The sequence below is a fragment of the Thamnophis elegans genome, chromosome 3 (genome assembly GCF_009769535.1).
Source record: "Thamnophis elegans isolate rThaEle1 chromosome 3, rThaEle1.pri, whole genome shotgun sequence".
Classification (NCBI taxonomy): Eukaryota; Metazoa; Chordata; class Lepidosauria; order Squamata; family Colubridae; genus Thamnophis; species Thamnophis elegans.
The window spans coordinates 34445612-34733969 of record NC_045543.1 but is presented as its reverse complement, the minus strand read 5'-3'; the positions used below and the strand labels follow the sequence as shown (position 1 = coordinate 34733969).

Here is a 288358-nt window from a genome sequence, read left to right as displayed (position 1 = left end):
TCAATTCCAACTTCGTGAGATCTTTTTCTTTCATGAGAAGGAATTGATTGAGGGAAACGCAATGGAGAAACGCAATTGGAGCTGGTGTGCGTGCCCCCAGAGAAGGCTCTTGGTGCCACATCTGGCATGAGTGCCATAGGTTCGCCATCATGATCTTACATCATTCCAAACAAATGGCTGTCCAATCATTTCTAGAAAACCTCAGTGATGGAGCACCCACAACTCCGGGAGGGAAGCTGTTCCATTAATTATCCTCACTGTCAGGAAATTTCTCCTTAATTTTAGGATGCAGATGCTCCCAGCAGCAGGATCACCCAGCAGCGGGTAGGAAGAGAGAGAAGGCAATGGCGTTCCTATGCTTGTCCTCCTTTGTGTAGCACTCTCCCCCTCAATGCTAGCGGCTGCTGCTGCCCCTTCTCCCTCCCTGCTGCTGGGTGATCCTGCTGCTGGGCAAAGGGCCTTCCGCAGCATGCCAGGCCTGGCAGACAATCCTGTGAGAAGAAGGGAGTCCTGTAAGTCCCATCCAGAAAGCGCGGTGGCAGAGAGAAACAGCATTCAACCTGCTGCTTCTCTCCTTCTTCTTGGCCTCAAACATACATACCAGAGGTGGGTTCCTACCAGTTCGCACCTATTCGGTAGAATCGGTTCATCAAATCTACCGAACCAGTTAGAAGAGGTTCCAGCAGTGGACCAGGAAAGCAGGCCACACCTACAGAAGAGGTTCCAAAATTTTTTAAATCCACCACTGGTGGGTGTGTAATGTCCCACAGTTATCTACACATTAATAATGATCTAGTAATATTTCCTTATACATTTTAGGGACCCTTTTTTACATAATTGGTGTTTTCTTTCATACTTTTGGATTTCTAATTTCTGTTTCCGTTAGTTGGCAATTGCTAAAACCAATCCCATGTGAAAAAGTATTCAAAGCCTTCTTGATTTTAATTGTCAATTTATTTATTCCTGCACATTGTAATATTTATTCATTTACATATCTCTGTTTTTCCACTGTTGTGCAAACACAATTCCAGCAGCTGCTAACATGTGTAAAATTAAATATATAGTATACTCCCTTTCAAATAGCCAACAAAATATTTTTGGTTTTAATTCCATATCTTGCTTTACGATTGCTTCTAACCACTAACTTCTGAATAGCTACTTGGACCAACCTAAGTACTAATTCATAATTTCATATCCGGTCACATGGGCAGCAAACCACTCTCATCCGGTCACATGGGCAGCAAGCCACTCCTATCCAGTCACACGGGTGGCAAGCCACTCCCACAAAGGAGACCACACCCACAGAGTAGGTTCCAACAATTTTTGAAACTCACCACTGATACATACAGAACAAACATGCACACATCTCATGGTGCCGGAGGGATTCACCCACATGCTGTCTCCTGGCAGAAGGTCCCAGTGCCGTGAGATGTTTGCGTGTTTGCTCTGTGTGTATGCCTGAGAAGGAGGATAAGATTGGCTGAACTTTTCTGCCTCCCTTCACAGCAGGGCTGCTTGGAAGGCAGCTGCCGCAGCCTGTCCCTTTAATGTACTTTGATGCTGCCCACCATCCAGCCCTATGCAAAGGCAGTCATCATGCTGGTGAGTAGCCAGTAGGCTTTTTGCTCCCCCCCATTCCAGCACGTCGCAGACAGCCCAATGGAGGTGGAAAATGGGGCGTTTCTATCAACACTTCTCTCCCCCGCCCAGCCTCCTTTTGCCAGCATTGGGCAGGCAGCCTCGGCAGGCAGTCACAATCTTTAGATGCACTTTTATCTTATCAGCTCAAGGGCAGCAGTGGGGTGGGGGGAGAAGGTATGTAGGAAATCACCCTGTCTCTGCAGCATCGGTCATATGACTGAGTGGGCATGGTCAACTCAATGTCACTCACAGCAAGTTGCCGCCCCACCTTGCCATGAATGACATCAAGTTGGCCACACCCATCCAGTCATATGATGCCCACTAAGCAACACCCACAAATAACATAAAGAGAAATTAGAAAGTCCGGCCAATTTTTTGTCATGTTCTTCCTTCTGTAGCTGCCTGAAAAGATGCAGCTAATTTAAAAAATTTGCAGATAGGTGTTATTTTTCATGGCTTCATGCTCCAAAGAATCTTTTGAGAACTGAATCTCAAGTGCTGCACAGACCCACTGGCAGAAGAAAGCTAATCAACATAACATGGTACATTCTCAAACAACTATAAGAGGAGAAAGCCAACTCTGGAGCACTAAGATGCCCCACTTGAGCAAGAAGAAAGGTTCATTTCAAAGGAGCAGGTTGGCCATTGTTGAGTTCATGGTGGAAGGCTACCAAGCAAAAAACAATAACCATCAGACTGCTGTTCAAGATAAGCATTTTCCTCACTCTGATTTTAAATCACTTTAATCTAACAACATTTCCCCCTTATTTTATCCCCACCACTAGAACCTCATGTATTCTCTTTCTCTAGTAAAGTCACAGATTACATACCCTTTTGTCTGTGGCAAATACTGCCAGGTACTAGGAGAAATAAACCTGAAGCACACAGTCCTTCCACCTCTTTTTTTTTAGCAGTTAGACTTATATACCGCTTCATAGGGCTTTCAGCCCTCTCTAAGCGGTTTACAGAGTCAGCATATCGCCCCCACAGTCTGGGTCCTCATTTCACCCACCTCGGAAGGATGGAAGGCTGAGTCAACCTTGAGCCGGTGAGATTAGAACCGCTGAACTGCAGATAACAGTCAGCTGAAGTGGCCTGCAGTACTGCACCCTAACCACTGCACCACCTCGGCTCCTTCAGCTGAGGATATTTCTGCTTCATTATTATAGTAAGAGCTCTGAGACAATTTTTAAAGAACAAAATCGACTTCTAGCTTCATTTAAACCAAGCAAGAATATGATGCCTAGAGAAACTTGCTTTCTTGTTTTTTTTCTTTTAAAAAGGCCATGATTTTTGGGCTGTTTTTGGCAGGTAGAGTGCTGCAGGAGGCTGACAATGGGCTGTGAGTGGGGACTGAGCACTATGTGACCTATTTCTTGCCAGCAGAGTGCTGCTAGAGGCCAGGGAGGCCAAAAATGGGGGCTGCGGGAGGCACATGTGGATTCCTGCAAGACCCATTTTAGATGGCAGATGCACTGTGGGCCAGTTCTTTGATAGTTCCAGGTCATCCCCACAGGACAGATCCGATCCACGGGCCTTGAGTTTGACACCCTTAGTTTAGACTCTAGTCATCTTATCATCCTTGTTGCTTTTCAATGCACTTTTTCTAAAGCCTCAGCATATCTTTTGCATTATGGTGTATTGTTAGAACTCGATACAATATTCCAGGTGTGTCCTTACTAGCGCAGTATAGAGAGGTACTATCAAAGTGTGTGTTCTTGATGCTATCCCTTTCTTGATGCATCCTAGGACTCCATTAGATTATTTTGGCAGCTGCAGCACACTGCTGGCTCATACTTAAGTGTTGGTCCCCCAGGTCACCTATTGTATGGGCTCATCTCCTAATGTAATAAAGTGAAGACTCTTGAAACAGAGTATTTCAAAAGGAACCTTTTATTAAGTAGAATGGCAGCCTTTGAATTCAAAGCAACATCTGAATCCCTTTAAGCAATGCAAGTAGAATTAAAGCAGTAGAAACCCCTCCCATTAGTTAAAATGCAGATTTTAGCCAATACACAAGTGTGAAGATGTGTCCTTTATCAACTGTCCTGAGAGCTGAATAAACATACATTCCCATGGCTATCTTCCATTAGACATTAAAGTGAAACATTCCCACAAAAGATGAGGAGATCTCAAGGCACTTTGGTGCTAGTTGTAAAATATCAGTTGTCACAGGCACTGCTAATAAATCAACTCCAAGGCCCCCTTCCTCCCAATTGAATGGCAGTATCACTTTTAGGGATCTGATACCTATACAGGTATACTGTTGAGCCAGGTACTGCTTTTTGGTTCCTATGTGTTTAGTTTTTCCTACCTATGTGCAGGACCTTTCTTTTCTCTACAATCAACTGTATCTTATTGGATAGGGCTGTGTTCAAGTCTGTCAAGATCCTTCTGAATTTTGAGTCTATCTTCCAAATTATTAGCAATTCTTCCCAGTTTTGGTGTCATCTGCAAATTTGATTAATGCTCTTTCAAGCCTGAAGGAAATGATATTAAGTTACTCTTTTATAAAATGTTAGAAGGTTGCTTTTGTATTCTTTTACAATGTTAAATGTATAAGCCATTATATTCTTGCCTAAAATGTGTAATAAGTACTGGGCATTTGCTAAACACAAAATGTTTTCAGTAAACAGGACTAGATAATATTTGTTATTACAAGCCGTTTACAGGTGGTTATATACAATAGGAAGCCATCTGCTCAGATGAAAGGCACCAGAAAAACCATATAAGAGATAGGGGCCTCTCAAGAAAATGTCAAGTTGACTCTTTAGAATGAAAGAAATGATGTAAATGAATCAGCAGAAAGGAGAGAGTTTCTTATGAGTAGTGTATACAATGTATTGTTTGAATGCTATTCTTTGCTCTCCTTTTACTTGATCCACTTGGGAGGAGGCTTGGAGGCTGCCTTTGCAAACGCTTTTTATTTTTCTGTAAATAAACCTTTTTGAATTGTGAATTTGTTCATTTATCACAAATCTGTAGCTTGATGCTCTTTTCCAGGATTTTTCCAGATATTGCTGTCAAGTGGATTGATCTGTAGTTTCTTGGATCCATCACCCCCCCCCCCCACACCCATTGAAGCTTAGAAACACACCAACTCTTTTCTAGTCCTATGGCAATTTCCCAGTGCTCCATGAGCTCTGAAAAGTTTCATTCACTGGCTCTGAGATTATATGTGACAGCTTCTTCATTACTCTTAGATGTAAATAATCTGCTCCCGCTAATTTGAACTCATCCAAAGTAGATAAATGTTTCTTAACAATATCTTGCCTATTTTGTCCCACAAACTTGTTCTGTCACCTATACTGCTGCTTTTTATAGTTGAGCTATTCTTTCCTTTTGCATAAGGACAGAGAAGGAATTAAGCTTCCTGTTTCCTATCACCTTCTTGCCACCTTCTCGGTCGATCATTAGTCGCCTGATCATTTTCTTGACTTCCTTCTTGTTTATTACATCAAAATAAACACTTTTGGGAGTGGCATTTATTGCAAACTTTAGTTCATTTTGAACCTTAGCCTTTTTGACTCCCCCATCCTGCAGATTAAGGCTATTTGCTGGTATTCTATTCTCACCTCTGAATATTTCATCTGGATGGCCACTGTGAGCAGATGCTGCCGGTTTGGACTGGTTCAGGTAAATTGGTAGTTCTGACCAGTGGCTGGGCCTGCCCACCCACCTCAGCGCTATCCTGTCCTTTATAATTGCTGTGTGTTAGATTCTGTGTGCATGTTCACATTTTTGGTTCTGGGCGAATCAGTTGTTACATTATGTAATGCCCATCGCTGACTGTGAGAAAGAGTTAGATAAAAATACCCCTGGGCTGGATACAACAAGATGATTTTTAAATTCTTATGACCTTTTTTTAGTTTTAAATGAAGGTTGCCTTAATTCCCCTAGAGACAGTAGTGATAGATATATTGCCTACCTGGAATCTTAGTGGAGAAAGCCTAACATCACCAGATACTCAGTAGATGTCACTGTTGTTCTCTCCAGCAACCAAAGCAGCCAAGGAATTTCTGAAGCCTTTGCTTAAATTTTCCCTAGTATTAACTTCTTTGTCTGCTTACTTTGATTACTTTAATATAATTGTACCTAAGAAGGACACTTTCTTAGTATTTGCTCATTTCCATTCTGAAATTGTCAGAATGCCATTAATGGAAACAGTTCAACTATGTCTAGAAACACCAGAAATTTCCCATATTTTTCTCTGTATAAGTTATAGGGATAATGAGATGCAGAAGATCTTACAGCTTGTACTCTGTTACCCCAATAGAAATTTTGCTTACATTATGTTAATTAGAAACTGCAGCAGTCTGGAGAAATTGCTATAGTCTCTTGCCGACTATACCATCAAATGACTCACTTAAAGGGAATCTTTGTAAGCCTCATCTACTAAACTGGTATTATGAGATCTATTAACAAAAGTGAACTTGACAGATGAGGGTTATTGGTGAAGACATGGGGAATTTGAAGAATATCTTGCATTTGCAAAAGGATACAGCCCTCCTACAACTTACTTAGATAAGTTAGTTTACACTGAATTTGCTGAACACACTGAAAAATAGTGGAAGAAAGAAAATACACCAGTAGGATTGAAAGAAAACAATATTTGGCTGATCTACTTATCAGCTGCAAGAAAGTGCAATAAAAATGAGAGAAGTAATAAAAGTCACCTTATATATGCTTGATGCCTCATATTGAGTGACACTATCAAGTCATGACAAGGTAGAAAAGTTGGATCAGATAATAGGGTAAATGACAAAATAAGAGAATAACAGAGTTGGAAGAGACCTTAGAGGTCTTCTAGTCTACCCCCTAAAGCAAGAGACGCTAAATCATTACAGAAAAATGCCTGTCCAATCTCTTCTTTAAAACCTCCAGTGTTGGAGCACTCACAATTTCTGGAGGCTAGTCATTCCACTGATTAACTCTTATTTTTGTAGGTCTAGGTTGGATCTTTCCTTAATAAGTTTCCATTGATTAATTCTTGTCCTGCCCTCAGTTGCTTTGGAGATGAGGTTGACCCTCTCTTTTCTGTGAAAGCTCCTGAAATACTGGAAGAATAGCATGTCACCTCTAGCCCCTTTCTTCTTTAGACTAGACATATCCAGATCCTGCAATGGTTCATTGTGTATTTTAACCTCCAGCCCACTAATCATTTTAGTTTCTCTTGTCTACACTCTTTCTAGAGTCTCAACATCTTTTTTGTATTGTGGAGACCAAAACTGGATGCAGTATTCCAAGCAATCTTACTAAAGCAGTATAAAGCAGTAGTATCATTTCACATGATCGTGATACTATCCCTTTGTTGGTGCAGTCTGGAACTGCATTGGCTTTTTTGGCAATTGCAGCATACTGCTGGGTCATACTTAAGTGGTGTCCACTAAGACTCCTAAATCCCTGTCACAGTTACTTTGTTGAGCCAGATATCACATATTCTATACCCGTGCATTTGTTTTTTTTCTTGTCTAAGTATAAAACTTTACTTTTCTCAATAGAGAATTTATGTTGTTGGATAGGGCTCAGTGTTCAAGTCTATCAAAATCTTTCTGGATCTTCCACCTACCTTTTAAAGCAGTGATTTACTGCCTTTACCTATTTGTTTTCTTTGGGTACAGACCATATAAATAAAGTTCTTGATAGATTCTTTGATTGTTTTTAAAGAAAACAATGATAGAAAACATTTTTATTTTTTTTCTCAGCAAGTTCTCTCTGAGTTCTGTATTTGACACTAACAGAGTTGGCCCCACATATTAGAATGGCTGAAAATTCATTTTTTATCCTAATTCAAATCTGATTTAAGACTTTGGGTACCATCCAATGTCTGCAGATGTTATTAGAACAAACACAGAGATAATTTATGATGCAAGGTCTGAAGCTAATCTGTGCACAATATGTGAAACTTTTAGTAATCCTTTTTCTGCAGAATATAAGGAGACTTAGCAGTTGATGTTTGCAATAAGCAGTGACATAAAAACAGAATTTCCAATGTATCAATAAAAAAGAATTCTGCACATAATTTGTACTATTACATAGCTGCAGTAGCAGTAGAAACAATGTGGTTAGCAATTTTGGTAAAAAAAATAGAAATCATTAACCTGAAATACATAGGATTCAGCAGTTGCTTTGGCATATGTTCTCTGTTCTGTTATTAGCTCTAAAGAGTCAGTTTAGAGCTACTGTATAGGAAAATAAATGTGCCACTTTATTTCTAGCTTAGTTGAACAAATTATTCTTAATTCAAATCTTCACTTCTTAAAATCTTGACTTTAATGGGAACCAGGATCAATTAATAGTACAATCACAGCATTATCTCATGGTCAGTACCAAAAGGCAAAAAGATATGACGCTGGAACATGAGCCCCTCAGGTTGGAAGGTAAGCTACTGGAGAAGAGCTAGTACTAGTAGCGCCAGAAAGAGTGCAGTGACTGGGCCAAAGCTGAAAGGACGCTCAGCTGTGGATGTATCTGGTGGTGAAAGAAAAGGCCGATGCTGTAAAGATCTATACTCCAAAGGAACCTGGAATGTAAGGATCCATGAATCAAGGCAAGCTGGACACGGTCAAACAAGAGATGACAAGACTGAACATTGACATCTTAAGAATAAGCTAACTAAAATGGAAATGGACAGGAATGGGTGAATTTAATTCACATGACCATCAGGTATCTGCTGGCAAGAATCTCTCAGAAGAAATGGAGTAGCTTTCGTAGTCAATAAAAGAATAGGAAAAGCAATACTGGATACAATCCCCAAAATTATAGAATGATCTCAGTTTGAATCTAAGGCAAACCATTCAACATCACAGCAGTCCAAGTCTACCCCCCAACCACTGGTGCCAAAGAGGATGAAATTGACCAGTTCTATGAAGCCCTACAGCACTTTATAGAATTAACAAAAAAAATTGATGTCCTTATCATTATGGGGGATTGGAATGCTAAAGTAGGAAGCCAAAAGATAACCAGAATAACAGGCAAGTTTCGCCTTAGAGTACAAAATGAAGCAGGGCACAGGCCGATATAATTTTTTCAAGAGAATATGATGGTCATAACGAACATCTTTTCCAACAACCCAAGAGACAACTCTACACATGGACATCACCAGACGGTCAACAGTGAAATCGGATTGACTATGTGCTCTGCAGCCAAAGATGGAGAAGCTCTATACAGTCAGTAAAAACAAGGCCAGGAGCTGAAGTTCAGATCATGAACTTCTCATCACAAAATTTAGGCTTAAATTGAAGAAAGTAGGGAAAGTAGGTATAAACTAAATCAGAGTGCTTGAAGAACTATGGATGGAGGTTCACAGCATTGGACAAGAGGTAGCCACTAAAACCACCCCAGAGAAAAAGAAATGCAAGAAAGCAAAATGGCTGCCTGAAGAAGATTTGTAAATAGCTGAGAAAAGAAGAGAAGCAAAAGGCAAGGGAGAAAGAGAAAGATACACCCAATTGAATAAAGAATTCCAGAGAATAGCTAGAAAAGATAAGAATGCCTTATTAAATGAACAGTGCAAAGAAATAGAAAAAACAACAACAATAGAATAGGGAGGACCAGAGATCTTTTCAAGAAAATTGGAGATATGAAGGGAAAGTTTCATACAAAAATCGGCATGATAAAGGACCAAATGACAGGGACCTAACAGAGGCAGAAGAGATTAAGAAGAAGTGGCAAAATTACACAGAAGAACTATACAAGAACGAGCTTAACGTCCCTGATAACCATGATGGAGTGGTCACTGACCTTGAACCAAAGATCCTAGAATGTGAAGTCAAATGGGCCTTAGAAAATATGAGCAACAACAAATGGAAATGATAGTATTCCAGCTGAGCTATTCAAAATCTTAAAAGATGATGCAGTAAAAGTGCTACACTAATTTGCCAGGAAATTTGGAAAACTCAATAGGGGTCACAGGATTGGAGAATGAGGTGGCTGGATGGAGTCACCGAAGCAGTAGGCGTGAGCTTAAATGGACTCCAGAGGGTAGTAAAGGACAGGAAGGCCTGGAGGAACATTGTCCATGGGGTCACGATGGGTCAGACACAACTTCGCAACTAACAACAACAAAGCATTATCCTCAATATTTTATAGTATAATCTCATGACCTCTAAGGCAGAGCCATAGGAGTAGTTTCCTTTGCTGAGGTCAGAAGACAGATCCATTGGACTTCTCTATTAAATTCCATGGCCAGTTTTATGGATATCCAAAAAGCTTACAGAGTATGGCAGAGCGCGCGGTCTGATCGGCGAAGGAGGCACTTGTCCGGATGAACCGGGGCGACTGGCATTCGAAGGTGGCGGCTTACCTGCTAAGCCAACATTCCACCCCCTACCCAATGACCAACAAAAGCTCTGCGGAGTTCTTGATGGGCCGGCTCCTGCGGACCCCCCTGGATAGGCTTCATCCGCTCTATTCGGGGGATCAGCCGTGCAACCTGGGGGGTTCCCCTCCCCGCTCCTTCCTCGTGGGGGATCTGGTTTGGGCATGCTCGTTCTCTGGAGAACCTAAATGGGTGGCTGCCTCTGTTGTGTCCATAACCAGCCCCTGTTCCTACAGGGTTGGACTGGCCGATGGATCCGAGTGGAGGCGCCACATGGATCATCTAAGGAGGTGTCTCCCCGTGGAGACCGGTGCTCCGATGGATCCAGGGCCCAACGACACAGCTGCCTGCCAGCCATTCCCAATGCTCCAGTTTGAGGCCTTTTCCCAGGCAGGCCTCTCCTACCCCTTTGTTGCAGGGTTCCAACCTGCAGTTGACTTTCCTCAACCCGGCATGGTTTCAAATGACAGGGCCTTCCCCAGTTCAGGCCCCATCTACCCGGACACCCCCTGTTGGTTGGCGCCCCATCCGCAAACTCAACCCGGTCTGGTTTTCGCGCCAAGTTCCTGCAATAATCCTTCGCCGGTTGCCGCCTCCCGGCAATGCAACACTTCCCCTGTTGCCGCGCCCCCTCGGCCTGGCCTACCTGTTATGTTGAGCCCGCCTTCTGGGCCGTCCCAAGATGGCGCCGCTCAGAGCTCCACTCCCTTCAGGGAGGAGCTATGACAAGCAGGTCTCACCCCTCCGACGACTCCTGGAGAACTGAGGAGTTCTGGGCGGGTCTGGCGCCGCCCCACCTATCTAGATGACTATGCATGCTCGAATATTGGGCATGCGCTCTAACCCGGGGGGAAGGGGTGTTGAGAACTCATAAAGTCCTCGAGTTACGACCGGGAGGCCAGCAACAGACCAGGCTGTGCCCTGATTGGCTGAGGCGCAGCATAGTCTGTTGCTAGCCGCCCGAGCCAACCTGATTGGTCAGGGCGCAGCGTCAGCAGTTGCCAGACGCTTCAAGAGCGCCCATTGGTCCATCTGTTTCTAACAGCCTGTATAAATACATTGTCAAGTAAAAGATACATTCGAATCGCTGTCAACTAGCTTGTGAATAAACCTGAGTTCTATTGTAGTCCTGGCTCTCGTGTCTTCTCTACCCTCGATCCACTAAATTATGATTTCTTTTTCTTTGTTCATAGATATGAAATAATAAATACCATAATAAAGGGAAGATTTGTTTGCACCAAAATTAATACTATTATGATTTTTAAAACAGCCGTTACCATTTAAAAGAGAATTCTGTCTTTTTTGCACATTATTACAGAATTAAAACATCTAGTTCATATTTTTACATTTCTTCATAAACTTTTCCCCATTTATTTTATTTTTTCCACTTCTGGAATCGAGTTGAAACCTGGTCAGCTATAGCAAGAATAATCTGCACACTGAGAAAAAAATACAGAGATGTAGTTTGTGACTTTGCTTCAGGCTTGGCTAGAAAATAGCTTTGTAGTGAAGTGAAATTTGAGAGGGTCTGAATTCATCCAAAATGTGACAGAAACTTTCAGAAAGCTAGTTGGTGATTTACCTTTCTTGTCTGGAAAAGGGAAGAAAAAAATTGTAGTCTGGGAAAGAAAAAAAACATTCCTGAGATATGCTCACAGTTCAGTCTTATTTGTCTTGGCATTTTCTTATTCAAATAGTTCACATGGAATTTTGGAGGGGATTCCCAGATCTTGAAAGGATGCGGTAATCATGCTATAAAACACAGGAAAGGGGTTTGCTGATCATGAATAGCAGGATTCTACTTCATGGTGGGTTTCAATTTTTTTTAGAACCTATTCTGTAGGTGTGGCCTGTTTTGTGGGAGTGGCTCGGCAGTAATGTGATTGGGTGACCTTGGCCAACTTGGAAAATGTGGTGAAACTCACTTAACGACGCTCTTGCTTAGGAACCAAAATTTTGGGCTCAATTGTGGTCATAAGTTCTCATTCTTTTTCTTTCTTTCTTTCTTTCTTTCTTTCTTTCTTTCTTTCTTTCTTTCTTTCTTTCTTCCATCTCTCTCTCCCACTTTCTTTTTCTTCCTTTTTCTTTCTTTCTTTCTTTTTTCTTTCTTTCTTTCTTTCTTTCTTTCTTTCTTCCTTTCTTTCTCTTTCTCTTTCTGTCTCTCTCTGTCTCTCTCTGTGTGTCTGTCTATCTGCCTGTCTCTCCCTCCCTTCCTTCCCCCTCTCTGTCTCTCTCTCTGTGTCTGTCTGTCTCTCTCTGATTCCCTCCCTCTCTCCCTCCCCCCTCTCGATGTGCCTCTGTCTGTCTGTCTCTGTCTGTCTGTCTGTCTCTCACACACACACATATATGGTCACCTTGTTGAGTGTTCCAATCACATTTGAAACACTCAACAACTGGCCTGCATTTATGGTTTTTTGCAGCATTCTGCAGTCATAGGACCAAAATATATGGTTAAAAGTACCTGGCATCGGCATTTTTCCCTGGTGGGCTCCACAGAACATCCCAAGACCGATGCCAACAGATCTGTCTTCTTTGGGGACAGGTCCTCTTCAGAAGGATGAGGCCCCACTGGTCGCCCTCCCATTCCTCGTCTTCTGGCCACGGCCCCACTCTGTGGAAAACATAGGTGCACGGACACTCGTGCAATTACAGCCCGAAGCAGGATCAAAGCCCCTCTCCCGACTGGTCCTTCGTCTCTCAGAGGGCTTTGGAGGGAAGCTTCTGCAGAAGCCCAGGTGAGTGAGAACAAGTTCCTGCCGTTATGAAGTCTCTGAGGCTGTAATTGTATGGGGTGTCCGTGAGCCTATGTTTTCCACAGCGTATGGCCGTGGCCAGAAGACGAGGAATGGAAGGATGACCAGCGGGGCCTCGCCCTTCTGAAGAGGACCTGTCGCCAAACAGGGCAGATGTGGTGGCATTGGTTTGGGATGTTCTGCGGAGCCCCCCCATGGAAAAATGCCATGGGGGATGGCTTTTTAACCAGATGGCTGTCAGAGAGAAGAGGGAACTATGCACCTGTGGGCTTGTGCAACAGCCGAATCCTTCCCCCTTGTTCCTTCTTTGGCTGCTGCACAAGCCCACGTGGTGTGTACTGCCCTCTTCTCTGTGACAGCTGCCTCGTTTCCAATGGAGGGGTGGGGAATGCATGCATTTTCCTCCCTCTGCATGGATTTCCCATCCCCTATTGGTAACGAGGTGGCTCTTGGCGGGGCAAGCCTGGTGTGGACAAGCGGGGCAAGCGAGCGGCAACTGGGTAGGCAGGGGGAGCGAGCAAGGGGACAGGCAATTGGAGGCACTTTCTGGTATGCGGCTTCCAGAAGAATGGGTACCGGAAGTCATGCTAAATTTGACCAGGTATGCACATACCGGTGCGTACCCTCTGAAACCCACCTCTGGTTCTACTATATTTTGGATTTGGTCTTCAAAGGTGCACATGGGAGGGTAAATCTAATATCCATTGCCCACAACCTTCAAATTACTCCATGGTTTTTCCTGGGATCATGTGACTGACCTCTACAATTGCTGCACAATCCTAGAAAGGGACATGGTGAGTTTATATGATCTATTCAGGCTTCCAGATGCTTTGAAGCACATGTGGAAATGGAAACATTGTACAATCATATTGTGTCAGTCATAATGTGACCTACTGGAGGCTTCACAGCTGGCAAGCAAACAGCTTGATAGCTATGATAGGCCCTAGAAGCACCACCACCATTTTACTGTCAATGACAAGGATCCATGACCCTTCTGGTTTGTCAGCCGCCCTGAGTCCCTCCGGGAATAGGGCGGCATACAAGTCGAATAAACAAACCAACAACCAACCAATGATATGTAATTTGGCTCAGTGAAATCTGTTCTTTAGAACAAGGTTTGGTTTACAGTTACAGATGGTACAATCAACATTTCAGATTGCAGGCATTTCAAAATATCACTCTTAAACATTTTCCCATGTTACTTGAAATCAATGTGTCAAATAATGGCCCCCTAGATAAAGTTTTTTCATGATAAAGGTAGCCTTTCTCAGTTCACTTTTGATTAGTTCTGTCTTGATGTAAATCTATTTGGTCCTAAAGCCAATTTGGCTCTTTTGACTAACAGGCTATTTATTTGTAATGTTCTCACAAATTGCTTTACTTGGAGCGTTTTGGAGTGTAAGCCATAAGAATTGTTTGTTGTTTGTTTTTAATAAAATTTTTATTTTCAAACAAACACACAAAATATATAACATAAAAACCTCTTCAAATGCATACAGTGTGTCGATTGGTTACAATGTCTTTCTGCGTCCTTTCCATAGTCATCACTTGAGCTTTATCAAAATTCACATATTGTCAATCAAATATCTTTGTATACATTATTAATATACTTCATATGTTTGATTATGTTGTGGCCCAGCAGGAGCCATTGGAGCTGCCACCAGACTCCAATGGCGAGGGGCCCTATGAGTCGGCTCTGGAAGATGTGGAGGACCCTGAACAGGGTTCCAACTCCAAGCAGGGTGCAGAGAGGCTGTTGGCCACCAGAAGCTGCCTGAGACCTGGAGCAGCGGTGAGAGCCAAAGGGCGCGTGCTCCTGAAGTCAAGCCTTGGAGCAGTGGGGAGGAGACAAGGGAGTGTGATCCTGATGTAATGCATTGAAGCAGTGGGGAGGAGGCAAGGGAGTTGGTCCTGGATGCCCGGCAATGGAGGGCTAATAGGCGTAAAGAACAGTTACGCAGTTACAGGAGATAATTGAACTCAGCTGGTGGTAAAAGGAATTCATATTCATAAACATGAATACTAAACAAAAGGAAGAACTAGGAGGAATGATAGGATGTGAAATAGTTAAAAAAGTCAAATATCTGGGAGTTAACATTTTAACCTCAAATGGGAAATTATATAAGTATAATTATGAACCACTTTGGCATAGTATACAGACAGAGATGAAAAAATGGGACAAGTTGCAGTTATCTTTGTTTGGAAGAATAGCAGCAGTGAAAATGAATATCTTACCTAAATTTTTATTTCTTTTCCAAATGTTACCTATACTTAAAAAAGACGTGAATCTGCTAGAATGGCAGAAGGGTATTAATAAATTTGTATGGGCAGGAAAGAAGCCGAGGGTAAAGTTAAAAATAATGCAAGATGTGCGGGAGAGGGGAGGTCTGAAATTACCCAACCTAAAATTATATTATGATGCAGTAGTATTATCTGTAATCAGTGATTGGATTGACTTAACTAATGATAGGATACTTAATATCGAGGGACATGATTTGATATATGGCTGGCATGCTTACCTGTTAGACAACAAAAAAGTGGATAAAAATTTTAAAAGTCATATTTTAAGGAATGCTTTATTGCGGGTCTGGAAAAAAATATCAATACAAATTAAATGACAAGATACCCATGTGGGCAATTCCTAGACACGCAATAGAAAACATGAACATAGCACAAAAACAGGATAGAATTATTTACAGACAGCTTCTTACCTCGGAAAGGGGGGTATTACAACTAAAACCCTTAGATGTATTAAAAGAGGAAAAGGTAATTCAAACATGGTTCCAGTATGGGCAATTACAGGCCAGGTGGAAAATAGATCAAAAAATTGGTTTTATCCAAGTTGAGGATAATTTGTTTAAACAAATAAGAGATCAAAGCTTAATGCATATAAAGAGGATATATAATGTATTAATACAGATGGATTCGGAAACAGAATTAGTTAAAGATTGTATGATAAAATGGGCTCAAAATATTGAAGAACCAATAATGTTGGATACATGGGATAGAATCTGGGTAAGAAATGTGAAATTTACACAAGCTCAAAATCTGAGAGAAAATTTTTACAAGATGTTCTATAGATGGCATTTAGATCCTAAAAAGTTGGCTTCTATGTATCCGAATGTACAGCCTAAATGTTGGAGGTGTGGTTCTCTTGATGCTACATATTATCATATATGGTGGACCTGCCAAAAGGTTAAGGCATTCTGGATAAAAATATGGTGGGTTATGCAAAATATCTTTAAAAGAAGGATAAAGTTTACTCCTCAGTTATTTTTACTAGGTACAAGTATTGACTTTACAGTGGTAGAGACTAACTTGATTCTGCACCTAATAACAGCAGCAAGACTGTTGGTGGCGCAATACTGGAAGAAGGAAGACTTGCCTACAATCCAAGAATGGACATTGAAAGTCACAAATTTAGCCGAGATGGCTAAAATATCTGCATACCTTAAAGACCACTCAAATGAGAGATATAAACGAGACTGGAAAAAATGGATTGATTATATACAAAATAAATATGGGACTAAGAAATTCCAGATAGACTATGCTTAAGATCAGGAATGATTTAAATTGTTTAAAGTTAGTTTAGCAAGGAGGAGCTAAGTTCAATGTAAAGATGTTATTAATTTTGTATTCTTTTATTCTCAATATATCTTAGACTGTGTTTGTTTAAAATCTATACCGTGTACGGGTTCTGGGAAGTCTGGGGGTGTAGGTTGTGGGGGGTTGGGGGGGAGGGGGCGGAGGGATATATATCAGGTTAGACGAGATGTGTTAGATCTCAATGTAATTTGACACCACATGTATACTGTTTCCTTTTTTTTTTCTTTTTCTTTATCTTATATTTTTATTACTATTACTATTACTATTTTTTTCTTTAAAAATAGGATAGGCTAAGTATATTGACATGTAGCGGAAATACACCAAGGAGAGGAGGAGTGGGAAAGAAGAAGGATGGACAGAAAAGGATAGGAGAGAGGGTAAGGGGGGAAGATGAGAAGGATAAGGAGGAGTGGATTGTAGAGAGAGGAGCAGTAGAAAGGGAGGGGAAGTAGAGTAGGAAAGGATGATGGAGGGAAGATAGAAAGTTGGAGGGTGGTAGAAGAAAGAGGTGTATGGAGAGCAGAAGAGCTATAATGGGTTTCTATTTTGGGGGGCATTGTTGACAAGAGGAACTGATGTAATTATTACTTAATACTATATGATATGGGCTATGTATAGTATACATGTGAGTGTGTGTTATGAAAAGGAAATAAAATATTTTAAACATAATTTTTAAAAAAAGACTATAAAAGGAATGACTTTCCACACGCTCGTCGCAGGAATCAATGTATTTACTAGAGCGGGTGAAGTTATCGTGGCTAGCTTGGCAGGCTGGATTGCTGCCAAGGTTAGTCTGTGCTGGATTGCTGCCAAGGTCTAGTCTGTGTGTTAATAAATCCTTGAAGTATCTTTCTCTCGGTGTGCTTTGATATAGGAAGAGGGGGGTCAGAACAGATTATCACTATTGTTTCTCCATTTTAAACAAGGTATTCTAAATATGTATCCATTTATATTATAATGATTCATTATATCATCTTCAATATATTCAATAATAAAGATTTTTTTATATCCTATTCTAAATAATTCTATTATTTTAGCATTGATAACATTCTCTAATAATTTTCAATTCCATGTTTTTTCTATTATTAATATCATCAATCTAATATACATGTATACAAATAGTTATAATTGTTAAACACCCATTAAGCATAGCTATTATTACGTCCTTTTTATATGAAACATATTAAATTTGAAGTAAATTTATATTATGGCATTTCATTACATCATCCTGAAATCATCCAATGATATTACATCTTTATATTCTATTCTATATAGAATTATTTATCTTTTATAAAAAGATTTTAAAACATCATCTCCATCATCCTCACTTACAGTTTGTATAAAATTTCATATTATCAATGTAGTATATGTAAATGCTTTATTATCATTATTAATCATTTATTTGGCTATAGCTATTGTTAATTTGTCTTATACATAGTACTCAAAATGTAACTACATTTAACTAAATTTTATGGTGACATTTCATTTCATCATCCTGTATTCTTCCAGAAATAGTGTAGTCCAATATCTCTTGCCATTTGTAGAATCTGTATTCTAAGTGTTTTCTTGATAAGTCTTATGTGGACTTCCTTTGAATTGTTTGTTTTGTTGATCAATAAAACTGAGCAAAATGTATAATATGTTTCAATTAGTATCTTTAAATTAATTTTCAAATTACGAATCTCCTCGGGGACATTTCCATTTTTTAAATTCTAGGTGTACAGGACCACCAGCTAGATGGAACAAGTTCAAACTAAGTAGTTTGTTCATCTGATGTATGTGAATATAATACACAACACACACACATATGTATATATCTATATCTATGTATATATAAACCTCCTCAGCAAACATGGGTCCCTCTGGATCCCAGGGTGACTGTAGAAACAACTGGGCACAGGTGCTGCACTCTTTTCTTGGCTTTTCTAAGTAGGGCAAGAACATCTGGCTTTTCATATCCTCTACGCTGAAGTTATTAATTACTTCCAGTTGTCAGGAAATAAAATAAATATTTCTGCCATGAAGGAGCTTTAACGGAAGTGGTACAAAAAGGAAAAACAAAAAGTCTGAGTGACACTTGTAAACCAAAAGAGGCCTTTACCATTAAGTGGCTTCCAGAGGGTTTCTATCATGAGAAAGCTTTGCAGATGTCTGAACCTTGGGATTGTCATTTGAATTTGCATGACAAGGGGAAAAAGACTAGCTAAGTTATTTGCCTCTTTCTGTTTGTTTGGCACAAGGGCCATCCTATCCTCTGTAGAGTCCATGAGATGTAGGCTATGCCCATTGTCAGCAGGGTGCTGACCTGAAAAAATACAAAATCCACAAGCTTAGCCTTTCCACTCAGGTCCAGTAAAACTCAGAAATTACTTCTTTATTTCTCTGATCTCCGTGCTACCTACCCCTATTACATGGTAGCACTTGCACTAGGGCATACCAGATTCCTTGTCTCAGGCCTTTAAACCAGAGGTGAGTTGCTCCCAGTTCAGCCTGGATCAGGCGAACTGGTAGTAACAGTGGCGGGAGGCTCCACCCACCCACCCGGATACTTCTATGCATGTGCAGAAGCGCAGCATGAGCGAACTGGTAGTAAAATAAATGGAGACCCACCACTGCTTTAATTGCCTTTTCCTTCTGAATGTGCTTCGTTCTTAATGGCATCTATATGGAAAACATCTAACAGGGATGTGGCTCATGCTGATAAATTTTGTATTGCACCTTGTTCTGCTCAGCTGAAGTAACAAAATAACAAAGTTGGTTGATCTTGGAAGTCTTAGTTCAACTCCCTGCTCAAATCCAACCCTATACCATTCCAGCAATGGAGCACCCACAACTTCTGGAGGCAAACCATTCTACTGATTAGTTGATCTCACTGTCAGGAAATTTCTCCTTAATTCTAGGTTGGATCTCTATTTGATAAGTTATCAATTATTACTTCTCATCCTATCCTCAGATGCTTTGGAGAATAGGTTGACCTCCTTTTCTCTGTGGCATCTCTACTGCTATCATGTCATCCCAGTCCTTCTCTTTGTTAGACTAGACATATCCCAGCTCCTGCAACTATTCATCACATGTTTTATCCTCTGCTGCTCCCCTAATCATCTTTTTTGCTCTTCCCTGCACTCTTTCTAGAATCTCAACATTTTTTTTGTAAAGTGGTGACCAAAATTGGATACAATATTCCAAGTGTGGTTTCACCAACGCAATGTAAAGCAGTGCTATCACTTCACGTCAGAGGTGGGTTCCTACCGGTTTGGCCCGGTTCAGTGGAACCGGTAGTGGTATGGTGGCCTGGGTCATTGGAACCGGTAGCAATCCAGGCCTGCCATGCCCCTGAACTGGTTCCTCGGTCATTGCCAACATCTTGTTTTTTAGTTCTGTGCATACACAGAACAATTTTAATGAAACTGTGCATGCAATCAAACTGGCAGTAAAGCCAGCCAGAACCCACCCCTGCTTCATGTGATCTTGAAACTATGCCTTCATTAAATGAAATAAATTCAATTCAATTCAATTAAGACTGCACTAGCTTTTTTGACAGTTGCAGCACAGTGCTAGCTCATATTTAAGTGGTTGTCTACTAGGACTCTTAGATTTCCCTCACAGTTACTACTATTGAGTCAGGTACCACCTGGTACAAGTCAAGCTCTTCTAACCGGTACGGTAAATTTGATGAACCAGTTCTACCGAATAGGTGTGAACTGGTAGGAACCCATCTCTGATCCAGATCATATTTTAACTTATTCCTTACTGATGGCAGGGTAGTTCTGTCTGGACTCCAAGAAGGATGAAGATATTCTGGAGGAGAAGTGAGACTATAAGAGGACATACAAGCTTGCAGAGAGTTATCTTAATTATTTCATAAATGTAATTGTTTCATTGATTGAATGACTGGATGGATAATTATTTTTGTAAAAAATACTGCGATGAAAAGAGGAACTGGAGAAAAGCTATAACCGCAGTTCAGAAAGTATCCCTTACACGAGAAACTGAAGGAGGTAACAATCATGGGCACATTTTACAAATATTTTTAAATTTTCCTCTTGTCTTGCTCTAACATACTTAATAGCACCAGTATGATACTCCCAATATAAAAGTAGTATCATCAGGCTCAGGATAAATATGCAAGATAAAATAGGAATGTCAAAATGATTTTCCCTTTATTTTTATGAGAACTAAGAGCCAGTTCTGTTAATTCAGATTTTTTTTTACAAAATTCTAAGCAGCATCAGTATAATATTGACTTTTGAAGAATCTTCTGAGTCTCACATAGATTGCATTTAGTTTGAATGTGTGTTCATATGTTAAGGAAATGACTGAAGTAAGACCATCTTCTTATTGAAAGGAAAGAAAGTAATAATATGTTTTGTTCTATTCTTAAGATGACTACACAGCATGATCAAATCATAGTGTCTAAATGTAATTCAAATGCTAGAAAAACAAATAACTGTCATGCTTCCAGCATAAAGTTTGCATATGTAATTATGTATATTTATTGCTATTGTTGTTCTTTAATGTATATTGAGGTCTGTCTTGTGGCCAAATATGAATCTTTATTGAGACCTGGACCTTCAAGGGTCATCTTTCCAGCATACCTCATTCCAGAAAACAAGTGCATTCTGGAAAGCCAGACTACATTTCCTTTAGCGTTTGGAGGAAACAGAAGCACCAGGAAGAATTCAGTCTAATCTGTGGCACATATTCATCTGAGGACAAAAATCTGCATCCCATACACACAGCATCGCTGGTAAGATTTAAATTTATCTGTATTTGTTAATTGTTATGCTCACCAGCAACTCAACACTGTTTTTTTTTTTGTATTTGGGTTCTTATTCTATGTGTTTCTATTTTTCCCAGTGTAGAAAGTTAGCACCCATCCCTTCTAGAAGAATGAAATATTTTAGTAAATATTAAAAATGCAGAATGTTATAAAAAGAGAGTTAAAGCAATGAAAAAAATGCCTTCACCTGGTTTGTCTGGCCCACAAAACAGGATGAAAAGAAATGTGTTCATTTTTTTCCTTCCCTCTCTGTACCTTTAAGAACAGACCAAGGTTATAAGGGAATGTTTTAAGTTCATTTACAGAAAAATTTCAATCTTGCATTTACTGTATGTGTTTAAGTGGTTTTATTTGTCCATCTTTTTCCTGAAGCATGTACTGATATTTCCACCCCCCTCAAACTCTGCCTGCAAGCTATCTACCCACCTACCCCTCCACCTCTCCATGACTTATCCTCCAACGACTTTCCTGGGAGGATCACCCACAAAGGGGGGAGGGGGGCTGTTCTCATGTCTCTCAGCCCTGCACAAACAACTCTGCAACCTGTGTAAGCAGGTCACACTGACCCAGATTCTGCCTCCAGAGGAGACCCTCCATTTAGTCATCTACCAAGAAAGTCGTCACAGCAACCAGAGTGGAGCAGATCTTCCCAAGTCTGACTGACCAGCCATACCACCAAGCCAAACTAACACCTAACAGACTTGAAAGAGAGGACCCGGAGATTGACCAGTGAAGACTAAATACGCTTTTCAATCCTCAAGAGACAGGGGAGGGCAGAAATTCATTGTAAGATTTTTTGCTTGTCTCATTTATGTTGTAATCATTTAAATGGACTCATGGAGGGATTGCATTTGGGAGTGGTTGGCACAGCACATTCTGAACACCTTGGTCTTCTGTCTGGTGGGAGGGAAATTCTGTCTGGTGGGAGGGAAATTTGAAAAATACTAAATAGATTGCACACTGGCTAACCTCAATTTGGCCTCAAAAATCTTGGATGCACTAAACTAAGAACTAAGGCAGGTTCAAAAAAGCAACTCTTGGAAATGGGCAGCCTATAGTTATTTAAAGCAAAACCATGGCTGTGTAGAATTTTGGGACTTGTGCTTGCTTAAAACCTGACTGGAAGCTCACAGAAAATGATATCTAACATCTGAAAATGATTGCATAGAAAATTGGACACTAAATTTCTTTCCAGAACTTTTGCTCGAGCTGCTAGACCTTCATGGGTTGAAAGCTCCCCTTTTGGGAGTGAAGGGATACTTTTTTGCTGCCTCTATCAAAAATTAAATGCACCCATCAAATCTCCCTGATCACATCAATTTTTAATCTTTGGCCAGAAAAATGTGTGTGTCACCCACATATTTTGGAAAAAAGGGGGGATATTGTAGAAAGTTAGCACCCACCACTCCTAGAAGAATGAAATATTTTAGAAAATATTAAAAAGGCAGAATAACATATCTCCCCTAAAAGAGAAAGAGAAATCTTAAGGGAGAAAGAAACTCAGTGTCAAGCCTGAACGTTAAGTGGATGTGGAATTGTTTGTATCCTGGTGTGTTCTAACATTGGTTCAATTTGACACAGCATTGAGCTGGAGGAGGATGGAGCCTTCAGATGAGTCATGCACATTCCAATGGCTCACTGACTGGAGGAGGAGGAGTGAAGTCATCAAGCAACCAACTCTCATCTTGATTGGACAATGTGACTGATTGTTTTGGAAACTTGAGAAAATGGAAACATATTGGAGTGAAAAGCCTGGGAACTTTAGTACTGGCTTTTCACCAGTAGCGGCAAAATGCTGTATCTAAATAAAGTTGTTTTTTGAGGAATAGCAATGCCTTGGGTTTCATTTTATGAAGGCTGCATTACTTGGAGCCTGACATCAAACCAGTATTCTAAAAATTACTTCGCTCCAACCGGAGCTACATTCTGGGGTCCTGAGCCCTGGCTGCTCCCTGGTCAGCCCAGGGAGTAAGAAGACTCAGGGAAGACAAAGGATGATGGTAGTGAAGACTGCCTGAACAAATGGCAGGCCCCTGCGAATGCCCAGCAGTGGGCAAGATCAGCGGAGGAGGGTGCCTGGCTCAGTGGGAAAAAGCCTATTGGAGGAGCTGCCAAGGAGGGTGATGGCCATAACTGCCCAAAGAGGAGAGTGGGTGAGTCGAAGTTCTGGGTGAATCAAAGCTGCATGATCCCCAGGGGCTGGCCCATTACCGGGAGTTAGGAATCTACCCAGGGGACCCCAGTGGGACAAGCCACAACCGTCCTCAACCCCAGCTGGCAGAATTGAAGCTGCTCGGAGGGACTCGGCTCATCGTGGACCTTCGTCCCACTCTCACTTCAGCTACCAGAGCCGAGGCAATATGGGGGAAGCCATTATGCCAACTGTGGCTGGCCAGCTCCCCATGGACCTTCACCTATCAGCCACTGCCACTAATCCTGGTTCAGCCAGGATCCAGATACAAAGTGGTCTACAGCAGGTGTGCTTCCACCTCACCATCCTACTGACTGTGCCATTGAACTTGTGCCAGGGCCAAACTATCTAAGCCACAGATGTACTCCATGACCCCAAAAGAGATGAAGTTAAGAAAGTACATCGATGCCAACCTAACCCATGGATTCATTCAACTGGCAAAGTCTAAGGTGGTCGCCCCGGTCCTTTTCAAGAAAAAGAAAGATGGGTTGATGAGGCTGTGCATCAATTTTAGGGGGATCAACGCTGTATGCATGGAGAACACCTACCTACTCCCTCTCATGAAGGACATGTTGGCCCACCTGGCCAAGGGGAAGATATTCACCAAACTGGACCTATGAGAGGTGTACTACAGGTTTCAGATGAGGGAAGGAGATGAGTAGAAAGCTGCCTTCATCTGTCCCCTTGGTAGCTTCCAAGATGATGTCCTTTGGGTTACGGGGAGCACCACGATAAATGAGTTGCTGCATGGCCCCCTTTACAAAAGGATTCTCATGTACTTGGTTGACATTCTCATCTTCACCAAGACCATAGAAGAACATGTGAAGCTAGTGCGCCAAGTGCTACAAAATTCCTGGTGGCCAAACTATATGCAAAATTGTCAAAATGTGAATTCCACAAGATCTGCCTAGACTACTTAGGGTATCAAGTGAAGGGATAAAGATGGATCCAGGAAAAGTGAAAGTGGTATTGGATTGGCAGCCACCATACACATGCAAACAGCTACAAAGTTTCCTGGGGTTTGTGAACTTCTACTGGCAATTCATCACCACCTTTGATGAAATTGCCCAGCCCATCACCAATCTACTGAAAATGGGGAAGGATCTGCAACAGCTACAGCTGAGTCAACCCCTCAAATGGACCCTGGAGTGCCCACACGCCTTTGAGCAGAATGGTCCTCCTTTAGAAAGACGCAGAGGGTACCTTACATTCCTGCGCTTACACCTCAAGGAAGCTGATGGAGACCTAGAGAAGGTGGGCAGTGTGAGAGAAGGAAGCTTATGCAATCTGATGGATCCTACTGATCTGGAGGCACTTCCTCAAGGGTGCCCCCATGCCTTTCAAAGTGTGGACTGATCACAAAAACCTAGAAGGATTAAAGACACCCCACAAGCTATCCCCCAAACAGGTCAGGTGGGTGCAATACTTCAAGTGGTTCAATTTTGAACTGAAGTACATCCAAGGAGAGAAGAGTCTTCTCGCCGATGCTCTGTTGCAGAAGCCACAATACCACAGCAAATGGGAAGAGGTAGTTCATGAGATTATACTCTTTCCTCAGCTGGCATTGCAATCGCTGACCAGGGCAAAAGCCACCCTAAGGAGAGACATGAAAGGAGGGGGGACGACCCAAAAGCTGAAAGACAAACTACCAGGTGACCAATGGCACAAGGACAACCCAGGAATACTAGCCCTTAAGGATGGACTGGGTTGGAAGGGATCTAAGTTATACATGTCCAACACCTTGCGACTCCACATCCTTGAACAGAGTCAAGACTCCAAACAAGGGGGCACTTGGGCTACCTGAAGGTTTGAAGTTTATTCGATTTATATGCCGCCCTTCTCCCAAGAACTCAAGGCGGCGTACAACATTAAAAGAAACACATACTACAAAAGTTAAAAAGAAATTAAATAGGATATACCCAAACCCAATTAAAATTAACAATGACACATTTTTTTAAAAGAATTCAAATTAAAATTAACAATAATCAATACTTTGATTTGTTTTGTTCAGGCCAGGCTGGCTTGCTGGAAAAGCCAACTTTTTAGGGCGCGTCAGAAGCCCGGAGGTCGGGGATTATACGAAGCTCCAGAGGCAGCTCATTCCAGAGGGAAGGCGCTCCCACAGAGAAGGCTCTCCCCCTGGGGGTCACCAGTCGACACTGTCTGGCCGATGGCACCCTGAAGAAGCCAACTCTGTGGGATCGCACTGGACGATGGGAGGCTACTGGTGGCAGTAGGTGGTCTCGCAGGTACCCTGGGCTTAAGCCACGGAGCGCTTTAAAGGTCATAATTAGTACCTTGAATCACACCTGGAAGACAACCGGCAACCAGTGCAGGCCACCTAAAAGGGGTGTAACATGGAAGCACCTAGGTACCCTCTCAAAGAAGCGTTGGTAATCGCTTGGAGCCAGCCTCGAGTCACCTCCTGGGAAGCCGAGACTAACCAAGAGGGACACGAGTCCAGCACACAAGTGGCAGCACTGAGTCTCCCCATAATCCTGTCCATGCCCTCGGGGGTCACAGGATCAAACTCATCCCAGATGGTCTCCACAAGATTCATCCCCCTTGACTCGCCTGAATCTACCCAGTCAGAGTCCAGGCCCATCCGGATCTGAGCGATTTTATCCTGCAGATACTGAACAAATTCTTCAGCCCTACCCTGCAAGGGGTATTTCCCAGCTCCTTGGCTAAGTAAGGAGCGGGTCACCCTAAACTGGGTGGCTGGACAGTTATCTGTGGATGCGATAAGAGCAGAATAATGTTGCCATTTTGCTGCTTTTATCACCACGAAGTAGGATTTAATATGAATCCTTACTAGTGTTTGATCAGATTCGGACTGGCTGGCCCTCCAACCACTCTCTAGGCGTCTTTTCTGGCGTTTCATCTCCCGGAGCTCCTCGGTAAACCAGGGAGCTACCCGGGATCGACACCGGATCAGAGGCCACAAAGGCACAACACTATCCAAAGCCCAGTGGTCGCCCTATCTCAGGCTTCCACTAGGGCTTCGGTCGAGTTGTGAGCAAGGGATTCAGGAAAAGTCCCAAGCTCCATCAGGAACCTTTCAGGGTCCATCAGGCGCCTGGGGCAGAACCATCTAGTCGATTCCGCCTCCCTGCGGTGAGGGGTAGCAGTATGGAAGTCAAGCCTGATGAGGAAATGATTCGACCATGACAAGAGACTGTCTAATAGCACCGGTCCACCCAACTGGAGTTTAAGTTGGGAAATAGAGTTTACCTGTCCACAAAATATCTAAAACTAAAACTTGTCTCAAAGAAGGTATAAATTATCCTCATTCTCTACTCCATGCTGGCAGCTGCACCAGGATCATGTGCTTGATGGTTCTGCTCCATTAAACCATCTTTCCAAACAGCCTCCATATTTCCAGTGTCTTTTTCCGCTCTTGGAACTGAACCAGATGGATATTTTTTCCAACACCAGTTTCATCATCCTGTTCTTTTAATAAAGCATCCAGATCTACACACATGGTCTGTTTTATTGGAGAATAGATGGGTTTAGCTGCATTTCAAGCTGCACACAGAGTAATGTGTAGCAAGGACAGAACAATAACAATATAGCTTTTGGAACAAATCAGTTGAATTTATAATCTCGAATAGCTATCTATTCTCTATGTCTATACATAACTACATTTGACATCTGGGAAAATTCTTAATAAGTCACCATTAGGTACCATTCATACTCCCAAATGTCCTGAAGCCATTTTTGGTCACTGGATCAAAAAAACCTGCATAACACTAATTGCTAACACTAAATAAGTAATCCTCAAGAAGACAGAAACAAAATTTAAAATTATTTACTAAGGGAAATGGCTAAAATGTGACAATGAAACTATAAAGAAAGAATGCAAAGCTCTTCACTTAAGAAATAAAAAATTAAATGTACAGACCTCACATGGAACAATACTACTTGTGAAAAAATCTTGGATAAGTAATTAATTGTGAATGAGTGTGAATAATCAATATGATATATCTACAAAAATAATCAAATGCAAATATAAGCTGCATTTAAAAAGGTATAATTTCCAAGCTATGAAGGTTTGTAGTGCTACTCAGTTCTGCTTTATGTCCATTTCTCACAAATACATCAAGAAGAATTCAGAGAAACTAGAACTCAAACAACAAGACAAGAAGAGTAATCATGAGGATCAGGGAGCTAAAAATGAAGTGAACAGAACTTATGTTACACCTGTTTGCCTCTACTTCCATTAATAATTAATCAAGTTAGACTGTGCAAGAAGTAATGTAAGATTATATGCACACAGACTATGGATAGATTACTAATCACATAACAGTTGAGATGGTGGAGACACAAACATTTCTGAGAGGAGCATAATCTAACTGCTAGTACTGAGTATCAATGAATCATCAATTTCTATGAATTTTATTAAAATCAATTGAATTGAAAACTCCAATCCATAAAGCTCCATTGACACTTTTGATATAATTAAGATTTTTAATGAACACCTTTTAACAGACAAAATATTAAAACTAATTCTGAAATAATGTTTTATAACATAAATAATAATTTAAATTGCATAAAAATGATGGTGATTCATAGACGTTTTGTGACTGCTAGGTAGGAAATTATTTCCTAATCTTAGTAATGCTCAAAATTCAAAGCTTGATTACCATGCCTCAAGGAAAAGTTTTAAAATGTGGTAAATTCCCCCTTGAAATTGCTTATGGTCCCTGGATAGGAAATGATCTTCTATTGGAGAGACTCTCGGATTTGCTTAGGCGTGAAGAAAACAACTAAGGACACCTTTGATATGGCTCAACAGGATCTCATATAAAAGGAGGTTAATGTATAGTTTTCATCATTTCTGAATATAAGACATAGCATAAGGATCAGATAATAAGAAATGTTGGAGCTACAGTTACCCTTTACTGACTGAATAGATTATCTATGTCTATCTTTAAGCATCAGAAGCCAAAAGCAAACTAAACTAAACTCACATTAATGTCTATTATTGGTCTGAATTTCGGGAAACATTTGGCTATTCTTCATCATATACATAATTCTAGGTTACAGTTAAATAAAGTTTGATAGACCTCAACTTTGAAAAAGCAAATGTATATGTTTTTCATTATCCTGCCTGTTTACATTAACTCTGGCACAATGTTTTTTACAATTTCTGTTTACCCTTGCTACTATTAATAGGTGAATATGTCTTTTCCAGGCACACAGTGCTGCTAATCATATCATGTCAATCCCAAATTGTGTTTTTGCATTGATTTCCAAGACTAAATATTAAAACAACTGTCCATAATCTTAATCAGCAGTCACAGCTAAAATAAATGTGTGCTTATGTTTAGTAAATTCACATGATTTTTCTCATCACATCACCAGCACTTCAATGTGTGATAGTTGGAGGAGGAAGTCCCTCAGGTATCGAAAAGAACAAGCACACCACGTAAAGCCTCTCTGATGTTCTTAATTGCCTTCTTTATGAGGATCAACCTGTTCCTATTCAAACATCTCCCATCTCAAAGGCTGTGGGGGGGACTGCTTTTCTCTAATCTTCTTCAACCAAATAATTAATCTCCAGTGTGGTGCCCCTGGCATGCATGAACAGGATTAGAATATAGCCCTGACTTTACAACTTGTGCCATCACAGTTGCCTAGAGTATTTGGAGCAGCAACATAATCGTTTCTTGACAGAGAAGACTATCAAGTCACCTCAAATTAAATGAAAAATGGGTTAGCAGGAACATTGGCTGAGAATCAGTCTCCTGCTAACGGAGTTAATAGGCTCTAGCAAAGGAACCACTAGTGTCCATTTTCCTCTCAATGTGATCCTGGGTTTGACAACTGTAGATAATATATTTATATTATCTATAATAATAATAAGCTCTCACCCCATCTTATGCTCCTTCCTTTTTCTTTCTCTTTTTGTTCACACTTTAAAAAGTATCAGACCATAACATACAGGATAAAGAAAAGCAATTTAACTTCAGCACATTTCTGATATGAGGGCTCTTTCTGTTATTTGCCTTGGTCATTCTAGAAATTTCCAGACTGTTAGGACTTTTCTACAGCCCAAGTCAGGTCATACAGGACCCAAGCCCACTCCTGGGAACAGATATATTTTGCATTACTTCATGCCTCATTTTTCAGACATTTGACAACTAAATGCAAATAAGTCAGGGGGTTGATTTACTGTCAGTCCAATAACAGAATAACAGAGTTGGAACGGACCTTAGAGGTCTTCTAGTCCAACCCACTATTCAAGCACTCCACCTTCTGTATGATAATCCCTCAAATATTGGGACTGCTATCATGCCATCCCTAGTCCTTCTCTTCATTAGTCCTTTTCTTCATTAAATTACATATACCCAGTTTCTGCAATCATTCATATGTTTTTGCCTCCAATTCCCTAATAATCTTTGTTGCTCTTCTCTGCAATGAGGTAGACCAAACTTGAGCAACAATATTATTTATCTATATACTTCTAACTTTTTAATTCAGAATAGAGCTGGAAGGGACCTTTGAGGTCTTCGAGTCCAACCCCTGAAAGAAGGTTTCTAATGGACTATTTTATGGAGTGATTTTGTGAACTGCTCTAATATTGGCTCTCCTGGTGTGATGAATAATTGGGACATTGTAATCTTGATAGATTACTGAATAACTTTTTAATTCATTAAAATAAGGCGAAATGGTACAACAGGGGGAAATAAGTGTATTATTAAAAGAAATATTATTGATCCTACAAGGTACGCAGGAAATGATGACAAGGAATCATAGGAATGATAAAGGATAAAGGAATTGATACATGATGTAGTTGTAAGACCCGAAAATTATGAGCAAATGACATTGAATAATGAATATGAAATACAGAAAGTAGAGGAGAAAATAGAAAGATCAGAGGAAAGGACAAAGGAGGAAAAATGACAATGTAAAAAGAAAAAGAAGAGATAGTAAAAGCTGATGAGATAGAAAAGGAAAATTACCCTTTAAGAGATCAAAAAACAGATTTGACCTAAAGTTCTCCAGCTGGGCAGACATGGAAGATGTGAACTCTGAAGAGTCTCATATGAACCCTGTCTGACAAACTGTCTCCGAGATCCATTTTTAGATCAGAACCCCCCTGTGGGGTGGGCGGCGAAGAAGGGGCAGTGTCTCATCAGATCCAGAGGGAGTGTAACAGGTCCCTCGTAGATGAGAGATTTGCCCTCTGAATCGGAGCCGGGGTGACAGCATGGCAACATGGCTGCACAAGAGCTGGCTCCAGGCCAAAGCAGCTGAACAGGAGCATGCAGATGCAAGATGAAAGCCTGGTAAGATCTATTAACACACAGTTATAAAACAGAATTTGGAAAAGGCAAAGAATCTTGAGAGCATAAATAACATTGTTGGACAGATAGGGATTTTTGTGAAAAGAAAGAAGTGGGGAAATGGAGGACTGACTCACTAACCCCAAAGAGAGCCATTTGCTTGAAATAATTTGGAGAAAGAAGAGAAGTGACAAACCCACTTAAACACAAACTCTAAATTTGGTTTTGGACTTGAAAAGATTGCATTTTAAAGGAGTCTAGGAGTGTGAAAATTTGCTTCATCTGTGTGGCTTTTAACTAACATATCTTAAGCAACTCCAATTAATGAGAACTGGAATGCAACAAGGAAGAAAGATAAAAAAACACCATCTCCTTACTGACAACTGATAACCTAATCTTCCCTGTTTAGGAAATTTTAATTAACCAACTGCCATAAATCAGAACTTGGAAAAGCAGGAGGGAAAAGAAACATACCCAAATTTCGCTGTATGCAAGTTTGTTCCAATTAATATATTTTGAGCAATTATAGCCGACGAGAAGCGGAAAGTACCAAGGAAAAATAATAACAAAATCAAGAACTGGGGAAATATGAAGTTTTCTTTTTCTTTTTTGTCTGCAAAAGATCAAAATGGCTCCAGCTTCTTTTCTGTTTTCACAGTAGTTGAATTAACTAAATTTAAGGTGAACCAGAATTTCGAAATAAGATTGGTATAACTAACTGCAATTTTGGAACTGGACATTAAGGAAGAACAAAAGACCAAGATGGCTCCCGTTGCCCTTCCCCACAGCAGCTGAAGTAGATAAATTTAAGGTGGACCAGAACTCTGAAATAAGAATTGTATAACCAACTGTAATTTTGGGACTGGAGATTATGGAAAGGTGGGAATTTGAAGAACTACGTGCAATTTTTTTAAAAATATGCATAAATAATTAAAATCAAGTCTAAACAGAATTCTGAATTCAGAGAAGCAGGTATTTAAAAAAGAAAGAAAAGAAGTAGGGAGGAGGAGAGACAATGAAGGGGTAGAAATGGTGGGAAATAAAAAGCAGACAAAAAACTCCATAGGGCTTGGCAGTTGTATAGGGAAAATTGTAAAGGGGGGATCTGTCCCAACAAAAGGGAATAAAAAGCAGACAAAAGATGTTTTGGAGGTTGACAGTGGCATAAGGAAAATTGAAATAGGAGGTTATGCTCCAACAAAGAGAAATATAAAAGATTTTTTTGACAGAAGCTTGGGGAAAATTGAAGAGGGTGGACATGTCGAAACAAAGAAAAGGGAGAAGGCAGGAATAGAGAAGTGGGAGAAAAGACTTACTAGGAAAAAATCGGACAACTAGAAATTGTTATATGGGAAAATATAAAGCTAAGATAAGGGGATTATTCCTAAATATGACAATAAAATGGAGTTACTAACTGGCTGAATATGATAATGCAAAAATAATTAAGTAAAGATTAAAACATATGGAATATGGACAAATATGAAACTGATATGGGGAGATTGTAAAGCAGAGGTTTGTGATTCACTTTTATACATGATAATTAAGCTGAGTTGCTAATTGATTGACTATGACAATAGGAGACAATTAAGCATGGCCTACTTATTATTTATTAATTAACAATTAATTAATTAACAATTAAGCATATATGAAACATGGACATATAGAACTTTTAAGATGATGAATAAAGTGAGATGTGTGCTGCTTGTTATTCTCTATAGTAATTAAGGAAATTGTAATGAACATTGAACAGTAAGGATTGCCATTTATAGACAATTAAGGGAATCTAAACCAAGATATGGAAAAATGAAAAGGGAACATGAAATATACTTACAATGGGAAACTATTTAGATTTAAAGACAGAATTACAAAGTGGGGGGCGTGTAAGTATGTATAATTATATAAACATAATGATGAGAATAGCTGGGAATTGTAACCAGGTCTACATCCCGGTCAAAATTAGGCATAGGGGAGTGAGGTTTAAAAATACAAGTACTATATAGGTATACTTTTTTTTTCTTTTAAAAAACAAGGAGGAAGATATATGCTAAAATTAAGTATGTATATTGAAAAGGAATTATGGTTTGAAAACTGTTTTATTCATTTTCATTTTCATTTTTATACAATCACTTAAATACTGTGCAATTAGGAAAGCAATAAACACAACTCATAACACTTCTATCCTCCATACACCCTTTCTTCTCCCCCTCCAACTTTCATTTCTCCCCTCCAGCCTTCCCCTCTTCTACTTCCCCTCCCCCTCAGACATTCCTTTCTCCCCTTCCCTCCATCTCACCCTCCTTACATTCCCCTCTCACTCCCTCTTGACTCCTCCCTCTTCTTTCCCTCTACTACTCACTTCGGTGTATTTCTATTATTCATTAATCTATTCATTTTGTAATTTACTCTAAAATTATAAGAAAAAAAAGGAAAATAAAAGGAAAAGAGAAAAAAAAAGAAAAAAGAGCAACAGTATACAAGTGCATTCATTGTTTTGGAAATTGATTCTATATTTCCACCCTCCCCCCTCCCCCCCGTGAACCCCCCTCCCTAGCCCCCATCCGACTTCCCAGGTCCCATTCCCGACATAACTCTTTATCAAGCACAGTCTGGAGTATATTAAAACCAATTAGATTAGAAATTAAAAAATAAAAAATAAAGGAAAAAAGAAAAATAATAATAAAATAATAAGAATAAAAAAGGAATGCAAAAAAGAAATAAAAGAGAAAAATCAATAAACTCTCTACCCTAAGCTCAGCTTCCCATCATTATTAAAACTTAAGCGGTGTGCATCATTCCTAATCTCAATTAATTTATTACTTGCAGGATTTCAAACTATGTTGAAACCAAGTGAGTTAATCAAATAAAATTCTACTCTAGCTAGGGGCCTTATCTCTTTATCTAAATATGCGTACCTTTAATTTGTCCCTTTTACCTTCTTCTCTATAAAGCAATTTAAACACCTCAAATATTTCTCTCGGTTTCCATTCCAACTCCTCTCATCCTGCCTCTACCCGTGTCCACATATATATTTTATTATCATCCGTACTCCTCTCATATTTGCTCCACCTTCCTTCGAACTCCCTGAGTATCTCCTTCCAAACATTATATTCAGATAAGAATTTCTATAAAAATCAACATACTTTCTGGCTCAAAATAAGCTCTAATTAAACCTTCATTACCCTCCCGTCTGCGCCACCCTTCCCAACTCCATTCAACCTAAACCACAATCCAAAAGCATCACAATCTCCGCCCTCCTCACCCTAAAGAATAAAACATAAACAACTTATATAAAAATTCAAAATTATCCATCAAGTCTTTTTCAAGTCCCATACAGCATATTTTCCGAGGAAATCAGCATCATTTCTTTCAGCCTTAATGTCTCTTCATCGATATACCACTATACCATTTTATACAAGACAGAGTCACAAAGTATTATTCAGGTTAAAATTAAGCAAATGTTTTGGAAGCATAACTAAATCCTTGTTCTCTGCCCTTCTGCCCTTCCAGAGGGGAAAAATGATACCTCCCGCCTTGTAGTTGTGTGTTTGGTTGTTTCTCTTCTACTTCTCCTTGTCTTTCTCCAAGTCCGGGTAATTCAGGAAGTCCCGCCTTTAGGATCTTGTAGTAAAAGTCCCGAGCTTCACAAACTGAATTGAGGCGATGTTTTTGTTCATCAAGTGTAACTGTAATACCAAATGGCACCTCCCATCTATACTGTATCTGATTATTTCTAAGTTCTTTAGTTAGGAAAACATAGTCTCTCCTGGCTCTTAACATTTGGGGTGGTATTTCTTTAAAAACAATCAAGTCCTGTCCATCAATTCGCAGCCTGTTATTATAAAACTCTTGTAGTATCGCGTTTCTGGATTCTTTTGTGGCAAAATATATAATTATATCTCTCGGAAGCTGTCTCTGTTTTGCTGTCCACGAATTATGGCGGTAAATTTTTTGGATCTGCCAATCAAAGTTGAGTCCCGGACTTCCCACCAAACGACTGAAAGCCTCAAAAAAGGTCTGCTTCAAATTCTCCTGTTCGTTTTCACGCAATCCCCTAACTCTTATTGCAAACGCAGTCTTTTTATAGTTTGTCATAACAAGTTGTCTCTCTGCCTTTTCAACTTCCTGTTGCAACATTTCAATTTTAGATGTCAGATTAGAATTGGCTTTTTCCAAAAGTTCCAGTTTATCCTCCATTCCTGCAATATAATCTGTCATCACAGTTATAACCCCGATGGTATCCTCCTTTGTTTGAGCAATCTTGGCATCAAGTTTATCACATAATTCCGAAATAAGTTGCTTCATTTCCTGTCTAAATTCTCTAAGGGTTTCAAAAAGAAATTCTTTCGTTAACAAATCTCCAGTAGGGGGCGTAGAAGGCAAAGACTGTGGCTTTATAGCAATTACTTGGGATGTGTTGTTAAAAAAACGCTTGGATTGCTTTGACTTAGGAGCCATCATAAAAGAAAAAAAGAGAACAAAGTCTCTGAGCACCTTGATTTAAAATAAAATACTTTCAGTAAGCTTTGGCAATTAATAAAGAGAGGTCTTCAGGAAAACAGGGCTGATTAAATATATCATGTATCAACTGCGAAAGCTATAAAATCGCCATTTTGAAAAGCAGTTAAACAAAGGAGTTTTTTGTAAAATTGAAGCTGGTATTTTGAATAATAATAAACAAAAAGGTTCTCAGGAATGGTCGCTGCTCGGATCAATTTTAAATAGCTTAGATTTGTCCTGAGGGGGGGGGACGATCTGCCTTGAGCTGAAAAAAACAGCTGAGAAGATCTGGCTGGAGTAAAAAAAAAAACCTCAGCTTTTGTTGAACCTCTTTTCCATTCACAGCGAAAAACAAAAGGCTGTGAACTACAAAGAGATTCTAACGACTGAGTTCCTCCCTGCCCCTTTCTAGCCTGAAAGGAGAGATATCTATAGATTTTTTAGATATACAGACCAGAACCCTGAGGGCAGCTCCTTTGAGCCACCGGCGACGGCAGACTCCTCCCCCGGAAGCCTATTGAAAAGGAATTATAAACACCATCAACATAAAATGGAGCTCGCTCAGAAGCTGAAATACACCAAGTAAATGAGATGACGAGTGGGAAGTAGAAGAGAGAGGTAAGGGAAGAAGGGAGGGATAGGAGAGAGGGCAGGGGGGAAGAGGAGGAAGAGGAGGAAAGAAAGGAGGAGTGGAAAGGGGAGAGAGGAGAAGGAGAGAGGAAGTAGAGAAGAGAAGGATGACAGAGGGAAGAAAAGAAGTAGAGAGGGGGAGAAGAGAGGAAGAAGAAAGTGATGGATAAGGTACAAATATGGTGTATGGAGAGCAGAAGAGCCAATAATTGTTTTTGGGAGTTGATGGTAAAATGAATTGATGTAAACATTTAATAATACAATATGATGTCGGCTATGTAATAGTATACAAGTGGTTATATGTTATGAAAATAAAAAAAAACACTTTATATACCTAAAAAAGAAAAAGAAAAATAAGAGATAAAAAAACAGAAGAGAATATATGGAAAGACATTCCTGAAGTGAGGAAAGGATTATTGAAAGGTCTATTGAAGGCCCAACAGAATGAAGAAGCTAAAGAGGCAGATGAAATACTCAGATTAAACATAAATGATATAAGAAGGGAGGTGTATGGGAGAGGTGCCAAGAAGTCAATAAGAGATGAGATACATAAATGGGCAAGTGATGAGGGATAGATGTAGAATGCTGTTTAATATAGGAGTTGTTCTATTCAAAATTAGTATAGAAGTAGAAACTAGAAATGGGGAAAATGTTACTTTTTAACTTGGGAACTATTTTATTAATGGTTAGAAAATAGAAGCAGAAGTTAGAAACCTAGAATCAAGGAGGATTATGTAAACAAAGTTGAAATAATTGTAATTAAATAATGAATATTGAACAATTAGGATAAGTAAACATTATGATTAATAGACTTGGAGGATAATGCTTATAAATGTGATGTTTACATGATGTTTGTAATGTCTGATATTATTAATTGATTATAGACAAAACTGAACAGAGTGCTTAATTAAACAATAGAAAATGTTTAAACAAGAATAAGCGAAGACCATGCCGAACAGATTTTGAGATCAACAGTCATAATTATTGTGTGTATAAGATTTATTATGTGTTTTTAAAAGAGATTGTATCCAGACAGTACACTGCTATTGTGAATATGTAAATTTTATATATAATAAAGAAAATTGCATAATAACAAATAATAACACATAATGACACATAATAACAAATAATAACATTAACAATAATAGCTATGCTGAACATGTACAACCATATCAGACAGATCTTAGGTGAAGGGCCAGGTGAAATTTGTTCCACAACCCATTCAAACATGGTGAATATGAGAAAAATGAAATTTGTGCTACCTGAACCATTGCCCGGATGAACAAGGGTTCCATTGGATGCTATAGCTCCTGGACATTCTGCTCAAAATGAGCTACACGGCTCAGCTCCCTCTGCTAGGCAATCAGGGCATGGAGCTGACGAGCTACTGGAAGAAAAAGCTAAAAAGTGAAAAATCTGGACTAGGGAAGAAAGCATCTCTGTTATGAAAGCTTACTATCAATCTGAGGCAGCAAAATGTGGATTTAAAAAAATGAATGTATCAGATCTGGATGGGGAATCACATGGACTGTGATATCAGTGAACAAAGACTAATGGACCAACAATGTGTAATTTTGATTCACAATTTTTCACTGCAACAGAATTAACAGGAATTAAAGAGAAAGCAACTAATGGTCTGAGTATACCAACAAAGAAGAGTAACACCAAAGAATGATTTGCAAACTCAAAAGCAAACTGAGGAAGAAAGAGGGGAAGAGGTTGCTAAAATCAATGAAGATAAAGAACAAGAAAGCACTGAAGAACAAGGACCAACATACAGTGCTCCATTAGCTGAGAAAATAAAGCATCAAATGGAAGATGCTGAAAGAGCATGTTTGCTGAAACTGAACCAAGTGAACTGGAAAGAATTGGGAAATGTATTAAAAAAGGTCAATGAGGCTGTGCAAACCATCTGAATCACTACATTAGCTGAAACAAACCAGCTGATGTATGCAGCAGCCTTCGTAACCACCAAAAGAATTGGGTTTGAAAATGCAAAAGAACCAAAGAGGCAAGAAGCCTAAATGGAAAATTCGGTTGGAATTGAAGATCAAAAAATTTCGTGGAGACTTGAGCAACTTGAAGAACCTAAGGCAAGGTCAGCTAAAGAACAAGCAGGTCAAAAGCAGCCAGAAAGCTAGGAAATTGATAAGAAAACTTTCTAAGTTTTGCTTCTTGAGCGATGCAGTCCACATTGTCCTCCCTCCCCACCCATTCCCAAGTATAGGACTCCCTTCTTCCCTTGAAGAATGGCAGATTCACAGATCTGACAGTTGCTTTCCTTGCCAGTCTGTTCTTTGCCAGCAGGGATGACAAGCATAAGAATGCAGGCCAGCTGAGAAAGCTCAAGTATTTCAATTCCTATCTTTTCAACTATAGATGGAGCAGCCAAGTCATCACTGCTTTGGCAGTTTCAGCCAGAGTATTTCCTATTTTGTGTAGGTAACTTTCTTAATGAACAGAATATTCACTTTCCTTCAAATGCATTGTTAGTCCAAAAAAATGGGTTACTCAGATCCTGACAATCTTTCCCTCATTTTTAAAACTAGCTTGCCATTTTCATGTCAACAATTTTTTCCTTATTTCTCTCTGCTTGTAGTAGGATTCTGTGGTACAGCAAGAATATAGTGTTTATTTTCAGTGGTAGCAAATGGACTTCTCTTGGCAGATTTCTACGCTATGAATCAAATCCCCTCATGTACCTCTTACTTACTTATTCTAATTAAGAAGCACACTCATGATTATATTGCTGCATGGTATTACCCTATAGCTGGAGAGGCATGCACCCTTGACCTCCCATTTTCCATCACTTGAGCTAATAAATGTGCTTAGCACAAGATGTGATGATGATGTCCTAATAAAATTAGGTGGTTCACTTTTTTTTTTTGTGCTAAAGTTGAGTAGAGTCAAGTAGCCACGGGCAACAAAATTACCTTTTGGTTTATTTGAATAATTTCTTTTTTATTCATTTTTTCAATTGTTTCAGAGTGTTAGGGGCATGACTTGTAAGCAAAGACAATGTAGTTAGACAAGTTAGTATACCAAGCTTAAGCAAAAACCTAATCCATAAAATATTACCACTGCTTGCCTATATAAAATATCTATTAATTCATTCATTATCCTCTGATCACTACATTTGGAATGGTCAATCTGAAGCAAATGTGGAGTGGGGGAGAAGGAGAAGAAACATTCAATGCAAATTGTCCTGAAACAATTACAATGGAATTTAACAGCCCTATAAGGTAGACAAGGCTAAGAAACCAATGCCACATATGTGTTGTGGCTCGGTAGGAGCCTTTGGAGCTGCTATCAGTGAGTGGTTTCAGGATGCTCCCGGGAGAAGATATCAAGCAGCTGGGGTTCGTTTAGGCTCTCCTCCTGTGGATAAGACTGATGGTGCCACGCCTTAGTTGCAGAAGTCAATGTCATTCGTTCTCCGTTCGTGTGTAACCATTGAGAGAAGCCTTTAGCCAAGTGTCTGGATTCACGTAACTCTGTTTGGTATTTAGTTTGAGTGAAGACTTTTTGTAAGAGCCGTTTATCTATGTTTATTCTGGGCTTGGAGCCAGCTTGAGCCAGACTGATAAAGACATCCTTTTGCAAGCTGTGTGTGTGGCTGTCATTTTTGAAGGAGCAAAGAGTACAACATAAAAGAAAACACATATTACAAAAATTAAAAGGAACATTAAATAAAGTATCCAAAAAAAATCCAATTGATATTTACAATAAAAAATAAAATTAAAATTAACAACCAAATTAATCATATATTTTATTCTATTCAGGCCAGGCCGGCTTGCTGGAAAAGCCAATTTTTTAGGGCGTGTCGGAAGGACTGGAGATTGGGGATTATGCGAAGGTCCGGGGGCAGCTCATTCCAGAGGGAAGGCACTCCCACAGAGAAGGCTCTCTCCTGGGGGTTGCTAGCTGACACTGTCTAGCCGATGGCACCATGAGAAGGCCAACTCTGTGGGATCGCACTGGACGGTGGGAGGCTACTGGTGGCAGTAGGTGATCTCGCAGGTACCCTGGGCCTAAGCCATGGAGTGCTTTAAAGGTCATAATTAGTACCTTGAATCGCACCTGGAAGACAACCGGCAACCAGTACAGGCTGCCTAAAAGGAGTGTAACATGGCAGCACTAGGTACCCCCATGATAACCTGCGCTACCATTCTGGACCAGTTGAAGCCTCTGGGTGCTCTTCAATGGCAGCCCCATGTAGAGAGCATTACTGTAGTCCAGGTGAGAAAGGACGAGGACATGAGTGACTGTCCACAGAGCATCCCGATCCAGAAAGGGGCGCAACTGACGTATCAGGCGAACCTGGTAAAAGGCCCCCCTGGTCAGGGCCATCAGGTGTTCTTCTAAACTAAGCTGCATATCCAGGAGGACTCCCAGGACTCTCTGAGGGGGGTAAAGTTTCTCCTCCTATCATCATAGATGGAACAAGATGCACAAATCGGGATGATGGAAACCACAGTCACTCAGTCTTGGAGGGATTGAGCTTGAGTCTGTTCCTCCCCATCCAGATCCGCACAGCCTCCAGGCATCGGGACATCACATCGAGGGCATCGTTTGAATGGTTTGGAGTAGAGATGAAAAGTTGGGTATCATCAGCATATTGATGATACTGTACCCCCAAACCACAGATGATCTCGCCCAGTGGTTTCATATATATGTTGAACATGAGGGGTGAGAGAACCGACCCCTGGGGCACCCCACAAGTGACGTGCCTCGGGGATGATCCCTGTCCTCCCGTCAACATGAACTGTGACCAATCCGACAGGTGCCACTCCCAACCCCCCAAGTCGTTGCAGTAGGATACCATGGTCAATGGTATCAAAAGCTGCCGAGAGATCTAATAGGACCAGGACAGAGGAGCAGTCCCTGTCCTGGGCCCGCCAGAGATCATCAACCAACGTGACCAATGCTGTCTCCATGCTGTACCCAGGACTGAAACCTGATTGAAATGGATCCAGGTAGGCAACTTCATCCAGGTACTGGGGAAGCTGATGTGCTACCACACGCTTGACAACCTTTGCTACAAAGCGAAGGTTGGAGACCGGATGATAGTTGACTAAAGTGGCTGGGTCCAGAGAAGGCTTCTTAAGGAGGAGCCTCACCACCACCACCTTCAAGCAGCACTGAGTCTCCCCATAATCCTGTCCATGCCCTCAGGGGTCACAGGGTCAAACTCATCCCAGATAGTCTCCACAAGATTCATCCCTGTTGACTCGTCCAAATCTACCCAGTCAGAGTCCAAGCCTGTCCGAATCTGAGCGATTTTATCCTGCAGATACTAAACAAATTCATCAGCCCTACCTTGCAAGGGGTCTTCCCCAGTTCCTTAGTTAAGTAAGGAGTGGGTCACCCTAAACAGGGCAACTGGGCAGTTATCTGCGGATGCGATAAGAGTGGAAAAATGTTGCTGTTTTGCCACTTTTATCACCACTAAGTAGGATTTAATATGAATTCTTACTAGTGTTCAATCAGATTCAGACCGGCTGGCCCTCCAACCACTCTCTAGGCATCTTTTCTGGCATTTCATCTCCCAGAGCTTCTTGGTAAACCAGGGAGCTACCCAAGATTGACACCGGGTCAGAGGCTGCAAAGGCACAACGTGGTCCAAGGCCCCAGTGGCTGCATCCTTTCAGGGTCCATCAGGCGCCTGGGGCAGAACCTTCTAGTCGGTTCCACCTCCCTACGGCGAAGGGTAGCAGTATGGAACTCAAGCCTGATGAGGAAATGATTAGACCATGACAAGGGTTGGACAGAAATATCCCCTTAATCTAGATAATTCATCCACTGCCCAGAGATGAAAATCAGGTCAAGCATGTGTCCCCTGTTATGGGTGGGGTCTTGAATTAACTGAGTTAGGTCCATAGCCATCATGGAAGTCTTGAACTCCCAAGCTGACTCAGATGTCTTGCCAATGGAAGGCAGATTAAAATCCCCCAGGATCATAAGCCTGGGGAAACAACCGCCAATCCGGCTAACATATGTAGCAGTTCCGGCAGGGCCGATGAAACGTAGCAGGGAGACAGGTACATAACAAAAAGGCCCACATGAACTCCAAGGCTCCATTTCACAAAAAGGGACTCATATCCGCCTATCTGAGGCACAGTGACTTCCTGAAGTCCAAGACTTTCCCTAATAACCACTGCCACCCCCACCCCTTCCCTCGGCTCTTGGCTAGTGAAACGCCCGGAAACCTGGTGGGTATAATTCACTAAGGGGAACCCCCCCCCCATGGCCCAACCAGGTCTCAGTAATGCACGCCAGGTCCGCTCTACCCTCTTGTATGAGGTCGTAAATGAGGGGAGCCTTATGTACCACGGACCTGGCGTTAAGCAACACCAGCCAGAGACCAGGGTCCTGTAATCCCAAGCACCCAGGGGTGCGAGAAGGGCGATGAGGGTCAGAACGTGTGATCGTTCTTAAATAGCGAACCTGCATCCCCCGAACATAATTTGGCCCTTGGCCCCCACAATATCTGCCTCTTCCACAAACATTAGAGATGGTAAACTCCCCAATGGAATGGCTTAATGTCTCCCCTGGAATCCCAATCCTTCCCAGCACTCCCGACCCGTGCCCATCGACCTGTGCACATTAGTTAGCTCTGGCCTGTGCCCTGGCAGACTGCCCCCCCAAGCCGGTATGAGCCATCCGGATCAGCCCCCCTTCCCCCCTTTAAAATTTGATTAAGAAACCCCTGTAAGAAACCCCTAAGAAGTCTCTTCTTCACATGCCACCTCTCAGGATCCCAAGATCCATCATTAAGGAAGCGTCTTGATAGGCAACAAGGCCATCCCCGGGAAAGGGGGAGTTCCCGAAGGGAGTAAAGTTCTGTTGCAGTATAACATAGAGGAGATTGTGGCATCAACCAAATGGGATGACATCACGGGGAGATGGAATGGGGAGCTGACATGTCCACAAGGGGGGGCAGCCGACAGTGTTCAAGGGGGTAGCAGAAAGTTTATGTCCATCACAGCAATGGTTGATGTTAAGGACAATATGTAGGGGTAACGGCCAGATGTCAAAATCACAGCAGATGATAAATTGCGAGGTGGTGAAGCGGCCAGTGATGGCGGTGGTGAGGATAGTGGTGGCAGCGGTGGCTGCTCCAACAACTCCAACAACTAAGCTCCATCCATGCCAGCCGCACTCATATCCGTCTCCAGGGCTGCACTCTGTTGACCCAGTCCATAGTGTCACAAGAGGAGGGGCCAAATGGCCAAATGGCACACTACGGTGGCCCAGGCAATGGTGGTGATACCGGAGGGGGCCACAACAAAGGACCCCCCCACTCCAACTGCGCCCACGCCAACTACTGAAGCCATCTTCCGCTGGCATCAATATCCATGCCATCTGCCTCAGCCACTCCCCGCTGATCCAGCCTATCATGTCCATAACCATGTTGGGGGGGAAGCAACTGGGATAACACCAGGGGAGTGGCAGAAACCCCAGGCAGGGCATCCTGCTGCCACTGCCGCCACCGACCACATCCATGCCGGCAGCTGCAGACGCTCTCCATTCTCCATTCACCGCCCACCATCCCGTTTCACTCATGACGCTCCAGCTACGAGGCAGGAAATCGCAGCTCAAGGGTTGCCCCTAGGTCCCAGAAGACAGCTTTATTGTGACTTCTTACCTGTTTCCTGATGATGATCCCTTTTAGCAGATAACCTTATCTTCTCTCTGCACTTATGATAACACTAGCCTCTAGCCAGTTCCATGGGTCGCTCATTCCCTCTCTTTTTTTGCCATAAGCAAACTATGGAGGTTGATGTGCCATCTTTGGGATATCCTGTTGATTACATAATTTTGCTTCCATACATTTTGTGGGGGGGGGGGTGACCACATGATTATCTGACGCTACACTTGCAATCTTTTAGTTTGTACATCACAAATATGACAAGTAGGGTAAGACAGCAAACAAGTGCCACATGAAAACCATATATAAACAATAGAAAATAGTATGAATAAAAAAACAAGATTAATTTTTGAAGATGATAGAAGTGGAACTGACCACACCATATCATAATGGCTGTTATATGAGTCAGAAGGAATTTTAAATTATATGGTGGAATAAAATCCTAATTAAATAACCTCAAAAACCATTTACAAGACATGTTGACTTCCATTTATTGCTTGTGCAGGGACTGCTAAAACAAAACCACTTCCCATGATTGCCCACATTTTTTGTTTGTGTTTTAATTGCCACATATCATTGAAAACAATATAATATAATACATGTTATTTCTTGGATGTTGGGTGCCCTTCTTGCCCTTCTCCTCTTGACATAAGATCAATTGAGAGGAAAACCTCCAACATAGTTCAACATGGCAGACAATGTAAGTCAAATGCAGTTGCTAACATCCCTCATCTCTTTCTAGTTACACTTCTGAAGTTGCTGATCCATGAACATTTGCCATAATAATTTGTTAATTTTTATTCCTCTCAGGATTTATTTCTTCTGCTCATTTTCCCATTTTCTTATGGGCCGATGCTATTGGGCTATCACCACATGATTGCCTCCTGGCAACTCTTCTCCATAGTTTCCTCAAGTTCCATCTTGGAATTTTCCAATCTCGTATGCTGAACAGTTCCTACAAACAAACCTGATTATTTATCTTGTATAGTCAATGAACACAAATTGGGGAATTGGTAGACTCTGCACTGTAGGTAAAGTGCACAGAAAAATAACCAGAAAGTGTTAAGGAGTGAAAATCCACCCTACTTCCATTTTTCAAATAAATCTATTTTTTTCTATTTGCACATTTTAGAGAAAGAGATACTTTATATTTCCTGTGCAGACATATAATGTTAATGTAAGCAAAGCTCATTGTGAAGGTGCCTTATTGATATATTGGGTGGGACTTTAAGAATCCAGTGGAGCTTGGGACACAAATCAAAGGCTGTGTCCTGGAGTCTCCTGAGCATTTGAACTGTGAGAATACTTTAAGAAACCCATGTGAGTTTGGGACACTTGTGCCTTCTTCTTGGCCAAACATAACAAGTCAAAGTCTGTGTCCTGACCTCTCCTGAGTATGGAGCATTTGAAGAACAAAAGATGCAAGTCTTGCCAGAAAAAGAGGTCCAGACTGAGAACCACTCTTTAACTGACTGGTCTGGTGGCTATTATTTATGTGCAAGAAGCACAAGAACCAAATTCTTTTGATGCTGAATCTTTGAATTACAAAATGGCAGAGCTTGGCTATAGAGACTCTTTACAGAAATCTCTGAATCAGGAGCTGAAATTTCAGCTTGGTATGGATGTTTACTCTTGAAACTAAGTAGAAGCACTACTATAGTATATATAACGATAGCAACCTTTTAGCACATTTCACTGAATTACTTATTTCAACTTCAGACTAAAGCAAACATTCGCTGTATTTTTTTTATACTATTGTTCTCCATTAGATGAATTCTCCCATAATGATTTTCACTGAGGAAATAGATTATGACTAAATAAGTCTGTTTTTCTTTCAATCACATTTTGTGTAAAACTAAATGATTCTGTAAAATCCTGTAAAAACCCCCATCTCAAATTTTACTCAGGCTAAATATGCTAACATCATCCAAATGTGAGAGTTAGCCTAAGCATCATTAGGCTGATTCAAAAGAATGACAAATCTTTAAACAACGACATCTTAAAGCTAAATTCTCACACTGTGCCTTGCATTTGCACATGGACTACTCAAAGAAGGAGAATATGGTATGTACCTTCAACTACAGTACATCTATTGCAAAGCAATATTTTCTCTTATGAAATTATTTGGTTTTGGATATCTATGGCTTAGAACAACTGTTTTGAGTCTTTTCCATTTGCTTTTTGGAACTGGGAATATAATATTTTCTTATATTTCAGAGAGAGTACATAATACATAGTTTTATGTATGTAAAATGGAACGTATTTCCATCCTCCCTAATACATTGTTTTATGCATGTGGAGGCTTTATCCATTAGCTTGTGAAAATTAAGTTTGAGCTTCTAACTTTGCTGATTCCAGTACTGATTGGGCATCTTTATAGTTTTCAGTTTATTCCAATTTCAAAAGTGCTTTTTTTTCCCCTCAAGAGGCAACTGGACTTTCTTGTTTTCCTTTGAGGACATTTCACTTCTCATCCAAGAAGCTTCTGTAGGGAATGGAAGGATTTATACTCCTTGCAGACAGCTGGTTGTTTGCATTCTTTTAGCAGGTCATTAAGGTCACCTGGAGGTTTATCTGTGTCATCAGGGTCACCTGAGTAGTGCAAATGGGTGTGGAGCCTTCTTGGAAATGTTGAAAAGACTGTGTTGAGATAGATGATGTCGTATTCCTCCCCCTCTGTTGACAGAGGGCTGTTCAGTTTTGACATAGATAAGTACCCATAATAAGTACTGAGAAAACAAAAGAAAATTAGTGCAAGTCTATCAAAACCAGCATAATAATATACAAGGTGAGCAGCATTAATTAGAGTTTTTGGAGATTCTTCAAGGTTAGCCTAAATAGAATGCATTCCACGAGTCAAAAAAACAATTTATCTAAGGCTGTGATGGTGAACCTTTTTGGCACAGAGTGCCCAAGCTGGAATGTAAGTGCATGCATGTACATGCGCACGCACTGGAGCACCAGAAACTGTGGGAATAATGGCAGAGACCTGCTCCCACAGGATGTGCCATAGTGTACACGAAACAATGAAAGCGCATGGGATGTGGAAAACAGGATGAATGAATCCTAAAAATAACTGGCCACAGGCAAGCTCTGGCCCTAAGTGATAACATTGTATGCTAATGAGTGTAATAAGAATAAAAGGGAGTTTTCGGACTCTGTTCTGAGCTCTCATCCTGAGAAATCTTCCCTGTGTGTCTTATTCCTCATGAGAGACCACCACACGTGGTGACCCCGACGTGATCCTATGCCGACGGATACGTCCCTGCTAACCCTCTGCTTAACGCCTGGAATAGGCTCGGTGCACACGACAACGTCGCTAGCGACTGACTCTAATTTGTAAGTATGGGGGGTGGAATGTCTGCAGCTCAGAAAGTTCATGTTGAAGAGCTTAGGCAATTAGGCAGGAAAAAATATTTAAGCACCCAAGACCAAAAAATTACCAAGCCTCTCTCTAAATCAGAGGCTGTCAAATTGCTTGCTTACGTTTGGGCTAACTGTCCATCTTATCTGGAACATGGCTCCTTAAAAGCCGACACATGGAGGAAAATTGGTGCAGTCCTCCACCAAGTTCCGAGGCCTCATTTAATGGCTCTTTTAATAAATAAGGCTCGCTTTCGAGCTAAATGCCTTATTGGTTTTGATCTTGCTGGTTTGTATGTCCCCATTTCTCTTACTGTTTGGGAACCCCTCTTGGCCACATCTGATGTCTTACAACTTTCCTTGGCTGATTGGTCAGGTTTTGTGTCTTGTCATTTACCTTCTGATCCCTGTTTTCAACTTTTCCTCAACGTTCCCCTTTCCCTGTCCACTTCCTTGGTAACCTCCCCTCTCTCGGATACGTTGACGCTTTTTGTGGATGGGGGAAAAGCATATGGTTCTTGTGTGTGGCAACAGGATGGATCCTGGCACGCAAAAATCACCTTGCCTCAATCCTCTGCTCAACGTGCTGAACTTGCCGCTACGATTTTGGCTTTTCAGACTTTTCCCCATTTACCCTTTAATTTGATTTTGGATATGAGTATTGTGTTCTTATTTCTTTGTCTAATTCCTATGTTTCTCCCTCTTTGGACGATTCTCTCTTAAGCCTTTTTCTTACCCTTCAACTCCTTTTGCAACGTCGTGTTTGTCCCTTCTTCCCCGCCCATATTCGTAGCCACTTGCCTTTTCTGGGCATGTTTCAAGAGGGCAATGCCCGGGCGGATGGAGCTGCTTCTGCAGCCTCCTCCATTTTAGTCCTTTCCCCGGTTACTGCATGGGATAGTCATGCCTATTTTCATCAGAATAAAAAAGCTCTTATGAAACAATTTTCCCATTTCAGCTCAGGAGGCATCAGCCATTATTCAACAATGTCCTACCTGTAGCCTTCAAGCACATGCAGTTCCCCAAGGTGTCAACCCTCGAGGGACACAAAGTTGTCAATTGTGGCAAATGGATGTGACTCAATATTTGCCAACCGGGTGAGGCCACCAAACATATTATTAATCATTGCATTCGGACTTTCTGTATTTTGGGTAACCCAACAGAGTTGAAAACTGATAATGGCCCTGCTTACACTAGTTCCACCTTTGCAGCGTTTTGCCATTGCTGGTCCATTATCCATAAATTTGGTATTCCTTATAACTCCACTGGTCAAGCCATTGTGGAACGAGCTAATCAAACTTTGAAAACTGCTCTTGCTGCACACTCCAAAAATAAAGGGGAAAATAACCCCGGCTTATCTGGAATACAAAATGTTTTAAATCTTACTCTTTACACTCTCAACTTTCTTAATGTTACCGGCACCCCAGGTCTCACGGCCGCCAGCAGGCATTTTTCTGCTTCTCCTGCAGACACTCCACCTCCACAAGTGTACTACTGACGTCTGCCGGACCCGTCCTGGAAAGGTCCTGCCTCCCTCATTACTTGGGGCTGTGGTTACGGTGCAATTGAAGACCATGGTGAAATTATCTGGACACCTGCTCGCTGTGTTCGGCCTTACATGGTGCCTGCTGACGTTCCCTTGGTGTAGTACACATGACTTGGGGGCTTGGGGTCCCAATTCTTATTTACAGGACTTAAGGAAGGTTTCACAACTTTTTAATTTAACTAATTGTTGGATTTGCTTACATATCCCAATGGATAGCAAAGGTGGCATGGTGTTACACACTATTCCCTTTAATGAAACAGGATGGAAACAAGCTACCTGGCCTAGAACACAAAGTTTGCTTGACATCACATATGCTGTAGCCAACCGTGTGCAGGAACCTGCTCATTACTGTTTTTCCAGCACAGGCCGATGGAAGAATGCAACATATCTTGGCACCTACACTAATTGTGAGACTCTGATTCCATGGAATGGATTGGCTACTTGTTGTAATGCCATTAATACAACAGCGCCAGATGGAGTCAATAAATACTGGGCTTGCAGTCAAATGCAGGCCATGGTACAGTTTGCCAACTCCTCGAAAAAAGGAACTTATGACATACCTAATATGTGGCTCATATGTGGTAGAAGGGCTTGCCGACAGACTCCACGAAATTGGCAAGGCGTATGTACGTTGGGATTGTTGGCCCCGGCTATATATGCTATGGAAGAATTACCTAGTGGAAGAATTCAAAATAAATGAGACACCTTCTCTGAATCCCCCCTGACATTGGGAGGATCATCCTGGACTCAATTTTCTAGAGGTGTTCTCCCTCCACTAGGCGTTGCAATGAATTATAGAGATTTGCATAAGTTAAATAATTGGACTGTTGTTATGTTTAATGAAACTATTACTGCTCTAAAATTAGTTAATCAGGAACTGGGGGAAATACGTAGTGTAACATTGCAGAATCGTTTTGCTTTGGATATTATTTTGGCTGCAAAAGGTGGTGTTTGTGCTTTGATTCATTCACATTGTTGCATGTACATTCATGATAATCAACCTAATATTTCTGCCACAGTGGAAAAAATAGAATCCTTGGTACGTAACAACCCCCTGCATAGTGATGGTTCTGGTACCATCGACTTATGGGGGGCTCTGTGGTCCTGGCTACCTGATGGTTCCTGGCTGAGGTCACTGATTCCTGTGGTAATAACCATCATTGTATTGCTGGTGTTACTTTGTTGTTGTATTCAATGCCTCCCATCCCCGCTACAAACATGCAAAACCCTCCTTCCCTCTAATAGGGCGGACGCTCTGGCCATGGAAACCGAGGTCCGTCTGAACGTAGAGGAGGTCTCCGTTGATAATATAAAAAAGGAGGAGATGTGGGAATAATGGCAGAGACCTGCTCCCACAGGATGTGCCATAGTGTACACGAAACAATGAAAGCGCATGGGAATGTGGAAAATAGGATGAATGAATCCTAAAAATAACTGGCCACAGGCAAGCTCTGGCCCTAAGTGATAACATTGTATGCTAATGAGTGTAATAAGAATAAAAGGGAGTTTTCAGACTCTGTTCTGAGCTCTCATCCCGAGACATCTTGCCTGCGTGTCTTATTCCTCATGAGAGACCACCACAAGAAACCCAAAGACCATCTGGCTTGCACACATATGCCTGTTTTTTGGCTGTTTTCAGGCCATTTTTAGACCTAAAATGGCCTGAAAAACAGCATGAAAATTTGTGTGAGCTAAGCTTGGTTGGAGTTTGGCTGATGCAATTTCTATTGTGGCTGAGGGCTAATCCTACCTTTGTTCAGTTGTTGCTGCAGGGAATTTTTGCCTATGAATAGAGCTAGCTATCTCTTTATCTCTTAAGTGCTGACATTTGCTGAGGGATATTAAGAAAGGTGGGGGCTATTAAGAGTGAGCCTGTTTCCTTCCTCTAAAAAAACATGTTTCTCTATTTCTCATCCAGAGAAATATAATATTCTATCCTTTTTAATAGTCCTCAAAATATTTCATTCTTCTAGGGGGGATGTCTTCCCACAACCCTTTGAGCTCTTCTTTGGAAGATTTTGATTCATAAAACTTAAGTTAAACCACTTTCTCACTTGAGTATGCCCACAAGACTGGAGAAATCATGTTGAAGGTGTCAGAAAGAAATAAAAAATGAAATGATATTTTCTTTGCATTTCCAAACTCAGAGAAGAATGGGGGGGGAGATTCTGTAGCTTTACGGTATTAAGCACCAGAATCTATTATCTTAGGCTCAGATGATCTGCTGTGACCTCAGTTTTGGTACACCTAGCGAACACCTAGAAGGATCTAATAGGTCTTTGGGAGGTAACTGGCAGTAGGCGGTCACTCAAGTACCCAGGTCCGATACCATGTAGGGCTTTAAAAGTAACGACTAGCACCTTGAAGCGTGTCCGGAGACCAATGGGCAGCCAGTGCAACTCACGGAGGATAGGTGTAATGTGGGTGTACCGAGGTGCACCCAAAATCGCTCGCGCGGCTGCGTTCTGGACAAGCTGAAGTCTTCGAACACTCTTCAAGGGCAGCCCCATGTAGAGCCTGTTACAGTAGTCCAGTCTTGAGGTGATGAGGGCATGAGTGACTATCCGCAGATGATACCAAGCTGGCAGGAATAGCCAACACTCCAGAAGACAGGCTTAAGATACAGAAGGATCTTGACAAACTTGAACATTGGGCACTATCTAATAAAATGAAATTCAATGGTGAAAAGAGTAAGGTTCTACATTTAGGCAAGAAAAACGAAATACACAGGTACAGTATAGGTGGTACCTTGCTCAATAGTAATAACTGTGAGAGGGATCTTGGAGTCCTAGTGGACAACCATTTAAATATGAGCCAGCAGTGTGCAGCAGCTGCCAAAAAAGTCAACACAGTTCTAGGCTACATAAACAGAAGGCTAGAATCAAGATCACATGAAGTGTTAATACCACTTTATAATGCCTTGGTAAGGCCACACTTGGAATACTACATTCAGTTTTGGTCTCCACGATGTAGAAAAGTTGTGGAGACTCTAGAAAGAGTGCAGAGAAGAGCAACAAAGATGATTAGGGGACTGGAGACTAAAACATATGAAGAATGGTTGCAGGAACTGGGTATGTCTAGTTTAATGAAAAGAAGGACTAGGGAAGACATGATAGCAGTGTTCCAATATCTCAGGGTTGCCACAAAGAAGAGGGAGTCAAACTATTCTCCAAGGCACCTGAGGGTAGAACAAGAAGCAATGGGTGGAAACTAATCAAGGAGAGAAGCAACTTAGAACTGAGGAGAAATTTCCTGACAGTTAGAACAATTAATCAGTGGAACAACTTGCCTCCAGAAGTTGTGAATGCCCCAACATTGGAAGTCTTTAAGAAGATGTTGGATAGCCATTTGTCTGGAATGGTATAGGGTTTCCTGCCTAGGCAGGGGGTTGGCCTAGTCCCTTCCAACTCTGCTATTGTATTGTATTGTATTGTATTGTATTGTATTGTATTGTATTGTATTGTATTGTATTGTATTGTATTGTATATATTTTCCTTTGGACAGCAAAGGACCAAATTATACACAAATGTATATTTTCTAACTTTAGCAATCTATTTCCTTTATAAGGGTCCATATTAGGTACAAAATAGGTGGTACCTGACACAACAATAGTAACAGTGAGAGGAACCTAGGTGTTAGTGGACCACCACTTAAGTGTGAGTGTACAACTTGCTGTAGCTGCCAAAAAAGCCAATGCAATCCTCGGCTGAATCAACAGAGGGATAGCATCAAGATCCTGAGACAAGATAATTCCACTTTATACTGCACTACACTTGGAATACTGCACACAATTCTGGCCACCACAGTACAAAAAAGATGCTGAGGCCCTAGAACTGTGATGGCAAACCTATGGCATGCGTGCCAGAAGTTGCACCCAGAGCCATGTCTCTGGGGATGGCAGCTGTTGCCCATAGCTCTTCTGGTCTTTGCGTGCTTGGGAGCACCAGAAACCAGAAGAGCAGCTCCCCAGTGCACATGCTGGGAAACTGAACTTCTGGTTTCAGTGCATGCATGCATGCATGCCATCCACCTGGTCTTCTGGTTTCTGTTGTGCATGCATGCCGGGGAGCTGCTCTTCCAGTTTCCTGCACTCCCACATGTATGTGTGCGCTCCTGTTTCAGCACTCAGTGCCGAATAGGTTCTCCAACACTGCCCTAGAAAGTGTGCAGAGAAGAGCAATGAAGATGATGGGCCTGGAGACTAAACTGTATGATGAAGAGTTGAGGGAGCTAGGTATGTCTAGCCTATCTAGACACTGATTCTCAGACCATTGTGGATTCTGTTAATATTTTAAGGGAAGATGGAACTAATATAAAAAATAAAATATATTGGGATATAACACTTCTCACACTGTCTTCCAGTATTTGAGGAGCTGCCAGAGAAAGGTGGGGCTTGACATAGTCTCTAAAGCACCAGAGGGCAGGACAAGAAGCTTGTTAAAGAGAGATCTAACCTAGAAATAAGGAGAAATGTCTTGAAAGTGAGAACAATTAATCAGTGGAACAGCTTGCCTCCAGAAATTGTGAGTGCTCTATCATGAAGTTTTTAAGAAGAAATTGGACCACCATTTGGCCGGGATGATATAGGGTCTCCACTTGAGCACAGGATTGAACTAGAAGACCTCTGTAGTCCCTTCCAGTCTTATGACTCTTATCTTCTATCTTTTAACATAGTTACCTCATTCATACTAAAGAAGATATTTTTAAAGCTCATATTTTAAAGTTCCTGTATCATCATCCTGGGACTTTTGTGGCTTGGAAATGATGACATATTCCTTCTGTATTGTATGCTTAATGGTACATTGTATAATGGCATATTGTATATGGAAGGGGGAAGCTTAGGTTCCAGGTAAAAGATGTACTGTCTTGCAAATTGGAACTCTAATATAATTAACATGTTTTTTATCTTTCTAGAAAGAAAAGAGCTTGTTCTTGATGTAACCAACCATACTGATTGTGTTAAGCCAATATTATTTATTTTAAGAAACATAGTTATAGGGTCTATTGTGTTGGTTGGCCAAAGACCATATTAAAATTCATATATATGTGTTCTGTGAGAGACAAGATTTCACTGATTATCCAAGACAAAATCTTTCCTAAGGGAGCTAGAACTGACAATCAGGATATAATATACCTGAACTTTATTATTACTAACCTGCCAAAGTCTCAATATTTAGATTTTTTCTTTAATTCCAATTCATAACATTGTATTAAGAAAAAGATTAATTTGAGGCTCTCTCCGTGTGTGTGTGTGAGTGTGTGTGTGTGTGTGTGTGTCTTTGTGTGTGTGACACTACATACTGTGTGCAAAGGAGAGGAAGACCGGAAGGATAAAACTCATAAAAGGGTGAGTAGTTGCAGTCAGCCAAGGTCTGCAATTTGGTAAGAATTAAGAGGGTGTGGTGATGATTATAGACTATTAATACAGTTCATAAAAACCGCAGTACTTGCCAAAATCAGTTACCATCCTTCTTCAATTTAGGAAATCTTTCCTAAACTTTTAAAAACTTTTTTGGAGTCATAGTAGAACCTTTTTCAAAGATGATATTTGTTCAGCAAAATAACTGTAATTTCTATGAGCTTCATCACAAATAAAAAGCACAAGATTATATGCACACCTTAATCATGCTGTAGCTAAACTAAACAAAAGAATGCCATGCTTATATTGTGAGAATTTCCTTGGCACTTTCTTCTCTTTTGAATAATTTGAAAAGGAAATGCTTTTTTCCTGAAGCTAGTTGAAAAAAACCATAGTGAGTACTTCACAAATACTATTACTGTTGCCTTAAATACTATATTATTCACTTGGGTACATAGGCAGTCTTTTTCCAGATACTTAACCTGAATGTATTCAAATTTTTCATATGATTGAATATCATACATGCTTCTTTAGTGGCCACACGGATGGTTTTCTCCATGACAAGCTGTATTATATAAATAAGATGAATTACATAAAAATTGACTCCTTAACAGTTTTGGATATTTATTATACAAATGGACATTGGAATTTGCTGCATGGAAAAATACTGGATATAGGTGAATTCCTGACATATTCATTTGTCTCTATGTAGAAAGACATTTGCCTATAATGTTTTTTTTTATGTGAAAACATTTGTCATCTCATACCTATACACCAATGAAAGCTATGATGGGACATAGTGTGGAATGAGATGAAAAGCTCACTGTGTGTTAAGGTGCATGAGAAAGCTTTAATCAAGATAAAAAGAAGGGTTCCTTAAGTGTCTTCTCTGTAACCCTTTAAAAACCATCACATTTCCTGACTGAAGTGACATTTTTATTAGTATATTGAAATAACAATAGGTATCATAAGGAAAATGTCTTCTTCTCGTTTCTGCTTGACATAACAAGTTTGTGGATTGAGGAGATAAGAAGATTGAAGGCATGGATTATATAAGTTTTTACTTAGGATAAAAATGTTCAGGGAATAAGACCCACTGATTGGAGGGAAGTATTTCTGCTCCTTTGGTGGAATGTAGATGGAAAAATTAAGGATTTTGGTGAGGAATGTAAGAATGCACAATTTTGATTGTCTAAGAGCACCATTACCATTTCAGGAACATGCCAAGATCTATACTCTCCCTCTTGCCCCATGGTGGAGAACTGTTAACAATCAAAAGGTTACAATTATTGGTTACAATGAAATATCCAATGTAATTATTAATTCTATTTATTTATTTTGTAACCATCATTTTTCCTTTACACTTCCTTCAGGCAATGCCAATGTAGGATGGCACCCCATTTCATTCTAGTAGGTATGTGAGTCTGGAAAGTCACTCAGGTATATTATAGCCAAGAATTGCTGTATGAGGGAGAGGGATGGTTTTTAAATATCACAGTTGCATATGTTCTAGTTTATCTATTCACAGAATACCTGTATGGTTTTTGGAGCTAATTTCACTTCAGTGGCAGAATTTTCAAGGACAGACAAATGTGCAATACATTCTGTAAACTTTCTAGTTAATTTTTCTTCCTTCTCTCACTATCCAAGATGTTTTGTTCACTTTTTCAATCTCTTATCACTTGGCTCTGTGAGCCAAGTCTCCTTTTGGACACATGGCTTGCTGCACCTCATGAAGGGCCGAGGTGGCGCAGTGGTTAGGGTGCAGTACTGCAGGCCACTTCAGCTGACTGTTATCTGCAGTTCAGCGGTTCAAATCTCACCGGCTCAAGGTTGACTTAGCCTTCCATCCTTCCGAGGTGGGTGAAATGAGGACCCAGACTGTGGGGGCGATATGCTGACTCTGTAAATCGCTTAGAGAGGGCTGAAAGCCCTATGAAGTGCTATATAAGTCTAACTGCTATTGCTATTGCTATAAAGGTCCACTCTCCTCTCCTCTATCTGTGTTGAGGACAAGGAGGAGGATCTTGCCATGAACACATAGTTTTTCTCCTGTATTCAAGAGGCCTACGTGAAGCCGCCATAACTCATAGGACATAAAGACTCCCATTAATATAAAATAGCAGACTCTCTATTATCCTCTTTGGAGGACCACTGATAGAGAACATTTTGAAATGTTTCTGAAGTCTTCTGATTAGAAATTTGCCTTACACTGCCAATCTTTGTAGGCTCTCCCACATGCAAGCATGAGTGTACTTTAAGTTGCAAGTAGAACTACTAAGGCTATGGATTGGATATAAGCTATAGTGCTTTCATGTAGAAGACACCCTGGATCCCAGTGGACCTTGGTCTCATGGGCTGAATTTTGATTTTACAGCAGAACCCTTCTTCTCAAAGGATAATGAGACATTAAGAAATGCTGAAGTAAATATCATTGGCAAAAGGGTTTGTGGAATCATTTGATTTAAACAACAACCAGTTCACATGACCTTTAGTTCATAGCAATCTGAACTACTGGGATTTCCTGCTTTAGAAGGGGAAGAAGCCAAAGCAGCAAATGTTGGCTTCAGAGATGTACTTTCTGGCAGCTCTGTGGATTAATGGGGTTTTCTTCCTAGCCAAAGGAATAAATTAATACATGGCTTCTTTTTTCCTAAGAACTTGGCAAAGAATACTCAATCCCAGTGACTCAGTTTGTATTTAGAGCTCACAGTACCTTGGAAACCTAAGATATTTCCAAATGGATCAATCACCATCCATATTCTTAGAATTTTATGTAACTTTGTGTGACTGTTGATGATATTGCTTTCCACTGCATACAATAACCCCTTCTTGTTCCCTCATTCACTGTTCCATTTTTTTCCTTACAAGAGGAAATCTGGAAGGAGAAAAATATTAAATGGCATGATCAAGGCCAAAAAGAAAGCTTGCAGTTTAGGGATATTTGATTTACATAACTTAACCTTCCCCATTCATTCCGGTACACCACTTTAATATATCCACATTTGAAAAATAGAGATAGATCGCCTCTGGGGGAAGGCTGAACGAGAAGCGGAGCGAAGCTTTTTCGCGGCACCATACCCGGGTCTGCAGCAAAGGCCCTTGGGGGCTCCCACGATGCAAAGTGCCTGTCTCCACAAAAATGAAGCGAGGGCTTTTCCCGCCTGGCTCTTGCAAGGAAACCCCCGGTTAAGCGCTTTATGGCTGGCTGAAATGCGCGGACGTTTCCAGCCACCCACAGGGCGAACGGCTGCCCAGCTGCCACTGGAGAACAGCCCCCAGTGCCATTCTTGGCATGTTTTTCTCTGGGTAAAATGGAGATGGGAGGGGGGCTAGGAGGGAAGGGGTCGCTCCTCGGGAGTCTATCTAGCCAGCAGCCCCAGGAGACACCACTCTCAGAGAAGAATTGGGGCCAACAAAGCTCCCACATCCACCCACCTTTGGGATGCAAGAGACGGCAAGGCTCTCGTGTGGTCTCTTCTGACAAGAACGAGCCTCCTCCTTCTCCCCCACTCCTCTCTCCTCTGAAGCGTGCCCTCTGAAATAACCCGTCCAATGTAAGCGTGCTCGACTGCAACAAGGCATGATTCGCTGCTCCCAGATCAGGAAGCGGGAGAATCAGTGCCTCCTTTGCATACGAAATTTTTCACTTTTTAACCCTTGCTTAGCTGTTAAAAGGTGAAAAATTCCTTATGCAAAGGAGGCCCATAGTTCTCTCGCCTCCTCCTATAGTTAACACTAAGCACAGACTCCAAGTCACTGTGACTTGGAGTCTGGTAGCAACTACCTTGGCTTTAATTATTTAAAAAAAATTCTTTAAAATTCTTTCCTTTTCCTCAGGAGACTGGTGAGGCCCCACCTCCCCTGCCTCTAGTGACTGCACATTCCTGAGTTATAAGTGCTAACTTGAAAAATCATATAGGGCACCTAGGTCAAATAGTGGGTGAACCAAATGGTGAAAAAATTAAACAAGCAAATAAAAGAAATCCAAAAATATTGTGTGTCCCTCAGTCCACCATTTCAGAGCACCTCTAGTCATAATATTCAAGTGGGAGACAGAGTATGGATAAAACACTGGAAAGGGGACAATTTGAAACCTAGATGGAAGGGCCCGTATACTGTGGTTATATGTTCTCCACTTGTGGTAAAAGTGTTGGAATCCAAGTTTTGTATTCACTGGACTCGACTTAAGCCAGCTGCTGATGAGTATTGGGAGGCAGACCAGGATGAAGCCGGTCTTCTAGTGATATGTTTAAAGAAACGCCCCCTAAAAACTGCCCTACCGGCAACAGGCAGAACAAACAGGGCAGAAGAGGCTCTACTGAAGTCACCCCTTGGAAACTGACTTCTCGATGTATGGCTGAAGATTTGAAGGAGGAAGACAATGTTCCATTTATTAGATATAAGATGTATTAGAAAGTTTGAGCACCTGTCAGGAAATGTGGCTCTGGCTGTTATTGGCAACAGGCTTGCTAAGTCATAATGTCTTGAATAGTAGTTCCCAATGTTGCGAAAATACCTGAGCAACCCCCCTTGTTCTTGAAGAAAGAGCCGAGGATATCAAAAATCCTGGAGAACAGGGTGGAATCAAGTTACAGGATGTGGAACAGGTTCACTCCCATCAACAGCACATTATTTATGCTTGGGGACAGAACCGTAAGCCAATCCCAACACCTAAAGGCAACCATCTGACTAACCCTGTGAGAAAAAGGGCAAAGCATAGGGATAACAGGCCCCTGCAACAATTGAGAAAGGGAACTATATGTTAAGAGTGCTGGAGTTAAGCCAAAAATGCTGGTTGTGCTTGTCTGCAACATCTTCATCTTACAATGCTGTTCCAGTTGAGCCAGATTTTGGGGAAAAGACCAGAGCTACAATTGTCTTTGACAAGGGAGGTAGATGGGGAACTAAAATGGCAGAAGCCCAGCTACATGGCAATCTGTATGATGCACTTAAAAGACTGGGGATGAGCCGTCTCCCCATCATTGGCCCCATAGCAGTTGGTGTAGAAATTATAGGGTCACCCTCCTTGTGCATCAAATGATATCAGGAGCCTGGCATTCCTGTGGGGTCACTATCAGAGGAACAATGCCCATCGGAAATGTATCTTGCCCCCAGGAAAACCCTTGTAGACGTAAAATTGACTTGCAACATGTCTCCCTCTGCTCACAAGATTTTCCAACAGAAAATCACTTTCTCGCTCCCACCTCCACTTGGTTTTAACCGATGGGAGGGGAATCTGACCACTGGAAGCTGCCCAAAGCCATTTCAACCACCCCGACTTCCCGTTTGGCTTTCAATACAATCCACTACCAGAGTTTGTGTTTACTTTTGCAATATCTCTTTGAAGGACCAGACCTCAGGAATAGGTTAGTGGATCCTAATCAAGAAGTTCCATTACAGCCCCTGACTGGTATGTTCCTAGCAGAACCTTACAAGTCTGGACTAATGAAAGGAACCTCCAAGCCCATGCTTTCTCCGTGAACATCGGTATATGTGTAGGAGAAAATGGAGTTTTTTTTTGTTTTTTTTTAAAAATATATTTTATTCATTTTCACATTCCATTTTACAATCACTTATATACAGGGTATTTGCTATAAGAAAAAAAAAGTTAAACAAAATAAAAAAGAAAACACAACTCATCATTCACAACCCCACCTGACACTTCCATCCTCCATACACCCCATCTACCCCCTCCAACTTTCCTTTCCTCCCTCTAACACTCCCCTCCTACTTCCCTTTCCCCTCAAACCTTCCTTACTCCCAACACACCCTCCTTACATTCCCCTTACTCCTTCCTTACTCCTCCCTCTTCTTTCCCTCTACCTCCCTCCTTGGTGTATTCCTTTATTCAAGTGTTGTTTATTATAATCTGATAAAAAGTAAAATAAACCAAGGGAAAAAAAATATAAAGAAAGAAAAGAGAAAAAAAAGAAAAAAAAGAACAACCGTATATAAGTGCATTCTTGTTCTTATTGAGACTATGTTAACACCCACCCACCCACCCCCCATAAATCCCCATCCCTAATCCTCCCGACTTCCCAGGGCCCACACCTGGCACTGCCTTCTATCTAAAGTATCTTATGTTCGTATGGATTAAAAATAAAAGTAATATATTAAAGGAAAGAAAAACAAAAAAGAAAAAAAGGAAAAGAAAAAAGAAAAAAGAAAAAAAAAGAACTCTTTGTGTTAAGCTCAGCCCCCCATCTTTATCTATGCTTAAATAGTGTAAGTCATTCTATCTATATTTTATTCTCGTCTCTTGCTTCTTTGTTATTTACCCAGACCTCCTGTAGACTCTCCCGTTCCTCTTCCTTAACCTTGTATTCAGATAAACATTTATACAAATTTGTATAGACATCAATATACAATCTAGCTCAAAAATAATCCCTTCTAGTAAAATTTAAGCAGCGTGGATCGTTCCACATATTCAAATATTGCTTTACAGAAGAATAATCAAACTTTCCCTTCTAATAGGATTTAAACAGCGTAAATAATCTTTCTTAACCTTATTTTCAAACAGTAATTCAAAATAATCTAACCAAACTTACTCTTCTTAGTGAACTTTAAGCAACGTGGATCAAGTATTACTTTACACAAAAATCAGTTTGCATTCTATCTTAAAATGATCCCGACCAGCTTTCCCTTCTAATAGGATTTAAACAACATAAATCATTCCGCATGCATTTTACCCTCATCCCTTGCTTCTCTGATATGTACCACTATCAAATTTATGCAGACATTAGTTTAAAATCTAGCTCAAAATAATTTCACCAAGCTTTCCCTTCTAATAAAAATTAAATAGCATGGATCATTCCACATATTCAAATAATACTTTCAACAAGAATCAGTTTACCTTCTGTTTTAAAATAATCTCGTCCAGCTTTCCCTTCTAACAGAATTTAAACAACATAAATCATTCTGCGTTCATTTTACATATATACATTCAGTATCACCCCACCAATATACGTAAATCATTCCGCATGCATTTTACCCTCATCCCTTGATTCTCTGATATTTACCACTATCAAATTTATACAGACATTAGTTTAAAATCTAGCTCAAAATAATTTCACCAAGCTTTCCCTTCTAATAAAAATTAATTAGCATGGATCATTCCACCTGTTCAAATAATACTTTCAACAAGAATCAGTTTACCTTCTGTTTTAAAATAATCTCATCCAACTTTCCCTTCTAACAGAATTTAAACAACCTAAATCATTCTGCATTCATTTTACATATATACATTCAGTATCACCCCACCAATAAGTTCCGCTTTTTCTACCGGAGAGAGGTCGCAAACCCCCATTCAATCCACAACTTTGGCGAGTAATTTAGAATGTCTAAATCCTCGATCTCCGCTTTTCTGCTTCTCCGAGGGAGGAAAAGCTACCCCCTCCATCTTGCAGCCATGTGGTCCGTTGCTTGCCTTCTCCTTCGACTTGTCTCTTCTCTTTTCCAAGAGAATCAGGAAGCCCCGCCTTCAAGATCTTGTAATAGAAGTCTCGAGCCTCCGAAACAGAATTGAGACGAAATCTTTGATTCTCAAATGTGACCGTAATACCGGCTGGGGCCTCCCATTTATATTGAATCTGATAATTTCTAAGCAGTTTAGTTAGGAAAGTATACTCCCTTCTTGCCTTTAACATCTGGAATGGTATTTCTTTAAAGACAATCAGATCCTGGACATCAACTCGCAAACTATTATTATGAAACTTTTGCATAATCGCGTTTCTAGATTCTTTTGTGGAGAAATATATAATTATGTCCCTTGGGAGCTGTCGCTGTTCCGCTACCAACGAATTCTGGCGATAGATTTTCCGAATCTGCCAATCAAAGTTAAGTCCCGGGCTTCCCACCGCATGGCTGAGGGCTTCAACAAAGGTCTGTTTCAGATTCTCTCGCTCCTTTTCACGGAATCCTCTGACTCTTATTGCGAATGCCTTCTTATTAAAGTTTATCATAACGAGCTGTTCTTGAGTGTCTCTAATTTTTTCTTGTAATATTTGAATATTAGTAGTCAAATTAGAATTAGCCTCCTCCAAGCTTTCCAATTTATTCTCTATTTCAGCGGTATAATCTGACAGGGCAGACACGGCTGCAAACGTATTCACCTTCATTTGGTCAATTTTAGACTTTAAATCACCATATAGCTCCAATACAAATTCCTTAATTTCTTGTTTAAAATCATTAAACATTTGAAAGAAAAATTCCTGTGTTAAGAATTCTCCAGTAGAGGGCGTAGGAGACAAGGGCTGCGATTCCAGTGTAAATTCTTTAAGTTCATTCATAGGTTCTTTAGGCACATTTGTAGAGAGATGCTTCGATTTTGACCTGGGTGCCATTATAAATAAACAAATAAACAACGCTTTCGCTCCCCTCAGTTTCCAAAAAAATAAAAAAAATTATTTTGTTAAGGAGCGGTCTGCAGGAAGGTAAAACCGGCTAAGTACTTCCCCTATCAATCACCAACGGAGAGAAATCGCCATTTTGAAGTCCGTTTAAACAAAGAAGCCTCTAAGACAAATGGTGCTGGTGTTTAAGATAGTAATAAAAGCATAAATCTCACAGGGGTGGGACCCGCCCGTATTAATCCTAGCTTCAAACAACTTTGCTTTGTCCTGGGGGGGGGATCGCCTGTCTAGGGCTGCAAAAAAAAAAAGCAGCTGAGAAGAACTGGCTGGAGATAAAGGCTCCGCTACGCTGGATCTAATCTCTGTCCACAGCCAAAAAAAAGAGAAAGGCTGTGAATTACGAATAGACCCTAGCACACAGAGCTACTCCCTGCCCCTTTATAGCCAAAAAGGGGTAATATCTATGATCTTATTTAGATATACAGACCAGATCTCTGAGAGGAGCTCGGTTGAGCCCTCCTCGGCGACAGGCTCCGCCCCCCCGGAAGTCTAAATGGAGTTTTCTTCTATGTGGGAGAAATGCATATCTATGTTTACCCACCAATTGGACTGGCACCTGCATCTCCTCCCTAAAATGGGTGGTAAGTGGGGAACAGGCCCTCCCTGTACCCCTCATGGGACATGTCCAGAAAAGAGTGCTGCTCTTAATTCCGCTATTAGCGATCTTGAGAATAGGGACTGCAGTTGGAACAGGAGTAGGTGGAATGACCCACTCCATTACACAGTTCAGGCAGCTGTCGGAAGAATTCCAAGAAAGCCTGAACCAAATTGCTGAACCGGCGTGCCATAGATCTTTTAACTGCTGAAAAAGGTGGGCTATGTGTATTCCTGGGAGAAGATTGCTGTTTCTATATGAATAGATCAGGAGCAGTTGGGGGAGGGGGTTAGTTAAAGAACTACGAAACCCAGCTTCCTCAATTGGTTAAAGAATACAAGGGACAGATGAATGGTTCTCTTGGCTACTGGGAACAGGTTGGATTAAATGCTATTTCTTTTATTATGTGGAATTGCAAGTTTAGCCTTCCTCCCTTGCATAATACCCTTGCTTAAACAGCTCGTTATGAGGTCTGTAAAAAAAAAAAACGGGCTGAAAAGGAGTTAATGTTAATGGAAAGCCTAATCCCATATACCCTCAAGGAAGATGAAGTTTCAGATACTAGCTCGTATATTCAAATTGCACCCTTAGAAGTGGAGAAAGTGATTCCAGAAGATAAGCCCTAAGATGTGTATTGCTTGTATCCTTGCTTTTTTGCTATTCTGTATCCTGCATGCTTATATTGTTAATCTAACAGGCTAGACTCAATTGTGAGTATTAATAGAGTCTAGAAGGGGGGAATAAAGTTGAATAAAACATGGATTAAAAATATAAGAATGAAGATGTGGCATAAAAAGGATAGTTAGAAGCTTGCTTAAAGGAAATGTCATCAGCCTCTAACCACAAGATGTTCTAGCCAATGTCCCTATATCAAAAGTCCAAACCACAAGGTTCAGATAAAGTTCATTAATGACACATAGTCCATACCTGTAACAAAAGGAGAAGTAAGACCCTCATCTATTTAAAAGGCTTTTTCCCCAAAATAACCAATAAGAAATGAGTTAAGTATTTCCGTGTTGCAATGCTTTTGAGAATGTATAAGAATGCGTGCTTTGATGATGAAGGTTGTTCAGAATTTGCAATGTTAGCCATTTCGCTAACTTTCTGAACCTGGTTGCCAAATAAACCTTTCCTGTATCCTGAGAAATCTAAAGCCTGTCATTTTCTGCAACACTCTGGTCCACTAATTTTGTCACTTTGTCAAAGAATGCAATAAGATTAGTCTGGCATGATCTGTTTTTGACAAACCCATGTTGGCTTTTGGCTATTACTTTGTTTGCTTCTAGGTGTTCGTTAATTCGTTGCTTGATTATCTTTTCCAGAATCTTTCCTGGTATTGAGGTCAGGCTGATAGGTCTGTAGTTTCCTGGATCTGTTTTTTCCCCCTTTTTTGAAGATGGGAACCACATCAGTTCTTTTCCAGTCCTCTGGCAGTTCCCCGGTGCTCCAGGATCTCTGAAAGATATAGTTCAGTGGTTCTGAGATCTCATCTGCCAGTTCCTTCAGAACCCTGGGGTGTAATCCATCTGGACCTGGTGATTTGAACTTGTCTACGGTAGACAGGTGTCACATCATTTCCTTCCCTATTTCAACTTGTGTTCCTAATCTGATTTTTGTGGTGCTGTTTTTGATAGGTTGGACTGTTTTATCCCTTTGTGTAAAGACAGATGCAAAATATGAGTTAAATAGTTCTGCTTTCTCCCTGTTGCTTGTCACCTTCTTGCCACTTTATCCCAGCAATGGACCAATTGTTTCCTTAACTTTTTTCTTGTTTTTAACATATTGGAAAAAACATTTTTGTTATTTTTTACTTTTGTGGCAAGCCTTTCTTCATTGTGAGCTTTTCTTACTTCATCTTTACATGCTCAGGCTGTTTGCTGATATTCTGCCTTAGTTATGTCCCCCCACCTTTCCACTTTTTATACTTATCTTTTTTGTCTTTCAATTTGTCAGAGAGTTCTTTATGCAGCCATGCTGATTTCTTTTGGGAGCTGTTATTCTTCTTCTTCACTGATATTGTGCTAGACTGGGCTTTTGTAATCTCATTTTTCAAAATTTCCCAAGCTTCTTGAGTTGTTTTCCTCTTGAGAATTCTCATCCATAGAATTCTTTCCAAGCTCTCTAAAAGTTTATTGAAATTAGCTCTCTTAAAGTCCAAGACTCTAGTTTCACTTTCTTCTACTACTTGTGTTTGCATAATGTTGAATTCCAATATTGCATGGTCACTTGCCCCCAGGGTTCCTATGGCTTCAACACCTTCTATCATTTCTGTTAGTGAGAATTAAGTCCAATATGGCTGATCCCCTTGTTCCCTTCTCTACTTTTGGGAAAACAAAGTTGTCTGCTAGGTTTGTTAGGAACCTGTTGGACCTTCCACTTGGTGCAGAGTTTTCTTCCCAGTTGATGTTAGGGTAGTTAAAAACCCCCACTACTATTGTGTTGTGCTTCCTACATACCTTAGTTAGCTGACTAGCAAAAAGTTCATCTACTTCCTCTGCTTGGTTGGGTGGCCTATAGTATAGACCTATGGCCATGTCATCCCCCCCCTCCAACCTTTAATGTTGACCCAAATGCATTCAAGATAGTTCTCATAACACTTCAGCATCATATGGAGCAGGCAGTACAGGCAATTGAAGAGTGGGATGTATTAGATGCTCAAAAGAAGCAGAGGGTCAAAGAGAGCCTAAAGGGTCCCACTGCAGAAGCCATTAGAAACTTAACACTCTGCTGAAGACAATTTACCATTTGTGATTGCCTCTGTTTACTGTATGATGAATTCGGACCTTCCAAAACAGTTTCTAGCCTGCTGTTTCAGCTTGAGGAAATATACCAGAAGAAAGGCTACCTGGGTACATAAGAAGATTGAACAAGTTACTATGTCAGATTGTGGAAAGGAAGGGGATGGATCTAGCTAAAATGGAAAGGGCCAAGATGGAGCAACTTTCATGGGGTGCTTTATTCTCAGACCCAGTCTGAAATCAAATAAAGACTCAGGCTGAAGGGAATACCTGGGGATATCATGAGCTCATTAGGAGAGTTAGGACAACAGAAGTGATGGAGGAAGCCAAAGAGGTGACAACCAATTCATTACTGGCATGTCCCCCAGGCTCAGGAGTGAGGAAAGCGGGAGATGATGATGTCCGGCTCACCACTACACAAGCTCAAACATCCCATTTAACCAAGATGATGGCTTCGTGGTTTGGCAATGGGTGGTTCATCCTTGAACTGGAGGTCTAGCTGGGCCAGTTATTGGAGGAATTGGTTCTTCCACTTCAGCTGAAAAGTTGGAGAGGCCAGTGATCAGTTATAACTGTGGGGGTGCAGGATATTACAGGTGTACTTGTAGAAAGCCACAGAAACCACAAAATTCAGCCCAGTCAGGAAACTACAGAGGGCCCCACTGGGTGCTCAGTGATACTAGCTAGCTCCAATGAAAGGGGTGGCCGAGTGCGGCCTTGGGTGTCACCCTTTGTGAGTGAAGCTTCCCAAAAGCCCTTCTAGTGACAGGAGTAATGGGAGCATCTCCCTTAGCAAGGGACTCCCATACACAAGGGCCTACCAAGGTCAAAGTGGGGGTTCAACATGGCTCTGGCCTCAACTGTTGTGAAGAAGCACCATGCCTGCTTCCTTCTCTTTGAAAGCAGCCTTGAAAAATGGGGAATTTTCTGACATTTTTCAAGGTGATTCTCAAAGAGAAGGAAGTGCTGCAGCAAGCACACTGTGGCACGTGCACTGCAGCAAGCTCTGTGTGTGTGTGTGTGTGTGTGTGTGTTTGTGTATCTGTGTGTCTGTGTGTCTGTGTGTCTGTGTCTGTGTCTGTGTATGTGTATGTGTATGTGTATGTGTAGGCGGTGGGGGACATGGACTGTTTGGTGCTGCAGAAGCAGCGGTAAGCTCTCTCTCTCTCTCTCTCTCTCTCTCTCTCTCTCTCTCTCTCTCTCTCTCTCTCTCTCTCTGTGTGTGTGTGTGTGTGTGTGTGTGTGTAGAGGTAGGGGACACAGATCATTCCATTCCATTCCATTTATCAGACGTGTATGCCGCCCTATTCCCGGAGGGACTCAGGGCGGCGAACAGACATATGGGGAAGGGGGGGATACAAAAACAACGGAACAAGACAGGATACAAAGACAAGTTAAAACCACACAACAATCAGCAATTCGAGTGGGGCTGGGAACTCATCAGCCCCAGGCCTGCCGGAACAGCCAGGTCTTAACGGCTTTGCGGAAAGCCTGAAGGGTGGTGAGGGTCTGAATCTCCATGGGGAGATTGTTCCAAAGGGCTGGAGCAGCCACAGAAAAGGCCCTCCCCCGGGGAGTTGCCAGACGACATTGGCTGGCTGATGGTATCCGGAGGAGGCCTAATCTGTGGGATCTAATTGGTCGAAGGGAGGTAATTGGCAGGAGGCGGTCTCTCAAGTACCCAGGTCCGATACCATGTAGGGCTTTAAAAGTAACGACTAGCACCTTGAAACGCATCCGGAGTCTAATAGGCAGCCAGTGCAGCTCGCGGAGGATAGGTGTAACGTGGGAGCACCCACAATTGCTCGCGCGGCTGCATTCTGGACAAGCTGAAGTCTCCGAATGCTCTTCAAGGGCTGCCCTTGTAGAGCACATTACAGTAGTCCAGTATTGAGGTCACAGGGGCATGAGTGACTGTTCTGAGGGCCTCCCGGTTCAGGTAGGGACGCAATTGGTGCACCAGTCGAACCTGGGCAAATGTCTCCCTGGTCACAGCCGACAAATGGTGTTCTAAAGTCAGCTGTGGGTCCAGGAGGACTCCCAAATTGCGAACCCTGTCTGAGGGGTGTATTATTTCACCCCCCAGCCTGAGAGATGGAATACAAGGCCAATTTTGGAAGGGAAAAAACACAAGCCACTCAGTCTTGTCGGGATTGAGTGCAAGCTTGTTCACACCCATCCAGACCCTAACAGTCTCCAGGCACTGACACATCACGTCAACTGCTTCATTGAGTTGGCACGGGGCGCACAGATACAACTGTGTATCGTCCGCATATTGGTGGTATTTTATCCCGTGCCGCCGAATGATCTCACCCAGTGGCTTCATGTAGATGTTAAACAGGAGGGGGGACAGGACCGAACACTGCGGCACCCCATATTTGAGGGGCCTAGTGGTCGACCTCTGCCCTCCAACCAACACCGACTGTGACCTGTCCGAGAGGTAGGAGGAGAACCACCAAAGAACGGTGCCTCCCACTCCCACCTCCCGCAACCACCGCAGAAGGAGACCATTCACTGTAGAAGCAGCAGAGGTGGAGGGACACGTGTGGGGCAAAATGGGAGGCACCCCGCCAGCAGAGGCTCCACGTGGAAGGCAAGGGTGCAGTGGCAGGGGAGGCTGGCCATTCCACAGCACAGGGCTTGCTTCCCTTACCACTTACCCCCCACCATGGGACAGACCATTACCACCCCCTCCCCACCAGCTGCAGCCCAAGCCCCATCTGCCCTGCTTAACTGGGCGGCTGGCTGAGAGAGCAGTGAGGGGGTGAAGGGGCGAGCAGCAGTGAGCAGAAAGGGAAGCAAGCACTGGGCCAGCATCCCTGCCTCCTTCCTTCAAGAGCCACAGCAGTGGGGAAACCGAGGCTTCTTTGCTGCCTCCCAGCTGGCAAAACAAATTTTTGTGGGTCTGTGGGCATGGCTAGTTGGGGGGGGGGATGTGACTGCATGTGCATGCATGATGTTAAATAGGCGATGCCCACTCAGTCACATGCCCCCCATCTAGCCACACCCACAGAACTGGTAGAACCACATCATGCTGCACACACCACCATCATAGCTAAGTAAAAACTGTAGACTAGGTTTTTGAGGGTGGTCTTTTCGCGGTTAATCCAAAATCCAGAACAGACATCTGGAGTTATTCCCAGGACATTACAGCTGGGAAAGAGTGGCATTCTCATGAGAAGAACTTGGTGTCATAAGATTTCCAGCATGATGTCCAACTCAGAAGATTTTTGGATAAATTTCAGATTTTTAAATGCTTTTTTCCAAACCCTAATTCTCCTTAACCCTTAGGAGTGAGCTGTCCCTTCTAGCTGTCCGCACAAGTAATTGTGCAATGTGTCACTGCAAAAACCCATCTGTGAAAAACAGATATTTTATAGAGCTTTTGCAATCTTTGGAGCAGAATTCAAGAATTTCCAGACAAATACTTGGCAAGGAATAAAACAGAGGAAGAAAGAGAACAGCTTAGTGAGCAGTAGGATTGCTTAAAAAAAAAAACCCAACCACTGATTTATTTTTAATCTGGGACCAATGGAAGTAATATGGTTTCAATCAATCTCACCCTGCTGCACTTTCTCCTCCATGTTAGTTACTCAGGCTAGAAGCTGAAAAACTCTTGAGACCCAAAAAAACAAATGGTTCATTGAAATGTTTACTTAGTAGCAATTACTCCATCCACTAACAAATAGCAGAAGGTAATGTTAAAATTTTGCTTGTAGTGAATGACAGCAGAATATTCATTCACCAAATGATGATAATCATAATTGCCTGACCAACCTCATTCAACATGTAGTCCTTAATGGAACTATATCTGCATAGCAGGAATTAGAATCAGAATTCAGCTGGAAGGGACCTTGAAGGTCTTCTAGTCCAGCCTTCTGCTCAAGCAAGAGATCTTATACCATTTCAGACAAGTGACTGTGCAGTCTCTTCTTAAAAACCTCCAGGGATGACGTACCCATGACCTCTGAAGGCAAGCTGTTCCATTGGTTAATTGTACTCACTGTTAGGAAGTTTCTTCTCAATTCCAGGTTGCTTTTCTCCTTGATTAGTTTCCATCAATTGTTTCTTGCTCTGCCCTCTCATCCTTTGGATAATAAATTGACCTCTTTGTGGCAGCCTCTCAAATACTGGAATACTGCTATCATGTCTCCCCTAATCCTTCTTTTCTCTAGACTAGCCAAATCCAAAGCCTGCAACCATTCTTCACATGTTTTAGTCATCAGGCCTTTCATCATTAATCACTATTACTTCTGCTTAGTTGGGTGGCCTGTAGCATATGCCTTTAGCAATGTCATTATTTTTCCTTTTATATTGACCCATATGGATTCTAGGAGGTTTTCAACCTTGGTTTTGTGTATTCTGTAGCGATGTAGTGACCTTTTTTTATATAATGCAACTGCACATCCTCTTGTGTTAGATCTGTTTCTTTTGAATAGTTTGTATCCTTCCATCAGTAGATTTCAGTCATGAGTTTCATCCCACCAAGTTTCAGTAATGGCAACTATATCATATCTGCCTTCATGTACTAATATTTCAAGTTCACCCTCTTTGTCCTCTAAACTTGGTGTATGGCATTTGAGTCATTTATGGGTCTTGGGTATGTTTCTTATATTTCCTACTTTGTAACTGGGATTTCCATCCTGTCCATCACTCTCTACTTCATTATGGTTTTTTAAATTTCTTTTTTCTCTACTCCCTTCCTCCTTATAGATTGATTATCTAGTGGTTTTTGCTTGTAACTAGGTTCTAAAGTTATGAAGATTGCCCTCACTCCCCTCAATTTTAGTTTAAAGCCCTTTTGATAAGACAAACCTGTCATTTTCCAAATATATTCTTTCCAGTTCTTGTGATGTTCACTCCATCCCTTGCCAGTAGTCCTTCCTGTAGGTAATGCAGACCATGGTTCTAGGAAGCTGAAGTTCTGTTGATGACACCAATTTTTAAGCCAGTGGTTCATTTCTAAAATCCCTTTCTCCCTCATTGGATGTTGGCCTTTTGTTGGAAGTATATGTCAGATCCCTAAAAGTGATACTGTCATTCAATTGGGAGGAGGGTGGCCTTGGAGTCAATTTATTAGCAGTGCCTATGACAATTGATATTTTACAACTATTTTTCTGGTGCTAAAGTGCCTTGAGATCCCATCATCTTTTGTGGGAATGTTTATGATGGCCATCTGGGACATTGCATTTTACTGTGTAATGGAAGATAGCCATGGAAATGTATGTTTATTCGGCTCACAGGGCAATTGATAAAAGAAACATCTTCACACTTGTGTATTGGCTAGAATCTGCATTCTAACAAATGGGAGGGGTCTCTACTGCTTTTATTCTACTTGCATTGCCTAAGGGGATTCAGATGTTGTTTTGACTTTAATGGCTTCCATTCTTCTTCTTAATAAAAGGTTCCTTTTGAAATACTCCATTTCAAGAGTCTTCACTTTCTTAAGTTAGGAGAAGAGCCCTTACAGTATAGATGAAAACATCACTTGTGTAGGGGAAGGAGAGCTGACGTTACGATGGCACGACGTGTAATCTTGGTGCTCCGAGATCACAGTCGATATTTCTACCACTAGAAAGCCCATTCGGACCTAAACTGTCCCGCAGACCTGGTGACTGAGAAGGGCACCTCTTGCTGATCTCAGGAACACCACAAAGTCCCTGAAAGATCCAGGAATAGCCTTTTTTTCCAGTGACAGAAACGCAGCTAATGAAGCTGCTGAAGTTGGGACAGCTCTGGAATGGGAAAAAAGTGGAAAGAGAAAGTGTGTCGAATTGATGAGGAAATTTTATTATTAGAGGAAGAGACTACCCAAGAAAAAAAATTAAGTTAAGTTAAGATTGAAGACAGAAGACTGTAGGCAGCAAGACTGATCTGCATTGAACTTAGTGTGTTATCCTGTTTCTAATTTTTTTTCATGGATGGAACTTTTGCAGGGGCTCCCTATTTTTTAAACTGAATGGATTAATTATTTCTTCTTCTTTTTTAACTTTTGCTTATACCTATGGATTAAAATTCTCCTTCTCTTTTTTATAATGCTTGATTTGATTGACCCATTTAAGGGTTTTTTTTCTTTCTTAAGCGTGGAATATAAAGAAGATAATAAGAAGGATTATAAAGAGAGTTGTAACAACAGGAGGAAAAGCAGTTACACTGCCACTTAGAGGCTGGAGGCTGCATACATTGTTTTTTATTCCTTTTCTTGATCACTTGAGATTCAAGGTTCTTTCAGTTTGTTTACTGACAATGATAGTAGGAAGAGCACAAGTTGTTTATACAGGTGCCTTTTGGAAGTTCTATCACTAGCTATTGGAGGGAAGACAACATTTTGACTTGAAAGATAATAAATGAACCTGTTTGAAGTTTATTAAAATAGCCTTGAACCCTATAGTGGCAGTGTCTGCAAAACTGAAAGAATGGCTCAGCAGGAAAAATAAACCGTAACATTGAAAATGATTATGTTTGAAATTCAAAATCTATTAGTTGTGACAGAGAGAATTGAAAAGAGATTGGAGAATATGGAATACAAAACAGAAAAATCTGATGGAGAAACTGAGGATGTTTATCAAATGAAGAATGTGGAGGACAGAGTTCAAAAATAGAAGAAAAAAATGAGCAAAGAGATAAGAAAACTGTGGATACTGACAACAAAGTTAGCGTGGTTGGTAATGGCAAGAGGGGAAAGGGAGATAGATGGATTGGAACTCTACCCCAGACTTCAAAGCACAGAAGAAGAAAAGAGAGAGAAATTGATGGAGGTAAGGAGAGAAATCTTGACAGAAGCACTAGTGATAACCAAAGATAAAATAATGGAAAGAACAGATGTTGGGTTTCAAGCTTTTATGAGATACGAACGAAATAACATGTTGCGAAGAGAAGTTTATACAAGATTTGTTAAGAAAATAACTAGAACATTAATTGCAAGAGATATAAGACCGTGCTATTACTGGAAAGATATAGGTTGATGCAATGAAAATGTATAATAAAAAATTAAGCTAAATTTAGTTTACTAGTAGTATGTATAAAATGAAATGACAATAGCTATAGTTAAATAATGATTAATAATGATAACAATTCTTATAGATATATTAGTTTGATAATATGAAATTTTATATAAACAACACATAGAAATTATGAGAGGAGGTTTAAAAGTTTTATCTAGAATATGTTATAAAGATGTATTATGATTGGATGATCTTAGGATGATTTAAAGGAATGTTATATAATCCTATTCTAGATTTTGAATATTATATATAAAGGGATGTAAAAACAATTATAGTCAAATTAAGGTTCAGATATAATAATTGTGATATACATGAATATAGGTGAATTTAAAATATGCTATTTTATATGAAAAGCAGGTGGTGACTATGGAAGAGATGCATGGAAATACTGTAACCAATTGACATACTTTCTACAATTTGTAATGGAAGATGGTTTTTCTGTTTTTATTTTTATGTTTGTTTGTCCTTGTTCAAAAACAAATAAAAATTGTTTTTAAAAATCACTTGTGCTCCTAATTCTTTAACTTTCTTTTGTAGCTTTTTGTAATCTCTTGTTATTGTTTTTAAATTCATTGTTGTATCATTGGTCTCCACATGTAGGAGAAGAAAGAGATAATAATCCATGGGGTTGATTATTCTAGTAGGGTACTCAGTTATATCTTTAATTTTTGCTCCAGGAGACTCCCTAAATTGACTGCCTGGTCTGCAGAGTATAGTTTCTGTTCCCCTAAGAATTGAATCTACTATCACCAATATTCACTTTTTTCCCTAGGGAAGTCTGGAATACTTTTCTTCCTATTTCAGGAATGCTGGGTTGTGTCATTTTTAAAGAAAATATGAATGAATGCTTTTTTTGTGGGTGTCCGTGGGTGTCCAGAGGGAGGCCATGAAAGTGATTGTTCAGTTCTAAAGGGTTTCATTGAAGTGGGCTAGGGTAGATAGTAGGGTGTTGTGGCCCAGCAGGATCCGATTGAGGGCAGCAGATTGTACCTAACCCCTCTTTTTGCTCTTTCCCTATATTATTCCTTATTCTAAAAAAATGGAGCAATACTCAGATGAAGAAAACTTGTTAATTCAAAACATTTTGGCTGGACTTCAAAATATCTCAGAAGGATTCGAGAGATTCTACAAGAAATGGGACAAGCTATGGGATATCACAGAAAAAGATGATGGAGTTATAGCCCCAGAAATTAAGGAAGTGAATGGAAATACAGAAACAGGGATAAGAACTTTGATTAACTTATAAATGGAGTAAATGTGAGTGAAAGTGGAAAGAAGGGAAGCTGGAAAAGTGACTTTGATAATTTGTTGTTCCATCCCAATCTTCAAGATGTGGGAGAAAAAGAAAGAGCGAAAAAGATGGAGATAATAAGACAAATCTATTCAGAAACAAAACTGACAACTAAAGTTAAGCTTACATTAATAACAACTCAAGGGCAACAAAACTACATGAGAGATCGTTTAAGCTTCAATGTGCGGAGAGAAGTTTTAAACCCTGGAAAGGTTTTGGATATAGAATTGGCGAGAGATGAAAGGCTATTTTGTTACTGGAAAGATACTGGTTAATAATGCCAATTGATGGAAAAAAGCTATTTAATATTTGACTGATTATTAAGTAGAGATGATAGTATCTTTTAGAATGTTTTAAATTACCACTGAATGTTTATCCATTAACATAAACTTACTATGATACTAATAGAGAAATAATAACTCTAGTTAGGATAAATAACCAGACCACAGAAATACTAACCTACATTCTGGGTGATTGTCAAGTAGAAATGTTAATATTTCTTAGATTGTTTTAGATGTCTAGTGTTGTAGGACTTGCTGTTTCAAGCTGTTGGGCACGTAAAGTTTAGACCCCTTCTAGGCTAGCCCTTCCCTCATGGTTAATGTCTCTCAATTCTCAGTGAGCCATTGATCTGTTGGAAGTGCCACTTTTAACTCAGTGGCCAGATTTTCTTCCAAGGACTTGGCTCACATCTGGTTTGTGGTTTGACTCCTGGTAGTGATCTGAACAGTGATTTTGGGGGCTTGGATGCTGGCATAGATGAGTTCTTTCTGCTGGCTCTTGAATTGGGCTTTCCTGGATAGTGTGTCTGCCAACAGCCCCCCCACCCCAACAGTATATACAGTATTTGAGTTCAAAGTTGTATCACCGGAAATATTGCACCCAGCGAATTTGTTTGGGAGAAAGTTTCTGAGGGGTTTTCAAGGCTTCAAGATTCTTATGGTCAGTCCATACCTCAAATGGCACCTTGGCTCCCTCTAGGAAGTGTCTCCACAAGAGGAGGCTACAGAGAAAGGCAAAGGCTTCCTTCTCCCAAATCACTTATCGCTGCTCAGTGTCTGTCAGTTTTTGGGACATGTAAGCACATAGCAACAGTTGACCCTGAGGGTCCTTTTGGAGGAGCATCATCACCACCACAACATTGCTGGTATCATCTTGGGCGATAAATTGCCTTTCAGGTTCAGGATGCTGAAGAATTGGCTCTTCTGCGAAAAGATGCTTTAATTTTTCAAATGCTTTCTGACAGTCTAGCATTCAGGCCAATGGCTGATTCAGCCATGGATTTGATGGCAGGTGCCCAATCTTCAGCAGTTTGGTTAGGGGTAAGGCCACCTCAGCAAAAGTGGGTATAAATTGTCTGTAAAAATTTGTGAACCCTAAGAAGCTTTGGAGTTGTTTGCGTGTGCAAGGGGGTTGCTAATCTAGCACTGCTTTCACTTTCCCTGGATCCATCTCAATTCCCTCGCTTGACACTTGGTAGCCCAGGTAGCTGAGGGAGGTCTTATGGAATTTGCACTTAGAAAGCTTTGTGTAGAACTTTGCTGCTGGGAGTTTCTTCAAGACTTGCTGCATTAGTTTAATGTGTTCTTCTAGTATTTCACTGAAGATGAGAATGTCGTCCAAGTCAACTAGGACTCCCTTGTACAGGTGTTCATGCAGCACCTTGCTAATCAGCTGCATGAAGGCTGTGGGGGCTCCTTGGAGCCCAAAAAGCATGACTCTAAACTGAAAACTGCCCAGCAGGCAATTAAATATGGTCTTCCATTTGTCTCTCTCTTGGATGCGCACCCAGTAATAAACCTCTCAAGTCTAGCTTGGTGAACACATTGCCTTTTGACAGATGGTTTAGCATGTCTTTCATGAGGGTTAGGTGTACTCTATGCACACCACATGAATTCTGTGAAAATCCATGCAAAGTCAGTCTCTCTCTCTCTCTCTCTCTCTCTCTCTCTCTCTCTCTCTCTCTCTCACACACACACACACACACACACACACACACACACACACACACATCTTTTTGCTCCTTAAATAGTACGGGGCTGCTACTTTGGATTTTGGGGATTGGATCTGGCAAGGTTGGCATTGATGTATTTTCTCAGTTTGGCCATCTCCTTCGGGGTCATAGAATACATCATTGGCTTTGGTAGTTTAGCCCCCGGTTCAATTTCAATCACACAGTCAGTGGGGCGGTGATTAGGGAGGATGTTGCGGTTTTCCTCGCTAAAGGCGTTGGCCAGGTCTTGGTACTCTCTAGGGACCTGGGGACAGTCTGGGGGTGCCTCTGTGGTAGCCACTTTCAACAGAGAAGGCCTGCTGGCTCTCATTGCCAGTTGGCAAATATCAGGGAGGATCAGCAGTAAGGGTCCCCACTTGTCTAGCCAAGCAAGCCCCAATGTCAGGCCTGCAATTATATTCCTTTTCGAATTTTGGCCTGCCACACTTTCTCTTATTTCATTATGCTGTTTCATTAGTATAGTTGATGGGAGGGGGGAATAGACAGGAGTAGGATTGTGGAATGTATTGTTATCATTCTTTTCTAGAAGGCCAAAGTCATCTTTTGTCTCCACACTTTTACACCTGACCGGAAGCAGCTGGGTGGAGACGCCAGTGTGGAAGAAGATTGGACCATGTGATGGATTGTGGGTGTGGGGACAAGATCATGAACTTTTAACTAGGTGGGATTCTGATGTAATTTCCAGAATTGGGATTAACACAGATGTGCTAAGATGTCTGATTTATTAAATTGGAACTTTAAGGATCATTTTGCCTTGGACTCTGATTTAATTCTACATGATACTTGGAATGCTGACACCCAATATTACTGATTCTGTCATCTTGGAGGCTACTACGAATTGGATGAGTTCTCAGTGTTGTCCCATTTCCAGCCTAACAAGTTCAGTGACTAGTGTGGCAGGGACTCCATCTATTAGTGCCCCATCTACTTGCTCAAAGCATATGGGGCAAATTAGGGTCCTCGTCTTTATCCCTAACTCCTCAACAATGGGAGGATGATGAGGCATCTAGTGCAGCCGGTGTCTATCATGGCCTGCCTGTCTCCCTGCACCCCAGTTTCTGGCATCATTAGTCTGATTTTGACAGTGAAGGGACAAATGGCTTCACTTACTATCGGGTCATCTTCACTGCTGCTCACATTGGGGTTAGGGACCCTGACCAGAGGTTCCTTTCCTTTGCAAAGGGGAGGAAAGATATCTATGGCTTGCAGGGCAAATCTCCCCATATCCAGCAGCTTTCTGGTTGTCCATATTCCCTGGGTTGTTGATGGAGATTGGCAATGCGGGGCACTAGGTCTGATATCCCACTAATGCCACAAGGCTTTCTTAGTTCTGGGTCTATGGCTTCCTTGAAGTAGTGGACAAGGAGTGACTCAGGCCAGTGCCTAAGCTTCAGTGGGTTCTGGCACCCACTGGCAATCTGCCCACCCCTGGCCGGGGTAAAAAGCCCAGCCGGGGGAAATATACTCATCAGGAGGCAGCATGAAGACCAGCTGATAAGGAGGGATTGTCTCACAAACCTCTGAGGTCCAGATGATGTTGCAGCCCAACTCCAGCAAGAGTTGTCACTCCAATGGATTGAAAGTGTTGGGGAAGGCCAAGTCGTCCATCGTCCCAGGCTGAGTGGAAGGATGCTGGCTGCAACAGCTTCTTCCCTCAGGGAGGGGTCCAGCTGAGTGGGCTGCTGAGTTGTCGGCACTTTGGGCCAAGCACCCAGTTGGTATTCCTTCTTCTGTTTGCACCAGTAGATGATCTCAAAGTGGACCATCATGCCAGTATCGGTAACTCCCTCCTCAGTTGCCACTTTCTCCTCCATCTTCCCTGAGTTTTTATGCCACCCGGGTGATGGGTTGGTGCTCAGGGCTCAGGACCCCAGAAAGCATCCCGGCGCTCAGGGAGCTGGTTATTGTTTAAAACGGATCTGGGTTAATGTCAAGGTTCCAAGCAACACCCCCAATGAAAGAAGACACCGAGGCTTGAAGTTCCTTAAAGTTCCATTTTATTAGAGATTTCATATTGGCACATCTGGAAAAACCCAAATCTGAGAGTTCCAGGTTTTCCCCACCCAAAAGAAAGTCAGAGATCCATCCCCTACATCCACAAGTCCATCACATGGTCCAATCATTTTAATATCCCAACTGGAGACGGCCCCCAGGCCACATGCCAACTCACAGAGAAAGAAATATTGTTATGGCTAATCCTCCTCCATTCTATGTAACTTCCCCTCCCGTTTTCCCTGGCACTAAATGTGGCAGCCCTGGAGCTCCAAAGATAAAGATAGCATCCAGGGCTGACAGACCGACTATTTCCTTGATTTTTTTCCTTGTTATTTTTATGTTGGAAGAAACTTTTTTATCTTTGATTTTTGTTGTGAGTCTTTGTTCAGTCTGAGCCTTTGCTTTCCTGACTTTGTCTTTGCAGATTCTGGCTATGTGCTGATATTCTGCCTTAGCTGTGGGTCCATCTTTCAATTTTTTGTACTTGTCATTTTTGTCTTTCAATTTGTCAGAGAGATCTTTGTGCAGCCATGTTGGTTTCTTCTTGGATTTCTTGTTTTTCTATTTCAGTGGTAGGTATTATTCTGGTCTGGGCTTTTATGATCATATTTTTCAGAATTTCCCAAGATTCTTGAGTTGTTTTCTTCTTTAGGATTTTCATCCCAGGAATCTTTCCCAAGTTCTCTGAGTTTATTAAAATCAGCTCTTTTGAAATCTAAGACTCTGGTATTATTTTCTTTTTTTAATTTTTTTCATTTATTTTTGAATAAAGACAAACAAACATAAAAATAAAAAGCATCTTCCATTGTAAATTGTATAAAGTGTGTCAGTTGGTTACAGTATTTCCATGCTTCTCTTCCATAGTCATCACCTGCTTTTCATATCAAATCGCATATTTTAAATTCACCTATATTCATGTATATCACGAATATTATAGCTCAACCTTAATTTGACTATAATTGTTTTTATATCCTTTTATATATAATATTCAAAATCTAGAATAGAATTATATGACAACATTCTATTAAATCATCCTAAAATCATCCAATCGCAATACACCTTTATAACATATTCTAGATAAAGCTTTTAAACTTCCTTTCATATTCTCCATGTGTCGTTTATATAAAATTTCATATTATCAAACTAATATATCTATATGTATTGTTATAATTATTAATCATTATTTAACTATAGCTATTGTCACTTCATTTTATACATACTACTAGTAAACTAAATTTAGCTTAGCTTTTATTATACATTTTCATTGCATCAACCTGTCTCTTTCCAATAATAGTGCAGTCTTATATCTCTTGCCATTTTTAGCATTAATATTCTAGTTACTTTCTTAATAAATCTTGTATGAACTTCTCTTTGCAACATGTTGTTCCTTTTGTATCTCATAAAAGCTCGAAACCCAGCATCTGCTCTTTCCATCAGCTAATCTTTGGTTATTTTTCTCTCTTTTCTTCTTCTATGCTTTGAAGTCTGGGATAGAATCCATCTACCTCCGCTTTTCATATTCCGTTCTTGCCATTACCAACCACGCTCACTTTGTTGTCAGTATCCACAGTTTTCTTATCTCTTTGCTCATTTTTTTCTTCTATTTTTGAACTCTGTCCTCCACATTCTTCATTTGATAAACATCCTCAGTTTTTCCATCAAATTTTTCTGTTTTGTATTCCATATTCTCCAATCTCTTTTCAATTCTGTCTGTCACAACTAATAGATTTTGAATTTCAAACATAATCATTTGCAATGTTACAGTTTCTTTTTCCTGCTGCGCCATTCCTCCAATTTTGCAGGTACTGTCACCATAGGATTCAAGGCTATTTTAATAAACTTCAAACAGGTTCATTTATTATCTTTCAAGTCAAAATGTTGTCTTCCCTCCAATAGTTAGTGATAGAACTCCCCAAAAGCACTGGTATAAACAACTTGTGCTCTTCCTACTATCATTGTCAGTAAACAAACTGAAAGAACCTTGAATCTCAAGTGATCAAAGAGAAAGAAGAAAAAACAATGTATACAGCCTCCAGCCTCTAAGTGGCAGTGTAACTGATTTTCCTCCTGTTGTTACAACCCTCTTTATAATCCTTCTTATTATCTTCTTTATATTCCAAGCTTAAGAAAGAAAAAAACCCTTAAACGGAGATCAAAAACTATCAAATCAATCCAATCAAGTATTATAAAAAAAGAAGAAAATTTGTATTTAATCCATAGGTGTAAGCAAAAGTGAAAAAAGAAGAAAAATTAATCCATTCAGTTTAAAAAATAGGGAGTCTTTGCAAAAATTACATCCCTGAAAAAAAATTAGAAACAGGATAGCACACTAAGTTCAATGCAGATCAGTCTTGCCGCTTACAGTCTTCTATCTTCAATTTTAATTTAACTTAATTTTTTGGGGTAGTCTCTTTTTCTAATAATAAAATTTCCTCACCAATTCGACACACTTTCTCTTTCCACTTTCTTCCTGTTCCGGAGCGGTCCCAACTTCAGTAGCTTCATTAGCTGCGTTTCTGTCGCTGGAGGGTAAGGCTATTCCTGGATCTTTCAGGGACTTTGCGGTGTCCCTGAGATCAACAGGAGGTGCCCTTCTCAATCACTGTCTCTGCGGGACGGTTTATGTCCAAATGGACCGTCCAGCGGCAGAAATATCGATCGTGATCTCGAAGCACCAATATCGCATGTCATGACGTCGTGACGTCAGCCCCTTTCTTCCTGGTATCGTTATGTTCTATTGCTTTTGTTTGCATTATGTTGAATTCTAGCAGGACATGGTCACTCTCATCCTAGATTCCTCCCTCTATCACTTCTTCTCTGTCTGTAAGTATTAAGTCCACTATGGCTGTCCCTTTAATTCCCTCCTTTACCTTTTTGACAAGAAAGTTGTCAGCTAGGTTGGTTAGAAACCTATTTGATTTCTCACTTGGTGCAGAATTATTAATGCCCTACTATTGTAATGAGTTTCCTACATATGTTTGTTAGTTGGTTGGGAAAAAAATATCTATTTTTTCTTCTTGATTGGGTGGCCTATAGTATGCACCAATGGCCATGTCATTCTTTTTTTCGTTTATATTGACACATATGCATTCTAGGAATTTTCATCTTTGGTTTTGGGTTTCATGCAATTCTGTAGCAATATAGTGGTCTTTACATACAGTGCAATTCCACCTTTTCTTTTATTGGGTCTGATTTTTTTTGAAGAGTTTTTATCCTTCTATCAGTATGTTAGTCATGGGTTTCATCCCACCAGGTTTATTTCAACTATGTCGTATCTACCCTTGTGTATTAATAGTTCAAGTTTGTTTGTTCCCCAGACTTTGTGCATTTGTATATAGGCACTTGAGATCTTTATGCCTGATTCTGGGTATGCTTCCTATGGTATTTGAGGCTGTCTTCCTTCCCATCCTTCTTTACTTGCTTATTTGCCTTGCTTTCTAGCAGTTTATGCTTGGAATTAGTTCCTGGAGATCCTAAAGACTGGTCACCCTCCCCTCTCAATTTTAGTTTAAAGCCCTGCTGAATAAGTTGAGCCAGTCATTTTCTGAAAATATTCTTCCCAGTCTTTATGAGGTGCAATCCATCCCTTCCCAAAAGCCCATCTTGGTGGTAGTACAGACCATGGTCCAGGAATCCAAAGTTTTTTTGGCGACACCAACCCTCTAGCCAGTGATTCAGTTCTAGAATTCTTTATTTTCTTACCGGATGTTGTCCTTTCATTGGCAGGTGAAAAAACTATTTGTGCACCTAAGTCCTTGCCTAACTGCTCGTAATCACTCAATATTGTTTTCAAGTCCTTTTTTGTGTCATTCGTCCATACATGTAGTAGTAGAAAGGGGTAGTAGTCTGTGGGTTTTATTATTTTGGTTAGGTTCTCAGCCACATCTTTGATTTTAGCTCCAGGGAGACAACATACCTCTCTGGTTTTGGTATATAGACAGCAGGTTCTGTTCCCTTGAGAATTGAATCTTCTATCACCAACACTCACTTTTTTTCCTAGGGAGATTTGGGGTGTTTTACTATCTATCACAGTAGCATTTGATGGTACTACTTTTTAGGGACCTTTGATGGTGCTTCCTTTCTATGTGTCTGCATCAGAGTGGGTTGGTTTGGCCAGGGGTTTTGTACTAGGTTTGTGTTTTTTTTCTATGAGTGACATGTCTTCTTCCTCTAAGGGATCAACTCTTTTAGAAGTTGTTTGGTCATTATTATTCAATTTGGGCATATTCTTTTTCCAAGATTTGGGGTTTCTCTTTTTGTAGATTGAGTTTCAGAGTAGTTAAAGTTTCCGCTAGACCCTTTACTTTTTCTTCTAGTAACTTGATTTACATTTGGTACATATGTAGTTTGGTAGGAATTCTATGGGCATAAGTATATACATGGAACACATTCTGCAGATCACAATAGTATCAATTTCTTCTTCCATAAAGTGGAGTAAAAAAAATTGAGATGAAAGTGTAGAGGGGTTTACTACAGATTTTTTAAAAGGGAAAAATGTCCAATTTGGAATGCAGATATTCTAACACAGTGATGGTGAACCTATGGCATGCGTGCCACAGATGGCACGCGGAGCCATTTGTCAGGGCACGTGAGGCGCTGCCCTGTCAGCTGGCCAGCACGCATGCTTGCAAGCTGAGTTCACCCTTTTTAAAGCCATTTTTCACCCTCCCCAGGCTCCAGAGGCTTTATAGGAGCCTAGGGAGGGCGAAAAGAGCATCACCCACCCCCTGTTCGTCAGGTGCCTGGCCTACTTCTGGCATCACTGCTTATCTGGTATTTGGGTGGCCAGGAGGCCCACAGTTCAGCCGACTGCCAGCTGAGCATGCCGATGATCAGTGAGGAGCACCGCCACAGATGACAAAGGATCCAGACACCACTCTTCAGAGTCCTGTGCAAAGGCTACCCAGTGTTTCCGGGGCTCTGGGACGTTCACCAGATGGTGGTTACAATGCGGTGGCATGTCCAGCCAGCTGGAAGGCATGGTAAAGCACACTGGGAGGCAGAAGCTCCCAGCGCTGACTTTACACCAGACTTTGCTCACACGCATCGAACTCATTGACTTTTGTTGCCTTGATAGTTCCTGAGTGTGATTGCTTCAGTTCTACCAAGATTCAGCCTCAGACCCTTGAGAGAAAGTCAGTCCTGATTTTTCTTTTCCAGCCTCCCCAGTGGTTTGGCCAAGGTAGTTTATATCTGTTCTGAGCAAATATTGCTTTTATAAATAAATTTAACAATTGGAAATGCATAGCCTATTCTGCCTAAGAGCAACTGAAGCATAATCTTACAGATTATGTTTGTGACGGGATTACTTCTGATTTATAATTCTTCCCATGTTTTACCACCACCATTGTCATATCTAATAAGCTTGGCATTTCTCATACAAGGGTCATGAAACTGCTGTTGGAGGCAAGAACATGATATAAGTGATACACTTCTACAGGATTTTAGATATAACTGACGGAGAATGAGAAATGCAGGTAGTCCTCAATATAAAACCATTTGTTTCCATGGCAGTTCAAAGTTACAACAGCACTCAAAAAAGTGACATGATTGGGTTTCACAAGATCATTGCAGCATCCCCATAGTCATGTGATCAAAATTTGGGTGTTTAGCAACTGGCATGTATTTATGACAGTTGGAATGTCCCATAGCTACATGATCACTGTTTATAACCTTCTCAGCCAGCTTCTGACAAGCAAGGTCAATGGAGGGAGTCAGATTCTATTAATGATCACATGACTCACTTAATAACGGCAGTGATTCACTTAAAAGCTGTGCCAAGAAGGGTCATAAAATGGGGCAACATTCACTTAACAACTGTCTTGCTTAGCAATGGAAATGTTGAGCTCAGTTGTGGTCATAAGTTGAGGATTACATGTATCCTTGAAAAGCAGAAACATTCTCAATTCAAAATGATATGTTGTATAACAGAGTTGAAAGGGACCTTGGAAGATTTCTAGTTCAATCCCTGCTCAAGCTGGAGACCCTATATCCATGATGGTGAACCTATGGCACACATGCCCAAAGTGGCACATGGAGCCATGTCGGCTGGCACACACGGCATCACCCATTACTCTTCTGCATTTCTGGTGCACATGAGTGCACAACAATCAGCTTGCTTTCTTGCATGTGGCAGTGCAAGAAACTGGAAGAGCTGTTCTTCTGTTTTCTGGTGCAAGCATGCATGCCGGCCAGATTATTGTCATGCATGCATGCACTCCAGTAACAGGAAGTCTAGCTGGCTGGTGCACATGTGCCCACTGGAAACCAGAAGTTCATATCTGGTGTGTGCACGCCCCCTTGGCAGTTCCTTTTCTGGGTTGCGTCCTAGACAAGTGTGTGCCCTCACTCCCTTTTTGGCACTTGGTGCCAAAAAGGTTCGCTATCATTGCCCCATATCATGTCAGACAATTGGCTGTCCAATCTCTTCTTAAAAACCTTCAATGATGGCATACCCACAACTTCTGAAAGCAAACCGTTTCACTGATTAATAGTTCTCACTGTCAGGAAATTTCTCCTTAATTCTAGATTGGATCTCTCTTTCATAGGTTTTCATTCATTGCTTCTTGTTCCTCCTTCAGTGCTTTGGAGAATAGGTTACTCCTGCTTCTTTGTGGCAGCCCCTTAGATATTGAAAGACTTCTACCATGTCACCCCAGTCCTTCTCTTCTTTTGACTAGACATACACAATTCCTGCAACTGTTCTTCATGTGTTTTAGCCTTCAGTCCCCTAATCATCTTTGTTGCTCTTGTCTGTGCCCTCTGGTCAGCAACCAAACCTGAGCATAATATTCCAAGTCTGATTTCACCAAGGCTGTATAAAGTAGTATTAACTTTGTGTGATCTTAATTCTATCCCTCTATTAATGCAGCCTAGGACTGCATTGGTTTCTTTTTGTGGCTGTAGCATACTGCTATCTTGTATTTAAATGGTCAACCATCATTGGTTTCATTCAAAACAATGATGAGTCTGCATGTAGATGGGCAGTAGATCAACTGGTCCTGTGGTACAGCTGGAACAATCTGGAGCTGAACACACTTAAAACTATAGAGATGAAAATGGATTTTAGGAGGCACCCTCCTATTCTACCACCTCTTATAATATTAGACAACACAGTATCAGCAATAGAGACCTTTCCAGAATTTGAAATGGACACCTAACATTAGAAACATCACTAAAAAGGCACAACAAATGGTGTTCTTCCTTCATCAACTCAGAAAGTTCAGACTGTCCCAGGAGCATCTGATACAGTTCTACAGAGGAATTATTGAGCCTGTCATTTGTACTTCTATAACAGTCTGGTTTGGTACAACAGCCAAACAGGACAGATACAGATTTCAACAGATAGGACTGCAGAAAAAATAATTGCAACCAGCCTGCCTTCCATTGAGAACTTGTATATTACCCATGTCAAAAAGAAGGCTGAGAAAATATCTACAGACCCCTCATGTCCTGGACTAAACTGTTTCAATGCCTCCCCTCAGGATGTGGCTATAGAGTATTGCATGCCAAAACAACTACGTATAATACTCTGCTGAACTCTTAATTCCCACAGCATTGTCTCATTTCTTATCTTTTCTCATCTTTTCATCTTTCCTACTGTCTTTTCCTATTGGTTTCTTATGATTTATTAGTTGTTGTTTGTTACTTATGATTAACTGTAACCATAACTTATGACCTATTACTTGCTGTTTATATGTAACTGTGAGCTTACTGTATGCACCAGAGACAAATTCCTTGGCCATAAAGAATTCTCTATAAAAAGAAAGGAACTTGGAACAAATGAGAAAATGTCACCTTACTCTCCTCTTCTTGAGTATAATCTCATTTAAGGCAACATTATATTTTCCATATGCAGTTTGAGCATAGAGTTTTAAGAGCTGGCCGCATCTCCCACACAATAACAAACTGCTATCATCAGGGTTTGCAGCTGAGTTTTCTCAGGCCTTTTAAGGAAGTAGGTAGCAATGCCAGAAAATAGTCAGCAATTGCATTCCAGTACAGATATGGAAACAATTGCCATTTCATTAGAGGAAAGTTTGCCACTGTGACTGCAGAAAGAAGAGCAAAAATAAGTTTCTGTAGGGCTTAGCTTTGTCTGTCATGCCTTTACCTTTGCTTGAAAAGGCAAAAACCTCTCCATCCCCAGAATAGTTTCATTATCTCCCGATACATTTCACTTTTCAGTCACAACAGCTTCTCCTCTCACCAAATGACAGATTTCCCATGGAACCATAAAGCTTGCCAGAATTTAACCACACACACCCCCACTAAATTGTGCTTTTAACTCTTGATTGATCATCAGTTTAAACAATGTAAGTAAAAGAAATAAAATCTGACAGATCACTTTCTCTTTTCATCAAGATTCAGGGAAAAACAGCAGCATTATAAGAATTAAATGTAATGAATGTATTCTAATAGAACAATCATACTAAAAATTGAAACATTTTTTCCATAAGACAAAGATTCATTAGTGGTGACATTCCCTTTTCCTTGCAATTCACTTTTTAACCCACAAAGACTCTGATTTGTGGCCTGACTGCATTTTTTGCTAAGCCAGAATGCTGAGTGGGAGTTGATTGGAGAGGTTTTGCCTCAGCAAGGGGGGGGGGGCAGCAGGGGAAAGCAGCTCTAGAGCCAGCAGTTCTGGCCCTCCTCTGTCATTTCAGTGGAGGCATGGGGATCATCAAACTGGGGAAAGAATGGGTGTTATTTTGCCGCCGCCTCTCCCACACTTTTCCACTTCTGGACACTCAGCAGAGAACTGGAGGGAAGCATCTTTCAAGCAGCTGCTTGAAAGCCAAGGAGTCAAAGGGAGGCAGGAAAAGGCTGGGGGTGTAATCCCCTTCTCTACCTGGTGGAAACTGCCTGCACTTTCAAGTGAACACCTGAGGAGCCTTTGATGTTGAAGCAGAAAGTGAAGTGTATCAGTCCTTTTCTTTTTGAACTATCCCTTTATAGGCTACTGAACAAGTTCCATATTCACTTCAGAAATGTAGCTTTATTGAACATGAAAACTTAACCTAGAGAACTGAAACAACTGAAACCAAAAGAAGCCTCAAAGTCAAATTAACTAACAAAACTAATAATGGATAAAGCTTAGCTTTTGGAGGTTTTCCCTTCATTCCCTGTTTGATGGTCTCCAAAAAAAACCCAGAACTAATTTCACTGTAGTGGATGGGACTGTCTTCTTTTTGGGGCAATTGGGGCTCTTGAGGACAGAGGTGGGAAGCTATTTCTTCTCTTTCTTCTCTAAGCCAAATTTCCCCATTCTGATGAGTTTTTAAGTAGCAAAATGAGTTCACTAAATCAACATTCTTGCCCTTCAAAACCCTCAACTCAAAACATGGACCTACATTTTAAATCTGTTCTTCCAAGACCCGTCACTTTGGGTCACAAAAACCAAGTGTGTTTTGCTAGGCTGAAAAGTGTGCGTGTGAATAACCAAGTGTGTTTTGCTAGGCTGAAAAGTGTGTGTGTGATTGTGTGTATGCATGCTTATTTTTTTTAAAAAAATAATACATGAAGCGAACCATTCTTTTTCTTTTTAAACACTTTTTTATGCATTTAGAAGATATTTTTTCCTTTATTTTCACAGCAGAATAACCCTTTGTGCTAGGATTTTAATTTCTTGTTTGTTGTGTTTCATGTTTATTATTTCTCTGTACATTTTTATATAAGTTAATCAGAGCTATTTTTGAGCTATCAGTTTTCAAGAGTCAGCACTCTCAAACATTCATTTGCTAAGCCTGACACCTGGCCATGCTGTATATGCTTTGTGTCCCCACTGCTCTTCAAATATTGGTTACCCTAAAGAAGGTCAGGACTTCTCCTTTCTTGTCCAAGAGTGCCAGAAACAGATTTAAATTATAGGATTGCAGGTGCTGGTTGAATGTTTTGCAAGTGGTAGCAAAAGCAGATTTGCAGTAGTACACTTTCAGATGGAGGTAATGGGCTCCATCTGTGATGCTTTCATAATAGTTCTTGCACTGAGAAGAAGGTTGGGCTTTATCTGTTAAATGACTTTTCTATTTCTGTCATTCATGAATGTTTGGAATGATATGTGTGAAGCATTCAAAAAATGTGCTTGGCATTATAAAGATCCTTCATACCAGAGGCATCACATTTTTTCTGCCATTTTCTGTAGGTTTTTAAAGGCCTTCCCACTCCTCTGCTGGGCAGGGAAGTGGATTTGGGGGCTAAGGCTCTAGGTCTGATGCAAAGCATTTCTCCTGCTTCAGACCTTGCTTTGCATTTGCACTTATTAAAGCTACAGCTCTCAGTATCAGTCTTTTGCAACATTATTCCTGGAACAAGTGGTAACTGGACTGAACCACATTAGGCTAACAAAGAGAAGGGAGAATGTATTTTTGCACCCTTATAAAAGCATCATGCAGGGAGAAAGCCAGCATATTTTCTGCTATGTATTTCATTGCTTTTTTATAAGTAGCATTTAAAAATAGTTCTTCTCAGATAAATTTCAAAAATGCAATCTATTCTGCCATTTCAAAATTTCATGATTTTTGTTATAATTCTCTCTCCTCCCCCCCCCCCCGCCTCCCCGCCCCTATCCACACATTCTAGCCACTTTCTCGCAATTGAGTTCAGATGGTATACATCCCTCCTTGTATTGGCACAAATCCATTAGACTTTTTTTTGCTATACTGCCAATTCATATTCTGCTTCTATTGGAACTCACAGGCAAATTCTGTTATAAACAAATACTCATCCCACCCCCTCTGCTTTGTCATCACCCCCCTTTGCTTTTTACAGGTGGAGGAAAACATCTATCAGTTGTAACACTGACTAATTTGCAGCTGATGTTATTGGGCAGTTGACAACTTTGGAACTCCACTTTGGCTTTGTTAGGCTTCTCCCACATCACACTTAAGGTTCAAATATAAAATAATGCAAAATGATGAAACTTAAAGGAGATCGCTCCCAAGCATACATTTGTGTCTAGAAAAAGTGATGAAACAACTGTTGGGCCAGCATATAAGTCTAGTCAAATAGTAACAGATTATAATTCACATAATATAAACATACAGATTGAAAAAAGAGAGTGGAAATAACTCCATGAGGAAGAGATTGCCCCTGTGATTAAGTTTTATGAAAGTGGATCATTGCAACTGACTAATTGTTAGGCAGCCAGGCCTCCTGGGGAATGGATGAAGCAAGGATTTTTAATAAGAAAAGTCCAGCTCAAGATCATATATTATTTTTAGAATATACTGTATATTTTGCACTATAAGATGCACTCCCCCCCACAAAAAAAAGTTGGTGGAAATCTGTGCGTCTTATAGAGCGAATATTGGAGTGGGGGGAGGGGATTGGTGCAGCAGTGGTGTTTGCTGCCACCGGCTGTCACTGACTGCCACCGCTGCCTGCCACCACCGCTACATGTTGCCACTGCCTGTCGCCTCTGTCACCTGTCGCCACTCCCTGCCACCACTGCTGCCTGTCACTGTCGCTGCCTGTGACTGCTGCTGCCATTTGCCACTGTCAGGCAACACTGGAATCTTTGCTGCCAAGCAGCTGATTAGCAGTTGGATCGGCCTCCTGGAATACCTCCAATCAGCTGTTCTAGGCAGCGAAGATTGCTGCCGTCACCAATCACTACTAATTGGTGCCAAATGGAGATGGCGGTGATAGGTGGTGGCAATCAGTGGCTATCAGTGGTAGTGAACAGCAAACAGGCAGTGAATAGTGGCCATGATTGGTGGTGGAAAATGGCAGTGACAGTGAATGGTGGTGACAGCGATCAGCAGCAATAGGCAGTAGTGGCAATAGATGGCAGCAGTGCAATCACCGCTGCCTAGAACAGCTGATTGGTGAAATTCTGGGAGGCCGATTTAACCACCAATCAGCTGCTTGGCAGCGAAGGCTCCAGTGTTTCTCTGTAGCCATGGCAGCTCAGCTCAGTTGACCAGTGATGGGTGCAATGGAGCAGAACCCTGATGAGCCATGTGCTGGGGCTGCAATAATATGCTGAAGTTGACCAGGCTGTTTGCTGCAAGGATGCTAGCCAGATGAATACCAGATGGATACTGGGAGGAAGAGGCAGATGATTTTTTCTTGTTTTCCTCCTCTAAACTAATGTGCGTCTTATGGTCTGGTTGTCTTATAGTGCAAAATATACAGTAACAATGAAGAAGGCAAATATTCCTTAGATGCATTATTGTGCACAACCCTGTTCCCTTTTTGCTCCTCAAATAACACAGTGTAATCTGTTTTCCTTTCTTTTCCTTAGTTGGGAAAGGAGGTCTTTGAAAAGACGGGATTCAGTAGCTGACAGCTATGAAAGGAACTTGGGAAGCAAAGAAACGGAAATGGCTCTTTCAGTTGCCAGTTGATGCTGGCAAGTGAGAAGTGTGAGAGGCCTGTTCCTTAACACTCCCAGAAATCACCTCTGGTCTCACTCCCCAAAGGGCATTTTACTTTCCCTCCAAGATAGTTGTGGCAAAGTGTCATGAAGATTGTGGCTTAAGGTAAGGGAGAAACTTAATCTCATTCTGGGACACTAAATGTCAACCGCTAACTTTTAAAATCATGGGTTGTCAATCCTTTGATCAGGGCAGAAGAATGTGGTTGTTAAGGCAAAGTGGTGTTATTGTAAACTGTGATGACATTATTCTTTTCCTCTTCTGCCATGGTATTAAACATTACAATTCAGCAGCAATCTTCAGCAGTTTTCAAGCATCTTTGCACAGCACATTGAGTGTCCATATCTTAAGTCTGCAATGCTATTCCAAAGTGGGAAATGAAGAGGTCCTCAGCATTGTGAGTGTGGTTTGTGGTTAGTCCCATGATGTAATTTGTTAAACTCAGATTTGATATGGCAATTCAGGTGTTTTCCTTTCTGTACTCTTTATTTCCCTTTCTTGTAAATATGATATATGAATAAATACAATAAATACATATTGCATTCTAATAGTTCTCACTATTCTGACTTTTCTGTTGAAGGGAAAGCCAGTGTCCTGTTTAAAAATATCCACTAATGCATAAACTATCTCAAAATATAGTAAGGCTAGAACTGAATTCATCTTTTTGAAATTTATTGCATGGGTGTGCTCCCAACAATTGGCCATGACCCGATTCCAGATGTTTTGTTATCTGTCAGGGAAGGACAGGAAGTTCTTCTTCTTCCTCAACTGACACAGCTTGGGAAGATTCAAAACAGATGTTGCACCCTTATCTGAATATCTGTAGAAACAAAAGGAGCACAGCAGGCTAAGCAAGAGAAGAGTAATGGAGTAATGGAAACCTATAAGATCTTCAAAATTAGGAGAGGAGAGAATATTTCACTTAAATTAAGGCAATAGATCTTCCATTCAAATTTGCAATCACACTTAAACACAAAAGAAGCATTCCTAATGAGCTCACTTTATGATGAATAGTTACGCTCCTGGAAGTTTTGCAAAGTTTGATTTCAGAATACAAATATTGAAAGGAAAATGCATTTTTTACCAATTAAAACTTTAACAATAATACAGCATAAGCAGATATGCATTTATAGAGCTATATTCATTTTCCCTGTTTTAAAAGGTACATTAGCAGTACTCTGTCCTCGTTTTATTATATTTAATCTTACTATAATCTTATTTTATGTAAAACGAAAGTACATTTTCCAGTAAAATCTATGAATAATTAACTACCAAACAGAGTGGATTAAATTTTTATGATAAAACAGATGGACGTTTATGAACAATTAGTATATTGTTTATAAATGTTTAAAGAAAAAGAAAAACAGTTCTATAAATAATATAAGTAAATATTTATAATTTCCTCCTTCTTTGTATCTATTAGCATAAGCTTTAAGTACCATTTTCTAAATGTATTTGTTTACCTTGCTACATAATTGTTACATACTCTTTGAGTTCCCAATTTGTTACTGTTAGTACTATATCTTTTCCCCAGTGTTTTGCAAAGTTTATCCTCACAGCTGTAAGGATATATCTTAATAAATTATGGCATTTTTATTGGTGTACTTTGCAATTACACCTAATTTTAAAAATTGTGGTTTCATTTCAAATGTAACATAATAACAGAGATAGGAAGAACCTTGGAGGTCTTCTAGTCCAACTCCTTGATCAAGCAGTATGCCAGTGACGTGCAGTCAGGGGAGGCAGGGGAGGCACAGCCTCACCACTGTCATCATGAAAAGGGGAAAAAATGTAAAAGGAAAAAGGCGAGTGCTGAGGTGAGGCTAGCTAGCTGCTGCCTCATGGTGAATGACTGCCTAACTGTTTAAAAAAGCCTCTAAAAAGCGCCTCTACTATGAGGCAGGAGAACTGTGTGCCTCATCTAGTCTAGTCTGACTTCTAAGATGTTTTATGATCGCTCGAGCAGAGTTAAGCGAAGGTTAAAAGCCTAAAAAATCCTGAGGTAGGTGAGGCACACAGTTCTTCTGTCTCATAGTAGAGGGCGATTTTTTAGAGGCTTTAACTCTGTCATTCTATTTAAAGCTGCACCGTCGCACCCGCTCTTCCTCCTCTCTTTCTCAGTTTCTGATGCCTCCACCCCCACCCCACGCGCCCTCTTTTCCTTCAAATTTCCTTTTTTTCTTTTTTCTTTAATAAATGCAATGCCAGTTGCCATTTGGATTGACTCTTCCCTGTTGAGTTAACCTTGCATGAATTGCAAAGGGAGGAAGATTGTGGGGGGATGTGAGCCTACCAAAGCTTCCGAGTAATAGGTGGGTTAGTCAGTGGGCAATGTTCCCTCTAAGATGCGTGGCTGCGCGGCTGCACACATAACAAGAAAACACCGTGCACCAGTTTCCAACTGCCGCACAGTGTTTTTTAATGTGTTAAAATGATTTAAAATATTCCCCTTCCCTCCCTCCTCTCTCTGCACCAAACTCTCTCCTGAAGTCAAGGAAGTCTCTGCCCGGAGACTGATGATGCTGCAGAAGAGAGAATTCCCGTTGGTCCTCTGGGGCTTCGTTGGTTCCTGGGAAAATGCGATTCGCTGATTGTAGCCTGCATTTCTCTGCACATCCGGCGTTTCTCAGGCATTGCGTTGACTTCTCCCTTCGCTTTGTGGGGAGAGGGAAGCAGCGTGGAATTGGACTGCCTGAGACAAAGTGGTCAACAGGATCTTGAGACTTGATTTTTGAGCAGTACCAATCCATTCCTTTCCCTTTCTGTCCTTCTATCTTCCTTTCCTTTTCCTTTTCTTTCTCTTTTCCTTTCTCTTTTCCTTTCCTTTCTTCTTTCCTTTCTCCTTTCCTTTCCTTATTTCCTTTACCTTCTTTTTTCTTTTCTCTTCCCTTTTCCTCCCTTCTTCATCCTTTCCTTTCTTCTTTCCCTTTTCCTTTCCTTTTTCCTTTCCTTATTTCCTTTCCCTTCTTTTTTCTTTTCCCTTCCCTTTCCCTCCCTTCTTCATCCTTTCCTTTCTTCTTTCCCATTTCCTTTCCTTTTTCCTTTCCTTCTTTTCTATTTCCTTTCCTTTTTTCTTTCCTTTCTCCTTTCCTTTCTCTTTTCCTTTCCTTTCTCCTTTCCTTTCTCCTTTCCTTTCTTTTCCTTTCCTTTTCTTATTTCCTTTCCCTTCTTTTTTCTTTTCCCTTCCCTTCCCCTCCCTTCTTCATCCTTTCCTTTCTTCTTTGCCATTTCCTTTCTTTTTTCCTTTCCTTCTTTTCTATTTCCTTCCCTTTTTCCTTTCTTTTCCTTTCTCTTTTCCTTTCCTTTCCTTTTTCTTCTTTCCCATTTCCTTTCCCTCCCACTTCCTTCCTTACTTCCTGGGGGTGTGAGGGAGAGGGAGTGGACCCTTTTCCTCCTTGCCCCCCTCCCCAATATCTGCTCTGATAGCAAATGTGCTTTTTGTTTGCTACAGTATGTGTAAAGAATGCTGATATGAGACCTTAAACATAACCCTTCAACTGCTGCCAATCAAATATTGGATAAGATAATTTTTAGGATTTTAATGTTTGTAAATCTGATTGTGATGACATCAGTGCCTCGCCAGCCATAAACCTCACTGCATGTCACTGCAGTACACACTATACCATTCTGAACAAATGGCTTCAATCTCTTCTTAAACACCTCCAGTGATGGAGCACCTTCAATTTATGAGAATAACTTGTTTTACTGATTAATTGTTCTCACTGTTAAGAAATTTCTTCTTTTTTCTAGGTTGGATATTTTCTTGATGAGTTTCCATCCATTATTTCTTGTCTAGCTCTCAGGTAAATAATTTGTCCCTCTTTTCTTTGTGACAGTATACATGTTTTGCTTTAATTATTCTTGTTTAGTCTTAATGCTTTTTAACATAAAAAGAGAGAAGGAATTTGATTCAGAAATGTAGACAACACTTAAAGAACTTCAAATCTATTTTAAGAATTCTCAGCAATTGGCAAAATTAAAAATTGGTGCCTATACAACATTTTAGATATTTTCCATCACCAAAATAAAACTGGAAGTTAGGCACCACCATACTGAATCAACTGAATTTAAATAAGAGAATATTATTTCTTCTTCCCTGTTTATATGAGCAGCACATTGTACAAGAAGATCTCCAATATCCCTTCCAACTTTATAATTCTATGATTCCATGATTCTGTATGTCTATTCACAACCTATACCAGACCTTATTTGTCCCATTTTCTTTTTAATCTGTCCATTGTTTATGATTTCTCTGTGCATTTTTCTTACATTTTTTTTTGCATGAAAAAAAATCTTAAAATTGGTGGTTTAAATAGAACACAAAGGTGCTGGACAGTACCTCCAGAAAAAAAAGATTTCTGTAATTTTGTGAAGCATCTAAGAAAATAAGTCTAGAATGAAAGGAATGCACAAGAATCCCAGAAGAAATTTATCATACAATGAACGGTTGTAGGAACTGGGTATGTCTAGCCTAATGAAGAAAAGGTCTAAGGGTGACATGCTAGCATTCTTCCAATATTTGAAGGGCTGCCACAGAAAAGAGGGACTTGGTTTATTCTCCATGTGAAAAAAACCTGTTTGGTTTAGTGTTTAAGGCACTGGCTAGAGACTGGACCACCATAACTTCTAATCCCACCTTAGGCACAAAGCCAGCTTGGTAACCTTGGGCCAGTCACTTTCTCTCAGCACTGGGAAGCGGGCAAAAGTAAACTACTTCTGAAATATTTCTAAGAAAACTGCAGGGATTACTCTAGGCAGTTGCCAGAAGTCAACACTAACGCAGAGACATATAAAAATACATGTACAAGGCCAAGTACTTTAACAATTTAAAAGTCAAGAGGATTAAGTGTAAAGTCATGAGTTTGCAGATGATATCGAGGCATTTTAAGCATGGCCAAACTGAAGCAGAGGGTAAGTGTTACATAGAAAGAGAACATCTAAAACAAATAATTTCTAAAGGTTTTGTTGACTTTCATGTGCTTTGCAAAGTTTGTTTTTTGAGTTGTACAGATAAAGATATTTGCTTATGATATTAGCATGCATCTCTGTGAATATGTCCATAATGGACATCCCTTCCCTGTTTATATGAGCAGCACATTGTACAAGAAGATCTCCAATATCCCTTCCAACTTTATAATTGGATTCAGTTCAATTCTCTTCCTTGGCTTTTTGTCTACTTCCAAAGTATTCTTTTTTAGATCCCAATGCACTCTTGCAGGCAGCATCTGTTGTAATTGAGGACTGTCATCCAAAATCTAAATGTTAGGGGACTTTCTTCCAGAATTTGTTCAAACCAACTTTTTTTCTTTGTGCCAAGGTAATGTGTATGATTCTTTCCCAAGTGTGGATGGCGGGCATCATCCTTCAAAAAGAATTCTTAAATTTGATTTTGAAAAAACAATGCTTCACATTTTATAGGAAACCACCTTTTGAGGTGTTGACAAATGCAAGGATAAAAAAGTGAAAAGAGGGGAACATAACTAAAACAGGATACTTCCATATAACCTGAATACCTCCATGCAGCAAAGATGGTCAGGAAAGATGAGGTTCAAAATAAACCAATGATTGCAACAAATGTCAAAAAACAATTTTAAAAGCTTATTTCAATATGTAAAAAACAAGAAAAATGTCAGGGAAACAATTGGTGAATAAATGGAAGAAAATGGCAAAAAGAGGACGAGTAGTTGAGAGGAAATGGAACTCAACATTTTATATTTTATGTTATATTTTACCATTTTATAATGCCTTGGTAAGATCACACTTGCAACAAAGATGATTAGGAGGCAAAAACATATGAAGAAGAAATTGGGAAATTACCTAGCCTAGTGAAAAGAAGAACTAGGGGTAAAATGACAGCAGTGTTTCACTATTCAAGGGGCTGCCATAAAGAAGAGTACTTAACATGCTGTCCTTAATGGAACTGCATCAACATGGGAGAAAGTACGCAGTGGTGTAGTCTAAGACTTTATCTCAGGCCCAGAGCTCTTCATAAATGGTTTAGATAAGTAGATAAAAGGGGAACTCATCAAATTTGCACACAAAACCAAGCTGGCAGGAATAGCCAATACCCCAGAAGATAGGCTCAAGGCTCAGAAGGATGTTGATAAATTCGAACACTGGGATCTATGCAACAAAATGAAATTCAATGGTGAGAAAAGTAGATAAGAAAAACAAGATGCAAAGGTATACAATAGATGATACTTGGCTCAAGAGCTGTAACTGTGAGAGGAATCTAGCAGTCCTGAAATACTTTAACAGAGGGATCCTTCAAGATTCCGTCATTGGTATAGAGCAGTGGTTCCAGTCCAATGCCCCCTTGGTGCTACTAATTGATCCTCAGTGCCCCCCACCCAGTGGTGGAATTCAATTTTTTTAGTACCGGTTCTGTGGGCGTGGCTTGGTGGGCATGACTGGGGGGGGTCATGTGACTGGGCGGTTTGCATGATGGAAGATAGTAATGGTAAAATTCAAAACTGTAACAATTAATTGTACATTTATTCAAAATCCAATTTAAAAACCTTTTTAGTTAATGTTAATTCAACAAAATTGTTGAACATGATCCAGTGATATCAGGTTTTCAAAGTCTGATAGACATTTATCAAGAACCTTAGTGACTAGTAACTTAGTAAACTCTTTAGTAACTACTTCACTGTTCGGTAAATCCTTAATATGATGGATGGGCTTGATGAAGTGATACCAGTTTCCCAATGTCTGGTTTTAAGTCACTTAGCAGGAGTCTTAAATCACCATGTTCAATAATCTGGAGTCAATTTCGATTAGGACTACAATTATTTATATAATTATTGCAGGTAATTGCTGTAGTCTAGCAAGATTGTAGGTGAGCAACAATAAAGAAACTGTTCGGGAGGAGGAGTCAATGTCGCGATGATACGGATGTTGCGGTCTCGATGCTCCAAGACAGCAGCTGATACTTTTGCCGTTGGGTGGTCCAATCGGACATAAACCGTCCCGCAGAGATGGTGAACAGGAAGAATACGTCTTGCTGATCTCAGGAACATTGCAAAGTCCCTGATCGATCCAAGAGAGGTTCTTCAAGCCCATGACAAAAAATCCAGCCATTAGGCTGATGAAGTCGGGGCAGCTCCAAAATGGAAGGATACGGAAAGAGAAAGTGTTTCCAGCTGGTGAGGAATTTTTACCATTTTAAAAGAGACTGCCTATTAAAAACTTAAAATTAATTTAAATTGTAGAACAGAAGAAATAAGCAGCAGAATTAAGTTTGGAATGGTTTTGGACAGTGGGTTATCTTACTTTTTAAATGCTATGTTCATGGATAGAATTTATGCAAGCCTTTTAAAATGAATGGATTAAGTTTTCTTCTATTTTTTTTATTACTCTTTGTAACCTATGGACCAAAATTCTCCTCTTTCATTACTGTGGGTGTTCTTCTAACTCATTCAAGAATCTGACCTTTTTTAACTTGAAATACAAAAAAGATACAAAAAGAAACAAAGAAAATTTTAACAATAACACTGCTACTTGGAGGCTGGAGGTTTGTGTATTGGAAACAAAACACTCTTACTTTTCTCACTGATTATCCTGGCTTAGCACTCCAAGGTCTCACTGCTTGTTTATAGAGAGTGATAAGAATAAAAGCATACAGATGTCCCTTTGAAGTATATCTTTAACCAGAGAAAAGTGAAAATAAAACTTTATTGTGAATCTATGCTTAATCTTGTTAAAACATTCCAAGCTAGAGCAGCAGTGTTTGTTAGTTGGAGATAATGGCACAATTTCAACAACAGAAAGAAACTTTAAGTCTGCAAAAGATATTCTTAAAAATACAGAAATTATCAAACACATTTGAGAGGATAGAGAAGAAGTTGGAAGAGTTAGAGCATCTAACATGCATATGTATGTATGTGTACAACATAAGGAAACTGGATGTAAATTGCCAACAGTGATTTTGAAAGGAGGCTTAGAAATTTTTGTTATTAAAGATTATGGATGTTGAGCTAGAATAGGACATAAGGATTCAGTGTTATTGGAGGATTTCAATAACTATTAAATGAAATGCCAGTATGTGGTTATGTACTAAATCTTGGTATATTTTATGATGAAGGACATTTAAACAATTATAGTCAAATAAAAATGGAGGTATACGGGTAACATGTAAAAATATCTGAGTTAAAATACTTGAGCTAATATGAATTATGCTTGATGATTGTGGAAGAGATGCACGAAAGCATTTTGTAGCCAACTGATACACTTTCTACAGTATGTAAAGAAGAAAGATTTTATGTGTTGTGTTTGCTTTGAAAATAAAAAAATAAAAGAAGTAAGTCCATGTGTTGTTCATGGTTCTTTAGGCCTGACAAAGCCAGAAACCAAGTATTGCTGTACCTCTGCTGTTGTCAGGAATGCAAGAGGTGTCTGTCTTGTGGACACTGGAGAGATGTGCCACTTCCCAAATTCATTTTTGTTCCCCACAATAGGTTGCTGATCTCAAAATCACAGATAATAAGCAATACTAATTTACTTTGTAGCTATGGTTGAAATAATATGGACTTATGAGGAAAATGCCACTTTATAGCTAGTACAACTAATGATTAAAGATATTTCACTCATTACTGGGAATAGGATCAGGGCAATGACAATTCATTTTGGAGAGAAACACAAGGATGTAGTCAGGACATGATATTAAACTGCACTGTAAGCTACTTTTGATAGGTGTGTCAATGCTTGAGAACCACTTGTCTCAATTCCACAAACTATTCTGAACAAAACGTGTCTCCCTCTTTCAGCAGATCATCCATCCATCCAGCTAATGCTATAAAAATTATTACTAATTTAAAAACATTTTCTGGAGTATTTCCAGCAGTAGGGAAGGTTAAGATTGTTTATTAATCCAGATGATTTTAAAAAAAAATCCTATTAACAATACTAATACTAATACTATAGAAAAAAATGTGCAAAACCACACCCTGCAAAACCACACCCTGCTCCAACATGAAAGGATTACAATCCACAACCTCTTTTGTATGCTGTTCAATCCTTATTTACATAAGAAAGTAGCTCAAGCGGAGTAGATGCTCTTCCCCTTAAGAATCACATTCCAAAATTTCAGCTTCCCCTGCAATTTTTTACGGACGCAACAGCTCAGTTTCTACACAGCATGACAGACTGACCGAGGGTGTCTGTGTGCTCAGGTCAGGTGGGACAGGCTCTTGTGTAGCTGTTTACTCACGCACCCATTCAGTGGGCTGCAGAGAAGGAAGGGGGCAAAGCCGGCGAGAAGCGGGGAAGAGAACTCCATCACTACATTTAGGGGTTCATGGCCGCCCCCTGCAGCTGGAGGAGCAGTTTTAACCGCCAGTCTCATGCGACGAAGAAGAACCCAGCCCTTCCCCCCATTGAAGGCGTGTGTGAGACCTGAGCCTTCCCACCGGTTCCAGGTGAAGCAAGACTGAGCCATCACCTCCACACAAGCCGCGTGGGGAAGGACTCTCGCTTTCAGTCCCATCACATTCCCTTCTGTGCCTGCGTGTTAAGCTAGGCGAGTCGGGAATACAGTACAGCAGAACACCTCCAGCACTCCTCTGCCACCTCCCTTGCCTCTTAGCAGTGATGTACAATCAGGTGAGGCAAATGAGGCACAGCCATCATGAAAAAAAAATGTAAAAGGAAAAAGGCAAGTGCTGATATGAGGCTAGCTAGCTGCTGCCTCACCCTGAATGACTGCCTAACTGTTTAAAAAAGCCTCTAAAAAGCACCCTCTACTATGAGGCAGGAGAACTGCATGTCTCATCTAGTCTGACTTTTTAGTTTTATGATCGCTCAAACAAATCGGGGAAAGAAAGGAAGAGAAAAGAAAGAAAGAAAGAAAGAAAGAAAGAAAGAAAGAAAGAAAGAAAGAAAGAAAGAAACTTTCTCAGACCTATGATGAAAGCAATGACAAGTTAGATCTCTTGCCAAGAAAACTGTAGTTTGCCAGAAGGCACAAATTGGAAGCAAGTCTGATTTTTTAAAAAGAAAATAACAGAGATGGCAAAAAATGCAACTGAAAATAAGATTATTTATAATTTTGGATAACATATTATATTGTCAAACTCAAAAGGCTTTTGATACTTAATTGTCATCATCATCATCATCACCATCTGCCCCCCCCCGAAGGGACTGTCCTCCCTTGTGGAAAACACAACAAGGAACTCCTTGGCTCCTTGCTCTCCCCCACAAATCTCTTTTTTTGTTGTTGTTGGCTACTGGTGGTCACCTCATATGGTCCTCGGCGATAAGCTCTTGCCCGCCACCCCTTCGACACGCGCAAGGACAGGACAAAACGGTGCAGATCCTTTTATTAAAAAGGCATTTTAATAAAAAGATTGTGATGATGTCAGTGCCTCACCAGCCATAAACCTCACTGCACGTCACTGTTAAGTGTGAAACCTACTGGGTCAGACTGGACAGCCTCTCAGGACCCCGGTGTTAGTTGGAGGGCAGAGATCGACCCCTAGGCCCCTAACATATGGGGTGCCGCAGGGTTCGGTCCTGTCCCCCCTGCTTTTCAACATCTACATGAAACCGCTGGGCGAGATCATTCGGCGGCACGGGATAAAATACCACCAGTATGCGGACGATACCCAGTTGTATTTGTCCGCCCCGTGCCAACTCAATGAAGCGGTGGACATGATGAACCAGGGACTTGAAGCTGTTAGGGACTGGATGAGGGCTAACAAACTCGTGCTCAACCCAGATAAGACCGAGTGGCTGTTGTGTTTCCCTCCCACCAATTTGGCTAGTATTCCATCTCTCAGGCTGGGGGGTCAAATTTTACACCCCTCAGATAGGGTCCGCAACTTGGGAGTCCTCCTGGACCCACAGCTGACTTTTGAACATCATTTGTCAGCTGTGACCAGGGGGGCATTTGCCCAGGTTCGCCTGGTATACCAGTTGCGCCCCTACCTGAACCGGGAGGCTCTCACAACAGTCACTCGAGCCCTTGTGACCTCTAGGCTGGAATACTGCAATGTGCTCTACATGGGGCTGCTCTTGAAGAGTATTCGGCGACTTCAGCTAGTCCAGAATGCGGCCGCGCGAGCGATTGTGGGTGCACCTCGCTTCACCACATAACACCTATCCTCCGCGAGCTGCACTGGCTACCTGTCGATCTCCGGGTACGCTTTAAGGTGCTACTTGTCACCCACAAAGCCCTTCATGGTAGTGGAAGAGAGCCTTCTCGGTAGCAGCTCCGACCCTATGGAACGATCTCCCCGTGGAGATTCGGACCCTCACCACCCTCCAGACCTTCCGCACAGCCCTTAGAACCTGGCTATCCCGTCAGGCCTGGGACTAAGATTGTAACCCGCCCGAATGGTATGAATGTTGTGTTTTTTAATTATGTATTGTCTCATTTGTTAAAAGTTTGTCTTTCCCCCCTTCCCTTTTAAGTTGTGAGCCGCCCTGAGTCCCCCCAGGGAAAAGGGCGGCATATAAATAAACTCAATACCAATACCAATACCAATACCCCTTTACTTCTATATTAGAAGGCCACATAGGCAGAGTTTGCCGCTTACAAAAGAACAGGAAGTGAATGCCTATACCTCTTAGAAAGATATAAAAGAAACTGTCCTTTGGGTTCTTGTCTAGATGTTAGAAATTGTTATCTCTGTCTGGACCTTTTGGCCAAAATAAAGCTTATCTTGATCTCGCAGTCCTATCTCTTTATTTTCTGTAACAACAGGATGCCGTTTCTAACCAATGTGCACATTTATGACCAAATGTCCTGTGCCTGCCAACAAAAGCCTTCAGTGTGAAACTGATTAAAGTCTGCTCAGTTTGAAGCAGCAAACTGTGAATAAAAGCTGTTTAGGAAAGGCAAGCTTGTTGAAGCAATCTCTCTGCTTTGCAAGGGAGCAAAAAAAGAGAAGTTGCTTTTGTGAAATGGTCAGCTATACAAATTTGATTAATAAATACAAATTTAAGAATTTATCTGAATGAGAAGACAGCAACCAGTGATCATCACATCTCTCCCCCTTCCTTTCTCTCTCTATCATGTCTTTTTCATTTAGCAACCATTTTGCATAATAGCCAAGTTGTTTTTTAAGGCTTAGTGGTGCACAGTCTTATAATTTTGATAGGAATTTGCTCTCAAAGCTTGTTTCAGTTTAGTTTCTGGATGTTTTGTTACCAGACTAGGTAACATCATCAGTAGCATTTTCTTGTCCTATTCCTCTTTAACTTATATATGTCTTGTGTCTTATAATTTTTCCAATTGCTTTTCACCCTTAGATCACAGATGCCTAAATGAATATTAACTTAGGGGTTTTCAAACTATTTTAAACAGGGGGCCAATTCCCTCAGACTGTTGGGGGGGGCAGACCAGTTAGGTTGGTGTGGCTAGATGGTCATGTGACTAGCTGGGTGTGGCCAATTTAACAGTCCATTAAACAATGCACACAAATTAAACTTTTATTTGCTTTTGTTTGCATTTTGTTCTTTTGATTGACTTTTCTTTTTACTAGATCATTTTTTCAGTTGTTTAGGAATCTAGTGGTCCATTTTTGCAGCAATTCTTCTCAGTCACAAGGAGCTTACAATCGACAAGTCTGTCTGTCTGTCTGTCTATCATCTATCTATCTATCTATCTATCTATCTATCTATCTATCTATCTATCTATCTATCTATCTATCTATCTATCTATCTATCTCTTTTGGAGGTAGAGGAGGTGAAAACAGGCCCATTTTTGGCCTCCTGGAACATCCGCACGCCCCATTTTTCACATCCCCCACCTCCAGAAGGTCTCTACAGGCCAAAAATAGTGAAAGCTCATATTTTGGCCTCCTGGGGCATCTGTGTGCCCCATTTTTTACCTCCCTGCCTCCAGAACATCTCTGCAGGCTAAAATTGGCCTTATCTTTCAGTTCCAGCCCGTGAGGCTCACGAAGGTAAGTCCAGCTGAAATAGCTCCTCTCCTAACTTGAGAAAGTAAAGACTCTTGAAACAGATTATTTCAAAAGGAACCTTTAATCCAGCAGGATGGAAACCATTAGAAGCAAAACAGCATCTGAAAACCTTTAGGCCATGCAAATGGGATTAAGCTGATAATGACCCCTCCCCTTTATCCGAATGCAGATTCTGACCAATATACAAGTATGAAGATGCTTCCTTAACTCTTCTGCCCTGGGAGTCAATAAAACACACATTCCCATGGCTATATCTAGTTAGACATCAAAGTAAGATATCCCACATGGCTACCATAAACATCCCTCCAGAGATGTTGGGACCTTCAGTCTCCCTGTGACAGGAAACCAATAAAACTCAGTTGTTTCAGATGTAGCTAATGAATTAACTCCGAGGCTCTCCTTCTCCCAATTGAATGGCAGTATCACTTTTAGGGATCTGACACCAGCACTCGGCTGAACGGTGAGCAGGGTAGTGTGGGCAGGGCAGCGTCATGGTGCTGTGTGGGCTGGATTAATGGCTTCAGTGGGCCACATCTGCCTCAAGGGCCATAGTTTGAGGACCCATGATCTAGCTGTTCAAGGCAGGCAAAAAAACAGGAAGCTGTTTTAAGCTTTCAAAGCTCTGGCTACTGCCTTAAGTTCCATTTGATGTGTAATCACAAGACCAGATGGCAAAACCCATTTTTATAGAATCATGTTTTATTGTAAAAAGCACCACCACATACACAATGAAATGCGGAGACTTTCAAAATCTCACTTAAACTTTATTTAAAAGTTCTTTTGTAAAGATTTCCTAGAAACAAAATAATGAAGAATTCTTACCCCAGCAAAAAATATTTAAAATTATAAAACACATTACATTAGAAGATTGCCAGAAACCTTCTATACCATATTTTAAAAACTTTTGAACTTTGTTGTTATCCCAGCAGTGTACCAGTATCAGCAAATGCTGAATTTGTTACTAGTGCGATTGATCACACATACATAAAGCAAAATTGATATAAAGTCTAATCCAGCAAAAGTAAAAGTAGAATGAAAAGTTGACTCCTTTTTTCCCCAGAACAGACATAAGGCTTTCCATCTAAAGTTATGTTCAGTTATGAGAATGATAAAAGCAAGTATATAACAGTGGCAATGTTTTTTCCCCACATTCTTTTAGAATTCTTACAATAGCCAAAATAGGTAATGCTGGTAGAATCCAAAGTAAACACTAATTTGTTGAAACAAATAAAATTGGTAGTGGGTAAAATAATACATACTGTTGAAATTACAGAGTATATCCCAGACACAATGAGCATTCAATCCACAAACACTTTAGCACCATATTGATAAAATCGTGCAGCAAATACTTTCTTCAAGGTTTGCGCAGAAAGTAAAGCAGAAATAGCACAGTGCAAGGGAGCCTTATACCCTTAGCTTCTACATGGGGTATTTTGGCAATGGCTGACTCCTGGTTTTCTTAGAGGTATCTGTTGATATTTTGCTGTAATTAAGTTCCAATCATTGTCACAACACCAGACTTGATGTGAGCTGGAAAATGAACAATATTTTATTAAAATTTCAGTTCTGAAACATTTTCATGAAAATATTGTCTGATTAATTTAACAAAATACATAAAGGTAGGCAAGAATTTTGAAGCAATTGCTGTTTTCTATAGCAGTTCCAGGACTGACTGCATAGAGTAAGCTGTGGCTTGCCACTGCACCAGAGGTGGGTTCCGGATCCCGTTGCAACTGGTACAGTGCAACGGGACCCGGTGTCCCCCACATGCATGTGTGCAGCGCGTGCATGCGTCCTTACCTCCACGACACCTCTGCAATACTGCAGCTGCTCAGCAGAGCATCGCACAGATGCCATACGCTGTATGCGCGGAAGCGCCGAAGAGCTCAAATACAGGTAAGGAGCTCGGGCAGGCGGATGGGCCCTCCGGAGCACCATACCGGAACGGTACTTGGTGCTCCCGGCAGGCACCGGTACACTCATACTGGGGCGTACCGCTTGCAACCTATCCCTGCACCACACCCTCAATCTTAAAGTGTCTATGCAGTCTAGATGACTTCTATACATGCAACCCTGGGCAGGCTTTCCTTTCTCATTTATCTAAATATACATAATCAGAAAGACCTCAGAAACTATATTAAAATACACTATGGAAAGCTGAGCAACTTTATGCCACCAAACATGTTTACTATCTTTTAAAAAATATTTTCTTGTCTATGATTCAAATTTTGGTTTATTACAGCAAACCACTAGAAACATTTTGGCACTACATTTTAGGACTTGGCAATACAATGTCTATGACCTCTCTCTGCATATTACCATATAAACAATGCCATGTAACAGTGAAACATACCATAATTGTTTTACACACCTATTAATCACTTGCTCTTAGAAATAAAAGAATGCAGTTAAACAATTATCTATTTGTTACCTGAAACACAGACTTTTTCACAGTCTTTTTGTGTGTTAAATCTATTTTCATTTCCACCACAGCCACCATACCAGAATCTAGCACAACTTCCGGTCTTTGGATCAAAATACCATTTTAGAACAAAATCCCTGCAAGTACCATCTTCTTTCTTCAACTGACAGATACCTGTGCCTGCAAACCAAAAGACAAATAATCAGTACATCACTTCGTATAAAAAAAATAAAAGAACACTTTATGTGAATGTTAGTCACCAAAAAGTTTACACACATTCACCTGAACAATGCACAATAAAGCATTTCCAGTGACAATGAGCATGCTTTCTTCTGGAACAGTAATACACACATATAAAGTAGTATTCAGTTTTATTATATACAGCAGCATGCAGAATTAAAAGAAAATAAAGGATGATCTGTTGTAAAAGAGAGAAATCGTCCTCAAATGAGGAAGTAATACAAGTTAAGGCCAATGGAATTCCTGGAAGGTATCTTAAAAAGAAGAGAACTTTAGGTCTTGCTTTGTCATACCTTTAAATATTGATAGAGTACAAGGAACTATGGAATTAAGCTAAATAGAAATTTCAAGTAAAATTTCAAGTAAAAATAGACATAGAACAGTTCAATTTTAAAAACCCAAACTTCAGAAATATACAACGTGTTCCTGCTAACAATGATTTTGCAAGTATCAATTCTACATGTGACTGCCCTTGAAGAATATCTGGAAGCTACAACTGCATGGGTCCCCAGAGTATGGGAATATCTGAGAATTGCTGGGTTAAGGTTTGTCAGTAACTGGGCATTGTGTGTGTGTGTCTGTGTGTGTGTGTGTGTGTCTGTGTGTGTGTCTCTGTGTGTGTGTGTGTGGAGAAATGTTATTAATTCTGATATTGCTTCATTAATTTCTAAAGTCAGCTAGACTTTTACATTCTGCTTAAGCAATATCAGATCTACCAACACTTTGTTTGTACATTAAGCACAATAGATTCAGTGTATTGTTTTATAAATGTCACTCATAAACATGTGAATGCAGCTGAATGGGTAATAGCTACCAGGATCTTGGCTAATATGGCGGGAAAATCCAAGAGAGTCTTATTTGCTTAGTCCTCAGTTGAGAGATGATCATAAAACCCCAGAGAGACTGGAAAGTCAAAGAAATATCTTAGAAGAAGGCAATGGCATATGGCAAAGCATTTTTTACATAGCTGCCAAGAAAACTACATGGACATGCCTCTATAGCTACCAGAAATTGTGCTCAAATCCAGGAAGGCTCTCTGTGTGTATGCATACATGTGTTCAGTACAATGATATCCAGCTCAAATATAATTAATCAAACAAGTTACACATATTGCCTTCCTATTCTGTGCTTGTTTTAAATATTTTTAGTTTTTAATAACATCAAGATAATGTGTTATCTTGTGTTAGCCTGTGTTTTCTTAAGTCTAAGAATTACTTAATGATCTCTGAAAGGTAGCTTAAACAACCATTTCATTAAATAATTATTTGCATCATTCTAATGTTCAGCTGTCTGGGTTAAATTTCCAAGTAATGGGAAAAAAGAAGGTCATTTGAAGTATTTGTGCCAAGAAATAATGTCATGGTTGAAAATTGTCCTGGTACTTTGATAATATTGTCATCATCATAAACTGATCTTTTTAATGATCTGTCTACTGATGCTGTCCAACCTGGTGTTCCTTTGAGCCTAATTAACGCATACATTTTTTTAAAATGGCCCAGTTTATCCATATAAACAATATTACCTCCAAGTCTCACATGGGATTATATGCTGAGTCTAAACCGCTTGGAGAGGGCTGTAAAGAACTATGAAGCGGTATATAAGTCTAAATGCTGTTACTATTGCTATATTCATATAACATTGAAATCTAAAATGAATTGTTTATTTTTCATATAAAGAGAAACTTAGATTAAATCTCTCATTTGTCGTGTATTTTTAATCTGAAGGGGGTGTCAGTCCCACAGCACTAAGTGTGGCAGCCCTGAAGATCCAAAGAAAAAGATGGCTTCCAGGGCTTCCAGGGGGGTAACTTTGAAGATCTTTTTAAAAAAAAAAATTTGAACAAATACATCCAAATCAGATAAATAAAATTTGAAATGATCCAAAGCCTGATGTTTTAAAAAAGAACATATAGGTATATTATTCAAAGTAGAATGACTTCCTTGCATATGCATGATGTACCAACAGCATCCTAAATTCCATGAGTTTGCTAACATTGCATGAATCAGAAATTTATTAAATTAAAAGAAATACCTGGCAAGATATATTCTATTCAACAAAGTGAAGAGTCTAACTCATATACATAATCCTAGTCTATGATGGGACATTTTCCTTGATTCAGAAGACATCCATGAAACCAGGAATAGTTTACACTTGTTATTGATTCCCTAAAAAAATAAATCAAAATACTGCAGATGTCCAGTGCTCCCAGTTTGAAGGCAAAAAGATGCTAATGTTAGAGCTCTCAATACCTTCATAACCAAAGACAGTTTTCCCAGCATAGCCTGGCATCTACAGCAGGCAGACATGCAATGCTAGAAAAAACCTGACTGCTAACGGATGCTATCTTCCCATCCCATGTACTTTACAGCACCTTTTGGCTTTTGAATTTGTAGTGAGGCACAATCTACAAAGCATACGGCACAAGAAGGCCTTGGATAAGTTGCAGATATATTATCTAATGGAAGAATACTTTCTGGAGAGTGAAAGAAGAACAGACTCCTCTGTTTATTTAAAGCAGTTACAGGATATAAGAAAATATGTGGCTAAAAATATTTGATGTGAATAAAGACATTTCAAAATTTGAAGTGATTTGCAGAGAGCAGGCTGCTGGTATGAAAATGGGTTTTTAATTCATTTTTTTAAAATGAATGTGTGTGCAAATATAATTATGTTACTTGGGTGGAGCATAGATATTCCTTGGTTAATGACAGTGATTGGAACTGGGAATTATGTTGTTACATGACACAATTGTAAAGTGCAATACATGACCATGCCAACTTACAATAGCAGTTGTAGCAGTCCCAGTTGTGGTCACCAGGTGCACCACTTAGTCACTATTTGGGACCTCCTACTAGCTTCCTGACTTTGCTTGTGAGAAGCTGACACTGAAGATCACAAATAGCAATCACATGGTCCCAGGATGTTGCAACATTATTAATTGCAAGCTAGTTGTCATATGACCAGAGGGATACGGCGACAGCTGCAACTTCAAGGATTGACTGCAAGACTTCTTGTTCAGCACCATAACATTGAACAATTACTAAACAAATGGTTGTTAACAGAGGACTATCTGCAATTATCCAAGTAGAAAATGTATCTATGAACTTTCTTTTGAGCATGAAAAGCAACATTCTTTAGAAATAATTTTCTTTCTTTCTTCTGTTACTTTTTTTCTTTCTTGCACTTTTAAAGTTTATTTTTCTTTTTAGTTTGTATTATCTTTTGTTATTGTAATTGAAATTTTAATAAAAATGTTATTTTTAAATAAATATTTAAATAGCAGCTGGTAAAAATGTATCTTTTCCTCGCATGTGTATTTGTGCCTTACAGCCTTCTGTTGAATCGTCTGAGATATTCCACATCCTGCTAAATAAATTAGAGAAGAGAAATATTTGTGTTTCTACTTCTTGCACCATCAAATGCTTCTTCCTTTTTTACAGGGAATGTGGGGAAAAGAAACAATCTTACATTTTCAAGAAAATTAAAACTAAATGAATTACATTGATCTTAGAATTCCAGAAACAGATTTTGACGGTTAAGATTAATGCTAAATAGGCTTCCTCAAAAGGAGAAGCTAATGGAGGATGCAGTTTAAAAAAGAAACTAAATACAAAATTGCAAACAACTTGGGTTGGGGGGTGGAGTGTTGTCAGAATGGAGACATGACAATACAAGCAGCCAATATAAGCTGCACAAAGACTTTACTGAATTCTGAAAACAAAGAAAGGACCCAAATATGAGGTTGAAAGGAAATGGTACTTAAAAGTAACTCTGTTATTGGTGAAATCCCTGAAACCAAGAAGGATAAAAAGTAGTTCTTCCAATCTGTGCAAAGAAAAGTAAAAGAAACTGTATAGTAACTACTCCAAAAGACGGTTGCATTGTTGGATAACAGGGAAATTTCTCCAGTCAACTTCTATTTTGGCTCATGAGGTTTTCTTAGGAAGTATTCCACCAGAAAAAGGTGAAGGGCAGCATGAAGGACCAGGATTTAAATTTAAAACTGTTAGAAGCCTTACATAAGATGTCATCTGTTTTTATAACTACAAGCCAGGATTCAACATTTCATATTTAAACCTTGAGTAATAAGGCAGCTTTTGTCACTCCAGGAACTTTTTAGCATGTAGAGTTCGCCTTAATTTCGACTGGGAGAGAGAAATGTGTGGCCCTGTTGAACTTGGATCTTTTAGCTGCTTTTGATCCCAATGGCTGTAGTATTTTTTAAAGAGAAAACCTACTGTCTTGTGATGACATGGTTCTTACTTTTTTTGGAAATTATCAGAAGTTACCTTTGGAAAAAAAATCTCTTAGTCATTGTGCTGGGGGATCCCACAAAGTTCCAATTTGTCTTGCCTGCTATCTAAAATTACTATGAAGCCACTGGGAGCAATTTCAAGCAGTTACTAGTAATTGCTACTAGTACTGGCCTTTCAACTCCAGCGGTCCTTGGATGAAACCAATTATCTGGATTCCTTTCAGTCCGGATTCAGGCCTGGCTACAGCACGGAAACTGCTTTGTTGCGCTGATCGATGATCTCTGGAGAGCCAGGGATAGGGGCCATGCCTCTATCCTAGTGCTCCTCGACCTCTCAGCGCCCTTCGATACCATCAACCATGGTATCCTTCTGCGGCAGTTGCGGGGCGTGGGAGGCACCGTTCTTCGGTGGTTCTCCTCCTACCTCTCGGATAGGTCGCAGTTGGTGTTGGGCGGAGGGCAGAGATCGACCCCTAGGCCCCTCAACTATGGGGTGCCGCAGGGTTCGGTCCTGTCCCCCCTCCTATTTAATATCTACATGAAGCCGCTGGGTGAGATCATACAATGGCACGGGATAAAAGACCACCAATATGCGGACGATACTCAGCTGTATCTGTCCACCCCGTGCCAACTCAGTGAAGTGGTTGAAGTGATGTGCCAGTGCCTGGAGGCTGTCAGGTCTGGCTAGGTGTGAACAAGCTTGCACTCAATCCCGACAAGACCGAGTGGCTTGTGTTTTTCCCTGCCAAAGATTGGCCTTGTATTCCATCTCTCAGGCTGGGGGGTGAAATTATATGCCCCACAGACAGGGTTCGCAATTTAGGAGTCCTCCTGGACCCACAGCTGACTCTAGAACATCATCTGTCGGCTGTGACCAGGGGGACATTTGCTCAGGTTCGCCTGGTACACCAATTGCGTCCCTACCTGAACCGGGAGGCCCTCAGAACAGTCACTCACGCCCTTGTGACCTCAAGACTGGACTACTGTAACACGCTCTACATGGGGCAGCCCTTGAAGAGCATCTGGAGACTTCAGCTTATCCAGAATGCAGCCGCGTGAGCCACCCACATTACACCTATCCTCCGCGAGCTGCACTGGTTGCCTTTTGGGCACTTTTTACTTTTAAAGCCCTACATGGTATTGGACCTGGGTACTTGAGAGACCGCCTCCTGCCAATTACCTCCCTACGACCAATTAGATCCCACAGATTGGGCCTCCTCCGAATACCATCCACTAGCCAATGTCGACTGTTGACCACTCGGGGGAGGGCCTTCTCTGTAGCTGTCCCAGCCCTTTGGAACGATCTCCCCGTGGAGATCCGGACCCTCACCACCCTTCAGGCTTTCTGCAAAGCTATTAATACCTGGCTATTTCGGCAGGCCTGGGGCTGATGAGTTCCCAGCCCCACTCGAATTTGTTGTGACTGTTGTTTATCTTTTTAACTTGTTTTTGTCTCGTTTGTTGTTTGTATCCCCCCCTCATTTTGGTTTGTTCGTCGCCCTGAGTCCCTCAGGAATAGGGCGGCATACTAGTGAAATAAACATTTCCAAACATTTCCAAACATTTCCAAACATTTCCAAACATTATTCCAATTACTCCCAAATATAGACTACTTCTCCTTTCCTTCCCCTATTTCCAAGATATAGGAGACCAGACAGATCATCTGGAGGAGAATTCAGACAAGATTTAAATTACTGTTGATTCTGTGGGTTCACTTCAGGATCTCAGTGTCAGATTCTACCACATCTCCATAGGCCAAGTCCGCACGAAGCGGCCAAAAAAGCTGACAGTCCTCATCAAGGACTCTCCATGCAAAATGGAGATTGACACTGGCTCATCCTTGACCATAGTGCCTTGGGCAGCACTCAAGCAGGCTACCCCTAGCCTTAAGAAGCAGCATCTATGGGTTCCTGACATCCGCCTTCACGACTACCAGAGGAACCGAGTCCCCATTATGGGCCAGGGTACCTTCCAGGTGAAGACTTTCAAGACTTTCTGTGGCCAGCTACCAGTGATGGTAGTCAACGGAGACCTGCAGAGCCTCCTGGGGCTTGACTGGTTCGAAGCCCTGGGCCTAGAAGTGATCGGAATCAACGCCATACAAGGCAAAAGCACTGAGGAACTCCTTAAGGAGTTTGAGGACATCTTCGGCACCGGTCTAGGTAAGTATGTGAAGACCCCAGTATCTTTTAATTTGGACCCCAATGTAGCCCCCATCAGGCTGAAACCCAGGAGAGTACCTTTCGCTCTCCGCCCAAAAATTGATTTGGAACTGGACAAATTGATAGGCCAGGGAATCCTAGAGCAGGTAGATCATGTATGCTGGGACACCCCTATTGTGACACCTGTCAAGTCTGACAGGTCTGTCCACATCTGCCCAGACTACAAGTGCACGATAAACAAAGCTTTGCAACAAAGCGCTTATCCTGTACCCATTTTACAGCATTTACTACATTCATTAGGCCCCGGAAAAGTTTTTGCAAAATTAGACATGGCGCAGGCATACCAGCAGTTGTCTGTAGATGGCATCATGGCTGAGACCCAAACCATTGTGATGCACAGGGGTGCATTCAAATGCAACTGCCTGAAATTTGGAGTTAGTATCACCCCTGGACTGTTCCAAAGCATCATGGAACAGCTTTTGCAGGGGATTCCAGGAGTCGTCCCCTATTTTGATGACACCTTGGTATTGGCTGCAAATAAGGCACAATTATTTAAAAGATTGTGATCTGTTCTGGCCAGAATCTGAGACAAAGGCCTTTGCCTCAAAAAGGAAAAATGCCAAATTAACATGCCAAGGGTTGAATTTCTAGGGTACCTCATCGACAGCTGTGGGATTCACCTGACCGACAAACAAATTAAGGCAATCCAGGACGCCCCTACACTTCGCAATCAGACTGAGCTGCAGGCGTTCCTCAGGCTCCTTAACTTCTACAGTATCTTTCTCAAACAGAAAGCCACAGTTACTGAACCTTTACATCGGCTTCTTTCAAAGAATACAAAGTGGTCCTGGGGCCAAAGCCAAAGCAGCTGCATTTGCCGTGGTGAAGAGACTGCTGTCAGTGGACACATTTTTGGTCCAATACAGCCAGACCCTGCCACTTGTTCTAACGTGCGACGCTTTCCCCATTTGGCATCAGAGCCATCCCCAGTCACCGCATGCCCAATGGAACCAATGTGCCCATCGCCTATTACTCACGAACCTTGTCTGCTGCCGAGCAGAACTACAGCCAACTGGACCATGAGGCTCTGGCTGCAGTTGCTGGTGTTAAAAGGTTCCAAGAGTACCTCTATGGCTGTGACTTTGAACTCATCATGGACCACAAACCACTACTGGGCTTGCTGCTGGGGACTGGCCTACTCCTTCTTCTTTGTCGCCGCGAATGACCAGATGGACAATCTTCCTCACGGCCTACAGTTATCGCCTCGTCCATCGACCTGGCTCTACATTGGGGCATGCCGACGCCTGAGTCGATGCCCACTGTCTGAACTGCTTGCTGGCCATACCCCCGAGGTGCCAGTCCTCCTCACTGACTGCCTAGAGACTGGTCCTGTCTCGTCTAGTGACATTGCTCGCCACTCTGCAAAAGACTCTACACTCAAACAGGTTTTGAACTGGGTGTGGAGGGGGGTGGCCCAAGGGGCCTGTCAGGTCTGAATTTACAATGTTTTACTGCAAACATGATGAACTGTCTGTAATAAATGGTTGTTTACTGTGGGGGGACCGGGTCGTTTTTCCATCCAAACTGCGCATTGCAGTATTAGATGCTTTGCACATAGGGCATCCTGGAATTGTCAGGATGAAGTCTTTGGCCAGGAGTTACGTGTGATTGCCTAACATGGACAGGGAGATAGAAGAATGGGTGGCTACCTGCACACCGTGCCAGGAGTCCAGACCAGCTCCCCCAGAGGCGCCTGCTAAGGAGTGGGAGCAACCTCAAGCACCATGGTCTAGGGTGCACATAAATTTTGCTGGCCCAGTTCACGGCCAGACTTTCATGGTAGTTGTGGACGCCTACTCGAAATGGCTAGAAGTAGTCCTCATGACCTCTACCACGGCAGAAGCGATCATCAAGGCACTACAGAGACTTTTCTTCACTCACGGCCTGCCCGATATCTTGGTCTCTGACAAGGGGCCCCAATTTACGGCCATGCAGTTTGAGACCTACTTAGCAGCACAGGGAATCATACATGCCCTGGTCGCTCCATTCCATCTGGTCTCCAATGGTCAGGTGGAGAGAATGGTGAGATCTGCAAAAGAGGCCCTATCCAGGATAGGCCTGGGAGATTGGCAAACATGGGTTGATCAATTCCTCCTCATACAGCACATCACACCAAGGGCTATCACTGGGAGAAGCCTTTCTGAGCTTCTAATGGGTCGCCGGCTAAGGTTCCCCTTAGACCAGCTACACCCAAACTACTCTGCCGCATCACCCCCAGGTTCAACAAGCAAAATAAGGAACTTTAATGTAGGGGATTCAGTTTATGCCCACAACTACGCTGTGGGGGGGGGGACTCTGGATTCCTGCCACAGTAATAGGGATCACTGGAAACGTAACCACCAACAGGGGACCTTCTATCATATGTGGTGGACATGTCGGAAAGCCAAAGAATTCTGGACCAAAATTCAAAAATGGTTAGAAGAAATAATAGAACAAAAAGATTATGAAGGTGGATTATAGTAAACTCAACCGTTCACATATCTAGTGAAGAATCTTTTATTCTGATTAGAATGGAGCTCAGGACTTTATTACAAACCTAATTTTATTCAGTTATCTCTTTGCCTGTTTTTGTTTTAGGGATGATTACTAGCTATCATCTTTCAATACACACATTTTCCTTGATCAAATTAATTTCAGATTTTTTTTCTTTTACTCATACCTTCTCTTGCTATCATTTTTGCTCTGCTTCTTAATTTCATTCTTGGAAATTTCCTCCTGGGTAAATTCTTCATGTGCACTTTCTGTCCTGTAAATGTTGAGACCAGTTATGTTACTATGGCTGTGATGCCTATAATGAGCATGCACAACCTAGAGCCTGGGTGGAAATAAATGTAAACTAAATTTAATTCTGCATGTTATTATTGTATAGTGTCTTCTTAAAAAGAAGATGCAACAGTTCTTCAGTGCTTCATTTTCTCCTCACAACAGTTTAAAAAGGTAAAGATTCCCCTCGCACATATGTGCTAGTCGTGCCCGACTCCAGGGGGCAGTGCTCATCTCCATTTCAAAGCCAAAGAGCCAGTGCTGTCCAAAGACGTCTCCGTGGTCATGTGGCTGGCATGACTAAATGCCGAAGACACACGGAATGCTGTTACCTTCCCACCAAAGTGGTCTCTATTTTTCTACTTGAATTTTTACATGCTTTCGAACTGCTAGTTTGGCAGAAGCTGGGGCAAATAATGGGAGCTCACTCAGTTACACAGCCCTAGGGATTAAACCCGTCGACCTTTCTGATTGACAAGCTCAGAATCTCAGCCATTGAGCCACTGCGTCCCTGTTTATCCTACACAAATAAAAAAATTATGAACAATCAAGTATCTGCACAGTTTGTGGAGAAAATTATTGTTTATCATATAGCCAAAGGGTATTTGTTCATTTCATTGTGATTTCTTGTAGGTTTGTTATTAACAAAATTTGGGGTCCGATTGCTATTATAGAAGAGACAAGGATCATGGAATACCTATTATTTCACCAATTTTAACTGAACAGCTAACGAATCCCATCATTTAACAGGATGGTATTATGATAAGAATAATGTTTGTGATTAGTTCTTACTGGAAATGATCTTGTATAAAAATTTGGATTTCAGTGAAATAGATAAGATTATTCACTATATACTCTTAATTACAAATGTTATTGAATATATTTCTGAAACCAATGGCAAGCAGTCCCAAAACAAATTTACCAAGAATAAGTTTCATAAACTTCCAATGAAAATTTGTATCAATATGTTTTCAATCAAACTGGACAATAATTCAATAGGGTTCATTTGCTGATTCCTTTCCATCTGCTTCATGGAAGAAACAGGGATTTTTCAAATAACCATCTCTTGTTGCTGTTCTAGCTCAATAATTGACTAGTTTATATTTTCACCTTGTTTTAAAAATACTTCAGGCAAAATTAAGGTCAGAAAAACACAATTAGGATAGTGCAAAATAAAAATATGTCTCCCTATTGAAATCTAATTAGTTAATTAAAGTTCCAGACCCTGGGGATGGATAAATCATGTTTTGTATGTAGAATAATGTATTTAGAATAACAGAGTTGGAAGAGACCTTGTAGGTCATCTAGTCCAACAACAACCCCCTGCTCAAACAGGAGACCCTATACCATTTCTGACGGATGGCTGTCCAGTCTCTTCTCAAAAGCTTTCAGTGATGAAACTTCCACAACTTCTGAAGGCAAGTTGTTCCAGTGATTGATTGTTCTCAATGTCAGAAAATTTCTCCTTATTTCTAGTTTTGAATCTCTCCTTGATCAGTTTCCATCCATTATTCCTTGTCTGGCCCACAGGTGCTTTGGAAAATAGGTTGACCCCTTCCTCTCTGTGGCAGCACCTCAAATATTGGAACACGGCTATCAGATCTCCCCTGGCCCTTGTTTTCATTTAAATAGAGATACCCAACCCCAACAACTGTTCTTCATTTGTTTTAGCTTCCAGGCCCCTAATCATCCTGTTGCACTTCTCAACACTTTTTCTAGAGTCTCAACATCTTTTTCATAGTGTGATGACCAGGGCCGGATTTAGATGAAAAGAGGCCGTAGGCTATTCCACTTATGAGGCCCTTTCACCTCCCATTTTTAAGTTTGTAAATTACATGAGAGACAATAAAATACATCATTACTGTGATATATATCAATATATATCAATATATATAGCTGGCCTCCCGACGGAGGGCGGCTCTGCTCTGCGGCAAAGGCAGCAAGGCCAGCCGCCTCCCTTGCTGCGCTTAGCTGCCCGGCTCAGCCTCCTCGCCCTCACCTGCCTGGCCGCTGGTGGGCTCCGCGTCGACAGGGCGGATACTGGGAGCAGCCGCGCCTCTCGCCCGACCACCGGTGCCGGGAACATGGGCGGGCTCCCCAACTGCTGAGGTGCTGGAACGATCTTAACCAATACATTTTTATGTTTGTTTATTAGTCATATGCGTAGAATTTCTCCTTATTTTCGGTTCAGTGTTTTAGTGTTCACTGTTTTTAGAATAGTGTAATTTTAATTTTGCTAATAATTTGAATGTAGGCCCCTCTTGATCTTGAGGCCCTAGGCTGAAGCCTAGTTAGCCTATAGGAAAATCCAGCCCTGGTGGTGACCAAAACTGGATGCAGTATTCTATGTGTGGCCTTACTAAGGCTTTATAGAGTGGTATTGATATTGATTGAATCCCTCTGTAAATACAATTTAGGATTGTGTTGGGTTTTTTTTGTCTGCCGCTGCACACTGTTGGCCCATATTTAATTGATTGTCCATTAAAATACATCCCTCTCACAGTTACTGCTATTAAGCCTGGTTTCTCAACCTACAGTATGTCAGGCATATGACAATCCATAGTTTCTCCAAAGTCATTCAAGGGTTCTCATTGATCTTTTCCTCCTCATCTTTCCTCAAACTCCCCAAATATAGTCCCCCACCCAAAGCTCTTCATTCATGTGCATGAGATGCACTAAATGTGTGTTTCTGCTTGTTTCAATTTTTAAAAAAGCTTTAATGAGGCAATTGGTCTTTTTTGTTTCTAGGACCAATTGATTGATTGCCTCTTAGTAACCATCTTCAGGTCCATAATTAGAAAAAAAAATCTTTTATTTCATTTTTTGCAATGCCCATTTCAGTATTTTATATTACTACTAAAAAGGGGGTTGCTTTAACTATTCAGATCCTTGGGATAACTGAAATGTTATTATTTTTCATGAACTTCTCAAAGTTTCCATTCACTTTATGTTCTCTTGTTCTCCAAGAGCTTCAGCTTCAGTTTCTTATTTTACTATAGCAAACAAATGTAAACCTATTTCCTTCACTTTTTTTGTTGTCAACAATGAATTACCTAAGTATACTTTTATCTTCTTAATATTTAGCATTTAAACATTTCCATGCTTATGTTTTTAATGGGCTCTTCTAAATCTTGGTTACATTGATAATCTGTGCTAGCTCAGTAGTATTGACCCTGATATGTAAGAATTCCAGGATTTCAAGCTGGAATTTTTCTTAGTCCCATTTGCTGATGATGAGAATTGAACTTGCAGTGGCCTTCCACCTATAGGACATGTGCTCAGAAAAAAATATTTGAGCAAATGCAGAGATATTATTATAAAGTGAATAATGTCAAGATAACTTTGTCAATTATTTCATGTTTTCATCAGAGATGGCAATGATCCAAATGCTCTGATTTGAAGTTGTTAGTGCAGAATACCAAGATTAGATTTTGCTACCTAGCTATTATGCTATTTCATTCCTTGACTAGCATTATGCCACAGCAGGAACTCCTACAGGATCAGACAGATAGGTATGGATAAGTGGAAAGATGGGGAGATTGGTATTCCTAGAGCCACTATTTAGAAATAATGATGGAGAAGTCTGTGGAATTCTGCATCACATCACATTCCTAGATAATGTCTCTCCAGAGAATATTAACCTAATGTCACAGTAAACATTGGCAATTTTCAGATGTTTATAAGAAAGCTTAAGCAAGAGAGAATAACATTCCTATATCACCATACCTATTGGTAACAATCCAAGAAGCAATGGATAACCAAGAGAAGAAAGCAGCTGTTGTATATTTTATATTTAGTAGATAACTAAGAAGTATTATAAAACAATACATATGTATATTGGCATTAGTGTCTCCAAATTCTGATTGATTGCTTATTGTGAGTGGTTTAATATTTGTGAAGTCCTATCCCTGCATCTCCCACCTCCACGCTTGGTCCTAATAGATTTTCAAGAAAACATAAATAGGCTTCTCTTATTGGTTAGGCATATAGAACTTCAGCACTAGCCACCAAAGATTATGTAACTTGGGGATGACCTGCATTTTTGGATGTTCTTAAAAAAAAATCATCTGAAGCCTAATCCATTCACACAAAACCTCTTGGACATTTGACTTATTTTATGTCACTTGCTTCCATTTATGTCATCGTGTCAATTTACAACAATTGTGAATGATTTAAATATGGAAATACTATAGATTATAGCCTGGGGCTAAAGATTGTAACCCGCCCGAATGGTATGAATGTTGCGTTTTTAATCATGTACTGTCTTATATGTAAAAGTCTGTTTTCCCCCCTTCCTTCGGATTGTGAGCCGCCCTGAGTCCCCCCAGGGAAAAGGGCGGCATACAAATAAACAATCTAAACAATCTAAATCTAAATAATGTACATTCATATTTGATGGACACTCAGATATTGTAGATATTTCTCTTGTCCGTTAAATCAAGATTTTAACTTATTGCTATACAAGAAGTAACATCTTTTCTGTCATCTAATAAATTGCATTTACTTATTGGTTCTATCCACCATCTTCACATGACCTTAGAGCAAAATGTTCCTAATGGTGAAATAGAAGATATTCTTCTGGAAACATGAAAAATGAAATAATGTTCATATTACATATTATTTCTTCTTTGTTGATATCCAAAAGGCAGTGCTTGGAAATGTTCCAAGTTTACTTTGAAGATTAGCATAAAGAGAGCACTGATGAAGAAGAATATGCAGGTACAGTGACTTGGACATTCTCCACAAGTTCTAGAAACCCATCTAAATATGGAGCTTGGATGTAAGATCCAAAGATATGTTGTCTTCTAGTCCCCTATGCCATAGATTTCTAAAACTGTTTATCTATGAGAATTTCTAAATAGAGGGTTTCAAAGAACTTGTAACTGAAAGTTTTTATAACCAGCTGACTGATAATGCAGACTCACAAACCAGCTGTGAAGTGAAATGTTCTGATGTACAAAGTTTGGTCTTAGGATACAATGCGGGAAGTTGCCTTACATTTAGCCAGATCATTAACTCATTCAGCTCCATATTCTCTAAACTGGCTGTCCAAGGTTTGTTTGTTTTTTACATTTCAGTTCTAGAATCATTTAATTCTATTCTTAGCAGCTTTTATCTTTTTAGAGTCAAAGATTATTAATTCTCCCATTCAGATTTTCCTATTACTAAAACCAACTAGGATGTGGATGGCAAAAAAAAACAAAAAACCAACCCCGACCCTTACAGGATCTGCTTCTTAAATTTCTTTGAAGAGCTTTCCCTTTGGCCCAAATCCTGACTTCTTTAGAGATGTTAGTCTTGGAAGAAAGTATTTGAGTTTTTAAAACTCCTGCTAGCATCGGGTTCTCAATGCAGGGCAGGATGGAGAAAACTTGCATGGCATCATTTTAAGTGTGTGTTTTGATTGAATGGTAAGGAATGGCCACACTGTCTATGAAAAAAAGAGAATATCTCTTTTAAGTCCATATGTAGACAATAAAAAGAACTGAAAGAAGTTTCAACTAAAAGAAACAAAAAGGAAGTTCAACAAGCTCCTACTAACTAAGGTAACCATATTTGGTCTGCAAAAAGAAAATCCCTGTCTCCTTGCTACAACCTTATGGTAATCTGGATTTTTGTGCCCCAGATGCAGGCACTATTTCTTGCCACAAAGTTAAAGCAACATTATGAAGTTCCTCCACAATGGAATCTGAAACTTGTCTACCATTCTTGACGAAGTACTTTTTGACAACTGAGACTGCCCTCTCCACGTAGGAAATAAATAAATTGTAGCTGCATTCTATAATATTTTTACACCAATACTGGGGTTTCTTTTTAGATATTAAGGTTGCATGCAAACAGAGACAGAAAATATGGGATGATTATTGTGAAAAAACAACATGAAGGCACACTGTATGGTTATCTTTGACCAACGGCCATGACAAGCATCCAAGACACAGTTTTAGGACAAATGGTTGGAAGTACAATCCTCTCCATTTCTGACTTTACCTGACAAATGACTTTTCTCATGGAAAGGAAGCTGCATGTCTTTCTCATCTGCTGTAGAGAAAAAGTGTGTGGAATTTGTGTTTAAACTATTTTTCCCCTCTGTTTGGAAACTTTATTTCACAATATTGAAAGTACAAAATGGGTTAATCCTATTTGGTACTTACATGGCTTCATACATCTGCTAATGCAGTCAGCTTCTGTCTCAAATCTATTGGCATTACCGTTACACCCACCATACCAAACCTGGGTGCAGATCTTGTTTTTGTAGTCAAAGTACCACTTAACCTGATACTCCTTGCACTGCGTGCCCATGTCAAGGTCCAGTAAGCAAGGATCTGTTAAATTTGAATTTCAACATGTGCAAAGGTTAAATGACCCTGAAAATATTAAAAGCTTCGAAAAAGGCACAAGATGCCAAACCCCGCCCCCAAAAATAAACATTTTCAACAAACAAAAAAGAAGTAGAATACAATCTTTCACTAATGATTTTTACAGAAACTATATGGAAAATAATAATCTTGCACTGCTAATAAAATCAAAGATATGCCAGGCAGCCAGTGCATGAGTATAAATATTGTATTGACTCATGTCTTACACAGATGGGCTGTAAAAGTGCTATATTTCTGCATGCCTCTGTTAAGTCATTAGCCAAATCCAGTGCAGAGTAGCAGTCAGAAATATAAAAAGCAGAGTGGAGAAAATGCAAAAAGGATATAGTCGCAAATTTTACAACCCACTGGATCTGTATGGTTGTTTCCTGAAATTACACTGTTCTTATTTTATTACCAATGGGCCAATCCTACCCTCAGTACAAATAATACCCTTCTTATAAGACATGTACCTTCTTAGATGTAGAAAGTGAATTTCAGCACATCTTTTCCTGTGGAGCCTTTATTCTACTTCCTGTCCACTTATTTGAATTTGTTGACCTTCTCAATTAAGGACCAATACTGTACTGATGTCAGCACTCACTATACTGCTCAACTGAGGGCACGTGAACTCAGAGTTTGCAAGGAAGTTGATTATTAAGCTATACTGTGAAATTGTCGCGTGTTGCCTAGTTCTGGAAGTGCTTCCTACAGCACTATCACACTTTTAAAGTACTTGCCAGGAGAAGGAAATTGAATTTTTCAATCTTAGAGTCTTATGGGTTGGCAAGAGCTGAGATTCCCAGGCTCTTCTCAATACAAAAAGCAGAGTAGCCGTTGTTTGGAGGATTTAGGATTATTTGAATAAAACCTTAATTGTGTTAGAATTAGACAATGGTGTGACCTAAATATAAGCTCGGAGGAAAAAAGAGATTTAAAATAATCAAAATAACATAGAATAATTAATTAGGGGTTAATATACTGTATACAAAACAGTTCTTTCAACGAAGTTGGTCATACAATTTTTTAAATCATTTTATCCACTTTACAGATAGTCCTCGACATAATCACAATTGAGCCCAAAATCTCGAATTTTAAGTGAATTTTGGCTCATTTTATGTCCCCCTTTGCCACAGTTTTAAGCAAATCACTGCAGATGTTAGGTGGACCATGCAGCCATTAAGTGAATCTGGCTCCCCCCACCCTTAACTTTGCTTATTGGAGGCTGGCTGGAAAAGTTACAAATGGTGATCACATGATCCTGGGACACTGCAACTGCCATAAATACATGCCAGTTACCAAGCACCCAAATTTTGATCACATGCTATGGGGATCCTACAACAGTTGTAAGTGTGAAAAAGGTCATATCACTTTTTTCAGGGTCATTGTAATTTTGAATGGTCACTAAACAAATAGTTGTAAGTCAAGGACTACCTATGCTTGAAATGTTTATATTCTTTACTTTATATTTTGCTTTCTACATCTATATTGAAATTTATTCCTTCTTCTTGGTTGAACAATAAGGCATTATCATGTCTCAAAAACACAGGCTATTCAGTGAAGCACTTCCCATAGCCATTTGGAAGAGTGTACATGAGCACACAGACACACACAACGCACACAGTTTCCTACTGTCTCCACCCAAAATCATGTCATGGCATCTTCAAAAACAATGTGATGTGACTAGAGGGGATTTTCTCACACTAGGAACTTTTATAGGTGAATACAAGTCCGAAAGAAAAGGGTTATCATTATTACATGAAATTTACATGGCTCACTTGCAAAAGAATAGTTGAAAAGAAGTTAAACTAGACATGGACAAGAGACTTTGAAGAACCAGTTCAGTGCTGCAACAACTGTGTCATAAAGGCTGAAAATTGATAACAGAAAAATAAGTGCAGTTATGGACATTATAAAGAGAAGAATAATGGAATTAGACAAACAAAGATGAAAATGATTAAAGAAATTAATCTGTAATGCAAATATGTAAAATCTACTATGTTTAGGGAAAAGATATCTCCACCAATTTCCAACTAAAGCTTTGCAAAGCTCAATGTTTTCAAAGTTCTCTTTCAGAATTTATCTCTTATAAAAAATACTTTTCTACATTTTTCTATGATTAACTTCATAAAAGGGAATAGCATATTCAAAACAGCATTGCTGGGTAGCTTGTATGAAGATGTCTAGTACCTTTCATCAAACCTTCAGTTATCAATTTGCATGAAAGGAAATCCTAGTATTTTTTTTTCATATGGTCTTACAGAAGTTTGCAGACTTTAAAAAAATGTGAGTTCTACCATGATCATGAACATTATTAGAAATGCCTGGCATGGAAGTTCAGGCCAGAATTCATAATATGCAACAGAAAAAAACCAGAAACAAACAGAAACAATAGATTATGGGAAGCTAAAACAAAGCAAAATAAAATACTCATCTGAATTTGAAATTTGAAAGAATTATGTGGCTTATATCTTTCCTATTAATGGGCAATGCACAAGGAAGTTCAAATATTGTTAGCAGTAAAGATTGTATCAAATTTTGAAAAATAACAAATCCAATATCAATTCAACCCATCTTAGTTTTGTAAAATTATATTATCTACCATAGTTTTTCAAATCTTATGAACAGGTGAATCAGAATGGCAGCAAAATAAAAACTGATTTTAACAGAAGTTTCATTAAAATTATGACAATTTCATAAACTTGTCATATTAACATAAATTATTATAACAAAAAAATTAACACAACAATCACATTCAGAACAAATGTGAATTATCTACATATTGTTAATAACTGAGTTTAACACAGTGATTTGTTAATGGTTGGTAACAAAAATAAATAATTACTTGAGCTAAGACACATGGCAAAGAAATGAGCACAGGATTTTACAGTGACACAACATCACATAACTCAGACTTTTCCAATGAGCCATAAGAAAATATATTTTCCATTACCCGCAGAAAAATTTTATGCTAGGATGACTGGTGGTCTATTAGGGTTGGCAGGGCTTTGGAAATAATTCAAAAATGAACCTTTGATACATGAACACAGCACCTGACCACAACCCTTTAAAACAGATGTTTGTCACACAGTTGCCCTATGCAACTACCAATTGACATAGCATAAGGTAAGACATGGCTACTTTGAAAGAACTGCAGATAGGGATACATTTATACCAATATGCAGTTGCAGGATATGAAGCTAAGTAATTGTCTGCTGAAGGAGTGAATGAGCCAACATTTGCCCTCCAAAATGCAAATGGATAGTACTACTAGAACAGTAGTGATAGACCTTCTTTTGGGAAGAAGATCATTAAGATAGCAGATCAAGTCTCCCTAGCTGTAATCACTGAAGAAATGCAATCAGTTCCTAGGATTTTTTCTTTACTTACAATTTCCTAAAGTTTTAAACCTTGCAATTCTGAAGAATGTCTTACCCTTACTAGGGTCAAAGGATCTGTAAAAAGTGCAATTGTGGGCATTTTCTCCGAAAGACTATTGCAGGGCTGTGCAAAACCAGCTATTCTTCCTTTTTACACACCTTTATACAATGTGAAAAGCTTACATACATACATACATACATACATACATACATACACACACACACACACACACACACACATACATACATACATACATACATACGAACCAATGCATCTCACTACAGAAGAATTGTACACAATATGGTACATTTCATTTGAGCATCCTCTTAGCTCTTTTGGAATTTTCAAAATCACCCTGTATTAGAATCCAGCTTTAATTTCTACAATCCTGTCATGCTCCACTGAGAATCAACAATAATAGTACTACCTGCTGACTCTAGCTAATGGAAACTCTAGTATAAAGCGTGGGACATCTGGGGTTCATGGCTTGCCACTTACTTTGAGATAAAAACTTCCCTGGCACATTATGTTTACCCTTTAGTTTACACATTTTACTGTTCCACAAAAATCAACCAGTATCCTTCGTTTCAGGTAGCATATCGTGTTGGTGCCACTTTAGATGTTTTCTCTAGAACATAGTTTAATCCAGGAGTCCCCAACCCCTGGTCCGTGGACCGGCACAGGTCCACAACATGCCAGAAACCAGTCTACACAAACAGCCACATCCACGGGATGCAGGCAGCATGCAAAACTACATCCCTCTAGTCTGTAGAAAAACCTCTCTCCACGGAACTTGTCCCTGGTGCCAAAATGTTTAGGGACTTCTGGTTTAATCCATCCAAACTTTCATTTCCAATACCTCTGAGATCTTTCATAGCTTGGACTCACCTTTTTCAGGGACATTCAAAGGTTCAGTGTTCACCATTACATTGGTTGCTGCTGCTGCTCCTGCTGCTCCTGCTGCTCCTGCTGCTCCTGCTGCTCCTGCTGCTCCTGCTGAAGGGATCTTGGCTGCTGGCATGCTCTCTGTAGAAAGCAAGCCAAGCAATAGTGAGGGTGGGCTCAGGATGACTCAAGTCACAGCAATAAACTTTTTTACTTACATCCAGACTGATTGAGACATTGCACACAACACTTCTTCAGCTTTATATGTAATCATACATAAAGAAAAAGAAAGCTATAGTGTGTTTTAACATTACAATTTTAGCAAGCACAGTGCCTAGCAATCAATTAAAATCATGGAAATATATTAATATACAGATGTATATTTTGAATATTATGTAACAACTGACTATATCTAGTAATCCAGTTATGATTACTTATTATGAACTTCGTTTTTAAAAGAGACATTTTGAACAAACTTGCCTGAAATATAACAAAGGTAGTATTCAAATCAGGCACTTCATTCAGAAATAGATTTCTCACTAGAAATTATGCTTCAGCAATGTAAAAATGCAGGAAGAGGGCATTATTCCTTCTGAGTAGACACTTGGAAGTTGCAGATCAATATTAATCAAATTGTTACAATATTATCTTTTTCTCCTACTGTAAAAATCTATCAAATGAATACCTCACTATAGCATATAATGCTGCTTAAAAATGTGACCCAAATACATAGTATTAATTAGGCTATGTGTCATTACTATTAGGACAACATACTGGTTTGCTTCTTCTTATATCCAAAAACCAAAATTGATAGAAAAAACAATGCACTTAATTTAAATACCCAAGATAACTTACTTGTATTAAATGTTCCCCTATAAGTAGCTTTGGCCTGGGCATTATGATAACCTGTGATAGCAACATGATACTTTTGTCCACTCTGAAGATCTCCAATGACTCTTTCATTGTTAGTTAAATTAAGCCTCAAAACTATGGAGTGGTCATGTGCTGAGGAGACTGTGATGTGATAGACATAGACATTCTGAGGCTCAGGAATCATCCAATGCAGCTTAGCACTGTTTTCAGTGATATCAGTTATTTGGACTTCTCCATTATGTTTAATCACTGTTGAAGAAAAGAAAAAACTAATAAAAGAACAGAATTAATAGATTCAGGATTTTAAGGATGTTCAGGATAAGACTTATATAAAAAAAGATATTAATAAAAACTTAGCTGATCTTACCGAACACAAAAATCCCCCAACAGGGAAGGTGGGGGAAAAATATCTATAATAAGCTAAGAATATTCCAATATGCTAGAACCTTTAATTGCACGTGGAACTGTGTACTATTTGCAATCTAAAAAAAAGATTGCAAACATTTCCAGAACCCAGTTGACATATACTTATTTTGTAAATCATTTACTTAAGACCTGCCTGCTAATAGGCATAAAAAATGAACAGATCACATTTTGCATTTGAAAACACAAAAAGAAGCTGTAATTAAACGCCTTAAATACAAACTACATTTAAAGTCAAACACGAAAAACCCCACAATATCTGCTTATGTTGTTTTAATGGGGGGGGGGGGAAGCCTTCTGAAACTTGCAACCACTGAAAAGAATTTCTAAGGAAACCTCAACTTTTCCCACTTTCAGCTGTTTTCCTTTGTAAAATAATATTGTCCATTCCTGCTTCTTGCAACTTTTCCAATTATTATTTTAAAATATAATCTGCAGGATTTCTTTTCATACATACCTCTTTTACTGAAGCAAAGATATGGTATTTGAAGTTAAACATAGTAATCTTTTGTAAACAAAACAGTAAATAGCAAATTATTGTAAAGTAAAATATTAAAATCTGTTTAGTAATAGCAGGAAGATGTACCTTACCTTTTGATTTTTCTGTTACAGCAGGTGTGACAGTAACATTATTTGGAATAGTTCTGTTAGAAGAAACAGAAATAGTTATAGGTATGCATACTGTAAATAATCAAGACACGTTTAAGTCTTTGTTTCAAAATCTGCATCTGCACTCTTTTGCACTTGTTTGGTAGAGTTATTTAAGACAGCAGCTTTTTAAAAATCCAATGCTCCTTTCTGAACAAAAGCATTTTACAATTTTTAGCAATTTTATTGCACGCTTTATCTGAAGGATAGTAATTTTATTAAGATGCCCCCAGTATTAATATATGTTCTTAAAAAGTAAAGGTGGTCAGAAAAGTATATGGGATTTTCTAGACAGGAGCATTTTTTAGTATAAGTATATATGAATATTTTCGAGTATGTTTTCTAATATATGACTACATCTTCAAATCAGAAAGAACAAATGATCATCTTAAAGATACTGGTTTTTCAACAGTTAGTGAAGTAGTTGTTCTGATTAAAAGCTATCTGAGATAGCTTCCCATACAGATATTAGGAAGGGTCTTCTGTTGATCCAGTTGACCACTAGATGAGAAATTCTAAAGCTGAAGTAATCAGGTCTGGAAAAGAAGCTTCTTTCTGTTGATGAATTAATGAGCTCTCCAGTCATCTTGTAAAATATACGACTGCTCCATTTCATATCCCTTTAGTCCATTTTGACCCAATGTTAAATGGGACTGTTCTCATTATGCCTGCGCAGTGTGTGAGGGACAAAACATCTGCTTGATTCTTGAGAATGTGCTGCTCTCCCTTTTCAGCAAATCATCAGCCACACAGGTAAAATATCCACAAATCAAGCACAGTATCTGGGATGGGGAGAGCCAGATTCCAGGACTCTAGCCAAACATTTCTTCCTATGACCCATTCTGCCATATCCAAGTTGAATACTTGTGGGGGGGGGGGTTGTTAGGGAAAAAAAGATCAGCATCACAAAGGTTGCCAAATTCAAAATCATTGGTTATGTTTAGGAATTTATCATCCTTCTTTTTCTTTCTTTACATAGACAAGAGATGGGGAGAGAGGCAAGCCTACATCCGCTTATAAGGAAGAATAAGAACTCTCATGTACCATTAGTCACCAAATTTAATCTGATAGAGTGCTCACAGAACATAGTACTTTTTATACAACTTGCAGCCATCACTGAATGCTATTGGCCTTAAAGGAAAAAATATGATTTAAACCCAGGACAATTAAATATAGTTAAAGAGAACTTAAGGGTTAGAGATGGGACAAAGATAGGGTCAAGTGAGGATACTGCTTTCTACCCATATAAGAAACAGGTTTATACTGCTCTAAACCCATATTTATTCCCCATTCAAGGCAATAAATATAATAACAATAGCAATAACAATAACAACCAACAACAACAATAATAATTAAGGAAGCAGGTACATTAAAGAAAGAAACAGAGTCACTAATCCTGGCTGCACAAGAACAAGCTATCCTCACAAATAGCACACCTGGTGCTATTCCAAAAGCACTTTTGGAATGCCATTAAGATCAAAATCGAAAAATCCTCTGATGATGCCAAATGAAGACTTTGCAAAGAAGCTGATGAAACTGTTGATCACATATTCAGCTGCTGTAAAAAAATTGCGCAAACTGATTATAAATTGCAGCACAATTCAGTAGCACAAATGATCCATTGGAATTTGTGCAAAAATTATAATATTAAAACAGCAACAAATTGATGGGAATATAAGCCTGAAAAAGTCACTGAAAATCAGATGGTCAAGATCTTATGGGATTTTCGTATACAAACGGACAAAATACTGGCGCATAGTACACCAGACACCACACTGGTTGAAGAAAAAATAAGGTTACAATCATAGATATCGCAATACCAGGTGATAGCAGAGTCGACGAGAAGGAATATGAAAAAATTGCAAAATACCAGGACTTAAAAATCGAAATTCAATGATTATGGCACTAACCAGCAGTGGTAATTCCAGTGGTAATCGCTACACTGGGTGCTATTCCAAAAGCACTTTTAAAGTACATTTAAAACAGTTAAAAATTGACAAAACCACCATCAGTCAAATGCAAAAAGACGCACTACTTGGACCTGCACGCATATTACAAAAATACATTATGACGTCCTAGGCCCCTGGGTAGGGCCCGACTAGTAATCAATGCCAAATCCGGCGAAACAACTGTCCGCTGTGATACAATTCTGTTGTTGCAAATAATAATAATAATTTAATACTTTATTAAATTTGTATGCCACTTAATTCACAATGACTGGGTGACTGAGAAGAATCAAGCAAAAAAATTACAATACAATCAATAAAATAGAAAAAAATAGAGATAACATGACAAGCATAATGAAGAGAGGGGTCTCATTCTCACACACATTATTTGGTATCTGGAGGAAAATTTACTTTCTGACAATGAAAATGAACTCTAAAGACTTACAGTTGTTTTTGGCCAAATTTTTTGATTGGCTGGTCACCCTGGAACAAATCACATTTTTTCCTGATATCTGGAGACAAGTAAAAGGAATTTTCACCTAAAACACAAGGGGAAATGCATAAATATTTTCTCATTTTCCAAACATATTATAGGAATTTAAACCATATCTTTAATTACACATTCTAACACAGAATAAAATTTGCGGCATCACGTTTTGTCATGTGACGTATGATAACTTTTTCCCCATTCACTAACATGGATGTGGCCAGTGGGTGATGCATCTGGCCCGTGGGCCGCGAGTTTGACACCCCGTTCGAACATTTATTTAGATTTAGTAATTTTCTGTCAGCACAAGGAGTCAAGCCTACATGTGTAGAGTTCAGGTTTACTGCTTTATTATATTCTGCCTATTATACAGGAATTTCCCATCCTCAGCCTGGGAACAAATACATAAGCTCTGTGGAGCTCAAGGACCTGGGTGAGGAGGTTAGTTCTGGATCTGTTGCAGCCACATAAGAACTTGAGGCTAATTCAGCACTTGAGGCTTCACCCACCCCTATCCCTGCTTCCTGGCTTGGCGTTTCCCAATATTTTCTCTATTATTACTATAGAGAAAATACTAGTATACTAGTAGATTACATGAGTTCTCTTTTGGCATTAATCTAGCAAAAAATAGTGCTGTTTTTTGTTCTGTGGTTTCAAATTATATCCGTTTTATGTCTAGATACACAGCTGCATGGCATTTTTCTTACTATTTTTAAATGTAACTTGTTAATAATTTTTAAAGTGAAAAAAGAAAAGAGAGAGAGAGATTGAGCAAGCATGGGCCTTTTCTTTAGGTAGAATTAAAGGGTTTGCTATTTGTTTAAATAGGAAACAGGACACTTTGTATAAAAACACTGATATTTTTTCCCAAATTTAATATTTATAACAGAGGAACTAGAAATTAAGAGGCATCTAAGATGCATGCAAATTGTGTTTACTCAGAAGGATTAATGGTTCCAAATTTAATAGTAATCATTTTAATCAAATCAAAATCCAGGAATCCTTTCAGAGAAATCCATCTGATCCTGCAATTCTAGGATCAAAGCATCCAATTTGGCTGGCAAACTTTTTACTTAAATATGACTAATTAGATCTATGTAATCCTTTTAATCCAATCCAAACCTGCCATATTTTAGGCTCTGCTGTTTTGCTTGGGACTCACAGAGAATCAAAAAGCTATGGGGCTGCTTATTGCTCTAAAGCCCCACTCCCCATCTTTTAATTCATTTTAAACATTGAATGATAACTATCTTTGCCTCTTTTTAAACTTTATATATAGTTTTTATGGTTTAATATTTTATATTCCACCCAGACTCCCTCTGTGAGAGAACTGGATAGTTTCTAAGATGGATGGATGGATGGATGGATGGATGGATGGATGGATGGATGGATGGATGGATGGGCGGGCGGGCGGGAGGGCGGGCGGGCAGGCAGGCAGGCAGGCAGACACTGACTGAAGTACTCACTCAAATATATGGTTTTAGGTTTATTTTGCAACATTGTTCTTTGACTGTACAGTCTTGCACACTAAACTATAAAAGAAAGTTTTCCCTCCCAGATTCAGGTGCTCTTCGGTCTAACCCTTTTAACTCTCTACCTTTCACTAACATATTAAGCATCTACTTACTGTTGATGAAGGATGGCAACAGGCTTCCAAAACGTAGCAATGGTTCTTCATGAAGTTGTGATGCCTCATCAACATATTTGAAGAAGACATCATTAGGCTCACTTGCCAAGCTGTAGATGTTTGGAATATTAATATTCCTACCAATGCCAATAATGACAAAAAAATATCCTTTACATTTAGCTTCTACAATAACTTTCTGAAGGTGTTCAAGTTCTTCCTTTTCAATGCCTCCTGTCATCATCAAAACAATGACTTTGTGGTCTCTGGGATTTGGTGCACTCTCAAAAATATGCCTCATTGTATAGTCTACTGCAGTTGCCACAGCCCGTGTTCCATATAGTTGTGACATTTGGTTTTGAATGAAATCTGTTAATTTGTCCCTTGGGCCATAATCTGTCAGTGACAATTCAACTTTGACAGGAGATATGCTTGAGTTTGATTGAAACTCAAAGGGAGCATGTTGGACAATGGCAACCCTGGCATGGTGTTGAGATAACTTGGGATCAGAACTAGTTTCCAGTTGGTTTACAATATATGAAATGTAGCTCTTAATTTCTTTGAACTGCATTTGAGTGGTGCTCTCAGAGCTATCCAGGATGAATGCTATATCAATGTCAACATCTGTAGGCGCTGCCCGTCTGTCTCTGCCAAAGCTCCCACTCGGGATACCACAGCTGGGATCAGGATCACATACATCTAGACAAATAAATATATAATTATTACATAATTAATATTTGCAGTGCCCTTTTTTTTGTCCATCAGTTGGACAAAAACAGCAAGATATACAATCGTCAATTGTGCCAAAAAACCAAAGCATCTACCAAAAACCAAAGCATAATTGGCAGTAGCTTCAAATTATGCATTGAAAAATGCTTTATTTCTGGATTTGTTTAGAGTGATTATAAAACTCCTTGACTGGCCCATAAAAGTTTCCACCACAAAATTTTCCACTACAATGGGAACCATTGCATGTGGCAACTGAATGACTACATTATGAGAAAATTGTAGTATTGCTTTAACGAGGCTAATTATAGATTTAAATTTCATCTGGGTTTCATCACTACTAAAAGAACACCAGTGGTGAATGATCATGAGAACAGAAATGTAAAAACAAAATGTCCCTTGAACAGCACTATTAGAAACAGAGAAAGCATTAGTAACAGTAAAAAAACAAATACAATTGTTCACAAGATTCTTGAAGCCTGCTCAGACTGAACTGCTGGTTCCAGAATGGTTTCTGACCATGGCCTTATAAGGCATTCTGATCTAGTCCAAGGTTGAAAAGAAGGCAGGTCCACCCATGCAACACAGCCCTTACATGGCAGAGCTTAAAACAAACCAAAAAACCCTCTCAAATTTCCTTGGTTCCCTCTAATTTGTCAAAAATCTTCAAGCAGACTGCTTACAAATTGATTTTGTCATAGTACACAAATATCTCAAGTAAAAAAATATGTCACATATTTTACCTAGACAAATATGGCATGTGAACACTTTCCTAATAGTTGCAGCCAGTTGACCAGCGCCACCAGTAAATGCTAAAGCCTGTCCACCAGTGTTGTTTATCTAAAAACAAGAAGAGAAACATGCAGTCAATGGAATTCTGGAAACAATTTGTTAAATTGCTCAGAGTTTTTAAAATATTCAGTATCAAGAAAGGGGTTAGCTTTTCTTAATTCCACTTGAACATAGATACAGATCTCAGTACATTTTTGTAAATTGTTCTGTATATTTATCTTTTAGATTCAAAGCCTACCTTTCTGTATCATTGAGAGAAAGATTCAACATGAAAGTACAGTTGGCTATAAGGTCCAATTCAGATTTATCCAATGAACAGTTTGTCCATTCTTTATCTCCTACTTTACCTCCAGAATATCTGGGGGTAGGACTTACAACATGTGGGCCTAAACTTGAAAATGAAATCTCAACTGCATCTTCTTGGTTTATCCACCATCCATATTAACTTACTCACAAGAAATGTGATGTGAAAAACTAATAGTATATACCGTACTTAGTCACAAAACTCATGAAGGGGCTTTGAATTAAGTACAAACCCAACTAGTTTCTAAAACTATTGTGATCATAAAATGGAGAATGAATTATTATATTGTTATCTTGAGCTCTAGTAGAAGAGGTAAGAGAAAATGTGTGTGAGAGAGAGGGAGGGAGGGATGTCAACAATGACCTCTTAATCCTAGATCATGCATGAATTCTCAAATCCAATTAATGTGACTACACTATCAAATGAGCAAACTGTATAGGATGATTTTAATTGGGATACCATCCATCTCTGGGAAAGATTACTTATCTTGATGCTATTCAAATTAAGAAGCTATTTCAGAAAATTATTGTTCTATGTATATTTCTCATTATCTGAGAATTTTCCCTTTAATCCTTTTAAGGATACATTCAAAAATAATGGTTGCCACACATTATTCTAACAAAGAGGTTTTCTTATGTTTTAATTAATCTGAGTGCAAGACCATCTTTTTCAAAACAATGACATAATAACTGCCATCTCCTTAGTCTCTTCTTTCATCCACAGTATATACTGATTTGACAGCTTCAGCTGGAAAAGAAGCAGCCATACGCTATTAATGGACTTTATGGCTTATATCCAAACAACTGTTTACATGATCAGAAGCCAGATGCTCCTGCTTGGATAGACAGTCATTTCTGCCAACTTCCCCCATCCTCAGGGTATTCCCCACCACCACATGATATGCTTTTTCTTAAATCTTTAGTACTGTTTTATTATTATTATTATTATTATTATTATTATTATTATTATTATGTTAATATTTGGTGAGATTCACAGCCTTTGGGGCTGGTTGGTAGCTCAACAGCTCGAGTCCTAACCAAGGACCTAGGAACTGTTGTTGTTGTTATTATTATTATTACAAACAGATACAGGAGGAAGAACTAAGTCCCACTGAATGCATAGAATATCAAGTATACAATAGATCTCTGGAGTCAAATTATTATTTTGAACGTATGGAAACTAACAAACAAAAACAGAAACCTGCCACATTAATTGGCAAGCCCCCACTCCTTTCTGAAGACAGTCAATTTCCTATTGTGGATGGATTTAAGGGATCTTATGGGTGTCCACAGCATATGATTTTTAAAAAATCAAGATGTTGGTCACAACAGTACAGAGCTTCAATTGCACAACTGTGGTTGCCATCTTGATTTTTTTTATTTTACCATGCTCAGAAAAAACATGTGAGGGAAGTTTTGTAGGCATTTCTTGGGCAAAAAGAACTATATGCAAAAGCATCCACATTGACTGCTGCTTTTAAAACTTTGCCTGGCTACTGCTGATAAATCACAAAGCTTTCACACTGACAGATGTAAGTTTGATTCATTCATATATGAATTCTCTATGCAGCAGCATCTTTTCCCAGGATTAAATGGTTGTTGCTCACAGCTGTAGCACAATCTGGGGAAAAGCTGCATTTGGTTTAGGGAGTGGTCACAAGTGCTCTGCACATGGCTGCAAATACTCTGAAGCAACCTTTTCCTTTTCAAATCCAAAATATTGTATGCTCAGTGATCCAGGGACAGTAATCAATATAAAAAATAACAAAATTAAGCCATTTTGTTGAGCGCTCCTGAAAGACAGACGTGACTGACTGAATCCTATAACAATGATTGATTGATTGATTGATTGATTCCTGGAAAGATTATGCAAGGGGGAGAAAAACAAAAGGAAGCAAACCTGTAATGCATTGATAAGGACCCTGTCCTCTCTGTTTGTAAGGAATACAGGTACAACTCCAGAAATGTAGAGTCTTAGTACTGCTTCATTCAACTGTGGAGATGCTTTTGTGGGCCCATTGGTGAAGAACACAGCCACTTTCCTCATAAGGAAGCCACTACGTGCACGCTTGAAAGTATTCCTAGCCACAAATCCCATGGCTGTTTCTAAGCTACGTTGTTTGGATGTCTGAACAAATTGGAGGTCCTTGATTAGTTTTACCAACTCCTTCTTCTTTCTGGAGTCAGCAAAACGTATCTCAGTGGTAACTTCACTGTTGTATGTAACCAGTGCTACTCGGGCACCTCTGGGGCAGTTGCTTTCTGCAATTGTGATATTGTTAACAATTGACACTACTGTGTCCTTCATTCTGTTGAAAGTGTCTGCATTTCCACCAGCAGCAGTATCAAGAGCAAAGGCCAATTCAGTTGGATAAACAGGACATTCTTTTGGACCTGCAGAAACCGGGGACATTAAGAAGCAAGTATTATGAGAAAAAAGGTATTAGCCGTACAGCCCCCTTCCCCTCACTCCCAAAAAGGAAGAGACAGAGTTTACCAGTGAATAATTCAATGCTTGTCTTTCAAAGAAGTTGTGTATGTCGGTTTTTCATCTGACTGCATATATTGAGTAATTTAAAATGAACTTACCATAACAGCAAGCTGTGAATAATAACAGAAAGAAGGAAAAGAAAGAAATTACTTTATAATCTCTACCAAAAAGCCAACTACATCAAGACCAGAGGCAAAAGAAATAGACTTACGGCATTTATCTTTGATATTGCGTATAAGTGTACAGTGCTTTAAAGTAAAAGAGAGAGAGAGAGAGAGTGAAAAAAAGGTTTCCAGCATGAAGAAATACAAAAGATCTGATACGATAAATTAATGGTTGACTTACATCTCTAGACTCTCCTTTACTACCCATAAATCCCTGAAAGAAAGATTAAAAATGTAGATATAATTTACTGTGAATAAATTTAACTGCGCTTGTTTAAAATTGACTTGACAAGTTCAGACACTTAATTAATCATATGGGAGAACAAAGTCCAGAGATTGGGGGAGAAAGCCTTGTACGTGAGTTGCCAAGAGCACAAAAAGCCAGTCTTAGAGGCTGATTTTGTGCAGGCTGATCCAGAAGGAAGCCACTCATGGAAGAAGTAAAGCGTTCTTTCAAAATAACACTGTGCATTCAGTTTCAGCCAGTTTTACTATCACATCTCCTTGAATTAAGGGCTCTCCTGTACGTTTTTCTTAAAGTTTTTAAAAGTTTTTTTAATCTCTTTTATTTTACAGATTGGGATATCTTGCCATGTCTAGCAGATATAATGAATTCAGATAAAAACACAGAAACATGGAAAACTGATGGCAGAAAAAAAGCTTAAATGCAGAAGTTGAAGTGCTATTGCTATCTGTTCCTTATCGGTATGCATCTCAACACAGGGGAAGACAAAATCCTGCTGGTTTACTATATTAGATTTCTACTTTTAATGTACATTATATACATTGATACATTACATTTATCTACACTACAATAGATATCTACATCTACATTTCTATATAGCTGAAGCTCCCTGAGCAATTTTAAAAAGTATCCTACTTAACAAAATGTGGGAAACATATTGCAAAACCTGAAATATTTACAAAGTTTTTATCTCAGAATCCAAAGTGAAACTTCAAAATTTATAACTTTTGAATTTTCATAGCTGTACTTTCTTTTATTGTAACTCAGTAAAATGTATGTCTTTAGCTTTTGTATTGGTATCTGAACAGGTTCATGGCAGAATTCCCACATAAGCTAGCCACAATTAGTTCAGTAACAGTTATCAGTTCCTACAATTTTACTTAATCTATGTACAATCTAGAATACTTTTAAATGATGCAAGCAAGTCAAGAATGTGCAGTGTAAACATATTAAAGTCACATCTCAATTTTTGTGGTTGTTATGAGTTTACGTAAGAGAATGGATTTTAATTTAACTTTACAACATGTGAGTTTATTTGCAAATTATATGAAAAGAAAGGGCAAAGTATACTAGTAAGGTGTAGTTACTAAAGCAATAACCAGAATAATAAAAAACTTACAGGTGGTCCTGGATATCCACTCTCTCCTTTCTGACCACCTTGGCCAGGTTCCCCTGAACGTCCCTAAAAAGGGAAACTAGGCATTAGACTCAGATCATAAATATTTTTTCATATTATTCATCTCTGCTCTTTCAAATTAATTAAATATGTCCTCATTTGTTCAGGTTTCTGGATCTATTCCTAATATTACATTGAAGATTCCACTGCAGTATTCTCCATTGCTCTGACTCCATAGATTCTCCTCCTTTATCCCATATTCACTAGGTATCTAACGTACCCAACAGTTGTTACCATTACTTTAATCTTGAAGGTTTGTTTAAATTAGCAATCATTTATTTTTCACATCTCTTTTATTTGTTGTAATTCAGTCAGTCTTGTTGGATAAAAGGGATTTGGGTTATATATCATTGTGCTATTTTTAATCTTTCTTGTGGGTCATCTAGTTAAAAGCATATTATAAATAATAAAATTCATTTCTCTAATGATGTAAGATTAGAGGTGAACCAATAAGATTGCTTTTGAGGGAGGCAGCTACTAAAAACCCAAAACATTATATTTTTTTCCAACAGCTTGTCTTCAGAAATTGTGAGAGTTTCATCACTGGAGACTTTTAAGAAAAGACTGGACTGCCATCTATCAGAAATGGTGTAGGGTCTCCTGATTGGGCGGGGGGTTGGACTAGATGATCTACAAGGACCCTTCCAACTCTGTTAATCTATCTAGAATAATTTGGTAGTAGAGTGGAAGATATATAAAATGCACGGAGTGGTTGGGCTAGATGACCTACCAGGTCCCCCCCAACTCTGTTATTCTGTTATACATGTGTGTGTGTGTGTGTGTGTATACACACATATGTACGTACATATGTATAGACACACATTATCTAGTGAAAAGATAGGGCTTCCATCTGGTGAAAAGATAGGACTTCAATGAACATATGTGTGGATACAGGCAATGTAAAGCATCTTGTCCAGCCAATTACAAGTGAATGAAATCAATGCCTTCTAGCTCTCCAGATAGGGGGCCCTTCTAGTACTTACAATAAAGTAGCAATACCAACTCGGCAATGATATTTAAATAAGTACTATTATAAAAGATGAGAATAACCCATCTCCTATTACACTGCCAGGGTGATACAACTTTTACTTTGTTATCTTTCTTCTAATTAAGTACACAATAGCTCTGCCAGTAATAGTTACAAAATGACATTTAGAACAAAGAAAATCATTGAGGGGGGGAAGATGAGTCAAAGGATTAAATGGCATTACCCGTTCACCACTGCTTCCTTTGGGTCCAGGTTTACCATCATCACCGTGATCTCCAGGTACGCCCTAATCCAAAATGGGAAGCAGAGCATTTACTCTCTAATAAAGATCACATAGGAGTTTAAGTACTCTGCAAAGACTAGAAAGTGTTTTAAATACCCGTGATCCTGGGTATCCTGGGAAACCGGGTTGTCCCTGTGGAGAAAAGAAATTGAAGTCTTAGAATCACAAGAGTTGGCTTCCTCCCACCTCCCCTGATCTCTTTTCTAGTGATTCTGGGTATCAACAGAGGCACTACTGAAGATTTTGTTCTGCTGTAAAACCCAAATGATCAATATAACTCTTTGGAAGAATCACAATATAATAATAAAGCCTCCATGGGGATTCTGTGCAGTTAAATTCAGGGAATCACAAATCCCAAAAGTATGTTACTTTGACACTGAGGATGGCTCAAATCAGACCGCACTCCTTATAATGAAGTTTAATCTTTTCACCCAAACTCATTGTTCCAAATACTTAAAACTTTCTCACATGAGTATGTTTAAAAAGGTTTTTAAAAAACTACCTCTACTGGCATCAATTAATAATTATCCATAGAATTGAATTATGCAAATCAGGAAGGTTCAATGGAGAAGAAAACTTACTTATGAAGAGATAAAACCAGAAGGGCAGCTTGCAGACTACAGATTTTATATTTCATTTATTTTGCCTACTGAACAGGTATGGGGATGAGAAGGAAAGGCCAAGGAAAAGTAGATTTGAGACATGGACACAAAAAAGCTTGGAAGAAAATCAGAGATATTGTCAAAATTGGGTGTGGGAAGGTGGGTGTTGTTATCGCCAAGGAAGAACAAAAGAAAACAGGCAGTCTTGTCTTAGAAGGCAAGAGACCTTTGGTTTCCTTGCTGCAAATTCTGCTGTTGCCCATGCTGTATGGATTAAGGAAATTTCAGATGTTTTTATAAGTCTAAAAAATGATCCTAAACATACGGTTCTGCCTTTAGGTCCTTCCTTGCCAACTCCATCTCGTCCATCATCTCCCTACAAGATGCAAAGGCACAAATCAAAATAAGGAACAGTCCTGGGATCCTGAAAAGTCTCTTTGCACATTTGCTGTATCATAAAAGGCATTACATTCTAAACAATTTAATACTAAGAATGTTCTTTCAACTACAGGAGTGGATGGAACCCTCTGAAATGGCTTGTAAGCCATCTGGACTGACCTGCAGGGAACAGACAAGGTTTCTAATCAAGAAACATGTGGACAATATTCTCAATGTTTAACAAGAAAATGTTGATTATCCCTGGAATCTGTTATACTTGATCTTTGAATACTGAGTAATACTGGTTCCTAGTAACACTCACCATTTCTCCTCGGGGGCCAGGAGGACCAATGGGCCCCTTTGGACCAGGCTCACCAGCTTCACCCTGAAATATTTATTTGAATGTATCATGTAATATATACACACAGTGCTTAGAGAATAATAGTATTAGCAATAGAAATAGCAATTAGACTTATATACCATTTCATAGTGCTTTACACTCCTCTATAAGTGGTTTAAAAAGTCAGCATATTACCTCCAACAATGTCAATGTTATACTAATATTAAAAAAATCTTAACAACCAAATATAAAGTAACAGTAGTCCAGGGAGTAAGCATTATCAGAGTCCCGAAGGAGTAGCAATAAAGCACTTCCTCAAAGTCAATAGTGGAGGACCTCAAGGGGAAAGCTATTCCACAAATGGGGAGCCACTGAGTAAGCCTGTCACTGGACTCCCCTTCTCCTGACAGGCCACAGGGTGAATCCAAAGGAATAATTCTTGGATTAAGCACAGGGGATGGACAAGTTCTGGTCAGAGAAGATGGTTCTACAGGTAACAGGGCCTTGAGCCACTCAAAAGTTTTAAGGCATTGCAGTCAAACGCCTACTGGGAGCCAATATGGTAACTGCAGCAAAGGTGTTACCTTGGTAAGGCAAATTTCACCTGTCAGCAAGCAAGCTATCACATTTTGCACCCACTGTAATCTCTGGGTAGTCTTCAATGGCAGCCCAAATAATGTGTGTACTACAGTAATTTAACTTTAATGAGGTACTGTCACCAAAGCTTCCCATTCACAGAGGAAACATAAGTTGTGCACCAGCTGAAGCTGCTCCTTCAAGTATATCTCTGAGTTTAGGAGAACTTCCAAGTTGCTAAAATAGGACTGATAAAGAATCCAGTATTTTTTGAGTAAATGTCAACCATTAAACTTGTGTTTTCCCATGCACTTTTAAAATTAAACAAGATACAATATGCTTTTCAACATTCCAATGAGAAAGCTTAATGATATTGTGATCTCAAATTAAATATTTAAAGATTTTAACAATATTCTTAGTTTCTATAGACATATTTTTGAGAGCCAGCTTGATGTAGTGGTTACGACTGGAAAGATATATATGAGGTAGTGAAAAAAAGATTTATTTTAACTGCCACCATTTCTGTTATTTAACTAATAATTATTAGAGCTATTTAAAAAACTGACCTTTTTACCAAGAGGACCAGACCTACCACGTTCCCCAACACCTCCAGCTGGACCACCAGCACCCTACAGAAACAAGAAATTATAGGATGGACATATTAGTAACTGAAAAATGGATGAAAATAATTATTAAAGAAGGGAAAACTCCTTAAACATACAAAGAAACAAGCCTTGCTATGAAAAAATCAATGTGGATTCTGCAAAGGTGACTCTTGCCTCATCAGCCTTCTAAAGTTTTCTGAGATTCCCACAATGGAATCTCACAATGGAGCCTGTGAATGGAAACAAGCCTGTATAGATTTCTATAAAATTTCAAAAAAGCTTTGACAAAGCCATTTAACAAAAACTCTTCAGTAAACTTTTTTTCATGAGATAAAGGTAAACTTGTCCTTTTATGTATTATTGAATGATTAAAAATGACATGCAAAATTTGGAAATGAACAGGCATTTTTATCATTGCAGAAAATAAAAAGGAAGGTCTTTCATAAATGATTCTGGCTTGGGATGCCAAACTGTTAAGGTAGTGAGAATCAAATGAGATGTTAAAGATTTCAAAGTAACTTGTTAAATATGTGAATTGTTAAGCTTATAGCAAATTAAATTAAATTCAAACTAGGCAACAAAACTCTAGCTTCATGTCCACAATTATGAGATCTGCCTGTAAGTAACCATAAAAAGGACCTTGAATACATAATAGGTAGCTCAAGAGGTTGACTCAACGTGCAGCTGCCATGAAAAAGGCAAGCTCCACGAGAGTCGACAGGAAGTTTTTCAGCTGGACAAACGTGGGGGGTGTGGGCTCTCAAGAGCCTCACATGAATCCTGTCTGACAAACCAACTTTGAGGTCCATTTGGACTAGAACCCCCCCTTGGAGTGGGGGCATAGAGGACAGCATCTCATGAGACCCAGGGGGAGGCAACAGATCCCTCGCAGGTTGGAGATTTGTCTTCTGAATCGGAGTCGGGGTGACAGCCTATAAATATGGGTGACAAGATGCCGAACTTCTTGTCAAATCAAAAGGAACAGGAGGGTTCGGAAGAGATGAACGGCTGGTAAGATAATTTATCTAACCCACAGCCATAAATCAAACCTGGAAAAGGCAAAGAAATCTTAAGAACATAAATAAAATTGATGGTCTTTCCAAAAAGAAAGAAAGAAAGAAAGAAAGAAAGAAAGAAAGAAAGAAAGAAAGAAAGAAAGAAAGAAAGAAAGGGAAAATGGAGGGTTGAAACACCAGCCCCCCCCCCCAAAGTTATTTATTTGAAACAATTTTGGGCAGAAAAGAGAAAGCAGAGAAATGACAAACCCACTCAAATATAAACTTTAAACTTTTGGATTTGAAAAAGAAACCAAACATTTTGAAAGATTTATTCTGTTTGAACTTTTTCCAATTAATAAATCTTAACTCCAAAAGAAAAAAAGAAGCACTTCTTCTTCCTGATAACTGATAACCTAACTTTGACTGTGCAGGAAGTTTTAATTAACCAACTGCCATAAATCAGAACTTTGAAAAGTAGCAGGCAAAAAGGATACCCGAATCTCGCTGATCGCAAGCCTGTTTCAAGTGATATATTGTGAGCAGCTACAAGAGACCGGGCCGGGTAAGGGAAAGAATAACAACATAATAATAATGGAATCCAAACTGGGAAATACAAAGGTATTTTTTGCTTTGTTTTATTTTCTTCTTCCCCTTTCTTTTTTTCACTCAGCAAAAGAGTAAGATGGCCCCAGCTTCTCTTCCGGTTTGAATTTAAGGTGGTCTAGTGGTGATGTGGACATTAAGGTAGAACAAAAGACTAAGATGGCCACCATCATTTCCCCCCACAGCTATTGAAGCAGACAAACTTAAGGTGGAACAGAACTCTGAAACAAGAACTGCATAACTGTATAATTAACTGTAACTTTGGAAATGAACATCATGGAAAACTGGGAATTTGAAGAACAATGTGGAATTTTAAAGATTATACATAATGTCAACTTGTAAAGCATTTCCATGACTACTATCAAGTTGACATAGAAAAAGGGAGAAAAGGGAGGAGAATTCCATGCATTCCTTTGTCCAGAGTCAGGTCTCATATTCCTACAGTTGGTGTGTGAAATGTCCATGTTCATAGCCTGCCGCAGCACCTTGTTCATGGATGTGATTTATGACACAGACAGAAGGGAGGGGATACAAGTATAAAGTTCAGATGCCATTAAGCGGGAATCACTTTCAGCTGCACAGAAGAATATGCCAAAATGTTGATCCTAATAAATGACTGGATTTCTTTTGAACTTTGTCTCAAGGCTCGTAAATTAATTAGGTCATATTTTGGAAACTTCACAGAGAGCCGAAACTGACTTTTAAAATCTATCAAGATTTCTGGGTTTCCTGAATCCTGGGTTCTCCAAGCACTCCCCCAATATTTGGGGCAACCATGGTTGGAGAGAGAGATGGATTGCAGCTGGAGGTATGCAGCTAGCTTCAGACATCAAAGCTCCAGACAGCCAAACTGTGATGCCTTTCCCAATGGTAGAAGCAAGAAAGGATGAGTACTGGTGGAAATTAGCCCCCAAGGCGGGTGAAGTTGAGTTCCCTTACCCTAGTCCCCAGATAAAGGGAAGAGTCTCAAGCAAGCTGGCAAGGGTGGACTGGAGTTGGGACTAGGCACAAGCTAGGCTCCCAAAGCCCCCAGATGGAATCCCTGGAGAGTGCAATAGAAAAAGAGAGGGAGGATTTTGACCAGACCACCCTTGCTGATGAGGGGCCATCATGCCACTCAAAAGAGAAGGGAGGGATATCTGATCCTGTTGAGGGGAGGAGATGCAGACTGGAGCACAGCCCCCTCCTCCACCCAATAGAAGGAGAAGGAGATGAAACTGATTTTCACTTAATGGCTTCTGAAATTTACTCCTGTATCCTCTCTCTTTTGTCTGTGTCATAGATCACATCCACCAACAAGGTGCTGTGGCAGGCTATGAACATGCACATTTCACATGCCAGCTGTAGGAATATGAGACCTGACTCTGGCCAAAGGTATGCATAGAATTCTCCTCCCTTTTCTCCCTTTTTCTATGTCAACTTGATAGTAGTCATGGGAACGATTTACAAGTTGACACATAAATCAGTAAAATCAGTAAAATCAAGCCTAATTAGAATTTTGAATCCAGAGAAGCAGATAGCTAGAGAAGAACTCAAAGAAGAAGGGGGGTGACACATTGAAGGGGCAGAAGCGGAGACAAATAGAAAGCAGACAAAAGACTCCTTTGGTCCCAGCAATGGTGTAGGGAAAATTGTGAAATGGGGAGGTGTCCCAAAAAAAGAGAAAAGAAAGCTGACAAAAGTGGTCGTGGAGACTGTTAGTGGTATAAGGAAAATTGAAGCAGGAGAGTATCCCCCAACAAAGAGGAATATAAATTATTCCTTTGGTCACCTGGGGAAATTTGAAGGGAGTGGATGTGTTAAAATAAAGAAAAGGGAGAAGACAGGAACAGAGAAGTGGGACAAAAGACTTACCAGGAAAAAAACAGATAATTAGAAACTACTATATTGGAAAATATAAAGTTAAGATAAGGGCTTTATTCCTAAATATGATAATAAAATGGAGTTGCTATATGCTTGAACATGATAATGGAAAGATAACTAAATAAAAGTTATAATATATGGAATATGGATGAATATGAAACTGATATGGGGAGCTTGTAAAGCAGAGGTTTGAGATTTACCTTTTTAACATGATAATTAAATTGACTTGCATGAATATGACAATAGAAGGACAACTAAGCATGGGTCAAAATCTATGTAACATGGACATATATAGAACTGTTAAGATGATGAACAAAGTGAGAGATTTAGCGCTTGTTACTTTATATAATACATTAAGGGAAGTGTAATGAACATTGAACAGTGAAAATTGTCAGACATAACTAAGGGTAATCTAATTCAAGTTATAGAAAAATGGAGAGGGAATATGAAATATACCTACAATGGGAAACTATTGTGATAAAAAGAAAGAATCACAAATTGGGGACATGCAAGGATGTATAACTATATAAAGATAATGATGAGAATAGCTGGGAATTGTAACCAGGTCTACAGCTCGACCAAAATTAGGTTGGGGAGGGGGGTGGTTTAAAAGCACAATGACTATATATATATATATATATATATATATATATATATATATATATATATATATATATATATATATATATATATATATATATATATATATATATATATATGTGTGTGTGTTTTTATTTGTGCTGATAAATAAATAAAGGAAGACTAGTATAGATCTATTTCAAGCTATTTAGCTCTCATCAGCTAGCCATATCCTTACTGGGATTCGATATGGCTAGCTGATGAGAGCTAAATAGCTTGAAATAGATCTATACTAGTCTTCCTTTATTTATTTATCAGCACAAATAAAAACACAAATATAACAAAGGCAACAGTAAAAATATTGGGTTTCTGTCTGGATGGACTCTTGTGACGAGCCTAATGACAGAGAGTGGAAGTGTGACCTTCCTCCCACACTTGGGCATACCAGGGGTTGTGACTTTAAGTATATATATATGTATATATATATATATATATATATATATATATATATATATATATATATATATATATATATATATATATATATATATAATATAATATATATGTTTTTTTTATTTGTGCTGATAAATAAATAAAGGGAGACTTATATATATATAAGTATATAGCTGCAATATATATATATATATATAGTATATATATAGTATATATATAGTATATATATAGTGTATATATGTGTATATATGTGTGTGTGTATGTGTATGTATATATATATATATATATATATATATATATACATACATACATACATACATACATACATACATACATACATACACTATATATATATAGTATAGTATATATATATACTTTTCTGTTATATCCCTTTTTTTACTAAAAAGAGGAGAAAAATTAAATATGCATGTTGAAAAAGAATTATAAATACCATCAACATAAAAGGGAACTTGCTCAGAAGCTGAAATACACCAAGTAAATGAGATGAAGAATGGGAAGTAGAGGAGAAAGGTAAGGGAAGAAGAGAGGGGTAGGAGAGAGGGCAGGAGGGGGAGAGGAGGAGAAAATGAGGAATGGTAAGGGGAGGGAGGAGAAGGAGAGAGGAAGGGGAGGTTGAGAAGGGAAGGATGACAGAGGGAAGAAAGGAGGTAGGGAGGGGGAGGAGAGAGGGAGAAGAAAGTGATGGATAAAGTACAAATGTGGTGTATGGAGAACAGAAGAGCCAATAATTGGTTTTTGGGAGTTGTTGGTAAGATGAATTAATGTAAACATTTAATAATGCAATATGATGTTGATTATGTAATAGTATACATGTGATTATATGTTATAAAAATGGTAAAATAAAAAAAACTTTAATCGAAAAGAAAAGAAGAATAAGGCAAGCTCCATACAAGAGATAATCAAGAAAGAGACTGAAAATAAAACTGCCAATATCGTAACGCTCTTATACAAATGCATGATGCATTCTCATCTGGAATTACTGTATACAGTTCCTATTGTCACATATAATCTTATTCATTATTTATTCAATGTCTATAGGCTGCCCATCTGAGTCAACGACTCCAGGCAGCTTACAATTCAAAAAGATATCAAAACACTAAAAACATTTAAAACAACAAAAACATTACAATAAATATACACAGCAGCCAAGATACTTGGTCAGTTAACAATACAGCCAGGGAACAGGGCCCTTGATACATTCAGTACCCCAAGCTTGGGAACATAGCCAGGTTTTCAGGCCCTTACAAAGGCTAACAAAATTGGAGGCATTCTAATCTCCGAAGGCAGGATGTTCCATAGAGCAGGAGCCACTGTGGGAAAAGTCTGCAGCTGAAATAATACAGCTGGAAAGGATATATAGTGTCAGTAAAATTGTCAGGGTGTCCAACACATTTCTGAAAAAGGCCTGAAAATTTGCAACTCTTTGGCTTAGAAAACAGTCGACCATGACAAGACATGATCAAAGTCTATGAAATTCCACATGGTATAGTGAAAGTGCAGTAGGAGGTCTTCTCCCTCTTGCTAATCACGAACTCCAGGAGTCCTCCAATGAATGGAAATTCACAATAGGACCTTGGTAAAGGAAGTAGTTGATTACCCAGGGTTATTTTATTATTATAAGATTCTTGGCAAAAGCAAGGCAATGGCTGTTAATTTGATGGCTTTAAAAGAGGATTGGAGGAAATTTTGTTACTTCTGGCATGGGGAGAGGAGGACCAAATGCTGGTCCTTGTTATTGCTTACCTGCAGAGCAAATTCTCTTAAAACCTCACAGAAAAAAAAACCACTGGGCCATTTGGGGCTGATCTAATTTTATAAGTGATCAAGATGCCCGGGGCTGTGGCCTAATGTTCTGTTTTACCAGGAAAGATGCCTGATAACCTCACAGCCACAAAAGCCTTTGCAGATACTGTTTTTTGTTGTGCTTCCTGGGGTGATCATAGTAAAATAGGACATAAAGTGAGATTTGGACATTAAGAGTGAACATACTGGGTCAGATCAGAACAAGTCAATAAATTACACTGGCTGAGAAGAAGATGCCTGCAGGCAAGTATTGTGGGAATTGTAGACCGACTCGGTTGAGAGTGGAAGAGGGGGCCCGATCACACCCCTAAGCCCGGGATAGCGTCCTTTCCTAACGGAACCGGCGTATCCTAATGAGGCTCTAGAATTGTGTGGGTGGTTAAGCCACTGCAGTTCCTGTTAGTGACTGTAAGTCTCCGGGACCTCAGGTCAGTGGCATTGTCTTAGATTAGAACATGAGTGGTGGAGGAGGTGTTCCTCAGACACCTCTTCAATGCATGTTGAGAAATGTTAAGAAAGGTTTTTAGTGGAGATTATGGAGACCCTAAGGTCAATCCAGGAGACTTAAAAAAATTCTGTGAAAATGCTGGTCCAAGAGGTTTGAGTCCTCTATACCTGACTGGATTACTGTAACGCACTCTACATGGGGCTGCCCTTGAAGAGTGTTCGAAGACTTCAGTTAGTCCAGAATGCAGCCGCGCGAGTGATAGTGGGTGTATGTTACACCTATCCTCCGTGAGCTGCACTGGCTTCCCATTGGTCTCCGGACACGTTTCAAGGTGCTAGTTGTTACTTTTAAAGCCCTACATGGTTTAGGACCTGGCTACCTGAGAGACCGCCTCCTGCCATTTACCTCTCAGAGACCTATAAGATCATACAGACTAGGCCTCCTCCGGATTCCGTCTGCTGGTCAATGTTGGCTGGCGACTCCCCGGGGGAGGGCCTTCCCTGTAGCGGCTCCGGCCCTATGGAACAATCTACCCGTGGAGATCCGGACCCTTACTACTCTTCCGGCCTTCCGCAAAGCGATTAAGACCTGGCTGTTCCGGCAGGCCTGGGGCTGTTGATTTTTCAAGCCCCATTCTGAGCTATGAATGTTGTGAAATTTTAATGTCTGTTTTTTAATTTTTATATGTTCCCCCTTCCTGCTTTTATCTGTAAGCCGCCCTGAGTCTCTCAAGAGTGGGCGGCATACAAATCCTAATAAACAAACACTAAACACTACACACTAAACACTAAACACTAAACACTAAACACTAAACACTAAACACTAAACACTAAACACTAAACACTAAACACTAAACACTAAACACTAAACACTAAAAAGGAGTTTGAAGTGGAGTAATTATGGGCAGAAAATATTCCTCCAGAACATGCAGGTCACCATACACCATTAGTCATTCAAGTAAAGCCTCTGGCAGTGCCTATTCGTCTCTGTTAGAGAAATGATCCTCACCCCACTGCACAAGCAATTCAAGACCATATTACCAAATACTTAAGAGCAGGCAATAAAAAGGTAAAACTGTCTGAATGGGAGATCCACACTAGAAACCTGGTCGAATGCAAACAACGTGAACAAACATCTTGATCTTTAAAAATATGCCAGCCCTTGCTGGGAGATCCAAAAAAATTAGAAAAGAGAAGACACTGAACACACCAGAACAAAGAAGAAGAAGAAGAAAAGACTTGTAAGGTGTGTAGTCCTGGGTGGACAGGATACAACACTCTTAGAAAAAAACTCTGAGATATAGTCAGTTAGCAGGATGGGTAACAAGCCTCAAGGAGGAAAGAAAAAAAAAAAGAAAAAAGAAAAAAGAAAAAAAAAGAAAAGAAAAGGAGAGTCTCAACTAAACATTTAGTTCCTGTGTTGTTTTAACTTGTGTGTTTGTCTTTGTTGATGTGTTTAAGTGTTTTTTTAGTTTTTGTTTTACAAAAAAGAAAAGAGAGGGAGTCTCTGACATCAGTGCCCTCCACCTGTGTATCTTTGACATGAAATGGATGATACTGAACAAGTAGGAGACCCAGGGAGACAAAAGGTTGAATCAGATATTGATTAGAAAGAACAAACGGTCCCATTAGGTGGGGCCAGGAGGAAGAAAACCAAAAGGTTACCCAAGGGACAGATCAAGTGGACCACAAACCTGGTCCAAGGGAGCAGTTGAGACAAAAACTCAAATTGCCCCTAAGGGAATTTTATTGCCAGGAGTTGAAGGGGAGCTACATAAGGTGTGGAATATATGATCCATTCTCAATGGCTGATTTATATAATTAAAAAAAAATCAAATTCCTTCTTATAGAGAAAATCCAGATGAGATGCGTGTCCTTTTTGCATCCATTTTTCTGAACTCACTAGTCTACTTGGGCAGACATACAAAGTCTGATGGAAATTTTATTAACCCCACAGGAAAGAAAGCTGGTGAAGGGATCATGCAAAGGATCAGGATTGGACATTTTTAAATATCGGCGGAGGGACGACGCGGCAGCCAGGGTTCAACAACAACTAACTTTATTCTAAGACGACAGCGATTCGAACGACAGAACTCGCGCCAAAGGTATTTATACTAACTTTTAACCAATCACCGGCCGGGGACTAGACAGCAACGGCTGACGTCAGTCCCTCGGCCAATCAACGGTAACTTACGGCCGGCAACACCCTCTGGGGCTTTCATCCAATCAGAAGAGCCAGAGGGTGTTGCTGGCATCATGAATATTTAGTGAATACTTAACACCCCTTCCCCCCAGTTCTGCGCATGCCCGAAACGGAGCATGCGTAGTCCTTAAGGTATGCTGGGCGGCGCCGGACCCGCCCAGATCTTCTCATTGCAGGGGTAGTCGTCGGCGGAGGAGGACCTCCTCGTGGTAGCTCCTCCCCGAAGGGAGTGGAGCTCCGAGGCACGCCCTTTTGAAAAGGCCCAGGAGGCGGGCTCAACAGCAAAGGTAGGCTTGGCCGTGGGGGCGCGTCACCAGGTGTCGGAGGAACCTTCTGGGAAGTGTTCCCAGGTTTGTGGTTGCATGTCCGAAAGTTCACTATGTCGGGTTGAGATGTAAGTTCGGCGTCCATGCAGGTGGCGCTTGGGTAGGCAGGGCCTGGTGTGGCGAAGGCCCTTGTTTGCGGTCTCTCGGCTTGAGTGCATTGTGGTACGCACAGGTGGGGGCCTGGAGAAGCGAAGGCTCTTGTGTGCGGTCCCTCGGCTTGAGTATGTTGTGGTTGGCACAGGTTGAGGCCTGGACTGGCGAAGGCTTCACAGGGCAACCCCGGTATTGCGGTGTTGTCAATCGGGGTTTCGTGGCCACCAGCCTGCGACGGGAGACGCCTCCTTAACTGATCCAGGTGGCGTCTCCATTGGGATCCGTCAGCCAATTGGATCCTAAAAGAACATGGGCCTGTCAGGGCAACGATAGAACCTGGCACCCATCTCGGCTCCCCCGCAAAAGACCGGGCCCATACTGAATCCCCTAACCTAAAGGAACGGGAAGGGATAACCCCCAGATTGCTCGGCTGATCCCCTGAATAGAGCGGGTGAAGCCTATCCAGGGGAGTCCGCAGGCGCCTACCCATCAAGAGCTCCGCGGGGCTTTTGTTGGTAGCTGGGCAGGGGGTGGAATGTTGGCTTAGCAGGTAAGCCGCCACCCTCGCCTGCCAGTCGCCCCGGTCCATGCGGCCCAGCGCCTCCTTCGCTGAGCGGACCGCCCGCTCCGCCCGGCCATTGCTGGCCGGGTGGTACGGGGCTATGGGCGCATGCCGGATCCCTTGCTCGGCCAAGAATTCCTGGAAAGTGGTGGATGTAAACTGGGGCCCGTTGTCCGAGGCCACCACGTCCGGCAACCCATGGGTTGCGAACAATTTCCGTAAAGCCCTAACCGTACTCTCGGCTGTGGTAGAGCCCATGATGACCAGCTCCACCCACCGGGAGTAGGCATCCACCACAACCAGGAAGTTCTGGCCGTGGAAGGGACCAGCAAAATCGATGTGGAGGCGAGACCATGGGCCTCTCGGAGCCTCCCACTCACGAGCAGGCCCGGCAGGGGGATTGGGTCTGGATAGTTGACAAGTCGTGCAGCGGCCTACATAGGCCGCAATCTCTGTGTCCAGCAAGGGCCACCAGACATAGCTACGGGCCAATGCCTTCATCCGCGCTATGCCCGGGTGGTCCTTGTGGAGCAGATCCAGAACTAGTGGCCGAAGCGCAGCGGGGATCAGCACCCGATCCCCCCAGACGAGACACCCCCCGTGGAGGGAGATCTCCGCCTGGCGATTTTTAAAGGGCCGAAAGCCCTCTGCCACTTTGTCCGTTGGCCATCCCCTCAAAACCCAGGAGGCGACCTGGGAGAGGATCGGATCGGCCTTAGTGTGGGCCGCCACGTCTGCGGCGGAGATTGGGAAACCGGAGGAGGCAATGGAGAGGACGGAGAGGGCTGGGACGGGGGCGGTGTCCGTCTCCGGTAGTGGGCAACGGCTGAGGGCATCGGCATGCCCCAGCTGTTTGCCCGGACGGTAGAGCAACGTATAAGAATACGCTGCGAGGAACTCCGTCCAGCGAGTCATACGGGGAGATAGAATGGCAGGGGTCGGCTTGTCGCCCGCCAAAAGCCCAAGGAGTGGCTTATGGTCGGTGACAAGAGTAAAGTGCCAACCGTAGAGGTAGTCGTGGAACCTCTTAATCCCGGACACTGCAGCCAGAGCCTCCTTGTCGATCTGACTGTAGTTACGCTCCGCCGAGGAGAGTGTCCGGGAATAAAAGGCCACAGGGGCCTCTGAGCCATTCGGGAGGACATGGCTCAGGACCGCCCCTACACCAAAAGGGGAGGCGTCACACGCCAACGTCAGAGGCATCCCATCATGATACTGAATTAGGACTGCCGCTGACGTCAGCGTCTCTTTGACAGCCGCGAACGCATGCGCTTCGCGGCTGCCCCAGCGCCAGGCCGCGGATCGGTCGAGCAACCGATGCAGCGGCTCGGCTAGTGACGCCTTGTGAGGAATAAAGGGGGCGTAGAAATTGAGCAGCCCTAGGAACGCCTGTAGCTCCGCCCTGGAGGTGGGAGCCGGGGCGTTCCTAATGGCGGCTATTTTTGACGGTGTAGGGTGAATGCCTTGGGCGTCTATTAAGAAGCCCAAGAATTCTACCCTAGGGACAGCAAATGAGCATTTGCTGCTCTTCAATTTCAATCCCGCGCCCCTGAAACGACTGAGGACCTTCCGTAATATGTCGATGAGTTCTGAGCGGCTGGTTGCAGCGATCAGAACATCATCGAAATATGGTACTACCCCCGGTAGCCCATGGAGCAGACGCTCCATGAGGCTCTGGAAGATCCCCGGGGCAACGGACACGCCGAATTGCAGGCGGCGACAACGGAAAGCCCCACGATGGGTGACGATGGTCTGGGCAGCCGCCGCATCGTCATCCACCGGGAGCTGTTGATAGGCCTGCGCCATATCCAGTTTGGCAAATATGCAACCCTGCCCCAAGGAGTGGAGCAGGTGTTGCACAACAGGGACTGGATAGGGGTTTGCCTGAAGGGCCAAGTTGATCGTCGACTTGTAGTCGGCGCAGATTCTCACCGAGCCATCCGGCTTGACCGGGAGGACTATGGGGGTCTCCCATGGAGCATGATCTACTGGCTCGATGACACCCTGCGCCAAGAGTTTGTCAAGTTCGGCGTCAACCTTGGCCCTCAAGGCAAAGGGCACCCTGCGGGCTTTCAGCCTAATGGGAGCAATCTGGGGATCTAAACTAAGGGAGATGGGGGTTCCCTTGTAGCACCCGAGCTGACCATCAAAAATGTCAGAGAACTCCTTTAGGACGTCCTCAATTGAAGAGGAAACCACCCGGTGCACCCCCCCAATGGATAACCCCAGTGCTGGGAACCAGTCAAGGCCGAGAAGGGCCGGCAGGGCGTTTTTTACAATAATGATAGGCAGCTCCCCACTAAAAGTGCCATACTGGACAGGAATAGGAAAAGACCCCAGGACGGGAATCAATTTTCCTTGGTAGTCCCTTAAAAGCAAGCGGGTGGGGGCTAACTTTGTTTGGGGCACTGCAGGGCAGAGGCGGGAGAACATGTCCCAGGACAGCAATGAACGGGAGGAGCCGGAGTCCACCTCCATTTGGCATGGCTGACCTGCCAGGTGGACATTGGCTGTTATCTTTCGGGATCCGGAGGAGGCCTGGTTGATTGAACTCTCCATTTCCTGCGGTGCGGACACATTGTGGCAGTCGTCTCCTCTGCGAGTTGGCCTCGGTGGTTGGCGGCGCGGCTGCGGCTTGGGTCTCTCATTGGCTTGGAAGAAGGCAGGGGCCGGCAAGGATGCTCGGCAGACTTGGGCAATGTGCCCCTGCCTCTGACAACGGCGGCAGATTGCGTTCCGGAACTGACAGGTTTGGCGGTCGTGGCGGCCTCCGCAACTAAGGCAAGACGCCTTGGGGTTTTGCGGTGCGGCCGCTGAAGGAGCCGGTTGTCTTCGCCGAGGTTGGGCACGGACTTGGCCGACGTTGTCTGGCTCCGGGTCCTCGGATGGCGTAAGGTCATCATAGTCAATGTCATGGATTTGGGAGGCCGGTGGAGTGAACGGAACATGCCCTGAGGTTTGTGAGGATAGCTGTAGCCGCTCCAAATCCGCAGTGGATTGCTCAGAGAGCTCAGCTGCTCTGGCGATCTCCACTGCCTGTAGGAGAGTAATATCGTGATGGCGGAACATGCGGCTTCTTAGATGGACATCCCGCACTCCGCACACGAATTGCTCAACTAAATTTTCTTCAAGATTTGAAAAGTCGCACTGGGACGCCACCGTGCGTAGGGCTTCTAAAAACTGACTAATTGACTCTCCCGGCTTCTGTACTCTTCTGCGGAACGCAAAACTGCGGGCAATTTTGGAAGGCGTCGGGGCATAGTGCCCCTTCAGTTTAGCCATCAAATTGTCCCAGCCTAATTTATAAGCCGGTCTGGGAGCAGCCATAGCTCTGGCTGAGGCGAACATAGAAGGTTCGCAGCAGGACAAAAAGAAGCTGCATTTCTCCTCATCGGTTTGAGCCTGGTTTTTGGTAGCAATTAAATAAGTCTCAAACCGCTCCATGAACCCTTCCCAGGATTCACCGGCGGAGCCGAAAGGAGCGAAAGGCGGCAGAGAATTCATGTTGGCTAGGATTAGTGACAGGCTGAGGAGAGGAAACCGAGGAGAGTAGGTCGTGACAGGAAATTTCTCTCAGCGTTCGGTGCCGGCGCGAATAGCGGCTTGTGGCAGCTGGCTGATAGAACTTCTCTCTCTCTACCCTAGGCTTGCGTGGAATCGCATCCCACCTTCGTCGCCAGTTTTAAATATCGGCGGAGGGACGACGCGGCAGCCAGGGTTCAACAACAACTAACTTTATTCTAAGACGACAGCGATTCGAACGACAGAACTCGCGCCAAAGGTATTTATACTAACTTTTAACCAATCACCGGCCGGGGACTAGACAGCAACGGCTGACGTCAGTCCCTCGGCCAATCAACGGTAACTTACGGCCGGCAACACCCTCTGGGGCTTTCATCCAATCAGAAGAGCCAGAGGGTGTTGCTGGCATCATGAATATTTAGTGAATACTTAACAGACATGGTTACTGGAGGAACCAGATTGGGAACCTTAGTCCATTCAGCTGCAAACTATTGGACCTTAGTTTTGTTATGACTCAAACAAAAGTTAAGAACTTAGGGAAGGTCTATCAAATTCAACAGAAAAAGGATGAAAATTCAGGGGAATTCCTAGAATGCATTTATCAAACCTTTAGGCAATATACCACATTAGATCCTGATGTTGAAGAAAAGAAGAGAATAGTCAATATGATCTTCATTGGCCACTCTGCAGATGACTTTACGGTAAAAATTACAGAAGACAAAAAGGGGGGGCAGGAAAGGCATCTCTGAACTTGTGGAATGAGCATACAAAGCGTATATTAAGTGGGCTCAAAATCTCAGAGAAGAAGGAACTTCAAAGTGTCGCTATCCTATTACTCTGAGAATGCCTTTCCTTGCATGCCTCCACTGTATCTTGCTGTTAGCAGGCCTTTGCTAGGCTGCACCTGGCAGCAGACCTTCTAGAGGAAATGGTTTAGACAGGTAGCTAGGCAGGACTTGCAGAGTCTGCACATCTAGCCACACAGGACGGATATAGCCGACCACAAATTGTTCTTGACACCTGTAGAATTTGCTTGTTTTGTAACGCTAAAGTAGGGCACACGTGAAACTTAGGAAGCATGCAGTTATCAATTCTGTTATTGGTCTAGATGCATAAATTGTAACCAATGACATTTGTAATGTTTGCAAACCTCATTTGCGTATGAAAGTCTATATATTCAGCTTTGCTACATAATAAAGTGGTCACTTCACCCAGAGAGATCTCGTGTCCTCAAGTTCTTTCTAGGATTGGCTTCGTGGGTGACCCCCCTTGATTGTTGTGCCCAGGTGCCGCCCTGGAGAAGCCGTTTCCTCCATGGACGGACTGCGGTACATCAAGTGGTGACCCCGACGTGATTTTTTCCGCCGGACCGACGCAGCCTCGCCGCCGCGTGCCTGAGACCCCATCGCTTACCCGCGCGCTCATTGTCGTTCGTGGAAACGACTGATCTTTCGTAAGTATGGGGGCGGATCTGTCCAAGGAGCAGGTAGCTCAGAACTTGGCCAGATTCTCAGAGCTTCTAAAAGTCAATTAACAAAGAAATTTGTCTTTCCTACCAAATCTGAATTACGCCAACTGTTAATACACATTTGGCAAAACTGCCCCTCCTATCCTCACCATGGCTCCCTTAAACCTGGACCATGGGTGAAAATAGGCACATATCTCCATCAGGAACCTCGTGCTCCTGCTTCGATGCTCCTGACTTGGAAAGTCACACTTGCTGCTCTTAGACTCCATTATTCTGACCCTTCTCCTGACTTTCCCATAGAACCCCCTGATCTTACTCCCCCGCCTCCTTATTTAGATCGCCCTTCAAATTTTGTCCCGTCTGTCTCCTCTCCCTCTGTTTCCCCCCTCCCTCTCCTTCTGTTTCCGACATTTCGCTCACATCATCTCCCCTTCCTTCTTCTGATCCTGCCGGCGTTTATTTTGCATCCTCTCTCGCTCTCCCTACTATGGCTGGCAGTGCTGTGGCCCGTGGTTTGGCTTCTGCCCGAGCCAATCCTTCTCTTACCCCAGATGATCTGGAACTTCTTTCTGCTTTTCCCGTTGACATAACGGGCGCTGCTCCCGTCTATGAAGCCCTCCCTTTTAGAGTGCTGAAAAATCTCAGACACTTGTCCACTATTTCTCAGATACCCACCCTTTTTGCAGCCCTAATTACAAAAGCCCTTCCACTCCAGTGGAAGCCTCCTTCAACAGCTTTTTTCTATCAAAGACGCTATAACTGTCTTTGTCGATGGGAGCATGTGCCTGGCAGGAGGATGGTACATGGCACACCCAGCTCACAGAGCCACAAAAATCTGATCAAAGAGATGAATTGGCCACTTCCATCTTGGCCTTTCAGTTATTTGACAAACAACCGTTTAACTTAATTCTTGCTAGTCTTTATGTGACTCAGATTATAACTTCTTTGTGTGAGTCTTATCTCTCTTCTTCTGTTGATTCACAACTTTTGTCTCTGTTTCTCACTTTACAAGGTCTTGTCTCCTCTCGCTGTTATTTTTTCCATGTCTCCCATATCTGAAGTCAGCCCTTCCCTGGGCCTCTCCAGGAGGGCAATGATGTTGCTGACGCTGCGGCATCAGCCCCCCCACCCCATGTCAATGTTTGTTCTGCTATCACACCTTGGGATAGCCACTCTTACTTTCACCAGAATAAAAAAGCGCTCATAAAACCATTTGGCATTACTGCAAATGAGGCATCAGCAATTATTCAATTGCCCCACCTGTAGCCAGCAGGCAAACCCTCTCCCTATGGGAGTTAATCCCTGAGGGACAGAGTGTTGCCAAATTTGGCAAATGCATGTTACCCAATATCCTCCATTTGCTCCTTGGAAATATTTACATGTTTCCATTGATACGTGTTCAGGCTACATTATGGCATCCCCCCAAAGGGGTGAAGCCACCAAACATGTTATTAATCATTCGATTCGGACCTTTGCATCGCTGGGACGCCCAAAAGAGAAATTTGGCATTCCTTATAACAGCCAGGGTCAGGCGTTGGCTGAGCGCGCCAACCAGACATTAAAACATGCCCTGGACAGATATATTGGCAATAGGGGAAAATGCCCCCTGGCCTCCCAGCAGTGCAACACACCGGCAGCCCACCATCCTCGGCAGCGACTCGTCATTTTGCAGCTCCACCTACTGCAGACACCTCCCGTCCACCTGTCTACTATCGCTGCTTGCCTGACTTGACGTGGCGAGGACCTGCTGACCTGCTGACCTGGGAAAGGAACTATGCTGCAATCCAATTAAAAGACAAAGTTCTTTGGATCCCAGGATGGCACGTAAGACCATATTTGCCAAAACCACCTATACAACCACCTACACAAACACAGAAGCAGCCTGACCATGACCAACCAACAGAAACCACAGCTTGAGGCTGTCTCTGTCTCTGACCTGGAACACAGAGCAGAGCACCCTCCACCCTCCACTCCCCCGACCGGCTGCCCTGTCTTTCGCCGCAGATCCCCCTACTATGTGTTTGGTTGAATGCTACCTGTTGTCATTATTTGAACCAGTCCGGACAAATTGAAACCAGTGTGGAAAAATTACATGATACCGTTCAAACAGTTGGACAAACATACAAAGCCTTGGACTCCTGGTGGGATTGGATGACCTCTTGGTTACCAAATTTTAACTGGTTGGGAAATGTTTCCAAGACCGTTATAACCCTTGTTGCTTTGCTGATACTGTTGTGTTGCTGTATTCAATGTGTACCCTCTTTATTCACTATGTGTAAGAATATACTCTAGCTTGGTTCCACAGAAGAATATTCACATTGTCAACCACATGGAGTTACATGAACAGTCAACCCCTTCATGGGGAAAGATCCCTTCCGCATGCCCAGCGATGAAGAGGGAGACGCTGCCTTTTAACAAAAACAGTGTTGGAATTCATTCCAGGTGTGTGTGTGCAGGGCAGTTTCTGCTGTCTGAAACACACATACACAGGGATGCAAAAACATCGCACCAGAAGCATCCTTCCGGCCTAAACGGCCAGGACTCATTATGCAGCCTCATGTAACATGAACTATGTGAGCCAGCAACTCCCACACATGCCCTTTCTCCCCCCTATGCTGTGCTGTAACTGTCTATTCCCCCTTTGCCATGATGTGATTTTTTATTGGTTTATGTGTAGAATGCTGTGATTAGCCCTGGTAGATGAAGAGGAAGAGTCTTTTTGACAAAAAGATAATAAAAAGGAAAGGAGGAGATATCGCTATCCTATTACTCTGAGAATGCCTTTCCTTGCATGCCTCCACTGTATCTTGCTGTTAGCAGGCCTTTGCTAGGCTGCACCTGGCAGCAGACCTTCTAGAGGAAATGGTTTAGACAGGTAGCTAGGCAGGACTTGCAGAGTCTGCACATCTAGCCACACAGGACGGATATAGCCGACCACAAATTGTTCTTGACACCTGTAGAATTTGCTTGTTTTGTAACGCTAAAGTAGGGCACACGTGAAACTTAGGAAGCACGCAGTTATCAATTCTGTTATTGGTCTAGATGCATAAATTGTAACCAATGACATTTGTAATGTTTGCAAACCTCATTTGCGTATGAAAGTCTATATATTCAGCTTTGCTACATAATAAAGTGGTCACTTCACCCAGAGAGATCTCGTGTCCTCAAGTTCTTTCTAGGATTGGCTTCGTGGGTGACCCCCCTTGATTGTTGTGCCCAGGTGCCGCCCTGGAGAAGCCGTTTCCTCCAGGGACGGACTGCGGTACATCATCAAAGGGCAAGAAGAAATGTAATTTTTTCTCGCCAAGACCCTTAGACATCTAAGAGTGTCTATAATTTTCTCTTTAAGAACATTCTTGATGACAGAAAGAACTAATTTTACCCTTTGGCCAGGGAGGCCAGGCTCTCCTTGAAGACCAGGGATTCCAGTTGTGCCAGGTGGTCCCTGTACAAATAAGCAAAATTAAATATTTGAAGCAGAAAAGTCCTGATACAAAATTGGTAAATTCTTGAAATACAGGTTTATTATGAACTCCCAAAGCCACAGTACTATGTTATCACTGAATGAAAATAAATGAATGAATTTACAGTTTCCCATCTATTAAAAAAAATCTGCACAATTGCATCACAAGAGAAGATAGCATAATATAATATACAAAGCCCTACCTTCATTTAGCATGCACATAGATATTTGCATGAGTCAGATGTCATGCCACTGGAATATGCGTATTATAAAAGACTACACCCATTATTTTTACAGTGTTTCCCATGTGGCTTAGCAATTCTATTACATTCTTAACATTATTAGTTGCTATTGAAATTGTTGTTGCTTTTCCTGCAATGGGTTAACACAACCTCTGGGTACCCCCAATGTCATTTCCCTTCTTTGAAAATGAGTTGCAAAAACTCACCTGGGGGCCTTTAATTCCTTGTTCTCCATTAAATCCTGGTGAGCCAAGGTCACCTTTATTTCCCTAAGGAATTAAAACAATTGAATGGAGAATGTAATGAGATGACAGATAGAGAGATAGAGAGATAGAGAGATAGAGAGAGAGAGAGAGAGAGAGAGATAGATAGATAGATAGATGGATGGATGGATGGATGGATGGATGGATGGATGGATGGATGGATGGACAGACAGACGTAGACATAAAGAGAGGGAAAGGGAGATAAAGAGATAAAAGGAGTGGAAGAGTGAGAGAGAAAAAGAGAAAAGCTTTTATACAGCTACTATTTAATAAGGCAGAGTGGCATTTTCTTATATTTGTTTGATTTCAGTTAAAATCTGCATTCTTCTTGGGCATGAGGAACAAATGGAAGTAGGTTCTGTCAGAGGATGGAACATCTTTCAGATGCAGCCATTTACATTACTTGAGTTTTAAATTTATTTTCCTCTGGGATTACCCACATACTTGATTAAAAATTTCAGTCTCCTTAACCATTTATGTCTACAAAACTCATGGACAGATGTGGGCCAGTCAGAATTTCAACCAGACTATATTAACCTAATTTACAGAGTTGCTATAAGGATACAGTGCACACAAAAACCATGTACTATATACTATATTTAGGGTTTTTTGCAGAAAACTAGAATAAAGATGGGGATCAGGGAGATATTGCAATGACTCCCTTCCTTTAGCTAACATCATTCTCTCTGTTTACAAGCTTTTCATTGTTCTTTATTGTTTTCAGTGGATAACTGTTTTTATGAATTTATTGAGTTTTCTTTTTAATTCACTTTTGTACACTACCCAAAGTCACACTGTTGTGAAATGTGAAGCCATATAAACATGATAAATAAGTAAAGATTTACAACTAAGTTGCCCTATTGGACTAAAGGTCTTGCTTATTACAATTTCATAAGCAGTTTTTGAAAGAAATGTTTGTAAAATATATCTATTCTGTGCATGCATGTTTATACCTGGAAAATAATACATAATTTGTCCCAGAAAGGATTTTAAAATGGTTTTATATCTGAACCATACTAGTAGGCTGTATAAGTACCATATATTCTTCTCAACAAATTCTCCTCAACAAATGCAGTTATTTAACAACTGAGAATTAAAAAACCCAATATTCTATATTTTTCATTTTCTCAACTTTTATTAAGGTATTACTTAGATTTGACTATCCTCACCTCCCTTACTATATGTGTATACAATATTTATAAGACACACATAGCACATAGCACAAACATACATCATGTAAAAACATAATAAAGACTTACTTTGATACCAGGTGGTCCTCTTTTGCCAAGTGATCCCTTGAAATAAATACAAGTAATAGCCATTAATTGTTATGCAGAGATATCACTAGAAAAATATTTTTCTGTATTTTGGTAATTACCTACAGCTTTTTATTTTCTGAGGATTTTTTTTCTTGTGGATACTCAAACTGAAAATGTATATCTTTCAACAGCTAAATGCTATAGGAAACAGAAGATTCAGACTTCAAGGTGTCTTAATTCTAAAGATTTTAAAATTCTTTCTTAGATTTATTTTTGTGTTATGTTATCTTTGTAAACACTAACTTCTATTTAGCAAGACCAAGCAAGAGATTTGTGCTTGCCCCCTTTTCTTAGCCAGTCAGATGAAAGCTCAGCAACTGACTTTGTCTTGGTAGATGTCTTTGTTTGCACAAAGGAGTGATTCCTGGTTACAATAAATGGGCTGCTAGTTCTTTTTAATTGTATTAATAAAAAAAAACATTAATATAAGACACCAAGGTATGTCCAGAAAGCACCCACATACCAACGTTCAATGAATTTCATCATTCTAACCCATCTTAGAATCTTTGTATTTTTAAATATAACATGAGCTCAATATTAGTAACAGATAATGTATATTGATACTAAACAGATAACCAAACCAATCCCATAAAAGTAAAATTTGCAGTTAAATGTTATCAACACAAATGTCATTCACAGAACTTTTAGAATAAACAAAGCAAAGTATTCATACAGCTTATCTATCTGCTCACATTAACTATAACTTCCCATAACAATCAGAAAGACACATGCACACACAAAGCAACAATAATTTCCTAGGCAAGCTGCAGACATTCAAGCAATCTTCTTCTGTCTTATAAAGATAATGGTAAAGATACCATAGAATCAAGCTCAACATCTTGTTTCTAAAATGGGAAGAAATTTGAATATGTTTAACTTCTATGTTTGCTTCAATGCTCCACTGGTCTAACATCCCACTGAGTTTAAATCAACAACAGCAGGGGCATGACTGATCCCAGTTGTCAGAATAGTCAGGACACACACAAAAAGAGTGTCTTGTTTCCATTGAAAGTCAGTATATTTTGTGATAAATGTTTTGTGCACATCCTGACCCAGCTCTAGGTCTATTTCTCAACATGAAGTAAAGCACTGAGAGAATCTTCCTACCTTGGTTATCATTACTCCTTAAACATAATTTTGTAGCAACTACACATGGCTCCATCCCAACCAACATCCTTTTCCCCTTCTTTCCCAGTTCCCTTCTGGGATCAAGATATGTATCTTCCAGTGGTGGGTTTCAAATTTTTTTAGAACCTCTTATGTAGGTATGGCGTGCTTTGTGGGAATGGCTTGCTAGCCATGTGACTGGGTGGGCATGGCCAACTTGTAAAATGTGGTGAAACTCACTTAACAATGCTCTTGCTTAGCAACCAAAATGTTGGCTCAGAAACTCTGGCATTTGAAACACGCAAGTCTTAACGCTGTCAAGTTACAAGACCCTTGCACCCCTAACCCTTTAGAAAAAAAACCCCAAGGGTGTTCAAACTTGACAGCTTTAAGTCTTGTGGACTTAAACTCCCAGAATTCCTCCTCTTGCTCTTCATCTAGATAATGTGTGGACGGGTGGGGGGAGGGAGCTGGAACCAGTTCTAAATGGCACTGTAGATTTGTGGAACTTCTATAGAAGAGGTTAGAACTGGCAGGAACCTACCCCTCGCATCTTCCCATCTTCATCTGAGATTGTTAGTGGTGAAAGTAAGGGTTCTTTCTCTCTTTTATTACAGGGACAAAACTATTAATGCTACTATGCTATCTTTCCTAGTTCTCTGTCCAGATCAAAGTTTTGCATCACATTAATCACATCATCTCAAATCAAAGCCAATGAATTAATCAATATTTCATATTCAGACACTTAACCAATGGATGCTAAATGAGCTTCTCCAAAATAATGCAACGCTGTTGACAAAAGTACAGCACAATAATTAGTCTTTATTTAGTTCTTTTCCCATTGATTATTTTCCTCTTCTTCCTACTATCTACCTCAGTTTGGTTTAGATATTTAATAAATATCAAAATAATAGAAATTAAACAAATACATTAGTTTTTAAAGTGAGAATCTCAGCACAAATCCCATACAATTATAGGATCTTACTTAAAGTACTCCTATATTATTCTAAATCATGCATATATGCATACATTCACACACACATAGGTCTATTATTGTAGAAACTATGTTATTAGCAAATCAAATAGCAGAGAAAATTATACACACATCTCTTCCAGCTTCTCCTGCGTCACCTCGTGGTCCATCTCTTCCAAGTTCTCCCTGTAAAAATACAAAACACTGGAATTGTTTATCACTAAACAAGAGACAAATGTAAGTCACAACAGGACAATAAAAACATTTTAGTAGAAAGTATTTTTGAAAAATTTTCTTTTCTTCTTTTATTTAAATTAGGCCTGTGTTTTTTATATGAATGGATCCTGGAATGGGGGAATTGAGAAAGATTCTGACCTCACTTCATTGCCAAAAATCTTTCTTTTTTCATGAAACATTATAATGAGGAGACAAGGTAGGATTTATATTGATTTTCAAAAACTGGTTAAATTTTCTTTCAAAATAGAGAGATCTTAAGGCTCATGCCATCATTAGTTCAAATAGTGTTTTATAGGATGGAAAAACTTGAGTTGGAGAAATTATAATTAGTTATATAAATTAAAGTTATATAAATGATATTAGTTTTATATTTTACCCAAATACTCTATCGCTTTACTGATGGTTTCTTATCCTAGGTGATTATATTATATTGTTTACTGGATTGATCTCACCAGTTGATCTGACCTGTCATTGATTTCATCTTTAATTTATTAACTTTTATTCTTCATCCCTCCCATTTCTATTATGGGAAAACCAAAAATGTCTGTAACAGAATAATAGAATTGGAAGGTATCTTGTAGGTCTTCTACTCCAACCCACTGCTCAAGCAGGAAATCATATACCATTTCAGACATATGGCTGTCCAATCTTTTCTTTAAAACCTCCAGTGATGGAATACCCACAACTTCTGAAGGCAAGCCACTCCACTGGTTAATTGTCTCATAGTCTCATGCAGCTTTATTTTTCTTGTTAATAAGGTAATTAATCCAGTCATTAGATTGCATTAAATTCTCCCAAGCAATCTTGGCTGGATTTTGGAGATTCTAGATCAGTCTCCCAAGCCAGGTAGCATGTTTGTCTAACCCTCCTACAAATCCAAGGATTGATATTTTACCGCTGGTCCAAGTTCTCCCTTTTCGCCTTTGGGTCCTCTGTCAGTGCTATCGATTCCAAAAGTACCCTGGAAGCAGCCCAAGCAATGAAAAGCAAGCAGAGTGAGACAAAAGTTATTACACAGTTTATAACATAGTGATGGAGAAATAGACTGTTTTCAATCCTGACATATCCACAAAGCTCATCTCATAACCCAGTTTTTTTCATCTCTCTAACTTTTCTAAACGCATGGGTGAATCTTTAGGACACTAGACTATAGGAAGAGAAATCCTTACTTAAAGGTGTTGATACATAGACCTTGTTTACACTACTGTATACTTTGACCTTGTTTGATAACTTGCTTCAGCTAACTAACATATTTATATTGGAAAATAGACATGGAAAGATAACTTTAATGATTACCTGGGCCTCTTGGAAAAAAATCTGGTTTGCTTGGGTTTACAAAGCAGAGTAATTTGGGGTTTTAATCATTTATGGCCCAAAACTGCATTGATGAAAAATTTGTCCTATCCCTGGAATTTGGGGTACTGGTTGCTTGAATTCTATCCTGCACACAATTTAATATTTGCATGAAATGATAAAAAAACCTCATTAAGAATGAATGGAATTCTCATTGATTCAGATTATTTTTAGAAGAATTTATGCAGAAACAAATTTATTCATTTATTTATTTATTTATTTATTTATTCATTTATTTATTTATTTATTTATTTATTTATTTATTTATTTATTTATTTATTTATTTATTTATTTGACTTATATACCGCTTCATAAGGCTTTCAGCCCTTTACAGATTTTTAGCAAATTGAGTCAGCAAATTGCCCCCACAGTCTGGGTCCTCATTTCACCCACCTCGGAAGGATGGAAGGCTGAGTCAACCTTGAGCCGGTGAGATTTGAACCACTGAACTGCAGATAACAGTCAGCTGAAATGGCCTGCAGTACTGCACCCTAACCACTGCACCACCTCAAACAAATGTTTTTATGATCTAGATTTTAGTCCATGTATTGTTATACTGAATTGGGATTGTTGCCTCTCTTTTCTGATTGGCTTTTCCTATTTAACTGCTAGATGACAGAAGTTATGCAATGAATATCTCCTAGCAGCTTTGATAAGTAACCAAAATTCACACATTTTACTAAATTAGAAAGAAGAAACTGAGAAATAAAAATATGAATGTGAAAGGGCAAAGATGCACAGGTTATAATTCAAGATGATCAGAGGACCACAGGTGATATTCCAATTAAACTGATTTATTACAATTCATGCCTATGCCTAGGAATCTAGTGAATTAAGGATAAGGGTAAACAGAATTCAAGAGGGATTGGACAGTCAATTTGTGGCTATGTAGAGATTCTAGGCTGATTCTAACTTTTTTTACTCCACCTCCAGGTTTTACTACTCCCTTCCCTCTGGATATTGACTCACTCATGACATTGTATGCTGCCCAACTATTTCCAGCTCATAGCAGATACAAGTTTAGAAATCAATAGCATGCACCTTTACAGGTGCTTCATCAGAGGTGGGGTGCTCCCATGTTCAGCCCGGATCAGGTGAACTGGTAGTATCAATGGCGGGAGCCTCCACCTACCCACCTGGACGTTTCTGTGCATGCACAGAAGCACCCGAACCATAGTAAAAAAAAAATGACAGCCCACCACTGTGCTTCATCCTGCCCAACTTCCCATTACCAGGGATTGGTCTTTACTAAACAGCCAATAGATTCTGAAATAGAGGAGACTGAGAAAAAAATAGAAGTGGACCGGTCGCTCAGTTCTGAAAACAATTTCCTATCCTCAGCATGTGCTTTGAAGTGCTCTCCTGACCCTTGATTTTACACTGTTTTACCTCATAGACCTCAAGATTTCAATAAAAGTAAAGTAATTGTTGCAAGTGTCAAGCCTGCCCATTTTGATAGTTAACATCTTAAATCTGCTGCAATTTTTAATCTTTTTAAAAATAGCTATTACTAAAAGATTTTACATGTATAATAAGTTAAAAATAGTAAATATGAAAGAGAAAGGAAAGGAAAAAAGATATAAAGAAAAAAATATCTCCGTTTTTTTCTTTTTTTCTTTGTTCCTGGAATTAGAAATCTAAAGTATATACATCTCAATACATTTCAACATATTTACCGGATCACCTCGAAGTCCATGGTCACCTGGGTCTCCTATTTCTCCTTTGTTTCCTCTGCCACCCTATGGAAATTATTTCCGTAATATCAAAATCTTTGCCCATAACAATGGAATCCTGTAATTAATGTGACTTTCACCTTGACCTGGCTGATATTTCTAGCAAGAGAATAACCAGAAAAAGGATACTAAACCAGCTGCCTCCATTTTTTTCCAGTGAGTGGCTTATTCAGTGATACAACTGGACTACATCTTATCTCTAATTAATCTCTCCAGTTAGGACTTTACTGAAGAAAACAAAAATATCTGAGATCTCTGCTGATTTCCCAGAAGTCTCTTGTAGCTCTATAACAAGCAATACATTATTTGGCTGTTTGGAGTTTTTTTCTTTTCAATTTTGAAGTTTTGGAATAATTAAAAAAAATTACACTTACCTGTCTACCAAGGCTCCCCCTCTCCCCAGGAACACCTGGAAAGCCTCTATCTCCCTGGCAAAAGCAATCAAATTAATTGAATTTATTAATCAAAGTGAGTTACTGAAATGAGTTGTAACCAGAAAGAAATGTTATTTCATGTTATTTATTAGTCCAAAAGTAACTCAAATAACTCACCTCTTCTCCGTCTATTCCATCAAGTCCATTTTCCCCAAATTCGCCCTACCGAATCAAAGAATGTAATTAATTATTATAATCCCAAAAAACAAATACTGAGATGAAATTGACAATGAGAAAAGTATAACACAGGGGAATGTGTATTCTTTTTTCTTCTGTTATATTTAAATTGTTATGTACCTTTTCTCCTGGGAATCCACGGCCCCCCTATAAAAAAGAAAGAATTATCATTTATCTAATCAAAAATTTATTCAATTTCTCAAAACCTATAGCTACAGAATAAAATGAGTAGTCAAAAAATATTCAAATAACCATCACAGTAAGACTTGTTTCCATTTTTTCTATAAAATTAAGGAAAAGTTAGAATGACCTCAAAATAAATGGAAGATAAAAATAAATTGAAAACAAAAAAGCAAAAAAGATTGTTTCTCAATGAGTAAGAAAGTTTCAATTTATCTGTAAAAGACCACAGCTTGATGCATACACTTCATTTTTTTTAAAAAATCCACTGAAATCTCACTGCCCATTCAGGGAAGATGTGTAGGCTATGATTGGTTAAGGTAAATTCAATAAATATATTCTGTTTCTAACTTCTGGAAACTTTCTTTTCTTACTCTCCTGTTCTTCTTAGAGCTTGCCTTCACCCATTGGTTCCCCACTCCATCCCCAAAAGTATTTGGACAATACTATTGAATATTTTTTTATCAGATGCTACAATGTGATTGTAGTGAACTAGTGTAAACTGGGTTGGTGTCTATTGAGAAGTCCTTATAGTATGTGTTCTTCTTCTGTAGAGCCCAATTCTCTTCCTTTACCTTCATTCCCCTTTCACCTGGACAGCCTTGGAAACCTTGGGTTCCATTTATCCCAGGAGGTCCACGTTCACCCTTTGACAAAAAAGAAAGAAGTATGAGAGTCAACATGGATACCTCTTCAGTCACAAACATATTTCTGAGAGATGGCAGTTAAAGAAAACGGAAACCTGAATACTAGAAAGGAAAGGAGATGTCAAGTTCTGTAACAAGAATATTACATTGGATGTTATTAGAATATGGGACATTTCTATCATGCTACATTCAGACAATCCTGTCAGGTAGAAGTATACAGTTTTTATAATGCAAAACATGTGATTGCAAGGAATTTCAGTCCAAAGATCATATTTGATCCAGGGCTATTGGGATCCAGTTACTTGCAATGGGCAAGGCCATAGTGTCTTTATTTCATGGAGGCAAATTTTCTTTTATATTCTTCATCCAAACACATGCACACATGCCTGCTCAAAATTTGATCAGACTCCAGAATGGCAACGAGACATATACAATGCAATATTAGAATAATGGACTCTATTCCAAAGCTTGTCTCAAACAAAGATGTTTCTCCAACCTCCACAGAAATGCTCTCAAAAATGTTTCCCAACTAGCAATAAGCTTTAGAAACACGTCTGTGTGCACAAATTGAAATTTTAAAGCTGGATTACAGTGAGGATTTTTGATACACAGTTCTGAGAAGACATTTAGTTCTCCTCCTAACATCCACGCAATCACAATCTGCCCAACATGTGCTTCAAAAAAATCCCCACTAAGAGGCTCCCTAATCCTTGATTACATGGAGCAGGATGGAGGGAGTGGGGGAGTTTACCCACACCCAATTCATCTTTGTTCTTTTCTTTTTTAGTGAAGCACCTTGTGCTCTAGACACAAAAGAATAGGATTATTGCCTCCTTAGTCATCTCCACTTGATTTCCATTAAGAGAGAATTTTGTTTAGCTTAACATTAGCCTTTCAGCATTGGATAGTAGTGTTACAATGTTTTATATGACACCCCAATCAGGGGTGAGTTCTGGCAGCCATTACTGCTGGTTTGCTCATGGGCATGCTTGATGCATGGTGCGCGTGCATGCATAGTGCAATAAAAATTGTTTTGCGCATGCACAGAAGCAAAAAACAAGATGTTGGGATTTATGGCATGGCCAAGAGAACTGGTTCGGGAGTGTCACAGGCCTGGGTCGCTGCCGGTTCCAGTGACCCAGGCCACCAAACTACTACCAGTTCGGCTGAACCGGGCCGAACCGGTAGGAACCCACCACTGATCTGAATGCCCAGCTGTTTGTCCTTGTTAAGGAACTGTGTAAATAGAGATACTTAATGGCACATTTAATCTGGATGTTTGTGTGTCTATGTGTGTCTGTATGTCTGTCTTTGTGTGTGTGATTCCAGATTCACATGGAATTTAAATGGCATATGAAAACTCTATAAGGCTTGGATTTTTTTTATTAATGTGCATAGCAGGTAAGAAAAGATAGACTGTATTTTAATCTATATGTAGCATGGAAGAAAAAAGCAAAATGTTGCTTATATTCTGCTCATCATAAACCAAAATTGTTGCAGCACTAAAGTTGTGGTACCATATTCCTCCTCCTCCATCCCTCCATCCATCTTCACAGCAAAAGTATTGATAATTTTCTTCTGTTTCCTTGCTACTGCAAGTAGAAGTTCAGGTATTGAGAAACATTTACTCACCAGTCCACCTTCATCTCCTGGATAGCCTCTATAGCCATTTTCCCCTGGAATTCCCTTTAAAACACAAAGAACATATTTATACATAAACTTGAGTTGGTATTCTGAATATCCTATATTTTATCTTTAAGCTCAATTCTGCCTTTTTACAAATAAATTATAGTAAGTCATTGCAGTGAATATCTGAATATGATCTCAAAAAAGCTTGAGATTATACATAAACAGTGTGAGTGTGTGTATGTGTGCATTTTCCCATGTTAGGAATTACAGCTCCAAATGCTCCTACCACCATTGAGACCACTTTGGCCTTAACTTTCCACATCCTCTCCAGTTCCTCCTTTAGGCCTGGAAACTCTTCAGCTTCTCATACTATTTCTTTCTGATGTTGCTGTCACTTGGCACTGCTACATCTATTACTGTCACTGTCTTCTGCTCCTTGTCTACTACCATAATGGCTGGTTGACTGGCTAGAACCTGTCTGTCCATCTGGATCTGGAAGTCCCACAGGATCTTAGCCCGCTTATTCTCCATGACCTTCTGTGGGATCTCCTACCTGCGTTTGGGAGTCTAAACCCATACATTGTGCAGATGTTCTTGTTCACAATGCAGCAACTTGGTTGTGCCATTTAGTATATGCTGCTCCTGCCTGCATCTTACATTGTGCCAGTATGATATTGGACTATCTCTGGAGTCCCTCTGCATAGTCTGCACCTTAGATCCTATCTAATATGATAGACCCGTGCTTCTAAAGACCAGATGTTTCAAGCCTTTTTCTTATGCTGCTATGATCAGTGCCTCAGTGCTATCTTTTAAATTTAACCCTTTCCAGCCACTGGTCCAATTTTCTAATTTTATAGAGAGAGAGAGCATTCATGTTATCTCATTCATTTAAAATTATATCTCTAATGCATAGATCAATATATAATTTGTTTATAGTTTCACCTACATAGCAAAGCCTTCAATAGAGTTGCATTCTATTTTTTAAATATTTCAAGTACTGTCAAGCACAGGTGAAATGTGACACTGAATATCAAAATTAACTCTAGAAGCTCCAAATTCCGAGCCAAAAACTTTTGTTAAACAAGGTACTGAAATGAAATTCATATCAATTTTAACACTAGAAATTTAAATATATAAAATGGATACCATAGATTAAAACATGCTTTCTAGATAAGACACCATGAGTACAATATAGAGATCACTAGCCGAGAGTATAGTAGAGATCCAGAGAACCACTGCAGGTGAATTCAAAACTCTGGGCATCTTTTGTATTTCTCCTTTGAACAGATCCATCTCATTCCCATAGATGCCTTATTATAAAATGTAAAACCCATGTTAAATATCTCACCTTTGGTCCAACTGTGCCTGGAAATCCTCTGTCTCCCCGTTGTCCGGAACATTTGCATGGGACTCCACAACATGATCTTTCTGCAATATTGTCCTGAGTAAAACAGACTACTAATTAAGTAAAAAATAGATTATTAAAATGCACACATGTGCACAATATTGTTCACCGTTACATTTGTGCAATATTGAGCTTTAACTGAAATAATAGCTTGGAGAATGAAAAGAGTACTGAAAACACGGAGGAGAAGAAATATTATCAATATAGTAATTGATCATATGTTGAAAAATAAATACATTTCTCAAAGATAACAGTGCTAAAACAGGCTGAAAGATAAATATATGAGCCAATTAAGGACTTCTCCACAAAACTCTAGTGGGCAGGGTAAGAGACAGAGAAGAGACCTTTTCTACTTTTTCTGGTTATAAAGGCTACTTTGGGGGTGGGGGGTCCGGCATTAATTGCCCTTTCATCCTTGGAAGATTCTGTCAATGTAACTTTATAATAAAGTAGAATTGGCTCATCAGGCATCTCCAATTTACCGCAAATTGCCAATACCAATCTTTCAAGAATGGATACACCCTAATCTAGAATGCATTATGTGGGAAGATTGAGGGTAAGTCAGGAATCCAAGAAATTGGATTCCTGGAATATTTAGTGGGGCTGTGCACACTCTGCTTGGAAGGGTCAAAGGTCTTGCAGAGAACATGGAGATGCCAAGTAACTCCAAAGCATGTTTTCACTTTCAAATCTGAAATACAATGCAACCCTAGTATATAGTTAGATAAGTTGTAGTCATGTTATATCACAGAGTGCTCTTGCAGCATAAAAGAGGGGAAATTGGCATACAAATCAGAGAACTGCTGGTTCATATTTTACCTCTACCACAGTCTCACCCGGCAGCCTTTAGCAAACTTCTTTCACAACTTTAATGTCCCTTTTCCTCAACTGTATTATGGAGTTAACAACAGCGATGTACCATACTGATTTGTAGGAATATACAAAATGTCTCGGTTCTAACATAGGTTCTAACAAATTCAGGAATTTAGCAGACTTTAGTCTGCTGTACAGTAGCCTTCAAATTAGCTTTATTGATTTATCCATCTGGGATATTGATTTGGCACAGCAGTTTCCCAATTCAATAATTCTGGACAAGGGATGAAGTTTTTATCATATTTTATTCAAGGATAACAGCCACAAATAGCCTTTGCAATGACCAGAAAGATGTGACAGGCCAGAGGAGGCTATTTAAACGGTATCTGTGTAGTAATTGTTCAGGCCATTCACTAATATAGAAAATGTTATATGAGAAGCACAAATAACGTGGCTTACATAAAGGCCCCTTCCTCTTTGAGGGAACTGCTTTGTAATTTTTAACTTTTTCATCTCTGACCTTCACAGAAGTTACATTTTATGGACAAAATGTACATTAGGTATCATAAAAAACCATGATTACATTTCTTCAAAAATGTAATATTGTTACATAATAGGTACTTGCAAATATATATCCATAATGGCATTAAGAATAAAGTATAGACTTCAGTTATTTACCAATTGCTCTGTCACTTCAAAGTCTAAATCCAGCTGATTCACTAGGAGAGGTTTATTATAAGTAAAGCCACGTCCAAATTCCAGTTTCATTGCTTCTTCAAAATTAGATACTGGGTCCAACCCAACAAGAATAAGAGCCTTGACACCTAGAGAAGATAGGAGGGGGGGGATCCATCTTGAATAATTGTTCATAATCCCTGAAGGATAATGTTCATCCTGTATTCTATCTTGTTATCTGAGAAAGGATTAGATAAGTTGGTTCTATTTAGCTTCTCCCCCTTGCACTTCATTTCTCAATGTTAAATCTGTTTTATTCTATAATCTCAAAAAGGCCACCCAGCAGCCATGTTGAATGCTGGTTCTCTGTGGCACAGCACTTTCTGGATGGGACTTAGAGGAAAGCGGCAGGTCACAGCTGCTAAATTGATGCTCAAGAGACTCTCTCTCTCTCCCAGCAAGAGAAGCAATTGCAGACTTGGAGAACATCTCCACGAGCGACCGAGGCTTGGCAAGGGATGGAAGAAGCGGCTCCAAGATCTCCACTGCAGCACTTTCCGGATGGGACTTCTCACAGGTAAGAAGAACCATCCAGTCCATTCCCAAATCACTTCAGCCCTCCTCTCCCCTCAGTTTAGTGTGGCAGGCTGCAGGCTGAATAAATTGCTTCAGCCCCGGGAGGCGGTAGCTTGAGGCCAGAGGGGGGCAGCGGCATGTGGATGGAGGCCCAGGGCAAGGCTGGAGCCAGGGAATGGTGCATTCCCCAACCCAGCTGAGGCGGGCACCAAGTGGGCAGTGGCTCCAGGGCAAGTCCAGAGCTGGGGAATGGCATGTCCCTGGGTCTCAACCCAAGGCAAAGGACAAGCAGGTGGCATGCTTACCTTTGGTGAGCAGAGCAGGTAGGACATGGAGATTAGGTGGACGGTTTGGATCACATGGCGAAGGGAAGATAGTATATAGGGCAGGGTGGGGTGGGTAGGGTGGGGCTAGCCAGTGGTCGATTTTACCAGTTCTGCAAATTGTACAAAATCGGAACAACTGGTTCACCCAAACCGGTCCAAATTGGCTGAATCCCACCCCTGGCTTTTAGGTTATTCTATATTCATTTATCGGAAAGACTTGATCAGTGTGAATATATGTATGTAATCTCAGAAATCCCAACTAAAATGGATTTTATGTCAGTATGAAATAAAGCCTTATAAAACATACCGTCTTTCTTTAGTCTCATTGATGCAGTTGCCAGTGGTCCCATAGCACCATCAATGCCATCAGTTAGGTGGATCACCACCTATGAATGAAGAGCTTTGTGTTACTAAAGATAAGTTGTGAAGTGCTCCTCAGTGAAAACATCAGCCAGTCACTGATTTGATATTCAAGAATGCCCCGAGGCTCTTAGATGTAGGCAATTAACAATTATACAGTGCTGACACAATTACTTTTTGCAAGGCAAAACACTAAGCCCAGTTCTTTAAATACAAATTATTATACAAATTATTATACTGTATATACTGTACTTCTATACACTCTCCCCTTTTCTTCTCTGATTCCAGTAGATCAGTTCAGCTGGCCAGTTTGGCTGGTCTAGCCCTGCAGGTGTAGACTCCTCAAAGTCACATACTATATGCATCAGTGTAGCCTAGATACAACTATTTGTTTTACTTCCACTATTACAGCAGGACATACATGACACCACACAACAATCACCTGTGGTGCGGGTTCCATAGAATGATATTTTGATGCAGCAAAAAAATTTTATTTTCCAAAAATGAAAATCAAGTCAACATTTACCTTTGTACTTCCAGTAGGAGCTGTTTTAAATTTATTCTGGTAAGACTTGAGGGTGTCTGCGTTGAGCACATATGGTCCATCATTTCGCAAGGCTTGGAACTTTTCAAACAACTCCGGCTGATACTCTGAGAAATCAAAGGCTTCTACAATTCCAGAGGGAGTCTGTGCCAGAAGTGCTACACGCACTGTGGGTGCCTGGTTGGGAGTACAACTAATTTTCTGCATTTGACTGATCCTGTTCAGAATATCTTCAATTGATGATTCCAGCATTCTTTGTACACTGAATATGTTTTGCCCTTGTACAGTATTTGAGACATCAAATCCAAGTATGACATCCAGATTGCAATCTAGAATAGAAAAAATGGCAAATCTATCAAACATAAAGTAAAGGGAAAGTGGCATGGGGAAAAAGACACTGGAGACATGGAGGCTGCTTGGAAAGATGGTTTATTTGTGGACAGGACCACATGGCTTGAGTCCTGAACAGAAAAAGTGATCACATGCTTCAATGTTGGTGTAGAAAAGAGAAGGAAAGACTGAGATGCTGAGTCCTTGGTTTTATCCTTCTCTGGCTTTTGATTTTGATTTTGTATTCTGATTGGTTGTCAGACTCCCATGGGGCCATGCAGGGGCAACTCTCTAGGCTGCGTTTTGAATCCAGGTTTGGTTGAGCTCTCAGATGCCATGTGGTGAGTTGGGTAAAGGGCCAATATTATCATGCCTTAATCCCATCCCCCTCTGGAGCTGAAGTGGAGAAGTCTTTATTATGTAAAGGGACTAGTTGGGCTTCTTAATGGCCCATTGACAAAGTGGGGATGGGCAGGAAGCTACAGGAAGCTATTCTGTCTTTAAAACATGTTTCTTTCTTTTCACATCCAGAGAAATATTCTGCCTTTTCAATATTTCCTAGGATATTTCATTTTTCTGGGAGAGGGCTGGGTGATAACTTCCTACAGTACCATGTAAAAATAAGTATCTAAAAGTAATTTCTGGATTTCTAGTCAAGAATAGCTGCTCTGTTTGCACTATTCATTAATATCCAGAAATACATCACTTGATCCAACATCACACTATGATCAGCTTTCTATGAAAAATCAGACAGTCTCACCATTTTGTGTTATTTTCCCCCAAACTGGTATTAACATAGAAAGACTTGAGAGACCGCCTCCTGCCAATTACCTCCTTGCGACCGATTAGATCGCACAGATTAGGCCTCCTCCGAGTCCCACCTGCCAGTCAGTGTCGACTGGCAACTACACGGAGGAGAGCCTTTTCAGTAGTAGCTCCAACCCTTTGGAACGATCTCCCCGTGGAGATTCGTACCCTCACCACCGTCCAAACCTTCCGCACAGCCCTCAAGACCTGGCTATCCCGCCAGGGCTGGGGATAAAAGTCACAATCCGTCCCCACCCGAATGATGAATGGTGTGTACTATTTTTTATTTATGTATTGTTTTATGTTTTATTGTCTTGTACTCCCCTCCCTATATATTGTAAGCCGCCCTGAGTCCCCTCAGGGAAAAGGGCGGCCTATAAATAATAATAAAACCTAAAACCTAAAAACCTAAACCTAAATTTGTGTATTAATAAATAGCTACACTTAAAAATGGACTATAGAACATACAGGTAATCCTTGACTTACAACAATTTGTTTAGTGGCTGTTGGAAGTTATAATGGCACTGACAAAAGTTGTTTATGGCTGTTTTTCATATTTACAACCTTTGCAGCATCCCCATGATCAAGACAATGAAGAAGCCACATTCACTTAACAACTGCAGCAATAAAGATTGTAAAATGGGGTAAAACTCACTTAACATGTCTTGCTTGGCAACAGAAATTTTGGACTCAATTGTGATCATAAGTTAAGGACCAAGAAGAAGGGCCTTCTCTGTATTGGTTCCCTCCCTGTGGAACATCATCTCACAGAGAGAATATTGGCCCCCATTTTGACACTCTTTCACAAGGCCCCGAAGATCTGGTTTTTACAACAAGCCTGGGAAACTCAGAGTGGGATGGATCCCATCAAGTCACTTTTTGATTGACTAATTGTTGTCACCAAGCAGTAGTTTTTGCTTTTTATTTATTTATTTACATTGGGTTTTTATCTTTGTACACCACCTGGAATCAGTGAGAATGAGTTGGGTGGCCATATAAATTTTCTCAAATGCAAATAAATAAAAATACCACCTATACTTGCTATTATGAAGTTGAATATTAAAATAAGAGAAACAAAAGCCAAGGATTGCTGCATATATAAATTATAGTAGGTGTTGTGTAGATCCCTAAATGTAAAATAAAGCAAAAAACAACAACCAGCAACACAAATTGAATAAGATTTTCTTTACCTTTAGAGACTTCCACCACACCATGACATAATTGTTCTCTCATGACATCATTCAGGGTCACCAGAACAGCCTCATTGAGCTCCGAGAGGACCTGGGGAGTTGAAGCCCTAAAAGCTGTTGTGGAGTCACTGGAGAGCTTAGTAATTTCATTCAGGTCAATGTTTTTCACACCAACTGCAAAGACCTTGACACCCGACTGAGACAACCCTAAGACTGCTGCCTCCCCATCGTCTTCTGGCTTTCCTGCTGTTATAATGAGAGCAATCTGAGGGACATTCTGGTCTTTCCTGCTGCCAGCCTCCTTCACAAAATGTTTTGCTTGGATATGCTTGACACCTGCTCCTGTGTTGGCAATTCTGCCTCCTTTGTATGTTATCTTCTTCACTGCTTCTAAGATATGCTCTTTGTCAGAGAAATCCCTCAGAAAGAATTCATCACTCACGTCAGAGTTGTATTGTACTAAACCAACTCGAATGGAATCGCCTTCATCATAAATAGCATCGATTAAGTCATGTATAAATTCAACAACATTGGGAAAATTGTCTCTCCCAAAATTGATAGAGCTATCCAGCAAGAAGACAATATCACCTTGTTTTTTATCAACTAAAAGATTTAAAAGGAAAAAAAAAACAGGTATTAGGCAGTTCATTTTAAGACATTTTGCTTTAATCAGTATGACTAGAAATGTTTGTGATTTCTGTATTCACAGAATTCTCAGATATAACTTGTCATTGTTATTGAGAGCAATCATAATGTATTTTATGAATAAGCACTTTCACAGTGAATAGCACTTTTCCTCATTCTCAGCTTTTGATATCTTATTGGTGAATAAGCTAAAACTGTATTTCAAGGGACCAATTCTCTGCACTACTAGGAGAAAAGAACATAAGAACACCTCCTACCATGCAAAAGTTTCTTGAATCCCATTTTTAAAACAATATGTCAAGATGATCAAGTACATCTATTAAATCCAGAGAAAGTAATAAGCTACGGCAATTCAAGGTCATGCAGAGAAAAGGAAAAGAGCAATTTTGAGAAACGCCTCTTGCCCCACTTAAAATAGATCAGATAATTTACAACCGGCTGGTGGACTGGTACAAAAAAAAAATAAACTGGTTTTGAATGTTAACAAAATAAAGGAGATCATTGTTAATTTTAAAAAGAGCCAGCATAGTTATACTCTACTTTGTATCAAAGCTGCAGCTGTAGAGGTGGTCAATAGTATTAAGTTTCTAGGGGTGCAGATAACTAACAATCTGACAATCTCTTTATATGTTATGTTTAGTGAAGTGTGCAAACCAGTATTTGCATTTTCTGTGTCGGATGAGGAGAGCATTACTTGGAGGTAAGGCATTTGATAAACTACAACTTACTACTTGTTAAGATAGAAAAACGTGGGTTAGACAGAATCCACCAAATGGATTCATAACTGGCTGATCAACCTCATTTGGCGTGCAGTCCTCAATGGAACTGCATTTACACAGAGAGAAGTATGCAGTGGGGTACCCCAAGGCTTTGTTTTAGGCCCTGTACTCTTCAACATCTTCATCAATGATTTGGACAAGAGGATAAATGGGGAACTCATCAAATCTGCTGATGACACCAAGATGGCAGGAATAGCCAACGCTCCAGAAGATAGGCTTAAGACACAGAAGGGTCTTGACAGACTTGAATCTAACAAAATGAAGTAGTATTACTTCATTTTGTAGTATCAAATAGATGGTACCTTGCTCAATAGTAGTAACTGTGAGACGGATCTTCGAATCCTAGTGGACAATCTTTTAAATATGAGCCAGCAGTGTGCTGCAGCTGCAACACAATTCTAGGCTGCATTAACAGAGGGATAGGATCAAGATCACGTGAAGCAGGAGTGTAAAACTCGATCGTGTCGTGGGCCAGATCATGATCTATTGTGATGTTTTTGTCTTTGAGAGCTGGGGTGGGCATGGCCTGTGTGAGCCATATCTGGCCCACAGGCCACCAGTTTGACAGCCCTGAAATGAAATGTTAATACCACTTTATAATGCCTTGATAAGGCATTATAAAGAATACTGCATCCAGTTTTGGTCACCACAATGTAAAAAAGAAGTTGAGACTCTAGAAACAGTATCGAGAAAAGCAACGAAGATGATTAGGGGCAGTGGTGGGATTCTTTTTTTTACTATTGATTCTGTGAGTGTGGCTTGAGGTCATGTGAGTGGGTGGGTGGTGATGTGAGTGGGTGGGCGGTCATGTGAGTGGGTGGGCGTGGCCAACTCAATGTCACTCCCACCCAGTCACATGACACACACACCCCAGCCACACCTACCCAGGTTTTGTGGCTCCCAGTGTTTTCTGTGGGAAATGGGTCATGTGACTGGGCATGGCCAACTTGATTGTTCTCACCGTTAGAAAATTTCTCTGTAATCCAACTCACAATAAAGTAGCACTGTTCCAATATTTAGAATAGAATAACAGAGTTGAAAAGTACCTTGGAGGTCTTCTAGTCCACCCCCTGCTTAGGCAGGAAACCCTACACCACTTCAGAAAAATGATTATCCAATCTCTTCTTTAAAACTTCCAGTGTTGGAGCATTTACAACTTCTGGAGGCAAGTTGTTCCACTGATTAATTGTTCTGTCAGGAAATTTAAGGGGCTCCTACAAAATGAGGGAGTCAATCTATTTTCCAGAGCACCAAAAGGCCCAACAAGAAACAATGGATGGAAACTAACCAAAGAGAGAAGCAACCTAGGACCAAGGAGAAATTTCCTAAGGGTGAGACCAATCAACCAATGGAATAGTTTGCCTTCAGAAATTGTGGATCTCCATCACTAGAGGCTTTCAAAAAGAGTGAGGGAAGTACACCCCAAAAGGACAGTGCCAAGAACTACTAAAACAATGCAGAAAACTTAAAACAACCATTCCCCCTTTAAAAAAAAGTCTGAAATGCTATAGGGGGTTGGACTAGAAGACCTCCAAGGTACCTTTCAATTTCTGCTATTCCTTTCCATTTCATTCTAACACTATTTTGAAAAAGATCTTTCTCCTTCTGTCCTGGCCATGTTTTACAGAAGCACAACTGAGAAGGTTTAACAAACTGCATCACTGTTTGGTTTGGTGGTAGCAGTGCTGTTGATAGAAGATCCATACAGAGAGTGGTAAGGACAGCTGAGTAGATTATAGGAAGCTGGCTTCCTGTTAGTCAGGATACTGCTTGGTGGAAATTGGAAATTGGTGTATAACCAAGGTGCAGATCCACATTTGCTTGGCTCATCATCAGTGCAGGTCACCGGCCTCTTTCTAACATGCCATCTTCTTCCCTTCCTAGCCCTTTGCAGATTTAGCCTTACCTGTGTTTTCTAAATACAGTTCAAAACTATTTATTTCCCCAAGCAAAGCAGTCTCCAGAGCATATGGTTTCTGGCACTTCATTCTATTCTAGTACCAAGGCCCCTCCGCTCTAATGACTGGTCACTGCCCTAGGCAGCCATTTCAACTTGAATTGCAGAACTGAATATGTTCTCCACCTTTTTTCTATAATCTTCAGTTGATCCATCAGTGGCCCATTCAGTGAATGAACTATCCTCACCAGTGGTGGGTTGCCAATTTTTTTTACTACTGGTTTAGATGTGCGCAACGCTTCTGCACATGAGCAGAAGCATCCAGGGGGGGTGGAGCCTTCCGCCACCACTACCACCAGTTCACTCAATCCAGGCTGAACCAGGAGCAACCTACTTCTGATCCTTACCTCTCAAAGTTCATGTTCCATTCAACCCATCCACCATTTTGGCTTCTGTCCAGGCTTCCTTACTTTTCTATCATCTGCCCACAGGATTTCACCCAGATCTCTATCAGAGGCAAGCAGCTTAGGCTGCAAGGCAGAATTACCCAAGTGGTCTAGATTTGTTGATTAGAGATGGGTAATTTCATTACCTTGTTTACACAAAAGCAACTGAACCTCTAATTAAACATGCAAAAAAGTACAATGTGAAAACTATATTGATCTTTGAATGTTATAATGAAAATTGAATGCTACATTTTTAACTTTGCCTTTTCATGCAATAGCTGTGTTGCAAACTGTCTATTTTATTTTATACAAAACAGTGTGTTGACTCCAGCTATAGGTACTATTGAAGTGAAAACAGAAAGCAAGCTTCATTTTCATACACCTATTTCTTTAAATCCCCCTGAATATTATTCCAACTCCACAGTTTCATTTAAAAATAAAAGACTGACCTGGGATAACCTCTGTAGGTAGTTCAGTTGGCACTGGTGTTGTGAAAATTCCTGCAACAATCCGTTTTTCTATTACTGGGAGCTCAGTAAAATCTCTCACAATAAATGCAGTTTGGGGATTGCTGGTGATCCTTTGCAATTCCGCACTGTCTATTTGTCTTGTTCCAACTCCCAGAGTAATAATCCCAGAGTTCTGCACCAGAATAGATGGCCTGCTGATATCATCCTGGGATTTCCCTCCAAGCAAGAGAATTAATTTCTGGGGGACTCCATCTTCTCGCCTACTTCCTGCTGATCTGATAAAGAGAGTCTTCATGACATGGTCCAGAGCTTTCCCAACATTCCGGGGAGAACCACCTTTGTGCCTTAAGCGTCGTATGGCTTGTAGCACACTCTCTTTGGTTGGGTAGGCTTTTAAGTCGAACTCGGGAAACACTTCATTGCTAAACTGGACAACAGCAATTCTCACTCTGCTTGGTTGGATATCTAGTTTCTGGACAATCCGGAAAATGAAATCACGAATGTGAGCAAGTCCATCTGGTCTGACATCATCAGAGCTATCGACAAGGAAGACAATGTCCACTGCTTCACCGTCAATGACTACAATAAGGAGTGGGGAGAATGGGAAAACAGAATAAGACCAGCTTTTTTCTCACAGAAAGGAGTTCATGTTTAATATATAGCTTCAACCCCTGGCTAGCTCCTGTCTCAGTGAAGAGAATCTAGGGTAGCAGCAGTCGAGAATTTAAAGTCCTGTCAGTTGAGAGGTAAACCTGGTCCAAAAGGTCCAGTGGTCAAATGGTTTATCTTCATCTCGTTTTTTTTTATTTAATCAAAAACACCTCTTACAATTCTGTTTGGTGCTTTGGATCCCTGAAAATGTGGCAACCCTGGTTCCCAAGTGAGATGGTGGTCATGCTGATCCCAATACAGAAATAAAACTTGGCTTGGGCCTAGAGAAATATTACAGCTCTGTCTTGCCAAATGCCAAGAATGATGCACCTCTATGCTAGTCACTGCAACAAGGAAGCAGGAAAGATAGGTAGATGATGGGGCAATGTTCTATGCAGACAATCCTACAAATCACCTTACCTGGAGGGCGACTTGTATCAGTAATGATTTTCCGTATCTGCTGGGTAGTTAATGTTGTAATATGGGTTAACATTTTCTGTTCCAGACTAGGTAGATCTTGGTAAGTTGATACTTGAAATGCATAATCAGGACTAAGTGCTATTTTGGCCATTTCCTCAGGATCCACATTCTTTCCAATAGGAAGGGGAGCCACACCAATCTCTTTGATCTGGTGTACCGGGTTCTCTGTATCATCATGAGGTCGGTGGGAATAAAGAAGGATTAAAAACTGAGGTGCTCCTTCCTCTATGCGGCTCCCAGAAGGTCTTGTAAAGATATTCTTTGACACATATTCTAGGGCAGAACCAAGGTTCACTTGCCTCCCACCTCTGGGATTAAATCTTCTCACTGCAGCTAGCACCTCCTCCTTGGTAGAATATGCATTCAGCAAAAATTCAACTCTGGGATTATCACTGAATTGAATTACAGCTACTCGAGTAGCATCTGAACCCACATTCATATTGTTTACAAGCCGTTCGATAAATTCACGAATTGAAGGGAATTCAGACAGTGCAAACTGAGAGCCATCAATAAGGAAAACGACGTCTTTCTTTGTATCTGCTATACAACAAAAAAATGATATTAGATTACAGTCAAAATTATACTAGCAAATAAATTCAACATGGTTAAAGGAATTAATTAGCTAATATTAACAGCCACACAGTACAAAATATTATTAAAAGGCTATAGAAAATTTACTATGAAAATTTGATTGGAAATAATGTTTCTGATTAAATTGATAAATGATGTTTATAATTTTTACTTACTTTTTTCTATTGCCTATTTCTTCCATAAAATTCTCAAAATACGTAAAGGATACCCATATATACTCTTTGCTTTACTAACTATGCAATTGTTGAATCATGTAATGTATTTTTATTAGAACTGAATGTATGTAAGACTTTTCCAGAGCATTTGTATCATAGAAACAAAAATATTGATTGAATAAAATATTAACAAAAATCAATGTGATGGCTTGAATCTTACACTTCTGGAAATTCTAGTCTATATTAGCAGAATAATTGTTTGTGGTGATATGCAACTCCAGTTAGCCTAGAATCCCTCTGAAATGGAATACCACATAGTATCAGCTATTCTACTGCTATATGCAGGAGACTATCATATTCAATATATAGAAGACTATCATCATTATAAAGGATATTTGCCTATTTTTCTATGTCAATATGCATGGGAAGTCAGTTCACTAGTAAAGTTATATGCATCATTTTTGTATCTATAAATGCATTCAAGCATGACCTACTCCCTGTACAAAAAAATATTTAGAAAAGAAAAAGAAACGTGACCTAGGAATGTAACCTATAATTATTTAGTCACTCCAATGATTTGATTATGCAGTGGTTATTTAACATTTTCTGCCCCATTTGTAAGCAGGGAAATAGTGGGGAAACTATTGAAAAGAGCCAAGGTGGCGCAGTGGTTAAATGCAGCACTGCAGGCTACTGCTAGATCAGCAGTTCAGCGGTTCAAATCTCACCGGCTCAGGGTTGACTCAGCCTTCCATCCTTCCGAGGTGGGTAAAATGAGGACCCAGATTGTTGGGGGCAATATGCTGACTCTCTGTAAACCGCTTAGAGAGGGCTGAAAGCCCTATGAAGCGGTATATAAGTCTACTGCTATTGCTATATATTCAGTAAATTTCTCCAGGAACAGAAGAGGTTATCCAATATATAATGGGGTTCATTGATGGCAATTGAAGCGGTAAAATTGTTTCCTTGTTTTCTTCCTCCCTCCCTTCAATACTATTCTTTCATTGTGTCCCACTGCATCTGGAAGAACAGCAATTTTAGTGGACACCTGGATGCCAGTTATCATTTTTTTTATAATGACCAGAACTATTATCCTTTCTGGGCATTATGGGGAAAAATAGTGATTATATATATATATTTTTAAAGGAAAATTCTTTACTGGGCTTATTTATGGAAATGAGAGGTGGGGGATTGAGAAAAATAAAACCTCAAGAAATGTTCATAAGGATATGGCTTTTGGCTTTACTAATTATATGGTTCTAGAAATGTGATTGTGTCATTCAGAATTCTGAAGCGAGCAGGCTGTTGAAATAATGCTTTTTGAAAAGCAAGCAGCAATTAATTTTGGGCAGCCCATGTTCATTATTTGCTTTGCTTATTTTAACAATTTGCAGTTTATTATACTGCAAATTACAGTATAATAATTTTAAAAATTCCCCTGAACCAAGTGATGGAAAAAAATCAGCTCAGAGACCAATGCTTCTATTTCTGCCCTGGTCAGTTGGATGAGTCTGAAATGAGTTGCTATAAGGTATTCAGTCCACTAATACCAGAAACAAGAAGAGCAATTTCAGAAACAAAAGAATTTGTCTGCAGCTCAGTGACATCTGCATTTTCAACGCCAATACTAAAAGGATCATCTTCAGAGCCAAGGAAGCTTTTTTTGACATCATCTCTTGTTTTTTTAGCTGACAGCAAAATGAGGAACTATGGGACACCTTCAGATATCCTGCTTCCAGATGGGCTCAGGAACACATCCCTAACAAGTTAATTAAGGGCTGTCCCTGTGTTAAGAGAAGAGCCCATAGGATCTCTGGATGACCTTGATCATCTCAATCTTGTCACAGAGTAGTCATCTGAAAGGAACTCCAGGCTGATAGTATTAATGTGCTGGGCCACAGCAACCTGGACTTTATCAGGGTCAATATCCAAACTATCAGCAATTCTTTGTACAAAGGTATTAAATTCTGTGGAATTACTTCTGCAGCCATCTGAATCCTCTATCAGAAATACATCATTCTTCTTCTGAATTTCAGATTCACAGATTCAGAAGGAAAAAATGAGATTCATCTTCACATCAATCATTTCTTAGAATGTGTTCATTTTTATCTTTTGGTGGATTAACTTTGCTTGTTCTACTAACACAGTTAAACAAAACTGGGAAAACAATGAATGAAAAGGCATCATAAAGGAACAATGACATGAAACCCAAAGATGTTCATTTCAGAATTTGCTGATAGGCCAGATGGAGAATATGAGACCTAGTAGTTTCTCAGATGAATCTTCTGCTATTGAACTTGAAGAAATTATTTGACTTGAAATAACATTGTGTCCTTCAAAATACAACTGATTTTTGATATTTTCAAATTTTCTTTTCTCAGCTCTCTACATTGCGTAGTCATTTCCCAATGACTCTGCTCTGGATTGTTGCTTTCCTGATGTCATCTGCAGCAGGATCACAAAGAAGGTAGAGCTGGTACATTTCTACCCCGAAATATTTCCTAAGGAATGTTGCTTTTCCATTACTAGGGTCAGAATAAAGCAGCTTATTTACAAAGAGTCCATGGGAGAGTTGGTAATGAGATTTCCTTCCCCCAAATGATTTCGTATTTCCACAGCCCTGACAAATTAACACTAGATACAAGTTTCAGGGCTGAAAATTCTTTAATTTCTGAGATTCCTAGAGTCACTGAAATCTTTACTCGCATTGGTTTTCTTTTCTTGCACTTATTGACAACTAGGGTTTTTATGTGATATTGTGAAGCCCTGATTGAATCTTCTGTTATTATTTTGAGATGACATTATTAGAAGTTTCATGGGTGATGCATTTCTGTAGCAAAAGATATCCCTGGAAATTTCCCAGAATAAAATTCCTAAAAGGAGAATTAGCTAGCTTTTCCCATTTCAAGTTTATTGACCATGAAAATTGGTCCTGAACTTTGTTCTAAATTTGGGTTCACCCCACAATGGTTTGTCAGTTTTCAGCCGAGGAATATGTTTGCAATTTTGCCAAAGTATATTGGTTTCAGAATTATATCTGATTACCTATGTGTCACCTTTTGACTGGTTTTAGTAGGCTGTAGAAAATCAGATCTTTCAAATCACTGAACGTATGTTTGATTGCAGTAGGGTAACACTCCAATCAATCAATCAATCAGTCTGAATATTTAAAAAATAATGAACATCAAGTGATAAATAAAAATAAAGAAATGTACCTTGAGGTTTAAGTTGTATGGTTTTCAACAGATTGACTATTTCATGTTGTATGTCTCCAAGTCGAGAAATGGTATCAACCTTTAGAATGAACTGAGGGGCATAAACTATTCTTTCTAATTCAACTGGATCCGAGGTCTTGGTTTGGATAACAAAAGTAATCACACCAGTTTGTTTCAGGGTATCAGCACTTTCATCCACAGTATCATCTGATCTCCCAGCCACAAGAAGAACCAGGAATTGTGGCACGCCTTTTTCAATCCTGCTCCCAGCATCTCTTACAAAGATGTATTTTACAGCATAATCTAGTGCAGCTCCAATGTTCAGTAGCCTTCCTCCTTTCATCTTCATCTTTTTCACTTTCTGAAGGATTTCTATCTTGGATGGGATGTCAAAGTTGAACTCCACATTTACATTGTCACTAAATTGTGCTAGAGCTATTTGTACAGCATCTGGCCCCACATTCAGGTCAGAAATAATTTGGGCCACAAACTCTCGAACAACAGGAAACTGGCCAGCCATGTTCATTGAGCCATCAATTAAAAATAAAATATCAATCTTGTTTTCTGGAATGAAGTGAGGTAAAGATATTCAGTATGTATCATTTTATTACAGAATTTCTATATATATATATATATGTGTGACAAGAAATCCAAATCACATTTGATTAGTAAGAAATATAATTTGACTCAGGTGATCGCTTTGGCATCTTTGATTACATCTTTGGTACAAGCTTCCACAATTGAAGAAAAAATGACATGGCATCAGAGGAAACTGTGGAATCATAGAGTGATTTACAACTTTGAAGGAAATGAACTCTTGGCTCCTTAAATGGATTATGCATATTACATTTCTAGTGGGACTCATTATATGTATGACAGCACATCACTCTACCACCTCTCCAATGCTTAAATTTTTCCTTGACTAGTAGACTGTTTGCTTTTTTATCAAGGAGGCTATAATATAAAAGTTGGGATCTTTATCACTTTAAGGAATAAGGTTCTTCTTACAGTATTATATTAATAAGAAAAAGAAATGCCTATTCCATATAAATATATTTTGTTGTCCTTAAAAAAAGATATATGCTGCTTTCCTTGTTGGCATCTGGTCATTATCTATATTTTCCCAATGTATTTTTAAGGAATAATGCTTCCATATACCAGTGTTTCTAAGAACTGATTCATATATGCATATAATTCCCTTGACAGTAAAATCAATAAGTAAGTTTGCATTTGAAAATGAGGCATCACCACTTTACTATACTGAGCAATAATATTCATTCTGCAAAGTTTTTCTTCTGCAAAAACATAATTGTTTTCAGCTCTTTTACAGACAGTTGAAGGGAATAATATTTCATATTGGGAAAAGGGACCATATTTTTAAGGATGTGATATGAAATCTCTTGTTCTTTCACTCTCCTAATATTTAAAGCTCCCTGAAAGCACTTGCACCATTCAGGACTCTTCTCATAAAGCTTCCACTTCAGAATATTTCTTTAATTTGTATGTCCACATATAAATGCAGAAGGGCTGAGTGGCAAGAAGTCTCCATGGAAAGAGACCTGCAAGCAATGATCTTCTTAAGATTTTGGTAAGAAATTAAGATTATTGGCATTCCTATATTTATAATTTAAGCTCCTCCTGTCAGTTGCTCAAAAGGCTTGAATCTAAGATGGCTTAAGAAAAAACCTTCTGGACTAAGACATTTTGGTAATGGCATGTGAGATATTCAGTCTGGACAACAGGCTGTTGTGTTCTCCCACTGGACAATTCCCCTGCTGCTGGGCCTTTCTGCTTCTCTCTGTTAGGAAAGAGTTGCCAATCACTCTCTTTCTTGGGGGGTGTATGCATATAATAACAATAATAAAAATTATATGATGCTGGACCAGTGGGTGGTGTTTTTCAATTTCCTGGACCACGGTTGAGAATCAGGGACTGGCCCAAAGTTATTTATTGTGCCATCTGTGCCTAAAAGGTAGAGCAGACCCTCGCTGTCCCACTCCTGACCCAGCACCATACCATGGCACTGACTCCAGTTATTAATATAAGATATAAAATGTCAGATATAATAAGATACAATTAGGTAAAGAGAAAGGTTCCCCTTGGACATATGTGCTAGTCATTCCCAACTCTAGGGGGGTGGTACTCATCTCCGTTTCAAAGCCAAAGAGCCAGCGCTGTCCGAGGACATCTCCATGGTCATGTGGCTGGCATGACTAAACCCCGAAGGCTCACAGAACACTGTTACGTTCTCACCAAAAGGGGGTTCCTAATTTTCTACTTGTATTTTTACATGCGTTCGAACTGCGAGGTTGGCAGAAGCTGGGACAAGTAACGAGAGCTCACTCCGTTACCCAGCACTAGGGATTTGAACCACCAAACTGCTGAACCTTTTTGGTCGACAAGCTCGGTGTCTTAGTCACTGAGCCATCACATCCCTTTGAAGATATAATTAACAGTTCATAAAATTAGTATCACTCAAAACATATCTGTATGATAAAAGTCAATGTAATATGAAAAAATCAAATTACCTGTTGATATGATTGTAATGTCTTCCACATCTCCACTAACATATGTTGTTAGTGGACTAATCATTTCCTGTGGTAAAGCTGGCAGAGAGCTGAATTCATCCTTAAAATATACTATTTGTGGATTAAATGCAATCTGCTGAAGTTCTGCTAGTTTGGCATTCCTAACCCCAACACAAAAGGTGAGCACTTTAGCACGAGCTAAGGCATTGGCAGCATCTTGGAAGGCATCAGCAGATGGCCCTGCCGCAAGGAAGACTAGCACCTGAGGGACATTCGAATCTTTCCTGCTCCCACCTGCTTCAATGAAGTGATTGGAGCGCACAAAATCTAGTGCAGCTCCTGAATTCAGAATTGACCCCCCTTGCAGTCTCAACTGCCTCAGACGAGAAAGGACATCTTCCTTGGTTAGGAAGGAGTTTAAAAAGAATTCTGTTTTGGGGTTCTCACTAAATTGTACTAGGCCGATTCGTACATCATCAATTCCAACATCAAGGGAATTAACTAGGTTCACAAGAAAGTCACGGACATATGCGAAGTTGTTAATTCCAACGTTGGCTGATCCATCCAAAAGAAAGACGATATCTCTTTTGGTTACAACTGCAGTAGAGCACAGAAAATAACATGAGACTTCATAGAAAAACATACCAGTATTGGTCATGTGTGCATTTGCAACTGTGGTACACACATGTATACCTCATTCAAGAGACAACAAGACTGGACAGGACAGGACAGGACAGGACAAGACAAGACAGCCATGAAGAGAAGGAAAGAAGAACCAAGAGGAGTATCAAGAGCCATCCACCGCACAATTAATCAAAACATACCAACTACATTTTAAAATGTGATATTTCTCAGATTTCCATTTGCAAATAATGACTGCTAACTGCATGTGTGCATGTGGAACTGTGTAAAGATTATTTGATATTAAGATTCTATCCCCTGAATTCAGTGGAGAATATAAGTGGGCTAGAAAATTTTCCAAAGACTCTAATCATCTGGTCAAATAAGGTCAATTGGAAAATCTTCACCTGTAGGTTTAATTCAGTTTGGTTAAAGGTGGTTAAAACATCAGGCTACAAATTGGGGGACCTTGAGTTCTAGTTCTGCCTTAGGCACAAAGTCAGCTGGGTGACTTTGGCCCAATCACTTTCTCTCAGCTCTAAGAAGGAGGCAATGGCAAACCAGTTCTGAAAAATTTTGCCAGGAAAACTGCAGGGACTTACCCAGGCAGCCTCTGAAAATCAGACATGATTGGGAAAAAAAATATGTAAGTTGGTAACATGAATTTTTCAGGATTGAGTGCTCTGCTTTGACCACTTAATGTTCAAAGGGCTAAATTTCCTGCCATGAACTGGGCCTATTTCTACCCCTTTACCAGTTGAAAACTTGAATTTTATCTATAAATTTTTAGATCACAAGTGAGCCTATAACCATGTTACTAGGCATGGACCATGCCATAGAAAGTCAACAAATACAATTTGCAATTAATCCAATTTTAACAGATGAGTTTTAGATGGGATTAGATAACCATAACACATTGGATCATCATTTCAGAATTGTAACTTACCTAACAGTTGCATACTCCCATGCAATTTCCCTGACCTTCACCACAACTCTGTCACAGCCTTCTGCATCCCTGTGCACTCCCATGCACCTTCCCCAACCCACACCAGACCCCTTGACTCGTACATCTTGCACACACCTATGCATTCTCCCTGAGTCATATGGTACACTTTACATGCTATTGTGCAGTCCCGCCCCCCCCCTCAATCTGCATGGCAACTTTCACACAATCCCATGCACCATCCTAATCTGTGTGGTACCTCTTGCACATCTCTGCATACTCCAACACACCACCCTCAACGGTGAGGAATGCAATGCACACTTTGGATCAAGAAGGATGTGGGGAATATGCAAGAGATTTTGAGCAGGTTGCAGAGGGTGCATGGGGTGCATGGGGATGCACAGTGTGCAAAAGAGGTGCCATGCAGGTTAGGGAGGGCACAGGATTTGGATGTAGCATGGGTTGGGGAGGGCATTTGGGAGTTGAGTACAGTATTGGTCAGGAAGAGTATATAGGAGTACATCAGAGATGATGTGCAGTTCAAGGAGACCATGTGGTGGTGCAATGCAAATCAGGAAGGATGCACAGCAGTGTGTGAAAAGTGTCAAATGAGTTGGGAATGGTGCATGGGGATGAGGTGGTTGTGGGAAAGGAGCTATATGAATCAGGGGTCAGTGCATGGGTGTATTCAAGAAGGGTGCACAGGGCCAGTGTAGTATGAGTGCAGATTAGGAGGTTGCACAGCTGGGGGAGACTTATCCAAGAAATTTATGATCTTCCCTGCCAGTCTCTTGACTGCCAGTACTCCCTACCAGCTTCCCACAAGCAAATATTTTCTTTGCAATCATGATCAAGTGCTGGCTTCTCCAGTGACTTTTGAGAAACTGGCAGGGAGAGTTTGAAATGATGATCACATGATGACATCTGGCAGTGCAGTATCTAAAACCTTTCCAAATTTCCTTCCTAAGGGAGTAATGGGTGCTGACATTCTTAATTTAGCCTTTTTGAAGTATCTTGGTTGAAAGAATTGTTGTCCAGTGATGCATCATTTTGTCAAATTGATGGTTACAGACAGATATGAGAGATAGCAATATATAGATACAGAGAATTCCATGTTCTTCAATCAAAACTCTAGGAACGTCTGCATAAATGGAGATCTTGTTTAGAAACGTTTGGAATGTAATATTTACAAATGCTAACAAAGGAAAAAGTAAAAGTAAAATATTTTGCTGCCTATTGTCAAATGATCTGCCTTAGTATACCTATTGGTGCCCTATAAAGCCCCAGCCACACTGTTCAACATTTTTTTCAAATCCACTGAAGATGCTTGAAAAATTGGTGGTGTGGGATGGGGCAATTGGTTTCCATGCAAAATTGGATTAATCTAATTACATACATGAACATTTCTTTAAAAGGAGGAATATACATCCATATTACATATTTACAAAAAAGAAAAAGGAGAGGAAGAAATGTATCTTCACAAATAAAGCAACATTTAAGAGCATTTTTAATTTCAATTCTAAAATAAAAATGTCATCAGTGATTTGTACCATGCAGGAAAATATTAGTAAGAAATGCACATTTTGAAAAAGGTTTAAGTTGCAGATTTTACTATATTCTAATTTAAGGGTAATTGACATCTGGAAAGTTAGCAAATTAATGATGATGTACTGTAACTTCAAAATGGTTATGAACATTCAACATTATTGGGGAGGCCATTTAGAAAACTAACATTTTGTAGTTATAATGAATGTTTTCATCTTCCTTTTGAACTGTATGATAAAATTAGAGTGAACAGTTACATTACCAGATGGATAGATGATGGAGAAGAAAGTAGATTGACCATCTCAGGGATTAAAATATCCTTCCTTCAATTCTTAAAATAAATTAGATTGCCAAATTTTTAATGAACTGATTATTATCTAATTCTAACTTTGATGGGAGAGAAAAAGTATTTCTATTATTTTGAAGGAGGATATACAAGTCTTTAGAAAAAATAATGACACTGCATTTCTGTACTAATATCTTATGGCTATTAATTAAGAGCTAACAGTTCTAAATGAACTAAGTAATCACTGAATAATTAAATAGTATGGAAACTGAATAAGGGATACCTGATTCCAGCTAGCTCAATTTAGCAGAAACATCACGGTGATCAAATTAATAAATGGAGAATGCTAATGACTTTGAACCTGCCATTTCTACATGTAAGGCAGAAGAAATATATGGGAAAATATATCTAACAATGTTTTCAAATATTAGTTACAGAGTATGCAATATTTTCTATACCAACTTTTAGTTATCAAAATTATATAGTTAAATATGAACAATAAAAATCTATCCATAAATAACTTCAAGCAATGAATAGACTCTATAGGCAGTTCTTGTTTAACGACTGCATTGTATAGTAACTGTTCCAAGTTAGAATAGTGATGAAAAAGCAACTTAATAACCAATCCTCTCATTTATGACTTTCACAGGTTAGTATTACAAAGGAAAACTGAACTAAAATAAGTACAGTTGCAATTTCACTTAGTGACGATTTTGCAATGACCAAGTTGCTATCCCCAATTGTGTCACTAAAAAGGGCTACCTGTAGGTACCAGATAGTGACAGGAATCAAACAGCAATATAAATAAACAAAAAAAAAACCAAATATTCATACATATATAAGTTCCTTTTTTAAAAAAAAACGTGCTAAAAAAATGAACAGAAATTACCTTCTGTTGATGGTATTTCCGGAATTTTTATAGTAAAGTCTTGTTTTACAAAAGCCACAACAACAGGAATGAAGGGTGCTAGTGCAGCTGTGCGGAATTCTGGGGGGGTTAAAACCCTGTAGCCAATTTGTTCGAGTTCACTTTGATCAGCATTTCGGGCTCCCACAGCAAGAACCACGATGCCATTCCTTTCAATTTCTTGTTTTGATTGGAGAACATCATCCCTGGACACACCCCCAGTGATCAGAATCAACATGGGAAGGACACCTTCATCAATCCTGGCCCCAGCGGCATTGGTGAAGAAGTTGTTTTTAACAAACAGCAATGCTGAGCCAGTGTTAAGTGTGGCACCACCCATTGGTTTTATTTTCCTAACAGTGGTGACAATATCTTTTTTCGTCTGGAAGCTATTAAAATAAAATTCTGGTTTTACAGTATCTGCATATTGTGCCACTGCAACTTGAATGAGATCTGGTCCAATTTCCAGTTTGTTGATGATTTTGGCCACGAAATCACGAATTGCATTAAAGGGGGCAGGTCCCAATGCAGTAGAACCATCTATCAGGAAGACTATGTCTCTCTTATGGACTTCAACAACTGTAAGCAACAATATATAAGCAGTCAGTGTGTTTACTCATTGAAGAACATGAATAAATTATGAATCAGTGCAAGCATTATTAGATAAACATTCCTATTTGTTGTGCAAGACATTTACTTTAATTGTTGAGTTACAGTATATTCAATCTAAGTTTATATTTATGATTTTTTTTTTGCACTTCAGTATTTCTGCTTAAAATTCATGGGTAATATTCATGCAACTACATTTTTCTGGCTTTACAGTAGAATAACATCAAAGCCTATAAAAATCCATCTCCCCTCCCACTTCCATGCATGTAAAGACCAAGAGAAGGTAACTAAACAACTTTATAACAGCAAAACATACCTAGGTCCAAAACCTGCAGGAAACTAAAATCAGTAAGTGAACAACTTTATGAATGAGCACACAATTCCAAGAATACGTTAAAGGGATTTGATACTACCTTGATGATATTCCCATTAAAAATAAATTAAATTAATCTATCACCTTGAAATGACATGGTAATGGCTCTCATATGGAACTGTGAAGAAAGCTTTATTATTGCAAAATCATGTACTTCTATACAAACTGTCCCAATGAGTTTCCACGGGAATCCTTTTGCCCAGTCTTCCACAGACACACTTAACTTCAACAATAGTTTCCACTTTTCCTCAAATATGGAACAACATGCTGTGGTAGGTTAATCTGATTCATCACCCTTCTTCCCTGTTACACTTTAGGATGGGGCTGAAAATATTGGAGCAGGGGGTTAAATAGTTTTAATTGTCATAGTTAATTTTACTGTAGATAGACATTTGTATGCTACCTTAAGCCAGAAGATAGGTTGTCAGCATGTGAATGGATGGATGGATGGATGGATGGATGGATGGATGAATGAATGAATGAATGAATGATGAATTCAGCACTGAGAGGAAGCAAACTAATTACCCATTGGTATCAATAAGAAATAAATAATATACATATGTGTTTCAGACTATACATATCTAGCCCCAATAGAATAATTCAGCAAATTATTAAGGAGGGTGTTGAGATAGTAGTAGCAAGTCAACTACAGAGTATCCTAGATGAAGCAGATCATTTGAATCCTCTTCAGTCCAAAAATGGTGATGTGGAAGATGATTCAAACATGATTCTGACGCAGATGTGAAATTCACATCAATCACTTTTAGTGCCAAACGATGTATTACTCTGGGCTGTAAAAGAACTAATAAAAAGATTCAACTATCAACTCCTGAGATGATAGGTAGGGTAACTACTGCACTTGAAAGAAAGATAACATGCATCTTTCTTGTTTTCATATATATTCTTTCATTTCATCAGCATAGAAACTAGGGAAACGCTCAAGAACTGTTTTTTTCACAATCTTAAGAGCAGATTTAATTTTAGAGCTGGAATACTACCATAAAATATTGCATACAGTTCACAGTGATTGAAAAGTCATTTAATTATTAAACATTATCATTGAATATAATAAATGTCTGTAGTTTTAGAACTTTTCTCTTTTGGTTCCTTCCTGGGGCTGCATATAAGTGTGACCACCTGGACTGCCAGTACAATGCCTCCTGAGAGATCCTCCCTGTATGGATTTCAGAGTGGGGTCCTAAATAAATAGCACTTGGCCTTCAACCATCTTTTGAGGAAGTATCCTACTACAAAGTACCATAGATGAAGCAGATTATCTGGACCCTATCCAGTCATTTTCAAACTTGGTTACGGGACAGAGACAGAATTGATTTCATACATAATCCATTGTAAATTATACTAAATCATAAATACAAGATAATTCTATTATTCTAATCCAGACTTCCAGGGGGAACGCCTTAACATTTTCAAAGACCACCCAGGTAACCTGGAGGTTGGAAAGCAAGAAGATGTAGCTTTTTCCACCCTACTTGCCTTTTCAACACACCCACCCCACTTTGTTCCTAGAATTATTTAAAGTTTGAAACAGGGTTGGAAACAATGCAATCTTGGGGTTCTAGAATGAAATAAATATTCTATTGCAATTTAAAATATGCTCACTCTATATCTGATCTGCCATGGAACAGTAGAATCTGAAAGATAAAAGCAACTTGTAGAATGAAACTCTTAGTAATCATTCCTGTCACTGAGATTCCAGATTGAAAAATGGTACCCATCAGTGTCCTGGTGATAGGTCAAATAACCTGCTATTTTTTAGTCTGGAATCTCTATTTCATAAATCTATCTCTCTATTTTTCCAAGTTGCATGTTGCAGTTCTGGAGATAATGAAAATGAGATCCAATTAAAGTCCTGTTCCCAACTGCTATTTCTTAGTGCATTTTTTAAATGGCAAAGTACATAAGTAAGTACTACTTTGGTGGAAAGATAACAGCATATGTGCCTTGGTGTATAGTCATGGAAGTATGGTATCTATGTTTATGCAGTTACACATAAGCATCTACCCTCAATCCCATCATTCTCAATCCTCAGTCTACCATCAAACAAATAACATTCGATATAAGAGCAAAAATAACTAAATTGAAGATAATAGTTCATTGAAAAATACATACCTTCTGTAAGAATGGTTGGGGCATCTAACAAAATGAGCCTTTGGGCCACTCCAACAATGTTTGGCAGTAAGAGTTCTTGAAGTTCGCCAAGGTTACGTGTATCCAGGGCAGTAAATACGAAGCTTGGATCAGTAGCAATTTGCTGAAGCTCTGCATTGTCAGCATTTTGGACCCCAATGCAAAATGAGAATATACTAGCTTGCTTCATGGCTAAAACTCCTTCTCTTATGTCATCACTAGACTCAATGTTACTTATGAGCACTAAAATCTGTGGCACACCTTCCTCTATTCTGCTGCCTCCTGAGTGGGTGAAGTGGTTTTGCATGACAAAATCAAGAGCGTCTCCAATATTAGCTTCCTCGCCACCAAGAATGCTAAGGGCCTTCACTGCCTGTAGAATATCAACTTTTTGGGTGTAGCTGTTCAAGGGGAATACAGTCCTGGGTTCATCACTAAACATAACCACCCCAACGCGTATGAGCTCAGCTCCAACTGAGAGTCTTTCAATTAAATTTGCAATGAAATCACGAATGGCTGAGAAAGTGACAGCGCCGTTCTTTGATCCATCAATAAGGAAAATAATGTCAGCAGATTCTTGTGCTTGAAAAAAAGAGAAATGCAACAGGTGAAAGCATTAAACCAAGTGAATCCATGCAAGTTGAATAGTTTTCGACATGTTTCTTTGAAAAATAGCAAGAAACACGATTATGGAGGGGAAAAATATGTGGTGACCAAAGTCAATGAAACTTGCCTGCCAGTTCTGCATTCTGATTGAATATGAATGTCTTCGGAAAAATTGCACCAAGGACAGTTTTCATATTGTATGTTCTTGCAAATTACTATATTTTGCAATCACAGATGGGCCACTCTCATATTAAAATAGAATGAGGTTCTAAAACAACTTCATTAAATGTGAACTTTGCATATGGAGGGAGAAGGGTTTTTTCTATAGACAATACATTCTTATGCCACATTTCAGTTATATGTAGTCCAGGGTTTACTTCCTATACCCATAAGATGTGGCAAAATATAAATGGAAAACGTTTCCATTTTGAGATTCAACATGAATCAGAAATAAGAAACAGTTTAATTTGGAATTCTCTATATATTTACTTCAAAGAATCGTAAATCAGAGAAAAATACATGGAATTGCATGGCAAATGAAGCAATCATGTATTTGTTTTCAAAATACAAATTGAGTCAAGTGGCTAATGATAATAAATGCAATGGAATAATAATAAAATTATGGGAGTTAAGAAAAATATTCTTAAAGGTCAGAAAATATTTTAAAGGTGTATTGTGTTAAAAATACTTCATTCAAAACCCAAATGTTTGTGTGTATATATACTTTCTGTATCTAAGGATTATTAGATTATTCTATTATATTTGCATATTTTCTACTTATAATCTACATAAAACCAAAGTGCAAAAGAAATTAAGCATATATAAGTATCCTTGCATATGTCATTTATGGTAATTAATGTTAACATTACAACAAAAATGTACTTCTGATTTAATTGTTCACATATTACCACTGGATATTCAATCAAGTAATGCAGAATCATGTTAAAGCGGTAAATCCAGTCATAACAATTATCCAACCACATATGCTATGCCTGTTTCTGGATCCACAATAGTGAACCTAATAATTGCATGGGGAATGTATTTTTCAACTGAGAAGATGGATTTTTGACATGATCATGATCATGTGGGTTATCTATTTTGAGTCTCTTATAATTGAGTAGAATTTTTAGAGTTATATCCAATCATTCTAATCTATAATAATATAATATTTCTGCTTGCTGATGGAATAAATATACCATAGTGCTGAATCCTCTGCCTTGCACAAGTCTGTGCAACCATCACTCAGGAAGAGCAATGAAAAACCTAGTTGTATTTATGGAAGGATATATGTGGAACAGTTCTAGTAGCCCAAACTTTCTCATTTACCATCATCTAATCCTGGGTTAACTACTTTCAGACCTTTCAATCAAAATAATATATTATATATAATATTATATCTATTATATGTATATAATAGTATATATACTTTCAGATCTTTCAATCAAAAGGGACAGCCTTTTAACTTTAAAATATACCTCGTTAAGAGCCAGTCCGAATATACAGTGACTCTCATTTTTTCTAAACCTATTAACTAGTAAAAGTATAGCTGAAAGAGCAGCCACATCTCATCCCTTTCTGAGTACTGTTTGTGATGAAGATTTCTTGGAAACTCAGAAAGTTTGAAAAACATTCAAATTGGACTAACTTTTAAAAAATGTTTATATCTTTTTTTAAAAAAAATTATAGACTTTCTGTTAAATACTGCAAATCACAACGAAACAGGAAGACAGTATATATAATAGTTGGATAATTTGTCACTGCTGAAGAATCTTTTTACCAAAGAATACAATGAAAAGTTGAAGTATTGATGAAAAGCAGATTAAAGCATGCTTTTTAGAGTTTCAGAACAGCAAAGAACTGATGTCTTGAAAAGGAAGCAGTAACTAAGGTAGTGTGTAATATATACCAAGGCAATTTCAACGTTAAAGTTTCCAATTACACAGAGCATATTGTTGAAGAGTAAACACTTGCAGTTACTAAAATAGTGAACATCTCTTTCACTGTGCATTTGAAAATGATTGCTTGTAGTATTTTATATGGGGGCATTGTTAAATTCATAATGTGTCATTTTAACTCATGCAAAAAAGATTAATTAATTAGCCAATCTGTTAAATTTTTGAAATTATTGTTAGAGAAAGGAATTCTTCACATTAATGTTGGGTACAAGTAACCAGCATCATATCTGAATATGTGTAGAAAGAAACATCCATTTTTAGTACAATCATTTGCAGTTATTATATTTTTACCCAATACAAAATTATCACCTTAAGCATTGATACAAAGCTCTGTCTGCAGAGTAGTATGTATGCTTGTGAAGTCTTGATAAGTTATTGCCTCAAGGCTCAAGCGTCTTCTGTTAATAAACTAGGAAGTCCTGCTCAGCATCCTATGAAGCTCCCAGAACCCTAATTCATTGAGGGGAGAGATCAACTGCCATAGGGATGAAAGTAGCTATCAGGAAAGTAATTGCAGGAAAGGGAAGTTTCCATTCATCCAATAATAAGTCTTTTGCATCTTGATTCTTATAATTCTCTAAGGATACTCAAAGTGATGCATCTTCCATTCAACCCATCATTTTTGCAATGTGGTTTTTTTTTACACTGAAATCTAGTTCAATGGACATTCTGTTTTAAAAGTGAGAAATTTTTTCCCTGCAGGTAAAATTAGTACAGATTTCTCAGATAGGCTTTTTTAAAGTTATACTTAAATATAGATAGCATGATGAGTAGCATATAATTCTGGGCATGGCTAGTCTAGTGAAGAGAAGGACCAGGGGAGATAGCAGTATTCCAATATTTAAGGGGCTGCCACAGAGAGGAAGGGGTCAAGCTATTTTCCAAGGCACCTGAAGGCCAAACAAGGAATAATCGATGGAAACTGATCAAGGAGAGATTCAATCTAGAAATAAGGAGGAATTTTCTGACAGTGAGAACAATCAACCAATGGAACAGCTTGCCTTCGAAAGTTGTGGGAGCTTCAGCATGGGGAGCTTTAAGAAGAGATTGGACTACCATTTGTCAGAAATGGTATAAGACAGGGACGTGCAGTCAGGGGAGGCAGGGGAGGCAGAGCCTCACCACTGTCATCATGAAAAGAAAAGAAAATGTAAAAGGAAAAAGGCAAGAGCTGACGTCAGGCTGAGCTAGTTGCTGCCAGAATCACCATGGATGACTCTGCTTAGTGCTTAACTGCTTAAAAAAGCCTCTAAAAAAGCACCCTCTACAGAGGTCGCAGGAGAACGACGTGCCTCATCTAGTCTGGTGTTTTATGATCACTCAAGCAGAGTTAAGCAAGGGTTAAAAGCTGAAAAATTCCTGACGTAGATGAGGCATGTCTTCTCCTGCCTCCTCCTGTAGAGGGTACTTTTTAAGAGGCTTTTTTAAACAGTTAAGCACTAAGCAGAGTCATCCATGGTGACTCTGGCAGCAACTAGCTCAGCCTGACCTCAGCTCTTGCCTTTTTCCTTTTACATTTTTTTTTCTTTTCATGATGGCAGGCAAGAGCAGAGTTGAAATCCTCTCTGAAACAGCTGGAAAAGATACGTGTGGGTGGGAGGGAGGGGGAGGAATTCAAACTTCATCCTCCTTGTGCAACTTTGTGTGTGTGTGTGTGTGTGTTTGAGGGGGGGAGGGAGCATATTGAGACAGTTCTTTAGTTTATGCACTATGTAACACTCTAATACTTTGCCTTTGGATCTTCTGAAATTTTAATTATCCTATCATAAGCAAAAATAATGTTTTCAGTAGAATGAATTTCCACTTCTACTTACACCTGCCAGCCAAAATGTTGCTAGTGGTTTTGCTAACCTGGGCTGAGGAGGAAAACCTAAATTTTCTGAATCCTGGTGCAACTTTGTGTTTGTGTGTGTGTGTGTGCGCGCGCGCGTTTGAGAGAGGGAGGAGGTAGAGAGAGAGGTAGAAAGGAGGGGAAGGGAGAAGAAAAAGAAAGAAGGAAACATTTAGCAAAGGAGAAAAACGAATGCTGTTGCTTTAAATCGGAACTGAGCATGCCTGGCTGTGGAATTCTGGGACTTGAAGTCCACAAGTCTAAAAAAATTGCTGCTTCACCAGCCATAAACCTCACCGCACGTCACTGGTATAAGATCTCCTGATTGGGGGGGGGGGTTGGACTAGATGACCTACAAGGTCCCTTCAATCTCTGTTAATCTGTTAAATCTAATAAATAAAAAAATGATAAAATGAAATAGCTTAGCAGAGAAGAGTACTTCCTGATTTCCTCTAGGACTCTCATTATTTGCCCTATTCATTAAAACATTTGGTTGTGAATCATGCAGAAAAGTAATTGAGCCAAAGAGAATAAAAAATAATAAAACACCGCAAATATTATAAAGCTTTTGGGTTTTGTTTTGTTTTTTACAACATTATTTCTTTCACACATTTCGATGTATAAAAACAAAGGTCTAAGGATGCAAGCTTGCAGAATAATCATTGATAAATTTAAATCACTAAGATTTCCTACTCTATTTCATCATTTTTACTAATTACTGTAAATAAAACAGTTTTTATTCCAGTCAGATTATTTCCTCGCCTCTTCCCCTGCTTAATGTAAAGGTGGGATTTACAGGAGATTTCCTTTTTAATTCTGCTATCCAACTGGGAGTCAATGACTTCTGGTTCCCTTTCTTTTCTGTCCATTTGTGTGTCCAGGAGGACAAACATAATTAGAAAGCTGGGGAGAGGCACAACCTGAGGAGAGGCACAACCTGAGGAGACTGGCAGGGAAATTACATGTAATGGCAGAAAAACATTATATGGGGAGGGAGACCCAAAAAACCCACCCTTTGTTTTGAACCCTTTGACTATACATCTTAGGGCTTTTCCAAGCAAACTCTTACAACTAAGGAGAGGCTAAAAATCCCACAATTAATACATTGCAAAACACTATGGAAAACATTCTCTTCTAGCTACCAGTAACAGTAGTCAGATAAACACAGATTTCTTACTCTTTGTACCTCCTATATCATTTTGTAAAATCTTAAAATTCTGTGTAAGTGCTATAATTGAATAATTTTATTTGTTTGTATATTACACACTCCCTGGCAGGAACATCCAAGCATCCAAGCATGGAATAACTCATGCAGTACTTTTAAAAAACCTGACAGTAATGGAAATATTTGCAACAATATTCTGTTCAAAATCTTTCCCCTTATCATTTTGCTTGCATTCTTTCTCTACACTGCATGCTATTTTAGTATTAGCCACACATCATACAGATAGAAAATATTAGTATAGCACTGGAAGTAAAGTTAGTTATTGTTACCTTGAAATGCCCTTGTGCTACATACCAAAATGCTTAAAATTATGGAAAAGTAGCAAATAATTCCCTCAGACACAAATATTGCAACGGCAGAGCAGATAGTGTTACCTGTGATGTCTTTAATCCCTCCTTCTACTCCAGCCATTTCTGGAGCCATGGATGAGCGAATGCTGGCAACTAAGTCGCCTACAATGCCGTGGAGAGCAGTAAAGTTCTCTAGGTTGAATAGGTGCATATCAAGGGGTTCACTTGCTATTTCCTTTAATTCCCCTTCCACTGCATCCTGTACTCCAATGGCAAACATGTTTACCTCAGCAGTTTTAAGTATAGATGATGGTAGAGCCACATCATCTTGGGATCGTCCATCCGTTAACACTATAATAACCTGGGGAATGCCATCGCTTGCTCTGCTTCCAGCAGCTTTAGTTAGATGGTTCCGAATTAGGAACTCTAATCCTTTTCCGGTCTTGGTTCCTCCCCCCATGTAAGGCATGTGTGAAATATGGAAGAGGACATCTTGCAAAGTATGATAGGTGTTTAACTGGAATTCTGAATGAGGGTTTCCGCTGAACTGGACCAGACCAAACCGAAAATCATTTCCAACCACATCTAATTGTTTTACAACATCATACAGAAACTCCCGAACAAGTTGGAAATCTTCGTTTCCAATGCTCCAAGAGGAATCCACTAGAAATATTATATCAGCAGCAGCACCAATTTTGACATCTTTAAAAAAACACATTGATTTATGATTTTCCAGAGGTCATGGTGGGGAGGAAGATCTTGTCCTACATTAATAGCCAGGCTCTTCTTTTATATCACCAACAACACTGAGTTCATTTACACTGGGGCAGATGGAAACTTTTCAAATCCGGGAAATTATTCTTGTTTAACAAACATTGAGTGATGTGGCAATTTTAAACTTCTAAAGCAGCTTGCAGAAATGCATTTTCCTTGTAAAACTAAGCTAGAACTGTTTCCACTGCAATATTTGCAAGGACAACAAGGAATAATGGATGAAAACTGACCAAGGACCTAGAACCTAGAAATAAGGAGAAATTTTCTGACAGTGAGAACAATCAACCAATGTAACAGCCTGCCTTCAGAAGTTGTGGGAGCTTCATCACTGGAGGCTTTCAGGAAGAGATTGGATTGCCATTTGTCAGAAGTGGTGTAGAGTCTCCTGCTTGGGCAGGGGCTTGGACTACAAGGTACCTTCCAACTCTTAATCTAATCTAATCTAAAAGTTTTCTGCTCGTGGTATGATCTTAGTGTGATTTCCTTGCCAAGGTAAGAGTAAGAAAGGGTGCTTTTATATACTTGGTTTCTTCTTTTATAGGGACTTCACAAATTATGGAATATATTAAATATACAAATATATTGACTCATTGAGGAATACCGAGACTAATCCAGAAGACAAGAGATGTTGAAAGGGGGAAAATTTGGACAGCACTTAATGTGTCCATCTGAAGTTCCATAAATGAGTTTCCATTGAACAGGACCACTCACTTCTTAAATGAATGGCAGGAGATTTTCTGCTTCTCTCCTCCATCTCTCTCTTGCTCTCTCACCCCTAGTTCACATAGCCTGTAAAGCAGTGGTTCCGCACCTTTACAGCTCGGTGGCCTGGAAGAGGGAGAGGGGAATCGGCCCACCCATGCGCACACACATGTGCAAGCTGGCCCAAAATTGCACAAGTTAAGCTGCACATGCGTGTGTGCACGCTGGCCCCCCATTCATGCAGCCCTGTTCCAAACAAGCCACATCCGGTAGCAGGCCACAGCAAGGGGGTTGGGAACCCCTGCTGTAATGTCATGAGTTTTGGTTTAATGCATGAAACTAACCAATGTGGGTTATAATAGTTTATGGCTTAGCATTTTATGAGAGCTCAGTTGCTTTAGAATAATCAGTAACTGATTTTCACCATGATACTCAGCAGTCCAGTTCCTTTTTGGAGAAAAGTCCCTCCCTCTTTTTCCCTGGAATATATTGGAGCATATTTCCTTCTCTACCCCATACTACATGGCAGATACTAAAAGAGAAAAGTGGAGATCTGGTGCATGGAGGGAAGACTTGCTAATGGAAAGAGTTCATGGGCAGCTGGGAGAAACAGTTTTTTTGTGGGAATTTTCAGATTTATTTTAAAAAGGTTCTGAAATAAGTTGTTATAGTACTAGTTCTGCATCTTTTACTCTGGTTTATATTAAATACCTTCGTATATTACCAATATTATAAGAACATGATGATCTCTTTGTTCATCAGACAGAAGAAAGGTCAAATTAAAATTAATTGAAAATTGTACCAATGTGCAATATTTCCCAAATATTTTGTAATTTTACTTAATTCTTTACTGCAAAAAATAATAATCAAGCATAAAATCAATCATCTGTATCATTGGAAAAAGAACATCTATCTCTTTAGAAATGTAACATATGAAAATTGGCTCCCTTTCACAAAAATATCCCCATTTTTCATATACTGTGTATATATGACATTGATTTATTCCAGCAGACCCATTGTATAAGGATGAAAAGGGTAGATACAGCAGAGGCAACTGCTTGTTCACCAAGGCATGCATGCAAGAGATGTGATACATTACAGTAAATATGCCTATTTAAATATGGCAAAGATTCAAAGATAGACACTGGCAATCAGTACTACAGCAATATACAATAGCAATATATTTTCCCTTCAAAATTTCCAAGGAAAACCTGGGATAAATTTCAATTTTAGATAGTGAATCATTTAAAACTAGAAGGCACTTACTAATTTCCTTAACCTGTGCATCAGCCTCATGATTGCCTAAGAGTATAAAACCACAGATTGTTGCAAAAATCAAATGGTGATAATTCCTCATTATGTTTGGTTATGAGTTGTTCACTTTTCAAAGCATCAGTTTTAGATCTGAAAAGAAATGGAAATATTGTCAGTTAAATATTTCTGTTGAAACTTGATATACAGAAACCAATAATATATCATCATAATATTGACTTTGTTTCTGTTTTTATATAGCAAAATAGTGTAATTTCTTCACTATAAAAATCTCATTGATGTTCATAAGACTTTTTTCTCACCTTTTCTGGTACCAATTAATGCTAGCTGGAAAACTATTTACTGCAATGTTTTACTAATACTCAAGTATCTTCCAATGAAACCAATCACCAAATTTGAGCAAGTGGCATCTCCTATTCTTTCCCTCATCTCTTCCAAAATAATTCTCCCTTTGGACTTGGCTAGATAAAACACACATTTGAATCAGAGGTGATTCGCACAAACCGGTGGCAGCCATTTTCCCAAGGTCGGAGAACCGATAGCGATGGCTGGCTGGCCATGCCCCTGAACCAGTCCCCCTGCCGCTGCTCACCCCGCCCGCCTGACGCTCGCTTGCCCCACCTGCTTGATGCTCACTCATTCACTTGGTGCTCACCCTGCCCATCTGACCCCTTTGCCACATGGCCCAGCTCCCAGTTATGCACCTCGCCAGTCACTCCGTGCCTTGCCTGCTCTGTTCAGCTCACCAAAAGTAAGTAAGCATACCGTCCGCTTGCCCTGTGTCAGGAACTGGGCCCCCAGTGACAAGCCATTCCCTGAGGCCCCAGAGCTTCCACCCTCTTGCTGCCTGTCTTGGCTGGGTCAGGGAATTCACCATTCCCCAGCTCCAGCCTTGCCCTCTCTCCACTGCCCTCTCGCCGCCCACCTTGGCCCGGTTGGGGAATGTGCCATTCCCCAGCTCCAACCTTGTCCTGGAGCCGCTGCCCTCTTGCCACCCCACCCTTCCTAAGGTCCCAGCCCTAGTCCCACGTTTGAGCACCATCTCTTTCTTCGGGCTACTTACCAGCCACTGAGGCTGGTCCAGAGTCCAGAAGGCAAGTTTTTGGTGGCCCCCAATCAGCCGCTGCTGCTGGGAAATGGCTGGCTGGCAAAGAAGCCTCCCAGCCACCTCTTTGAGAGCCAGCTGGGAGGCTTCCAAACCAGCCATTGGCCATGCACATCTTGCAGCCAGGCTCAGTGCGCCAGCAGAAGCGGGGTGCTCTGGCTGCAACCATGGCGAAGGCTAGTCAGAGGTGAAAAGTGGTCCTCCTCCACAGCTGTCACAGTCATGCCAGACCAAGGCCAAAGCCGCAGCCCGCTCCCTTTGTCCACCCATTTGGCATGAGCAGCGGCAGCACCGGTCAGGCTGCCGGTTCTCAAAGAGGCAGCTGTGAGACTTTTTTCCCAATCAGCCACTGGGCTTCCCGCTGGACCTCAGGGGGAAGTTTCACCTAGGACACACCCAGGCCCCTGGTCCCCGGGTAAAATGGCCACCTCGTTTCCACAGACCATGGCCCGCCAGCCACGGCTATTTGGCCAGGAAGGGTGATGGAGGGAAAGCTGGGATGACCACTGCTACCCCGCAGCATCCAGAGCTATGAGCCGGAGGGTCATAAGTGTCAAAAAGTCCCAAAACTTTTGGTTTGTTGGGGTGGGTCATGTGACTGAGTGACATCAAGTTGGCAGTGCCCATTCAGTCACATGCCCCCAAACTAGCCACACCCACCAAACCAGTGGCAAAAAAAATTGAAACCCACCACTGCTTTGAATAAGTCCCAATGATGTAACCTCAATGTCACCCAGTTCAACTACTGGCTGGAAGTTTTCTGTTTAAAAATAAGGAAGCATTTGGCCACGTCATTCTGTATCCAGTACTTCATGAGCTTCCTCTCCCCAAAATACAGGAAGGCCTTGTTTACTGAACATTACTTCAGTGACTATAGTACAGTGCCAAAAAAGGAGATTTATGAACGATCCTCAAACGTGCAGTCACTGCAGTATCCCTGCAATCACATAATTGTGAATTGAGCACTTCGCAACTGGAGCTCATATACAACAGTCATAGTATCCCACAGTCATGTGATCACCATTTATGACCATCACCAAGTCAATGGGAAAGCCAGCTGAAAGTCACAAGTCATGATTGTATAATGTCATGTTTAACAACTGTGGGTGATTCACTTAATGACTGCAACAAGAACTGATGTCATAAGTTGGTATGGACACATGACAGTTCACTTTACAATTGTGACCTTAGCAACAGAATTGCTTATCCCAATTATGGTTGGTACAAGAGGACTATTTGCAAATGGAAATGTGTCTTTACTACTTTTTTTTTTTAAAAAACCCTTTTTATTTTATTTATGCAAACATAACATCTTTGCAATATGATTCGACCGGAAGTTCTCCAGCTGAACAGACATGTGGGGTGTGAGATCTGAAGAGCCTCAAATGAACCCTATCTAACAAACCAATTCCGAGATCCTTTTTGGATCAGAACTCCCCTGGAGAGGAGCGAAGAAGGGGTAGCAACTCATCAGACCCAGAGGGAGGCAACAAGGTGGAGATTTGCCCTCTGCATCGGAGTAGGGGCAGCAGCATGGCAACATGGCTGCACAAGAAGCTGGCTTCCAGCCAAAGCAACTAAAAGGAGCTTAAAGGATGGGATGAAAGACTGGTAAGAAGATCCAATTAAGCCACAGTCATAAATCAAAACTTGGAAAAGGCAAGAATCTTGAGAGTATACATAATATTAATGGACAGATATGGATTTTAGCAAAAGGGAAAAATGGAGGGTTGAATCACTACCCCTCCCCCCCCCAAAAAAGCCATTTGCTTGAAACAATTTGGACTGAAAAGTAGAAAGTAGAGAAGTGACAAATCCACTCAAATACAAACTCTAAATTTGGTTTTGGATTTGAAATAGAAACCAAACATATCAGTTTTGCTTTGTCCAAATTTCTTCTAACTAATATATCTTAAGCAATTCCAATTAATGAGAAGTGGAATGTAACAAAGAAAAAATGAAGAAAAAAGCACTATTTTCTCACTGCTAACTGATAACCTAATCTTGCCTGTGTGGGAAGATTTTATTAACTAACTGCCATAAATCAGAACTTGAAAAAGCAGAAGGCGAAGAGAAACATACCTGAGTTTGGCTGTATGCAAATTTGTTCCAATTAATATATTTTGAGCAACTATAAGCAATGAGAGGTGGAAGGTAACAAGGGAAAAAATAAAATAAAATCAAGAATTGGGAAAATACGAAGTTTTTTTTTCTCCGCAAAAGATCAAGATGGCTCCCGCTTCTCTTCTGTTTCACTTTAACCTTAATTAGCTAAATTTAAGATGGACCAGAACTTTGAAATAAGAACTGTATAACTAACTGCAATTTTGGAACTGGGCATTAAGGAAGAACAAAAAACTAAGATAGCTCCCAATGCGCTCACTAGCTGAGCTAGCAAAATTTAAGGTGGACTAGAACTCTGAAATAAGAACTGCATAAGTGACTATAGCTTTGGAACTGGAAAGTTCCATTATGAAAGGTGGGAATTTGAATAACTATGTGAAATTATAAAAAATTTGCATAAATCATTAAAATTAAGTCTAAATATAATTCTGAACTCAGAGAAGCAGGAACTGAAGGAAGAAGTGAAGGAAGAAGGGGGAGGGATAATGAAGGGGTAGAAACAGTGGGAAATAAAAAGCAGACAAAAGACCTTATGGAGGTTGACAGTGGCATAGGGAAAACTGAAGAAGGGGGTTACGCCCCAGCAAAGGGAAATATAAAAGATTTCTTTGGGTTTGATAGTGGCTTGAAGAAAATTGAACATTTTCTTGGTGGTGCTGTTTTTCTCTCTCTATGGATGACATTAGTCTATCTCTAAAGGTTCATTTAAATATTCATTTTTCTAGTAGTTGTTTGTTCCTTACTGTGTTTTCAGTTTGGATATAGTCTTCCTTCTATTTGAGTTTCTGTTGGTTGAGTCTCAGAGTCCCAGGGTTTCTTGGTTCTAGGACCTGTACTTTTTCTTTGAGTAATTAATTTAGTTTACATTTGTAATTTTGGTCTTCTATGAGCGTGAATACATACATGGAAAATATTTTGTAAATAACAACAGTGTAAGTATTTTTTCCATGACTTTTTTTTCAAGACTATGCTTTTCTTCTTGTAATTGCTTAAATTTTAAAAAAATCTAAAAGATCATTTTAAAATTTAATTTCAAAAATTAAAAAAAATAAAAGATTTTTTTAAAAAAAATTAAATTCTAAAAACTACAATTCTTAAGTGTTAGTCCTCTTGTGGCTAATGTTGAAATAAGACTTAAATATAAATGGGGTTGACAACTAGATAAGTTTATAATCTTGTTTATAATTACATAAAATTATGTTAAAATTTATATAAAATCATATAAACATTATATAAAAGTTATATAATCTGGATGGGAATTAAAATGAACCCTGCTTACTACTTATGTACATTTAAGTTCCACACAGAAGACTTCACACAATTCAGTGTTTATGTCCAAGCTATGGGTACAGATAACTTTCCACAAAAACAAAAAGGATTTTCCTAGATTGCCAGTGAAGTGAAAGCAGTGAGTCAATTTGATATACTTAAGGTGCCTATTTAGAAGCAGTTACTGTCTAACTCATACTTCTAATCGTTGTGTAGTGGTAGAGAGAGTAATATTTGGGAATGGTCTATTACAGGGGTGTCAAACTCTATTTCATTATGGGCTGTATCAGGGTTGTGTTTGACCTTGAGGGACTTGGGTAAGTGTGGCCAGGGTGGGCATGTCCAGCTCGATGTCATTTGTGCCTGTGGTGGCTTGAATACTCTGCTAGCAAAAACGGGCTCCCAAGTGCTCTGCCAGCAAAAAGGGAGCTCAGGGGAGGCACGTGCAGCCTTCACGAGCAATGTTTTCACTGGCAGAAGCACCACAGGCCTGTCATTTGCTGTTTCCAGGGTAGCCCTAATGTGTAATGGGCTTCAGTAGGCAAGGACAGACCAGCATAGATACAAAAGTATTTATTGACTCAAAACTGGAACTGAGGGACTGTAGTCTAATTTATACTCTGAGCCCACAGGACCTTAACCAATCATAATACTTGAAAAAGCTTGCCCAAATATGAATGTTTTAAGTTTCCCTCCACCACAGTTAAAGTTAACAGTTAGGGTCATCTAAAAGTTTTTCTTTAGCAGGCCTTAGCACAACTTATATATTCAATGCATAACAGGCCCCGTGGGCCAGATCTAAATACCCCGCAGGCCAGATCCAGCCTTGAGGTTGACATTAGTCTACTGATGAATCACTGAAATTTTGGAGCTTTCTTTTCTTTTTTAAAACCAGCTGATTTACTCCAAAATAGCAAACCTTCTTGCCTTATAAACATTCAGTAACCAAGTCTTATCAGTTTCTGGTGGCTATTTGTAGGCTTGAGGGTAGACCAGAAAGAGTGACATTTCTTATATAAGTAAAATGAATGTGAAACAATTCAGGTCACAACACAACAAAGACTTTGCTGTAAAAATGCCTATTTCTCTGTAAGGGCAAATAGAACTTTGCTGCTGAGAAACTATTTTCATATATGGATGGGATGAATGGATGAGAATTATGATGAAAAAACTGATGAAGAAACTTGGGATTCATGTGAATACCAAGAATTAGGGTTAGAGGCTAAACTGAATGTTTGAAGAACCCCCCATCTACAAGACAAAAGTAAGGCTTCTTTTCCATCACAGTGGGAAGCTTTTCTGCCTAAAACCATTGTATTTGAGGCAAGCCTGTCAACTGTCTCATATGCAGCTCTTCCTATGCTTACCATAAATATCTTAAAGGATCTGTAATCTAAGCAAACACATTCTTTCTTTAATTATACAAATATGGCAAGGACAGCCATTTCCTCTCCTTTGAAGGAGAATGCATATGCAACTCATGGAAAGCCATTCTCTCCAAAGAACAGTGTTCTGAGTGAAGGGAGTTCAGATGTTCTAATATCAAGTTCCAAGAATTTAGCTGAAAAATATATTACACAAACACATGCACTGCTGCAATGCCAATAAGCTCAGATGTGCAAAGTGATGAAAGTGGTGTTTCAGAGGGAAAGAACGCTCTCAGACTGTTTTGGGTCCCTGGTGGGAGTTGAGCCCAGCAAAAAGCTTACATAGAATTGCTCTGAGCCAGCTGCCAAAGCTTTTGCAGGACTCTCTGCAAACAGTGAGAGGGACAGTCTGGGTTGAACTGAATTCAAGCGGAAGCTAATTCCTCCATTAATTCTTATAGTAAAGGAGACCCAGCCAAAGAGGCTCTAGTGCTGTTTTTATTCTCTACCCCATTTCTGATACTCTCTATATGCAGAGAGCAAATTCCTTTCCTGTCCTATCCAGTTACACTTTTCCCATTCTCTCCTTCATCTTTCCTTATTATTAGTGGTAGGATTAAAAAAAAATTACTACCAGTTCTGTGGGCGTGGCTTGGTGGGCATGGCGTGGCATGGGAAGGATACTGTAAATCTCTAATCCCTCCCCATTCCAGGCAAAAGTTACTGCAAAATCTCCATTTCCTCCCGATCAGCTGGGACTCAGGAAGCAGAGAATAGTTGGGGCAGGGCCACTCAGGGGTGGTATTTACCAGTTTCCAAACTACTTAAAATTTCCACTACCGGTTCTCCAGAACTGATCATAATTTGCTGAATACCACTTCTGCTTCTTTGAGTGACGGAGGATCGGAGGCTTCTTTTCCACCCAGCTGCTGGCTGCAGGGTGCTGAAAAGTCCTCAGGTTCCTGCCAGCATCTTCCTGCATGGGCAGCTTTCTTCTCAGCAGCTGGAGGACTTTTCTACACCCTGCGACCAGCAGCTGGGTAGAAAAGAAGCCTCTGATCCACCAGGACTCGAAGAGGCAGCTGAGAGGATTCTTTTCCACCCAGCCACTGGTCACAGGGTGCCCAAAACTCCTCCAGCCAGTGAGAAGAAACCTGTGCATGCATGAAGATGGCGGCAGTGACCATACGACTTTTTGGTGCCCTGTGGCCAGTGGCTGGGTGGAAAAGAACCCTCTCAGCTGCCTCTTTGAGTGCCAGAGGATTGAGGACTTCTTTTCCACCTAGCTGCTGGCCGCAGGTCACCAAAAAATCCTCCAGCTGGTGAGAAGAAAGCTGTGCATACATGAAAATGGCGGCAGTGACCAGAGGACTTTTTGGTGCCCTGCGGCCAGCAGCTGGGTGGAAAAAAACCCTCTCGGCTTCCAGCACCCTCGGTCACTTCACAGGGTTGCTTTTCTCATTTTAAGCTTCATTTTAAGCTTTCATGGTATCCTAGCCAAACTCATGTGCCTTCAGACCAGTGCTGCAGAATCTTCGGGTGCCTGGATTCTTCTCCTTAGCAGTTTTAGGTATCCTATGAATGTGCAGTGAGGCAGAAAAGGGGCTGCTCCAAATGCCCTGTCCCAAATCCCATGGAGGAGATGGAGAGTGAGGGAGGGGATCAGTTAAAGAAGGATCAATTTTAAGTAGCTTATGAATTCACTTTTCTGATATAGGTGCTCTCAGATGCCTCTTTGAGAGCCAGCAGTCTGACCAGTGCCACTGCCACTTCTGCCAGCCAGATGGACAAAGAGAGTGGGCTGAGGCCTCGGTCTGGCGCGAGCTGTGGGCCTGGCCTGGGGAGGTGGGGAGCAGCTCACCTGGGTAGCATCCCTTCTTGCCTCTAACAGCTGGCATGCTGAACCGTGTCAGCTGTGTCCCCCCCCCTCAAAAAAAGTATTAAAAAGTCCCAAAAAATTTCACCACCAGTTCGGTAGACGTGGCTTGGTGGGGGGGGGTCATGTGACTGCATGTGCATGAGTGACATCAAGTTGGCCATGCCCACTCAGTCGAATACTCCCCCCTCCTAGCCATGCTCACCAAACTGGTGGTGAACATTTTTTAAACCCTTCCTCTCCCTCCCTCCCTCTCTCTCCCTCCCTCTCCCCCTCCTCCCCCTCCCTTCCTCTCCCTCCCTCCCTCCCTCCCCCTCTCTCTTTCTCCCTCCCTCCCCCCTCTCTTCCATGTGCTCAACTGCCCAGGGCCTAAAGCCATGTGGTCCTGTTCACCATTAAAACCATCTTTCCAAACAGCCTCCATATTTCCAGTGTCTTCCTCCCCACTTGGAACTGAACCCAGATGGATATTTCTTCCAACAGTTTCAATCAATTTGTGCAATGGGGTGAATGTTCTCATCAAACTAGGCTTTCTGCCTTTTAACTTTCCCAATCAAATATGTACAAATAACATATCTAGAAAGATATACTAGAGAATTGGTTGCAAAGCACAGTAATTGTAATTTAAAAGAGATCTTAGATTAAGAAAATTTATATTTAAAAAGCATATATTGGGAATATGTGTATATACAAGAAAAGTAAATGTATATAAACTACATTTTATAATGTAGATTTATGCTATATAAATTAAAGAAAGATGTGTAAAAAAACCTTTGTAGGTTATAATGCATACTGAATGTAAACTGTTATGGCATTTCCTATGATTAAAATAAACATGAAAGAAGAAAAACCAGACTACTTTTTATCATATTATTTTATATAGGAATAACAAATCAGATTATGCTTATGCACGTATACTCTTCCCAAATTAAATTTCTAGTTTGTGGTAATTCCTAATGCTCGTTTCCGTGGCGGAAGTAGCGTCCCTCAGACGCCTCTTCAATGTATGTTAAGGAATTTTAAGAAAGCTTTTAGTGGAGATTATGGAGATCCAAAGGCCAATCCCGGAGATTTAAAAAAGTTCTGTGAGAATGAATGGCCAACATTTAATGTAGGGTGGAAGCCCAAAGCTACTTTTAATCTAGACATCATTTCAAAAGTACATCAGATCGTAACAGATGCAAAAAACGGTCACCCAGATCAGTATCAATACATTGACCAGTGGCAAATAGCAGTACAACAGGATCCTGACTGGCTTCATAAATGCAGGGTGGAAGTCATGAGGGTCTGTGTGGCTTGAATGAGGGGAAATAACAATGTCAGGTCAAAAAGAGTCACCCCGAAAAGAAGGCTATCTTAAAGACTGCACCCTATGAAGAGGAGAGTCCCCCTCCATATGTCCCCCTTTATCATCCAAGGCAACAACCAAATGCTTACATGTTCATGCGGCTGATTATAGGGAAAGAGGTCTCTTAACAGCCTCAGGAAAAGAAATTAAACACCCCTTCCTAATTGAGAGACTCATAGCCACTGTCAAAATGCCAAAGAAAGTCTCAGTTATGCATTGCAAGGGCCACCAGAAGGGGCAGGATGAAAGAGCCAGAGAGAATAGGGCCGTAGACAAAGAAGCAAGGTTATCAGCAACCCGAGACGATCAGAGCCACCCTGATATGACTGCTTATGTGGCATTGGAGATGCCAAAGGACTGAGCCCCAGATATTCCAAAGCAGAGGAACTCCAGGCAACTGTAGATTTGAAGGGACATAAACAAGGAGAGTGGTATGTACTCCCAGACGGAAGGATTTTTGTACCAGCCAACATAGCCTGGCCAGTAGTAAAAGACTCTCATTCAACAATACATATGGGCAAGACTGCTTTAACTGAAGCATTTCAGTGCATATCTTACATCAACCGCCTCCACTCACTATGTACCCATACAAGTGAGAGATGTAACACATGTGCTCAAGTTAACTCAAGGCAAGGACCTAGACTCCCTCCTGGAAGTCAACCTAAAGAATATTATCCCATGGATTCACTAGTTGTTGATTTCACAGGCATACCCAGGTGTGGACTCTATAAGGCAATGCTAGTCATAGTGTGTAATTATACTGGATGGCCTGAATGTTTTCCCACCAAGACAAAGTAGGCACGTGAAGTATCTATCCTACTTAAAGACATTGTGCCCCGATATGGAGTTCCCTCATTCATATATCAGACAACGGGCCTGAGTTTGTGCAAAGGCTAGCAAAATCCTTAGGGACCCAATGGAGACTTCATTGTTCCCTGCACCCCAAAGTGGGGGTCGTGCTGAACGTGCAAACCGCACTGTTAAGGAAAAGATAACCAAGGTGTGCCTTGAAACCCACCTTAAATGGGTGGATGCCTTACCCTTGGCACTCTGGTCTGTGAGATGTACTCCACGCAAAGGTCTTAAGTTATCTCCTTTTGAAATGATGTTTGGAAGACCATTGGTTATAAGCCCTAACTTGAAAAATCACATAGGGGACCTAGGACAGCTGGGGACCTCATGGGTGAATCAAATGGTGGGAGAATTAAATAAGCAAATACAAGAAATCCAGCAATGCTGTGTTTCTCTTACCCCGCCATTTCTGATGACTTTTAGTCATAATATTCAGGTGGGACACAGAGTTTGGGTAAAACACTGGAAAGGGGAGAATTTGAAACCTAGGTGGAAGGGCCCATATACTGTGGTCATGTGATCTCCCCTTGCAATAAAAGTGTTAGAATCCAAGTCTTGGATTCATTGGACACAAGTTAAGCCAGCTGCTGAGGAGTAGACCAGGACGAGGCCCAACCTCTAGTGGTACTCTTGAAGAAGCACCCCCTATAGCTGCCCTACCAGCAACGGGCATACTACATACAGGGCAGAAGAGGGCTTACTGGAGTCACCCCTGGAAGCTGACCCCTCTACGTATGGCCAAAGATTTGGAGAAGGAACACAATGTTCTGTTTGTTAGTTGTAGAATGTATTAAGGAAATAGGGCACGCATCAGGGCATGGAAAGTCGAGCCTACATAGCCATAACTGCATTATCTGTTGCTTTAGTGAGTGTGCTTGCCCAGATTGTGATTTGCTGCATTGGATATTCTTATTGGGGTCACCATGCCAGAAAGACAGGTGCTGTGCCTAAAAACATTGACTGTGACAGTGGACAGTGTGAATCTTCTGGGGACACTTATGTTTGAGGAAACCTGGGAGTGGGTTCTCTGTAGTGCAGTACTCATCCTGGGACTGTGGACATTATATTTAACAAATAAGGGTTGGTTCTGTGGGACACCTAAGACTGATATTGCCCTTCCTCGAATTATATATAACCGCCACCTTCTCCTTGATGTACTGATTCTGTAGGTTAAAAGAATTGTGTTTGGAAAGGTTCTGTGTAAGGGACAATTATGAGCTTTTTGTGGCTTTGGTTGTTATTGGCAAAGGGCCTACTAAGCCCCATAGCCATTATGAGACTAGAGCTCCATACCTGCGGCCAAGACAAAAGGGGAAGCAAGACAGTATCTGCTTATAAGGGTTCTTTCCTCAAGGTAATCAATCAGAAATGGGTTAAGTATTTCCATGTTGTGCTGCTTTTGACAAAATATAAGAATGCGTGCTTCCATTAGAAGGGTTCTTCAGAAGTTACGTGCTAGCCTTTCACTAGCTTTTCTGAGCCTGGCTGCCAAATAAACTTCTCCTTGATCCTAAGATGTCTAAGCCCTGTTATTTTCTGCAACAATTTAGTTAATATTCCTAGTAATTTTTGTCTCAAAAAATTTGTCTGGCACCACATGTACAGTACATATGATACAGCAGATATCATATGTACTTTTCATTTTGAGGCAAAGGCCTGATGGAAATTGGGTACTTTTGTCTACCTCAAAGGGCCAACAACTTTTAGGGGTTTTTTAGACAAAGAACTAACAATGAATTCATCCACTCAACTAATTCCATTCCAATGAGGCTTCTTCGTTTTGGCATAATTCACAATTTAATTGGTCTTTGAGGCTTAAGGATTATCCATAAGTGTGCTAATTTGCAAATCCGAACTTAGAATAACAGTACTGATTAGTTGTTCTGTCAGCAAATTTCTCCTTAATTCTAGGTTAGATCTCTCTTTCTCATTTGTTACTTCTTGTCCTGCCCTCAGATGCCACTCAAATACTGGAAGACTGCTATCATGTCACCTATAGTCCTTCTCTTTTAGACTAGACCAAGAGTATCAAACTCATCTTGTTACATCATTGTCATGTGATGTAGCAAGACTTTTTTCTCCTTTGCTAAAATGGGGGTGGGCGTGGCCAGCACCGGACACATCCAGCCTGCAGGCCTTGAGTTTGACAGCCCTGGACTAGACATACCTGATTCCTTTAACCATTCATTGAATGATTTAGCCCCCAGTTTCCAAATCATCTTTGTTGCCCTTCTCTGCACTGTTTTTAGAGTCTCCCTTTTTTGTATTGTTGTGACCAGAACTGGAGGTAGTATCCAAATGTGATCTTCCCAGTATAGTATAAAACAGTACTATGACTTCACAAGGTCTTGTTACCAGTGGTGGGATTAAAAATGTTTACTACCGGCTCTGTGAGCATGATTTGTAGTATATATGTACTTTCATAGAACACTGAAAGAAGGAAATGGCTCACATGGTTTTCCCAAGAGTGTGATAGGCAGGTCACAAAACAGGCTTTTGAGGGGCTGCCACAAAGAAATGGGGGAAATGTATTTTCCAAAGCACCAGAAGGCAAAACAAGAAGCAATGGATGGAAACTGAACAAAGAGAGAAGCAAGCTAAAACTAAGAAGAAACTTCCTGACAGTGAGAACAATTACCATATATTTCAGAGTATAAGACACACCTTCCCCCCAGTGGTGGGTTTCAAAAAATTTTCGAACCTACTCTGTGGGTGTGGCCTCCTTTGTGGGAGTGGCTTGCCGGCCATGTGTTCTCTCTCTCTCTCTCTCTCTCCTTCCTTTTGTCTCTCTGTCCCTTTTTCCTTTTTTTCTTTCATCTCTCTCCCACTTTTTCTTTCTTTTTTCTTTTTTCTTTTTTTCTTTTTTTCTTTTTTTCTTTTTTTCTTTTTTTCTTTCTTTCTTTCTTTCTTTCTTCATTTCTTTTTCTTTCTCTTTCTCTGTGTGAGTCTGTCTGTCTGTCTGTCTGTCTGTCTGTGTGTCAGTGGTGGGTTTCAAAAATTTTCGGAACCTCTTCTGTAGGTGTGGCCTGTTTTCTGGTGGAACCTCTTCTAACCGGTTCGGTAGATTTGACGAACCGGTTCTACCGAACTGGTGCGAACTGGTAGGAACCCACCTCTGCTTCCCAACCTTAAAAGCATGTGGAAATGTTGGTGTGTCTTAAACACCGAATACAGTTGTTTTTGGCCTCCCGAAGCCCTGCCCCCACATCCAATTTTTGTGAAAAATAGGCAAAAAACAGGCCGTTTTTTGTTAAAATTGAGGTTTTTGTCTTCCCCCCTCCCCAGAAGAAGGGGAAAATGCCCCCATTTTGGTGGAAAATGGACATGTTTTTACCTTACCCCAGCCTGCTGAAGCCTGCAGTGCGCTCCTGGGGGCCGAGGAGGACAAAAACTTTTTTTTCTTACTTACCTCTTCAAAATCTTGGTGTGTCTTATACACCGGTGCATCTTATAGTCCAAAAAATATAGAAACCAGTGGAACTACTTGTCTCCAGAAGTTTTGGGTACTCGATGGAAGTTTTTCAGAAAAGACTGGACACCCATTTCTCTGAAATGATATAACCCTAACCCCCAAAGTCCCTTCTAAGTGTTATTCTGACACCTTTCCCAGGCCCTCCACTCAGATTTTGGTATCCTCAGTTTTTCTGCCTGAGCAGGGGGTTGGACTAGAAGACCTCAGAAGTCCCTTTCAACTCTGTTATTCCATTATTCCTGAGAAACACACACACCGATGGGAAATAAATAAAATGATTTTTAAAAAATTCTATACACAATACATTTAAAAGTATTGAGGATAGAATTTTTTTAAATGGTTTATTTTAATTTATTGTTGATAGAATTTTTTTTAAATTGTCTTAGACTATTTTCATATCTCTGTTTTTCCACTGTTGTGCAAACACAATTCCAGCAGCTGCTAACATGTGTAAAATTAAATATGTAATGTATTCCCTTTCAAATACCCAACAAAATATTACTGGTTTTAAATCCATATCTTGCTTTACCATTGCTTCTAACCACTAACTCTTGAATAGCTACTTGGACCGACCTAAGTACTGAACCTAATTCATATATTCCTGTTTTTTTAACTGAGAACTAAATTTCAGAAAAAGAAATCTTTATTGCTCTGTGAATCTACCTATGACATTCATTCTTGATCTAACGTCTTGGATGAAATACTATATCTTTCCTGTTTGTTTATATCTTTCCTGTTTGTTGGGGGACATCCTTCCTGAAAAGACTGTACATTGTTGGGTGAAAACAGAGGTCCCTTCTGTTACCTGCAGTCCTCAGCTTACAACCACAATTGAGTCCAATATTGGTTTATTTCTTTTGCAGTTAGTATTATTTAACAGAATGAAGAAGAGGCAACAGAGTATGACCACTTTCTTCTCCAAAAAGCCAAGAGCTGAGGAATCAGCTGATCCACAACAGTCACCAGCACCAACACCAGCACCACAAGCACCACAAGCACCACCACCACCAGCACAACCACTTCTACCACTTGATGTCGAAGAAAGCAGCAAGTCCATCTCCTCCACTGAAGTTCCACAACTTTCTGACTGCTGGAATTTGCAGCAATACAGACACTTCAAGGACAAGTATTATGGGCTGGCAGTATCTGACAAAAAGTTAGGTTGTGAGTACTGTGCAAAACCCATGTTCTCTTTAGAGAAAGGTATTCATGTTTTTAGAGAGTAGAAACATTTCCAGGTTTTTGCCAGCAGGGTCAACTAAGGAGAATCAACAAGCATTGCTCAGAAAAAAATTAAAGGAACATTTTCAATCAAAAGCACAACTTATTTGTTTGGAGAGCAGTAAACAACGGGAGCAGGATGCTTTAACCAAATCCTTAGATAAGTCAACTGACAAACATTTATCCAGTACTTGCAAAATATTTTGTACTAGTTACAATCTGGCACAAAGATGTAATCCATTCTCAGACATTGAAGCGCACGTAAATTTGCTAACTATGGTTGGAGTGGATGCGGGAGTTGGCTTGCATTCATGGAAATCCACAGTGAAAATAGTTGAATTCATTGTGAACGAAATCAAAACCACCGTGTTTTCCAGGATTATTGCAAAGAATCTAAAGGTGTGCCTAATAATCGATGAAGCCTCAACACTTTCAATGAAAGCAGTGCTGATAGTTTTTGTTAGAGTTGAGGTTCCAGAATGCCCAGCAACCATTTTCGTTGAGCTTTTAGAATTAGAGAAACAAGAGCGGAGACCATATGTTCTGCAGCGATGGGAAACTTGCGTAAAGTTGGGTTTACCACCTAATATCTGCAGAAGAATTTAATTGCTTTCTGCTCCGATGGTGCCAACATTATGCTTAGAAGAAAATCTGGAGTCAGCACCAGAATAGCTCAAGACTTCCAATCATCGTAATCTGGCACTGCTTGAACCACTACTTCCAACTTGTGCTGGATGATGCAATAAGAGAAGTGAAGCAGATCAACCACTTCAAGAGCTTCCTTGATAAAATACACACCACTTTCCACAAATCCTGCAAGAGCCAGGATGACCTTTTCCAAATCTCTGAACAATTGGGCATTAAAATTGTGAAGATTGGCAGAGTTTTGGGACCAAGATGGGCTGCCTGTAGTTTAAGGGCAACCATGGCTGTGTGGCGTGCTTATCCAGTGCTACATCAGTTTTTTCTGGACAATGAAAGATTCCCAGGCATGGCTTCCTCTTTTAAAAATCTAATTTTTTTGAAGGATTTGGCTCTCATGATCGATATTCTAAATGAGATTTCTCTTTTATGAAATGCCCTACAGGGGAGAGACACAGATATCATCAAGGCCGAAAAGTTAGTATTGTGAACAATCAAAGCTTTTGAAGTGCTTAGACAGAGAAAGGGCACTTATGAAACAAACCTTGAAGCAATGCTACAAACACAAGCCTTCATAAACATCAATTTAGCTCCAAATCAACGATTTGTTGCTCTTCCTCGCAACAAGATTCTATCAAGCATCATCACCAATTTGAAGAAAAGGCTGATGGATTGCGACCATCTAAAAACAGGTAGCCAATTGCCAGCCGCAAACAAGTTATACTTTATCACATATTTGGAGCCAGATTACTGGAACATTGAAGATTTAGTCATTCCATGGGCTGAGGCAGCATTGTTTGACTTTGGTGAAATGTTTAATTATGAAAGTAATTTGAATGACTACAGAGATTGGAAAATGTGCTCAAAAATCCAAACAAATACAAAATTCCTGATGGTAGCAGAAAAGCTAGAGATATTGTCAGGACAATTGCTGTTAGTTCAGCAGAGGTGGAAAGGGGGTTCTCAAAAATGAACCACATATGTTCAGAGCAAAGAACCCGCCTAATTGTTCCAAACGTAAGTAATCTGATGGTGATAAGTGTTCTTGGCACGCCTGTTGAGAGATAGGACCCAATTCCTGCAGTGAAAAAGTGGCTCAGAGTGCACTACAATACTGATGATCCACGAGTAAAGACCAAGAAAGCTGCAACTGAGGAGTCTGGAAGCCTAAGAACAATATGGAAATATCAACAACCAGAAAATCAATAACACAAGTAAGTACTTGAGTGTATCTCTTTCATTGTGTTATTCTTATGTAAGGTATAAGTGCATGCAATTCAAGTTTTCCTTTCTGTGTTGCTTCTTTGTGCAGGCATTCATTGAAGCAAGTGTGGTTTAGTGATGTAGAAAACCAGCAAGGCCAGTCATCCTTCCTCTATAAGTAGCTGTCTTTATTGCTGGGTGTGCTGGGTTCATCCTTAATATAGTGAAGTGCATGCAATTAAAGTCTTCCTTTCTTTGTCTCTTCTTTGTGCAGGTCATTCATTGGAGCAAGTGTGATTTAATGATGTAGAAGACCGTCAAGGCCAGTCATCCTTCCTCTGTAAGTAGCTGTCTTTATTGCTGGGTGTGCTGGGTTCATCCTTAATATAGTAAGTGCAAGCAATTAAAGTCTTCCTTTCTGTGTCTCTTCTTTGTGCAGGTTATTGGAGCAAGGTGATGAGGTGGTGGTGCAGAAGACCGGCAAGGCAGTAATCTTCCCTCTGTAAGTAGCTGTCTTTATTGTTTTGTGTGCGTGTTTCATCCTAATGCAGTGCATGCAATGGAAGAGTTCATTTCTGTGTCTCTTCTTTGTGCAGGCCATTCATTGGAGTCAATGATACTGAAGACTGGCAAGGACAGTCATCTTCCTTCTGTAAGTAGCTCTTTTATTGTTTTGTGTACTTATTTTAATCTTACTATAGTTCATCCATTGGGGCAAAGAATTCAGTGACTATCTTGGTGACTCCCACCTGGTTACATGACTGCCAAGCCACTCCCATCTGGTCACATGACTGCCAAGCCACTCCCATCAAGTCACATGGCTGGCAAGCCACTAACACAAAGCAGGCCACACCTACAGAAGAGATTCCAAAAAAATTTGAAACCCACCACTGGGTTCACCTGAACCAGACGGGACTCGCTGAATCCCACCACCTCTTATTACCATTCCTCTGTTGATGCAGCCTAGGACTGCTGAAGTCTAAGTAAATTAAGTCACTTTGTTAAAGAATGTAATAAGTTTTGTCTGGCATGATATTTTTTTAACAAAGCCATGTTGGCTTCTAGCAATAACTACAAAGTATCAAAAGTGATTGGTAGCTAAGCCAATCCCAGTCCGGAAATATTATTTTGAATCTTTTAGTTCATGGTATATGTGACTGAGGACAAAGGACACAGGTATATAAAATCATACCAAATATGAAAATAAAAGTTTTCTTTTCTTTCACACAATGTTAAGACACTTGTTCTTTCATACAATTAAAATGTGTGAAGAATCAGGACCAATAATAGGAAACACTGTTCAGTATAAAACATAACCAATGAACACAGGGTTTCCTGTGCCCAGAGGTGATAATGGCAATTCATTTAGATTGTTGTAAGGAAGGAAACAGACAAATTTAGAAAGAATTGAACCATCTGTAGGTAATAATGTTGCTAACTGTTCACTACCTGTTGAGTCATATCTTAAATGACAATGAAAAGGGGTTGTTGCTTTCTTGTCCAAACAATGACCTTCCTGGACAATCCAGTTGATTACTGTGGAACATAGAATGCTGGGCTAAATGGTCTACTAACTTGATCTGCAGATGTATTTCAACTGGACTTGTGCATAAGAGCTTGCTTTTAAGCCATTCATCTATCTTTCTTAGTGCCTTTGTACAAATTATGCTGGAGCCAAGCCCTGGGAGTTTTCTGCTGAGCTGACTTATGTTACCTGTTTGTAATTCAGAAGATCAGCAGTAGAATTCCATCATTTTTTCCTTATCCTAGAAGTCTGTATTTTATAAGAGTGGCATGGGTGGAGAACGTACGGTTGGTAACATTCTTTATTACATACAAAAGCTTATTGAGTTCTGAAAGGTTTCTTATTCTGTCCTAAAACATTCATTTTCCTCTTTCGAGCTAAAACTGCAGCATCAGAAGCTTACTTATAAATACAATTTATTAAAAAAAAATATACACCTCTTGGATAACAGAACCACTAGGACTTTTTTTTTTTACATTTATCCTCCCTTCTCTGTTTACTTGTAATTTTCCATAGCATTGGTGTAAAAGTACTGGGAGAAGATAGAAGGTGGTGATGGGTAGCAGGGAGAAAGCAGAACCTATTTTTTTCCATCTCATATCACTTTGAAAGTATGCCCTTTTTTTAAAAAAGCACATGCATTTACATTTTTTATTTTGGCATTTTTTTTATAACCCCCCCCCCCAAATTTCTTCATCATACCTGTTAAGATTCCATTAATATTGTGAATGAAAGTTAAAACATTTTAGTGTCAGAGTGTATAACTTTACACTGACAATGATTACTGCATGAGAGAGGGATGAGTAGGAGATGACTGAGGAAAAATGAAAAACAGGAAAGAGGGATAAAAAAATAAAAACTTCCCAGAAGCAGAGAACTATAGCCAATACTATACCATCAACTGCATGCAAGAGTATATTCATGCCCTCAACAACACATGTTTAATTTCTCTACAAGTGTTCCTGCTAAACAATAATGGCATTCTTTCTTTCATCAGGCACAGATGGAGTTTTTACACACATGGAACTAGTCATATATTCACTCCATAAGTAAACCACAGTCATATTTTAATATATTTCCAGTTGCAACATCTATCCCAGAATCCTTCAATTTTTCAACATTTTCATTTATATTTCCTTTTATTTCAACCAATTTATTAGAGAAAAATTCCAACCAATGTTATTAGAGACAATTCATTCACAAATTTGGACAGTATGTAGAATGAAAATAAATTTTAATGAAGAAGTTTTGCTTGTTTATCAGCTGAAATTAACATATGGTTGTGAATATGAAAATCTGAGTGAAACCAGATTGATAATCGTTATCAAAACACAACATTATAAAACTTTTCAGATCTGTATGCAAAATTATTCACATTGAATTGTTGCTCCTTAATTGTTAAAATGCTCCTGGTTTGTGGTTGATTTCACTAGTAGCTCTGAAGGAATATTACTTTTAGACTTAAAACAAAAAGGATGAAAAAAACTGATCAATTTGCCTCCACTCCCCTACACTGAAATGCCTCGTGAGGATGCAATAAGGAGAAAGGAATTTATCATTTAAATATTAACTTTGAGAAGAAAGTGTTTTTAATTTAATCTTAATTTTGGCATTGTTAATTCCATGTTATGTGTGATTTAATCCTGTCCAAGGCCCAGGTTCATGAAGACTTGCATGAATGGACTGGCTAGGTTGGTCATATAAACTTGGCTATAGTGATTTAGATCAGAGGGCCAGGAAAACAAGTGGCTAGGATCCACTTTTTTACCAGAAATAATCTTTCTCTGGTGTAGGCCATGCAGTTGCCCATATACAAAAAGGTCACACAAGATTTGCCTGCAAATTACAGCCTATCAGCCTGTTAAGCATAATAAGCAAGCTCTAGCTAGATATCTATATAAACTAATTGATTGGATTGATTCAGAGCATATCCTGGCTGATGTGCATTCAAGCTTTAGATCTGGATACTTTATATATACACGTGCCCTTATATTTCAACATCTGGTGAAAATATACATATTCTAAAATAAGCTCTACATTGTACACTGCATTTATTGATTTTACATCTGCATTTGACCCAGTTCCCAGAGCAAGGCTCTGGACAAAGCTTCTGCACATCTCCATTGATAGCAATAGCAATAGCATTCAGCCCTCTCTAAGCGGTTTACAGAGTCAGCATATTGCCCCCAACAACAATCTGGGTTCTCATTTTACCCACCTCAGAAGGATGGAAGGCTGAGTCAACCCCTGAGCCGGTGAGATTGATGCATGGTTACTTTTGCCCATGCATAGCCTCTATAAGAACTGCAGATTCAAAGTCCATTGCAGTATGCAGGGTCACTACACTAATGAATTCCAACTCACAAAGGAGAAAGGGAGCCTCTTGGCTTCTCCTCTGTTAATTAATACATAAATTCAGTTGCTGCCAAAATGAAGACAATAATTTGGTCCTTAGCACCAATAAGACCAAGGAGCTTATAGTGGACTACAGAATAAATAGATCAGACATCCAGCCCTTGGTTATCAATGGAGACCAAGTGGCCAGTTTTAAGTTTTTGGGTGTAATCATAAAAGAGGACCTCACCTGGGGTGTTAGGGACTGGATGGGGCTTAACAAGCTTGTACTCAATCCAGATAAGACCAAGTGGCTGGTGTGTTTCCGTCCTACTAATTGGCCAAGTGTTCCATCTCTCAGGCTGGGGGGGTCAAACAGTACGCCCCTCAGACAGGGTTCGCAATTTGGGAGTCCTCCTGGACCCACAGCTGACTTTTGAACACCACTTGTCGGCTGTGACCAGGGGGGCATTTGCCCAGGTTCGCCTGGTGCACCAGTTGCGTCCCTACCTGAACCGGGAGGCCCTCACAACAGTCACTCGCGCCCTTGTGACCTCTAGACTGGACTACTGCAATGTGCTCTACATGGGGCAGCCCTTGAAGAATATTCGGAGACTTCAGCTTGTCCAGAATGCAGCCGCGCGAGCGATCGTGGGTGTACCTCGGTTCACCCATGTAACACCTATCCTCTGCAAGCTGCACTGGCTGCCTATTGGTCTCCGGATACGCTTCAAGGCGCTAGTCGTCACTTATAAAGCCCTTCATGGTATTGGACCTGGGTACTTGAGAGAACGCCTGCTGCCAATTACCTCCACTAGACCGATTAGATCCCACAGATTAGGCCTCCTCCGAATTCCATCCGCCGGCCAGTGTCGACTGGCAACTACCCGGAGGAGAGCCTTCTCTGTGGCTGCTCCGACCCTCTGGAACGAACTCCCCATGGAGATCCGAACCCTCGCCACCCTCCAGGCCTTCCGCAAAGCCCTCAAAACCTGGCTGTTCCGACAGGCCTGGGGCTAAAGAGCTGTTGCCCCCGTCTCGAATGGTATGACTGTTGTGAGTTTTAAATTATATATTGTTATGTTTGTTTTTTTTAAATTTTGTTTGTATCCTCCTTCCCCGGTTCGAGTTGTGAGCCGCCCTGAGTCCCCCTTCGGGGGAAAAGGGCAGCATACAAATACAATAAACTGAACTGAACTGAACTCACATTGCAGCACTGGTCAAAAGAGCCCAGCAGAGAAACTTCTCAGGAAACAACTGAATGAAAAATTGCTTGTGACCTTCTACAGCTGTACTATAGAGAATATCTTAACTTACAGCACCTGTGCTAATTGCACAGTGGCAGATAGGACAGCACTCCAGAGGATCATTGGTTGCCCTCTCCCCTCCTCAGAAGAGCTTTATAGCTCCCACTGCCTTAAGAAAGTTCAAAACATTCTTAAAGATCCATCTCATCCTGGGAACCCCGTTTTGAACTATTACCATCTGGCAGACAGTAAAGGACAATAAAAACAAGTACAAATAGCTGAAAAACAGCTTCTATCGCAGAGCAGTAACTATATTGAATTCTACTGTATAGTGTAATATTAATGCACCATCAGGGGTTTTCAATTCAATTGTATAGAATTTGAAGGTTGTGTGTTTTTGTTTATTGTTTTATAGTTTTCTTAAGTATGATGTACACTGACGATAGCATTTAATTGTGTTGTATGAGGTGCAATGACAATAAAGAAAACTTAATTAGAATATCACCCACCAAAATTAGCAAACAAGTATATTGCTACTTTGTTATATGCAGATGACATAGCACTTTTGTCACAAATATGTATTGAATTCAAAGAATCCTGAATGCCTTGACCATATTTCTTAGAGCATGGGTCCTCAAACTACAGCCCGTGGACTGCATGCAGCCCACCAAAGCCATTAATCCAGCTCATAAAGGACCATGAGGCTGCCCCACCCACATCGCCCCACCCACCCTTTGGCCGAGTGCAGGACTTACCTTCACAAGCCCCGCAGGCTGGAACTGAAACGTAAGGCCAACAATTTTAGCCTGCAGAGATATTCTGGAGGTGGAAGAGGTAAAAAATGGGGCATACAGATGCTCCAGGAGGCCAAAAAAATGACAAAAACAGCTAATTAGTGGCCTGCAGAATGCTTCTGGAGGTGGTGTGTGTGTGAAAAATGGGGCGCACAGATGCCCCAGGAGGCCAAAATACTCGGGAAAATGGCCCGTTTTTCACCTTTCCCACCTGTAGAAGATAAAGAGAGAGAAAAAGACAAAGAGAGACACAGAGAGGGAGAGAGAGAGACAGAGAGAGATTTCTCAAACTCCTTGGGACTGAGAAGAATTGCTATAAAACTGAGTTTCCTGAAGTGAAAACAACTGAAAAAATGATCTAGTAAAAAAAAAAAGGCAACCAAAAGAGCAAAATTCAAACAAAAGCAAATAAAACACCTCCAGGAGCAAAACAAATAAAAGTTTAACTTTTGTGCACTGTTCAATGGACTGTTAAATTGGCCATGCTCACCTAGTCACATGATCTATCCACGCCCACCCAGTCACATGACCACCTTAAGGTGACCAGACATCCCACTTTTGGTGGGACAATCCCGCTTTTGAACAATTTGTCCCGTGTCCCGCGGCGTTTTTAAAAAGTCCCGATTTTTTTAAAATTTTTAATCAAGAAACCCACCCCACCCCCCCCACCCCAGTCAATGGTGTCCTTCTTTACCAATGTTAAAATCTGATCACCTTAGACCACCTGGCCATGCCCACCCAGTCAGTTCAGCCCCAAATAGTCTGAGGCACCGTGAATTGTTCCCCTGTTTAAAAGGTTTGAGGACCCCTGGCTTATAGGAAGCTTTCAAAATCAATCATAATAAAATCAATGTGCATGGAGGATAAATGGCCAGAATATCAAACAAGTTAAAATCTTCAAATATTTGGCCATCAATTTTCATAGTACCACAAAACATGGTGCGCATCAAATGCTCAAAAATAGTGGCTGCAATCCAATCTTTCTAGAAAAGTACAAGATTACCAGTACCAGTAACACCAAAGCTATTTTCAGCACAGGCTTGCGCACAAATATTTTTTGGTGCCCACCTAGGACTCTGTTCCTCTTTTTCCTCTCTCAAAAAGGTTCATCCTAATTTTCTAAAGATCACATTGCAGGTAGCCCCTGTGTTACTAATGAAGGTCTAAGGAGGAGGCAGTGTTGTTCAAGGTCAAAACTGGAGCATGGAGCTGCATTATCACACATTGGCTGAAACTACTGTTCTTCCCCACAGATCTGAGCCCTTTCTTTATGGAGGGTAACTACAAATCAAAATGGATTACAAATATTTGTATTTGTAAATCTCCAACATCTTGGCCTCTCCAAGAAGGAGTTCTAAATGATGGGCTATGAGCATGCTCTTAGTGCATTTATACAACGTATTAAAGATCAGAAGTTAAACAGGACCTGTCTGCTTTACCCAAGAACATTTTTGGGACAACCCCCTCCCAAACCAGTGAGATATTTATATCATGTAACTTCTGTTGTAACACTCTGTCCACAGCAGTTCGGGGGGGGGGGGTGCAATATAAAAAAAAGTTCCATAAGAGCTGAGTCTGTGCCCATGTGAAACTACAGCTCATATCCTATTTTATTGTCCCTTCTATCGGGGATTCACAGACTCATAACAGATGATTAAATCTGATTAAAGATTAAATATCCAGAAACTCTGATCTGTTATATGTACAACTACTATTGTTGGATCAGTATGATTCAGTTTCTCTGAACATAGCTAAGTCTTTCTTACACTGTTTGGAAAATTAGGCAGAACTTTGTTACCCACCGATGATTTCACCCTGAATTGTAATATATTACTATGGCCTGTTCCATTTGGTTCTGTTCAGTTCTGCTTTATTTAAATGTTTATTTGTTTGTGTTGGTCCATCACTGAAAAAATGTTTGAAATCTGCAGATCTGTATCTTTACTTAAACCACAGCAGCAAACTGGAAATATTGATGATAGGTTCTGCTATCATCCTGCTGTCATTTTGCTACGCTGCATCTTGCTGTTAGCCTGCTATTGAAATGGTGAGGAGAGGAAATTGCATGTAATGAGAGAGAGGATTGCCAGGGTACCACGAGGAAACGAAACCAAGCCTTGGACTGTCCCATGAGAAACTCTGGCTACTTCAAGGACAAGAAAGGAATACCAACTGTACAGACAGGGACTTTTTTCCCCAAAACAATTTGTTAGCACCTAATTGGACATGTGATAGCTAGAAGGTGGAAGGTGACATGGAAAGGTCAACTATATACTTTGGGCAGGAAACTCTCAGATCCAGTTTTGCTTCTTCTGTAACCACTTGGCTTTAGTAAAGTATGATTTTGGCTAACCATGTGCCTAAGTGTCTTGCTTTCTAATTGACCAAGTTGGGACAGCTGAAACCTGTTATTTAACAGCCTCCCTGACCAAAAGATTGTCTCTTGGTAAATCCCATGGAAACTATGATTTCAGTAATCATGAGCCAGCTTAAGATTTCATGATCTTTATAATAACCTTGTGTTATCTCAAACCAATTCATAGTCCAGGAGTTGGGTAGATATGATTATTTTCCAGTGAGGTTTGATTTTTTGCAATCTATACTATCACCACCCCTCTGGAGCCCATTGAGATAGGTTATATTGGAGTTGTATGGAATATGAAAAATTTCTGAATGTTGTGGGTACTCACTGGAATTATTACAGATATAGATTAGAAGATTAATCCTCCATCTTGTTTTATCATTTTTGTGGGACACACCTCAGATTTTGTGGCTGAGAACATGGGTAAGGCTCTAATGGAAATTCCTGTTACCCCAGGATGATGACCCTTCTCCATTATGGTTAATACAAATTAGCTAAAGGGGACTGATGAAGTGAGTCCAAGGGTTGGTGAATGATATATTGTATAAAGGAGTATCTCTTGCTACCAGTGGTGGTATTCAATTTTTCCCCCTGCCAATTCTGTGGCCATGGCTTGGTGGGTGTGGCTTGGTAGGCGTGGCTTGATGGGAGGATTATGTGAACCGAGCGGGCTTGGCGAACTCAATGTCATTCATGCCAAGGTGGGGCGGCATCACCCCACCAAGCCACACCCACCTAAATCATGCCCACAGAACCCACAGAAAAGTTCAGCCAAGTCTTCTAGCACTCAACCTGGCTGCTTCTCGCCACCTTCTCATGTTTGATCTGTGTGTATGAGCCCAAGAAGGAGGAGAAAATCAGCCACGTTAAATGCTGCAGCAGAGCGAAGCCAAACTTTTCTGCCTCCCTCTGCAGTGGGGCTGCTCAGAAGGCAGGTCCTGTGGCTGCCTGTCCCTTTATGGTCCCCTTCCCCCCATGTCAAAATATCTTAAAAGACTGTGGCTGACATATGGCCTTATGAGCAGTTCTGCTGTGACGCCCTCCCTCCAGCGCAGCAGGCCATTCTCCTGACCATATCTAACAGCCAACTGTGAGCAGCACTGGTAGGCAATGGGGCACGCATACATGGCCAGCATGAACAGGGCAACGACAGCGGCGATGATCATGGGACTTGTCATGTTACCATCGCCGCTGTCCTGTTCTTCGGGGCCACCATGCACATGCACCCCACTGCCTGCCAGTGCCGCTTGCAGCTGCCTCCTTGCCTTGCCAGGTGAACTGCCTGCTGCACCAGAGAGACGACATCACAGTGGAGCTGCGTGGAAAACAACCTAAAACAACTGGTGGCTGGAGACTTCCTGCAAAAGGTGGCCAAGCCTTGTCGTGTCCCACCACCATTAAGGTGACAGGAACAGAAGGTAGGTGAGCGAGGTGGAGGGTGAGTGGGTGACGAGCTGAGTGGGTGGTGAGCAGGCAGGGGCTCCAAGGCAATGGTGTGTTTCTTGACCTCGCTGAGGCAGACGGTGAGCAGATGGTGACTCTGGGGCAAGATTGGAGCCGGGGAATGGCATGTTCCCCAGGCAAGGCAGGCGGCGGCTCTGGGGCCTCGGGGAATGGCCCATCCCTGGGATCCTGGCTTCTGACCCAAGGTGAAGAGCAAACAGGTGGCATGCTTACCTTTGGTGAGCTGAGCAGAGCGTGCAAGGCAAGGAGCCGACTGGCGAGATGATTAGCTGGGCTGTGTGGCAAAGGCAACATAAATAGGGCTGGGATGGCCAGGGCAAGCATTGAACTGGCAGGCAGGATGAGCAGGCATCGAACAGGTGGGACAATCGAGCCAGCGGGGTGACTGGGTGTGGCAAGTGAGCAGCAAGAGGGCGCCCAGGTGGGAGGGGGCAGGGCCAGCCAGAGGTCATTACTGATTTAGCAAACCAGGTCACACTATCACCTGTGCTTGCTACTCTTCAGATCTCAGTGGTGGTAATTTCTGGGCTGAGAAGGTCACCGTAATTCAGTGATGAATACTTTTTCTTAGCAAAATGATTGAGGAAGTGGTGTCATCCCTATTACAACTACTCCTGGAGATTGATATATTTATTGAACAAATGTATATGACTATCTATATACCATCTTAATATCTAGACTCTTGCAGGCTTTGCTCCGATCTGATTTTAGGACAGAATTGGTCTTGGTCAATCTGATGAATTTCATATATCAGAGGGGGACATGATGAGAAGAACACATAAAGCCATAATGCTAAAGGGAGCTCAAGAAGGTTTGACTGAGGCCTTCAAAGAGTCAAAAAATATTGTTAAATTAAAATATTGCAAGAAAATTTTTTTACATATATGACTGGAAATTCACTATATTAACTGTTTTAATTGACTTAAAGTAAAGAAAGAAAATATTAATTATTGTCCTAGACTCAGCTCCTACTTATAGGAGGGTGGCAATCAGCACAATAGTCCAAAGACAAGGGTGAGCAAAATTATGTATCTTTTCTCCATGAGCAGTAAATATAAGGACCTTTTCAAGCTAGCTTGACTTCCTAATTTTTTGCTACATTTAATGAATTATTCTCTTATTTGTTTTAATTAATAAACATGGTTTTTTAATTATTAAACCCAGAATTAAATTTATCACACTCAGGCATAGGCCTGCGCTTCAAAACCCCAAGAAATTGGAAGTTTAACAAAGCTGATCCTTATGTCTATTTCCACTTATCCTACATGACCTTTTTCTTACTCCTTTATGCCTAAACTGAGATGGAGATAATGCAGAGCACAGGACTGCCCTAGTTGGTTCTTGTGAGAAAAGAACTGTGCAGAGATATGTCAACTAGATTTGATATCCCCTCCCTAATTTGTTGGATTATGAACTCTTATATCTTATTTTTGGACTACCCACACAGGTAAGTATGTTATAACTTTCACTGAATCAGTAGATAGTAATATTAATAATAAAAATACCACCACCAAAAATAGGAGTATGGAAAAGAATTCTGGGAATAAAACCAAATGAATATTATAAATACATAATTTGGGGGTAGGGAAATGGATCACATTGCTATATTTTACAGAACGCAACAGTTGCTGGAGACTTATGGCTCTTTCGAAACAGCATGTGACATGATATTTCCTTTCCCGCCCTTTCTCCAATTCTGCCAGAACATATAGAGGAATTAAAGGATGAGAATGACAGTCATTAATTCTATCCCTGTAAACTAAGCCAAAAATATTACAGCCTTGAAACTGCTGACTTTCATTATTCTAGGTTAAATATGAATAAAGAATACTCATCATCATATTTAAACAGATACACAGTTTATCAAAAGGGGGGGGGGACTTAATCACAATAGTTTATTCCAGAAAGTGGATTTCAATAAGAATCTAAAATACTTGCTAAAAATAGAAAAAAGACATTGCTCAGTCAAAGCAGAGGATTCTTAATAGCTTCCAGACAAGGGATAAAGGCATCAGATTAAATGTGGCAACCATGCAAAACTCCATAAGTTGTTCCAGACAGGATCTGATCAAGGATAGCAGAAGGCTCAGGCACAGATTTTGGGAGGTATTTTTTTCCCCTTTGGGGCAGCTATGGAGGATTGGGGAGTTAAGATGCAACTGAGAATGAGGGTATCTTCATGGGAACCATTCCTGGGAGTTAAGTGCAAGGAAATTGTAGGACTCTTTCTTCTTCTTTCTCAAGCCAAGAATACTTGTGAGTAGTCTATGAATCATCATGAGGGGAAAAACTGCACATAGATGGCAGAAACTCTGTCCTAACTGAAAACTCCCACTGAAACCACTGGAATGATATGAGCCATTCCAATTTTGGTCAGGAGCAATTGGACATAGGGCCAGGAAATGATGTTTGGCAAGGAAAACATTTCTCACCCAGGCAACTGATCAGGAAGAGAGTACAAGAGAAAACCTCGAGGCATTTGGCCTGGTTTTTCAAAGACATCTACCTAAGGAAAAGCTTTCCAAACTATTCACAGATTCTTCTTCACTCTTAAGTTTGTATTTTATTATTCTTTCTAGAACACACAGTTGATTCTCTAAAATTATACATGGATTTGATGTTTTACCTCTTTGTCTAGTTATGCAAAGGAAACCTATCCATTGGCATGAGAGAAGCAGAATTCCTGCATCCACCTGGATCTAATTTTAATCTCAAGAAACAGCTTTCAATGGTCTTAAATGAAAATAACATTTGGTATTTCTCCAGAAACAGCTTGCTTATAGTCAAAGGTCATCCTAGATTGTTTTTGAACAGCATGTGGAGACCAGCCTTTGCTTAATTTTAACTTGTATGTCAGTTGCAGCCATGGTCACTCATTAGCAGTGATGTTAGTTGCCCATGTAACATACTGGTTTCCAGTTAGCTTCTAGGTGCAATTCAGAATGGTACTTGCTATCTTTAAAACTCAGAGCCTGATTATTTCATAAGTTACCTTCTCCAGGCTGAATTGCCTTTCCAGTGAAATCAGAAAGAAAAAGGTCGATAAGGGTCCAAAAATCAAAAGAATGCCAACTGCAGGGACTGATGTGGAGAATCCTTAGGAATGGCTCCTCTCCTTTCCAACAGCCCCTCCCCTGATATTCAGATTAGTAATACAGTTATGTTATTCACAAAGATGGGATTTGAGACCTGGTTATCTAATGAGCCATCTTCCAATAGTTTATCCCCATCCAATTCAGTTGAATAGATTGTGGATGCTGAGGGCCCTGTCAACCAAGGAATATTAGCTCAAGTGACATGTCTCCTCAGCAGTAAATTCTTCCCTCTAGAACATTTTTCCTTTGAAGATGACCCAAACCCCATTACCCTTTCATAATGCTCTAAAGCAAGGGTCTCCAAACTTGGCAACATTAAAACTTGTGGATTTCAACTCCCAGAATTTCCCAGCCAGTATGGCTAGCTGAGGAATTCTGGGAGTTGAAGTCTACAAGTCTTTAAGTTGCCAAGTTTGGAGACCCCTGCTCTAAAGACTTAGCTATATGTATGAGCCTGGAACTCTGAAAGTGTTAGGGGCCATATTACCTAGTAGTCTAACTGTGAATTTTTATGAAATTATGATAATTTTCTGTTGCCTTTTTGTGATTTTTATTGTTTTAATTGTGTTATTGTTTGCCATCCAGAATCAACGCAGTGGTGAGTTCCGACCAGTTCGGACCAATTCTGCTGAACCAGTAGTGGTTTGGCAGCCTGGGTCTCTGGAACTAGCAGCAACCCAGGCCCGCCATGCCCCCGTATCATTTCTCTTGTTTTTTGCTTTTGCGCAGAACAATTTTTATTGTACTGTGCATACGTGCACGAAGTGCACACATGCAGTGCACCCACAAGCGAACCGACAATAGTGCCTGCTGGAACCCACCCCTGAGTCAATTGCATTTAGTTGAATGACTATAGAAATGGTACATACATACATACATACATACATACATACATACATACATGTAATTGACACCACAATCAATAGGGAGGCACAGACTCTAGTTGAAGGATTCTGCTTCCCATTTTCCTTTCTGGGCACAATTATATCAGGGCCTGGCTTCAGAAAGGATAATGTTACCCTCACAATAGAAGGCAAGATAGCATTCTTTCCATCTCTCCTCTTGGAAAGCTTCACCTTTCCTCTGTTTCTGTTCACTGTCATAAAAACACTATTACTCCCACACTCCAACTTTCTCTCTTTAAAAATTTGGAATTTGAAAAATTTGATATTTTGAAAAATTGAAAGTGCTCTATCTCTGGAGGCTTCTAAGAAGAGCCTGGATAGTCAATTGTCTGGAATGGTATAGGGCAATGATGGTGAACCTTTTCAGCACTGAGTGCCCAAACTGGAATGCGTGGATGCATGCATGTGCATGTGTGCACCGGAGCACTGGAAACCAGAAGACCAGGTGTGTGCACCAGCCACCTGCTCTTCTGGTTTCCAGTGTGCATGCTGGTCTTTGGGTTTCCAATGCTCTGTCACCCACAAAGATCAGCTGGCCAGTGTACAAGTGCACACCAGAAACCAGAAGAGCAGCTGATGATGGCACGCATGCCCACAGAGAAGTTTCTGCGTGTCACCTCTGGCACACGTGCCATAGGTTTGCCATCATGTGTAGAGGGTCTCCTGCTTGAGCAGGTTGGATTAGAACAGTGATGGGCAACCTTTTTGGCATGGTGTGTCAAAAATCTGCAAAAAATCGAGCATAACTCGCGTTGTGTGTCACTTCGACAAAAACATAATTTTGCGCAATTTATAGTTTAAACTACAAAAATGTATAATTGCAATATATAATTGTATTTAATAAACCAAAAACAAATTATTTAACATACCTGCTTAGTAACTTCTTTCATCCTCACTTTTTTCCAAGAGCTGGGAATGATTAGTTTCAAAATGTCTATTTATATTCCACGTTCTGCTTACTACCGTTTCAGTACATAGAACGCAAAATGATCTGCCATTTTTTTCTATAATGCCATACATCTCGCTCCATGTCTCTTGAAAGGGTCGGCCACTGCCACTACCACTCCCTTTACTTAACCTTTGTTTTTTATTTTTTGGGTGCTCCATCAGTGGGCCAGTGACAGCAGATAGAATTATAGATAGCCAATTGGGGGTTAACTAGCCTAACAAGCTAACACAACCTCCCCCTCACTTATCTCAGTTATTGTGGGCAATTACAAGTCCATAGCACCCCAATAGTTGCTGCTAATGGCACTCACAGTTCCCGTTGGCACTCCGCTGTTCCCTGCTGTGTTGTGGTCGTAACCAACAGTCCCAGGAGTAGACTCTCTGTGCCGGCCTGACTGGAGAGAGGCGCGCACTGTTCCCGCGCTCCTCTCCTGCGGGTCCTCCCTCGCTGCACTGATGACGTGTGTGCGCACGGCACGCACGCCTTACCAGCAGCCCCTGCGCTCAGAAAGGGGCGGCGGCGATACAGTAAGTGAGTGTGGGCGGGGGAGATCACACGTCCCGCCCCCCCCTGTTCCTCCAGCACAGATTCTTTCATCCTCGGCGGCCGTGCAGGAGCCGAGGATGAATCGCATGAAATCCTGTGCGTGTCACCCCAAATGGCTACGCGTGTCAGCACTGACACGCGTGTCATAGGTTCACCATCACTAGATTAGAAGACCTCCAAGTTCCTTCCAACTCTGTTATTCTGTTCTGTTAATTCTGGCAGTAGTTGCTAGAACATCTGCAGAATTGGTTTCTCCTTCCCTTGCCCATACTTTGTGATAGATAGTGTGATAGATGAGTCAGAATTGATCCTGCCAGTCAGGTTCCTTTTAAACAGCAGTAAAAATCCTCCATAGAAGTATGACACAGAGTATCAGAAAACAGGAGGCAGAGAGAACAATTTGGGAGGAAGCCAAAGGATTTTGTTCTAGGTCTTATTAGCCAGATGGGCCTTTCTGTAAGAATGCATTAGGTCATGGGTGTCAAACTCGATTTCACTGAGGGCCACATCAGTGTTGCGTTTGACCTCAGGTGGAGGGGGTGTGCTTGACATCACTCATGGCCAGCTTGACATCACTCATGTCAGGGGTGTCTGTGGTGCCAGAGCACTCTGCCAATGAAAACAGGCTCCTGAGCTCCATTTTCGGCTGCAAAACCTCCTGCAACCCTCTGCCAGTGGAAACAGAACAAATGCTATGTGCAACCTCCCGAGCTCCATTTTTGATGGTAGAGTCATTGCAAGCCAGTCCTTTGCTGTTTCCAGGGTCGTCCTGCGGGCTAGATCTAAGCGCACTCCCAAATGTGGCCTGCAGGTCTTGAGATTGACACCCCTGCATTAGGCCCTCAAGAGCAGTTCCCCATCCTTAATGCAAGATTATTAAAACACTGGCTTTGAACTATGCTGTATTATGAATCATAGCAGGAGCAAAGAAGTAGTTGGGGCATTAGGTCCTATAAGCAAAACATGTTTTTTACTTCTTAAATGGCCCATTGTTTGTTTCATTATACATCACCTATAAAGTTTAACAGAAAAGAAGCACATTCACCAAAGTTCTCCCCCAACACCACCACAATTCTATACCATAAATTTGACTTCTTTACAAAGTAGAAATCAGCAGAAAGTAATGTAGGGACATAAAAACAATTAAGCAATGTTGTGTAGGGACATAAAATAATTAACTACATCAACCAATTAAAGTTTCAGTTCCAATTTAGCATGTTTTACTGAACGCTTTACTATGTCTAGGATTCAGTTCCAAAAGGCCTTTTGGAAGCCAAAGGAATGCAAAACCAGCATCTGTTTTTAACTCTTGAAAGTAACTGGGTCTTTTCTTTCGATTGCGTGGCAGCTTCAGAAAGCAGCAGCCCAGCCACAGAAAAATCACTGCTCCTTTGAATAACTGCAAATGGGTGGTCTGTTCAGGGTTCTGTACACTTTGAAGGCCTTTTCTAAATTAATTCCAAAGTGCTGCACAGTTCTACCGAATACCGACAGAAATTGTTTTTCATACTTAGGTTAGAACCAGGCTTTAGGGAATAGGACATGTACATGTATAGGTGCAAGGTGATCAGGTCATATCACAAATGTCAGAGAGCATTGAATTTTCTCATACGATATTCCAACATTTCACAGACAAAGTAAAATAGGAAGATAGCAAGTACAAACTGTCATATCAAGAATGACAGTCATATTCTGTTATTATCCACTGTGGAAGGTTCTATTTACTGTACACTCTACCATTTAGTTTGCAACCAAGAAATAGTTTGCTAGCACAGCCCTTTTCTGCTTAATATCTTCTGGGTCAATTTCTCTCTCCTATGAAGTTCATAGCATTACATATTTTGCTTTAAATACATAGCCATCCGTACCAACCAATTTAGGTCAGACAGTATTATCTCCATCCTGTAGAATGGGCTGAAGCTGGCAGAAAAAGAAAAGCCTATCTAGGCCCATACAAAAACATAAATGAGTTTATCAAATAATTAAATGTTATTTATATTTGCACATTAAATCTAACTTATATTTGCACATTGAAGAATGAAAATTCCAGATTTAACTCATCAACCTTTTTTTTTAAAAAAAAGTGGCTATGTGAACATATTTTTGTTACTTCCCCACCCACTCCAAGTTCAAGATTTGCCACTTAATTACTAACACCTCCTTTTCAAAAATGTCTGCTTTGTAGAATGTAAATTTAGTTGAATTTCCTGAAAGTTTTAAATCATTTATAAATAATAAAGTGTAAAACACCCTGCAGCTTTAGTTGAAACAATAAACATTCTTGAAATTGATCTAGAATAGTGCCCTTGAAAACCACATTTCAGATTCCTTTCAGTATGATTGTAACTATTTCCAGAGATACCAATTTGCTTAATTAAACTTTCCAAGTAGAATTACTTCACAAGAGAAACAAGAATCCATACAGTTGATCTTGCAGACTATATCAGTCTCTTCCTCCTGCTCATCTTGAAGAACTTTACTTATTAACCCCTGCAGAACTGCCCGGTCGCTTCATTTTGCAAAAAGAGAGGTATATTGCTCTATGACATGAAAGACTTCATAGGAAACCTTTTCTCAGCAGCCCTTCATGAGACTTATTGTTTAAGATGGACCCTGGCTATGTTTATAAGTATCTATCCTTTGATATAAACATGCATTTGTGGTTCAACTGGGAGCATATGGAGATGGGACAGAAGAGTTAAAAAAAAGCTGTGCAGAAAAATAATTAGGCATGGTTTCATCTGCCCAGGTGGCAGCCCAATACTCAGAAAACACTCCACAGAGATCAAAGTAATGCATGGATACATGTTTAACTTTACATTCCCTAACTCTCCCTGATTGAAATTGAGCAATCTTTCCAAGAAAGGCAAGACATTGTTTCACCTTAGTTTTTACTGTCTTTATTCCATCTGCGTACCCCTGTGTTTTCTTCCCCCTCAAAACATTGGGGGAGTAAGCTTTCTGAGGTGTCAAGCTACACACTTGTTTACATAATCTTTTCAGTACTGAATCTGGCACTGTCCCTTCTGAGAATCATCTCCCTTCACTCCTTTTAGTCCCAGTCATTTAGAAAAAGTACAAGGAGAATGCGAAATAGCACTTTAACTCAACCATCCCTAGGTTTGTTTGCTGTATCTCTGGAGTCAATCCTACCACCCCTGCTTTCTGCCCACTCCCCATCATTCAAACATAACTTTTCAAAGCAGAGCAACTAGCAAAATGAAGAAACATTATGGCTTTTTTTTTTTGAAAGGATGGTAATAGAAATCCTATTAACTTTACTACAAACAGAATTGACCCCTTAAACAGAGAATAAAGTTGTAAAAGAGAAGATCCAAACCAATACATTCATAAACAGGAGAAAAGACATACATTTCAATGCAGATGTAAGGATTTTCTCTGCCTCCCTCCCTTCAAATCATAGTCTTCAATGAGCACCTCCCCCCTCCCAAAAACAATTAACTCCCAACCCATCTTGAGTGCCCACTGAGATTGGGTTGAGGTTCGCTGCCTCCTGTCAACTCAACAGATGAAACTGTTCCTTCCCCACTCCCCCAGGCTTTCTCTCCCAGTTGCCCCTACTACTTCAGTGTGTTCCATCTAGATAATATCCATAGAATTCAATTCAAATTGACAGAGATTCTTATATAAAAATCCTTTCTACAATAAAAGAAAACAAAGTACTTACCCCTGAGTAAATGTAGAATTAAGAATTCCGGGACTTTTTTTGAAGGAATTATTTGCACATTAAACTCAGCTTCTCATTTTGCTAAACGTCCCTGGTTCCCTCTATGCTTTTCTCCACAGTGAAGGAGAGGAAGTTGGGATTCTGAATAGTGTTCTTTTTTTTTTAAAGGCAAATCCCTCCAACTGGGTAAGCGCAGTGAAGAACTGAACTGCCTTTTGGTGGAAGAGGCTCAAAACGGGATTGTCTCTAATATTACAATCAAGGCCTCCTCACTCACTGACCAAACTGTAAATGAAAAGCAGATTTGCTCAAAGAGCAAATAGTTGTTTCTGCTGGCCCCTGTATGGAAGATGATGTCACAGTTTAGCATTGCCTCTGTTCTAGTTTTAACATGCGCTTTCTGCATGAAGTACCTCCTCCCAGTCACCTTTGAGGAAAGGAGAACTAACATTTTCTGTTTTACATGTTGCCACCAGATTATGCATCGGTTGTTTGGGGGGAGCAAAAAATGAGAAATGCAATTAATTTTTACACATACCACTTTTGAAATGTTAGTTCTGGTCTATTTACTTAAATGTAAATTCTGGAGTCTCTCTTATGTTTATGACACTCAAATAACTGTCCAAATCCTATCTGAATGTTATATTTATAACATTGGAAGTGAACCTCTACCTTCTCTCCTGTTTGAAAAATGTATGAATTTCAAAAAATATATAAAATACAAAATAATAAAAAGGAGTAAAATGGGAGAGAGAGGATAAAAAAATGGAAAAAGTTAAAAAGTGACCAAAAAAGCAACAATCTTCTGACTTTCTTCAGCACAGGTTTAAATATATAGTAAAGTAACCTCTTACTTTAAGTTAGAACAAAATTAAGAATAGAATAGAATAGAATAGAATAGAATAGAATAGAACAGAACAGAACAGAATAGAATAGAATAGAATAGACCCTGGAGGTCTTATAGTCCAGCCCCCTGCTCAAGCAGGAGAACCTATACCATTTCAGACAAGTGACTGTCTAGTCCAGGCCTGTCAAACTGACAGCCCACACGCCACATACGGCCCATGCAGATCACACCCACCCCAGCTTCGCAAAAGCAAAAAACATCCTGATAAATTGCAATATGGCCCAATAAGTCATGATTCGGCCCATGATGGAATCGGGTGTGACATCCCTCCCCTCCTTCCTGAACCAACATGAAGGGGACCGCGGCTGACACTGAGCTGAGTCTGGCGCTGAGGACTGGCAGCAGCAGGAGGAGGAGTTGCCATCCCCGCCAACATGATCCCGGCCCAAGAGGGTATTTTGCTTGCTCACGCATGCGTAAAAGAGATGAGAGTGACAAAGGGGGAGAAAAAGAGAAAGAGAGAGAGAGCTGGAGGGAAAGAATGAGAGAGAGGGAAAAGAGAGGGAAACAAATCAGAGAGAGAGAAGGGGAAGAGAAAAGAAGGAAGAAAGGAAGAGAAAGGCAGAAGGAAGGGAAGGAAGGAAGGAAGGAAGGAAGAAAGAAAGAAAGAAAGAAAGATCTATGATGAAAGCAATGACAAGCTAGATCTCTTGCCAAGAAAACTGCAATTTACCAGAAGGCACAAATTGGAAACAAGTCTGATTTTGTTTTTTAAGGAAATAACAGAAATGGCAAAAAAATGCATCTGAAAATAAGATTATTTATAAATTTGGATAATGTATTATATTGTCAAACTCAAAAGAAATCAAAATATATATTCAATTGCTGTTAGTACAATCTTGCCAGCTTCTATCAACTTAGAGTTCACTATGAAAAGATTACAGAGAAGCAATTTCCCACAATTAATAACATTATTTTTGATTTGCTTTCATATTCAATGCAAAAGAAAGAAAAAGAAAGAGGGAATGGGAAGGAAGGAAGGAAGAAAGGAAAGGAAAGGAAGAAGAGAGAGGGAGAGGAAAAAGAGAGAAAAACAGAAGTATGAGGGAGGGAGAGAGATCCGTTTCCCACAGAAAACACTGAGAGACATGAAACCTGGGTAGGTCTGTCTGGGATCATGTGACTGGGTGGGAGTGATGTCGAATTTGACATGCCCACCCAGGTTTTGTGGCTCCCAGTGTTTTTTTTTCTCTGGAAAATTGGTCCAAATGACTCTTTAAGTGTTTAAGGTTGCAGACCCCTGCTCTAGCTGAATGGATGGAGTCACTAAGAAGGGCTGGGAGGACACCAAGAAAGCACTGGCTGAAGTCGCCGAAGCATACAAAAAACAATCTGACAAACACTGATCTCTGCAGCTTCCCCTTCCTTGTGGGAGATCGAGTTTACCTATCAACCAAATACATTAAATTAAAACTATACAGTAAGAAGCTGGGACCTAAATTCTTAGGGCCTTTTCCGATAGTGAAAGTAATTAACCCAGTAACAGTTCAACTTCACCGCGCATATTAGGGAAAGTGCATCCAGACTTTTACTGTAGCTTTCTAAAGACTGCAGTTAGTTCAAGATTGAGGCCACAGACCCAACCAGCACCCATAGTGGTGCAAGGAGTGACCCATTATGAGGTTAAGAGAATTTTAGATTCTAGATTACATAGAAGTCAATTGCAATATTTAGTTCATTGGAAAGGATACCCTTTGTCTGAGGCTACCTGGGTTTAAGAGCTGGGGTGTAAAGGCAGATAGGCTAGTGTTCTGACCCTCCACACAGCGAGGCACGCCGACACAAGATTACTGCTAGACAATTTATTCACAGTAAATTAACACACCAACAAGACTTTGGCAGCAATCCAGACTTCCACAGATAAGAAATACACACGAGAGCTTCTCCAGCTTTAGTATATTAGTTGAATCCTGCAAACAGCCTCCTCCCAAAGTCTCTCCTTATATACTCTCTTTGGAGAAGCCTAATCACAACCACCTGGGTCCAATTATCTCCTTTGTCTCCTTAATTGCTGCCGGCGCTTCTCCACCCGTCTCTGCTGGCCGTCCAGGACCAATTCCCTCTGAACCTCATCACTGCTCAAGGGCCTGACGTCTTCACCACTGCTCCAGGGCCTGACGTCAGGGACACACTCCCTTTGGCTTTCACCACTGCTCCATGCCTCAGGTGCCTCCTAGTGGCCAACCAGCATCTCTGGTCCCTGCTCGGAGTCTGAACCCTGTCCAGGGTCCTCCACATCTTCCAGAGCCAACTCATAGGGTCCCTCGCTATTGGAGTCTGTTTGCAGCTTCAACGGCTCCTGCTGGGCTACAACAGGCTAGTAAAGCAATTTCATGATAAGTTCCCTGATAAGCCAAAGGGTGCTTCTGGGGAAGGGGAGAGGTGGTTAGTGACTGACTGAATTAACTTTCTACGTTCATCTCATTTCAGGACACAATCATCGGTTGAGGGAGGGCAGCCTGTCAGCCCTGGAGGGGATCTTTTTCTTTGGATCTTTAAGGCTGCCAATGTCAGTGTTCCAAATATCATGCAGAATTAAATCAGAGTCCAAGGCAATCCTTAAAGTTCCGATTTAATAAAACAGACATGTTGGCATCGAGCTATGGGATCCCAATTCTGAAACTTCCTGGGATTTCACCCAGTTGAAAGTACATGATCTTGTCCCCACACCCACAAATCCATCACATGGTCCAATCTTCTTCTTCCACCTGGCATCTCCACCCAGCTGGTTCCGGTCAGGTGCCAAGATGCGGAGACAAAGAATAACCTTGAGCTTCTAGAAAGGAATTTTTTATTTTGAAAACAACATATTCTATCCCTTGCTATTGCTATTCCCCCTCCTTTATGAGAGTGGCAGGCCAAAGATTCTTAAAGGAACCACTGCCGGCCTGACAAGCGGCCTCTCTTCAAAAGGAAAACCGTTTCTGGAAAAGAAAATTAACATAAGAAGTTACCATAATAAAATTAACCGCCTCTGCCTCCCCCAGGGGGACCCTTTGGTTTATCATGGAACTTCTCATGGAATTGTTTCACTAATTTATCCGCTTTTAGATCCCAACTTTTCACCCATGTAGCTTCAGACAAAGGGTACCCCTTCCAATGCACCAAATATTGTAAGGGACCTCTATACAGCCTGGAATCTAAGATTTTTTTCACCTCATAATGTGTTTCCCCTTCTACCACTACAGGAGGAGGGGGAGCTTGGGTGGATGCCCTTATGCTAGACCCCATTACTGGTTTCAACAAGCTACAATGGAATACCGGGTAAATTTTCCCTAGAATTCTGGGTAGGCTGAGTTGAACTGTAATTGAGTTAATTATCTTTTCTATTGGACCCAATTTCTTACTAGGCATCCTTAATCTTATGTATTTGGTAGATACAAAAACTTTGTCCACCACCCGAAAGGGGGGTTGGAGGGAGAGATGTTTATCAGCTTGCTTCTTGTAGGCTTCTGCCGCATCTGTTAGAGCCTTCTTCGTATTTTCCCATCCCTTCTTTAGTGTGTCCATCCATTCATTCATAGACATGGAGGAGGGAGGTTCTTTAGGCAGCTCAGGCATGGGAACGAATTCCATGCCACTGGTAATCTGGAAAGGAGTTAATCCGGTACTGCTGTGGACTGTATTGTTGTATGTCACTTCGGTGAAGGGTAGCAAGTCTGACCAGTTGTCTTGCTGATAGTCCACATAACACCGGAGGTATTGCTCCACCATCGCATTGGCCCTCTCCGCTGCGCCATTTGTGCTGGGATGAAATGCTGAGCTGAGTCCCTGTGTGGACCCAATTGATCTGAGAAACTCTTTCCAGAACTTGGAGGTGAACTGAACTCCATGATCTGAAATGATCCTTTTTGGCACCCCGTGCAGGCGATAAATGTGTTTCACAAACATTTTCGCTAATTTGTTTGTGGATGGCAGCCCTGAGCAAGCGAGGAAATGCACTTGCTTGGAAAACAAATCAATAATTGTCCAGATTATTCTATTACCGCTGCTGTCTGGGAGTTCGATGATGAAGTCCATGGCAATCTCTTCCCATGGTCGGCTGGGGCTGGCCACTCATTGTAGTAGTCCAGGGGGCTTCCCCGGCCAGGTCTTCATCGTGGCGCAAGTAGCACAGCTTTTTACATAATCTTCCACCTCCAATTTCATCTTTGGCCACCAAAATTGATGCCTGGTGAGGTGGAGTGTTTTTAGGAATCCGAAATTGCCTCCTAGTTTCGCATCATGACTCTGCTGTAGCACTTGCAGCCTCATCCATGCAGGGACATACAGTTTGGACCCCTTCCAGGCAAAGCTATTGTTCACCATTAGGATTTCCTTGTTGCTGTTGAACTACGGGTCTGTCAGGAGTGCCGCTTTCAGCTTGGTCGTCATCTTATCTTGGCTTCGAGTGGTGACTTGAGCTGCCTTTTGGTGAGAGGGAGATATGATGGGGTGGAGGACTTCTTCCTTCTTACTGTCATATTGCGGTTTTCTCGACAGAGCATCTGCTAACAAGTTCTTTCCTGCGGGGATGTGTTTAATTTTGAATTTGAAACTTCGGAATTATTGTGCCCAGCGAACTTGTTTGGGGGATAATCTCCGATGGGCTAGGAGAGCTTCGAGGTTTTTATGATCAGTCCAGACTTCAAATGGTATGTCCCCCCTCCCTAGGAGATGTCTCCACGTGAGCATGCTCCACCTGATTGTGAATGCCTCTTTCTCCCAAATGGCCCACCTTCTTTCAGTAGGGGTGAGTTTCTTGGAGATGTAAGTGCATGGCAAAAGATGGCCTTCTTTACTCTTTTGCAGTAGTACTGCGGCTATCACTACATCACTGGCATCCATCTGGATTATAAATGGTTGCTCTGGGTCGCGGGTTGCAATATGGGCTCTTGGGCAAAGAGCCGTTTTAATTTCTCAAAGGCTTTTTGATAGTCCATTGTCCACTTTAGTGGTTGGTTTGCTTTTGGCTTTGTTGGGGAAGGGCCTGTCTTTAGTAGCTCAGTTAATGGTAGGGCAATTTCAGCGAAAGTTGGAATGAATTGCCTATAAAAAATTGCAAATCCAAGAAAGCTTTGTAGTTGTTTGCGAGTACTTGGAGGTTTCCAGTCTAATACAGCTTTCACTTTTCCTGGACCCATTTCTACCCCTTCGTTGGAGATACGATACCACAAGTAATCTAGCGAGGTCTTGTGGAACTCACACTTTGACAATTTTGCATATAGTTTGGCAGCTAGAAGTTTTTTCTGAACTTGTCGTACCAGTTTCACATGTTCTTCCAGGGTCTCAGAGAAGATCAAGATGTCATCTAAATAAACGAGTACTCCGCGGTACAGGTGGTCATGTAGCACTTCATTTATGTACTGCATGAAGACTGCGGGTGCTCCTTGTAGACCAAAAGGCATGACTTTGTACTGGAAACTGCCCAGGGGAGTATTAAAAGTGGTCTTCCACTCATCCCCTTTTCGGATTCGTATGCGGCAATATGCCTCTCTCAAGTCCAGCTTGGTGAAGATCTTGCCTTTAGCCAAGTGGTTCAACATATCTTTCATGAGGGGGAGGGGATAGGTATTCTTTTCGCATACCGCATTCAAGGCTCGCAGATCCACACAGAGGCAAACTCCGCCATCTTTCTTTTCTCTGAAGAGCACTGGAGCCACTACTTTCGACTTCGCTGGTTCAATAAAACCCCTTTTCAAATTGGTGTCGATGTACTTCCTCAATTCAATCATCTCCTTGGGAGTCATAGAATACATTTTTGGCTTTGGTAAGGTTACCCCAGGTTTGAAGTCTATTGCACAATCTGTGGGGCGGTGATGTGGAAGGTAGTTTCCGTCTTTCTCACTGAACACCTTCGCCAAGTCCCAGTAGATCTTTGGGACTCATTGGATCCCCGGAGGTTTGGTGTCTGCTGCGGGGGCTGCAGGTTCCGGATAGTTTGGGCTGTTGGGTCTAATTGTTCCTGGGTGGCCTTTAGGCTTGACGGGTGGTAACGGCCCAAAATCAATAATCAATTTTCTAACGCCGTCCTCCCACTTTATAGTAGGTGCCCACTTGTCCAGCCATGCAAGTCCCAAGATAATTGACTCCTGCATTCCAGGGGCCACAGTGAATTGAGGAACTCATAGTGGCAGCCTATCATCAACTTTACTAGTTTGGTGATCTTTGTGGCTGGAGCACTCCCAATTAGGGTTCCATCTACTTGCTCAAACCAAATAGGATGGGTTAGGGGTCTTGTGCGTATAACTAGCTGCTCCACTATTGACATGCTGATTAAGCATTGGGTGCAGCCGGTGTCTATGATTGCCCCAACTTCCCCTTCCACCCCCGTTTCTGGCACTTGGAGTTTAGATTTTATCATAAAGGGGTGGATAGGTGCACTCACCATTGGGTCATCTTCAGTATTTTCTTCCTCCTCCTCCGAGGTGGCAGGGGCTTCTTCAATGGCAGGGCTCTCTGCCTCCATTGGCTGTTGCACCAAACAACACTTTTCTGGTGGTTTTCTGGGTTTTTTCTTCATTGTGCTGGCAGGTGGTTGGCGCAGTTGTGGAACAGGGGCTGGAGCCAGGCATTCTGTTGCTCTGTGGCCCAGCTGACTGCATCGGTAGTACTTTATAATGGGCCCCAAGGAATGAGAGGTTGGTGGAGGCTTTTCAGCTCGCTGCCTCTCCGTACCATGGGCCAAAGGTTTTTTGGCAGGGGTTCTGGTACCAGGCTTTGGATAGGTGTTAATCTCGTGGTCCAGTATGATTGCAGTGGTGTACCAATCTTGGAGACGTTCTGGCACCCCCCTACCAGCACAAGCTTCTTTCAGTTTGGGATCTAAGGCTTTTTTTAATGTGTAGACCAAGAGTCTTTCTGGCCAGTATCGTAGTCTCCCAGCTATTCTCTGGAACTCCCAAACTAATTCCTTCACAGGATGACCAGCCTGTTGCAATGCCTGGATCTGGTCTTCAGCATCCACATGTTGGGCCACATTGCTAAATCAGGTGCGCATCAGTTGGATGAACCCAGTTACATCATCTAGCTCAGGAGCTGCTTCCTCATGGAGCTCTGCTATCTATTGCGCAGCCTCTCTTTCATTCATCCCCTCGGCTATTTCTTGGATCAACTCTCGATCAGACAGAAATTGTGGGCCTGCTTGATCAACGTACGCCCATACTTGATTCAGGAAGTAAGCCAGCTTATCTGGGGTCCCGTCGAATGTTGCATGAAACCGTGGGGGTGTGGGAAGAGGGGGCATTGGTGGTTGAACAGGGGCAGCCTGTTGGCCTGCTGCCTGGAGTGGTAAGCCCCTTTGTTGGGCCACACCCGTCGGTTGGTCAAAAGAATGTGGAGGCATTGCTGGGGAGGCTGGCCCTGTGGCGATCCCAGTCCCTGGTTTTGCCCAGGGGCAGTTATCTGGAATGGTACCATCTGCTGGGAGGGGGCAGGCGTCTATTGACATTGAGCCCATCCATGACCCGGGAAGAAAGCCCACCCTGGGTTTGCTTGATTCATGGGTTCGGAGCCACCCCTTTGCAGCTGGGGGGAGGTGAATGTGTTCCAGGCCCCTTTCTGCTGGCTGGATTGAACTCCCCAATTTGGTGGGGGGCCTGGTTGCACTCTAGAAGGAGGGAAGGGTGCTGATGTATAAATAGGCTTTTAAAATCTATATAACCAATGTGGTCTAAGGCATCAAATCCCTGGAATCAAAGAAAAAATCAAAATCAAAAAGAGCACAATGACAAAATCAAAATCAATGAAGGGGAAAGAGAAACAATATAGTCTGTTGTAAGAAAGATTGAGGATAAATCTATGTACCATTAAAACGTGAACTAAGGAAGAAAACAATGCTGCCTGTTAGGCATAGTCTCCTGTGGAAAGACAGGGCTCCTACCAGAGGGAAATTTAGCCTTGCAATGTTCTGAATAGGGCAGATGAAGACTCTACACTGCAGATATATTTGCATAACAGAACAGAATACACTAACAAAGTTGGAAGGGATCTTGGAGGTCTTCCAGTCCAACTCCATGCTTATGCAGCAGAACCTGTACCATTTTGGACAAATAATTGCCCAATGTTTTAACCTCCAGTGTGGAGCACCCACAACCTCTGGAGGAAAGTTGCTCCAATAATTAATTGTTCTAATTGCCAGGAAATTTCTCCTTAGTTCTAGGTTGGTTCTCTCCTTGATTATGGTAGTTTCCATCCATTGTTTCTTTTTTTTTTTGAACTTTTTTTATTTTAATTGAACAAAAACACAAAAAAAGAATCATCCTTCATTACATCTTGTAGAAAGCGTGTCGATTGGTTACAGATAACTTTCGTGCATTTCTTCTACAGTCATTACTTATAGTTCATATTAGATTATACACTTTAAGTCAAAAATCTTTGTATATCTTACTATCAATGTACCACAATTCTCATTTGACTACAATTATTTAAACACGCTTTTACCTCAAATCATTCATACTTAAAGACACAACCACATAATGGCATTCATTAGCTATTTCAAAAAATCCTCCAATAACATTACACCTTTATAGCATCTTTTAAGTAAAAGTCAATTAATAAAGTTTCTAAGCCTTTCCCCCCTTTTTTTCCCAACTCACTGATTAAAATTTATATCCAAGTTACTTTTGCCAATACCATAGCATGTATATATTGTTAAACAATGGCCATTAACATTTCTTTGTTATTATCGAGACCGCACGTTGTAACATCGTGACGTGGAACATCCTTCTTCTCCATCCATTGTTTCTTGTCTTGCCTTCTGGTGATTTAGAGAATAGCTTCACTCACTCTTCTTTGTGGCAGCTCTTTAGACATTGGAACACTGCTATCATGTCTCCTCCAGTCTATCTTTTCATTAAATTAGAGATGCCCAATTCCTGCAATTGTTTTCCAGGGATGAAATCCTACCAGTTCGGACGAACCAGTAGTGGACATATGGCCTGGGTTGCCAAACCGGTAGCAACTGCTGACTGGTCATGCCCCCAAACTGGTCCCCCCAGTTGCCACTTGTTCGCCCCACCCTGCCGAGTCTCTGCTTTCCACCATCCCAGCCTGCCTCCCCTACTCCCTTTCCCACAGCCCGCAAGCCTGCCATGCTTGCCTGCCTTCCACATCGCCTTCCCGGTGTCCCCTTGGCCAGCTTGTGAAGGCAGGCAAGTGGAAGGCTGCATAGAAGGCAGGCAAGCATGTCGGGGCCAGCTAGTCACAGGGAAGAGAGCTAGCAGCCAACTCCCTTCCCTGCAGCCCTGTCATACTCGCCTGCCTTCCACATGGCCTTCCCGGTGTCCCCATGGCCAGTTTGTGAAAGCAGGAAAGCAGAAGGCTGTGTAGAAGGCAGGCAAGCATGAAGAGAGCTAGCAGCCTAACCCCTTTCCTGCAGCCCTCCCATGCTTGCCTGCCTTCCACGTGGCCTTTCCAGTGGTTCCCCCATGCCCACTTGCCTTCTAAGGTCCAGCATGGCCCGGTCTGTGAGTGGGCAGGCGGCCTTTGGTAGAGACGCAGCCACTGCTCTGGAGCTGAGAGGGACAGTGAGGGTGGTACTCCAGGAGGGCAGGCGCCAGGTGGATGTCCCGGGGCTGCTGCACATGTGCACTGCCTACCCTCCAGGAGCACTGCCGCCACTCTCAGCCCCAGAGCAGTGGCTGCATCTCCATCAAGTGCCCACTCACAACCAGCAAATCAGTTAACAGAAGTGAAGTCCACCTCTGCCCCTAATCATCTTTGTTGATCTTCTCTGCACTCTCTCTAGAGTCTCAACATCTTTTTTATATCCTGGCAGCCAAAACTGGATGCAATATTCCAAGTGTGGTCTTACCAAGGCATTATAAAGTGGTATTAACACTTCATACTATCTGTGCATTTGGTTTTTCTTGCCTAAATAAATGCTATAATAAAGTAAGTGGAAAATGGAGTCCAACTCATATTTGTCTCTTTTAAGAATTTATCAATGCTTTTTCAGTACCACTGAAAAGATGGGGAGGAGAGTCACCATCATGAGACTAAACCATGACTGAGAGTCAGCAGAATTGTTTCATAGTCCATTGCTTTTATGGAGCAATATAATTCTAATGAGGTTTTCAATTGGAAATATCTGGCAGCTGAAATAACCAAAGGTTTGTGGAATTATATAAAATGTGTTGAATTTCAGCCTTAACCACGATAGATAAACAGAAGCTGAGAACATTCTTACAGTATTGTGTTCTTTGTTTGCAATTATAGGTGACAAGCATTATTTACCACATCTCTTTGGGCAAAGGATAATTAAAAGAGTAAATCTATAGAATGACTCAAATAATTATAAATTTTGTACAGCCTTGCACTATTCAAAAATCACATCTGTAACATGGATATATGTATGTATGTATGTATGTGTGTGTGTGTGTGTATATATATATATATATATATATATATATATATATATATATATATATATATATATATATATATATATATATATATATATATATATGGCAGATTAAACCGATATAATAAATTAATAGAGATAAATTATTGTAAGTACTATGTATTATAATTTACTGTTAGTTTCATCCTTAAACTACTGACAGATGGATATAATTGAGTTTATACAAAGATTCTAATAGTTATTATAGATTCAAAGCAGAGGTGGGTTCCTACCAGTTCGCACCTATTCGGTAGAACCGGTTTGTCCAATCTACCGAACCAGTTAGAAGAGGTTCCACCAGTGGACCCGGAAAGCAGGCCACACCTACAGAAGAGGTTCCAAAATTTTTTGAAACCCACCACTGCCCCCCACACACACAGAGAGAGAGAGAGACAGACAGACTGACACACACAGAGAGAGAAAGAGAAATAAAGGAAGAAATAAATAAAGAAAAAAAGAAAAAAGAAAGAAAAAGAGTGAGAGAGAGATGAAAGAAAAAAGAAAAAAGGGACAGAGAGACAAAAGGAAGGAAAGAGATAGATTATATATATATATATATATATATATATATATATATATATATATATATATATATATATATATATATAGAGAGAGAGAGAGAGAGAGAGAGAGAGAGAGAGAGAGAACACATGGCTGGCAAGCCACTCCCACAAAGGAGGCCACACCCACAGAGTAGGTTCCAAAAATTTTTGAAACCCACCACTGATTCAAAGCCTCTTGAGGGAACCCAAAGTTAATGTGCCAGTATGGGGTAGAAATTGTTTGTTAACATCATTATGAAGCACAGAAGCATTATTCATCTTAAATTCATGCAGAAGCATTACCTTTGCACATGTAGCAGCAGCCATCTTGAAATCTTTGGGGTTATTTTTATAACCAGAGTGAAGTGATGAGAATTCCCTGAATTACATGGGCATTTTATGTTTTTTTTTAATTTTTAAATGGGGTGCTCATAGAGCCTGGTGTCACAGAGAGTATATTGTCTTTGCCAAAATTAAAATTAAAGTTGCAAAAGCTATGTTGTTTAGGAGACTGAGTTAGTACTTTAGCTTGAGTTCCTAGTTTGATGCTTACTTAATGAAAAGGTAATATTAATTTAATAAATTATTTCAAGAAAAGCAGAAAGGTCGGGGGCAGGCCTCTGTATCAATTTTTGTTTCCATATTTATTCATTTGCTTGCTTGTTTGTAAAATTTATTAGCTGCCCATCTTGCCCCATGGTAACTCTGGGTAGCTTACAATATCAAAAAACAAAACTGCCCCTTTTACTGGATCTTTCATTATCAGGTAGGTTTTTCTAGATGTTAGTCACTTTTCAATTTCACCTCCTTGTTAAACTGCTTGGCAATGACTGGGTATACCGGTTAGATGTTTCAACCAAAAAACATGCAGTTCATCTTTACCTGGTGATGACCAATTCTTGATCCTCCTTGCTCTTTTCTCTACCATTTCTGCTATTATTACTAATTCTTTCATTTCAATAGTTTTTTTTTTATTCTTATCCATCTCTTTTAACCAAGCTGCATCTTCGTTGTATTTCTTTGGGTTATTTCATATCTGTGCCCAGAACTGCACTGTTTCTTCCTTGACAGGTACTGATTCACTGCAGTTTCTACATTGATGGATTGGTAGAAATGGTTCTGGTTGGATTAAAATTGAAGGCTCTGCCTATAATTTGTAATTCAAGCTTCATATCTGCTGATCTTCTTAGCTATAGCTGTTACTTGCTGCTTTATTATTTCCAATGCTTCTTTGACCTTCCTTGTTTCTAAATGGTACTTCTTGCTTAAGTATTCTTTGGTCTTCTTGTTCTTCAACTTCTTTTCTTTCATCTGTTCTAGCTTGCTTGTGTCTGATCTCAACTTGCTGATCTTATTTTATGTCTAATCTTCCATTTTTTTGTAATACATGGTTGGGTTTTTTTTCTTTGTTGTTGATTTTGCATCCCAGGTATTCAATTATAACTGGTTCGTTTCTTGCAGTGAGTTGATGCTTATACTTGGTATTGCAGTATTTGCATCTTTTAAATGGAAATACTGTGGCAAAAACTGAAAAACTGATAATGTGCTGAAAATTTTGAATGTAAGAGAAATTAAAACTGACTGTATTCAAATGTGTGTATTTGCTTCAAATGCTTCAAAAAAAGTAGCATTCACAAATTCATGGAATGAAAATTTTGGAAGAGAACTTGAAGTTTATTTAGCTCAATCCTGCCTGGCTCAAACTATTGATATTTGCTTTAAATAAACTGAGAGCATAATAAATGTCAGGAGAAGCATCTGGGAGAAGAAAGGAACATCTAGCAGACCTTGACTAGTCTTCAAAATCTAAGCTGAACTGGAAATTGTTAAGGCTTGAAAGAGAGAATCCCATGACTTTCTGATTAGAAAACTAGATTTGGGCTGGAGGATATGACAACTAAATGGATATACAAAGGGCCTGAAAATTATACACAGCATTTCTCAAAGATTTTTCATTAAATTGGAACAAGGTATTTGGTGGGAGGCCACAAGAATGAGTTCTGGGGCCAGCATTTTTAATATTTTCATTAGTGATCTGAATTATGTGATAGAGAAAATGGTCATGAGACCAGTGGTGGGTTTCAAAAATTGTTCGAACCTACTCTGTGGGTGTGGCCTCCTTTTTGGGAGTGGCTTGCTGCCCATGTGACCGGATGGGAGTGGCTTGCCGCCCATGTGACTGGATATGAAGATGCCGACGACACTTGTCAGAACCACCTTAAATTACCTCACACACAGCACTGGCATGCATAAGAATATGATGTAAACTTGTTTTTTAAAAGGCATCTTTGGTTTGCATTAAAACAACTTCAACACACGCAATGTTCTGATTGCATCACAAACGCAGTAGTCATCATTACCTTTCACAGAGGCACTGAGTTTTATAAATATGAGCATGATAGTGTAGAATAATCATATCCAAGGACCAGTGGTGGGTTTCAAAAAATTTTGGAACCTCTTCTGTAGGTGTGGCCTGCTTTCCAGGTCCACTGATGGAACCTCTTCTAACCGGTTCAGTAGATTTGACGAACTGGTTCTACCGAATAGGTGCAAACTGGTAGGAACCCACCTCTGCATCAGACGTACAAACGATACATAACAAAATAAAATTAAAATTAAAAGAAACATTCCTTAGTGGGGAAATTAAAAACCTTGGCACCAAATAGGGATTCTGGCTTGCCAATCATATCTGAGGAAAAAAGATCTTAAACTATCATTGGTTGCAGGTGATTTATGATTCAGTAGTATATTATGGCTGCAAAAAATAAAATACAATACAATAAGCAAATCAAGTTTTTGAAGTATCAACAATACAGGTAGTCCTTGACTTACAACCACAATTCAGCCCCAAATTTCTGTTGCTAAGTGAGACAGTTGTTAAATGAATTTTGCCGCATTTTATGACCTTTCTTGCCACAATTGTTAAGTGAACAATTCCAATTGTTTAGTTAGTACAATGGTTGTTAAGTGAATCTGGCTTCCCCATTGACTTTGCTTGTCAAAAGGTCGCAAAAGGTAATCACGTGACATCAGAACACTGTAATCGTCATAAATATGAGTCAATTGCCAACCATCTGGATGTTGATCACATGACCATGAGACTGCTGCAATGGTTGGAAATGGGAAAAACTATCATGTCACTTTTTTAGTGTCAGTACCTATCTTTCCATCCCCCTCACCATCAGACTGATGAAGTTTCTTGAATGAGAAACAGTCCAGTTGCCTTTTTGATAAAGCATATTTCAGAAAATATGATCTGGATGACTGAGAATCTCCACAAACATTCAGAAATCAGAAATAACCATTCTATTTTATTTCGCGCTGGATAATTTTACCTCAAATACTGCTAAGTTTTTTTATTTTTTTTTCCTTTTAAAACAAACATTTTATCTTTCATTAATCAGTGTATCGTCTGAGTACAATTTTTTGTGTGCCATAACCAAATTCTTTATATACCTGTTCTTATTTTAACATTGCAACTTAACATATCTCATTTCTCTTCCTAAATTATTTAATTTTATACTTTTTATCCTTATTTATTTTCTAACCAATGATAAAATAACCCCCATATATTATAATAACCAGATTCTTTCTTTTAATTGCTAGCGTTAATCTACTCATTTCTGCACAATCTAATATTTTCTTTTTTAAAAATAATTTTTATTAAATGTTTTGGTCTTTAAAAACAATAGGAAAGATACAGCACAGAAAAAAAACACAATAAGATAAAACAAAACACAGAACATACATAACAATATACAGTAATTTTACAGCTTTCTATATCGGCTTTCCTTCTTATCTTTTATAATTTTCCCTTCTGCATTGCCTTCCTGTCACATTGTCCTATAATGTAACAAACATAATTTTCTTAATCACATTTTCATCTATAGGGATTTCTTCAGCTTTCCAATTTTGTGCAAATACAATTCTAGCTGCAGTTATTACATGAATAATCAAATATACATTTTCTTTACTATATTTCCCTGGTAAGATACCTAACATGAACAATTCAGGTTTTAAGTCAATATGTTGCTGCAACATCTTCTCCAACCATATTCGAATTCTTGCCCAGTATTTTTTCGCTTTTATACATGTCCACCACATGTGATAATACGACCCCAGAGTTTGGTGGATTTCCAACATTTGGTTGATTTGTCTTTAAATATTTTTGCCAAGTTTTCAGGTGATATGTGCCATCTATAAAACATTTTGTACAAATTCTCTTTATATGCAGTTGCCATTGTTAATTTATAATTTTGTTCCCCTAGTTGCTGCCATTTATCTAACTCTATTGATTATCCAAAGTTTTTTGCCCACATAATCATTGTTTCTTTTACCTGTTCTTCTTCTACTTTAACACACAGTAAATACCAGAGGTGGGTTCCTACTGGTTCGCACCAATTCGGTAGAACCGGTTCAAGAAATCTACCGAACTGGTTAGAAGAGGTTCCACCGGTGGACCTGGAAGTTAGAACACCTGCCCCGGCCCTGTTGGTGCTTGCTCACCCCCGCCCATCTGGAGGCCGCTCATTCGCTTGCTCACCCCCGCCCATCCGGAAGCCGCACCATTGCTCACTCATCCCACCCGTCCACACTATCCTAGCCCCGCCCACCACTCACTGATTGGCTGGCTCACCAATCACCCCGCCTGCTCTAAGAACCATATCTAAACCCACTTACCTTTTTTCCTGCTTGGCTCTCTATTGCTGCCTGCCAACTCCGAGGAGGTAAGTAAGCTACAACTAGTGCCGCAGTCCTGCACTGTAAGTGAGTTGTCAGCAAATATCATGCAGAATTAAATCAGAGTCCAAGGCAGAGCTATCCTTAAAGTTCCAATTTAATAAGACAGACATGTATTGCCCTCAAATACAGGTAGTCCTCAACTTACAACCACAATTGAGCCCAAAACCTCTGTTGCTAAGTGAGAAAGGTGTTAAGTGAGTTTGCCCCATTTTATGGCTTTTCTTGACACATTTGTTAAGTGAACCACTGCAGGTTAAATTAGTCACACAGTTGTTAAGAGAATCTGGTTTCCCCATTGACTTTGCTTGTCAGAAAGTCACAAAAGATGAATACGTAACCATGAGAACTGCAACTGTCATAAATGTGGGTCAGTTGTGAAGCATCCGAATATAAATCACAAGGGGATGCTGCAACGGTCATAAGTGTGAAAACAGTCACAAATCACTTTTTTCAGTGCCGTTGTAACTAAGTCACTAAGTCACTAAGCAAACTACTGTAAGTCGAAGACTATGTCACACACACACAAACACACACACAGACACACACACACACACACACACACACACACACAGACACAGATTGCATCTTTCAAAATCTCCTGCCATTCATTTGCATTGACTACTTTTCCATTATTTGCTCTAGACTTGTACAAGCATCCCTAGATATAAACTGCATTGATATGGCAAACTCTATGGCAAATCATGACACAAAAGGACAGCATCATTCACAAGATTTTCATGTGAAGATGGTGAGGGAGTGATAGCAAAGATAGAAGAAATGTAACAGACCTGTTCAAACTAACAATTTTCTAAAAAGATGTAAGCTTTAGCAAAATGTAATCTTTTAATAAATTCTGTTAGTCTGAAAGAGCCCTACCAGATTGTATAGATTGTTCATTTCCATTTGATGGCTTTTTGAAAGGAACTATTTTGAATTATTAGTGTTCATTCTCAGTGATTTTTTCAGAATTTCATGCCATGTTATTGTATATCAGAAAAGTCTGCTGACCAACATATCCCCAAATAAACAACATAATTCATATGAGATTCAAAAATACCTCCAGATTTCTAATCTAAAAAGCACACACATCAAATGGTATAGGTACTTGATGGCGAACCTATGGCACGCAGAGCCATTTCTCAGGGCACACCAGGTGTTGCCCTGTCAGCTCCAGCATGTATGTGCGTGCTGGCCACCTGATTTTCAGCCTTGATTCTTGCCCTCCAGAGGCTTTCCAATGTGCAAATGCCCAATGTGCAAACCGGAATTTAGGGAATGGACTTCCGGTTTGCGCATTGGAGTGTTTTTCGCCCTCCGGAGGCTTCAGGGAAGCATTCTGAAGCCTCCGGAGGGAGAGAAACAGCCCAACGTGCAAACTAGAATTCCAATCCCAAACTTCCAATTTGCGTATTGGGCCATTTTTCACCCTCCCCGGGCTTCAGGGGGCTTTCCTGAAGCCTGTGAAAGGCAAAAAAAACCAACCCAACGTGCCTCCCGGAAGTCCAGAGACTTCAGTGAGATCTGCGTGCATTCACAGGGGGGCATTGCATTATGGGTGTGGGTACGCACACGTGTGACACCCTCCTCCCGCTCCCTATGCTTTTGGCACGCTTCGACAAAAAGGTTAGCCATCACTGGTATAGGTTCTCCTGCTTGAGCAGTGGGTTGGACTAGAAGACCTACAATGTCCCTTCCAGTTCTATTCAACTATTCAACAAATATGAGTTGAATTCTTCATAGTGGAAGTATATTCTTATTTTGTGCATGCAGTGAGACATTAGGCCTCTGTGAATTAGCAGTGTCTGTGTCAGGCCTGCAGCATATTCTCTTTTGGATCTTTGGCCTGCCACACTTTCTATTATTCTACTTGTCGTTTGTATTGGGGGGATGGTACAGAGTGGAATGCTATGTAGCCAAAATAAAATTCCTTTCTAGAATCCAAGGTCATCCTTTGTCTCTACACATCTGCACTTGACCGGAACTGGATGGATGTAACTGCCAGCATGGCAGTGAAAGATTGGACCATGTGATGGACTTATGGGTATGGGGGCAAGATCTTGAAATTTCAACTGGATGGGGCAAACCAAGAAGCTTCAGATTCACGTTTCCCCCAGATGTGCCAACATGGCTCTCTTAATAAATTGGAACTTTGAGCATTACTTTGCCTTGGACTCTGATTTAATTTTAGATGCTATTTGGAACCCTGAAAGTCTGATTCAAATAGTAAGTGTGCTCTTGGGGACAGCTGGCAAATGGGTTGTAAATTAGTGAATTTTTATATGTTGCTGAGTTCTTTATTATTGATGTGTTGGTGTATGTGTGAGTATGTGTTCCTTCCATGTTCCTTGGGCTGGAGACAATATTCTAATTGCCATTGCAGGTTTTCCTTTTGTGTGTGGCTGGCTGTAATTGGTCTTTGGGGCAAAGGGAAATGTAAGTCTAAGTATTTTTGTTATTCTAATTTGACCCTAGTTTGCTTAATCAATTTCAACCCTATCTAATTGGCCTATCTATTCAGAGATCACTTTAGCTGCGCAGTATTTTCTGAATGACAATTCAGAATGGGCAAGCCTTTTGAATGAAACACAGTCTCCCTAAGGTTGTATGAAAACTGCCTTTGTGGAGGAAAGATGAGAGAGATTTCCTGCCTATTCTTAAAGGATTTTCTTCTCTTTTGGGAGATTGTCCTTGAGGAAATATTTTACTCTGGGGAGAAGATTCCCTGTACAATTCAAAATTTGGTTTGAAACATTTGATTGTGAGCCCAGAGAACTGGACAGTCAACTTTGATTATCCTATCAATAAGAAGTTGTGTCACTATTTGCTCCCCCTGCATCAGCCTACCCACTGTGCCTGGCACCATCTCTTAATTCTAATTGGCATTATCTACTTCTGCCAACTTTCTTCACCTTGCCTGATCACCATAACTAACCCAAGTATGTACAGTGGCCATGCAATGTGAATTCAGAATTGAGAAATTATGCCAGATAATCAAGTGGGGCTTTGGCAAACAAGCAGATAAGATTGCTGATAGAAGCAATTGGCTGGCAATTGGAAGATAGTGGAACTGCAGGAAGGTGGGTGGAAGCAGGAAAACCATGGAGTGAAACTGGCAGACGTGGACAGGCTGGTGAAGAAACAGACAGTGCCAACCCAAGTTCTGCACAAACAGAAGCTGTTTACAGAAAGTGGGCCTTGGCAGGTATGAGAGAAGCAAAAAGAAAGTCACACCCATTTCTTGTACTCTTGCACTCAATAATCCAGCTGAATCATTAGGACAAGATAGGCACAGAAAGATAGATATTTTTTTTCCAATCACAATGGTAGAGCCTGCAAATGGACAGACCCAGCGAAGAGGCAACAGTTGAATATTTGTCTTTCTCAGGCTCTTTTGAAACAAAACCATTGCAGAAGCAAGCCAATTCTAACAGAGAATGAGTAAAAACATAGCAGCATGAAAAAGCAAGAATACAACTCATATTAAAAAGGTTGTGAGAATCAGAGGATTTACTGAGATGATGAGTTTTATTGGCAAATTGCTCATGTCTGCTTATAGAACCCATCATCCTTCTTCAACATTCTCCACTGCAGAAGGAACTGCTCTATTATGTACAGTATTACCAACATTAGAAGCAACAAAAACTCCCTTAAAGCATCAAACTAATTTAATTTGGTGGCCTACAGTTCAATTCAACTCTTAGAATGGATCCAATGGTTTCAGTCAAGGTTCCTTTCTTACTGAATCTTACAACTTTTGCAAACTGTTTGCTCCTCTGCTACAATTTCCTCCATCTTGGTGTTACCCTGCTGGCCTTCTGAAGCTTCAGGCCTCTCTAAATTGTACTAACTACATTCATAGCTGTTATAGAATTATAGAAATAGCTAAATTATTATTAATATGTGCCACACAATTATATAATGAGCAGTCAAGTAGACAATTAATAATGAAATAATGAATGTTAAAACATTCAATGTTAAAGCTCTTCTCTGGAACGTTTTTCTATTTAGAACACCTCCAATTTTATTGAATTATACTTTATTCTATGACCACATATTGGGTACGTTCTAGATTATAGGTTATAGGTTTATTAAACTTGTATGCCGCCCTATTCCCGGAGGGTTCGAATCTCCACGGGGAGATCGTTCCAGAGGGCCGGAGCAGCCACAGAGAAGGCTCTCCTCCGGGTGGTCGACATTCGACACTGGCCGGCGGATGGAATTCAGAGGAGGCCTAGTCTGTGGGATCTAATAAGTCTTTGGGAGGTGATTGGCAGGAGGCGGTCTCTCAAGTACCCAGGTTCAATACCATGTAGGGCTTTATAAGTAATGACTAGCACCTTGAAGCGTGTCCGGAGACCAATAAGCAGCCAGTGCAGCTCGCGGAGGATAGGTGTAACGTGGGTATACCGAGGTGCACCCACAATCGCTCGTGCGGCTGCATTCTGGACAAGCTGAAGTCTCTGAATGCTCTTCAAGGGGTGCCCCATGTAGAGCGCATTACAGTAGTCCAGTCTTGAGGTCACAAGGGCGTGAGTGACTGTTGTGAGAGCCTCCCGGTTCAGGTAGGGATGCAATTGGTGCACCAGGCGAACCTGGGCAAATGGCCCCCTGGTCACAGCCGACAAATGATGTTCTAAAGTCAGCTGTGGGTCCAGGAGGACGCCCAAATTGCGAACCCTGTCTGAGGGGCGTATAATTTCACCCCCCAGCCTGAGAGTTGGAATACATGGCCAATTATTGGGAGAGAAAAACACAAGCCACTCAGTCTTGTCAGGATTGAGTGCAAGTTTGTTTATCCCCATCCAGACCCTCCAGGCACTGACACATTACGTCAACCGCTTCACTGAGTTGGCACGGGATGGACAGATACAACTGTGTATCGTCCACGTACTGGTGATATTTTATCCCATGCCGCTGAATAATCTCACCCAGCGGCTTCATGTAGATGTTAAACAGGAGGGGGGACAGGACCGAACCCTGTGGCACCCCATACTTAAGGGGCCTAGGGATCGACCTCTACCCTCCAACCAACACCAACTGCGACCTGTCCGAGAGGTAGGAGGAGAACCACCGAAGAACGGCACCTCCCACTCCCACCTCTCACAACCGTCGCAGAAGGATACCATGGTCGATGGTATCGAAGTCTGCTGAGAGGTCAAGGAGCACTAGGACGGAGGCATGACCCCCATCCCTGGCTCTCCAGAGATCATCAGTCAGTGCGACCAAAGCAGTTTCAGTGCTGTAGCCAGGCCTGAATCCAGACTGAAAGGAGTCTAGATAATAGGTTTCATCCAAGGACCGCCGGAGCTGAGAGGCCACCAATTTCTCAACAACCTTCCCAACAAAGGGGAGGTTGGAGACTGGACAATAGTTATTTAGGATGGCTGGATCCAAAGACGGCTTCTTCAGGAGGGGTCTCACCACCGCTGCCTTTAGGGGGGGGGGGAAGAACCCCTCCCAAAGGGAGGCGGTAACTATCACCTGGATCCAGCCAGGAGGGGCATGGGTCCAGCACACACGTGGAGGCACTCACTGCTCCCATGGCCTTTTCCACTTCCTCAGGAGTAACAAGTTGAAAATCAATCCATAGATGCCGCTCAAGATCCTCCCCCGGTACCTCGGCTGGCTCTGAGCAATTGGATTCCAGGTCTGTCCGAAGCCGAGCAACTTTATCTGCGAGAAATTAGACAAACTCCTCAGCTCTATCTTGTAAAGGGTTGCCCGCATCCCTCCCTTTCAGGAGGGAGTGGGTTATTCTGAACAAGGCGGCTGGGCGCGACTCAGTGGATGCAATCAGAGTGGCAAAATATGCGTTCTTTGAAGTCCGAATTGCCAGAAGGTAGGCTCTGATGCAAGCTTTCAACAGTGCTCGGTCTGACTCGGACTTACTGGACCTCCAGCGGCGCTCTAGGCATCTCTTTTGGTGTTTCATCTCCCGGAGTTCGTCAGTAAACCAAGGAGCCCTCCTGGATCCACTACCTCGGATAGGCCGTAAAGGCACAATCCGGTTAAGAGCCTCTGCCGCCGCTGAGTTCCAAGCAGCGACCAAGGCCTCCACCGGACTGTGGATGAGAGTATCAGGTATAACACCAAGTGCCGTCTGAAAGCCCGGAGGGTCCATAAGGTGCCTGGGGTGGAACCTAATTGGTTCCTCCTCCCTACAGTGGGGGATTGGCCTCCGAAAGTCAAGCCTCAGTAGGCAGTGGTCCGACCATGACAGGGGCAAGATCTCGATATCCCTCAAACCAAGATCACAACTCCACTGCTCCGAGAGAAATACGAGGTCGAGCGTGTGGCCCGCTGAATGAGTCGGACCCCAAATTACTTGGGTCAAGCCCATGCCTGTCATGGAAGCCATGAACTCCTGCGCCCCATTAGAGTGCTCGCCGAGCGAAGGCAAATTGAAATCCCTCAGAACCATAAGCCTGGGGGACTCAACTGCCAGCTCGGCTACTGCGAGGGGAGAGCAGTTGCAATGCTGTTGGGAGGCAGGTATGTTAACAACAAGCTCACTTGACCCACAAGATCCAGCTTCATCAGTAAGGACTCACACCCGACAAGCTCTGGAGCAGGTATCCTACAAGGAACTAGAGACCCTCGGATAACAATGGCCACTCCCCCACCCCTTTTTTGGGGTCGTGGCTGATGGAGCACCTGAAAACCCTCTGGGCACATCTCAGTGAGGGGGGACTCCTCCCTCCGGGCCCAGCCAGATTTCAGTAATACATGCCAGGTCAGCCCCATCGTCTAAAATTAGGTCCCGGGCAAGGGGAGCCTTGTGAACCACAGACCTGGCATTTAGCAACAGCAGTCTGAGACCAGGGCCCTGACTACTCGCACCATCTGGCCTTGGAGTGGAACTAGTAGAGCCGGAAGGAGGGATCGCTGAGATGTAGCGAACTCTCCTTCCCCGGTAATGGCTAGCCCTAAAGTTCCCACCATATCTGCCCCTCCCTGTTATGACCGAAATGTTCCGGCCCACTCCTGGGTCCGTGGCCCCCCCATCGTTCCATCTGGTGACCGCATTCTTCGGCAGGCCCTTTGAATCAAACATCTTAGGCTGGGATTAGGCCTAGGCCCCTCTGAACTTCTGCAAAGCACTCAGTGCAGAGTGTACCCAGTTGTGGTCCCAGCCTACTCAAACATACAGCACATCCATTCACCCAAGCAATCCCCATGTAGCAGTTAAAAAACACAAAAAATACAACAGTAATGGATTAATAAAAAGTGGGCTCATTCATGCAGTCATACAATCACACCCATATCACATGCACTCCCCATACAAGTTTAAAAGTTGCGCAGCGTTCTCCTTGCTTCCCACCCCCAATCTTTGCAAGCCTTCTCTTCCTCCCTGCCCCCCCTCACTCCTCCTTCTCCCTTCCCTATCCTCTCCTCCTCCTCCTTCCCCTGAACTATCAGATGAGGACTTCTAGTGGTTTTGTGGTTTTGTGTAGAGCTTAAACATCTATTTATGCATCTTTAATGCAACTTCATCTATCTGGAGAAGTAAAGAATTCCTGAAAGTCATACAGTATCCCTAAGCAGAAGTTGCAAAAGAGGTAACCAACAAAACATGTTATGTTATACTTCCCCAATATAAACTATTATGAAGTCTTGACTCTTGAATTGATTCAACTAAAAATATGTTGCCTTTGAATCACAATCTGAATGGAATCATGCCACTCTCATATCTGAATTGGAATTTGGTTCATATGTACCCAAGTATAAAATAGTAGAGTTTGGACAAAATGTTACAATTTTTTTTCTCCTACAGAAATTTCCAGCAAAAAATTTCAATCAGTCATCCCTTCTATATCTTCACCTATTCCACCCAAAGGATTCCAAGTTTCTGTCTAACTGTTACTTTACACTCCATCGGTATGGAGCTTTTGAAGAGAAGTTTTTTTAAAAAATGAAATCTTGGCTCACAATTTTTATTGGCACATTATTCCTGCCTTGCTAGACATTCTTTCCTTTTGGTGGAGTGTAGGATTTTTCATGTTTATAGTGTGGGTTGACATCAGGTGATAAAATGCACAACTACGGTAATAACTGGACAGAAAACTATGAAGAATCCTCTGCCTCCTTGAAAATTCTGGAGAACCGATAGCAGAAATTTTGAGTAGTTTGTAGAACCGGTAAATACCACCTCTTACTGGCCCCACCACCATCTATTCTCTGCCTCCCAAGTCCCAGCTGATCAGGTGGGAATGAGGATTTTGCAGTAACCTTCCCCTGGAGTGGGGAGGAAATGGAGATTTTACAGTATTCTTCCCCTGGAGTGTGGAAGGAATGGAGAGTTTACAGTATCCTCCCCCTGTCACGCCCACCAAGCTACACTAGGCCCACCAAGCTATACCCACAGAACCGGTAGTAAATTTGAATCCCACCACTTTATCCATATATCCTTAATGTGACCAAGTCTTAGTGTCTGGCAGAGATGGGTTCCTAATGGTTCGGACCGGTTCGGCCGAGTAGGTAGTAACTCGGCCTGACACCCCCCCGAACTGGTTCTCTTGGCAGCGCTGTAAGCACCACCAATTTTTTACTACTGTGCATGTGTGCATAGTGGGTCCCTGAGCAAACTGGCAGTAGCAGCAGCCAGAACCCACCTCTAATGTCTGGGTAAAGGAAGAATGGGCAAATGATGTCCTAGCATCTTAGGCTAGACTTTTGCACAGAAATGTCACTGTTGCCCAAAGTGAGCAATTAGATTTGTTGGAATATTCTACATGGAGTCAGACAGACTCCAGTAACCACTTCATTAAAGGGTGTTGGCTTGTTTTTTTGAGGTGTACTCTGTCATACAAGACCGACCTGTTCTGAACAAGGAAGAGGTGTGGTAGCATTACATGGTTACTGTTACTATTTCCCAACCTTTTCAACCCTCTATGGTCAAAGCAATGGAAAAAGGACCTCAGCTTTTGCCATATAACACAACAAAATCATATGTACAAGACCTACCCTAAATTTATTCAGGAGGAAGGGATGCATATCAAAGGTGTGGCACCCAACAGCATCAGAACACTGCACATTTGTCCCCTTCCATCCTTGCCTGCCTTTCAAGGCAACCACCCAACATCATTCAAATGGCAAGGATGACTCTCAAACCAATTCAGGCAGACTTCCCAAGAACTATGAATAACTTGCCTTTGCCCATATTGACATTTCTCTTTTACTACTAGGATTCAATGTCCTTAGTGAATAATTTCCAGTGGAAAAAATTAAGGTCAGGGCATTTCTCCATTGTAAACAAATCATAAGCATTCCCTTGTCATATAGAAAGGAACAACTGCTATGATGGATGCAAATGACTAAGATAAAAATGGTTTTTTTTGCTTTTTATTACTTTTGTATAAATAATTAGTATTACAGTACCAATAAAATACTTTTTAAAAGATGTACTTCATTAAAATTTTGGTATGAATAAAAATGGAGCCCAAAATGTGAATATAACACAGATTTTTTTTGTTGTGTTAATTTTTTCAGCAAGTATTCTTTCCCACATTTTAAATACTATTGATCCAATTAAAAATGTACAGCGCCCAGATTTTCTTTATCTACCGTATTTTTTGGAGTAGAAGATGCAGTTTTTTTCCTCAAAAAAAGGCTAAAAATCTGGGTGCGTCTTGAATACAGCATTTTTTGCCTCCTGAAGCCCCGCCCCTTCACAAAAATGGCCGTGCATACCCTTATGCGGGCTTTCAGAGAGCTCCTGCGATCTGGGGAGGCAAGAAATGAGCAAAAAATGGGCCACTTTTGCCCCCCCAGCCCCCAGCAGCACTCTATAAGCTTCCATAAGGCTATGTATGCATTTTTTTGGCAAAAATGGGCCTATTTTTGTGAAAAATGGTCCGTTGTTTGTTGTTTTTGCCCCCCCACCCCCTCAGGAGCAATCTGCAAGCCCCCCCCCAGGCTTTTCATGCCTTTTATTTGAAAAAACAGGCCCATTTTCACAAAAAACGGGCTGTTTTGGGGAGGTTTGCAGAGCGCAAAAACTTTTTTTTTTCCTTTTGGAAAGCTCTTTAACTGATTGATGAGAATTACATTGATCAAGTGCTGTGCCGGCAGAAACAAGTCTTAGGTGCTGCAGGTTGTCAGCAATTTCCTTCTCCAGCACATGGATAAATACACCTGGAAACATCTACCTACCTACCTACCTACCTACCTACCTACCCTCTCTCTCTCCCTACCTACCTAATGCATTTCTCTCTCTCTCCCTCTCTATCCCTCTATCTACCTACCTTCTTTTTAATTTGCCTCTTCAAAACCTTGGTGCGTCTTATACTCTGGTGCATCTTATACTCTGAAAAATACGGTAATTTTATTTCATTTAATTTAGCTTTCCTAAGATGAAGAAGGTTTTAACTTCCTGGATTTTTAGCTTTACCACTAGATATATCTTTGATTTGTAGTTTCCATGGAAAACAAATGTTCAAATTCAAACTATTATGGACATAACTAGAAGGCAAATCTATACCCTTCTGATACTGTACCTTCACAGGTGTTCTAGTTCCTTTTTTAGACAAAATACAGTTGTAGTCCCATGGTAAAAGCCTGTAAAGATATATCTAGTTGAAGCTAGGCTGGAGATCTATTTTGTCCCTTATTTTTATATATTGGTCTTAAAAGTATAAGATCAATATAGATAAGGTAAAATTCAATCACCTAAAGAACAAAGTACTGAATTTGGTTCATTTGCAACTAGGACTAGGTTGGAAAATGCAGAAAAACTGTACTCAGCAGTGGTAGATTTCCTTCAGGAATTTTATTTCATAAAGTAAAATAAAAGTAAAAATATGTTTTTCCATTCCTTGCAGTAATCATATTTATCTGCAAGTTTAAATTTTGGGTGATCAGCATATGCGAGAAAGGGATTAGACCACAACCTGATTCCACTTTTCTCAAATGTAATCTCAATTCTCTAAACAACTCTATCTGAAGCAATATTTTTTCTTGCTTCATTTCTTAGTTGCCATACTTATGGGGTGGAGGGGAACTTATGGAATGTAGAATGTTTTCCTCCAATGTACCAGACATAACAGCGATAAGGCTCCTGAGAACCAAGGCCATATCAATGTACCCTAGCAATGGCAGGACAGAGTGCTAAGAAGTATCATCTGCTTGGTTGGCTAATGTGACCTGTGACACAAAGGGGATGGGCAGTATCTATTCTTTAATTATACCAAAGTATGGGAATTATTCAGTGTTGGTTTCACATTTGATGTTCCCAATAAACCGGATTTTTGAGGAAGCCATGGCCTCAGAGTCTTGAATTGATTTGGAGCATTACTCGGAACCATGACATGAACGTTTAGATGCTTTAGAAGAAAATTTTGTCAAATTCTTGGTGACTTCATAGACACAGTTTTCTTGCCCATTGACTAAAAATGATTTGCAATTTTTCTACCTACCCAGCCTTGAATTGAAAATCTTTAGTAGCACCAAGTCTGACCTGATAGAGCTTTGTTCAAATGACTAAATCAATTTCTTAATAGTTGGGAAAATACTATTGTCTTAACAAATTGATTATAATGCTATCTTTTTATAGTGACTAAACTTTTTTTTAGTTCCCAGCATTGTAAAATGTTTGTTTTAATTAAAAGCATTTGTTTAATCTTTCAAGAGTGGATGGAAGACTTTGGTATAAACTTGGAAGTACAATTTGCAACCATCAAATTATTAGTACATGAATAAAGTATACTTAAGCTTGTAGGAACCCCTCTCCAGAATAAAATATTATTTATTCTTAATATTAAAAAGAGGCAGAGTCAGCTGCTCATCCTCACTTTCTTTGCTAGCAACTGCCATAGCTAGAGAGAAGGGGGCATTGGGGAAGAGGAGCATGCTGGAAATGTAAAAGAATCTTATTGGAAATTGGGGAGTATGGACATTAACAGGAAACAGACGTGCCAAACTGAGCCATCTGCTGAATTTTAAGGACACCAGTCCTTGGAAAGGAATTTACACTGGTGCCTGAGGCACTGATTTCCCAAAACATTGGAACAAGACTTAATTAGACTGCTCTCCTGAGCAGGAAGGTATTGGATTGGGGGTTTCAATATATGGTTTTTGCAAGGTTTTTCCTCAGAGCTTGCTTTATTCATGCTGCACTCAGCATCTCTATTAAAAGTACCTTTTCTCTAAAACCCATAGAGTCAAGGGTCATTCTTTTCTAGGGAATAGCTGGGGCCAGTCTGACAGTAGGCAAGCTCTGCTGTAGCAGTCAAACCAGATATCTACCGAGAGGACATGTTCTCTGGGACAGCGGCTGCTTCTCTCCCCTGCTGCTCTTGCTGGGATGGGAAAGTATCTTTTGCAGCACAGTGAAATTTAGCTTTGGGTCAGACTTCACTTCCATCAGAAAAGTGCTGCAGGTGGCAGAGAAAAGCACTGGGTTGAATGCTCTATCTCCTTGCCACCCTCAGCTTTTTCCGGACTGGGACTTCCACAAGGACCCAAAGCAGAAACTCCAGGTTGCTATTTCACTGTGTGCTTTCTCAGAGCCGCCCTCCCGGAACGCTGATGCCGCTGCTCTGTAACTCTCCTTCAGCCACCACTGCCGTGGCTGGAGCTCCCCATAAATTCTTGCTTTGCTCCCCAGAAAGGCCTCCATCATGGAGGACTGTGTGCCCAGACCAGGCACTTTCTCTTGGGCCTCCCCCCTCACATATCTCGGGTGGGTCTTACTCTCCTAGCCTTTGAACGAGAGAGGGAAGGAGGAAGGGAAGGGAAAGAAAGAGAGAAAGAGAAGGAAGGAAGAAATAAAGAAAAAGGAACAAAGAAAGAAAGAGAAAAAAGAAAGAGAAAGAAAAAGAAAGGCAAAGAAAGAGAAAGAAAGAAAAAGAAATGGAGGGAGGGAGAGAGAGACAGGTAGGGAGAAAGAAATAGAGGAGAGAGAAATGAGAGAAAAAGATGAGAGAGAGGAGATGAGAGAAGGAGGGAGGGAGAAAGAGAGAGATATGGAGAGAGGGAGAAGGAGAAAGAGAGATGAGAACCTGTTGGAAAGGGGGCCATAAACCGTTTGAAGTCTGGACTGACCCCCAAAATCTGGAGGCTCAGCTAAACAAGTCCAATGGGCTCAATATTTCAACCATTTCGACTTTGTACTAAAGCACACTCCAGGGGAAGGAATTTTTTAGCTGACGCCCTCTCCCGCATGCCCCAGTACAAATGCAAATAGGAGCAAGTGGTGGACACCATCATTCCCCCTACTTAAATAGCTGCCCAAGTAACCATCAGATGACAATGCCATGACCGGCAAGACCAACCAGCAAGCGACCTAACCTTGAGACTCAAAACCGAATTGCTAGCAGACCCCTGATTCCAAAACAACTGACACATCTTGACAAAAAGAGATGACTTTGCATGGAAGGGGATGAAATTCTACATCCCGGAATCCCTATGCACCCTTATTCTCCAGGGGAGCCACAACACCAAACCGGCACTCTAGGGTTCCTAAAGACTTTACACTTAGCCCGGAGGCAGTTCTGGTGGCCCAACATAAAGAAAGATGTGGACAGTTATGTGAAAAGTTGCACCATCTGCACCACAATGAAGAGACAACCGGGAAACACACAAACACCCTGGACTGCTGCAACCAGTAACAGAGCCAATGAGGCCATGGGAGGAAATCGCAATGGACTTTATAGTAAAGTTGCTGAAAAGTGGGGGAAACACAGTGATTTGGATTGTAATAGATCTGTTCTCCAAACAGGCACACTTCATACCCTGCAGCGGACTACCCTCCGCTCACCAGCTGGCTGAACTGTTCGTGAAGCACATCTACTGCCTGCATGGAGTACCTCGAAGAATTATCTCAGACAAAGGGATCCACTTCATGGCTAAGTTCTGGAGGAAGTTCCTGTGGTCCATTGGGTCATCCCAGAGCCTTAGCTTGGCTTTTCATCCAAGCACCAATGGGGGAGGCAGAGAGACTGAACACCATGGTAGAGCAGTACTTGAGGTGCTTTGTGAACTATCAGCAGTCCAATTGGGCAGACCTTCTGTCTTTTGCTGAGGTTGCGAACAATAATGCTGTTCACAGTAGCACAGGGCTAACACTGTTCAAAGTAGTGAGTGGCATGGACTTTGTCCCAATGTTTTTGTCTTTTGTGTGTGTGTGTGTGTGTGTGTGTGTGTCTGTCTGTCTGTCTGTCAAAACTCCAAAACAGATCAAGTAGATCTGGGGGAGGTAAGTCATCAATTAGAACACTTGCTAAGCAACCGTCCATTAAAAGCGAGACCCACTTGTATTTGGTTTGCCTCAAGGGTTCAAAACAGTGGTGGGTTCCGGTTCAAACCTGTTCAGCCAAATTGGTAGTGGTTTGGTGGCCTGGGTCACTGGAACCAGGAGCGACCCAGGCCTGCCATGCCCCCGAACCAGTTCCATGGTCGTTGTTGCCCCCATATTGTTTTTCAGTTCTGCACATGCGCAGAACAATTTCTATTGCAATGTGCATGCACATGCAGCGTGCATCCAGCACACAGGCGAACCGCACACACAAGTGAACTGGCAGTAGTGCCGGCCAGAACCCACCCCTGGTTCAGAGCTGTATGGAATCTGATTTCCTTTGACCCTTTAAGGGATTGCAAAAGGTCAGGATGGGGAAATCCTCTTAGTGGAAACTAGGATCATGACCATCTAGCCATGCGAACTCAGTCACATGACCACCTAGCCATGCCCATCCAGTTACATGGCCACCTAGCCACACACACCCAGTCACATGGCCACCTAGTCACACCCACACAGTCACGTGGCCACCTAGCCATGCCCACCTAGCCATGACCACAGAACCGGTAGTAAAACAATTTGAAATCCACCACTACATAGATTATAGGGCTGCATAAATACTATACTGATTTGGGGGAGGAATAATAAAATACAGAAAACAATGATGCAGTATACAAATGTTTTATCAGTGTTTTGAATTTACAGATTTAAGTAACTGTATTATTTAAAAACAAATTAATATAAACTTTATTTAGAAAGAAGAGGGTACAGATTTTTGGTTTTTGAACATTTGTTGATAGATATACTGGTGCTATGGTTACTTTATTTAAAACATAATTAGTTGCCATGGCCTGATGTATGAAAAACATTAGTATATAAACATGAACATAAGTAAATCATCTCAATAATATTTCAGCAATTATTCATTAGAAATAAATTTGCCAGCACATTTTGGGCACTTATATATGCCAAAGAATCCCAAACTAAGACTTATGATATAATAACCAACTTGAGTTGCTTTAAAACAAGATTTTCAACTTTTATCATGGTCTTTTATATTTGTTTGTTCCAAATCTACATTCAGTTTTATAAATTAAATGCTTAGGGTCTCTTTTTAAATTAACATTTTACCGTAATTTCTAAAGCTGTATACCAGTCCAGGTTCAATAGAGAAAAGCTGTGTGGCATGTGTGTGTAATCTGGAGGTTCTCCTGGTTTGCAACTCCTGCTTGTAGAGCAAGTGGCAGTTGTGGCCAGGGGGCCCTTTGCACAAATGCAGTTTGTGCACCAGTTATGCCATTTCCTGGACCAACAATGCCTACTCATCAGGGGTGGGTTGCTCCCAGTTCTAACTGGTACGGTAGAAGAGCTTCCTGGAATTTACTGTACCTTTTAGAACCCGTTCCTCCAGTGGGACAGTACCGGAACGCTCCCCCCGCCCGCCTGGTTGCTGCTTGTTCACTCCCTCTCCCCACCCGTTCCGTTGCCACTCGCTCGCTCCCCCCACCTGTCTGCACCATGCTTGCCCCGCTCACCGCTCCCTGATTGGCTGGGTCACCAATCGTCCAGCCCACCTCTAAGAGCCCTATTTAAACCACAGTGTCAACAGCCCACTTACCTTTTTGGCTCTCACATTGTCACTTCCTAGCTGATCAATCTACTTACCTTCCCTGCTGCTATTGCTGCCTGCCTCCCTCAGGTAAGTAGCTAAGCGCAGGGCAGGGGGGCATCAGGCCAGCTGAGCGGCCTGCTGTGACCCTGCACTATAAGTGAGTCCGGTGATCTTTTGCGGCCTTGCAAGGGTCCTGGGCTCACTTATAGTGCAGGGCCACATGGCCACCAGTAAGCAGGGGTGCAGGGCTGCGTGGCCACCAGTAAGCGGAGCAGCAGCAGGACCCTAGGCAGTGCGGCCAGCTTTCTTGACAAGTTCGGGGACATCACTCCCCAGGCTTGTTCAGCCCACATGGCCGCACCTAAGTGCAGGGCGGGCAGCAGGCCAATTGGAGCGGCCTGCCATGGCCCTGCACTATAAGCAAGTCCAGTGATCTTTTGCGACCTTCACAAAGATCCCAGGCTAGCTTATAGTGCAGGGCCACAGGGTCGCCAGTAAGTTGGGGTGCGGGGGGGGGGGCAGGGCAGCATGGCCACCACTAAGTGGAGCAGCAGCAGGACCCTAGGTGGCGTGACATGGCCGGCTTTCTTGGCAAGTTTGGAGATCTCGCTCCCCGGCCTTGCTCAGCCCACCTGGCCTACGGTATGCAAGCCCGGGGCCTTCATGAAGGAATTTATTGTTGATAGAATATATTTTAAATTGTCTTTTTAAATTTTTAATTATCAACAATAAGTTAAAAAAACCATTTAAAAATATTCTATACACAATACATTTAAAAGTATATACCAAACCATATACCAAATCATGCCCTTCGATGTTAAGTATTCTATCGTCTGTTGAATTGATCCAGTCACTGATTATTGATAAAACTACTGCTTCATAGTATAGTTTTAAATTAGACAATTTCAAGCCTCCTCTCTCACATACATCTTGCATCATTTTAAGTTTTATTCTCGGCTTTTTCCCTGCCCATACAAATTTGTTAATACCCTTCTGCCATTCAAGCAAATTTGCATCTTTTTAAAGTATTGGTATCATTTGAAAAAGAAATAAGAACTTAGGCAAGACATTCATTTTCACTGCTGCTATTCTTCCCAACAAAGATAATTGTAGTTTTTCCCAATTTTTCATCTCTGCCTGTATACTGTGCCATAGTAGCTCATAATTATACTTATATAGTTTCCCGTTTGAGGTTGAGATGTAAACTCCTAGATATTTAACCTTTTTAACTATTTCAGATCCTGTTATTTTTTCTAAGTCTTCCCTTTGATTGGTATTCATGTTTTTAACTAGCATCTTTGTTTTCCCTAGATTTATTTTAAACCCGGATCTTGTCCATACTGATTAATCATATTCATTAAAACCTTGATAGATTTCCCTAGTTGGGTTAAAGTTATAACCAAATCGTCCGCAAATGCGCGTAATCTATATTCTTGATGCCTAATCTTGATTCCCTGTAAATCATCTGATCCCCATATTTTATTCAACAATAATTCCAAAGTTATAATAAACAATAATGGCGATAGGGGGCAATCCTGTCTTGTACCTTTCTCGATTTTGAATGGTTAAGCTTCCATTGACTATAATTTGTGCTGTTTGTTCCTGATATATTGCTTTAATTGATTGTAGAAAATGCTCTCCTATTTGCATCTTTTGCATTGTTTTCATTAAAAATTGCCAATTCACTCAATCAAAGGCTTTCTCGGCATCTAAAAATATAAGCACTGTGGGGATTTGGTTATTCCTTCCCAAATATACCAGTATATTAACAATTTGTCTTACATTACTTCTCATTTGTCTCCCTTGTATAAAACCAGTTTGATCATTATTAATCAGTTGCTGAGTAACCAACATTAACCTATTCGCTAATATTTTTGTAAAAATTTTATAATCTATATTGAGTAGTGATATAGGTCTATAATTTTTTGGTTGACTGAGATCTTGATCTTCTTTAGGTATCAGGGATATGAAAGCTGTCTTCCAAGATGGAGGTACCTTCCTGGAGGATTTCCCCCGAGGTTATTAGTTGATTCAATCTCTCCCTCTGCTCCTCCTTAACTATAGGTATTTTTTCTTTGTCCAGGTATCTATCTATATCTAAGCCTTGTATTTTATCACCTGTGTACAATCCTGTAAAAAATTCAAGGAAGGCCTTTTGGATCATATCCTGTTGATAAACTTCCTTTCCTTTATAATATATTTTTGATATATTATGAGATTTTTGTTTCTTCCTGGTCAAATATGCTAACCATCTGCCAGGTTTATTTGCATTACAGAAAGTATTATGTTTTGCATATAAAAAATCAGTAGCCACGTGATCTGACATCAATATATTAAATTGCACTCATAATAGGGTAATTGCTTCTTTAATCTTCTTATCTCCTGGGTTTAGTATTAACTCCTGTTCTCTCTTCCTAATCTCTTCCTCTAGTTCATTTCTTTTCCCCCCCTGTCTACATCTATATAACCTGTTTAAATTTATTAGGACTCCTGCCATGTACATTTTACTTGCATCCCAGACCATTTCCATAGATGTACCCTTATTGATGTTAAAAACAAAATATTCTCTCAACAGTTTTTTACATTCATTAACATTTTTCTCATATTTAAATAAATTTTCATTTAATCTCCAAGACCTTCTAGATTCCTTCCCAAATTCCAACTCCATCCAAACCGGGTTATGATCTGTTAAGGCTCTGGAACATATCTTCATCTTCTTTACCCTGGAAAGCAAATCATTTGTTGTTAATATGAAATCAATCCTGGAAAAGAATTGAAGTCTATCAGAAAAGAATGTAAAGTCCTGTTCTCTTGCATTTCTTTCTCACCAGATATCTCTTAGCTCCATATCATCCATTATGTCAAAAAAAGACTTAGGTAGTTTCGTTCACGTTTGGATGTTTTGCAAGAGACCCTTCTTGTCTTTCTTGGTATCCAAGACTCCGTTCCAGTCACCCATTAATATGCAGGATCTATAATCCCATTGTATTAACTTGGTATGGAGCATTTTGTAAAATTTGACTTGTTGTTGATTGGGAGCGTATATTCCCATTAAGAGCATCTTTTTCCCTTCTAGTACCAGTTCTATTGCAATATATCTTCCTTGGGAGTCTGCTTCAATTAGTTCAGCTTTCATGTTCTTTCTTAGATATATAACTATACCATTTTTCTTCTCTGAGGCGGAGGCTACAAAGTGTTGTCCAAGTCTTGCATTGATCAAATACTTCTGGTCAGTTGTTCTAATATGTGTCTCTTGCACTCTTAAATTGTTTCAAATAATGGTTTATTTTCTTCCTTTTCTGTGGTGAATTTAAGGCATTAACGTTCCAAGTTAAGAATTTAGTTGTCATCTTTAGCTCCCTGAAGCTTTCTAAAAGCCATCTGGAAATCCTGTAGTTTGGCTTTCAGCCTGGCTCCTCCCACTGCTTCTTAACTAGAATCTGTGGCTTCTTTAGCCGTTGCGTATGTTTGTTGTAAAGCTTGTTGCTTCTTTAACTCTTGTTCCAGGCGCCTAGTGACCGCACGGGTTTGGCTTTGCTCCTTCCCTCCTTCTAGTTCCGACAGAGGAAGTTGGTCCACCAGTAATGATCCTTGGGTATCTTGCTGTCTGTTCTGTCGTTCTTGCTCTCTTTCTCTGGGTCCTGGAGGAGGGGGATGTCCAGCCTTCAGTATATTGCTATAAAAATCTTTAGCCTTCCATACTGAGTTAAGACGATATCTTTGTCCCTGGTAGTTAACTGCTATTCCAGCTGGAGCTTCCCATCTGAACTGTAACTGACAATTTTTGAGTTCATCCACTAAGAAGGCATAGTCTTTTCTTGATCTCAGCATTTTGGGTGGTATTTCCTTCAAAACTATCACCTCCTTGCCCCCAATTTGCAACTTGGTTTTATAAGACTCTTGTAATATCAAATTCCTCGTGTCCCTTGTGGCAAAATACACCACAATGTCCTTTGGAAGTTGTTTCTGTCTGGCAAGCCATGAATTAACACGATATATCTTGTCAATTTTCCAGTCAGTCCCCTCCTGGCTGTTCCATCAGTTGATCAAAAGCTTCTGAGAAAATCTCCTTCAGATTTTCTTGGTTTTTCTCTTTAAGGCCCCTTATCCTTAAAGCAAATTCCATCTGTCTATACTGCAACATTATAATTTCATTTTCTGCATCATCAACCTTGCCTTGAACCACATCCATTTTCGTTACCAGAATCACTAAGATCTTCCAGTTTATCCTCCATTCCTGATACATAGCCAGACAAGCATTTAAAAGCATCTAAAATATCATCTCTAATTTCTTGATTACGAATCTGGACCAAACCCATGACTTCTTCCGACATCTCCTTGAAGGCAACAGAAATCCTTTCCTGTATTTTAATTTCCATCGCAGCTGCATGATCTTTTAAAGCATCATTTAATACTTTTTGCAGTATTTCTCGAGTCAAAGGTTCTCCAGCAGGAATGGGGGTGGGGGTTGAGGAGGGAGTAATGACTGTAATTTAGTTGTGGGAGCAGGTGAACTTCCTGCGCTTTTTGAGGTGTTCAGTGGTTTAATTTGCTTAGAGGCCATTTACTCAGTTAATCTTATCTTGCACCCAATTAATAAATCCAGGCAAGCCACTTGTTCCAGATATTCTCTGTAGTTTACTAATAAACCACTGCTGATTTAATGATCTTTAAATGCTCTTAAGCTCTATAATAGTTTGAGCTCAGTGAAAGTCTGTAACATCACAGCACAACCCCGCCTATAAAACTCTTCGGCGCCATCTTTGTCTTTCTTCCACGTAGTTTATTAGAAGGAATTTTTAGAAGAATGGGGTTAAAGTTAATACATACAATTAGAAGTTCTCCGGTATTTGTCTGCCTGTGTTGGATTCAGGTATAAATCAATCATTGAGCCAGGGGTGGATGAATGACTTCATTCTGCAAAAAATCAGAAAAGATCCCAGGTGCGGGTTCGCTGGATTGTAGGGAGGCTCACACCTTCCACACCCCAGATTTATCTCCTGGGGGAGGTTGAATGGAGCACTTCCCAAGCTCAGCTTCTCACCTCTCCTTTTTTGCCCGAAGGAGAGGTAATCAATCTGTCAAACAGCTGATGGATGCTGTTAGACAGCTTAATGCAGCCTCGGGGCTGGAGCTGCTAAAAAAGAAACAATTTAAAAGCCTCTTAAAAAGCGCCCTCTACAGGAGAAGGCAGGAGAATGACGTGCCTCATCTAGTCTGACTTTAGGCGTTTTATGATCACTCGAGCAGACTTAAGCAAGGGTTAAAAGCCGAAAAATTCCTGACGTAGATGAGGCACGTCATTCTCCTGCCTCCTCCTGTAGAGGGTGCTTTTTTAGAGGCTTTTTTAAACAGTTAAGCAGAGTCATCCATGGTGACTCTGGCAGCAATTAGCTCAGCCTGACCTCAGCTCTTGCCTTTTTCCTTTTACATTTTTTTTTCTTTTCATGATGGCAGGCAAGAGCAGAGTTGAAATCCTCTCTGAAACAGCTGGAAAAGGTACGTGTGGGTCGGAGGGAGGGGGAGGAATTCAAACTTCATCCTCCTGGTGTGGGGCTTTGGGCAAGGGCTGGAGGGAAGTGCTCTCCCTCCCCAAGTGTAGTTTGATTGCAGGCAGAGCCACGTTGTCTGTAATCAGTGAAGCTGGGCTGGATCCTTCCGGGGCTGGGGGAAAGTGTGTGTGCTCCAGTATGGCTCTTTGACTGGCTTCCTGCCTCCTCCTGTGGTCTCCCTGACTCCCTCAAATCCGTGTGTGTGTGTGTGTGTGTTTGAGAGGGAGAGGGAGGGAGAGAGGGAGGAAGGAGGGGAAGGGAGAAGAAAAAGAAAGAAGGAAACTTATTTCGCAAAGGGGAAAAACAAATACTGTCGCTTTAAATCGGAACTGAGCATGCCTGGCTGTGGAATTCTGGGAGTTGAAGTCCACAAGTCTAAAAAAATTTATCAGTGCCTCACCAGCCATAAACCTCACCGCACGTCACTGGCACAACCCATTCCCAAACTTTTGCCTGTTTTCTGTTCTAGCAGCAGGCTTCCTTACAGTTTTGCAAACTCTGGGTTTCTTTGGCCTTTTGTACCTACAAAAAGAAAAAAATACAATATTTATCCTCCTGAGCACATGCAGCTTAATATTTCAGACTTCACTAGATCCTATTACAAAATCCATCAATTGGCAAATGAAGTGAATGAAAATTCAAAAACTCCTAACAATGTGCAACCTCTTTTGGCTCAAGGGTCACACCACACTTTGCAGGGAATGGGAAGCACTTCATGTGATGTAAGGTCATGGCTTTTTGCAGGGGGCTGGGATTCAGGAATTTGAAGAAACAAATACAAATAGTCCTCAACATATGACCGCAATTGAGCCCAAATTTATGTTGCTATTTGATAAATTTGTTAAGTGAGTTTTGCCCAATTTTATGACCTTTCTTGCCACAGTTGTTAAGTGAACCACTGCAGTTCTTAAATTAACAACATAGTTGTTAAGTGAATCTGGCTTCCCCGTTGACCTTGCTTGTCAGAAGTTTGCAAAAGAGGATCACATGACTCCAGGACACTGCAGCTGTCATAAATGTGAGTCAGTTGCCAATCATCTGAATATAAATCATGTGACTATGGGGATGCTGCAAGAGTCATAAGTATGAAAATGGTCATAAGTAACTTTTCTCAGTGCTTTTGTAATGAGCCACTTTGTCTCTACTAAGAATATTACCATATTGTTGCTTTTGAGTTGTGTTGTCATAGGAAAAGGGCTTGTACATTAACAGAATTCTAGTCCTCTGTGGCAAAGAACCATTGAAAATCAGTTTGGTCCAGTGGATAAGATGCTGGCCTAGAAACCAGGAGACCATGAGTTCTAGTCCTGCCTAAGGCATGAAAGCTGGCTGAGTGATCTTGAGCCAGTCATTCTGAATACAGAATACAGAATGACAGAGTTGGAAGGAACCTTGGATGTCTTCTAGTCCAACCCCCTGCTCAGGCAGGAAACTCTATACTATTTCAGACAAATGGTTGTCCAATAGCTTCTTAAAAACTTCCAGTCTTGCAGCATTCACAACTTCTGGAGGCAAGTTGCTCCTCTGATTAATTGTTCAAACAGTCAGGAAAATTTTCCCCAGTTCTAGTTTGGTTATCTCCCTGATTAGTCTCCATCCATTGCCTGCCATCCTGCCTTCAGGTGCCCCAGATAATAAATTGATTTTATCTTCTCTCTCAGCCCACCTCACTGGAGGAGAGACGAGTATTATAGAGGGCCTGTTTTGTTTAGTGAGTGATTAAGGCACAAGGCTAGACAGCAGGACATCATACATTCAAGTCCTGTCTTAGTCATGAAAGCCAGCTGGGTGATATTGGGCCAGTGATTTTGAGAGCCCAACCCACTTCACAGGATGGCTGTTGTGAGGAAATTAGGAGGAGGAATGTCTGTTGGATATATTTGCCACTTTGAGTTATTTGTAAAAAGTAATACAAATTAGTTAATAAATAATGTATGTTCGCTGCCTTGAGTAACTTACAAAGTAATAAAGATAAAAATCTAATCAACCGACAGACAGTTGGAGATTATAGTACAGCAACAGATGGGCAACTGTTTTAATGGTTTCATCCAAACAAGGACATAAATTTCAGAGGAAGAAAATGGAGGGATATCTTCCTTCCAAAACCTTAGGGGATGCTAATCTTGCTAAGGTAAAAGCACCCTAGTTCTTGAAAGAAAGAGAAAACAAGTCTATTCAGTCCAACAAGGATGGACTGAACAAGGGCCCTGCTCCCAATATCTAATTTTAGCTTTAGTTTTAGCCAGTATCTTCATATATGAGACTCAACAGAGGCGAAGACAGGTTCCAAATGAAGAATGGCTTTAGGCATGTTACGAGGCACATCTTGATTTGTTTTTCAGCTCTTGGTTAACATCAACTCTATTTAATTTGTATGGCAGTCATTGCTTCCCTAAAATAATTTTTGTCAGATTTCTTAAACTATTCTTTTCTGGAATCACGCTTGTATTTCATCATTCATATTATTATTAAAAATTAAGCTTGCATTTTGAATATGCTTATTTTGATCAGGAAATAAATATTGTGAAACTTTTGAAATTCTTCAGCCAATTGTCTGTCAATTGTCAAGCACTATTTAGTGCCTTTTTATGGCCAGGAACAGACTGAGAATCCTACTATAACCACCTACCTTGTACTCTGAATATCATTCAATTTTTAAAATGGGTTAAAATGAGCACTCATTGAGGTGGTTTCAGAGGTGGGTTCCTACCAGTTCGGAACCAGCAGCGACTCAGGCCTGCCACACCTCCAAACCAGTTCCCTGGTCAGCGCAGCATGGGTTGTTTTTTCAATTTTTAATGTTCTGCGCATGCGCAGACCTATTTATGGGCAACTGTGCGTGCACACGAAGCAGTTGCGCACGCACCAAACTGGCAGTAATGCCGGCAGCAACCCACCCTTGGGTTGCTTGCAACATAAATGCACTTATTTAGTATATTAAGAAAGTAAACATGGAAGAGGCTGCAACAAACCAATTCTGGCCCAATTATATAAATAATAGGTTGGGAAAATCCAAACTTGAATCCCCAAACAGATTGGCAATACCTGGATTGCAAACATAGCACCAGCTTGTACCTTTAATATCCCATTTATTTTTTAATGTGCAGTAGAGTTAAATATTAATAAATATTAATAATGATGTAACTAGATATGTATATGTAAGAATGGTTTTCTTTAGTATTTAAGTTGGGGGGGGGGTTGGGAGAACTCTGATTTTTAACCTTGTGTTTTTGCATATAGAATAACAAATTAAAGTCATTGCTCCAAAAGATTATTCCCACAAACATGCTATCAGCTTTTTGATAAAAATCAGATTGAGTAAGCAAAATAATAAAAACTTCATATTTATATTTTGAGTGGTAAAATGTATGTTTTTATTTAAATATAAATCTTCTATTCTGGTTTTACACACAGTATAATAGGCCTCCTTCTGCACATTTCAGTTATGTCATTTTCTTCTCATGGTTATTTTACTTCTAGTAAATGAAGTAATTGGAAACAGGCAAGTTTTTTTTTTCTGGAAGCAGGAAAATATGCTGCATTAGAGCAACAAAATATTGCTTATGTGAATTCCTTTTGGGAAGACTAAATTGACGTGCAATATGTAGGCAGTAGAGTACATCCTGTACGGTTGTTCCTTTTATGGCTGCATCTTCTCTAACGACATGCTCTCAATTTCTCAGCTGATCTATATATTTCAGTTCCATATCATTAATGTCCTCTTTTCATTCTGAAGAAATAAAAATGTCAACGTGAAACATCTGGACAAACATCTTAGCCAAAAATAGTCCCCAGATAAAATATACGCAATAAGTAAAGTATGTCAATGTACTGTATGTAGTAGATTGACAAATTCTCAGCAAAGCTGTGATACGTTACTAAAAATGTAAAATGTGCCTCAAGATGAATCTATTGCATAAATTGTCAATGGCAGACCCAGTAATGGCTCACTAGCCATTAGTACACATGATTTCTTTCTTGTCTTCCATGACATGATAGCACGGTAAAATTTCTCCACAGGGTGATGCTATCACACTAAGTTTCTGGTAGGTTCCACTGTTTTCATAGATAATTCAGTCATAATCAATAATGGCTGAGAATTCCTTTTTCTCTACTCCATACAAATACACTGGATTAGAAAAGGGGCTTAATTTTCATCCTTCAACTGACATTCTAAATCATTCCATTTATAAAATTCCAAGTAATCATTGTTGGGGTGAATGGGTATATGAATAGGCTACATGAAGGAAGAAAATGATACTCCTTCCAAACCTGCTCATTATGTAGATTTCCTCATGTTCATCTCCCTCTCTCCCCCCTCTCTCCCTCCCCCTCCCTCCCTCCCCCCTCTCTTTTGAATAATCCAAGTGCTTTGCCTCCTCAGGACTTTAACGAAAAAAGAGGTGGGGAATATGCCTAGTTGCATAAAAGTAATGGGTTTCAAAATAACAGCAACCGTGACATGGAAGTCTCGCTGAGACTTCTCACTGTGCAGCTACAGCCTAAACTCATGAGCTAATAAACACACTGAGGATTTTATAATAGAGTTGTTGTGGATATTGGAAATATATGTTTGTTCTGCTCCCAGAAGCTGTAAACCGATCCAGTCCATCACATTTTAAACCACCAAAAAATAAAAGGAAAGAGGGTCCCATTTTAATTTGGCTCCCACCCACTCCATCTCTGCCTAGCGATTGAAAAGAAAAATGTAAAAAATGTAAAAACTAGTTCAATGCAAGCTAGTTGTCATTTCTTTTCTTTTCACTATTTTTTTCTTTCCCTCAGGAAGCATTGCATTGCCACTGGTAACACAAACATGAAAATATTTGCTTAGGAAGGCAATGTAGCTAAAATAATTCAGCTGAGTAGTGATAGATGGATATTTCTGAATCAGAAAAGTTTATCCAACCATCCTACTCATCATTGCCTGCTTCCATTGCTCTCCACATCCTGGAAGGCGAAACCCTGTTTGGGAAATAGTAGACTCTTATTATTATTTAGTGCTTCTGCTGGTTTCTCCTTCCATCCATGGCAGGCAATAGTGCTGGATGGAGGAATCCTTACAGTTTAGACATTGCCAACAAGTGCATCTCCATTTTCCTCTCACACCATTCCAATGGCAGTTGTCAGGAAAGACAACTCATCATTTGAGAGGACAGAAACAAATATACTAGCCTCATGCCAAGATATTGCCCTTCTGTTAAGTGACTGTAATAGAGAATACACTACCTCTGGAAAAATACTCTACCTCTGAAAAAGGAAAAGCTCCTTCCTATACTGACAACTTGGGAACTACAGAAAAAATGTTGGGCTATGTATATTTAATAACTCCTGATCATTGCAAACAAGGAATATGATTCTTACCCATTATGGAGTCTATTTTTCCAGGAAAAAATAGATTAAATGTCTTCACTGAGTAGAATCTTCCTTTATTTCTGCATTAAAATTCAGGAGAATATGGAACAATTATGAAAACATCCCTTGCTTTTTTTCCATTTTTTTATTCTCTTACATACCATTTTAAGTATACATTCACATAATTGTTATTCTTCTTTACGTTTGTCATTCTTATACATTTGTTATTCCATTTAATAGGTTATAATATACAGTTTACGTTGCTTTATTTACTCTCCCTTCCACCTGTTGTAACACCACCTTATTTTCCCTTTCATTTCTCCCTCCTTCCCTTCTCTACTTCCTTCCTTTCTCCTCTTCTTCCCCTTCCTTCTTCCCTTACCTCTCCCCTACTCCTACTCTTCCTCTTCCCCTTCCTACCCTCTCACCTTCTCTTTCTCTCCCTTCCACCCTCCTCTCCTTAACTCTTTCTTCTTTCCCCCCTCTTCCTCTCATTCTCTCCTCCTCTCTCCCTTTCTTTTTCTGTTGTTATAGGTGTCTCTTTCAAATCTCAGTTTATGTTTTCTTGGGATGGTATTTCCGCAAACCCAAATACAATTTAGTACCATTTCTTATTCCCTTACCTTCTCTAATCTATCCTATGTTCCCCCCACTTTATATCTCACTCTTGAATATATACTTGTATATTTAATATTTTCTTTTCCCCTTCTCCCCACCCCCTTTTCATTTGATAGTGCATCGTCTGGGTTCTGTATCTTCGCCTTACTTTCTTTTCTAGCTTCCTTTCTCTAGCCAATCATAAAATCTTCCCCATGTCTTGCACCTAATTTCCAGAGGGCTAGATATGGAAGACTGCCCCCTTCTAAATTGGGAGCAAGAACCAAGTAAGCATGCAGGTTGTTGCTTTCACTCAAGGCAAGGGTCCTAAATGCCTCCAGAAAATTCATTTCTGTGCTAGAATAGGACTAGCATAGTATAGTGTTTTTTCTGAACTTCTTCAAAGATCTTAGAAATTTGAGAGCTTATCGCTATTTTATAAAACCAAAGTATCCCCTCCCCTAAAAAAATAATACTTATACAGATTTTAGGTCTTCTTTTTCTCCTGGACAACAGCTATTACTACTTCAAAGCTAAGGTTATCAATCTCTAAATAATTTTTGATGCCCTAGAAATTTCCCTGTAAAGACTGGGGGAAATGTGTCCATTTCTGCAGATGCATTTTGGGTCCCACTGGATCACTCATAAAGTTTGAGATGGATTCATTCATATACACATTTATTTGGGTAACTCCTGGTTGTTTTTAAATTAGCCTGAAACTTTTGTTTTGGATTCATCTGAATTTGATGAAAGCTCCTGATCTCCATTAAAACTGCACTCTCCAAATTATAAGCAAGAAAATATTCTAGTGGTCCATGGAAAGAGCAATGCAGTAATGAATCTTCTCCCAGATTACATTCTTTATGTGATTTATCTATGCTGTTATAAAAACATTGTGTACTGCTTACATAGAAGCATAGAGCTGTGCTACATTTCCTGTTTTCATATAATCTGGACAGGCACATCTTTGTCTCTCATCATCAAGTTCTTAGGAATGTTTATGCTACTTTCAGATTCTTCTATTATTTGCTGACCAGTCAGAAAAGCTTATGATTTCATCTTAACATTGAAACTGGGTTAATTCCATTGAGTAAAGCATTATATAACCTTCTTTAGGTTTGATAGATTACACTGGTCATCAGATAAAGTAAAAAAGACAGAAAAAAACCTGGTTTAAATCAAAATTAACTCTTGAAATAGTCTGTTGCCAACTGAATTATAAAACAACAGATACTTCATTGGGTTTTTTTGTGGAGAAATAAGGCATTCAAATTACCAAATATTGGCAAGCATTTCAGGGAATTCAGTTTTAACTGTTGCAAGTTTTCTAAAAACTTTGAAAGGCTGAGCTTTTCTCATCATAAAACAGATGGAATGTCTATTTCTATTCTGGTTCTAACAACCTAATTATTAGAATAAATGCAAATGATATTGTGGTATTTACGAGGCAATGAGAAAGAATATCTTTCTAATCCCATTTAAGTCTGTGGAAAGTTATCACCCAGCCCTCTCCCAGAAAAATGAAATATCCTTGGAAATATTGAAATGGCAGAATATTATATTTCCCTGGATGTGAAAAGGAAGAAACATGTTTTAAAGAGAGAATAGCTCCCTGCAGCTTCCTGCCCCCACCCACTTTGTCAATGGGCCCTTAAGATGGCCAAGCTAGTCCCTTTATATACTAATAAAGAGTTCTCCCCTTCAGCTCCAGGGAGATGGGATTAAGGCATGATAATATTGGTCCTTTACCCAACTTCCCACATGGCATCTGGGAACTCAACCAAACCTGGATTCAAAACGCAGCCTAGAGAGTTGCCCCTGCATGGCCCCATGGGAGTCTGACAACCAATCAGATTACAAGCTCAAGATCAAAGGCCAGAGAGGGCATAAAACCAGGGACTCAGCATCTCAGCCTCCCTTCTCTTTTCTCCACCAACACTGAAACATGTGATCACATTTTCTGTTCATGACTCAAGCCATGTGGTCCTGTCCACCATTAAAACCATCTTTCCAAGCAGCTTCCATGTCTCCAGTGTCTTTTTCCCCACTTGGAGCCAAACCCAGAAGGACATTTCTTTCAGCAGTCATGAAATATAAAATCTAGCTATTTCCAATAGTTTTACTATATTTGCAAAATCTGACCTGTATAGGGTGATATCCTCATATAGAGAGACAGAGAATCAATTTTATATTTACTAGATCCTTTTTTCTCTGTATTTTAAATAGTCCAGATAAACTAACTGAAATAATAAATTGCAAAATTGTTTTTATTAACTTTGAATTGCATTGATCTTTCCTCAGATGTACATGGAAATGAAGATTCACCATCGCAATGAAGTGGAAATCTGGTTTCTAATATTAAAAGAAAATTAGTTCATAATTAAGTATGAATTTTACAACATATTTCCAATTCTGCTAAATGAAATGTAGAACCACTACAATTGTATGTAAATTATCTCCCTTAACCCCCCCCCTCCCCACGGAACAAGCCCTGCATTTTAGGTTGATTAATCAATGAACAGCTGAAGTTTTCAGCATCTTACAAGAAGGTTTTTCTTTTTAGAGGGTAGAAATGAAAGTAAGGGCTTGCAAAGCTACTGAATATAGAAGGAGTGTCAAACTTGCGGCCCACAGGTCAGATGCATCACATGCTGGTCCCTCCCCCACCAGGTCTAGCAAAGGGGGGGGGAGTCACAATATGTCACGTGATGCCACAGTGATGACACAAGTTTGATACCCCTGCTATATAGCAATATAAACATGTCAGTGAATTCACTGGAATCCCTTTCAGGAAGGAAAGCAGCTTTGGGGACACTTGGGTAGTTTTACATTTCAACTGGATATACATAAAAATTGTGACAGAAAAACTGTAACTATAATTTAAACATGACTTATAGACTGTATCGTGGGAATGACATACCCATTTGGGGTCAACTAAGCATTCCGTGTTGCTGTAATACTTGTGTGAAGCAATTCTATGAGTATATAGAAAATAAAATGGGTGATGATTTCCATCTGGTATGTGAATCTCTTTTTTGATCCTTGAATTAAAACAGCTGCAAAAAGAGCAAACAGTGTACAGTATGTATGTCAGAGGAAGGAGAAGTGGGTTTAAAGATATTTGAAAAGCTAGATTTCTCATAGTCATTTTTATGAAGTAAATGCCTCAAGCTCTGAGCAGCTGTCCTAAGAACTTGGCCTATTCAAGAAAACCTAGGGACCAAAGACAGATGTTTTTCATTTGGCTTCTTGGACTCACATTAATCCCCCCTTGCCTGATTACGCTATTAGGAGAAAGCCATGTGCAGTTTCTCCTATTTTTATAGAGTATTACACAACATATAGTAAAATAAATGCCTCTTTTTGGCAAATTTGTTGTTGCTTTTTTGTTCAATGAGACAAAGCAGAGCTGCATTTGGGTTAAGAAAACTACTACAAAGAAATCCTGGTTTCAAAAGAAAAGCTAAGTCCATTTGGGTTGGAAACATGCAAATATAATAGTTTTTAAAGGAACAACTTTTGACCTCTTTGGTTGGTAGTTATTTATACTATTTGCATATAATTCAGGCAAAAGTACACCTTTTATAGTTTGTAGTATCCCCCCCCCCCGCAATATATAGCTCCCCCTCCCTCTATTCTCCTAAGCATCAAGAAATACTTGGTCCAGTAAAATAAGGCTGAATTTCAGCTGGGTAGAAATGTCTTAATACTTGCATTGCACTATTGTTTTATTTACAATTATTTGAACATAAATTAGTAACATTAAACAGCAAAAAGATAGATGGAAGGAAACCCTTCATAACTATTATTATCCCACTCTACATCCCCCAAAAGTTGGGTTTAGTGTCTTTCTGGGACATTTTTATTTATAAAAGTTGATGTAAATAGAAATCTAGTTTCTAATTTATTAGGCAAATTACAGAAAAGACCCTAGTGCCACCTTTTTCAAGTACAGAACATTTGAGTCCAATTCAGCTAATTCATCCATTGATGATGACTTCTCAGTTGAATAAATGCAGTGGTGAAATCTAAAAATTTCCCCTACCGGTTCTGTGGGCATGGCTGGGTGGGTGTGGCTTGGTGGTCATGGTTTGGTGGTCATGTGACCAGGTGGGCATGGCCAAGTTGACATCATTTTTTTGCCCTTATGACTTACAAAAAGAAAATATACCATTTATTTCATGCATTTAATACTTAAAT

At 40.5% G+C, this 288358-nt stretch overlaps 1 protein-coding gene across 4 annotated transcripts; it reads right to left on the bottom strand.

Moving 5' to 3' along the window:
• Positions 1-103734: 103734 nt before the first annotated feature.
• Positions 103735-240529, bottom strand: COL6A3 (collagen type VI alpha 3 chain). Of its 4 annotated transcripts, XM_032212903.1 has the most exons (46): positions 240237-240529; positions 204843-204980; positions 202185-202802; positions 196176-196775; positions 193046-193642; positions 188762-189358; positions 186234-186797; positions 182213-182812; positions 181121-181720; positions 176905-177507; positions 174560-174906; positions 173981-174059; positions 172775-172920; positions 171227-171319; positions 169882-169935; positions 168178-168249; positions 167543-167569; positions 167363-167407; positions 167186-167239; positions 166755-166817; positions 164621-164686; positions 163621-163674; positions 161349-161384; positions 160033-160095; positions 159504-159566; positions 141142-141204; positions 139982-140044; positions 139607-139657; positions 138776-138811; positions 138620-138682; positions 137352-137414; positions 136169-136201; positions 136035-136071; positions 135922-135933; positions 135233-135726; positions 132981-133077; positions 131515-132210; positions 129846-129939; positions 127398-127450; positions 126366-126632; positions 125514-125651; positions 121041-121211; positions 120877-120927; positions 114785-114871; positions 105418-105588; positions 103735-104516 (listed from the first exon to the last, which is right to left on the bottom strand). In XM_032212903.1, exons 2-46 carry the CDS (start codon positions 204931-204933, stop codon positions 104476-104478), a joined length of 8913 nt encoding a protein of 2970 aa, XP_032068794.1. In that variant the 5' UTR covers positions 204934-204980; positions 240237-240529; the 3' UTR covers positions 103735-104475. The 4 variants fall into 4 exon arrangements, with proteins under 4 accessions (XP_032068794.1, XP_032068792.1, XP_032068791.1 ...); XM_032212901.1 differs by lacking the exons at positions 114785-114871; positions 202185-202802 and having other exon boundaries at positions 240237-240528; XM_032212900.1 differs by lacking the exons at positions 114785-114871; positions 120877-120927; positions 121041-121211.
• Between the last annotated feature and the right edge of the window lie 47829 nt (positions 240530-288358).

What these genes read in the sequence shown, in the direction of transcription:
- COL6A3 (XM_032212903.1), bottom strand. Translation starts at nt 204,933, where the DNA reads ATGAGGAATTATCACCATTTGATTTTTGCAACAATCTGTGGTTTTATA. An exon ending in CAGGCACAGTTGGACCAAAG is followed by an intron (nt 169,936 to 171,226) that starts GTGAGATATTTA and finishes TGTGTTTTAAAG; the next exon opens with GGAATTCCAGGGGAAAATGG. An exon ending in GGGGGAGCCTTGGTAGACAG is followed by an intron (nt 166,818 to 167,185) that starts GTAAGTGTAATT and finishes TAATTTCCATAG; the next exon opens with GGTGGCAGAGGAAACAAAGG.